The sequence below is a fragment of the Nymphalis io genome, chromosome 10, assembly GCF_905147045.1.
Source record: "Nymphalis io chromosome 10, ilAglIoxx1.1, whole genome shotgun sequence".
In the NCBI taxonomy this organism is placed as follows: Eukaryota; Metazoa; Arthropoda; class Insecta; order Lepidoptera; family Nymphalidae; genus Nymphalis; species Nymphalis io.
In genome coordinates, this window is record NC_065897.1 from 7,722,615 (window position 1) to 8,010,972 (window position 288,358).

General features: G+C 33.7%; 12 protein-coding genes and 1 long non-coding RNA gene across 24 annotated transcripts in view; 7 read left to right on the plus strand and 6 right to left on the minus strand.

Annotated features, from left to right (window-relative positions):
* Window positions 1-4,386: 4,386 nt before the first annotated feature.
* LOC126771018 (neuromedin-U receptor 2-like) lies at window positions 4,387-8,758 on the minus strand. 2 transcript variants are annotated; one of them, XM_050490659.1, is made up of 5 exons: window positions 7,814-8,758; window positions 7,127-7,224; window positions 6,199-6,306; window positions 5,306-5,410; window positions 4,387-4,920 (listed from the first exon to the last, which is right to left on the minus strand). In XM_050490659.1, exons 1-5 carry the CDS (start codon window positions 8,562-8,564, stop codon window positions 4,816-4,818), a joined length of 1,167 nt encoding a protein of 388 aa, XP_050346616.1. In that variant the 5' UTR covers window positions 8,565-8,758; the 3' UTR covers window positions 4,387-4,815. The 2 variants fall into 2 exon arrangements, with proteins under 2 accessions (XP_050346616.1, XP_050346617.1); XM_050490660.1 differs by lacking the exon at window positions 5,306-5,410.
* Window positions 8,759-9,646: 888 nt separating this feature from the next.
* LOC126771023 (acyl-CoA Delta-9 desaturase-like) lies at window positions 9,647-26,500 on the minus strand. The gene is made up of 5 exons (XM_050490670.1): window positions 26,332-26,500; window positions 18,408-18,627; window positions 18,099-18,229; window positions 10,854-11,059; window positions 9,647-10,311 (listed from the first exon to the last, which is right to left on the minus strand). The coding sequence occupies exons 2-5, from the start codon at window positions 18,619-18,621 to the stop codon at window positions 9,831-9,833; spliced, it is 1,032 nt and encodes a 343-aa protein (XP_050346627.1). The 5' UTR covers window positions 18,622-18,627; window positions 26,332-26,500; the 3' UTR covers window positions 9,647-9,830.
* Window positions 26,501-40,843: 14,343 nt separating this feature from the next.
* On the plus strand, window positions 40,844-43,524 carry LOC126771033 (uncharacterized). The gene is made up of 3 exons (XR_007669507.1): window positions 40,844-41,047; window positions 42,957-43,038; window positions 43,179-43,524. It is a non-coding gene; the product is annotated as an uncharacterized LOC126771033 (long non-coding RNA).
* Window positions 43,525-45,759: 2,235 nt separating this feature from the next.
* On the plus strand, window positions 45,760-48,582 carry LOC126771015 (odorant receptor 94b-like). Its single transcript, XM_050490651.1, has 6 exons — window positions 45,760-45,824; window positions 45,896-46,743; window positions 46,821-46,920; window positions 47,527-47,631; window positions 48,043-48,201; window positions 48,417-48,582. Exons 2-6 carry the CDS (start codon window positions 45,902-45,904, stop codon window positions 48,462-48,464), a joined length of 1,254 nt encoding a protein of 417 aa, XP_050346608.1. The 5' UTR covers window positions 45,760-45,824; window positions 45,896-45,901; the 3' UTR covers window positions 48,465-48,582.
* Window positions 48,583-49,077: 495 nt separating this feature from the next.
* LOC126771009 (glutamyl aminopeptidase-like) lies at window positions 49,078-82,975 on the minus strand. Of its 5 annotated transcripts, none has more exons than XM_050490639.1 (18): window positions 82,409-82,975; window positions 68,124-68,330; window positions 67,293-67,648; window positions 64,940-65,075; window positions 64,382-64,658; window positions 63,815-63,985; window positions 63,211-63,308; window positions 62,908-63,042; window positions 62,108-62,274; window positions 61,333-61,476; window positions 60,810-60,895; window positions 60,303-60,433; window positions 59,535-59,735; window positions 59,328-59,404; window positions 58,917-59,065; window positions 58,219-58,348; window positions 50,131-50,353; window positions 49,078-49,389 (listed from the first exon to the last, which is right to left on the minus strand). In XM_050490639.1, the coding sequence occupies exons 2-18, from the start codon at window positions 68,328-68,330 to the stop codon at window positions 49,225-49,227; spliced, it is 2,853 nt and encodes a 950-aa protein (XP_050346596.1). In that variant the 5' UTR covers window positions 82,409-82,975; the 3' UTR covers window positions 49,078-49,224. The 5 variants fall into 5 exon arrangements, with proteins under 5 accessions (XP_050346596.1, XP_050346594.1, XP_050346595.1 ...); XM_050490637.1 differs by lacking the exon at window positions 82,409-82,975 and adding an exon at window positions 71,776-71,856; XM_050490638.1 differs by lacking the exon at window positions 82,409-82,975 and adding an exon at window positions 71,502-71,725.
* A 10,883-nt stretch (window positions 82,976-93,858) lies between these two features.
* On the minus strand, window positions 93,859-96,379 carry LOC126771028 (protein apnoia). The gene is made up of 3 exons (XM_050490676.1): window positions 96,271-96,379; window positions 94,378-94,550; window positions 93,859-94,020 (listed from the first exon to the last, which is right to left on the minus strand). Exons 1-3 carry the CDS (start codon window positions 96,377-96,379, stop codon window positions 93,859-93,861), a joined length of 444 nt encoding a protein of 147 aa, XP_050346633.1.
* A 2,665-nt stretch (window positions 96,380-99,044) lies between these two features.
* LOC126771026 (uncharacterized) lies at window positions 99,045-100,949 on the plus strand. Its single transcript, XM_050490673.1, has 2 exons — window positions 99,045-99,479; window positions 99,938-100,949. The coding sequence occupies exons 1-2, from the start codon at window positions 99,065-99,067 to the stop codon at window positions 100,486-100,488; spliced, it is 966 nt and encodes a 321-aa protein (XP_050346630.1). The 5' UTR covers window positions 99,045-99,064; the 3' UTR covers window positions 100,489-100,949.
* Window positions 100,950-103,949: 3,000 nt separating this feature from the next.
* On the minus strand, window positions 103,950-181,985 carry LOC126771019 (acyl-CoA Delta-9 desaturase-like). Of its 4 annotated transcripts, XM_050490664.1 has the most exons (10): window positions 171,220-171,341; window positions 160,570-160,673; window positions 160,117-160,267; window positions 115,288-115,410; window positions 113,976-114,088; window positions 110,514-110,676; window positions 110,156-110,329; window positions 107,074-107,259; window positions 105,602-105,762; window positions 103,950-104,956 (listed from the first exon to the last, which is right to left on the minus strand). In XM_050490664.1, the coding sequence occupies exons 4-10, from the start codon at window positions 115,386-115,388 to the stop codon at window positions 104,748-104,750; spliced, it is 1,107 nt and encodes a 368-aa protein (XP_050346621.1). In that variant the 5' UTR covers window positions 115,389-115,410; window positions 160,117-160,267; window positions 160,570-160,673; window positions 171,220-171,341; the 3' UTR covers window positions 103,950-104,747. The 4 variants fall into 4 exon arrangements, with proteins under 4 accessions (XP_050346621.1, XP_050346619.1, XP_050346620.1 ...); XM_050490662.1 differs by lacking the exon at window positions 171,220-171,341 and adding an exon at window positions 181,950-181,985 and having other exon boundaries at window positions 160,117-160,673; XM_050490663.1 differs by lacking the exon at window positions 171,220-171,341 and adding an exon at window positions 161,430-161,462 and having other exon boundaries at window positions 160,117-160,673.
* Window positions 180,127-197,012, plus strand: LOC126771022 (acyl-CoA Delta-9 desaturase). The gene is made up of 7 exons (XM_050490669.1): window positions 180,127-180,438; window positions 187,273-187,698; window positions 191,084-191,214; window positions 192,645-192,856; window positions 195,573-195,758; window positions 195,994-196,163; window positions 196,462-197,012. Exons 2-7 carry the CDS (start codon window positions 187,425-187,427, stop codon window positions 196,557-196,559), a joined length of 1,071 nt encoding a protein of 356 aa, XP_050346626.1. The 5' UTR covers window positions 180,127-180,438; window positions 187,273-187,424; the 3' UTR covers window positions 196,560-197,012.
* Window positions 197,013-207,404: 10,392 nt separating this feature from the next.
* Window positions 207,405-248,769, plus strand: LOC126771017 (pyrokinin-1 receptor-like). 3 transcript variants are annotated; one of them, XM_050490655.1, is made up of 5 exons: window positions 207,405-207,558; window positions 244,365-245,210; window positions 247,199-247,419; window positions 247,972-248,086; window positions 248,434-248,769. In XM_050490655.1, the coding sequence occupies exons 2-5, from the start codon at window positions 244,418-244,420 to the stop codon at window positions 248,481-248,483; spliced, it is 1,179 nt and encodes a 392-aa protein (XP_050346612.1). In that variant the 5' UTR covers window positions 207,405-207,558; window positions 244,365-244,417; the 3' UTR covers window positions 248,484-248,769. The 3 variants fall into 3 exon arrangements, with proteins under 3 accessions (XP_050346612.1, XP_050346615.1, XP_050346613.1); XM_050490656.1 differs by lacking the exon at window positions 207,405-207,558 and having other exon boundaries at window positions 244,414-244,468; window positions 244,546-245,210; XM_050490658.1 differs by lacking the exon at window positions 244,365-245,210.
* Window positions 248,770-257,516: 8,747 nt separating this feature from the next.
* Window positions 257,517-266,009, plus strand: LOC126771025 (acyl-CoA Delta-9 desaturase). Of its 2 annotated transcripts, none has more exons than XM_050490672.1 (7): window positions 257,517-257,586; window positions 262,285-262,451; window positions 263,676-263,806; window positions 263,898-264,103; window positions 264,338-264,523; window positions 265,043-265,149; window positions 265,787-266,009. In XM_050490672.1, exons 2-7 carry the CDS (start codon window positions 262,298-262,300, stop codon window positions 265,978-265,980), a joined length of 978 nt encoding a protein of 325 aa, XP_050346629.1. In that variant the 5' UTR covers window positions 257,517-257,586; window positions 262,285-262,297; the 3' UTR covers window positions 265,981-266,009. The 2 variants fall into 2 exon arrangements, with proteins under 2 accessions (XP_050346629.1, XP_050346628.1); XM_050490671.1 differs by lacking the exon at window positions 257,517-257,586 and adding an exon at window positions 261,392-261,548.
* Window positions 266,010-269,826: 3,817 nt separating this feature from the next.
* On the minus strand, window positions 269,827-276,894 carry LOC126771389 (probable glutamate receptor). The gene is made up of 11 exons (XM_050491253.1): window positions 276,756-276,894; window positions 276,429-276,567; window positions 275,986-276,131; window positions 274,845-275,046; window positions 274,229-274,399; window positions 273,260-273,468; window positions 272,555-272,766; window positions 271,470-271,621; window positions 270,559-270,678; window positions 270,258-270,424; window positions 269,827-269,913 (listed from the first exon to the last, which is right to left on the minus strand). The coding sequence occupies exons 1-11, from the start codon at window positions 276,892-276,894 to the stop codon at window positions 269,834-269,836; spliced, it is 1,737 nt and encodes a 578-aa protein (XP_050347210.1). The 3' UTR covers window positions 269,827-269,833.
* A 10,080-nt stretch (window positions 276,895-286,974) lies between these two features.
* Window positions 286,975-288,358, plus strand: part of LOC126771020 (acyl-CoA Delta(11) desaturase-like) — a 5,760-nt gene continuing 4,376 nt past the window's right edge. Inside the window, exons 1-2 of the mRNA XM_050490665.1 lie at window positions 286,975-287,063; window positions 288,173-288,358. The exon at window positions 288,173-288,358 is cut by the window's right edge and continues 142 nt beyond it. Of these exons, the coding sequence (XP_050346622.1) occupies window positions 287,049-287,063; window positions 288,173-288,358 (201 nt within the window). The 5' untranslated portion in view covers window positions 286,975-287,048. The remainder of the gene's footprint in view (window positions 287,064-288,172) is intronic.

The window sequence follows — 288,358 nt, forward strand, 5'->3', positions numbered from 1 at the left end:
ATTTAATAGGTGCATGAAATTATATAATTCATTTATATAATTTAATTTAATATAAATTTAATTTTTAAATCAAGAAAACATAATTTAATAATAAATAATCAATTTATAATTAATTAATTAAAAAATGCATGAGTAAATTAAGGCTCTTGAGAGTATAATATTTCTTTTACTTGCAGTTTGAATTTTTTAAGGGAGAGATGAAATATATCACATTCACTAAATGTTTTATTGTACTGTTTAGATGATCTATTAATAAATGCATTTGCTGCATATTTAGTCTTTGTCAATGGAAAATCAAAAATAGATTTATTGCGACTACCAGGGCGAGGACACTTGATATTTATTTTAGAAAGGAGATAAGGGGAATCAAATATGTTGTGGATCAATTTATATAAAAACACCATATCACGTTCAAGTCGTCTCTGTTCAGTTGTCGGTATCTTTTCTATTTGATTCAAATTATTTATAGACGAAAATTTTAAATATTTTAAAAACTTTTCCTGAATATTTTCGATGAATTCTATATATTTACTATACTGTGGATTCCAGACAGTGCAAGCGTATTCTAGAATAGGTCTCACAAATGATTTATATAAAAGAGCAAAAGTTGAAACACGCTTAAACTCTCTGGAAATCCTCAGCACAAATCCTAGCATACGAAACGCTTTAGAAGTTATGGAATTTATGTGTTCATCGAAAAGAAGTTTAGAATCGAGTGTTATTCCAAGATCTTTGACCACTGATACACGTTTTATATCATCTTCCTTAAATCGGTAGTTGTAAATGACCACTTTTCTTTTTCTGGTATATGTTATACAATTACATTTCTTTATATTCAAAAACAGCGAATTGGTAGTACAATAATCGCTAAGTAAGTTCAAATCTTTTTGCAGACTAATACAATCATCAACACTCTTAATAATTTTATAAGTTTTTGTATCATCAGCATATAATAGAAATTTAGAAGATGCAAATACCGAAACAACATCATTTATATATATATTAAAAAACAGTGGTCCAAGATGTGAGCCTTGAGGGACTCCAGATGGAACGGGTAGAAAAGATGAGCAATATCCTTTCACAGTAACGGCTTGACTTCTATTCAATAAATATGACTTGATCCATTTTTTATAGAATAGGAAGGCGGACGAGCATATGGGCCACCTGATGGTAAGTGGTCACCAACGCTCTTAGACATTGGCATTGTAAGAAATGTCAACCATCGCTTACATATCCAATGCGCCACCAACCTTGGGAACTAAGATTTTATGTCCCTTGTGCCTGTAATTACACTGGCTCACTCACCCTTCAAACCGGAACACAACAATATCAAGTATTGCTGTTTTGCGGTAGAATATCTGATGAGTGGGTGGTACCTACCCAGACGAGCTTGCACAAAGCTCTACCACCAGTAAATCACCACCATCTAAGGAGGTCACCATGTACACCGACGAACTCCATTTTTGCTATTAAGATAGAATGAGAGATTTTGTCAAACGCTTTGGAGTAATCGGTGTACACAACGTCCACCTGATATCCTTTGTCCATTGCAGTCAAAACATAGTCAGTGAATTCACACAAATTAGTTTCAGTTGATTTCTTGTTAATAAATCCATGCTGCTGGTCAATAATTATGGGACGTATGCTTGGAAAGATTTTGTCATAAATTATACGTTCAAAAAGTTTTGGAATTGAACTTAATTTCGAAATAGGACGATAATTTTTGATATCATGTCTATCTCCATTTTTAAAAATAGACACAACATAAGACTGTTTCCAAATTGAAGGCATAGTACATGTATGAAGGGAAATACAAAACAATAAATGTAAAGGAATAGATATAGTCATATAGCATTTACTTAGAAAAAGAGGTGGTATACCGTCGGGTCCGCTACCTTTTTTAATATTTAAGGTTTTCAAATACTTACGAACATCAGCAAGTGAAATATCAACAGATGACAAATTAATTGTATTAGCATATCCACTATTATTTTGACTGTTACAGGAAAAATTGTTAAGATGTGTACTATGTTCAAAGGATGTATAGAAATATTCATTAAATAGATTGCTTATTTGCTGACCGTCACTTGTTGAGATATCGTTATAATATAGGCGCTCAGGTATGTCATTTGTATTCTGTTTGGTCTTGACAAATGTCCAAAAACACTTAGAAATTCTCAAAATATTATTTTCCGCAAAATCAAGATAGTTATCGTAGCATGTCTTTTCAACCCTTTTTTGTGTTATAATTTATTTACTCTGTACGATAGTTTTTGTAAAGGTTATACGTACAATGATTTCTTAAAAAGCTATTAATTTCGTTTATTATCGAAGTTTAATTTAAATAAAACTAACAATTTATTTTGGACATATCATTTTAGAGCTGTTCATATGCTTTTGCTGCTGTCCCGGACATTGTACGGGTAAAATAAGGATTTTATCCCGTGCATTTTTTAATCAATAAGATATAAACATTTGCCAATTGTTCTATTCGTCCACACAATAAGGTGCTTAGGGCATATAATAATATATATTTATAAAACATACGCCCTAACGATCTCTTACATCGCCAATGCGCCACCAACCTTTATAAGTAAATTGTCATATCCCTGGTAGTTACACTGGCTCATTTACCCTTCAAACCGGAACACAACAATACTAAATATTGCTGTTTGGCGGTATAATATGCGGGAGTGGAGGTGGCCCAGTGATAAGAACGTGTGAATCTTACCGATGAACGTGGGTTCAAACCCGGGCAAGCACCTCAGAACTTTCATGTGCTTAATTTCTGTTTATAATTAATCTCGTGCTTTTCGGTGAAGGAAAACATCGTGAGGAAACCTGCATTTGTCTAATTTCATCGAAATTCTGCCACATGTGTATTCAATCAACCCGCATTGGAGCAGCGTGGTGGAATAAGCTCCAAACCTTCTCCTCAAAAAGAGGAGAGGAGGCCTTTAGCCCAGCAGTGGGACAATAACAAGCTGTTACGGATACGGATTACGGTAAAATACGTGATAAACATGGCACATACGAATGGAACATACGAAATCTTTGCGTCAGCTACTTGGCAACCACTCCCTTTGTCACCACCATAATTTTTTTGCTGTAATTTTAATTTTGCAGTAATTCCTAAGATATTCATTTAAATTAAGTAAATAGTTTAATCTTCAAAGTTCCAAAGGAAACAGCGGCCGCTCAATTTTTTAAATAGCGGCTTAAAGTTTTATACAATAAAAAGATTAAACTTTGTAAGTCCTAAATTCATTATATGAATACATTTTTTTCGACTTTTCTTTTCGATGAAAAAATGCTAAATGTTGTTTTGTTATTATTGTATGAGAGTTAAGTAGTTGTAATAGGTTGAGATCGATTGTGACCAAACTTTAAAATAGTAACAACTATTCGACTAACTTATCTGTTCATGTCAGTGCGGCGCTAGTTTCCTCAAAATCTGTTAATAAATTAATTAAGTCCATTAAACATCGTGAGCTCCGGGTAATATTTAATTACAAACAATCTTAATAAGATATTTTCCTGGTAAAATTAAGCCTTTAATTTAAGTGGAATTCCAGAAATGCATCTGTGAAAACCTGTGTCTGTGTGCAGTATTTCTTGCGTGATGCAGGTACAAGCATACAGACAGATAGACAAAAATTCTCAAAGTTATTGTTTGTTGGCTTCTGTTACTTTAATAAAGACATTTTTTTTCAATATTTTTAATGTACAGAAATCGGCCTGTTACAATTTTAATATAAGTGAACACCACATATAAAAAATTAAACAATAATATATTTATATTATATATTATAGAGTTTACTCACGGTAAAACCGGTTGTATAAAATATACATTTTTTATCATAATGCTGTGCACTTATCTTAAATATGCTGACAGGTAGCGAACTGTGCTAAATATTTGAATAATATAAGAAAAACTTTAATTAATCTCATGGAATCATTTTAAATTATTTATTTTGATAGTTCTTATAAAACTATGATTTTCCACTTTTTTAACAAAAGTATATTTCATAAGCGTATTTTTGTACAGTATTTTTTCTATCTCTAAAAGTAAAAGAAAAAAGAAGTACTATTAATATAGATAACTAATATTTTCTATCGTATTTTATGATATAAGCTAGCTAATAACATAATAGGTTTATTACAGGAAAAAGACAGTAAAGATCCACACACGTCCTTTCGATTAATAACAGTCAATTCGGTCGTAGGTACAGGCCGTTTGTTAGAAAGCCTGAGCATACTTTTTATGGGTATCAGGGTGTTAAAGTATGGTAAAGAAGAATTAACTATAGAAATAGAGCGAAAATAATATATTTCCACCTTTTTATTTTTTTACACATTACTTAAACTATGTATTCTTATAACATCATTTAGAGAACTAAGTAAGTACTTATAATATAAATTCGCACTAATCAATACATTAAAATCTCCGCCGCATCTGTTTGTTTGTTTATATGTTCACGCTTATCTTAGGTACTAAAGCGGAATATTACATTCCATTTTCAAAAAAACTGCTGAGCTTAGTTTGTAAGATAGGTATATAATTTAAGAGAATTTTGTTCAGATATAATTATTGATAAATCATGAGTGGGACAAATTTATAAATATAGAACAATGATAAAAATATTTGGCTAACGGACGACGGTAGCATCTTATTCTCAGTTTTTAATTACTTCAAAATGTTCCATTGTAAGTACATTATTCTATTTTGTTTCAATTTATTATCTATTCTTAAGATGATGATGAGATCTATAATAAGAGAGTTATTCTCAGATTAGATCAGAGTTTGGTAAAATATCATATTGATGTTGTATTTATTTTTAAGCAGTCGCGACGATATTTATGGCGTCCGTTTGCTTTTGCATTTGTTTGATTTGATATATTTCTTCCTTTCAGTAAATCCTTGAACAAAAGAGACAAAATATCAAGAAATTGAAATCAAGAACGTTATACGCAACAGTATACATTTATATGTATTCATTTAAAACGTGACTTTTCGTAATTCAATGTCGAATACCAATGCTGTGTTTATATTTACTGCTTCCTTTTATTAACTACATTTGAGTAGTTAACAAAAGGAAGATTTCGACTCTCTTTAGCTTAAATTAAAAATAATGCTTAAAATAAAATAATTATGTTTTATTTATTTATATTTTATGTCGATTCAAACACGAAAATATTTTGGAATTCTTTTGTGTTGTTTATTGGCAATCAAATCATATTCTCAACTTTAAAACTCGTTTTATATGTTTTTTTTTTTCATGTGGTTCTCAATTTATACTCTTACCAAGAGGCGGGGAATCGTTTGCCTTCTTATGTTAATTTTTTTTTCAGCCTTTTGCCGTCCACTGCTGGACGAAAGCCTCCCCCATAGAACGCCAACCATCCCGATCTTGGGCAGTCAGTTAAATAAATAAATAAATTTATTAATGTATATATGTACGTAGGTATAGGTAGGTGCCTGCCTCGTTGGTCTAGTGGCTTGATGTAAGGCCGCAGACCCGGAGGTCCTGGGTTCAATTCCCAGGTCGGGCCAATAAAAAGTTACTGGGTTTTCCTGTTAGAAAATTCTCAGTAGCAGCCCGGAGTCTAGAAATTGGAAATGTGTATACTCCGATGCCTCGGAAAGCACCTAAAGCCGTTGGTCCTGCGCCTGAACTCTTTCCGGTCGTGTCGGATTGCCGTCCCATCGGATTATGAGAGTAAGGGAATAGAGAGTGCATCTACCTGTGTTTGCGCACACACTTGTGCACTCTTGTAATATCTCTTGCGTAGTTGGCTAATCTCTCTTGAGATTGGCCGCCGTGGCCGAAATCGGTCTGGAGGACGTTATTATTATTATAGGTAGGTAGTAAGTTTGCAAAGGAGCTCTTATTGCTTCCAACAATTTCTTCTAGACAAAATTTATTGTTGTAACAAAAATCATACCCGAAATATAAATACACATAAATATAAATATATTTAAAAACAATATAATAATGTCAAGAAAATAAATCGTACCGTTATCGTACCGTAATAATCGTACCTGCATGTGTCAAATGAATATCTGCCACATGTGTATTGGAGCCACATGGTGTGGGATATTAACAGTTGTCACTTTTTATTTTTATACATAAATATATATATATATATATATATATATATACATTACATTTGGCTTATATAAAAAAGAGTACTCACCTTAAAAGCCTGTCCAAATTTTTGTGACATAAGTGTGTACAATATAGGATTAACTGCTGTTGACAGGTAACTGTTTATAGAGCTCAGGTATATCAATACTCGCCAAAGCTGAAATTATATTTAATTGACTCAAAATATATTATACCAACATAGAAGTGAGGTGAAACTTGGTCGGTAGGTAAATTTCCATAACGGTAGGTTAAGATTACATAATAAAATCGTTGATAATGTTGACATTGATTTATTATATCAGTTCGGATAATAATTTTAATGGAATAAGTAGACAACTTTAAATGTGTAATATTTAATCAAGAGAAACGTTTTATTCTCCTTTACATACGTTTCGTATTAAACACTCAAAGTACTCAACAAGTCAAGATCTACTGTAGCTGCGCTAATTTTGATATTCTTTAAAAATATTACTTTTTTTTTGTGATGCAGGTATGCTACAACAAATACATTCTTCTACAAATATATTATAATAATTTATTGAATTTGTCTAAGATTAAAAACTTTATCTATTTTAGATTCAATTTATATTTACTTGTTATTTTTTAACAGATTCCAAAAAAGGATAAGGTACACAATTTTAAATGTTTGTTAAGCTTCTAGAATGGTTCATTTTTATAAAAATCCAGTTATAGTAATGGGACCAATGAGGAATTGACTCCTCAAATATTATAAACCTACTTTTAGCGATTTTGGTATTTTCAGCTACTAAACAAGCATTTGCATCCAGAAAATATCATTAGGTGTGGTCAGTTTCTTTTATTAATATGTTTGTATTAGAATACAGACTATAAAGCTCTTATTATTATTATATGAATATGTGGTATATAAAGCGTAAGTCAAATCACGTTTAGAAGTATTTATTTATTTATTTTATATTAAAAATGTTTATTAATTTAATGCGCAAAAGTATACTAACCGTATGATGATTCTCATATTTCATATTCGGAATAACTATCATGAGACGTAAAATTGAGTATGGTGACCAACAAATAAAAAACGAAGCAGCCACCGCAGCTGGAAATTTAAAAGCTGTTTGTATCCTTCATAGATAATTTGTAATAATAATAATACATATGTATCCTGGAGCTGTTTGGATAATGAATCGATTCTTAAATTCTACCTGCGGTACCAATGAATTTTCATTTGCTTAATTTTTGTTTATAATTCATCTCGCTCTCAGGAACGAAAACATAGTACGGAAACCTGCTTGTGGCGGATGATAATCTGACATGTGTATCCACCAACCCACATAGGAACAGCACCTTCAAAAAGGAGAGGACGTCTTAGTCTAGTCGTGGGACATATATAAGCTGTTACTTTACATAATATAGAGTCTACATATACTATTATTAGTTTTTGTTCTGCTTATACAATTTTTGTTTCAATTGTTGCTTCCTGTTCTCTGTGACTTTTTCTCCGTCTAATATATTTTTCTTGTAAATAACGTAATTGAGATCTACACAATCGGTTCAGTAGTTTGTGATGAGGTGATAATAAAAGGCAGAGTTACATCTAATTTATACTGTTAGTCTGATAACATTCAAATTATAATTTTTATTAAAGTATATATTATAATATTTAATGTAGTAGTTTGAGGACGAACCCAACATCTTGACAGCTTTGTCTCTATTCTTTTTTCCGGATACTGGGTTAGGTCTGGACTTCGATTTAGTCGACTTAAGCTTTAGCACCATCATCAGATAGAGAACGAATATCACTGTCATTGGTAGAACGAAAAAAACTAACAACTCCGCTGCTACTAGATATGCTTTATCTTTATCGGAAACAGTGAAAAAACAATAAACATTTTGTTTTCGTTCGACGAAATAAACAAAGAGGACACTGGGGAAAGCGAAAAAACACGAGACCATCCATATAATAGTGACTATCTTCAAGACGCGCGAGTTTAAGACGAGTCTTTGTCGCAGAAACGGCTTCGAGATAACCAGATAGCGCTCGATTGTTATCGCAGTTATAGTCAGTACACTGCAATTGCTTCCCATATCCCACAGTAAGAAATGTATGCGGCATCCTTCCTTCCCCAATGGATAAAAATCTGGTACCCAAATTATGTATATTTCGACGGGAACAAAGACGGTTATCGTGAGATCTGTTATCGCAAGATTGAGAAGGTAGAAGTTGGTAGGAGTTCTCATATTCTTATCGCGAGCGATTACCGCACAAATGCAAATATTTCCTATCAAACTGATTACCATTGCGGTTGCGAGGAAAACACTAAGTAAAATTTTAATTAAAGCTTTTTCTTCATAAGTAATTTTCTCGTCATAAAACGACAGGCCAATTCCATACGACGAGTAAGTATTGTTATCTTCAATACTGTTATTGTGTGTCATTTTTTTGTTTTCTTATTTCTAAGCACACACACGTCCGACAAACCGAACAGCGCGAGGATGATACTATTTACGCTTACTAGCTTTTTCTGAAAGTAGTTAATTCTACAGGCTGTTCCAAAAATTCTTTCTACTCTTTTGTTATTTTTTCATATTACTTAAGTTATTAAATAAAATTTTAATTTTTATAAATACGTGTTTTTAATATAATTACAGTTTATAATGACAATAAAAATATTTCAAATTGAAATATATATTGATATACGTATATTTCGGTTCATAAAATAATAATAACGGCCTCGTTGGTCTACTGGCTAACTTGAAACATTGTAGTTCGAAAAGGTCCTGGGTTCAAATTATGGGTCGAGTATCATCATTTTTTGTTTTTTTTTTGCAAGAAATTCTCAGTAATAGTGCGGAGGCACAGGATGTCTCTCTGGATTTATCTGATAGCGAGAGTTAGCCAAGAGTGCCAAGCAACACAGTCCTACTATGCTAGCGCACACACTTGTGTACTATAATATCTTCTGTACAATCGAACTTAGGTGTGTATCAGAATGACTGTACAAAGGGACAGATCAGCTTTAAAATACTATCAGCATTTAGTACTATTTAATGCTTTTGTTTATATATTTGGTACCTAAATCATTAATAAAATAAAGAAATAAAATGGCCGGTCATTCTGACGCCAAGATGAGCCATTTATAATTTTCGCACATAGGCTACGTATTGTGTGTAATAACATTATAAAAAAAAACTTATCGAATGTTATCATCTTGAGAAATATTGTTTTTTTTTAATACTTATTTTATATTTATTTTTAAGTGCAGTAAAATAAAATATCAGTAAAATATTATGAGAACACCATGGATAAATGTAATTGGTTGTACCCAAATAAGCACTTAATTTGAAAGCAGCCATAGCGAGGCCGCCTAATTGAAATTGCAATGTAGGGTAGGGTTCTCAGTATTGTATGAGGCCACGAGGCCGATGAAGCAAAAGAATTTAACAAGTGAGGATTAGGATAAAGGAAATAAATTTTGGTCCTAAAAGTTTATTTTCTAACAAACTAATAGTCTTCTAAATCCATAAAAACATTTAATAAATAAAATCAAAACTGTTATCTTACAATAAATATTTATCACAATCACTGTTTGTCTAATTCAGAGCGTGTTCGCTATGAGATAAAGAACTAATTGAGTGAAGAAAATTACTATATGAGTTAAAACCCATCCCTAATATTTGGTATACTTTAACTAACTTTTTAAATTAATCTTGACCAATTTTGTTTTGTGATGAGTCGTTAAGTTCTTCATAACCCCATTCCTTGTGAGAGCCGTCACCTGTTCTCTTGACTCTTTTCATGATGACGTCAGTCGACACTGTTTTTAGGTCGTATGCCCAGCCGATTAAAGACATTGTATCAATGAATAACTTCGATAAGTTCAGTGAATATTCACCAAGTTCAGCGGTTTTGTAGTCCCATGGGAATGTGTGGTGGTAGTTATGGAAGCCTTCTCCAAGTACAACGAATGACACAGGTTTAATTTCAACAGGGTTTATGTTCCTATCATAAGGCTTGCTTCCCCACAAGTGAGCAGCTGAGTTGACCAACCATGTCACATTTAAAACCCAAACATATCGGAAGATAGCACATACAAAATATCCATTCCATAACGATTCGCCCCAAAGCGTAGGAATGTAAGTTGGTAAAATGAAGCATGCCAAAGGCATCAGGATCAAGTAGTACCTAGAAACATATACAATTGTTTCAACTGTAATTATTGTTATTCACTAACTAATACTAATTAATATTAATTAATCTAGGAATAAACAAGAAACCTGTTTCTAGAGATAATTTATTACTCTTATGTAAGGTCCCAATCTTTTGAATAATTGAAGTATCAGTGTTTCGTTTACAGAGGATAATAAATCTAAGACTTCCGTTCTCAAGCTGTTCATCTTAAGAATCAGTGATTTTGTAATATGTTTTTAGCTCTGTTATGAAGATTTCTAGAGTAACACTTACTCGAAACCTCTTTTATATCCTCGCTACTCCCTTCAAAAGTTATTACCTTATAAAAATGTTGTGTATAAAATATTCTACAAGTAATCAAATACAGAGGTTTGTTGAGATGGAGGAAGTTTGATTTATTTCGTGTCTATATAAAGATTAAAGTAAGTAGAAAAAAGGAACAGCGGGATAGACCCATAATTCTTTCTTAATACAAGATGTAGGCTTATCGTTGGTTTGAAATGTTTCTAACTGTGAACCGACTATTGGATACTTACTTTTTCTGGAACCGAAGTATAGGATCAGCCCACAGGTCGCTCATGTCGATAGTGTTACCTTTCTCCTTAATTTGTCGATGTTTTCTGACAAGTAGCCATCCAACGTGTGAGAAGAAGAAACCACGTGTCGCGTTATGTGGATCTGCGTCGGTTTCAGAATATTTGTGATGCATTCTGTGGTCTCTGGCCCAGTCAAGTACAGAGTCCTGGTAAAATGTTGTTTATTATTATTTAAAAAAATATAACGGGGAAAAGGGGGGATGGGCAGCAGCGTCCCCCCTCCCATAAACATCTTACCCCCCTACTGCGCTCGCCAACACGCCTGCCCAGCGCGGCGAGTATGGGCAAACCCCTCCCTTAATGGCAGATGCGCCCAAAAAAAGGCCCCCAGTTACCGGCAAGCCCGCTAGGCCCGACCAAGGTAGCGGTCGCGGTATCGGCAGGGCAGGGGGTGCTAAGAATCACCGGTTCACGGCAGGCTACCGTATAAAACGACTGAACATGGCAACGTATAATGGACGCTCGATGAGGCTGGACCATCACCTCGCCGAATTAGAAGTAGAGTTAAGTCATATAAACTGGCATATACTGGGGTTATCTGAAGTCCGAAGACGGGGGAGGACACGATAACTCTAGAGTCCGGTAACTTACTCTACTTCCGCGAAGGTGATAACCTCTCCCAGGGTGGTGTCGGTTTTCTAGTCAAAAAGGATCTCATTAGCAGCATTATGGAAATCAGTAGTGTGTCGAACCGGGTAGCGTACCTTGTCCTAAAACTTTCCGACAGGTACTCCCTGAAGGTCGTACAGGTATATGCGCCAACTTCGACATACTCTGATGATGTGGTCGAAGCGATGTACGAGGACATCGCAAAGGCCCTCAACGACACCTCGAAGGCCCACTACAATGTTGTTATGGGAGACTTTAATGCTAAAGTGGGAGTACAAGATAGCGGTGAATCGAAAGTCGGACCTTACGGCTTGGGCTGCAGAAATCATAGGGGGTAAATGCTGGTAAACTTTCTCGAAGCGCAGGGGCTTTTTTTGATGAATTCTTTCTTTCAAAAGAAGCCTCAGAGGAGGTGGACCTGGCGAAGCCCCGATAACGTGACAAGGAACGAGATAGACTTTATCATTTCGAATAAAAGGCACATATTTAGAGATGTTTCAGTGAACAACAGGTTTAATACCGGAAGTGATCACCGCTTGGTTCGAGGCACTCTAAATATCAACTTAAAAGCCGAAAGATCGAGAATGATGAGGTCTACTCTCCGACCTACCATGCTCCAAGCTGCTCAAGGCTCCGAAAAGTTCCAAATGGAACTTCAAAATCAATTCACCGCGTTGGAAACCATAAGCAGCATTGATGAGAGAACCGACACGCTGGTCAAAATACTGCAAAACACATCCCGCAAGTGTTTTCCGCCACAGAGAAGAGACAACGCACCAAAACTCTCTGCTGAGACACTCGAGCTCATGAGAAAACGACGAGAACTACCATCGTTTTTGTCAGATAAGGCCTTAAACCGAACAATAAAAACGCTGACGCGACGCGATCTCCGACGCTCCAATACCCGTGCCATCAAGGCTGCGATTGAGCAAAATCGGGGATCGAAAGTGTTCGCTCGCAAGTTTGGGAGGCCGCGTCTGACAAAACTTAAAACTGAAAATGGTGGGGTCGTTACCTCTAGGCCTGAGATTGTCGGAGAAGTAGAGAGGTTTTATGGGCAGTTGTTCTCTTCAAGATCGGATAAACCCGTGGGAATCAGTATTGATGACCAGCGCGCCCCTCTTATGCGCCATTATTCCGAGGAGCTCCCGGTCGTTGACCAAGGAGAGATTAGGGCGGCTCTGGAACAGCTTAAAAACAACAAAGCTCCGGGAGATGACGGAATCACAACAGAGTTGCTTAAGGCAGGCGGGACTCCGGTCCTGAAAGAGCTAGCAAGCCTCTTTAATTCCGTCATCCAACATGGCAAGACCCCGGAAACGTGGAGCGGGAGTGAGGTGGTACTTTTTTTCAAGAAAGGTGATAAAACCTTCTTGAAAAACTACAGACCAATCTCCCTCCTGAGTCACGTGTATAAGCTGTTCTCAAGAGTCGTCACGAACCGTCTCGCCAGACGACTTGACGAGTTCCAGCCCCCAGAGCAAGCCGGCTTTCGATCAGGCTACAGCACCGTGGACCACATCCATACTGTTCGGCAGATTGTGCAGAAGACCGAAGAGTACAATCAGCCGCTGTGTATGGCATTTGTGGACTACCAGAAAGCCTTCGACTCCATCGAAACCTGGGCAGTGCTCGACTCATTGCAGAGATGTCATATCGATTGGAGATATATCGAGGTACTGAGATGTCTGTACAACGCCGCTACAATGACTGTCCACATCCAGGACTGTAAGACGAAGGCGATCCAACTGCGCAGAGGGGTGAGACAGGGGGATGTAATATCCCCGAAACTGTTCACCAACGCGTTGGAAGACGTTTTTAAAACGCTGGATTGGACTAGGTATGGAGTCAATGTAAACGGCGAGTACATCTCACACCTTCGATTTGCCGACGATATCGTCATCATAGCAGAGTCACTGGAACAACTCACCGAAATGCTGCGTAGCCTAGGCGAGTCTTCCCGGCGTGTCGGTCTCGGTATGAACTTGGACAAGACCAAGGTCATGTTCAATAGGCATGTCGTGCCGGGACCGATATACGTCGAGGGGAAACCTCTCGAAGTTGTTAGTGAATATACCTACCTAGGACAGATAATACAAGTCGGTAGGAACAACTTCGAGAAGGAAGCCGATCGAAGAATTCGCTTGGGATGGGCAGCATTTGGCAACCTTCGTCAAGTCCTCAAGTCGTCTATACCGCAATGTTTGAAGACGAAAGTCTTCAACCAATGCGTCTTACCTGCCATGACATACGGTGCCGAAACGTGGACACTAACTGCGGGACTAGTCCACAAATTCAAAGTCGCTCAGCGTGCTATGGAGCGAGCTATGCTCCGGTCACCGACATAGCTTGCAAAATTAGCTATGGAGCGAGCTATGCTCCGGTCACCGACATAGCTTGCAAAATTAGCAGGCTGAAGTGGCAGTGGGCTGGTCACGTATGTCGTAGGACCGATGGCCGTTGGAGCAGACGAGTCCTAGAGTGGAGACCGCGAATCGGCAAGCGCAGCGTAGGGCGCCCTCCAGCCAGGTGGACCGACGACCTTAAGAAGGTGGCGGGCACCAACTGGATGCGGAAGGCGGAGGACAGGGAGCTTTGGCGCACCTTGGGAGAGGCCTATGTTCAGCAGTGGACAACGATTGGCTGTTGATTGATTGAACCTAATATTCCTCAGGTAGAGTCCAGTCGAGTCTTCTAGCTAAATTTAAGCAATATACATGTTTTTTCAGCTACAAAGACTATTACTACTACTACTAAGAATTACATATTGTTTAGAAGTTAATGTTGAAAACATTTTTTGCTGTTCCGGCGTGTCGAAGAAAGGGTTATATAAAACAATAATAAAAGGGAATATTTTTTAAATAAAAAAATGAATAATAAATGTAAGTTATGATGTGATTATGACTACTTAGTATAACAGTATTGTTAGCAACAGAATAGTGGAACGGGCTACTTTTATGTCGTAAAAATGCACGGGCAACCGCGAGAAGAAAAATCCATATAATAATTAAGAATAACTTTGTTACTGTAATGTTTCTCGAATAGATAATATCCAGCTAGATTTTTAAAAATTACCCAAAATTCTAAATTAATGGAATTTTTCTATCTAATTTTAATACAAAACTTAATATCATAAGTAGGTACATAATATTAAAAGCAGTAATCGATATTCGATAGTATCATTATCTTTGATTATCGGGTTCATTTAAGTTGTCAACAACTTGATTTATAACACGATAGTGTCAAAGAGTATCATAATAATATTATTGGAATTAATGTTGAATAAACAAATACAACAATTTCTAGATAAAATTTGACATTGAAATTGACATTGACCGGAAACATTCGGTGAATTGTGACACGACATGTATCACGCGTCGATAAATCGCGACCTACGTGCTTCTCACGAGATTGCATAAGGGTGCATAAAATAAATCACTTATCTTAATACTAGTTAAAATCCTGCAAAGGTTGAACGGCCTCTCATTATGTTGTTTTTTTTTAGACTTTTGATTTGAAGTAATTACGAGCGAGCGATTGTAATAAATTGTAACTATTTGTAAAGTCGTCACTGGGCCGCTAACTCAACTAGCCCTAAAACCGAAACAAAGCGATACAAAGTATTGCTCTTACGTCTTAGAATAACTGATGCGAAAGGTGACCTCTATCCACACTAGCAAATACACATCCAAATTACAAATCAGACTACCACCAACAAAAACATAACTGCACTTTTTATGTAATATGACTTACATCAAGAGTTTTAAAATGTTTGTTTTTAAAATTTAGTTATGATCAATTTATGAGCAAATGTTACATCAACTGAGGTACTCGGTATGTCTGATTAAAATTAAAGAAAAACATTAATTTTCTTGTGTATATTAACAAATTATAAAATTAAATTTATTTTTATACAGCATATCAAATCAATTTTAAATGGGCATGCAAAGACATGATTTTTATAAAATATTATCAAAATAAATAAAGGCTTATAACATTTATAATTATTTATGATTTATATTATAATTAATTGCGATATTTTGATGCTAGTTTTACTCTATGGTTATGGATTAAAAAAGAGATTTCTACTATCACGTTTTAAAAAATTTTTCATGTTTTAAATTCATTTTGTAATCTCGACTGCACTGATCAATATCCTGTTTGTCTTTTCCATCCTACCGCCTACATGACATTGTCTAGCTACTTATGCTCTGTTGCATAGTTTAAATCATACTTAAAATTAAATTGAATTGAATGATGATAACCTCCTCAATCGTATATATCCTTTATATATTTTTAGCTTTTTCTCCAAACTTTCTTTATTCTACTAACCGTTCCCGTTTTTATTGTTTTATTTTGTATTACGGCTAGTGATAATATGGGATGCTTAATAGTTGTTTCTTTACTATAAAGACAGTAATAAGAATAGGTTACCAATTACATGCAATCTCGTCATACTAATTTATAATTGTTTTGTATTAGTAAGAACTTAGCATAGAAATAATAAAATACATAATTACATTCTAGTGTTGTTGAAGTGTAAATGAAAATTCGCTTTCCAAAAACAAATAAGTTATATCCACTGTCATCCATTGAAAACATATATTATATTTTGTTTTTTACCATACGAATGGCATGTACCTACTACATGCTATTCACATGTTCAAATAAAAAACGTAATGATCTCTCTTTGCGTTAAGAATACAAGATAACAGAGTTTTTTACCAATGAGGTCTATTAATTTATATGTCCTTGACCGCTAATTAATAAAATCAAGTTATTGTTCTTTTGGAGTTTATAATAATTATAAAATTAAAATAAATTCGAAATTAATTATTCTTTAGATTTCAATATTGTATAATTAATTAATATTTAATATTTGCATTCTTAATAAACTATTAAAAATAACCTATTTTTTTACAACTCGTTAACTTAAATTAAACAACATCAACACCAGTAATTATTGCAAAATCGTCAGAAAAATCATTTGTCACGTAATAAATCCGTTTATCCGTAGCGATATTTTAGAAATTAAAGTTTTTACAGCTTAAAGATAAATTACATGTAATAACAATCAGGAAGAATAAGAAACGTAATAAATATATTTTTTTGTGGTGACGCTGTAGAGGCCAACAGCAACTAGACAGTTCGAAAAAAAAAAGTATACATATTTTGTACGATAAAAACACGTTATATTCTATGAATGTAATATTTCATTTTATATTATGATATTATTAATTTATTTTTGAGAATATTTGGATTACAAAAGTTGATTGTTAGGTCAAGGTTTTAATTAACTAAAAAATTAACTATGAGATTCCCACCTTTTTGGGACGAGAACACTAAAAATTATTAAATACATTAAATTATAATGTAACTATTTTTTATGCTAGCTGGTGCCCGCGATCTCTGCTGTTAGCCGGTATGGGTCCGCGTAAGTCGGTATTTACAAAAAAATATGTTATGGTTTTTGCTACTCTGTTTTCGTCGCCCAGACTCGTTTTTAAATACAATAACTCAATGTTTTCTACTGCTTTATTATATGTATAACAAATAAATTTAAAATTATCTTTAAATGACGATAACCTTTTCCTGCTATCTGATTTCAATGAAATTCAACCTAAATGTTACTTCAAGCTAAGCTTAATATACGTGAGAAAGTACACGAAAATCCGTTTAGTAGTTTCGATGATTAGCGTGTACATATAGACAGCCAGACAAAAACTATTTTAGTGTTCCGTTACTCCTTTTTTATTGCCCACATTCGTTTTTAGATAAATTTATCCAATGTACAGACACACTGTTTTTTCCGCTGTATTACATGTGTAGATATACAATTTTTGTAAAATATTTTACAATATATTGATAAACAACATTAAGAAACCCTGGTAGGCTATAGCAATTAGAAATGGACTTGCGAAGACACGACACGACACACTTTACATTTTATAAATTTATCATAAATTAAACAATAGTTTAAAGAAAAAGTAGTATATGATTAATTCTCTTTTTATTCACTTTTTCTTTTATGATTCGGCTTGTTTATTTATATATTTTAACACCAATTGCTTGTGGGCCGGAGTAACACAATTTGAGTCTAGACCATGCATATAAAACTTTTTACTTATATCCATATTTCTAGATAAGAAGAAACTAAAATTGATTGGCTAAGATTGAATGTATTTTTTTTTTCCTTGTAAATAACTTTTCCTTATCCGTACTATTTCCTCGTGGGATAACACCATAAGCCATGAATACGCGTAGGAGTAATATGCTGAGAATGCTGCGTTAATGTCTGTTTTTATTATTATAATTCTTGGAGCATCCCCTTAGGTATACCGGATAGTATGATTATTATTAAAATACAAATGTATTTGGGCTTCCTAGTTTATATTCCGGCCAACGTCTACTGTATTTGTATTCAGGTTGTGACCGCGGGTTACACCTTATTAATTTTATCTTACAAGACGTCTAGATGAAGTGTGAGCCTTTCGTGGTCGCATCACCTTTGGTAGTCAAAACCTCAATGTAATATATAGAATGTATGAGTATTATATAAATTAAGCTGTAACTCACCTGAAAAGCTATTGTGTTAAAAATAGTCAGCATTATACGCAAGGGCAGTTTAGCTTTATAAGACTTGTGGGCCCATAGTCTGTGCGCGCCTGCTGTGATACCAAGGCCGGAGCACAGGTAAAGTATCACCGCTGTAAGAAAATTATATAATTCGTAAGAACCATTCAAAAATTACGTTTTTTTTTTCGAATTAAGTAATATAGGTTAAATGTGAGTTTACATACAGTAGTAGTTTTTTTAAACAATAGAACATACGAAAATTAAAGTTTATTTAATTAAATCATACATACTCGTTTCTATCAAACATACCAAATAGACGAGTAGTCCACATTGCCTTTGTGAGGAAGAGATAGGCACCATATACTCCTCCTACATGGAGGAAGACGAAAAGTATCACATTTCTCCAAACAATCTCCCATTTCCTCTTCTCAGCTGAAGGTGGGACGATCGGCGTGGTGGCGTCTTTATTCAAATCCGACTCGAATAGAACCCATGATCCTGTCTGTTGCCCTTGGGGAGGCATTTTTTTCTATAAAGAAAAAAGAAACATTTTGTATATGTCAAAATAAATGCGTACATACCTTAAAATTCATAAATTGAAATTACAAAAACAGGTTTTTTTTTCTGACGTGTATAGTAAAATGAATTAATTTCGACTGGCTTCGTTATCTCTGCGAGTTTTGCTTTGGCACGTGTATAATAATTAGAATACATATTAAATACGTTTTAATTTTTAACCACCAGTTATGTTAATTACTACAGTCAAAGGTATATCTGTAGTTATATTTGTAATAATTTACATACACGAAAATATGTTAACTATTCATGACTTTTAAAATTATTATAGAATGTAAGTAAATTAAGCGGACGGTTCGGTGATGATTTTTAAATAGTATGTGACGAAATATTACTCTGTGACCTTAGTCTGTACTATGTTCTGTCAAAAACAAAACTTATTTTAATTTTAAATAATCTACAACTTTTCTTTATTTTTGAATATTTTTTGAATATTTATTTTCAAATTTGTTTATAATAAATAAAAACTAACATCACTGGCATCTAAGTAATAATTGTCGGTACCTTAAATTAAAGTTATTATAAATACATAATACCATATAATAAAAATGTAACTGATCGCTGTCTGTACATGAAGATATTTGAGTAAAACCTTTTTTTATAAAGAATAGGAAGGCGGACTAGCAACTGCTGGTTTGAATTGAAAAAGTATTTACAAGTCTGCTCTTAGTGATGTTTAAGTTATACGCGGGTTAAACCGCGGGCACAGTTAGTTATCCATTTAGTTGATTTTTAACCAATATTAATAAACATTTGGGTTTGTTGTTTTGTTATCTTTATCATTGTATTTATATGCTACTTGCTATGTACACTAATTTGTTATCTTCAAATTAATATTACTTCAAGAAATATTTATTTAATCGGCGAATATGTTTTATGCTAAACGTACTTTGTCTATTGCTATTAACTTATTTCTTAATTTACATATTTAAATATACAATCCAAATAGAACTGTGGTGCACACAGGTGAGTGGGCAAGATGTTTTTGGCCCTCCTACATTGGGTAGTTAAGTTGGGTGGCTGAAAGCTCTACCTTCCGTCCAGGATCAAATCCAGCTATCGTATCCTCTACCTACACCTTAACCACCGTGCCCTGGGCGGTGATACACGTCTACAATAAGAAAAAACAGGGGTCTGTTTTTGTGACAAACACCGTCGAGCCCAGCATCCCGAGTATAATCACTCATAATATTTGCACTAAATGAGGCACTACACAGTGCCTCATTTAGTAGAACAATAGAACAGCATTAAGTAATAACAATCCATAAATGTTTCACTATTGTACAAAGGCATCCTTCTAAGCAGATTTGGTGTTTAAACGTTGGTGAAAATACTTGTGTTATTGGTGAAATTTTATCCGACATACACAGGTTTCCTTATGATATTCTCCTACTTATAAATAAAGTAATAAGGCTAATACTTAGAACCCGTTTGAATGACCCAGGTATGGTTAAGATCGATGTATTCAATACACTAGGCCATTATAGTTTTTATATAATAGTTGCTACAACGTTAAAATAGTCTTGTAAATCATACGCACTATGTATACGTGCTATATTCGACGTTACACGGAAGCGCTTAACTTCAGATTGCGATTTTAAATTACTGTAATAGACTTTCATTGTAGTTTCAAGTGATTTTGTGAAATTATACGTAATTTAAAATGCTTATTTATATAAATCAGTCATGATTAATTTATGAGAAAATACGTCAATTGAGGTACTCGTGTAACTGATTAAAACGAAATAAAAAAAATGTTTGTGAATTTTATCCAATACTTAACCTAAATTTATGTAACAAACGTTTCGAGATTTATTTCTATTTTGGATTCTAACGTATTAAATTATTATATTTAAGACGCAAATTAAAATATAATCTATTTAATTGTAATGTTTAAAAAAACATTATTCGCCTGTTCTTTGCAGCGAAGATTTTTCTTTCTTAACGTCCTCCGGGACCTCCGGGTCTAAGGCCTTACATCTAGCCACTAAACCAACAAGAATTCTTACTGTTTACTACTATTTACTTAGTTAGTAATTGCTAAAATTATTTAGAATAACAAAACTATTCACTTCACGTTGAAAATAATTATATCTTTCAATTCTATTTATAAACTAATATACTACTAACCTAACCTAACGTGTATCAACAAGCGATGTACTGAAATAATATAATATATTTATATATATATTATTACTATTATTAATATTTACTATTATATATATATTATATAATACACGCCCCACGTTTTTATTATTACGTTAACTAAAAAAACTAAACGCGTTCCTTTAAAACTAATGTTAAAAAAGGGATAATCAGTATTAAGAGTAAAACTATATTAATATGATTTGTCGCAGTTAATTTAGCGTAAGTCATTTTAGCACCCGATTAGCATCATTCATTCATTTTATAACATACAAAATCTGTATAATTACCAAAATATATGTGAATGTTTTATATACAATAATATCTCTGAGCTATTATTTCAATAATCCAACAATTAAAGACAAACGGAAAGTTTTTTTTTTTTATAAATGGTCACCACATTGGCGCCATAAGAAATACTATTCATACCCCTATCCCCTATATCTATAATGACCACCGACCTCGGGAACTAAGATGTTATGTACCTTGTACCTGTAGCTACATTGGCTCACTCACCCTTCTAGCAGGAACAAAACAATACTAAGTGTTGCTGATTGGCGGTATAATATGTGATGTGTGAATATATGAATGGTACCTAACCATTTGGACTTGCATAAAGCCCAACCGCTAAGTAAAAGTTATGAAAAGTGACATTATTTTATACTATTAAATAAAGGAAACTCAGATCGAAAAATTAACAATTTCCAATTATAATTAACAATTTCCAACGACTATAGACCGCGACCGCGATCGCATTTCGCTCTCATTTGTATATTTGTTTTTATTTTAGCAACCGATGCAGTTTATAGAATTATTTTGGTCAGTAGCAGCAAATTTTATTCTGCTTTAATTTTCTAAATTGTATACTCTATCAGAGTTTTAAACCTCATAGATCCACGGCCGCTTAGTCCGTTTACTATTTCGGCTCCGTTAGCCTTACCCGTTCTTCTAGAACCTAAGACCTAGGTGAACGACAAACGCGCTAATTCGACGCTACGAGAAAATATCAGTTGGTCCTTGTACGTATATGTGGCCTACGTTGCCGCCTGAATTAGTCTACAACGAGACGCGACGAATTGTGGACTTGTTTTCTACACGACAAGACGCGACGCAGAATTCTCCAAATATATTTCGCTACACTCGCACGAAGTTTTTGTAATGCCATTATTTAAAAACAATAAAGTATACTTGTCCATAGTTAATCAATAATGTCAGAGTTTGCCGTGTTTGTCGCTCACGGACGACTAGAGACATGTCGCGTGAAGTATCGGTCGTATTTAATTTCAGCGCGTCGCGTTGCTTCGCTTGATGTCGCAACCGGCGCACCCCGTCTCTAAAGGAGATGTCGAGATTTTGTGGACTCATTTTTTCAGTTCATCTTTATTTTAGCTAAAGAGGTCCGTCCGGTCTTGCTCTTTAGTAGGTTAACTATCAGTACTATCGTAATCGGTTATTTATGTTAGAACATAAATATGGCTCTGTTGTTATCACTTCTCCAATGATATCGACGATGACCTTTTTTATAATCTAAAACTATTAGTAATTTGATTGACAATTCTATAATCGGATTAAGAAATATTCCAGGAAATTCCAGAAAAAACAACTGTGGTAACGATCGGAAATTCACTGTTATCGTTATTATAAAAGGAACGAATTAATACATAAATATTAATTCAATTAATAATGATAATGCTAATACATATTTTAATTATTTCGTCACCAAAACAATTCATTTATTTGAATTCGAAGGTGAATTAATTAGTTTATTTGTAATTTAGAAATTTGTTATTTTAAAATTTCCTCATTACGAACACGGTTATGTGAATCCGAAAAAAAAACGATGACCACCGGGTCACGGGTTTTTGTAATACTAAATATGTAAACAGCGAGAACATTAACATGAAGTAATCATCGAAAAATAAGGAACCGATTAAGGATTAGTATTTAATATACATATAGCCTAGATAAGCGAAGTGTATGCAAAAGCGTTTTTTGTTTTATTCAATTTGAATGTCATCGCGGTGTGTCGCGGTTTATTTTTATTTATATGTTATCTATATAAATAAAATTATACTGTTCGTTGGTAAGCGTATCACTAGAGACAGGCTGGCCTGATTTGCTATTTTTTGTTTTAAAACTTTATATCGTATTTCGGATAAGTAGGTGTTTATGAAAAGAAAAATTGGAAAGTAAGGTTACATATTTTATTAAATTCGGGAAAATTTAAGGTACTGTTTTTCTATAGTACTAGTGCGCTACTCCGCCGTTACATGAAAGATTATCGCGGTAAATTTTGATATTTAATTGACATTCGACATTTAAATTTTAATGATTTTCGTTCATTGTTTGGTTATATTTTTTTCTTTTTTGAAATAACTTAAATTTAAAGCTTTTATCTTTTTTTGTATTTTCGTGATTTAAGTCGATATTGTGCTAAAAATTAATGTCAACTAATATAATTATTATTTCAAAAAAATATTTCAGTTATCTTCAGAATTCTCTGTTGTTTTACCCTCCTTTTCTGTGATATTTTACGTAGACGAAGTATCACGCGGGTCAGAGAGTGTCTACTAATATTATACCTTAATGCGAAAGTAAGTTTGTTTGTTTCATACGCTTTTACATCGTTATTACTTAACCGATCATCATTAACTTTCGCATACACGTTGTCACTCTTAGAGAAAAGAATATAGAGCAACATGGCAGATGTTAGGTACCTTACACCCTATATCCCACCAAATACGCGTGAAGCCGCTGTCGAAAACTAATATTTTACTAATAGTCACATGCTAAATCGCGTTTAGGAGCCTTCACATCGTGCTTAAAATACTGCGTAATAAATATCTTTCTACATATTTAGTATATGTATAACAATTACGGCCTTACTTATAAACGTTGTTTAGCGATTGTTAAGTTAAACACTTATTTATCTTTTTCTGTCATTATTGATTTGACATTTGATAGAACTTCTTCTACACTCGATAGAGTTTAAGTAATCACCCGTTAAACAACGTTTATAAGTATGACCGTTAATGATTCTTGTTGTTCCTATTTCATAGGTTCACGCATCGTTTATAGAATGAATCGAAACTTTGTACAGTAGAGTAAAGTCAGAAAGTTATATGTAATCTAAAAAACCATAATTATATTTAGGTGTATCACAAGAAATTATCACCGTTATCTGTTTTAAACATTTTATGAGTGAGTACTTACAGAATAGCACTGCTAATTACTAAAATCATTATGTCCGTTCGATATTAGGGCATAAATTAATATATTTGTTATAGGAAAAGTAATTCCGGACATACACACGATGGTATCCGGCCCAATTTTACTATTTGGCCTGGTATTAATGTATCTAAAAATAAAATCAGGCAAATCGTGTCAATTTGAACTTAAGCTAATGTGGTACTGTATCGCATTAGCTAAAGTTAAATGTTTATACTTACTACTGATTCTGTCTTCAAATAACTTTCAATGTCAATTTTTTTTCTAGGCTTTACTAAAAGGTTTAATGATAACTAAAAATTGTAAAATATTACAATAACTTTAATTAACTCCAACCTATTTTGGTATGCAATGTTATTTCTTATCAATTACTAAACACTTTTCCATAAATAAAAAAATGCTATTATGAGAGATAGATAATATTTAAATAGACGCATGAAAAAGGTATGTACGTTACAAGAGGACAAACGCTTAGCGCGATACTTATTGTATTTAAATTTGTTTGTTTCTCATTATTTAAAAAAATCATGGTTTTTCTAATGTTATACGTGCAAATACTGAATGACTTTACAAGTAAAATTTTAGGTATGAGTATGTATGTATGTATATATGCCGCCTGTGCCGGACGTACAAGAAATTTCGTAATAAATATGCAAATACCAAGGTTTTATTATAAAAAATACTAATTTTATAAGTTTACTGCAATTATATTAAAACAGGTAGATAATGTCATAAAGTAAATATGCGGCATTTAAATTTCGGACTTTGACTTATATGCATTTAAGTTACTCAAAATTAAATTACCTTACTTAATAACCTTCATAATTTTGTTTTAAAACATAAACATGTGTTTTTAAACAATTTAAAAAAAAACCTTGGGTAAAGTATTTGCATATTTGCACATTAGAAAACTGGCGGGAACTTGTATTTTCCAAGATTATAATTTTATTAAGATGTGTTAAGTACACTACAAACTTGTGCATATATATTTATATATACATACCTACTCACGATTTACGTAGATAATCCATTTTATATCTTATATAAGGGTTGTAATCAATTATTATGTTATTATCTTATTGAAAGAGAATTATTTTGTGTACTATATTTTATATATCTTTAACAACAACTTATGCCTATAAAACTAATAATTTGTGTCGCAAGCTCGTGAAAAACATCCAAAGTCCTAACTACGTATCTTTTCAATTATTAATAATCATTTATTATTCTCAGTATAGGTAGTGAAAAAAAATTTTGCACTATAATCCGTCAAAGAATTTACAATGTATCGTACATCGTACTATTGTTCCATGTTCTGTGACTCATGACCACGGTGGCGTGATCGCGATGTGGACAATCAACAGCAATCATCTTAAATTGATAAATTATATGACAGTTCGCAAGTTCACAACAACTTTTGATACTTAATTTTTATTTTATTGTTTATTTTTATATTTGTATATAATTACAATTTAGTATTCGCACGCATTGCTTTAAATTGCGATTGTGGCGAAATTAATAAATATATCTCGTTTTTTTTACATAAATATTGTGTTTAAAAAAAGGGCAAAAAGTGAATGTTAGTAATGGCAAATTTTTTAATTATAATTGTTTCTTGCAACTAATAATATACATATAATGAATTTAATTATCTTACTAATCATTTACGTGTGGTTTTAGTTTTTAACATTAAAAGCCGGTTCTTTATAATTATCTACTTATATTATAGTTATCTATACTTACTACATAAAATGAGTGCTCTAATTTATGAGGAACTTTAGAACAAAAAAGGTGAAAAGTTTTTTTCTTTGTAGAATTATTGTATATGTTAAAGAACATATGAGGAGTAGTGGTCATTTCCGTATAAACTTCCGTGTCTAATTTAATACTGTATTTTCCACGCGAAGTTTGCAGACCGATACAATATTTTAATGTTATGTAAATATAATTCTGTTTTTGTAAAAAGGTTGCTCAATCTTCAGTAATATATTTTCCATTACAAGACTATTTTTTTAAATATATTTAATACAACCAGTAAAATTTATTTTATATAATATTTTTCTAAAGCTTCGTAGCACTTTATTTTATTATTATTAAGTTATTCTAATTAAGTTTCATAAAGGTAATAATATAAAGTACAAAAATAATAGACTTATTAAAAGTCTATTGTTATTCCAAAAACATTCAAAACATTTATTTTTATTTAAAAATCCCTATTTTCACATTCACTTTTTATGTACCTACTAAATTCGGTTTATATTATAAAAAAAAACACGATACTCACTTTAATTTACTTCAAGGAATAGTACTGTAACTTATTTCACCAAAATGGTTTATTCAGTTAGCACTTAGTGGGTTGCTGTCGGATTTAGACGTCTCGTAAGACTGCAAAGAGTATTTTGTTAACACCGACTATATATCTACAGTCATTAGGATACACTTTGACATATCACGTTGTCGCACGTAGCCTCTAACTTGGCCCTACGATTCTCTACACAATTATGTATATATACACAACACGGCAAGCAAACTAATCTATAAAAAAGTAGAATTCAAAAAAGGAACTTGCTTAAATGTACGCGTGAAAGAGTTCTACGTCGTAATTATTTAAAAACTGTAGATCTATACCTCGTCAAAACTACAGAACGATTGACATTCAACAATTGTTATCAATAAATTATATAGATGTAGATTGTGTATTAATTAGGTAATCGAATAACGAATTTTGTGAAATATGGAATGTAAGCGTTTTTGTTCAACATTTATTGTTTTATATGTAATTTGTAAATGTTTTTTTTTGATTGCGGTTTTGAATATTCAGGTTATATTCGGTTTTATGAATATTCGGTTTCCAGGTTCGCGGAAACAATAATTTAAAACGACTAGTGTAAAGTAAGTTGTGTGTGTAAGTCAGTATTTTGCTTTTCTTTACATTAATATGATCATTGTTATAAAGTGTTGCGTAACGATATTTTATCTTTATTGATTGAGATTTAAGTAAGCATTTCTATTTGTAATGATTATATTTTTACCACTGATGCGTTCTACATTTTCTAGTGGTTTTATTTCAGCCATTGATAAATATGTATAGGCATTGCATATATTTCTTATAATGATTTGCCGTTGTTGTTACTAAACAAAAATTTATTCCTTATCCTCCAAGAAGAAACATTTATCTATCCAATGTATCATTGTTTCGCCAATTAAGGTTACGGAACTTATATTGCAATGGTTTTGTGTAAGAAGTATTGTAAATTTGTAATGTATTTCATTAGTACTCAGATTAAGAACAAGTTCCTTAACCACCTATCCAAATTCTATGGATTCCTTGGAGTGGGTTGGCTAGAAGACAGTGTAATTAACCATGAACCATATTATTACTGAATATCTACGACCTTACTTATAAATTTCTTAGCGTTGCCAATATCTATGGCCATTTGCTTGTGACATTGACACCAGGACTTTCGTCCTGTACTTAAACCTTTTCGGGATTTTTTTATTTATTATAACATAAGATTACATATCCAGTTAGCTAGTTTCCCTCAAGAATTTGTTAAGAGGACATTGTAATCATGATAATTTTATTTAAATATTTATGTATTATGTGGTATTAATTTTGAATACTTAACTAAATATCTATGTTTTATTTTTTAAAAGCAGTATCAAACTGATGAATATTTTCCTATGATACCTATAAAGGTATTTATTGAGTTAAGATAATAATAATTAATGTTTCTTAAATAAACTAGTTATTTGTGAGTTTTCTAGTAAGATATTATGAACTAAAATATTATATTTGTTTGCCTGTAACGAAACAGACTTAACTGCCCTTCAAACAGCAATACAAAGTATTATTTGCATAATTCCCGTTGTTGTAATTTTCATACCACTAACATTTACGGTCATTGGCAGCCACTTATCCTTAGGTTGGAGTTTTGCCTGTATGTCTTTCTATATTAAATGACATATAATTTTTATTACGTAATAAAATCCTCAGGATATTATTAGCCATGGAATAAGTCCTTGAGAGAAGCATTTGTTTAGCAGTGGACTTCTTTTGGCTGAAATTATGACGATGAAAGTGTCATAAAGTGAATCAGGGAATAACATTTGTACAGGTTTAATAAGAGGAATAATTTTTAGATATATTCAAAATTGCTTAAAGCCATCAATTACCATCGAGGTAATATTAACAGCCTGTAAATGTTTCACTGCTGGGCAAAGATTTTACTCCAGCTTAATCCATCCAACCCAGTCAGATAGTACCCAATAGACAGAATTGTATCGAACAGGTGCTGGTTTCATTATGATGTTTGATTTCAATGCCAAAAACATAATAAAGCACAATTAATCACAAATTAAACACCAACAATCTTTAGTTAATATTGGCATTTTTTATTTATTACGCCATCTTGGTTCTGCCTATTTATAAAATAGACTGCTGATTTTATTCAATGTATTTTAGTAAGTTTACGACCGGGACGTGTATAAAGCAGTAAAATGTGCCACCAAACGAGTAAGAAGAAAAGAACAAGCCACTGTACATGGCGTTTCTAGACCTGCAGAAGGCATTTGACGGCGTCCCACGCCAAATTATCTAGTAGGCTTTGAAGATGAAGAACGTGCCACAAATCTATATTGACATTATTCGAACCATGTACCATAATTCGGAATCAATAGTAAGGACCGCCGTTGGCGACACACATCCTTTCCCGATCACGGTAGGTGTCCACCAAGGCACGGCCCTGAGTCCTTTTCTGTTCGGTGCTTGACGTTGTCACAGCGAAAGCCCATGAGAGGCTCATGATATATGCTGACGACATTGCACTGGTAGATGAGGACAAGCAGATATTGGAGCAAAAGGTGAACCAGTGGAAGGGTGCGCTAGAGAGCGGCGGTCTAAATGTTGCGAAGACCGAGTATATGGCAGTACGGACCCCGAACCCATAAAGATAGGCGGGGAATCCGTTATCAAGACGGAAAAGTTTAAATACCTCGGGTTCGTACTACACGAGTCTGGTACCGATCGACCACGACGTCAGAGCTCGAATAAACGCAGCTTGGACCAAATGGTGGGAAGTCAGGTGGGAGCACATCCGTAGTAGCCTCGGCATTTGCGATTGCCGTTGGTTTGGCCACATTAGCCGCAGACCGCCAGACTATGTCGGAAACCGATGCCTGTACTTTGTTGTCTAAGAAACGCTGGCTCGATGTTGTGTAGGACGACTTGAGAGAGCACGGTCTCACTAAGGAGGATGCTTTAGATCAGGCAAAGTGGAGGATTAGATGCAGGAAAGCGGACCCTGGCGTTACAAGGCCGGTACGCTAGGCAGAAGAAGAATAAGTATTTTAGTAAGTTTAATATTTTAAATATTGTACTATTTTGAAAGTACATGAGAAACGGTGACAACTTTATTATATTATTGAATTAAACAAAATAATATTGTTTGTGGAATTTCTTTATATACAAAAATGGAACTTGCCAATAGGCAACTTGGGAATAAATATAGCTTTATACTATAGTTTATTTTATTTCGCATACAACATTCGAAAAACAATTTAAAATGTAATAAGGGATGTGGATATTCCATCTCTGGTTATCCTATTAACTAAATATATACTAGTTTAAGCTTCGAATACTTGTATCTGCTAAAATCAAATAATAATTGAAGAATATTTGAGCTTCGCTCTTACTTACTCTTGATATTTCTTCTCTCTTGAACTCTGATCTTCGATATCTTGAAAACTATGTTTTTTTATACTCAGATCATAATTAGTTATTTTGGATCATGACCATTCAGTACATACAATTCGTAGGTTTTTTCGTAGGTAGGGAAAATATGTATGTATAGTTCAAGTTTAAAACGATCTCCTCTTTGATTTAAAAAAATTCTTTCCCTAGAGTAGTCTAGTCTTGTCTAGTTTTATATAAAAATTATTAAAATATTACGGTCTTAAGTTTATAAGTAAGGCCGTCAGATTTTAGTATATGATGTTTACCGGGCGCTAACTTGCAAACATTGAATTTTCTTTTTCTGTCATGATTGATTTGACATTCGATAGAAATCATTGTTTAACCATAATAATTACCCGCTAAACATTTATAGACAAAGCGACTATTCTTTTGATATTATGTATTTTTTATTAATTAGAAAATTGTTGTTTAATTCCATTATTTTATTTCTTGATTATCTATTTATTTAAATTTAAATACATACATAAAAATGTTGTGAAAACTTACAATAACGTTATTCGAGATTGTGCGAATGGACAAATTGGAGATCGTGCCATTGTATTGTTGCCATCAATTGCGTAATAGTCTATATCCTTGTCCAGGCGGTCGGTATAGTATAATATATAACAACATACATTTTATGTAGTTATACAATCATTATCATCAAGAAATCATCTTTTGATTTGTATATTTAGAATATTTTGGGTAAATGTTTTAGTAACGTTAAATTTTTATTTGATTTAATATTATTGACATAATGTTTATGTTTTCACTTGTAAAGTAACATAAAGTAACAACTTGTACATTTCCCTCTGTTGGATAAAGAATGAAAAACTGCGGGTCTTCTTTTATGATTTTCGAGCGTATTACTCCAATGCGCTGGTAATTATTTCTCGGCTTTGAACCCGTGTTGTTTCACGTGTTTTATCCACCGAACACGGCTCTTTATTCATGCTTTATAAACATAAATTATAGTTTTAATAAAAAATAAAGAAATCAGAAATATTTTTTTAAAACGAAGAGAATAGTTCAATGCATAATAATAGATGCATTGAGGCGCAATAAGTAGATTGATAGAAAAAAATAATGGCTGAAATATAAATATGCTTATGTGTAAAACGTAATCAAGACTACGGTGCTAATGGAAAATTTCAAACGAAGGTTTGTCACGTGAAAATCATTCTATGAAAGACTGCAATATGACCCCTTATCGCTCAATGTCTCAACGTGACAAAACAAACTAGTGAACTTTGCTGTAAGTAAACTGTTGCTATTATAACAGTTGCAAAGTAAGAATGAAAAAGATTAAGTCAGAAAATCTTCCATTCATATCATTATTAGTCAGAAATTAAACTAATATATTCATACCAGAGTAACATTTCAAAGAATTATGTATTATAGAAACTTCTAATATAAAAGTTAAAAAGCAACAACACATTTTATTTTAAGATAAAAAAACGGACGACGAGGATTCTCTTTTAGTTGACCTTCAGCCAAATTAGAAAACACGTAGGCGGTACTGTAATTATTACTGAATATGAATAAATTTCACACACAAACATAAAATATATAACATATAAAAATATAATATAATAATTTGTACCTACAAAAAATAAAATAAAAACGTTAAATAAGGATTTTATCTCGTGATATTTTCATTTTAACAATGATAGATATAAATATTAGTCGTTGGTCGAATATTTTCGCGTTTATTTATATATCTCGTTATTTTTTTTAATTACCTACTGTTTCGAATTTCAAAGCGTAAAAATCCATAGATACAATTGTATTATAAATTACAGTTGTCATTATTTTTTTCATCATCATCATCAACAGCCAATCGTTGTCCACTGCTGAACATAGGCCTCTCCCAAGGTGCGCCAAAGCTCCCTGTCCTCCGCCTTCCGCATCCAGTTGGTGCCCGCCACCTTCTTAAGGTCGTCGGTCCACCTGGCTGGAGGGCGCCCTACGCTGCGCTTGCCGATTCGCGGTCTCCACTCTAGGACTCGTCTGCTCCAACGGCCATCGGTCCTACGACATACGTGACCAGCCCACTGCCACTTCAGCCTGCTAATTTTGCAAGCTATGTCGGTGACTCCGGTTCTTTTCCGGATAATCTCATTTCTGATCTTATCCTTCAAAGATACTCCGAGCATAGCTCGCTCCATAGCACGCTGAGCGACTTTGAATTTGTGGACTAGTAACGCAGTTAGTGTCCACGTTTCGGCACCGTATGTCATGGCAGGTAAGACGCATTGGTTGAAGACTTTCGTCTTCAAACATTGCGGTATAGACGACTTGAGGACTTGACGAAGGTTGCCAAATGCTGCCCATCCTAAGCGAATTCTTCGATCGGCTTCCTTCTCGAAGTTGTTCCTACCGACTTTGTATTTGTTGTATTTTTTTGCCTTTGTCTTAAACATAAAAATGGGCATAAAAAGTTATCTACAAAAGATGTATGCTGTCGCTGACTTTTGGTAGTATGGCATTGTTTTCGTGCTACGGTAATAGATGGGGCAGCGTTCGCTTCGAAAGCGCCCCGTGCGAAAATTTTCTATCTGACTACGTTGACATAATGAACAAAACCTACAAATATGAAAACATACAATACCGTAGCCTATGTCCTAAAACAATATAAAAGTAAAAATATAAAAATATTAACAAAATTTATCACTTTATAAAATTACTATGATAAGATACAAGCATTCTTCTACCGATCTATTCGCTGTGCAAATGCATGATACAACACGGCCCGCGTATTTTACACGCGTGTATTTAAAAATCTCGTAAATTTTCTACAATTTGGTACTAGTTTGAGTAGCATAGTGTAAAAGGCAGTGTATATATACAGTAACAGCCTGTTAATGTCCCACTGCTGGGCTAAGGCCTCCTCTCCCTTTTGAGGAGAAGGTTTGGAGCTTATTCCACCACGCTGCTCCAATGCGGGTTGGTAGAATACACAAGTGGCATAATTTCAATGAAATAAGACACATGCATGTTTCCTCACGATGTTTTCCTTCACCGTCAAGGACGAGATGAATTATAATCACAAATTAAGCACATGAAAATTCAGTGGTGCTTGCCCGGGTTTGAACCCACGATCGTCAGTTAAGATTCACACGTTCTAACCACTAGGCCATCTCGGCTTTTTAGTGTATATAAACAAACCCCAAAAACTTGTTTTAAGGTCAGGCCAATAAAAAGTTATTACGTTTTTCTGTCGAAAATTTCTCAGTAACAACCCAGAGTCTGGAAGTGTGCACACTCCCGTGCCTCGGAAAGTAGTTGGTAAGGCCGTTGGTCCTGCGCCTGAACTCTTTCCAGTCGAGTCGGGTTTGCCGTCCATTAGATTATTAGAAACACACAAAACTTGTAAAACAAACATATAAAACAAACAAAATATATTTATTTATTAAGGATCTCCAACAAAGGATACACTTACGAGTACATTACATCGTGGAATAATGTTTTAAAATATGTGTGCTCCTTCAATTATAGGAGACCACAGCTAGCATATAAATAATGACTTCACAGAATTAAAAAAATAATAAAAATAAATGTTTCATAGTGATACTCAATAAATAAACACACGAATTACAAAACGGTAAACGATGGTTAAATTAAGACTATGTTGTGCAAATGTGAGTCTCATCACATCTCAGCGAGACCCAAGGTTTAATTATTAAAAAAGTGTGATTTTTCAAATTAAATTTTTATATACAGAGGTCTAAGGTATTATATACATAATACCTACCCAGATGGGCCTGAATAAAACCTTACCACCAAGTGAAATAGCGTTTATTGTTGATAAATGTAAATTTTGTATGCGGAAAGAAAATTAAACCTTCAAATATTATCCGACAAGTAGTATCTATAAATTAAAGACTTATATTACGATAATTTTATAAACGTTTATTACGAAGATTATAATATGTAGGTATACATTATCTGACATATGCATTTATCGATATATTTTGATTAAATTATGAAATATATTTAACACATGATTTACGAAATGTATTTGATTGTTGTAAATTAATTAATGCACAAAAACTGTTTAGTTACGTATTCTGCTAGTCTTATTTGTACAAATTTTATGCTTTTTATTTTTTATTATAGATGTTCCAGTGATAAAGTTTTCAATGGGTTAATCTCGTTATTGTAAAAACTTACAAAACGAGTGTGGTGTATATAATTTGACGTGACGTGTTGGACAATTGATCATTGATTGCGTAGGGATAACTAAACTACAATTTCCGCCACAATCATTATTCTGGATTATTCGAAATTTTATTCCTTTCATTTTCTACGTTTTTTTAAAAAATGTTATACGTAGGCGGACGAGCAAATGGTCCACCTGAGAGTAAGTGGTCACCACCGCCCATAGACCTTGGCGAGTTAAGAAATAATAATCATTCCTTACATCGTCAATGCACCATCAACCTTGGGAATGTTATGTCCCTTGTACCTGTGGTTACACTGGCTCACTCACCCTTTAAACCAGAACCCAACAATACTAAGTATTGCTGCGTAGCGGCAGAATATATCATGAGTGGGTGGTACCCAGTGGAGTAGTGGTGGTGAAGGGCTTTGTGCAAGCCCTTTTGGGTAGTTACTCATCATGACATATAAATATCATCATATATTCTACCGTCAAACAGATTAGTTTTGATAGGCAAGTGACATAACATCTTAATTCCCAAGGGTAGAGGCACATTGGGCATGTAAGGGAGCTTACATGTGTGCTGTGCTTAATATTTCTTACAATGCCAAAATCAGGTGCGCGATCTGCCATTATGTCTATTATAAAAAAGTGTACTTTTGATGTTTACTCAGCTGTATTTATAGAGTCATTCAGAAGTTATTAGTCAGTATCACCATGATATAGACGGAAAGTGCTTATACTCGTAAATATCATCAATAATAATGAAGTATTTTCTATAAAACTTTAGATTTTCATGTTTGGAAAATCTCAACTAATTGATAAAAAAGAAACTATTTAGGTTCTCAGAGATTGTTTGTACTTTTTGTCATAAATATGTTGTATTTGTTAAGAATAAAATAAATGGTGACATTGAATGCCAGTCGAAAACCATTAGATTGATGGTAGCTAAGGTAGAATTATTGCCGAAAAATTTTAAGATTGCAATATAGAAGACCTATCTCCCTAATCATTAATGGTCTTACTCATTATATAATACTTATAATACTCGCTATACGAATTATCGTATAGCGAGTATTAGTTTAACACTCATTTCTATCTTTCTGTTATTTAATATTCGAAGAAAGAAATTAAAATTAATTAGTTATAACATCCTCTAACCAAAATGTATATTGAAAATCGTGAGTTATTTTTTCTAACTATACAAATATATATATATATATGTTATGCCTGCTAAAAAATAAATAACTTTATAATACAAATACATTATTATAAATAATGTCTTAAGAAGTGACTCTATCTAAAGAATCGCAGAAAGCAACACTCCTAAATAAACCTACCACGTAAAACACGATTTTTCTAAGTGGAGAAAGCTAAAAACACGATACAGGTAAAGGGGAGTTTTGCATTTGCATACGAATCGAGTTCATAGTAAAAGAGTTCAGTGTGACTAAAAGACATTTTATTAAAGTATATAATCAAACTTTTTAATTTAATGCTTAAAGAAGTTTTATATTTTATTTTTATTTAAATTCTATTTAGTTATCTGTTTTAGCCTTCTTATAAAAATAAGTATAAGCTAATTTTATAAGTTTAAATGAATATTGAATTGGTCCATTAAATAGCTTTCAATGCTGCAGAGCCCATGTCGGGTTTGAATCCTGAGTCGAGGAAATAGTTATTTTATTATGTCATTGCCTGAAATTTGGTCCAGAGGACATTCGTCTGTAGTGTGTTAATATATATTACTGACCGTCCCCCTTTTTAAATATGGTTTATTTTTTAAGCTTCTTATTGAAATTGCAGTGTATATGTTACGGTTTTGGCCACTGCCAAAAGTGCCTAGACCGTATGTTTTAGGCATTTATATCTTGTATTATGTAATGGAATAAAAACTCACCTACATATGTATGTAGGTGAGTTTTTATAGTATATATGTATATACTAAACATAAACTTATACATGAATTATGAAAATAATACACTTCTTGTTTGGGTAGCCGTGTAAAGAGCAATAATTTCAAAATTGGAACTCTTGTATTCTCTTTTTTGTTACTCACGCGTTTGTGATATTTGAATTGTTTAAAAAACCTAAGATTAAAATTATTTTGTTTGTTTTGTTTAGAAAAAATTACATTATATGAAAAACTAATACAAAGCGTTACTTACAACACTAAAGAATTGGAAGGCTAAATAAGTTAGATACTTATCTATATCTATACTAATACTAAAAATAGGTAAAAATAATATTCATTGAATATGTAATATAATAAAAAAAAATCAAATAGAGAGCGAGTTTGTATGTCCGCATGTGCAGTAAACTTCGGCATATATTTAAAAGGTACGTTTTTCATATATATAAATAGGGTAAAGTTATGATTATATAATAGGTAAAGTTGCACGAAAATAATTTATAGATATACAATATATTCTCTATCTATTTCTCGTCAAAAGTTCTAAAAAAAGGCCATGATCTAACTCTAAGGTTAACTCACAGTATTCATTTTTATGTTTTAAATGTTGGTCTTAAATAAAGAATAAATTTCGAAGTTTTTTAAGGATATAGTGTATATATATATATATATATATATATATATATAATATATATATAAACACAATATATATATATATATGATTAATAATTGTTTAATTTAGAACATGTTTGTCCTTTCACTATATAAATTTAAGTAATGTCTTAGGTTCTATTGCAATATAAAAAAAATCGCGCGATCTTCTTTACGATCTCACTAAGGAGGATGCTTGAGATCGAGCAAAGTAAAGGCATACATGTAGGAAAGCGGACCCTGGCGTAAGTATGCCGAAAAAACGATAGAAAAAGAAGGTCAACAATGCCAACGTCTTTGAGAGGTCTGTCTCATTATGTGGGGCAAATGTACGATGAGCCCTTATAGAAGTCGTAGACAGAGGTCTAAGAGAAGTTCAGAGAAAATTATGGTAACTGGCAAGCGTCAACTTCGTGTTGGCCGTCATTCGTCAAACACTTTTTGTGGTGTCTAGAGGAACGCGTGCAGCTATACTTAACGCCTGCTTAAAGTCTTTTTTTATGGAGCTTTGTACAATCAATTACCTTAAAAACAAACATAAGAGTCACAACACACAAGAGTCTTCAGAAGGTTGTGACACGCATCTTTCGGGTTGGCTATTACAAAGAGATGACGGGACAATAAATGAACGTATTATGCAGTTATTCTCTCTAATTCAGTTGCTTCTGGCAGAAGCCGAAATAGTGTAGATATCATATTAATTGAAAATGTTATTCTTTTAAAGTCAAAGTCAAAATCGATGCCAGCAAAGTAGATACAGACATCTACATAATAGCAATTTTTCAGGAGATCACATTAAGTAAAAAATAGTAACCATTTTGAGATTAATATACCAATTGACATGAAACTTTCCATGATGATTTAAAATAAAAAAAAATATTTATTATATAACAGGTTTTATCGCTATGTCGTTGTTTTTCCGAAATAATGTAGATGTACTTTTTTACTTTGTAAAAACCTCAACGTAAAAGAAGACATTTGCCTGATATCCGTTTATTCGTTGTTAAAATAGTGCCCATTCTAATTAAAATATTTAATAAATTATGGTAACAACCTCCAGAACGATTTTTTAAGGATATTTAAAGAAATCTAAGTTACATAAAAACGGTATTCAATATTTTTAGACTAAAATTTTGTAGTTGTCTTTTTTTACTTTCATCGTACTCAGCCCACATTAATTCACTGCTGGACATAGGCCTTCTCATAGGCGCGCCAATTCTCCCGGTCCTGTCTAGTCGCATCCATTGAGCACCCGCCATTTTCCTAAAATCGTCTGACCATCGGGCGGGTGGTGCCCACTGGCCTTTTTGCTTCTCTAGGCTTTTACTTTGCATATAACATTTCAAATAGCTTCATCTACGTCTCTCAGTTAAACTCATTTAATTTCCTAAACCACGCCAATGTTTTGTTTTAATAATAATGCGTATGTAGTAAAACTGTTTTATTTATTCAGAATAATTACATATTTCTGTTTATGGACAAAAAGTCAAAACAATTTTTAAGTAAATTATACTAGATCAACTATCAAAGAAAATCAATGTCAAGATCAAAAATAAAGTATAATGTTAATATGCAAATAATAAAATGAATATCACTGTTTCTTAAAAGTATAATTAGCGTTGAAATTTACAGAATATAAGGCTATTTTTTATCACTTAGTTAAGTGTTTTATTGGTAACAAGCTATGCCCGCGGTTCCTCCCGCGTATAATTTAAAGAATTCACCAATGCGGACTTATTGTATTTCAGCAATATCAACATTTTTAGTTTTATTATCGTGGGATATTAGTATTTACAGGTTTTTGCATACAATTGGCCATGAGAACAACAGAATTCCCTTATATCTATTCTGACAAATTTTAATGTCTGTCAAGCTTTATTTATTATGATTGCAAACCTTCCTAAGAAATTGTATCCTTTTAAAATAGAAAGGTAAATCTGTATTTAAATAATAAGTACTTATGATTAACTAACTATCAAAACAATGAGAAGACAATCTACGCATATAATGGATTATTTTAGAACTAATTTGATTACCATAAAAAATGGTTATAGTGAGTCATCCTTAAATGATAGACATATGATATCGTGGACGTTTTTTTTTAACTTTTTAAGAAAAACAATTCTGGCATACGTGATTGTTGCTTAACTTAAACCGTTTACGTAGTGAAAGTAATTAATAAAAACGGTTTTCCCCGTTTCAGGAACATTTTTTGTTGATGCTTTGTCCCTTTTGGTTGTAGCTTGATATTATTTTTTTATTTATTTAATACGGTTTACCAACAGTTTTATACACTGAATATAACACTTAATATATTTAAAAAAATGCATAGAATAGCGTAACAACTAATTGTAGGTAAACACCGCTTGTAAGTAAACATAAAAAGAAAAATGTAGCTACAGCAAATTCATGAAACACTAAATATAGATGAACTAAAATTTAATTACAGCAATAGAAGAATATCTGAGGTAAGAAAGTATGTATATCTAAAAAACTTGTTATTTTACTAATCAAAGTAAGACAAGCCACTACAAGTTGATTGCAACTTAGTGAGGGTATCATAGTGGAGATCAATTTGAACACTGCAAGCATTGATCACTTTACATAATCTCGAACTGGGAGAGTTGGCACCTAACACAGTCTTTCTAAGAGATGAACAGAGTGGTGCGATTGAGCTGCTGCCTAGAGAGTACACGCAACTTGAATAGGCCTAGAAGCTGGGGACAGTCCATTTTGTCGCAAAAAACTTCACCCACAAACATTGCATCCAGTATATGCCTGCGATTGGCTAGGGATTTCATGTTAAAGTGTTTAAGGCGGCATTTGTATGAGCGTATTTTTTAGCTATGCCATTATGAAACGCAAGGTGCCATCGCAGTGAGTGTGTAGCATAATGTGGCCTCCAGACCACACTACAATATTCCAAGACACTACGAATCAAGCTGTTATTAATCATTATTTTAATTTTTTTGTCGCGAAATACCTTAATTTCTTACCCACATGCAAAAACCTTTTTTTATTATTGTATCCATATGAGGTATAAAAGTTATTTTTTTATCGTATACCACACCGACGTCGCGAATTTGATCTACTTCCTTTATTTTATCATTGTTAATGTAGTAATCAAAAACATTCAATTTTTTTACCGCGAGAATTTTATATATCACTTTGTAGAGTTTAAGTGCATTCCATTGTATTTGCACCATAGTATGAACCTATTTGATTACTCAATAATTATTATCATTTACAAACTATTTCTAATAGGAATAAATATATAGGAGATAAAAACAATGAGGTATGAATAAACTAATTAAGTTATTCTTTAAATTCGGCGTTATCAACAGCTGTTGATTCTCCTAAGCTACTGTGTTTGATATATTTGTAAAAATCATGGTACCTTGATAGAAACTAATATTTTATGGATACATAAATACTATAAAAAATATAATTTTAACAAAAAGTGCGATAGCTTAACCGCGTACCCACAATACCCGTGTAACCGCGTATGCGTAAGTGTGACAAGTGACTGATGTCTTTGTTTGCGTTTCAATAATCTGTGGATACTCCGAAGTAAAGGCGGACAAATACAAATGTCCGTTAATAATGCGCCGTTTTTTTAAATTCGAGTATAGATGTATTTATTTACCAGATAATTTTAATTACATAGAAAAATTAAAAAAATATAATACAGACTTGTAGATAAGGTTAATATAAGCTTATTTTTGTAAAAAAAGCGTTTTTACAAAAATGCAGAAGTCCGTATTTACTTTGCTGCCATCGAAATATGCAAGTAGGTAGATGCAAGTAGGTCTCACAAGTACTTTTGAATAGTCATTTGCCAATTTTATTAAAAAGCTAGTTCGGAATGTAGATTCTACCAAGAAGAACCGACGAGAAAATCATTAGCTACTCTTTTTAACGATGAATAAATTTACATGTAATAATCACAATATTGATGTATCCTGTATGAACATCGACAAATACTAACTCCAAGCTCCTATCTTTTATATTGAACTTTAAAATAACTTAACTAATTGTTGTTTAATTATCAAAATGTTTCTTTTTTATGTTCTGTAAAGTGCTGTTAGTTTTTAAACCAAATAAATAATAAATAAAGCTATAATCATCATTTTACTTCTGTATACACACATTACATACATGCGTAATAGAGATGTATAGTATTTTTAGCGAAATAGTAACCCTTTCTAAATAAGAACGTAAATGTAATATAAAAACATGGCCGAATAAGAAATATGTCCTTAACCGTCCTTCATATTAAAAATAATATAAATTGCTCCTAATTTAAAGTAACAAATTATAAAAATAAAATCAAAGCATTTACAGTCATGTATCACGTAGTGCTTAAAACCAGCTGTTAATCAATGAACTAATCGTGACATAGTTATTACATGATCCGTATAATTAATGGTATGCCATCCTACGGCGCTGTTCAATGATATATATAAGTCGGAACATAGTGACTTCTCAGAAGTATTAGTTTTAATTTCGACTGGAGGAGCACTTCGAATTAAAGAAAAATGGTACGTTCTTTAAACATTTTTATATATTAAGAATATTTTTATATATTTAAATTGTTAATCTATTATTTGGGTAAATCCAGTTCAGAGTTAAAAGAATATTTTGAGCTTAAACTAAATTAAGTACCTATATTTTCAAGGGTTGTATCCAATCAAGCCATAAAAGAAAAAAAATATTGAGAAGCAAAATTCAGGAAATGTCCTCCAATCTTTACATTTTTCTTATTTACACTCGTAATGGGTTATTAAGGCAAAAACTGGATTATATAATATGGATTATATATATGGAATTAATTACATTTACAGATAATTTAGAGTTGTCATTAGGAGGTTTTTTGTAAAACCCTTTTCATTTTATTTTTTTAACGATTTTTTGGCGTTCACTATATTATTTTTCCGCTAAAAACCTCTATTTGCGTGACACCCATGTTTCAAATATTCTTAAATCAGTCGCTGCGGCACTGTTGAGACGACAGGACTACAAAAATATTTAAAAAACGTTTTATCATATTATAGTTAAATGAACTACACAATATTATTCAGGATAATTTGTAGTTTACCTGCAGCACGAGAAAAAAAATACAATATCATCAGTCGCTGTAGATAGAAAAAGCAAAGAAATCAGATCGCGCGTCGAGAGGGACGAGACAATGACGCGCTGGTTAAAATTGAAATTTTATCTTTGTACCTACGTTTTTCCTGAAAAAACGATTTTTTTCGCAAAACAAATAAAAATTATTAGAGCCAGTAACATTAATTATTTAATATTAAATGAGCTTGTTAAAATATATATTTTGTATATATCAGACACGAATTTAACAATTTTACTTTAATTTTGTACACAATTGTACTAATTTGGATAAGGTATTACTTTTTAATTTATCTATATAGGAGTAGTTTCTGAAAAAAGGCAGTTTTTTACAAAATAAAAATTATAACTAAATAGTTTTAAAGCCGAGTGATGCCAGTCACCCACGAACTAGGTAATAATGCTTATACATTATACGATTGTTCGTCTTATTCTAATATCTGACTGTTAACACTACAGCCAAATTTCATTGTTGAGGTGGAGAATACTGACAATTATTGGCAACCAAAAAGTACCAATGTAATACTTTAACACCTTTGTACTAATGTAATAAACCAAAACGTATATGGGATCGCAATTGCAGCTCGGGATCCTATTACTATTCTGTAGATATTCGTGAGTTATATTTTTTACCATCTCGCTATACACCGAATAAAAAAGCACAGTTTGTATACCTATTTGTTCCACGTACACTTACATATCCACCTTTTTATTTTGTTTAATTACACGACGTCAATTGTCAGTAATGTCAAAAGACACAGTAAATGGACGCGCGAGAGGAATTACTTGCCGAAAAATAAAACGCAATTCTCTTCAAATTCACTAGCAAGGCAGATTGCCATTACTTTCACTCGCTTTTTCTGATCGGCTTACACCATTGTCTTTACCAACTATATTTTATACACTTCGTTAAATACTCGACAATGAGAAGTATATAATATTTTTGTTATAACTTACGTACATACTTTTGTGTGTAGAAAATTGCTATTTCAATATTACAATTTCCATAGAATGTAAGAAGAATTCTGAAAATATTAAAGCAACTAACGTCTTAATAATATGTATGATGTTGAATGTAATGACGAAAGAATAAATTATAACTTATTTTATAGCAAAATTAATCAACCTTCCTTCTGGACAGTCTAAGCATATTCTGTATCATATGATTGTGGTGTACAATAAAGTATATTAAATTGAATTAAAAATAGTAATATACTTTTCATTTTAAGAGTTGTCCTAGACGTCACGATGCATTGAAATATTTCAACAAAATCTCTTGTTCTGTAGTTGTTTTTTTTATTACACTTTTTTTTCATTTTGTAGTTAAAATTATTCCCCCTACTATTCATCGTCGCAACCGCGATGGCAGTCGACTCCGAAAATATTCGCCGAGCTCGCTCTCCAGGTAAATAATAATTACAACACGAAAAATCATGTTATGAATCAAATACTTTCACATAAAAAAACTTGACTGATTTTTTATATTATTATAAAGAAATAGATTGTTCGATGATGATTATTAATCAGTAAAAATTGATAATGAAGGTGGCGGTGGTTGGCAAGGAAGTAGTAGCTTCGCTCCGCAATCTGGTGGACAGACCCGATCTTCTGGCAGCTGGAATAGTGCATCTGGTTTTGGTCGCTCTATAGGACGTTGGGGAAATTCTGAGAGACACGGTGCGAGATCATCGAGTTACAAATCTAACGGATTCAATTCCAACGACGTCTCAGGCAGATCTAGTTTCGGTTCAGAAAATGTTCGTAATTATAATACTTGGGATGATTCTGGAGTTGATTATCACTCAACCTGGTGAAGTTATGAATAACTTGTATCGAGACGAGACCGAATTATAAATGTTTCAATGATAATGTAAAGATAAACAATAAAATTGCACCTTTTAATTTATAATGTTTTTTATTTTTAATAACATATTAAGGACAAACGCTACCGATGAAAATAGAGTGGGATTGGCATTATGACACATATTTTTTTAAATAGTACCAATATGTCCTTTTTCGTTTTTGCCTAAAAATAATTTCATAAAATGGAGCACCCGCTCCATGATATGTTATTTTAAATAAGCTTATATTATAGTACCATCCGTATCAAGCCAGAGATCTATCCGCAACATATACCATTACAAAATATAACTTAATAACTCTAGAACCACTGGTCTAAATTGCAATGTGTAGACGATATTTATATTTACATATAATTAAATTAATAAATTATATTAAGGATTAATATTCTAGCTTTGTAGCCAACAAAAAAATGTTTTCTTAAAAAGATTTGTAGATGTTATTTTCTCGTTGACATAATAAGGTTAATAGAAATACAAAGTATAAATATAATCCCAAAAATATTTTTTGAAATAATATAAAAATTGTATATGAATAAGCAGTTTTAGCGTGAAACCGAACAAGAAAAAAAAACACTGACATATCCCTGAATTAATGATTTATTAGTAGAATTTGTCATCATATCTGTCATTTGTTTGGTGTAACACTGTGTTTGTTAACACCTATGTAGTGTAGTATTTCATCAATTCATGACAACAGTGTGTATTGACACACGCCGTTAATTAATTAGTTGTTAGTTTAACGTTTACTCAAATTAACCGTTTGTTTGCAAACATGGAAAGGGCTGGTTTCGTGAAAGACTTTAATATTTCTATGAGATAATTGCCTAGTTTAGTAGTCAATGTATACCTATTACGGTTTGCAGTACAATTATATTACCCTACGTTTTATTTCTATTTGACTAAAATTGTTTACCGTATGTTTAAGGCTTTACCTATAAATATTGTTTACGAGGCGATTTGTTAAACATTACGAAAAAATATACTTTATTTGAAATACATATTAACAACGTACTCTTATTTAAATTTAAAATACGACTGCAGACTGGCAATGGACCACGTGAGTGGTCAACATCCCTTACACCGCCAATGCGCAACCTCGTTGAATAAGATTGTCTCTTGTGAGTTGTGCTTGTAGTTAAAGAGTTTCACTTGAAATATCCTCCACTTTGATTACGAACACATATTTTAAACAAAAACAGAATTGTATAACTGAATCAAATGCATTCACTATTATCTCTATAGACACTAACTTAAGGAAATTTTGATATTGAATTAACACAATATCATTGGTGGAGACCTTAAATAATCTATGTTTTATTAATATGGCTTGCATAATAATGCGAAATGTAGTGGTGTTGTGAAGTTGTTATCGAAAATTTGGAAGTAAAATTAAGGTAGAAGTGTAATAGTGTTATATTATAAATAGAGATATGTTTGTAATGCAACATATAAGCAAATGGAATATGTAAATCTGAGTTTGTTTATCTTTACTTCTTCTTCGATTGGAATACGCTATATGTAGGTACTTATTAAGTGTACTTGAATACACGATAGTACAAATGTTTATCTTCCGCAGTCAGTTGATCAGCTCCAGGCTAAAGGTCAGCTGTCGGCAAATGTCTTATCAGGGCACATAAAACCGTTGTCATCTTAAAAAAAAAGTAAAATTAAAAAATAGAATCTAACATCATTATAAATAAAGTTTTAATTCCTTATCTAATTAGAAGTAGGAACTTTAAAATTACTTAATGTTATATAAGATAATAATTAAGTAACTTTAATTAAAACCACTTGAAGTTTTTTGTAGTTTAAGTTTTTGTTTTTAAATGTGCTGCGGGTTGTTTTATAATATTAAATCTTTTTAAAAATAATGTAATCATCTAGCAAAAAAATCAAGCAATTCCTATAAAACATATTCCTATAAACACTTTTATAACAAAAAAAACTATACAAGTTTTTTTATTTGGATTAAAATTCATATTTTTTTGTGGTAATTTATACAGGTTTATCAAACCAGTATTTAAGTCGAAAATAAAAAGGTTCCGAAGAAAAACTTTTCTTATTCGAATATCTAATTTACTATACAAATGGTTAACTCTGTTGATGTATTTTTTGCTAACCTAACGACAAAATAAAAAACAACTGAATTCAGAGTTTAACTACAACATGAATGGAAATTAAACTAATTATGATACGTTAGGGCAATCATTAGCCGCAATTACTAGTTTGTGGTTCATTTGTACACTAACATTCTGATTATTACATTTACTTTCGAGCTGTTGCATAAGCAGTATCAAAATCATAATAATACCTAAAATAATTATAAAAGGTAATTTTAAGTCAGATATTTTGGTTATAAATATGCTTTTCGTTATCTGATTAATTTACAAATATTTTTAGGAAATAATGCGTTGGATATCTAATTTTATGAGAGACGTGTTTTCGCCGCAATGTAGAGCACGTAACTTCAAGGAAATCGTTGAACAACATATTCGTGGAGCCGGCCTTTGGCATGGTCCTGACTCTTATGCTGTTCACCGAATAGCAAAATTGTTCATATTTTGTTTTCTATGTACAAATTTGTCCCAAATAATAGCGCTTTTTTTGGCCAAAGGTGATCCAAAGGCACTTTTTGCTGGCATTAGCGTTTTGTCATTTTGTATGATGGGATTCCTGAAACTGTGGTCTCTATTTAGTAACGAGAAACGTTGGTGCTTCATTATTAACCAAGCATTGACTTTGGAAAACGAACAATTACACAACTATTCTCCTGATGACTATGAATCTGACGACGAAGAGAAACACAGTTTTACTAAACACATCGATTCTTATACAAGAAATATATATTCAATTTCATGTAATTTGACAAGGATTTATAGCTTCACAGCCGTGGTTTATATTTTCTCACCGTTTCTTGAATACGCAATATATATATATACAGAGCAAAACGTTAATAGCATGCCACATATATTGCCGGAATGGTCTCCTTTAGAGTCTTACACAGTCGGATACTTTGTGACCATTTTAGCAGAAGGTGTTGCAGCTCTCTATTGCGTTAAAGTGCATATAGCTTTTGATTTGACAGCAGTAGGTTTGATGATTTTCATTCGTGGTCAGTTTTCTTGTCTACATAAATACAGCGAGCTAATAGGAGGCAGAGGAATGTCATGTTATTTACAGGATAAGAGAGATAAACGAGCTTACTACAGAATATTTAAATGTCATCATATTAATGTTCTATTAATTAAGTAAGTTTTGAAAATTTGTAATAATTTATAATGGAATTCTTTACAGCAAAGGATTAACCGATATTATTCTATTTTAGTATAATACATGAACTTGAAATATTAATTCGAAATATTTTGGGGATATACTTCTTTGTGGCGACCCTAACGCTTTGCTCTGTTGCAGTACAGTTGAATGAGGTATGGAATGCCGAGGCAAAATGTGATAATAAAATAGCTATTTACATTTACCGTTGAGGCCCACCCAGCGTGTATACATAAAATACTACTTGGTGGTTGGGCTTTGTTCACGTCCGTCGGGGGGGATGCACTCACAGAGACCGTGGTGGTTAAAAATCTTAAAAGTATGCATGCGAAGTTGAGGTGTATCTAACCGGAAAGTTTTTGAATATGCCTATGTATGCCTATATCATATGCCCATGACATACTTCTTTTTGCTTCTAAATTGTCAAATAATAAATTAGTAGATTAATTCATATTAATACCATACTAGAGTAAACTGTCGAAAATATGCAATCTACTTTTTGGATACATTTGAGTACGACTTAAAATATAGTTTTTTTTTCTTTTTAACAGGTAGGCCAACTGGCCATTTCACATAGACATTCACCATCCCTTACACCGTCTATGCGCCCCCAACTTTGGGAACTAAGATGTTATGTCCCTTGTGCTTGTAGTTACACTGGCTCATTCACTTAACCTACTCTGACGTGCTTACATAAAGCCCTTCGATCAAGTAGAATTTGTTGATTATAAAACTGAATCATTGTTTTTTTTTTCTTTTAGGAGCAGGTTAGCACGACGCAATTGATATCTCTTTTACAGTACATGGGCGCGACATTAACGCAATTGTTCCTTTTCTGCCGTTACGGGGACGCAGTATTTAATGAGGTGTGAGCTTTGGTAGACTATAAATCTATCGGCAACACTTCAGTTGGCTTAGCATGTTTGCGTAGCGTTAACATTAAATCTTTACCATAAATGTAAATTTCTTTTTCAAGATTTCGTACTAAATATGTATTTAAATTATACAAAGGTGTAGTATAAATTTGTTAACCTACTTTTGGAAAATGTATTTTGAAGAAAGGCCTTGATATATATATATTATTAATAAACTATAAACTCAGATTAAATATTCAATGATTCAACCATAAAATTCCAATGTTTTTGTTTTATAATGATAATATATCAACAAAAAGAAAATATTTTTTTCTATTTTTAATATTAATTAACATTTATATTAACAGTAAATTTATTTCTTCGTCTTTACGCACTTGCAATTCCAATTTATTTCATTTACAGAGTTCTGTTGGACAAGGCCAAGGTCCATTTGGCTCAGCGAGGTGGTGCCTCAGCTCGAAGGTTCATAAAGAGATTGCCATACTTGGAGAAGGAATGTCTCGATCTTACAGACTTCGCGCTGGACCTTTTAATTCACTCGATTTACCATCATTTATTCAGGTTCAGGGCTATTTTATTTTCTAATATACTTATATTACAAGTCTGGTTTTGAAAGAACTTATGTGTCGTCAAATTTTTAATTCTTATGGTAGTTTTATGTAAGTAATTTGAAAATATCTTGATAATAATTCAGCAGGTGGTAGAGCTAGTTTTTTTAACCCCAGGATACATTTTTGTTATACACATATATTTTTAATAGTGTACATTATTTTCAGATTATTCGCACAGCTTACAGTTATTACGCGTTTTTACGTCAAACGTAAAAGAACGTGACACATTTAAACTTCTACGTATTTAGGCTTTCTAGACATTCTAATTAAAATGGTGTTGCTTAGAATTTTTTGCATTTCAAATTAATAAAATTGTATTGTAATTTTTAAACTGGTTTTACTGCTTATGATATTTTAATAAATACATTTATATAAGTTCGCAGACGGGCTTCGTGCAAGCCCGTCTGGGAACGTACTACTAGTAATATTCTATTCCGGTTCGAAGAGTGATTGAGCCAGTGTAACAACCGATACAATGCCTTAGTTCCCAGGGTTTTTCGGTGTATTGACGATATAAGCGATGATTAATATTTCAGTGCCAATGTCTATGGACTGTGATTACCACTTACCATCAGGCTCATTTGGTATTAGGTATGGTTTTTGTTATACCTGATTCCTGCGGCGTTACAGTAGACCTGACTGGTGAATGGGATGTTCAGTTATGTTTCTTGAAAATAAATTATACGAATAGGATCATAAGTATATAAACGAATTTAAAGGATAAATGGAAAGCAAATAGCAAATCAATTATTAACGATATAATTTGTCTCTAACAACTTCTACCATTACAGGATCTTACACATCACCCAGAAGAAAATTTACAAAATATTATTGCTTAAAACATTTATTCATAACATTGGTTTATAAATAACGAGCTTGATTCTTCATTTTTAAGTAGCACATTACATAAAATAGGATTATTAAGTATGTAAATATCATCGTTAAGTCTTGCGATGTTTATGAACACAATATTTTATGAACTCTGTTGTAACTCATTCGCTTTTTCTTCTAACCACGCCGACACGGCGTCTTGGTGTGTACTTGTCCACTTTATATTGTTCTGTACATTTTCAAGTGCGCGGACACGTGACGATTCCCCGGCCCCAGCTTCAGGATACTTAGCAAAAAATGACTTCATCTGAAAATAATTGATATATTACTGTTTTTCTATGATAATCCTGTTTTTATATGACACAAAAATAACGAGAACCGCTGTATATCCACGATATGTATTGCGTATATATATCAAAATACTCAATTTCAAAATATATTTGTATGCTATATGTCAATCAAATAAAATTAAAATTTATATAAAGCCTGTCAGTCAACCTGAAAAAACAAATACATTAACAGTAACAGCCTGTTAATGTCCCACTGCTGCGCTAAGGCCTCCTCTCCATTTTGAGGAGAAGGTTAGGAGCTCATTCCACCACGCTGCTCCAATACGGGTTGGTAAAATACACATGTGGCAGAATTTCAATGAAATTAGACACATGCAGGTTTCCTCACGATGTTTTCCTTCACCGTCAAGAGCGAAATGAATTATAAATACAAATTAAGCACATGAATATGCAGTGGTGCTTGCCCGGGTTTGACCACGATCATCGGTTAAGATTCACGCGTTCTAACCACTAGGACAACCCGGCTCACTAGACCATCTCGTCTCTAACAAATATTGTAATGAACTACTCAAATGTTTCTTATTCAATTTTGCATACACGTCAGAGTTAAAGAAAAGTTTTAACCTAACCTAACACCTGCCCCCGGCCCACACGTGCGAAGCCGCGGTCGGAAACCAATAGATTATAAATCTTTAATAAATAGTCAAATCTGTGCATAACGAATTTATTAAACTTATTCGTAAATTAAATACAATTACCTCTTGTAGCCTGAATTCCGTGTTAAAAGTGTCAGTGATGCCCGGTATGAGACTACCCAAGTATCTGCTATTGAGCGTGAACCGCTCCACCAGCTGCGGCCAGTTCCCTCGGACGTGGTCCCACACCAGTGCTGTACCGGACGGGTTCGAGCTGATCACGTTTAACACGCTGAGGTAGTCTTGACTTCTTATGTATTTCTCATCCCACGCCAATTCAAGATACCTAAAATTTTATAATGTATTTATATAAACGAAATTACTCTACTGCTGGTAGAGCTCTGTGCAAGCTCGTCTGGGTAGATATCACCCACTCATCAGATATTCTACCGCAAAACAGCAGTACTTGGTATTGTTGTGTTCCGGTTTGAAGGGTGAGTGAGCCAGTGTAATTACAGGCACAAGGACATAACATCTTAGTTCCCAAGGTTGGTGGCGCATTGGTGATGTAAGCGATGGTTAACAATCTTACAATGCCAATGTCTAAGGGCGTTTGGTGACCACTTACCATCAGGTGGCCCATATGCTCGTCCGCCTTCCTATTCTATAAAAAAACATATACATATATTTAGGGTAACGTTTCGTTTTAAAGAAAAAGAAATGTTCAATAGTAAAATTTGGTATTCGGATGATTTGTTAAAATTTGAAATTTTACAGAATCTTCAAAACGTTTTGAGATATTCGTATTTCACCGTTTTATAACCAAACGATATAATAACATCGACTATTATAGCAGTAGATTTTTACTGATATACTGCCCAAGATTCTTGAATATTTAAATTCATTAATTCGTTAATTTTACATATGAACTCAAAAACTCTTCGACAAAATAATCAAATAGTTTTGCATTCATATATAAAATTAAAACTTTATACACTTATGCAACACTGTTGAGAATATAACAAATACAAAATAGTACCAGCGAGCTGATATAATGCAGATGGAAAAACCCAATATGAACTTCCCAATGGTGTCCCAGGTTTTTTTTTTTTTATATTCGCCGGGAGGGCAAATGACTCTACTCCACCTGATGGTAAGTGGTAGTAGAGTCCAAACGCGACGACGGCCAGTACAGACGGGAAAAACGTTCTGTACTAGCCGCCATCGCCTTGCCGGCCCGCAAGATGCCTCTTCACGCCTCGTTTGAAGGAACCCGGGTTGTAAGAGGAGTGGAACACGTGAGCTGGTAAGGAATTCCATTTTTTGGAAGTGCGACAAAGAAAGGAGTTGCCAAATTTCTTTGTTTTGCGATGGAATTGATGTCACAGTAAGGCGGTGACATCGAGAACCAGCTCGCGTGGACTTAAGAAGGAAGGGGGAAGCAGGAATTAGAGAGAATAATTCCTCAGAGCACTCGCCGTGATACAGTCGATAGAAAGCGCTCAGTGCTGCTATCTCACGACGCAATTGTAAAGGTTCAAGGGTGTTTGTGACCTTTACGTCGCCAATAATGCGTACGGCACGTCGCTGCAACCGGTCCAAGGCCTCAAGTAGGTACTTAGCGGAGCCATCCCAAAGGTGCGAGCAATATTCCACACAAGACCGTACCTGTGTTTTGTACAGCAGGCACAGTTGTTGTGGCGTGAAAAAGCGCCGCACCTTGTTCAGAACTCCGAGTTTCCGTGAAGCTGTTTTTATAACAGCCTCGATGTAATCCCCTGGACTAAGCAATCCCCAGCATGTCGCAGCGAACGTCAATCCCCAGCATGGCGATTTTGCTTTGCATCACCGGAGGGAGGGAAGAGGGGAAAATGTTGACTTTTTCGCCGTGAGAGCGCACCTGTGTTTTCTTGGCATTAAACTCAACAAGATTATCAGAGCCCCATTTGGCGATGAGCTCTAATGTCCTATCGAGTTCAATGACAAGATTCTCCCGCCTCTCCTCAGTTTCCGCCCGCCCAGCCACTGCGCGTCCGTGGTATCCACCATGCACTGTACTATCGTCTGCATAGCAATGTATGTTCCCAAGGGAGAGCATATCATTGATATGCAAAAGAAAGAGTGTGGGAGATAGCACAGATCCCTGGGGGACCCCAGCATTCACTACATAGAATTGTGAAGCGCAACCATCTACTAAAACACGAAGGCTACGCTTGTGTAGGAAGCTGGCAATCCAAGTGCATAGCTGAGCAGGCAGACCATATGCCGGTAGCTTGGAGAGAAGACTTCTGTGCCAGACCCTGTCGAAAGCCTTGGAGATATCGAGGCTGACAGCCAACGATTCTCCATGCTTGTCGATAGCTTCACCCCAGAGGTGTGTTACGTACGCTAGAAGATCACCTGTGGACCGTTTTGGTCGAAACCCGTACTGACGATCATTAATTAAACAGTGATCTTCTAGGTAATGGATCAGTTGGTTGTTTAAAATCCGTTCCATCACCTTACAAAGTACTGAGGTGATAGCTATTGGCCGATAATTTGCCGGGTCAGACCGATCCCCTTTTTTGGGAACCGCTTGCACATTAGCTCTTCTCCAAGCCTCCGGCACACTTCCCGAAGAGAGAGAAAGTTGGAACAGGCGCGTTAACACAGGAGACAGCTCCGCTGCGCACTTCTTCAGCACTATGGCTGGTATTCCATCGGGACCGCTAGCTTTCCGTACATCAAGTGATTGCAGCTCCGCACGCACATCACGTTGCCGGATTTTAATGTCAGGCATCGTATGGCCACATGCAGGTATTGTAGGTGGCAGTGTACTACAATCATCGATGATGGAATTGTCGGCAAAGAGTTTAGCCAGGAGATCAGCTTGCTCTTGCGGACTGTGAGCTAGCGATCCGACCGGATTTCTGAGCGGTGGCAGCGAAGGTTGGCAGAAATTGTTTTGCACAGACTTGGTCAGACGCCAGAAGCTACGGGAGCCCCTAGGATGCGAAACAAGGTCATGACCAATCTGTATAATGCGCTGTGCATCCGCTCTCGTGTATACTTTTCGTGTCGTGTTTACACATGATAATTACGAAGGTCTGAAGACGATGGAAGGTCATGAAAACTCTTTCATTGCTTTAATTTAACTGTAAACTTTGTACTGACATTTTTATAATATACAAAATAAAAATAAAAAGAACAAAATACACATTACAAATTTAAAGCAAAAACACGCCGTTTAAAAGATTGTCCTGTGGCATTGTACCCAAGACGGCACTATTGGCCTCTGCACCAAATTTACATTTCAAATTGTACATAGTTTCAACGAATAAATAAATTATTAATTCGTAATATATAATACTCGGTATTTAGCCTCTCTCTTCATTTAATTCTAAATAAATAATAAAAGTGCTATTATATAAAACTAAAGTATATAAATTGGCAAGATAGTTGGTGAGTTATATGTTCAGTGACAAAACTTAGTGTAGAAAGACCTAAAAGTGATCAAAACTTTAATACTTATTATTCAACAACTAGTGAAAACAAAGTTAAGAGTGTGGGTCTATTGGATTCATTTTTCAACACCACCCGCTTTTACAAATATAATATCAATCATACTTTACGAGTACAAGCAACTGAAGCAGAAATTCACCGATTCCACTAGCAATCGGCTGGTCCAGCGGTGCGAAACTTGTTGATCGCTCCCAAGATTTAGGGTTCGATCCCCAGTCCTGCCGCAACTTTTTCTTTATTTTAAAATATCTGCCATATCACTAATTAGTATTCCTCATTGAAAAATGACAGAAACAGTGTTATCTTGGGGATGTTGCAATGCACGTATAGGCGATGATGAATACGTTCAATGCTCAAAATGTAACGTCTCATATCATTGTGGTTGTTTGGGTATTGAATTTAATACAAGAACTCGTCATAATTGGAATTGTCCGAAATGTTGCGGAACAAAACCAAAAGGCGTTAGAAGTGATAAGACACCAGTACGGTCAAGTAATCATCGCAGTAATGCCCCTATAAATGAAACCAATGTCACAAAAAGATCGCACAAAAGACAGGCACTTAGTTCTCCAACGTCACCAAATGAAACAGCATCAATCACTCAAGAGCAGGTTCGCATTATTATTAGTGAAGTAATTGAAAAAGAAATATCTTCTCTAATTGATAACATTAAAAAAACCATCACCTCCTCCATCAGTACTCATTTAAAAAACTTAGAAATTAAGATTGAAGATCTACAACAATCAGTATCATTTATGAGTAATCAATATGATGATATGAAGAAACAATTAGACTCATACTCCGAAATAACTCTAAAACTGCAACATGAGAACCAGTCACTACAGTCCGCTGTCTTGGATCTTTCTTACAAAGTTAATCAAATGGAACAAAGAGCGCGAGCAAATAACATTGAAATTCAGTGTGTGCCAGAGTCTAAAAATGAGAACTTAATAAGTATCGTAAAACAATTATCCAACACTGTTGGCTTTAATATTGAAGATTGCAACATACAAAATTGTACGCGAACTGCAAAAATGAATCGTAATTCAACGCGACCGCGATCTATTATCTTACAACTAAATTCGCCATCTGTTCGTGATCAACTATTGGCAGCAGTTATAAAATTTAACAAGAAATATCCAACTGCAAAATTAAATAGTTCTCATCTAGGTATTGGAGGAAATACTGTGTTAGTATATGTATGCGAACATTTATCTGCAGCCAATAAATTACTACATGCAGCTACGAGGCGCAAGGCAAAGGAATTGAAGTACAGACACGTATGGGTACGAAATGGGCGTATATTTGTGAGAAAAACCGATAATTCTGATTACAAAATTATATATAACATGAACTGTCTTGATAAGTTAAATTAGTCATACTACTTTTTGCATGTTAACTTGATTTCAGTTGTGTAAAATTCAATCGATTAAATATTTATTATCAAAATGTTCAAGGTTTACGAACAAAAACTAATGATCTATATAGAAATATTTGTTGTTGTACGTATGATTTAATAATACTCACAGAAACCTGGTTATGTGACAGCATTCTTAATTGTGAAATGTTTGGCTGCAATTATAATGTTTATAGAAGGGATAGAGACATGTATAACTCTAAAAAAAACATGGGGGAGGAGTGCTGGTTGCCGTGTCCAATAGACTTATTTCTCGAAGAATGGTCCACTGGGATAGTTCTTGTGAGGATTTGTGGATCGTTCTAGAAATAAAACCATCTATAAAAATTGCTATTTGCGCAACCTACATTCCTCCACCAGTTAATAAAAAAGTCTTGGAAACATTTATGGACAATTTTAATCGTGTTACAGAACAAACGAAATATAACACACTAATAATTGGCGATTTTAACTTAAGTTGCATTGATTGGAACTTGGCTGATGGTCCCCATGATAGTTACCATACAACTACTTTAGCTCAATCTTTAATAGACTTTTCCCATACTAATTGTCTTCGTCAAATGAATCGCATTAAGAATGTAAAAAATAAAGTACTCGATCTAGTGTTTTTTAATGGTGAATCGTTAACGGTTACAGTAGATAATGCCCCTAAAGAATTAACTCGCATTGATCCACTACACCCACCCCTTAATATTGATATTGTCGTAACACACAATTTGCAGGAAAACTTGAGGATTAATCAAGATATCAAAAAATATAATTTCGCTAAGGCCAATTTTGTAGCTATAAATGAATTTCTTAAAAGTATAGACTGGAGTGAAAAATTTGCAGAGCTTCATGATATTAACACAATGGTTGATTACCTATATACGAAGATATATAATTCTATAGAACTTTACACGCCGAATTTCAAAAGAACAAAATCACCTTGGTTCAACAAAACTCTAATAAAGAGAATAAGAGAAAAGGAAAAACTAAGATTGAAATTTAAAAAATACAAAAATGCTATGGATGGTTTGTCACTTACGCTCTTAGAAAAACGATGCGATAGACTATCTATTGAGTGTTACAATTCTTATCTTAACTTTGCAGAAGAAAAGATTAGATCCAACAGTAAATTTTTCTGGTCATATATGAAAAGCAAACGCGATAAAAATGTTAACACCTATCCAACATTAATGAAAAATGATGAAACTGTAGCGTCTGATGGCTTAGCAATTTGTAACCTATTTGCGTCACAGTTCTCTTCGCTGTATGAAGAAAACGAGAGCAAGTACGATATGGACAAAATACTGCGAACCATGGATGCTACAGTCAGTTGCAATAATAGCCTACCTTTGATCCAGCTTGATGAATCCGAAGTCATTAATAAATTAAAGAATTTAGATATAAATAGGGGTTCTGGATCTGACAATATTCCGCCTAATTTTATTATAAACTGTGCCCAAAGTCTTGCTGTACCACTAACAATTATTTTTAACAAAGCATTAGTCACCGGAATATTTCCTTCTAAGTGGAAAACTGCGAAAGTAGTCCCTATTTTCAAAAGTGGAGAAAAAAATTATGTAAAAAACTATAGGCCTATTTCAATCCTTTCTATCTTTGGTAAGGTGTTGGATTCTCTAATATATCCATATATTTACAGTCATGTTAAATGTTTTCTTAGTACCCACCAGCATGGCTTCATAGCCGGTAGATCTACATGCACAAATCTAGTAAATTACTCCGAAATCTTATTTGAATCTGTTGATAGGAACAAGAGAGTGGATGTTATCTACACAGACTTAAGTAAAGCATTTGACCTGGTTCCATGTTCAGTACTAGTCTTGAAGTTGTCCAATTATGGTATTGTCGGATCTTTACTGAGATTTCTAGCATCATATCTTACAGAAAGACATTTTTATGTTGTTGCCGGCGGTTATGAATCGGTTGAATGCGATGTAAAATCTGGAGTCCCACAAGGGTCACACCTGGGTCCGTTGCTCTTCAATATATTCATAAACGATCTGCCTAATTGTTTTAAATATTCTACACCATTTCTGTATGCTGACGATGTCAAACTTCTTAAAATGATTGAAGAACCAAATGACACTATTCTTTTACAAGATGATCTGACAAGATTATACCATTGGTGTAATGATAACGGCATGAGACTTAATTCAGTAAAATGTTCATGGATATCATTCACCAGGAGTTTAAAAGAATTTCAAACGAATTATTACATAGCTGGTGCCCCTATTAAATCTGTGGACAGAATTTCAGACCTGGGAGTAATCTTCGACAAAAAACTAACTTTCATACCTCATATTGATGGTGTAATTAGCCGTGCCTCGAAAATGTTAGGTTTTGTAATAAGAAATGGAAGATTATTTCGAAATCCTAGAACAAAAATTATTTTATTTAATAGCTTAGTCAGGAGTATACTGGAATACGGAAGCGTTGTTTGGAGGCCACATTATGCAACACACTGCCTAAGACTTGAGAGGATACAGAAACGTTTTCTTTATCATCTTACTTTCTCGTTAGGTAAAGGGAAAATACTTCCTTCTTACAAAAAAAGATTGGAATTTTTCAAAATTCTTTCACTAAGTGATCGGAGGGATTTGTTGGATTTAAAATTTCTTTATAAAACACTTAACAACAACTATGATAACTCGTTTCTGATATCAAAAATTAAATTGAATGTTCCCATTAGATATCCACGTAAACCAATAACACCATTAGTAAGACCTTTCCGCAAAACTGTTTTAGGAAGCAATTCACCTGTATCTCGCTTAAGTGGGATTTTGAATGAGCACAGTGCTGTTTTAGACCCTTTTGGAGACTCATCAAACAAGTTTCACAAAAAAATATTGTCAAAATTGTCAGCTAACTAATTTATTTTGTTTATATTTGTATTTTATTATTTTACTATTATTGTTAATTCTTGTCATTTTTAACCTTGATTTACTAACAATTAATTATTTATAAGTTGTCATCTCCAACTTTATCTTTGCAAGTGGTATTCACCTTAATAGGTAATGCATTTAGTTTTAAGTTGTATTAAAATTGTATACCTTTGTACGTGTTGATGTATTTACCACTGGTGAATCTTAAATAAATAAAATAAAAAATAAAAAAACTGTAAACTTATACTATAAGGTTTACTAAAATTAGGATATTTAAATTGGTTAATTGTGAAATTGCGCAAGTGAAAATATTAGCCGGGTATTGCTGAGCACAGGAAAACCACTCTAATTAAAAAGCAGAACTAGGCAACTACACACAAGACTGAGTGAAATGCTTGGAAATACCTTTTCAATATGTTTACGTCCCGAGGAGCAGATAAGGCGTTTCGTAGTTTCGCCTGCTCTTGTACGTCTTCTTCATTTAAATACATTTCCCATAACTTATCCCATTCCTTTGGCGACGCTGTTTTCATTCCTATTCATAGACAATTGTAAAAAAAAAAAACAAAAATGCCTAAAATATTGTTTTCATACCTTAGAACGTATATAAGCTATACAACTAAAACTAACTAAATGGTTTCGATAAATTGATTAATTAGGCAATAACGAATTTAATCTATGAGTTTCTAGTTACCAATCCATTGAGTATCGAAGTTGCAAGAAAGTTCTTTTAATTTTCAAGCTATCTTTTTGTCACTATTATTATTACTATTATATTCCGATTTTAGTGATGTCACTTGGTGGTAGAACTTTGTGCAAGCCCAACTGGAAGTCGGGTCGATAGAATAAGTTCTAAAGCGAAACTCTAATTCCAATCGAAGAAGTGGATAAACAAATATTAGATTTACATATTCCATGCGATTTGCTGATAGGTCTGCTATATGGATTACAAACAGTTCTTGCTTAATATATCTTTATTTATAATACAACACTATTCGCACATCACTACTTATATCCAGTTTAATTTGAATTACAAAGTTCAGATTATAATTTCAGACATTAAAAACGTGCAAATAATATTACGTGAATATACATCTACTTACCAAAATAGTACACAAAATCTCTCAAGTCAGGCTCGATGGTAGTTTCATTCGGTGAATTTAGCCACGTTAGGAATATACTCCTAACCTTATTTTCAGCATCAGGCAGTTGGTAAGTTGTGGACAGAGACAATACTCGCGTGCGCAATAAGCTATCAATGAAATTAATTAATATATTACTTATAACTAAATATCGCCAATATGTTTTTTTTTCTTCTTTTACCGGCAGATATTTACGCCAGTGGAGCGCAAAATATTCTGCCAATGTGTCGTATAAATGAGATGACAAGTATGAGATCAATCGGTTTCAAATTATCTATTAAGTTTGAATTTTAAAACGAAATTTAGAAAATATTCGATTACTTTTCTTTTTATTCGCAATACACTAATTTAATAAGATATTTCCCTTATTACCCTTCGATGACACCTAAATTCGTTTTCTCCCAAGTTTGCGTCAAATATAAAGGCTTTACCAAATGTTGCACATATTTCTGAAACAAATGATATATATATATATATATATAAGATTTTTTTTTTGTAATAATTATAATACTGGCAGAATGGGAAATAGGTATTTGTTTTTTTTTAACTTTAAAGTATGTAATATAGAATTCAATATACCTGTAGATTATCATGAGCTGTCGTATTCAAAAGCCTTTCGGAGAGTATAGCGAAGATGGAGGTAGCGGTTTCCCACGGTACGAAATCATTTTCAGCTATTAGGTATGTAGACAGATTCAGAGCCGTTTGATACGGTATCACTTGAGCTTCTGCCAGAGCAAAAACATCATCTAGAAGGTGTGATCGATCTGATATTGTAAGCTGAAAATAAATATAAAAATAGGTAGTATTAGAGAAGTTTGGGGATGAAGATTAATGGTGCATAATTGCACCATTAATCTTTCATCATCAATTAATTCCCGTAAACAGAATATGCTGTATTTATAATTCTATCTGTGCTGAATGTTTGCATAATTGTTATTAATTTTATCGAGTAATGCTCGATATCTAGTCAATAATTTAAAAAATCGATCAGTTATTTTGACGGGTCTTTCCCATGATGGTGGTACTTGTTGTTCACTAAAAATATCGAAAATAACTCGACAAATAAAGTAACAAAGAGTGCAAACTAGTAAAGTAACTATGAGTAACAAGACAAGTCATTCCGAGAACTTTTTACGTTACATACAAACTTACGAAATGTTTTTAAAGCCGCTTTTGATTTCGCCATTTTGTCTAATGGCCTAATACAATATATAATAATAATCCAATTCTACCTTCTGTATACACAGCGTAATGTATTAAACATTACGTATATATATATAATAAGTATAGTATATTAATACATAAGTTTACTTCGTAAAATACATAACACTAATAATACATTACCTGTTCACTGCTGTTCTTAAGTTGCTCTGTTAAGTCTCGCCACATATCATCCGTGTAATTTACTCTGTAGTATCCAATTTGATTGTTATTTATCTTCAACCAGTCTTCTCCCTCTTCCAAAGTCAGCGTAACTGGTAATGAACAAGTCAATCAATACATTCAAAACAGTTTCCCAGAGTAGGGGAGGATTTACCAACAGAGACATAGAGGTAAAATTTGGACAAGTCGATAACACGAAATAATTCTGGCACTTAAACACACATACAAACACTCTATCGCACCTAACATGAGGTATGTTATGTGGGTATAACCATGTGGCTTTGCCAGAGTCGGATTGTTATTTTTCAGAAATTCTTTGCTCACGCTCCTTCGCTCGATACACTTGGACAAAGTTGCATCCCATCCTCATAGATTATACAAAATTATACATCATGTTATTAAACATAATTGGTTGCTGCTGGGGACAACTAAGATGTACTAATGACCTTAGTATTAACATGTACTCACCACTTTCAACGTTGTCCGGGAACCACAGTATGTTTGCTTTCGGACCTTGTTTAGTAGTATATGTGACTGGCACAAACCAACGATATCTAAAATAGTTTCAATTATATTATTACAAGAATCATTTATAATTTGGCATTCACAATCTGTCTATGTCAAACCTACGGGTGAAGGCGACTTACCATCGAGGAGACAATAAACTGCTATGTTTTATTAAAAAAATGAGACCATCACGGGACGCCCGGCAGATAATCAGCATGTTATTTAAAGATTTTATAATTAAGAAAAACTATTAGATATATAAATCTATCACACACAAGAGGCTAGAGAGCGACGGCTGAGAGGGTTCATGACACCATACGAGTCAGTCTTTTACCAGTCTCCCCCCCCCATAGATGTTTTTCATCGAAGATGTGAAACAGGAATCGTTGTTGTCTTACTTACGAATATTTAATACCGAAATACGCATATAACAATGCATAGGGACAGGGACAATACAATATATAAATGCAATATGGTGCCTTACTTATATTCCGAATCTTGTGTGACCACAGCATTTGGATCAACGAGGAAACGTTTTTGTGTGATGACATAAGTATTACTTTTGTCACCCCGTTTCACAGTTAGCAATGGGTAACCCATTTGCCTCGTCCACGTGTCCATTATATACCTAAAATTTTACGACACTTATAAATATTAACATTATTTTAAAAATAAATTGAATTTAATAATATTTATTTTAAATATTCTTTATTGCACTACAAAACTAATACCAAACTTATATACTTATACAAAATTAACACACACATTTTTTCTAAGTGTCTAATATTACGTTAGTATAGAGAGGTAAGATTTGTTTGTTAATTTTTTCCGGTGTCATAATCTACTGTTTTACAGTTTCAGCATTGATATAACCTGATATGCATATAATATCATGTATATTTTATAAAAATATATACTATGGAAAAATGTATTAAAAATTTGTAAATCACTAAATTTTAGAGTCTTAAATGTCTACAGAAAAGTGAGCGTTAGCAGGTATTTTATATAGGTAAATCGCAAAAGCCCTTTTTTTATGTTCCATAAATTGCAAAACAAAAGCTTGATAACTTTAATCAAATATTTTGGTCACACGGTAATTGGTTATGTAAACGCCAAAATATGTTTTCTTATCCAATCATGCCCTTAGATAAGCGTGTTAAAGTTTTCTGGTCTACATTATTAGTGTGGACTAAAAATACCTTATCACTTCCTTAAGTCTTAATAAATTGGTACAACGTTTAAGAAGGCAATAAACTTACATTAGATTTAATTCGGGATTGTTTTTCTTAAAATAGGGTTCCAAGGATGAAAGTAGATCCTTCGTAATGGTATTACCAAATTCATACTTCTTCAAATAGTCTGACACTCCCAAACGGAAGTTTTCTTCTCCAATAAATCCTTCTAGCATCCTCAAAACGGACGCACCCTGACAAAGTTTTAATTATCCAATAGAGTTTTGATATAACCCTTACAATTCTTATATTATATATTTTCTACGACACAAGCCATACTCCTCATGTCATTGTCTTTTACCGCTGAGCATGAGACGAATTATAAAAACAAATTTAGCTATTAAAATTTAGTTTTTTTTTTCAGCAGAGTTTGAGCCCACAATTTTTAAATAAAATTCAGGTGTTCTAACTAGTTAATATAACATATTATGTGGGTCATATATTATATTAAAAGAAGATATTTATTACATTTTCAAAACATTACAATAAATCTTGGTATGCATAGAAATGCACAAAGAATTTGTTTTCATTTTTAAGCCTGCATAATATCACTTACGAATTGATAAATAATAATTGTAAAAAGTGATTTAAAACGCCGAATTGGGATAATAAAAACAAATAATGTTAATTCTCAATATAAGTCTAGAGTTGGAAAGTTGGCAGTGTCACACACTCATGCCTAAAATATCTAAAGTTGTTGTTTTAGCCATGGCTAACGGTCCAGATGGCTTACCTTTTAGATTGGCAGCCTTATCCAATTGTGATTTAAAATCTAATTAATATTTTTAATTTGAATGTAGAAAACACATAGTAGATCATCTTCTTACCTTATTATATGATATTGAATCAAATATTGAAGTTATTTCGTCTGGAGTCTCAACAGTTTGAACTATGGGATGGCTAGAAAGTTTGGCGTCAATGACTAGCACTGAGTGTAAAGTCCTTGTTAGAAATTGGTCCAACTGAAATATTTAATTAAATTTGAATTATACATTACCCTTTTTTTTCTTTATCATCCTTGATTTGACATTTAAATAAAGAAGACACAGCATTGTGTAACGAATCACCCTCAAAATAATATTTATAGGTAAAGCCATAACAGTTTTTTTAGTAATAAATAATTATTATACCATTGTCCATGAAGGTTCTATAGCATTTAAAGATTTCACTTGCATATATGATGCAAAACCTTCATTCAACCAGACTTCATCCCACCATTTCATAGTAACTAAAAAACAAAAAAAAAAAAAATACATACTATAAATAAAGTATTATGTATATTATATTATAGCTTTCCCAGTTTTTATATTAAACACAGGACCGCGCCCGCAACTTCTAAAAATGTTGATAATTTTTTCGATAGAAATAAATTGTCCTCCATTTTACAACAGCTTAATCATCCTAATTAAAGCCTAAGTATTTATTGTCTATGCCAATGACAGGAGATGTAAAGATAAGCAAATTAGACCTTAATTGAGGTCGAGATCGAAAATAATGTGTAGTATTCATTATGGATTCATGCCAAACTGCTGTTATATATGTTGGCTAAGTTTGTTAAATTAAAGTGAATATAAGTAGTTCAATTTAATAAATAAAGGTATACCAGTTATGATAAGGAATATGTAATTGTAAGGTTTGTTTAAGCATATTATACTTAATTGAAAATTTTAACAATATCTTTCAATACAAAACAAACTGTACATATATCAGTTGGTAATTTAATAGTTGTTATACCTAAATTTCCAAACCACATGTGAGCTAGTTCATGAGCAACAGTGTTGGCAACACCGATTTTGTTTCTAGATGACGCTGTCTCCTCATCGATCAAAAATGAGGTCTCTCTGTATGTAATTAAGCCCCAATGTTCAGTGGCACCTGACACATAATCGGGAATAGCAATCATATCTGTAACAAAAAAAAAAATATATAACAGTTAATATAATGATATTATGTACTCCAGTTAAATATTTATGTACTCCAGTTAAAAATGTTACATGGCTTAATTTGGGTACAGTTTCTTGCAATAACAGTAACTTTATGAATACTTACATAATAACTTTTCTTAGTAAGTAGCCTCATAGAAATTTATTACATTCTTGGCACCCAAGATGGGTCTATAAAAATAAGAATTATGAAGGAAGAAAATAGGAATAATATTCTTGCTATACATAGTTTTGAGACATTAGAAAACCAATTCTACAACATATACCATATAACTTTTTTTATAAATAGAATTTAAATCTGCAATTGTGGGACACCGATTATTTTAGATTTACAACATATCCACATTTCGATACTTACCCAATTTCGGAAGTGGGAAAGGAACTTCATAGTATTTGATGTAGAATTCTGTTACTCTCTTTCCAATATCTTGAGCGAAATCAATCTTGTGAGTTTGATCTTTTTGTGCAAATGATCTCAGTTTAAAATTATTTCCGATACCATTAGCTATGATTTCAGTTTCTTTGTGATCAAAGTTACAAATGACAAAGCATGCTAGGTATGTTGACATTGGAACGCTGGTCGCAAAAGTGACAGCTTCGGTGTTGGTAAAGGAATCTATCTGTTTAGATATTTCCTGTAATGACATACATTTTAATATTTCAAAATAGATTATTTTATATATGGTTACATATTAGTATGTCATGTTATCATTGTAATAGTGATAATGATTGACATATTGTGTTTTTGTAACATGTCAGCAAGTAGGTTGTGTAAAAAATACTACTATTCTTAAATATGATAGCAATGAAATAATAAATAAGTAAAAATTAAAATTAATCTATTCCAGTAATTTTAGTTATAGAAGTGTGTTTTGCTGATTTAATTACTAGAATTACCTGTAAAAATTTATCTTACATTCATATTGGAAAGAGCAATATAGTCCACAGGTTTCACCAATGTAATGTCATAAGTAGCCTTGAACTCTGGCTCATCAAAACATGGATACGCTTGGCGAGCATAAGTTGGTTGGAATTTACTTGCTACCATAGTACTGAAACACAAATTAATTAATTATAACAAGAAACATCATATTATTCATCGAACATTAAGTACAAACAATTCTTTTTACCTGTTATCTTTCAGGTGAGATAAATAAAATCCAACAATATTACGAGTTAAGCTACCATTAAATTTAATATTTAATTGATATTTTCCAGGATTGTGATTATTATCAAATTGAATTAACAGCTGCTCCAGAGATTTAACTTCTAAATATTTTGCTACAGATATTTCTGTTATATCTTTATAGACCTTTACATCAGTGATATTTAAGAACTTGGTATGTAGGGATAAAAAGTTCCTTTCTTGTTTTAGGTCTACATCTATTTTGACATTTCCTCGGAAAAGACCAGTTTTTAAATCTGGATTTAGAAGCAGTTGGTACTTTACAGGACGAACAGACAACGGCAGTCTCTTAGACAGAGATACTTTAAGAGAATTTTCCATTGTATCGAAACTATTAACAGATTTCCACCGGCAAATTTGTTTGGTCACTCTAAAGATCACTAAATATCTAACACTTGAGATATATGCAAGTGTCGTAGTCATCTATTTAAAAAAGGATGATTTATCTTTTTACTACCATACTATAAACTGTCACATATAATGTATGGCCAAATAAACGAACAACGATTGCATGCAAATTAAAATATATTGCATATTTGTTATTTACGGCCGAATGAAACGTCACTAAACCACAAGTACCTATACGTCAATTGTCAAATTGACAAGAAAGGTAATGTAAACTGATCGTAGACAGAGAAACTAATAGACGCAATGACGATTTCCTTCTCACTTACACAAGAAAGAGAACGAAAATTACATTACAAATGGTTTAGACAGAGATAGAATTATCAAATCTTTTGTTCCTTATCGCGTAACCAGTTTTTGTTTCGCTACTTAAGTAGTAACTTGACAGTTGGAGCGTTCATTGTGTTTTTTTGTTCAATTTTCGCTTATTTTTATGTTACAAAACGATTCTAATTCAGTAAAAAGGGCGAGATACAATCCTTATATAATATCGAAGGTTATACAATGGTACATTGTCGTATTATTTCATGTTAAAGCGATATCAAGAAGAAAATTGCCGGCGTGTGTTTTCACGAGTAAATACGACTATTTTGTCCCTAATTATAGTTTCTCAGTGATGTTTATTTATGCCATAGCATGACGGAACCTTATATTGCATTAAAATCCTAAAGATAATAGGATTTTCCAGTTTTTATCATTCATAACCTTTATTATTTATTTATCATGTAAGTGCTGCCAGCGTCAGCTAAAAACATGTCCCGATTTTCGATAAAAAATATCAACTCGTCGACAATGTAAACAAATAAATACGGAGTCCAATAATAGCCTAAATTGCTTCGTTATATATAAATATGTTATTTTAATTTATTCGTTCTCCTATTTATCATTTCCGAATGACAACATTATTTAACATTCTTCATAAATTTATAGTAATATTAGATTCCGAGTCAAGAGGTTAACATAGAAATATATGTGGTAACCATTCTTTATTAATAATTTAATTGTGTGTTTTAGATTTCAACATCTGAGGATAATGTTAATCCAGTACCATATAAAGATGCTGAAGTACTATTAATAACGGAAATAAAAACAAACAATGCAACGGTTTTTGGGTCTCGTTGGAAGACAAAAAAATATTTTAATAAAAAAAATGTACAATAAATATTAAAAAGTAAAATTTAATAATCTTATTTTGTTTTAGTTAAATCCTGAAAATTATTTATCTCCCAAAACAGGGAATGCAGTTAATATGGCAACATTTTACGCACACATTGACAAACTATCTCTGACTCAATCGCGGTTTCACGGCCCTTTGGTCTATTTGTTTCTCTATCTACGAAACTGATTGATACTGACAGTGACAAATGACAATTATTAAGACCATCAGAAGTAGGCTGTGCTGCCAACTGGCAACACTTGAATTTTTACTATGTGATATCGCAATCTTGTAATTTGAACAAAAAAAGTACCAAAATGTAAAATAGAAATTAAAAATATATTCTTTAATTTAACGGTTTTCAAATCTTCAACATTTTACATATTTGTTTTCGGTTTTGGTGAAATTAAAAATATATTTTGTTTTCTTTGTTCAATTTTTAACAAAATATTTAAATATCGATATATTAATTATAATATAAAATAATAATTTTATTAAATAATTAAAAACTGGGTAACTTACTCTCCGTTTTTGATAGTACTTTCATAAAATCCTACGATTCCTTCATCTAATCTTCCAGAAAACATAATGTCAAGTTCGTAATTCACATTAGGTTTAATTTTATTTTGCAAATTTACTTGAAGAACTTCTGCAGTCTTCAATATATTAGTGGACGTAACTAATATAGATTCATTGTAGGCGTTTTTCAATTTAACCCAATGAATGTCTAAGTCTTTAGCGTGCAAATATATTAATTCTGTAGATTTTAAAACATCAAGCGAAATTGTAACATTGCCTTCAAAAGTTTTATTTTTAATATGGGGCCATAGTTTTAAAATATAATTAGTAGGTTTGATATATTTCGAAAGTCTTGCAACCTGCAAATAAAAAAAATACTGCTTTATTTACCCGATATTATTTTAGGTAGTTAAAGTATTTCGAAAAATATTTAGGATTATATAAATAATAAATAGGAAATATTAAGAATAAAGTGCACCTGCTGCATAGGTACAAATGGTGTTTGATTATTTAATGAAAATAATTATTTTTAACATGCTTTATCTTAACTTCAAATATTTGTAACATTTGAGTTTGTGTTAATGTTCTCTCATGCATAGATAAAAGAGCAAACATAGAAAAAGTTTTTTTTAATTAATATTATTTTGATAGGACAGTGTACATTGTTATGAAATATGTATATATAGAAATATTCATTATTAACTTAACTTCGGTAAATAAAAATAAGTAGGTTATCTAGCTCTTATATGAACAAGAGAAAATATTAGGTATTTCATTATTTACCAATATTTACATAATTCTAAAATAATAAAACCTTCTTAATCTTATACTAACCTCTGGCATGCTAGTATTTATTTGTTCAAGTATTTTTCTATTCGATTTCTGTCCGATTATCATCTGGTTCTTAAGTTTTATTGATCTCTTAAGGTTTCTATTTTGTATTGACAAAACTAAAGTTGAAATTAATAAGCAAAACGTTGCCGTCGCAAATAATATTAGAAGTTTGTTATTGAACACCCACTTGTAGATTCGAGGTGCCATCTGAAAATAATATGTCAATTTTATAACACCGGTAAAAGCTTGCATGTTAAACAGTTAGACTATGAATGATAGGAATGACCACTAACTCATCATTACGTCAAAAACCGGCTTCAAGGGTTATTGAATCAATCAATATTTGACAAACCGGTTGGCGTGGTTGGTAGAACACTTGCCTTTCACGCCGAAGGTTGTGGGTTCGATTCCCACCCAGGACCGACATTTGTGTGCATGAACATGTATGTTTGTCCTGAGTCTGGGTGTAATTATCTATATAAGTATGTATTTACAAAAAAAAAGTAGTATATGTAGTATATCAGTTGTCTGGTTTCCATAGCACAAGCTTTGTACAAGCTTAATTTGGGATCAGATGGCCGTGTGTGAAAAATGACCTAGGATATTATATTATTATTATATATTATATTATATTATAATAATCCCATAGTCTCTGGTTGCAGAGCTACTAGGGCCAAATATGAGAGGTGAACTTAAGGTGTATTAGTTTATAAAATGAAATACCGCGGAAATTTTTATTTGTATTGTGAAAGGAATATGACAACTGAAAATCACTGATATGTGTGTTACAGTATTTAATATTAATGAATGAACTACGCAACTTCAACATGTAACCATAACGAGATTGTCGAACACTAATTGTTTTATTATGGCATATTAAGTCCCACTTGTATAAGATTAATTTATGTTTATATAGCTATCTGACGTAATTATTAGTGTTCATAGTGTAAGCTTTAAAACAAGAAAACTTGTAAATTTTAAGTAACCAATAATTTATAGAGGAGAGCGCTGATGTCTGATATATTATATATATACATATATATACATAACATCGTAACAATATGGCTTATGATACTATTTGGGTTTTTAAGCTCAATGTACTATGTAATGTAATGTATACAGTCAAAATTTCGGTTATATTGACTAACATTTCAGGTCCGGCCGAATGCTGTATTTTGTCTTATTGCACTGCTTACGACACTACTTACACATACCGCATTGAGCGACCGCATTTAACTAAGTTTTTTGGAGAATCATGTCTTTTATAACGATTTGTATTGTAAAGTAAAAGTAAAAAAAACGGACGAACTACAAAATACTGAAATGTTAAAGCAACTCAAATTTTATAAATTAAAAATTATATAAAACCACACAATAATAATACATGTATGTATGTCGCATGTTTTCTTCGTATTATATTTTTATGTGAAATAAACAAAAGGTATATTTTTTATACAAGAATATCCCGGTTGCTATGACTAATACTAGGTTTTTATGAGTGGTCCCTTCGATGTCGTTTTAACAGATTTTGAGTGTATGATTATTTTTATATACATATGTCTTTGTTTTACTATTGTTTTCCGGTATTTTTGGTTAATTTTCCAAGCATGTCTACTTGTTTACGTTGTATTTTTTTAATTTATTGCAATAGTTCTATTATTATTATTTAAAATATTGTTGTTATCATTAAGTTAATAATTGTGTTGCCTATATACTTTTCAACTGCAAGTGAAATAGCATATAATAGTATACAACTATTTTTGTATACTACTCGTATTTGTGTATAAATAAATTAACAATCAAGAAAATTATTGTTATCAGCCAGTAAATTTCTGTTGAGGGTATGAATATAATAATAATAATAATTAATGAATCCCGTTGCTAAATTAAAGGTCGGGTCGATACTCTACACAAATACTCGTAATTAGCACGTGATAAATTGAAACACAAATGAGGCATTTGAATTCTACAGTGAGCCATACATGGTTTGAATCTAAATTCTCCTGTTAAACGTCTATGCAGGCGTAGTTGATGTTAGCGGGATTTATAATGGCGACTGTGAATCAGATGAATCAATGAATAAAAAATCTATTGAATCAAAAATTATAAAAGCAATGCAAGGGTCCATTTTTTACATTTAAGTTTCATTTTTTTTGTATTAAGTAATTACTAATATTCCTATTTCCTTCCAGTTAAGCTTAAAGTTTGTGATAAGGTTAAAGGGGTCAGGGTCGAACCTGCAAAATTTATATCGTTAGGCGGACGGTAAACCATTGCGCTATTGACGCTTTAAATGATTTTCATTGATTTTATATTAAACTAAATAAGTGCCTTGAATCCGTCTGTTATTTTTTCCTTATAAGAAATAATCAAAGAAATAAGGAATCAACGCCTGTTACAAGGGTACTCAATGGATAACCTATTATAGAGAGATAGGTACGATGATTGACGTATCTTGATATTCGTTCTATCAAATAAGATAATTTTCTTTATCGATACACTATCGATTCTATATTGACACCTATTTGGAAATAAAATTTAGGAAATTATACGAAGTCGCAATAGAGGGAGTATTTTGTATATTTTCATAACCTGTATGCCAATATATTTAAACGATTAATAGGATAATGAGGTAAGTAATTAATTGACTAACTTAAAAAATCACTCTTCGACTAATAAGGACACACTTGTAAAAATCAGTTATGACATATTATATGTTGTCCTGAATCTCGTGACGAGATATTCAAGGTCAAAGGTCGCGAAATCGTTTTTTTTTTAAATATAATATAAGGTAAAAATGTCGTGTCCGGTGTTTAATTTACAAATATTTTTTTTTAAATTATATTAACAGAAAAATTTCGGGTATAAGTCTCTAAATCTCTACAAAATCATCCATTCTAGAGATCATACTATAATTATAGGTCAGTGGCAAATAATTTTATAGTTAAAGATTACCTTGTCCTATAAGAGATACGTCGACTTTATGAAGTAAACACTTTTCCTTGTTTTTTATGTCTAATACTAACACAATGTAACTATTGCATTATTTATATTGATACCGATTCTGTGCTCCTCTACTTGATGATTTCATCGAAGATTTATTATATAAAATTATAATTATTTTATAAATGTATCTATCTGTTTATGACAAGATGACTAAGATAAATAATATTTGAACGAAAAAATCTAAGGAATTTTCTTTATAATTGTTTCCTCTAAGTGGTATTCTCTGATATTTCCATTAAATAAATAAATATATATACCACTTTATTATAATAAGCGTCAATTTGTAAGCATTCAACCAGAGTTCATATGTCATCACTATAATTATTTTAGCGTAAACATTAAAAATTATACGGATTTAATTAGCGTACGAACCTTAATGAGATCACTTTCACTTACAAATTGTAAGAAAAACACTATTTTAGATTAAACACGTACACTTAATTTCACTATATACAACTTTGTTAACTGCACCGAATCTCATTAGGACAGTGATAAAAATGTAACGTAAAAGAAACTGACTACTATACGCAATAGTTAAGTTACGAAATAATCTTTTCACTTGCGAACTCGACAATTGATTGTGCGATGACAGTGACTATACTGGTGGGAGGCGTCCTACGTTTATTATAAACGTAAATATACTTACGTTTATGTTAACACTATCACTCCAATGGTTGTTAACATTGAAACATAATCGTAGCATATCACTTGAGAAGTATGTTGAAACTGATGAGTACTATACCTAAAGTTTTTACTTTATTTGATAAGAAAATTTAGATTACATTTTGTTTATAGCGGGCATTGCGAATTTTAAGCGATTTATTTTAAAACACGTTACTTAAGTAATAAGCAGCATGCCAATATAAGTATTTAATTGGTAACAAGGATTTAGTTTTCTAGTTTGTCTGAATATCAGTCTAAAATTGTAACAGCTGTTTATAAGAAAATTAGAAATTTTGCATTACATAAGATTTACACGATCTCTTATTTTCATTGTTATTTGATATTATGCAATTTTGTCTGGCGTAACTTTGTACGTTACGTTACTGTTTTATATTAACCAATCGAAGCTAAAATATATCAAAAGTTACAACGATTTGGAAGATATGTAACAAAAGCGTTGTATTCGAATAAGTAGGTAAAATCAACATTATTCAAATGAAATCCTCAGTTTCTTATCGTATTATGATATAGGCATATATAACGAGAAAACAGTGTCATACTCGTAATATAAATTATAATCTATCATAATGCAGCGGACCATCACTTCGAATCAAACTTATTATTGTTTCTTAAATAGGTTAACATGGTTTTTAGCCAATAATGAAATATTTCCAACCAGTCAATTTAACCGTCGTAATCAATTTTCAAATCATAAGTCGGATTTCACAGTTACTACAATATCAAGCACCTCTAAAAATTTCTTGTACGATTTTGATTCATTTTTTATATTTAAAATAGGTTGGTTGACTAAGTGATTACCATCACCTATAGATATTGTCATTATAAGAAATACTTATTAATCATTAAGTACATGGCTAATGCGCCACCAACCTTTTTTTTTGTTTTTTTTTTTTTCGCTGGAAAAACGCATTTACGCGTTTCCCTTACATGAAGTGACTTACACACCAAAAAACCAGCGGGACCCACACCGTCTTTTCGGGGGACGCCACGGGATCGCTTGCGACGTCCCGACGGTAGGCCCGCCTCTGCAGGCCTCTAAATTCTAAGGGGTTCTCGGGTTACAGACACCCCCTAGCCCCGGCGACATTTACGGCGGGAGGAGAAGATTTGCATAGCGCCGACGTCTTCTCCCCGGTCTTCTTCGGCGAAGCGGGTCAGCGGAAACACTGTTCTCACGCTCCCGCTCCGCCGGCCTCCTTCTGCGACATGACGTTTTCGCAGAAAGAGACCATCTCCTTCCAGTACCTCTCGCTACCGATCATGGCGTTTATCACGCTCAGCAGCGAGAGGTCTCCGCCTACAATGGCCGCCAGGGAATGGATGCGCCACCAACCTTGGGAATTAAGATACAATGTCCATTGTGTTACACTGGCTCACTCGCTCCCAAAACCCCGGAAACTACAATACTATGTAAATTATGTAATGAATGGAATAACCTACACAAACGGGCCTGCACAAAAATTTACCACCAAGTAAATTATAGGTATAGTATGTATTGTATCGTTATTTCTTAATTTGATATTGATTTTATATTAAACTAAATAAATGCAATGAATCCGTTTGTTATTTTTTTCTTATAAGAAATAATCAAAAAATTATATAAGGAATCAACGCCTGTTACAAGGGTACTCAATGGATAACCTATTATAGAGAGATAGGTACGATGATTGACGTATCTTGATATTCGTTCTATCGAATAAGATCATTGTCTTTATCGATACACTATCGATTCTATATCGATACCTATTTGAAAATAAAATTTAGGAAATTATACGAAGTCGAGATGGCCCAGTGGTAAGAACGCGTGAATCTTAACCGATGATCGTGGGTTCAAACCCGGGCAAGCACCACTGAATTTTCATGTGCTTAATTTGTGATTATAATTCATCTCGTGCTTTACGGTGAAGGAAAACATCGTGAGGAAACCTGCATGTGTCTAATTTCACTGAAATTCTGCCACATGTGAATTCTACCAACCCGCATTGGAGCAGCGTGGTGGAATAAGCTCCAAACCTTCTCATCAAAAAGAGGAGAGGAGGCCTTTAGCCCAGCAGTGGGACATTCACAGGCTGTTACGGTATACGAAGTCGTAATAGGTTTTTGTTTAGTTTAATAACCTGTATGCAAATGCAAACGGGCCTGCAAAAAACTTCACCACCAATTAAATTATAGGTAGGTATAGTATGCATTGTATCTTTATTTTTTAATTTGATATTATTTGAAATAATAAAGGCTTAAAATTGTACAACAGCGAATTATGACCAACTCATACATACACCTATCATAAAGTCAATTCGAAAATGTTATTATTAGGATAAACTACTAATGTTACATACATTAACCGACCTTTACATAAACCGACCTTTTTGTATGAAAACAGATTGTTTGTTGTGAAACGCGCACTTGAGACTTAATTTAAACTGATTAATAATCTTGCTTTGTTCACTCTCCGTAATCCATTTATTGATTATTTTGCTTATCAACAGATGTTGGTACAATCACATGACTTTATTCTCTTAAGATAATACAGTTATAAGTATTACTACTATACCACGTACATACTCAGGCAGAGAAGCAGTCCTTCACTTAATATTGTTATAGGTTAATAATATATAAAATAAGGACACAGTGATAACACAACACAAGGGAATTAATGAGGAAATCAATTATTATTATTAATTAGAAACTGCAGCTTTACGATTTTGTTACGCACTCAATTGTTGCAATATAGCATCACAGCAAAATGCATGCGCTCTCTTAATTGTGAAAAATCGTTATTACATATCTTTAATGTGTGTGTTGGTTTATAGGGCGCACATATCCTGAGGTTTTAGGTTAAAATCCCCGGTTAAATGGCCTGGATCGTGCCGATATAAATTAAAGGAGTTTCAGTTGAGAAATTTTCTGTGGTAGTCCGGAGTCTACCCCCGTGCCTTAGAAATTACGTTAAGCTGTACGGGAATAGAGAGTGAATTAGAGCTGTCGTGCGTTGTAATAACATGTCCTGCGCAGTTGGCTAGTTTCCATGGCCAAAATCTGTCAAAGAGGATATCACATGAAAAAAAAACCTGGGAAATTGATTGATTGTACTTATTACGCTCACGATATCTGATAATGTTATCTAATCACTTACGCTTGAATTGAATTTTTAGCTAGATTCTCGAAGTTCATCAATTTCACATAACCTTGCGTTCGCTGTCAATTGATATCCTTTATTCGACGTATATTATATTTTTTTTCAGCCTTTTTCCGTCCACTGCTGGACGAAAGCCTCCCCCATTACAATGTATATAAATATATATATATATATATATATATATATGTATATTGTAATTGTGTAAAATATATATATAAATATATATTGTAATGGGGTGATGGTGGTGGATACTCTTTGGAAAAACAAGACTAATTGCTCTTACAAATGCGGTTTATTTTCCATCGTACGGTTACACTTAACAAATAGGCGAATGCACCTCTAAGTACGGAGCCAGCAGACTATCCCACCAGGTGGAAGTAGCCGGTAGCACTCGTATCTAGAAGCGAGTATTTTCTTAGAAAGCCTTCAAATAATGTCCCAGCAGGTGTGGAAGCACTATCTTGCAGCTATCAAGATCCCTAAGACTCGATACAAATATTTAAACACACCGAGCAGGTCATTATTCGTGAGCGAATCTTAACAGCGCGTTTCCGCTTTGGTCGCGTATCGTAAAGCACCATCTAGTGATGAAAGGTTTAACTAAGTTCTATGGTTGGGTTTGAGATGGCGCTAGTTTCTTTGTTATAGTCTCCCCCTCTGTCTACGAAGGCGACTCGACGAGGAAGACAGGAAAGAGAATTAGGCTATCGCTTTCTTTTTAGGCCTGTCACGTAATTTTGTCCTGTGGGTTTCATATGCCTCGGTGTTAGCTACTTGTTTTTTTGGGGCGACCTCTTCTCCTTATTGGTTGGACAGGCGATGGTAACGCTTCGTCACTTGTAGCTTTATAGCGGCGCAGAGCAGAAGCGTGATATATCCCCACTATATCTTTGGTTTGCGGATTGACAATTTGAAACGAACTAGGACCGTGACGTCTAGCAACCACATAAGGCCCATCGCGCCTTGGTGCTAATTTTGAGCTGTATCCTTGACTGGACTTGCTTAGTGTGTGTGTATCGACTAGCACCAAATCCCCTTCTCGATAGTTTGGACAGACTTTTCTGTACCTATCTATGTATTCCTTCCTTTTCTCCTCTTTCATTTCTTGAATTTCCCTAGCTCGCTTTAATGTATCAGCCATTAGCAGTAGTTTTGGTGTTATTTCCATGACGAAATTCTCATTTTGCACTATATCTCGCAGATCATTTTCTACATCATCAGGAGTTCTCAACTCACGTCCAAATGTCAAATATGCAGGTGTAAACCCTGTGGAACATGATTTCGCTGTATTCATAGCGAAGCGGGTGCTGGGTAGCTTGACAGACCATGATGTGTGGTCATCCTTTACTAGGATGGCGAGTTGTGTCTTTAAATCGCGGTTTCTTCTCTCGACCGGGTTTGTTTCAGGATGGTACACGGGAGTGAATCCGTGACGTATGCGTAGACAGAATGTCAATTGTTGTATAATACTGCTAACGAATTGGGAACCATTGTCGCTAATAAATCTTCGGGGAGTACCGTATCGCAGTATGATTTCGTTCAATAGTATCTTTGCACATTCTTCCGCCGTTGCATGCTCTAGAGCAAAGAGTTCCACCCATCGCGTAGTCACGTCTTCTACAATAAATATCCAATGGTGATTTTCAGCTGTTTGAGGCAATGGACCAAATAAATCAAAAGCAACTGTTTCGAATCGTTGATTACTAGCTGTAGTTTGCACCAATCCTGTGGGTTTCTGGTTTAAGGGCTTGTATCTCTGGCATTCTAAGCAATTGCGGACGTAAGCATCTATCTGACCTCTCATTCCCTTCCAGAAGTAGCGTCGTGGCACACGCTCGATTGTTTTCTCTGAACCATAATGTCCAGCTGTTTCATCGTCATGATAAGTTGCAATGACTTTTAGTTGTTCTTGCTTGGGTACAACTATAACTATTTGACTATTAGTAGTATCAGTTTCTGTGCAGTACCGATACAGTAGCCCATCATTCATCACGTAGCCCTTCTTGCTCCAGTACTGAGCTTTTTCTTCATTAGTACCTTCTGTATCTCTGACAATCTTTACTATGTCTCCGTTTTTATGTTGTGTCTCTCTCGTTTCCTGTTTACTTTTCCTCGGCATATCAATGATTACCGTGCATATCCCACAGTTTTCCTCCGTTCCAGGTTCACACACGGGACGAGACAAGGAGTCGGCAACTACATTTGTCTTTCCGTTAATATACTTAATCATTATATCGTAGGGTTGCAATTGTAGAGCCCACCGTGCTAGACGACCTGTTGGTGACTTTATTGACATAAGCCACCTGAGAGCCTGGTGATCCGTCATGATTGTTATCTTAGTTCCTTCTATGTAGCCTCTAAACTTGTTAAACGGCCCAAACCACGGAGAGCGCTTCCCGTTCAGTAGTTGAGTAGTTCCACTCCGCTCCGCTTTGACTGGTCAGAAGTCTGCTCGCGTATTCAACTGGATGCTCTGATTCACCCTCCCCCTGCACCAAAACTGCTCCGATTGCATAATTACTCGCGTCAGTTTTGATTGTGTATGGCTTGGTCTCATCGGCTTGAGTGAGGACCGGACTAGAGGACATGAGCTTACGAAGAGTGTCGAATGCAACCTTTTGTCTTTCATCCCATTTCCACTCAGCATTCTTCTTCATAAGTTGTGTCAGGGGTTCAGCAATTTTTGCGAAGTTAGGTATAAACCTTCGATACCACGAACACATTTGAATAAATGTCGTAAGGTGCTTTAGATTACGAGGAGAAGGCATGTTGCTTATAGCGCTGACCTTCTCAGGATCCATAATTATACCATCGGGTACTATATAGTGCCCCAAATATTTAACTTTGGAAACACAGAATTTGCACTTATCTCGGTTTGCTGTCAGATTATACTCCTTGAGTCTATCAAAGACCTGCTGGAGATCATTCAAATGATTTTCAAACGTAGGTGACATAATAATAAGATCGTCGAGATAAACCAAGAGCTTAATGTGACTAAGAGATATGCGAAACTGGTCCATCATTCTCTGGAATGTAGCAGGCGCATTACGCAATCCGAAGGGCATTCTTTTGAATTTATACATCCCAAAGGGTACCACGAAAGCAGTCTTATTCTGGTCCTCGTCTTTAACTTTTATCTGTCAATATCCGGAGCGGAGGTCAATCGTGCTCATATAAGGTGTTGGTTTGGCATTATGTAGTAAATCATCTATCCTGGGTAGTGGGTATTTGTCAGGAGTCGTAATAGAGTTAAGCTGGCGATAGTCAATGCAAACTCGGGTGCTGCCATCTTTCTTTGTAATCATTACGACAGGAGCAGACCAGGGCGATGAACATGGTTCGATGATACCTTTTTCTAGCATATCCTTGACTTCCTTCTTTAAGAGTTCAGCCTTCATGGGGGACAACCTGTAAGGTGCGACCGAAGTGGGTTTGTGATCCCCTGTGTCTATCGTATGCTCGATTCCCACTGCAGGATGTCCGTTGGGCCTAAATACAGCCTCATTAGACTGTAGAAACCTCTCTAACTCTTTTACGTCTACCGATGCTATATCTGAGGTAGGAAATAGTGTTGAATCCACCTCAGAGCCATCATACTCATCTATATTACGTATGGCGTCTTGATAGAGGGTATCCATGATAGGTGAGTAACCGTCAAAGAGTTCACTACATCGTTTCTTTTTAGGTGGAGTGAAACTAATTGGTATCAACGGTCCGTAGCATCTCGCAAATTCATTTTCAGTAGTACTTGCTTCTGGACGAGAAGGTGACATCATGACTTCGTTTCTGAGAGACGATAGTCCTACGTCATTTTTAAATTTAATGAAGCTCTCTTCATAGAGTTCAAAAATTTCCTCAGGGTTCTCGATGAAATGCCAAGTGCTTTGAGGTAAGTTCAGGACGATATGAGCATCTTGAATAAATCCAACCCCAAGCAATGTACGATTGTCTCGAGATTCCGGTAGTACCATAAATGTTGTAATTACAGTACGTTCATTAACCTTCACTGGGACTTTGGTTACAAGTACCCTTTGCTTTTTCAGTATGCCATCCGCCAGTGTCAAACCAATTTCCAGTTGTTAAAAACGCTATTCTTTACGTTTCAGACTACAGTATAACTCGTAGGAGGCTATGCTGCTCTTTGCGCAACTATCAATAAATGCCGTCCCAGGAATACCGTCTATCTCAATAAAAATGATTGGTCGGTCTCTAGCATCTGTGGTCGTATCAACGGCACAAAATCCAACTTCCATCACAGTTGGTCGAGTCTTTGTTTGATGACAATTCACACAGTTACTTCTAACAACACCTGGAGCACCACACCCGTAACAGCTAAACTTGGGGGTAGAAGGTGAAGGAGCTTGAGTAGCCAAATTCGCTGTCTTCATGTCATTCATTTCAGGTTCTTTAGTTGGTCTACTTTCGACATTCATCTTTTTTCTACAATTTTCAATACTGTGTCCTAAGTTTTTACAGAACTTGCACCTCTTCTTCGTAGCAGCAGTTTGAGGCTTAAAAATATTCTCGCTTGAATTATTTGGTTGCATCTTCTCTTTGTTGCCCTTTTCTTGAAGTAGCTGCTCTGTAGCACGTGCAGCTTTTAACAGCTGATCAAAGTTATTTATACTAGAACGTGGTATCTCCTCGCGAATTTGCAAGTGCAGCAATCCATAAATCATGTCCAACTGCTGTACTTCATTATGAATTGGAGGTGGAAGTTGTGAAAACAACAGTCGCTTACGCCGAATGAACGATTCCGTGGAATCATTGGATCCTTGCTTGTTTTGATTAATCTCTGTATAAATCAGGTATGCTTCTCTCATAGGAGCGAAGCTATCGCGAATTCTTATCAGGAACTTCGCCCAAGAAGTAACTTCATTTTTCACTCCATGCCACCAAATTCCTGCCTCGTCTTTGAGTAATAATGGTAATTCTTCTAAGGCATTTTTATCAGAAATATTTTCTGCACGCTTAAAGATATTTACTGCGGCCAGAAAAGCTTCAACCGTCTCAGAGCTTTTTCGTCCATCGTACGTGTAATTACATGTCGTAAATGAACCAGACCGAGAACTTTTGCTCGATGAAGATAATGTTGACAACAGTCGTTTAAATTGCTCATTCGAAAAGGTCGCCATCTTGCCTTTTTTCTTCTTTACACGGATTGGAGTTGTACGTCCACTTCTGGTAGTAAGGAACGTCGGACTTGCTAACGTGCGTCGTCCTAATGTATTACGCAGAGATTCAAAGAGTTCCTCTTTACTCATCAAAACCGGTCTTATTTATTGTTCTCTCGTTCTTTGCGTACTTATTGTTGCATCGATCGAGGCCACTAGTTGGAGCGCCAATGTAATGGGGTGATGTCTGGTGGAGGATAATCTTTGGAAAAACAAGACTAATTGCTCTTACAAATGCGGTTTATTTTCCATCGTACGGTTACACTTAACAAATAGGCGAATGCACCTCTAAGTACGGAGCCAGCAGACTATCCCACCAGGTGGAAGTAGCCGGTAGCACTCGTATCTAGAAGCGAGTATTTTCTTAGAAAGCCTTCAAATAATGTCCCAGCAGGTGTGGAAGCACTATCTTGCAGCTATCAAGATCCCTAAGACCCGATACAAATATTTAAACACACCGAGCAGGTCATTATTCGTGAGCGAATCTTGCCAGCGCGTTTCCGCTTTGGTCGCGTATCGTAAAGCACCATCTAGTGATGAAAGGTTTAACTAAGTTCTATGGTTGGGTTTGAGATGGCGCTAGTTAAGGCAAATATAGGACATGATTCAGAAATTAGATTTTTCACTCAATAAAAAGGGGGAATTGAACGTTAAATAACCATTTAATTTATCAAACATCTGAGCAATTTTGAGAGAAGAAGACCGGGAAGGAAACTTTAAAATATATACATTTCTAAATACAGAGATTTTCGTGTATGTCACTATACTTTTATTATAGAATGCTATTATCATACGATTTTTTTAATTTATATGTGTTGTACAGGATACAATGCATGGGGTTGGGCAAATTTATTTATAATTCCAATTTTTAAATAAAGTCGTATATTTAGGCCTACTTCTAAACTACCAAGCATAATCTATGAAAAGCTAATATTATGGAGTTCCTGTTAATCATATTAAATCATCACTTACATCATCATATTCATATTTTGGCAGATTTAGGAGGATGAAGGAGGTAGCACGAAGGTGATAGTCAGTATAGTAACAAAATGTATGATAGCATGCCTTAAGTGACAGGGACCGAATTAATGTAGCATATTCGAGTATTTTGAAGGGATTTTGATGGGATTATGCTCATGTGATGTTTACATCGAGCACCGTTGTAAGCTATATTATTATAACTGCTATGTCACGTTGTATATTTATTATGTCTTATGCCTTATTCATCATGGCTTCATTAATTTTAGACTCTAGATTTTCATTTTTCATTTCAAATAGTCACTTTAATGTAATTTTACACTAGAAAAAGTTAAATTAAGATATCTATGGATAAAATATATGTATATTATTGAGGATATAATTTTTATCTATTTATTATTTATATTTATAACCAATTTCTGTATTTCCATGAAATTAATTTCTGTATTTCTACAATTTTAAATTTAATGCAGATATCTGGAATAGTGCATTCTGTTTCCAGCTGTTGTTGTTCCAGATATGGTAATCTAAGCACAAATTCAAAGTGACCAAAGACATACACATACTATAGAAGGTATATAACCTTCTTTTCAAGTAGTTTTTGTACGAATCTGGAAAGATCAAAGAAAATTTACCTAATCATATACATAGGTTCGATAATATTAAAAAATTAACAACAACATCTTTTGATGCGAGAATCAGCTTCCACAGCATATTTAAGAGATCCGAAATGTTACTGTAATAAGTTAAAATGTACCAAAGAGTGTATCTACAAATTAAAAAGTATAAATTGAAATTTTAATAATTAATTTGATAATTGTCAATTTTGTAGATAAGTGAACCTAATCAATTAAAATATTACAAAAATGGAATAATCATTTATTTATATGTATCTTTAGTTTAAATTACATTTTGAAACTAGGCTTAGTAGAAGACATTAGAAAAGTAAAACTTTCTTGCAAATAATAGACAATGCGCTTAAAATTCTTAAATAACAGTATTTTTTTTATAAAGAGGTCTTATTTGTAGTACGAAATGGTCTACAGTAAGTGCCAAGTCCAAATAATATACTATTGCTACATATAAGTAACTACATTTTTTTAATTTATTTTAATTATATATAGGTAGGCATACTAGTAAATGGGCATCCAGATACTTAGAAAGTAATTATAATAATAACTGTACTTAATGTGCCGATCTTACTAAAGTCCTATATGTTTTGTTCTTATAAGCTTAAGCTAGATAGGCGGTGCATTGGTTAATATCTCTTATATTGCCTTTGTATATGAGCAGGGATGATGACTTACCAACAGATGGCCCAGTTGACAGTCTGCCGACTTATTTTGAATAAAACGCTATATAATAACATTCTAGTGTTTTATATTTGTTCTATACATAAGTACGTGTCCATTTATTTTGCATCAACAATGCATGCATGCAATATCCGACGCGTAAATTTTACCTATAATATTTCCTAGTTATGTTATTTAATGTTATTTAACGTTATCTAAGTAGGAAGTATAAAGCTTGTTTCCGATGTTTTTACGTTAAAAATTAATAGAAATACAATTTAATATATCCACTATATTTATTACACTTTTTCATTATTAGATATGTTTCTACTTCAAGCAATACTTTCACTACGTTTTAACAACACAATCGTCTACATTAAACTAATACGTACATAAGTTATTAAATCACGCTCATAGTTTATTATCTTGTGTCGCGTGTACGATATTGTTTGTTTGTCAAGCTGATTTTATTGTTTGCATTTAAAATATAAATAAATTACTTAATTAACACGAAAATAAAGTCAAATATAACTTTAAAGATTGGTAGAGCTTATTCGTATAGGTACGAATATTTTTAAATCTTTGGCCATCTGCATTTTGTTGAAGGAACAACTTCTAAAATATCTGGAATTCTCATGAATTGAAATACGATCCGTATTCATCCATACCGTGTCCATGATAACCGTAATGGATTTTAGCAATATCTTCGTCCTGTCTTCCTTTGAAGGAGTTGCTATTCTTAAAGGCATTTATTATAATAAGAACCAACGCCAACTTTCCGATCATCAAGGATTTGAATAGCATGAATTTGAGCACCCCCAGGAATAATGGTACGATGGCAGACTGGAGGACAAATGGCATTATGAAGAGAGGCAGAATTCTTTGCATCAACTTCTTTTGCTTTCCACGACCTGGAAACAAAAGCATTATTATTAAAATACCAATATATTGTTTCATTTAATCAATTTTCCATGTATGTACTAAGTATTTCAACAAGTTTGCCTTAACTTGCTAGGCAGGTAAGGTTTTGTATAGATTAGTTTACATATTTAAAAACGTGATAAAGGTATCATAAAAATATAAAAAATACTAATTCGATTTTAAATTTTAGGTTTGTTTCCTGTACTTATAATTTTTAAATATTAATCAATTAGTATGTACCTCTCAGCACTCGTTACAATGTGATCGGAGACGAATGGTATTTCATGAAACTCAGTTGCGTGCGTAATCGTCGTAATGTCGTAAATATTATTTTAGAAAAATAAATTAATTATTTGAACACAGCAAAACTGGTATCTATTTATCTCTTTGTTCGATTTCAAACATTAAATTAATTACAGCACGTTAATACATTAACGTATATTATAAAAAGAGCACTAGCATCTGTGATTTGTGTACATAAATAAGTAAATCACTGGTGGTAGGGCTTAGTGCAAGCTCGTCTGGGTAGGTACCACCCACTTATCAGATATTCTACCGCAAAACAGCAGTACTTGGTATTGTTGTGTAATATATATATTATCGCGAATTTTTTTTTCACTAGCTTTTTGATATTTTTTATTATATTCCCCTTGTTTTAATAATGAATTTTGTATTAAATGTTTTGGGTTGATTGTTTTCGCTTAGTATCCCTTGCCTCGTTATGCCAAACGTAAAGTAAAACTTTACACAGCGTCATTAATTTTATTACTTACTTTTTTTTAGACTAAGCTAGCAGCTCAAAATTTGAAGTTTGTGTGGAAATATCACATAATTTTGGAATATAGCTAGTCATAGTATGTCCTTTTGTTTACTGAAAATTCAAGCATCTAGCTTTGCACTAAATGGCTTTGAGAAATGGAACATCCATTTCTCGAATCGAACGGCTGTGTGAGACTTGGCAGAAACATATTTCATTAATCGTTAAAATTTATATTCAATTTATGTTCAAAAAGTGGTTCATACTTTGAAAAACTAAAATACTAATTAAATACAAAACTAGAAATCTGAGATAATAATTCTAAGTAATCAAGAGAAAGAAATGAGGAATGAAAAATAATTTAGGCGTAGATATACGTGAAGTGGCTTCATTTGAGTAACATTGATTCCTTTTTTCTAGGTAATCATTAACGGAAAAACCTTATATATAGTTCTGCGCAAAGAGGAGCGAGGCGAATGCGTATGAATAGATCCACTTTAATAAATGATGCTTCTTATGACAAAATCTGAACTTGATGACTTTATCATGCAATTTATCATTAGTAGTAGGTATTTTATTCCCGTATCGTGTTATTTAGAATTTAAATAAACATTATTTTGATGATTTTGATATTGCGTACTATCACAGATATTTTAGTTTTAATTAATTCAACTTTTGATTAAAAGTCGGTGTTATTAAAAACATTAACAGAAACACTTAATATTTTTGCATTCCGATTTGTAGGGTGTGTGAGCCAGTGCAAATTGAGGTACAACGGACTTTTCTTAGCTACCGAGGTTAGTTGTGAAATTGACAATAGTTTGTTAATATTTCTTACAGAGCCAAAGTCTATGGACGGGGGGACACTTACCCTGTCCGTGTTACCGTGTGTGTGGGCAACCTGTCTAATTTAAAATAAAAAAATAACATTAATAATGATACAGAAAATAACAATGTATATAAAAATAACACATGAAGTTAAGTTTGAAACAATTTCACTATTTTCTTTATATATCGTGCAATATAAAACATTAAATTTCCACGTGTTATATTATAATACATGGACAAAAATCTAGAAAATTATCTACGAGTTCATCTTAACTTTATTTGTATGTGTAGTATGTATGTAACATAACTGTGGATGAAGAAATTTGCGTACTCAATGCGAAAAGTAAAATCATCCAATTGTGTATCTTGCAACAAGATGGACCTATACCATATCCTTACGGAATGTGTCAAAAACGAAATAAAGAGAGCTGCAGTAACTACCAAATTAAATATAAATCTGTAAGGTTCCGCCGTTTTTTCAATTGATGAAATTATTTCCGGTGTCTTAGCAGAACCGACGACATTATAGACGAAAGCTATTTATAATATGATATTTTTATGGCACATATGTTCTCTAATATATAATCTAAAATAAATAGCTTTATTCATCTATGTTATTTGTAGGCATAAATTGTACTTATACTGAAGTAGGTAAGGTACATTGTAAGCGAACAAAGAGCCTGACATGTTTTATTTAAATAAAAGAGGAAGATCTAAATAAAGAATTAAAAAAAATCATTGTGATTATATTCGGAGTCGTAAAAAATATTACTATTAATGAATTTATTATAGAGATATATAATTTAATTAAATACATAGTCTAACATGTTTTATTCAAATTCATTAATAATTTATGCATATGTGTTGCTATATACTTACTATCTCTACACGCCTAGGTCTATAAATATAAAATCCTTTTGAATAAGATAATAACTATGGTAATATGCTGTAGTTTTTTTTATAGAATAGGAAAGCGGATGAGCATATGGGCCACCTGATGGTAAGTGGTCACCAACGCGCATAGACATTGGCCTTGTAAGAAATGTTAACCATCACTTACATCACCAATGCACCACCAACCTTGGGAACTAAGATGCTATGCCCCTTGTGCCTGTAAATAGTAGTAATTGTGTCTGTTAGTAGTAATATGCCGATTAGATTCTATTATGTTAGTATATAATAATTAATATATAAGACAATGAAATATAATTAAAAAAAAAGCAAATAAGTCAATGTTGATTGCTTGAATTAAATGTCGAATCAATTTGTGCTCGCTAATTAATTTATCTTAATTGTTCTATTAAGTAAAATCTCACCGCAGAACATCGTGTAATGTGAGAAATATGATAAATTGACTACAATAATTATAACATTGAAAAAACAGACACACGCATCAAAGTAAGCCGCGCTTCGCTCGGCGCCAGTAATAATTAATAAGTTATAAAAAAATGTCTTTTTAGGGCAAATTTAAAGCAAGACCTGCATATATTTATATATACATAAACTTATACATGATGAATGATACATAAACTTAAAAAGCAAAACACTATTTAAACACTAAATTTGAGCCAAATCGTCAGACCTAAATTTAAGAGTACCTAAATAAAATAAGAATTCACCATTTAATATAATATATAAGATTATGACGAAACAAATACGGGTATAGCGGACGGTAAAATGAGTTTGAATAATAACTATTGGACTTAAAATAAAAATAAATATTTTGTTAGGTCAAGTAAAGTTTCTCTTTATTTCAATCAAATGCATTTTCACATGATTGGCAGAGTCAATTCACGGTAATTTTTCTCTTCAGTGAAACATAACTGTGTTATTTTTACGACAGTTATCAACGCGCATAGTACCAGTTACTTTGCTTATTTTATATTCTTTAAAAGTTAAATAAACATAGGGTATTCGTTTTAATACATTTATTGTCTAGTATTTGTTAATATTGCGTATCAATTCGCAAAAGTTTGAACCTATTATAGAAAGTCCAGATTACACATTAACAAAAATAAAATAAAATAACGGTAGTTAATTACAATATTGCATGTACGTGAGACATATCGACGTTTTAGAAAAAAAATAGGGCTTACCTGCCTCTCCATTGTTATTTGTATCAATTTCAAGGGACAACACTTTATTATTATCTTCATTTTCTCCCGGTATTTTGACGTACACACCATCATATATTTCATATTTATTTACATTTGAATTTTTTATGTTTGATTCTTCTGTACTTGAAAGGGTTGCAAATGTAAGGAAGTAAATAAAACAAAGTACGCTTGGTGCGTTCATTATGACGGTCACTTAGTCAATGCACTGCGCACGCGCCCCTCCTTGAAACTGAATAAAGCATCATCCTGATCGAGATCAACGACTTACTTGTAATGTTTTCTCTCTAACTTCCATTTCGTCTACTTTTACAATAAAACAGTTAAAAGTAAAAGTAATTTCGTTTGGTTTATTTAAACGTGCATTATTTTTGCGTTGTTTAATTATATGTAGATACACTTCAGGTGTATGAAGTTCTTAATTTATTTTCTATATCATAGCCTAAATACTGTTCAACGTAATTAGCTATATTTTAGTATTTGAAAAAATAAGATTTTAATATGTATGTATTATATTTTAACCCTAATAGATCAACGGTATATGGGCCGTATAGGCATGTGAAAGTCGCAGGTTCGATCCTGACCACGTGAGCTAACGTTGTATCTACGACTAACCTAACACGAGCTGGAGAGGAAAATTGTTGAATTAGTAATTCGTTGAAAACTATTAAACAGAGAATTTCTATTAAAAATTATTTCTTTTTTTTTATTAATTATTTAATATATTGTCTGGAAAAAAGACTTATCTAATACATATAATCTCCTAATGGTTTGTTTGCTAGTTGCTTGTTCATGCTTCAGAAAAAAGTACTGATTTAAGGGATATTTTATCTTTATAGGACTTGTATAGAACTGGTTAGAAACCAGCCGCTTGACTGGTTTGTATCACCTGACCTTTATCAACGGTCTTACGAGTGGGATTTCATAGCAACAACATATTTAGTTACGCTTGCGTTTGTTATACGTGATCAGAAGATATATACTCAATTTATCAGTACAATGTTAGTGAAAGTAACGCTCACGTATGGATATGAATTAATAAAAAATAACGGCCACACAATATTGTGAATGCCCGGACGTAGAGATTTAACGCCCTTACGCACTGTTTTATTTTAGCCCAACACATATGCAAGCGGTTGAAATAAAATTATATTATTTTTGCCTGAGTGGTGCCTTGTTGGCCTAGGCGTAAATCCGGGCAATCGAAAAGGTTACTGACCGCTCCCGCAACATTAAAGGGAGCTTCGTCCACAGCCTTCGTGTGGCCACACGCAAGGTGACTGCTGCAGTGGCGGAACTGATGCGAAGGCGTGACGTAAATGATGACGTCCTGAGGTTGGAGCGCGAAATCGCTGAAGTTCGTGCCAAAATCGCCAACCTCAGCGAGCGCCCAGACGAATTAATGCAGGAGCCCGGATCGATCCGAGCCAGGGAGAATCCTCCTGCGTCAGCGCCCTGTACGCATAAGCTAAACACGACGCCTTCTGCCGCTTCTTCAAAACGCGATAAGGCAAAGCGCGGCGCAGTGGCAGTTACACCCAGAGCTCCATCCGCTCTCCCGGCTCCTGTCACCTTGAATCCGTCGCAAGACTGTGACGCCGGGTCTTATAAACAGATCGTGGAGTCTATCGTGGACGCAAAACTGGCGCCTTTGAGGCCAAAATCTTTCCAAACGACCAGGTCATAAGACCCCCGTTCGGGAGGAATCCCACAGTGGAGGCAGTGGTTGAGGTGGCACAACGGTCGCCCAAACCAAAATAAAAGAAAGGGAAAAGGAAGGCACCCGTCCATCCACCTGTCACTGATTTGCCTACGGTAGCAAGTATGGCACCGCAGGTAACAACTTCTGCGGCGCCTCCTGAGACTTGGGCATCGGTGACGAAGAAAAAGTCGGCGCTCAAGTCCCAGTCAAAAGCTCAGCAACCCAAAAAGGATGCGAAGCAGCCGCGTAAGAAGAGACGGCAGGCAATCCCGACAACCGCAGCGGTCGCGGTGACTGTCCCTCAACGCTGAGGTCATGGCAGCTGCCAAGAGCAAAATTAAGCTGTCCGACCTCGACATCGAGACGGTTGGCCTTAAAAGGGCCCTGACAGGCGGGATGCTGCTCAAGATCAGTGGCCCCGATTGTCATGAGAAGGCCGACCGCCTCGCAACGCGGATGCGTGAAGTCCTCACGGAGTTTAACGTGAGGATAGCTCGCCCAATGAAAACGGGCGAGCTTGGAGTCTTGGATCTAGACGATGCCACGACACCAACAGAAGTCGCGTCGGCTGTTGCAGATGCGGGAGGATGTTCGGCGGAGAACGTTAACGTTGGTGAAATCCGTCGAACATCCATGTCGCTTGGCGTCGTCTGGGTTCGATGCCCTCTCTCCGCCATGGTTAAAGTCACGGCGGCGAATCGCATCCGCGTTGGATGGGGCTCCGCAAGAGTCGAGGCTCTGGAAAGTAGACCCTTTCACTGCTACCGGTGCTTCGAGAAAGTCACGTCGGGCAGAGATGCTCAAGCACTGTTGACCGGAGTGACAGATGCTTCGCCTGTGGTGAAACTGGTCACAAAGCGAGGGATTGCTCCTCCCCGTCAAAGAAGTGTCCTTTATGCGCAGACATGGGTTGTCCTTCGGCACACCGTCTCGGCGCCAAAGGATGCTGTCCGACGAGAAGTAAGGGAAAGAAGAAAGCTTCTCCTCCTACTCCAGCCCAGACGACTGCCGAGGCTTCTGCCTCAGCGCCGGGCCCTCACCCGCTGGAGGCAATGGAAATCTCCAATTCGCGGCTATAGAGGTGCTGCAGGTGAACCTTAACCACTGCCGCAACGCTCAGCAATTGCTGATGCAGACCATTGCGGAGCGGTCCTCAGGTCTCGCAGTCATAGTGGAGCCTTATAATGTCCCCGACTACCCTCGCTGGTTCGGGAACGTAACTGGAACCGTCGCCGTATATTGGGCGGGCGGTGAAGGGGTCCAACCTTGTTCCCGCTCGAAAGGGGGCAGGGATTCGTGGCTGTAAGTTGGGGCCCTTTGGCTATCATCGATTGCTACATTTCTCTCAATAGGTCCCTCGCCGACTACGAGGTGTACCTGGACGGGCTGGCAAGCTGCGTACGCAGATGCCTGCCCCGTCCCTTGATCGTCCTAGGAGACTTCAATGCCCATGCCAGGGCTTGGGGCAACCCCAGAGACGATCCGGAGGAGAGACCTTACGAATGGGCTGTTCTGGACGTCCGGCTAGTAAACCGAGGTTCGGAGAGCACGTGCGTACGGTGGCAGGGCGAGTCTGTCGTCGATCTCACATGGTCGAGTCCTGCTGCAATTCGCTTGCTGTCGGGATGGCCCGTCGCGGAAGAGGTGGTCACACTATCAGACCACCGAGACCTTAGATCCGGATTTACTGAGAAGGGTGATAGAAGTACTCTTCCCAGTGATCCGGTCAAGATCCCCGGCCTCCCTGCCATTACCGGCCTGTTCCAACGAGCTGGGAGTGACTGAGCAGGAGCTAAACCGCGCGATTGATCGCATGCGAACTCGCAACACCGCACCCGGCCCCGACGGGATTCCGAGGCGGGCGCTGGTGTTAGCTTCGGCTTCCAACTCATAATTCATTGGGGAGTCGGTTGAGGCGACTGTTTGACAGCTGCTTCCGTACTGGCACGTTCCCCAAGGTCTGGATGGAGGCGAATTTGATTCTCTTGTAGAAGGATGGCAGGGCTGCAGAATCTCTCTCTGCGTACCGTCCCATATGCCTACTCGATGAGGCTGGCAAGCTTTTTGAGCGAATTGTCGCTTCTCGTCTGTGTGGGCATCTGTCGCGTGTCGGCCCCGACCTGGCTGAGTGTCAGTTCGGCTTCCGACAGGGCCGCTCGACTATTGATGCAATCTTGCGCGTCCGGTCTCTGTCGGAGCAGGCGGTGGCCCGGGGTGGCGTGGCGTTGGTGATAAGTCTCGATATCGTAAACGCATTCAATACGTTGCCCTGGGACGCTATTAGGAGAGCACTCATACACCATCGTGTGCCTCTTTACCTGCAGGCGATCATCGGTGGCTACTTGTGCGACAGATACATTTCGTATATAGAGCAAGACGGTACGAGGACCCGGAGGGAGATTTGCTGTGGTGTCCCACAGGGGTCAGTTTTGGGGCCTTTGTTGTGGAATCTCGCGTATGACGCAGTCACTCTCCCTGAAGGTGTCAGCATCGTCTGTTATGCAGACGACACGTTGGTGCTGGCAACGGGGGAGAATTTTGAGAGAACCAAAGAGCTCGCCGAGCTTGGAGTGAACACTGTCGTCGAAAAGATCTGCGAGTTGGGCCTTCGAATCGCGTCCCATAAGACGGAGGCGCTATGGTTCCATAAACTGCCAAGGAGCAGGGAACCGCCTGACTCGCACGTCCGCGTTGGTGACTCATACATCCAGGTGGCCAGGTACACAAGATACCTGGGCCTCACACTGGATGGTCGCTGGGGCTTCGAGGAGCACTTCGAGCGCCTAGCCCCCCGGATCGAGAAGGTAGTGGGTGCCATGCACAGAGTGCTGCCTAATCTCGGGGGACCGAGGGAGGAAGTTCGCCCTCTACGGGGCACCCGTTTGGTCTCACAGACTATCGGGCGTCCGCCGATGCAGGACTAAGATCCAAAGAGCAGCGGAGAGTGGTCATCCGCATAGTGCGGGGATATCGCACGATATCCTACGAGGCGGCAACCGTCCTAGCGCGCTTTCCGCCCTTGGATATTCTGGCGGATATGGACGCGAGGGTCTACCAACAGACCCGCATCCTCCGCCAGAACAGTGAAAGCGCGCCCACTTCGAGTGCGCTCGAGGCGTTGAAGCGGCAGGAACACCGGAGGGCTCTTGCGACGTGGCGCGACCGTCTCTGTGAAGAACGGTACACACGCAAACGCGTCGTTGGCGCGATCCTGCCAGCCTTCGAAGCCTGGATGAGGCGAAAGCGACGAGTCACCTTCCGACTTACGCAGGTAATGACCGGTCACGGTTGTTTTGAAGAATACCTGTGTAAGATCGGATGCAAATCGACGGCGATGTGTCACCACTGTGGCGCGGACCGGGACACCGCTCAGCATACGTTGGAAGTGTGCCCCGCGTGGAGTGCGGAAAGGGAGATCCTGGTCCGTGAAGTCGGATAAGACCTGTCCCTGCGAGCAATCGTGTTGGCGATGCTTCGCAGGGAATTGGCGTGGAGAGCCTCCTTCTGTGAGACCGTCATGGTTCAGAAGGAGACGGCGGAGCGGGAACGGGAAAGGGCCGATCCTGCTCGGCGGAGACGGCGACGACGGCGTCGTCTCGGCCCTCCCATAGCCCAGACGCCCGGAGCTTAAAAGATAGGGCGTAACCCTGGGGCCGGGGATGCGTGAGGTGGGGGCCTCACGTGTCCTATTTCAGACGGCCCTGTGGAGGACGGCAGCCGTGATGGCCTCGAAGGAGAGCGGGGGGGCGAGATTCGCCCCCTGATGAGAGCTCCGCCGAGCCGAGTGGAGCAAAGCACGGAAGAGGCCGCGGATGCGTTATATCAACACGATACCGCAGCCTCTCCGTGCTGAGGACGGCCATCGCAGTGTTTTTAGTGGGTAAGAATCCCACATAACCCGGTTTCACCCCCATAGGACCCGGGTACCTTTCTGAAGGTTTCCACTGCGAGAAAAAAAAGGCGTAAATCCGGGGCTGGTGTTGTGGTACATGAAAACAATAATAACCTATATATTGTTGAGGGAAACTTAATTATAATCGAATAGTAAATTAAACAGTTTTGTTTTCAGTGTTGCGTTGTTCTTTATCGTAATATATTGAAAACTATGCTACACGTAAAACATTAATATAAATATATTTAATAAATATTAATATCGTTTCAGTTTAATTAATTATTTAATTTAATAAAATATCTCACAGTTTGGTCGACACTTAACATACCTCACGCTCAACGGATCGTAAAGTGCACTGGAGGTTTAAAGTAGCAACGATACGCTAGCAGTCCATAATATAAGTCCTTTCTTAAATAAATAGCACATGACTAAATACCGTATCGGTTACTTTTTATTAGGAATCTATTTATTTGTTTGTTTTATACTTATGCAATTTATGATCGTATATATGACTAGCTGCCCTGACATCGAATGCGATAATTTTTTTGTGACAACGAATGGTATTTATCTTTTCCAATGTTGACTATTTCGATGGGACATACTGGTGGTAGAGCTTTGTGCAAGCTCGTCTTGCTCGTCTTGCAAGGGTAAGTACCACCTACTCGTCAGATATTCTACCGCAAAACAGCAGTACTTGGTATTGTCGTGTTCCGGTTTGAAGGGTGAGTGAGCCAGTGTAATAGCCAGTGTGCCTGTAGCACAAGGGACATCTTAGTTCCCAAGGTTGGTGGCGCATTGGTGATGTAAACGATGGTTAACATTTCTTACAATGCCAATGTCTATGGGCGTTCGTGATCACTTACCATCAGGTGGCCCATATGCTCGTCTACCTTTCTATTCTATAAAAAAAAATGTAAAGTACGATTTTAAGTTGAATTCTCCATCCAGCAGTATGTATAGTATAGCACAATAATTAGGTATTCTTGAAATAAGACAAAAAATAATTTAAAATATTTAATGTTTTCGCCTATGATATAAATAAATAATACTACTGCTAAGTCGTCGTCTGTCTTTCACAAATATCTTGGTTCGCGAGAGACAGACGAAGGTGGCACTTATACATTGCATTGTGCTGTTAAAAGCAATAGACATGCTTGAAATTCTAATAAATGCAAGAATTATACAAACAAAAATTGTATAAATTCTTTATAATTTCGATATGCTTTCGATTATCTCTATTTTCGTGTATCTTTAATCAGATATAGGTGCATCGTCAGATCTGCCCCAAGGTGAAAGTAGTGGTCCAGATGCAGGCCAAGGTGCAGGAATCGCTGGTGCGGGTAGAATTTCAGCTCGGGGATGGAACACGAGAGGGGCAGGAGCTACTCCAGCAGAAAATAACCTTGATACGGCCTAAAATAAACAGTAGCCAATTTGTTTACTTATTCTTAATTACATTGAGCGCATACACACGATCAAACTAAGAGCGTATTTTATGTTAGGTTTGGATAGAATTTATAGCTGTTACAATAAATTGAATTGTTTTTCTAAAAGTAAAATTTGAATTAAATTTTTTGTTCAATTTTGACGAATGTAAGCGTTTCTGAAAATTAAATTTATACTTACTAAATTAAAAAAAAATATTTATTACAAATTGAGAGTGCGATTCGGGAAAAATAAACCAGATACAATACAATAAACTAAGAGACTTCGTTCAATTAAAGTCATTAATGTTTTTAATAAGCAAACTTAACGATATGGAGTTATTACCTGGCTAACTGACACAATAAGCAGGATGACTCCAATTGCGAGATTCTTTACGGATATGATAGCCAAAGCCATTAGAAGTGTTGAGATTACTCCCAATGTGAACATCACTGGCAAGAAGATGAAGGAGAGTCGCTTCAAAGCATTATGTCCGAATGTACGGCCGACATTAACATCTGAAACAAAGTTATATATATAATAGAAAGTATATAATAAGTAAGTCGTTAGTTCTTAGCCCTAGCACGCTCCGTTTCAACATTTTCGATCAGTTCTGATTATGTGCACACTTATCTATATTGAAAGCTAGTCTACTAGCGACAGCTAGCTAGCTCTGCGTCTATCAGTTTTACGTTTTTCTCTTAGTGTTTTTTATTTTTGTTTTATACTTTTTCTAGAGCTCAGATAGCCTAGCGGTTAGAAAAAAATCGACATGATTAAATCTTAACCGATGATTTTGGGTGCTGACCCAAGCAAACTTGTGACAAACAAATTTGTTTTTATAAGTCATTGAAATTAGTCTCATTCTTCACCGCCGAGCCCCGAGCTCGAATGAGACCAATTTAAAAAAAAATATGGCACATGTGTTTCCACCAACCCACAATGGAGGAACGTGGTAGAATAAGGTCCAAACCTTCTCCTCAAACGGACAGGAGGCATTAGCCCAGCTTGTGAGATATTTACAGACTGTTTACTTTTTCTAGGTTATTATAACAAAAATACATTATTTCTTATTTGGGTATTCTATTTTCTATATTCGGCTTGAAACTTCACTTTTACATGATTCTATTAATATATTCAGCATATAAGTTCTATAATAGTTATAGAATATAGAAATTATATAACTACATAAAGCTGTAAAGATTACATTATTGTATTTATAAATAATAATAATCACTACGATTATTTATAAAATTATTAAATTAGACATGTATTTCTCATTTATAAACATAATAAAATGTCTGAATATGAGACTAAGAAAAATATATCATATATTAAAAAAAAAACAAAAATCAAATGCCTATATATCACTGTCATTAGCTGTAAATAAAAAGCATTGTTACAGCTGACTTAACATTGCTTTTAATAATCACGAAACGAATAGCGTTCTTATTAATTAACGAATAGCTGCTTTGAATAAGTAACAAGATAAATGACGAGTAAATGTAAGTAATTAAAATACCGATGTTTTGTAAAGATAACAATATCGTAGGAGTTTTTTTTAATAAGATCACAGAATGTGTATTTAAAAATTCAATTATTTTTAAAGTATAATTAATTCTGAAGTCCTTATAATACATTAGAGTTATTTGTATTACGATGATACATATTTCATCTAAACTAGAGGCAGGCTGTTAACAGTTACCTAGTTGACACAATAATTTATATATATAAATAGTAAATATTTATAAAAAGTATATATATAAAGTAAATATTTATAATCATATGTGGTTTAAAATGCTTACATTGTGGCCTACGGCCTGCCTTCTGCCTTGTTTCATATCTTTTAAATCTACGACTGTTAATGTACATCCGTATGTTTAATTTTTTTTGCACTTTAGAAATCTTTTTGCATGTAAATTAAAATAGCTTGGAACGGTTAGTAATTTTAGTTACGAGTGGCTGCGCATATGTAATTTTTAAGAACAGAAGAGGAGAGTGTGTCGTCTGACAGCTTAAAGATGCGCATGCGCATATCGGGCGGTAACAATTATGTAACTGACAGAACTGTAACGTTTACAGTTTTGATTTGATTTGTTTTGATGAGCGAACATCTCGAAGAGGCTCGAGTTAGCCAACTTATGTTGCTCGTGTAACATTAGTTACTAACAAATAATGCCATACGTTTTTGTATGTGTTTCATACAAAAAGTCTTAATAATTCTTAAAAAAATATTACCTTTGCTTTGATAATCCAAGTTAATATTCGATACATCTTCACAATGCACCAAAGTTAACATAAATATAGCGACATAGGCTAAAGATATCACTCCCAAGTTTTTGCACATTTTGGAGAAATTGATTAAAATCGCACCGAAAAAAAAGATGGTAGCTGAGTGCCTGCTCGAGTTAGACTGGTGTCGATATGATCGATTGTCAGGATATAAAGTATCCTACGGAAGACAATAGTCGGCAAGACCAAACAACGAAAAGAAAGTGCAGGACAACGTGAGCGTGCCGTAGAAATATCGACCCAGATATTGACCGCCGCTTAAGGACTAATACCGCATCATTAACGGACACACTCCCCTCGGACAATGATAACTTCCTTCGATCCCTATCGGTAGAGCGTGTGTGAAAGTCACTATTTAAAACCTATGTTAATAGCTTAACATATACAGTGAGGAAGAAAGGGTAACCTTAGAAGGTCATCATATGTCACGGTTATCATAGACGTTATATAAAACTAGTAATGTGGCGTGGCACTGTTCGAATAATTTAGGAAATTTTAGATTGTTTAACGGTTTTATTTAAAGCAAAATAATTTCACTACAAGGTATGTTAAAAAAACTTTGATGTTGAAAAACGTGATGTAAACAAGCGCTTTATATTTTTCATATAAATCCACTGTCACAGAACTCGGCACCTATTGTACCTCTAATTTAGCAATACAGAGTGTAATAAGTAATTATTATTAAATGTCAATAATATTGTAAACTTGTAAAAAATGGACCAAAAATGTATGATATATTTTTATGTACGTGGAGCTAAAATTTAACATTATAGACGTCACTATAAACAAAAACGTTGCATGAATATGATTTTTGTATCTTTGTTTATTTAATAGTTGTTGGTCTAGTAGCTTGATGTAAGGCCGCAGACCTGGAGGTCCTGGGTTCAATTCCCAGGTCGTATAAAAAGTTATTGGGTTTTTCTATCTGAAAATTCTCAGTAGTAGCCCGGAGTCTGGAAGATGGAAGTATGTACACTCCCGTGCCTCGGAAAGCACGTAAAGCCGTTTGTCCTGCGCTTGAACTCTTTCCTGTCGTGTCGGATTGCCGTCCCATCGGATTATGAGAGTTAGAAAATAGAGAGTGCACCTGTGTTTGCGCACACACTTGTGCACTATAATATCTCCTGCGTAGTTGGTTAATCTCTTAAGATTGGCCGCGCTGGCCAAAATCGGTCTGGAGGACATTATTATTATTATTATTTATAAGTTACGAAGAGTATCTAATACAAATACGACAAGACTTATACAATTATTTCTATAAAGATTTAAAACTTGAAACTCAATTTCTAAATTTCTCCAGACAGTGTTGAATTTAATTATACTTATAATATGGGTGTGACGTGTAATCATCGCAGAACACATAACCACGTCCCATGTAGTAGACAAAGAGTCATGCTAACGTATAATCGGATATTTTATGAGAATCATAACGCTATGAATGCCGCTTATTTACGACTATAATTTCGTAATTACCGTTTATACTTTTCATTTCTTTCATTTTTTTACACTTTGAATAAATCACCTTAGAAATGATGTCTTGCGTGTATTGTCGTATAATTAAACAATCGTATCAAGCACTCGACGCACGTAATTATGTCGTGGTGAAACTATGGGGCGATGACACGAGGCGTTCGTCAGTCGGTGACCGAGCATATGCAAATTGCATGCATTTGGTAATAATATAGGCCATTTCCTGTCGGCGTGGAATGCAGAAAAAAACTTTCGCCCAATATTTGGACTCTCATTCTGTTGATGCCTTTGTATGTGCAATTTTATTTTAGCTTGGTTTACAATTGATTGATGTGCTTACAATAGCTTAATATAGATTCTTTTTCTAACTGTACACCTGCACACCGATTTGTTAGTCATTTCTTTTAGTCAAACGTAGAGTTCGCCGTCTAAACTTTAAAACTGTTTTTTTTTTATATTTACCCTTTTGTTGTAGAATAAGATAGTGTATTCAAATTAGGTTACATTTAAGTCAATGTATTAACTAATACACCTTAGGACTATTTCTGCTTATCGTTTGAATTTAGTCGAAGCTGAACAAACAATTATAACACGTGGATATTAACCGAAAATTGGTGATGCAAGCCCCGTCAAGCGTTAAGAGTTATTATGTGCTTAATTTTTATTATTAATTTGCGGCAATAAAGTAAAACATCGTAAGGAAACTTATGCGTATCGTATGAAATTTCCGCCTTTCTTCCAACCGGCATTCGAGCAGCGTAGTCCAAACTCTCTAAAGAAGAGAAAAACTCGTATACTTTTTGGCTAATTTTAAAGCAATAATATAGTAATTAGGATCGATTATTCAATAAACATATTTTTGCAGGAACCAGGATGTTTTTTTTAAATTTGGAGTTTAAGTTTTTGAAATGAACATTTTTCAGAGATTAAAGTTCAATTAAAATAAATATATGTAACATAGTAAATTAAAACAATGGTGTTGACGCTTATTCAACACAATAAATAATAATAAAAATAAGATATCATTGAAGGATATAAATATTTTTAAAGTCTTATTAGTAATATTTTAATACCTATATAATAACAACAACAAATATTTATGTCTCATTTTATTATGTGCTGTTGTATGTATTAGTGTGTATTATTTTTTAATAAGCTGTGTAATTTTTACGTTAGTTAATGTAGCATAACGAAATTGTAGATGACTACGTCCTTTCTAACATTATAGCGCAAGCGCAGTGAGCGCCGTAAACTCAGTCAGCTTGCAGCGATGCGCGCATGCGCCGCTATCCTCATACTCTCGGCGTGGCCATGTTTTATTCAAACGTTAAATTCGCGTACGAATCGCGAAACCAGTTCAAATTTCGCGGATACAAGTGATAATGTAATTCACCAAATTTCTACATGTGTAAATAAATTAGGGCTCACGAAGTGCATCGGGGCTTACGGTAACTGGCGAGCAGAGGGAGCTATCGACAATGAAGTGCGACAGTTCAATACTTATAGAGAAACGTTCCCATGGCAGCTATATAGAAATATTACTAACGAAGATATTCAAGCAAAGCTTTGTGACAATACGATAAAGCTTCTTGAAACAAGAAGTCTTAAACTTAACTTAACTCAAAGTTACGTTTTAGAATTTGGGGGTAAAGGCAATGGATCACTTAACATCGATATCTTAAAATGTAATCATTTTTCATTATTATATTTATTTCATTTCATTATTTATTTCCTTTTAGAAGAAAAAGTGTTGATCCTGTTGTAAATGTAATATATGCTTATAACATAATTGCTTTACGTTAACTTTCTAACCATTTGAAATTGGTTCAACAAATTTAAGTACTTAATATTAATTTAATTCCCGGTCTGGTTTTGGTAACTTATTATATTTTAACGCATATTGTTGAAAATAAAAAAAACTTAAGATTTTTCTTAAGTTTTTTTTACGATTTAACTTAGAGCGATTTAAATAGTAGGTATTTACAAAAGCATAGTCACTATCTTTTTCTCTTATATATATTGTAAGGATTTTTGATAAAATAAAAAAAAAATATATTAAATAACTCAAACCCAGATTAAATATTTTTCCACGATTATCAATATCAGATATTTATATTAAAACATATTTTTATATTATTTTCAGGCGATGATGAATTCGTTGGAAGAGGCAGCATGAAAAAACTTCGAAAACATTTTTATAAAATAATGCCATTTTTATTAATACCCGGTCTCATAATGTCCGCTATCTTGCCTTTCATCTTGCCTTCATTGAAAATGATGACCTTAGCAGCCGGGATGCTCAACAATATGGCTCTTACGGGAGCTGTGTTCACACTACTCAGAAACAACGCTTTCAATGACAAATATGAAAAGAAGATAATTTATATAAATGACGGCTATTATAATGATAAATACTTGCCACTCGCCGACACGCCATCTCAAGTTATAGTCGACGGAAATTTTGATAGTAAATATAACGATTACGATAATCATGACCTTAAGGAGTTTAGTTATTTAGAAAAGCAACCTGTTGTTAATGACTATCAACTAAATTCAGAGTGGCTGAAGGGAATAAATGGAGGAAAAGTAAGAAATGTTCAAATTTTGCCGGAAAAATTCAACACGAACGATTGGAGGAAGCAAGACGAGGTTGTTAAAACCGTCGAAGTGCCAGAAGAAAATAAAATTAATTGAATACTTGTAAATTTCTTTTCGTGCACTAATTTAATTGCTACTGCATAATTATCTATATTTACATGAATGCAGTAGTAGAGCTATCCATCCATCTGTTTTGTTTCACGATTATACTTAATACTATGAAATTCATCAGGAAGAAGCTTGAATCCTAGCCATGGACATTTTTGAATCAACTCTAAGAGGGTAAAATATTAAATAGTATACTAGTATATAATATATACTTGGCGATCAAATCTCGTAGAAAAACCAGTTTATATACAAGGTGAAAGTAAAATCTGTGAAAGATATTACTAGAAATATTTGTTAATTTTATATAGTAATTTATTTTAATAAAAGCTTATTGTTTCATTAGCATAGACTTGCTAATGTTGTATCAAAACTTGGTGTTATATTTTTCCTCATGACAACTCATATTGACGAACCCAAAAGTGCAAAAATATGTAATATAATTAAACAGAAACTAAGTTATTTCCACACGAACGATGGCATTTAAGTCTTGATAAAATTGATTTCTTTAGTATCTGAAAAAAAAGTTGTTATATTATATTTTTTAAATAATGAATAGTCTTTTTCTTTTCAAACTTTTTTTATTTATTTTAATAAAAAATTAATTCAACGTTTATAAAGTCCCATTTGTCCGTTATTTAAAACTATTTATATCTTATATTTAATACTTAGTCAACTCATTAAAATAGTTTTTAGTTTTATATTTTTCTACAATAGGAATATTATTAATATATCTTTAAAACTGTAAATCTTGTTTGGGCGTTAGATTATTGAATATCAGATATTTCAAATAATTTTATTGCTAATATTTTATATTAATATTCATGTATTTAAACATTTACGTTAACGCCAAGCACCAAAACTCACGCAAGGCATACAATGTGTGTATTTGCTTAACGTTAGCCATTAGGCGTAGCATTTTGTATATGATGTTCATTATGTATAACTCACTTATCATTTGCAACTTTTAAGGTCAACATCGAAGTAAACTGACTAAAGACTATTTTGAAGAGTTTCATTGAAATTCCATATGTACACGAAGATACATACCTGTCACGGTCGCCAATTCTATGCCTTGCGTGAGTTTTGATGCTTGGCTTTAACAAAATATATAATGTAGATGTATAATAAGATTTTAAACATACCTAATTAAATAAACAATAAATTGTAAAAACTCATTTGGTTTTGCCAGCTGAGTACATAATTGCTTGATTGATGATTGTGGTGATTTATGAGGAAATTCTGTTTGTTATGAATAAAAATGCGTTTTGTTACGCTTTCATGTCTTAAATACTCAACCGATCATCACGTATTGTGCATACAAGTTGTCAGGGGTACAAAAATGATATAGCCAACACCTGAGACACCCCACATGCCGGCCACCAGGATATGGCCAAAGAGGCAACTAGTTGACTACAATTTTAATTTAAAAAAACCTTAGATTATTTTAATTAAACACACTCACACACACACACGTGCATCAAAATAACGTAAGTAGGTTGGAGACATTGTATTTACAGCAGTGCATCGTCAGCAGACGAATAAATAAACAAATACTTGCTATCTGTTTTTTTATTGATTCTACAGTACTTTATATTAAATCAATCATCATGAATGTCACTTATGACATAGGACTATAGTTTTCTAATATGTTTTTATATAACATTATCTATAATAATACTATAAATGCGAAAGTCACCCTGTCTGTTACGCTTCCACATCCGATCCGATTTTAATGGAATTTGCTATGAAGTAAGCTAGAACCCCAAGATCTGAAATCAATAGAGTTATTTTATAAGTATTACGATGTAAACTTTTTTTTTTTTATGTGAGGAGGGTGTACGTACGTATGAGTAACGTTACGGGATCGCTAGCGCATACTACCAGACGACAGTTTACGATGTAAACCAGGAATATCCAGATCAGTTTCGATCGCGGCCAATACAAGTCACTGGTTAGATTAGAGGGCCGCAGACACAACAGAATGGCTACCGAATAAAAGAAAACTGTTACCATACAAACAAATATTTTATTCGCGCTTAAGTATTAGGAACGGATAAATTATTGTTTGGAAGTGTGTGATTTTAAAGCAAAAAGCATGAAATGTCATTCTGATTGGAAAAAAGTAAGATTAAAGGGATTTTTTATTTGTAGATTCATTATTATTTCTTTAATAATCGTCAGTGAACTTACTGTGAACTCCTGTGGTTTCACTTAATATATTTTATAGTGACTTAAATGGAAGAAAAAAATATTTATCAAAAAATATTAAAAAATATGTATCCACGCCTTTTTTAATACTGTAAATGAGATGTGAATAGCGTACACTAAAAGATCTTCTGTTGACCGATTCCGGCGAAAGCCGTACTGCTGGTCCGATAGGAGATCGTTTTCTTTGAGGTACGCCAGGAGCTTGTTGTTCAATACACGTTCCAAACCTTTGCAAAGAATGAAGGTGATTGCTATGGGTCTGTAATTAGCTGGCACGATTATTCTTCTTGGATACAGGTTGTATGTTGGCAATCTTCCAAGCCGTAAGAACTTGAACGGATTTAAGAGAGAGGCGGTACAAGCGTGTTAGAACAGGACACAACTCAGGTGCATAATTCCTCAGGACTATCGCTGGAATCCCGTCGGGGCTACTGGCCATATTCACGTTCAAGGTGCTGGAAATTTTTAGAACCTCTCTTTGGGGAATTCGTATCTCTGGCATAATAGCGTCGCAAGGTGGTATGTTTGGCGGCGAGGCACTTCCCGCATCGAGACGTGAATTTTCGATCCGTCGGGCTTCAGTAGTGGAGGCAGCGATGGACGACAGAAGTTCGTCTCAACCGACTTGGACAGGAACCAAAATGCTTTACTACCACGGGGATAGGAAGCTAATCTAGTCCCAAGGCGTCTGGTTCGATTGGAACGAGCCTCCTTGAGAACTTTCTTGTAGGACTTGGCAGCAGAGTTAAAGGCTCTTTTTTAGATTTGCTTATTTTCCGGAGCTTTGATGGTGCGCTACAAACGCTGAGTTTTTACGGGCCTCAGCTTCGGCGCACTCAGCGTTGTACGACCTAGGAGTCTTGCCATCTAGTGATACGTCAGCATATGGAATGAAGAATTCCATAGCCTGGAAAAATACCAATGGAAAATTTGCGTAATTGTGGTAGATTAGAAAGTAGAAACTTCTCGCGGGCCGCACAAATATTTTAGCAGCAGACCGCATGCAACCGCGGAAATTATATATAAGTATATATTTGTCTATCAATCAATATATGAATATTATAAGAATTTATTTTAATTACTATAAAATAAATTTATATATTTTAAGAATTTAAGAAACTTGTAATAATGGTAAACAACAAACATTAAGGTGTGAAATCGCTTGGCGATAATAAAATATTCATTACTTTGTGTAGCAATTTATTTGAAAATATCTCTTGCTAAAAACATGGTAACAACGATTTAATTCATTTCTGCAACAAATGCATATCTTAAAATAATGCGAAAAACTGGTATTTTTATTCGTTTTATACAAACCTCAAAACTTAACATTACTTCCAATTAAATTTGCCCTGATTCCCTAATAATATGATAACCCATATAAAACCTTTATATTATAGGGATTTACAAAAATACATAAATATTGCGTTAAATTAAATTATCTCAAAATCTATATTAAACAACAATTTGACTTCTCTATGAAATAAATTAATGTAAACACTTAAGGCACTTATATAATAATATTCATACATAGTTGTTTCTTTCCTTAGCTAAAAATTACCTAAAACAATATAGAATTGTGTTATATTAATAAGTTAATTAATTCAGTATAAGAAGATAAATCAAATAAAGAAACTATATACATAAAATGTTTCTGTTAAAGTATTGTTCATTTTAATCTTTTGGATATTATATTACATTTGTATAATTTAAATAAGCTCTTGCAACTATAGGCAGGTTTGTTATGTGTAATGAAGTGAGATTATTTGTACTTTTAAAATAATTTAACCCAGTTAGATAGATGTTAGATATTGACCCATTTCAAATAAGAGTACCCTTCAAAAGACTATCTTACAAACTTTGGTTAGTCTTTAAAATATTAAAAATAATAACATTAGATTATAGAGAAATAATTAAATACATATTTATCAGTCGATGTAGAACACAAAAAGTACCATAAACCAATGTTCCATCAAAACCACCCAAAAATGGCCACATGTTTGTTTTATAATGAAAACTGTTAAATGTCTCATTTTTATCTATCCTAATTTATGAGCAATTTCAGCTAATTTTCTTTCCTCTTCGGACATATCTTTATCGTCCCAGCCCCACACTGGATTTTCGGGATGATTGTGATCATCATGGAAGTCTTTGACTTTCTTATCGGAAGGGTGGCTACCGTCGCCGGTCCTCGCTACTCGCTTACGGATCATTTCTTGTGATACTGTTTTGAGATCGTATGCTAACCCTGCATGTAAAAAAATATCTTATTAATAATACTATATACTATCGATTTAGTCGAGTTAGATAAAAAAAAAATGAGGGATAACAAACGTGTTTTACATATTTACTTAACGATTATTCTTATTCATACAATTACATTTATAACATATGCATAAACGTATACCGACATAAATTTTAATTTTTGCCCTTCTGAGATGGTACGTATTATAACGATATACGATTATGATTGACATTCTTGCTTTCCATCCGGCTTTACATGAGTAGAAATACGAGAAGTATATCAATTTAGATAATGAGGCAACAACATAAGACGCTAAAAATTGAGTATTAAATAGTTTTTAATGAGAGATAACCATAAACACAATAAATAAATAATCGTTCGTTAAATTTGTTCCTATGGCACCTATATACCTAGTATGCAAGCAACAGTGCCACCTACCGCTTCCAATAATACTTAAAAACCATTCATATAAGTACAAAAAATAATCAAAATCGGTCAAGACGTTTAGAAGGAGAAAAGTTATGGGCACAAATAAGCCGGATTTTATATAATATATATGTTATACACTAAATTAAATTTTAGTTTCAGGAATTCTACAATTCATAAATCAAACTTGCTGAGAACAAAATTTTCGTTTACATATCTTACCATACTTAGCGGCAACATCAATCAAAGCTGTTGAAAAATTTGTACTGTAGTTGCCAAGTTCAGCTGCTTTGTAGTCCCATGGAAAGACATGATGATAATTATGCCAGCCCTCACCAAATGCACAGATCGCAACAGCTTTATTATCTGTAGCGCCTATGTATCTGTAATTGCAATGTTGAAAATATAATATATTTTTCTCAAGGCAACTTAATCGGAGTGCCTAGATCAGAAGAAAACACTTGGATCTTAACCGAATTGCGTTTAAAATCTGAACAAATACCATTGAATTTTCATTTTATTTAAACTTGTTTATTCATCTCGTCCTCGGCGTTACATCTTGAGATATCTGTCTGTATCAAATAAATTTAAAGCACATGCAGCGTGGTGTTCTTATAGGCTCCATGTCTTCGCCTATAAGAACCAGAGACTTTTACCTAGCAACGGAATATCACTTAAAAGTGGAGTGTATTGTAATGACACTGGTTTGTAAAGCCTTGTCAAAATCGACATTTTATAGATAAAGACTTTCACATTTGCGTGAATGAGGCATGGTTCGTGCGTGTGACATGTCACTAGCCAAACTTGTTTCAACGTGTATTGCACTAATTCATGTTACATTTCACCTATCTAAACGCGGTTCAATATAATCTGCCGTTTGTATGTTTGATACTTATAACGGGGTCAGTGACGGGCGCCAGTGACGGCTGTACCTTAATCATTATAACTTTCACTTAATAATCAAGTGCAAGCTTTTTAGTCATTAATAGGAATACAAAATTACATATATTTACGTTAGTTGATACCGAGATCAAATATTTATTAATGAATCACTTTTTAATAATGTTTATTTTCCAGCGAATATTTAAAACTGGAGTAAATTTAAAACTTATGGTAAAAAATAAGGCTTATTATACAATACAGGATTATATAAATAATATAAAAAGTTGGAGATAGTTTTGGAGATAATTAAATGTATATTTCTGATCGATTAAAAAGAGTCAAAGTCCTTGTTGGTTCTTCTCCGTAGAATTTACATTCCGAACCGGGATTGCTTTATATTAAAATTAACCTTTTAAAATGACTAGTAAAAGTCTACTTAAATCATACATTACAATACATCAAACAATGACAATCATTAACGATCTTACTTATAAACGTTAAGCGAGCGATAAGTTAAACAATGTGTCTTTTTCTTTTAAATGTCAAATAAATAATGACAGAAGAATATGAAATCAGTATTTAAAATACCTATTGGAGATTAAAATTTGAACTTCTTATTTTGCTTTTTTAAATGTGATTGATCTCGTTAGTATTCCCGACCAGAATCTTTCACTAGAATATCACGGTGGATACTTGTTGGATTTCTCTTTTAATAGTAAAAGCTATAATCTTTAAATAGTAAAGAGAGCATACACTATACAACTTTACGTATTTCGTTATTTTTTTATATTGTAAAGTATAAAGATGCTTACTTGTCATAAGGTCTATTGCCCCAAATGTGTGCAGCGGAATTGACGAGCCATGTGAAGTGGAGAGTCAAGGTATACCGCAGGATGGAGGCCACGTACCAGGAGGTCCAAGGGTTTTCGTTCCACAACATGACTGGTATCCAAGCGGGTACGATGAAGCACAGAAGCGGCATCACAACCAAATAAGTTCTGTAAGGAATCATTAATTATGTGTCAATTATATTTAGAAAAAAAAACAAGTTTAGAAAATAATAAATATAGTCTAATACAAAAACGAATATGTTTTAAGAGATTACATTTTTTGTATATTTTATTAACATATCAAACTAAGCAAGCGTGCTCTTGTTCGATAGAAAAACTGATAGATTGTTTTATTTTTATTCTCTGACTTATTTAAAAGTTCATTTATTATAAAACCCATTGTTTTCTTTTAAATATTACAAAATAAAATAAAATAAAAATATAAAATTTTATATTGCAAGTCAAAGTTGTAAATATTAATAAAGAGAGAGATAGATCTCTGTTTTAAGTTTAGAAACGCACTGGATATTCATTAAGGAGAGTTAGTTTATTTCTTTGTTACGTTTTCATGTCTTAACTACTTAACCCATAATAATGAAGTTTTGCATACAAGTTTTAGTAAATACAAAGTTCAAAATGCGAAAAAGACCTTTGATAGCAAGAAGCATTGCCAACTAAATTGTGAAGGTAAGTAATAAAAATATTTGAATACCGAATATTATAACGACATTAAACAGAATTACGTTTTAAGTAACTCACTTTTAAATCATTCGTTCCTTTTTATAAATGTGTTGATGTACTTTTTTGTTCAGCGCCTAAAGCACGTATTGATATGTAAAGCATACCTTACTTTTTCATTAATTTATTAAACCAATCATTCAATAATTTTCTCCTTACTAGTTAATCTGAAATGTCAGGTCAATTCAAGATCAAAGTTGTTTTTTTTTTTTTTTCTTTTGCTATTGGAATAGACTATTATATAATTGATCGTTTTTTTTTTCAAAATAACAACAATTTATAAAAAAAAAATATTTTCAATGACAGTATAGAAAAATTATAAAACTAGAATTATACAACAATGGAGTAAATAATATGGACATCACTGTATCGTAGATTCTACAACCTGCTGTCTGATCCACGCGAATGCCTACGTGACCAGATACACATAACTTTACACCTATATTATACATTTTGAAACATTCAACTGTTCACTTATTATGTAGTCAAATATTTCCTTATGCATTTGCACATAGCTACGATCCATTTATATGTTGTTAATACAATCATATTGTAATGTTAATACCGTATAGTTTATTTTATTTATAGTTTATTGTATTTAAAAAAAAACATTTAATTTTTGTTACCCTGTTTAAGTATATATATAGGTAAAGGATTAATGATTGTATGGAAGTCTGTGATTTTAAAGTAAGAAGCGTGAAATGTCATTCTTAGGTTAGAAAAAAGTATATTTATGGCTTTTTTATTTTAGATTGGTGATTATTCTTCTAATAATCATCAGTGAACTTACTATGGATCGCTGTTTCTCACTTAATATAGTTTATAGTGACTAAATTGCTTGAAGAAAAATTTATTTATGTATATACTTAAATACCCCGGTCATCTATGCACGCCTTTGTGTATAATTAATACTGTAAATGAGCAAGCGTACAAATATATTTTTTTCATTCTATCAAACGATTAAACAAAACTATTCAGCTCACTGAAAACTTTATGTATAGTTAATAACCGAAGCAACTCTTTGTAGACGGTGATAGGACTTCGTCTATCCAGATGGGCTTGCATAAAGCTGCCACTTTTATACAGCATAACTTAGTATTGTTGCGTTTCAGTTTGAAAGATGAGTGAACCAGTGTAACTACAGATACAAGGGACATAACATCTTTGTTCCCACGGTTGGTGGCGCATTGGCGATAAAAGAAACCTTTGCTATTTCTTAGATCGCAAATGTCTATAGATGGTGGTGATCACTTAACATCAGGTGGCACATTTTTCCGTCCGTCTATTTATAAAATAAAAAACGACGTTACTAACTTAATCGCAGAGCTCACTCTGGAACCTAAAAACTGTCCATGTGATAACAGTTCTCACTAAACGACAGGCCTTGGGACTTTTGAGATACTTTGAAATTCGAATGATATATGCTTCATACTTTTAAAATCACCGACTACCAAACAATCATTTATCCTTTATTTATACTTAAGCGCGAATGAAGCCGCGGGCAACCGCTAGTCTAACATATATGTGTGTAATATACAATATATGAGTCTATTTTGTTTTAATGTCTTATAATACAAGTTTTTCTCTCTCATCTCAGGCACGATTACTGCCATCACAAAGGTCTCTAAAATCTGTCACGCTGCCATTTCGTAAATGAAATTTATATTGCTAGAATAATTAAATCAGCTATTATTATTTATTATATTGTTAGTTTAAATTATGGATGAACTGATAACGAAATTATGCGTATTGTTCTCTCATGAACTAGCTGACATAGGTAACACCGAATATGGTTATACTGGAAAATTATTAATATTGTATACGTTGACATGAATATACGATTAAATCGTGTTTATTTGTTGATGCCGAAAATAATGAACCTATTTAGACAGACCATTTTTTTTTGCTTCGGTGACTTTTGGAAATGTCAAGGCAAAAGAAATATTTGCGTTATTTGCTATAATATAATGTCAGTAACGTCTACGAACTATAATGTCACCATCTATTGTGGTTTATTCATAGTTGAAAACCTTAGTTTAAACCTTAATTTGCAACGAAACAAATGTTTACTTGTCTTTTCCAGGCAAAATATTTTGTTTACTGACGTAGACACGCGTCATAAGGAAAAAAAATACTCCCACACTATTTAGTACTTCGCACATTTCTTGTTAAGATCTTTAGTATTCATTGTTTTAATAAATTAAATATTGCAAATCCCTGAGTATTATTTATTTTATTAAAATAAACGTAATTTTAAGTGAGTAATGATGTAAAAAAAATTTAATGGTCTATTTGTGTATCAAATAAAAGTTGACCTTCAACTTACTTCTTCTGAAACATGACGATGGGGTCCTTTTCGAGATCAGACATATCAACAGATGCGCCTTTTACGAAAACGTCTTTATGCTTTCTGACCATCAGCCAGCCCATGTGGGAGAAGAAAAAGCCTCTGCGAGCATTGTGCGGGTCTGCGTCTGTTTCCGTAAACTTGTGATGGACTCTATATAAAAATATATGTTTATTCAATTATGTTTATGGGAGAATGATTTTAAATTACCTTGGGAAAATTTAGAATATATGTGTGTAAATATATATAGGAGAGAAAAACATCTTGTAATACAATGAACATTTGATAATTACAGTATTTTATCTTGACCCTTAAAATTCTATATGAACACAATTACCTGTGATCGCGTACCCATTCATAAATGTGATTTTGGAACGCCATTGTTTGCATGAGGGCTAAAAACAGTCTTAGGGGCCACCGTGCCTTGTAGGCTCGATGGGCCCATAATCTGTGCGCTCCGGCCGTCACGCCCATCGCTGACATAGCCGCGAACAGCAATCCTGGAAAAATTATTATAGATAACGTTTGAAATTTGATTTGACGAGCCGGTTGGCGTGGTTGGTAGATACTTGCCTTTCACGCCGAAGGTTGTGGGTTCGATTCCCATCCAGGACAGACATTTGTGTGCATGAACATGTCTGTTTGTCCTGAGTCTGGGTGTAATTTTCTATATAAGTATGTATTTACAAAAGAAAAGTAGTATATGTAGTATATCAGTTGTCTGGTTTCCATAACCGTAACCGTAACCGTAACAGCCTGTGAATGTCCCACTGCTGAGCTAAAGGCCTCCGCACCTCTTTTTTTTTTTTTTGAGGAGAAGGTTTGGAGCTTATTCCACCACGCTGCTCCAATGCGGGTTGGTGGAATACACATGTGGCAGAATTTCAGTGAAATTAGACACATGCAGGTTTCCTCACGATGTTTTCCTTCACCGTCAAGCACGAGATGAATTATAATCACAAATTAAGCACATGAAAATTCAGTGGTGCTTGCCCGGGTTTGAACCCACGATCATCGGTTAAGATTCACGCGTTCTTACCACTAGGCCATCTCGGCTATGTTTATGCTGGTTTCCATAGCCCAAGCTTTTTACAAGCTTAATTTGGGATCAGATGGCCGTGTGTGAAAAATGTCCCAGGATATTATTATTATTATAGCTGGCCAATTATAGGTGTCTATGTTTATCACAAATGTACAATAACAATTTATGTTTGATTGATTTTATTATGAGAAGAAGTTCTTATTAGTGATCGAAGTAACCACACCAAGTAATTCAGAATTTGAATTCCTTCGCCTACATTCAAAGCTAAATTATTCGATATTATGTTGACGGAATGTTTTCAATATTTCATAGATTTGGTATTTTTACAATTATCTATACATATAGTAAAAATGTAACTGATCGCTGTCTGTACATGGAAGATTTATGAATAAAACTTTTATCGGGGGCCTATATCAACGCAATGGAACCCAAAACAATGATTGATAGAGTTTTTGTCTGTTTATCTGTTCGTTTGTGCGCGCTAATCTTAGAAACGACTTAACTGATTTGTGTGCGGTTTTCACTAATGCATTGTGGTTAACTTCACTTAATATTACTTTTTGTTTTATTTCAATCGGTTTATAAATAAAAAAGTTATGTCAATTTTATGAATCACGTCAAACATTTAATAAATTCGATAAAAAAATACTATAACTTTTCAGTTGAATTGGCTGAAAATTTAGCTACCTATAAATGATAATCTGTAAAAGGATGTTTATTGAAAGTTTATAGGACCAAAACAAAGTTAAAAAATGGATTCACAAATTTAGAATCTTCCAATGTGAATTGAGCACAGATCGGTATGATCAATCATATTAAATGGGGTTCAGCTTATGCTGGTACACGTCCGTTAAACGCGCCCACGTGTATATGTAAGGCGAGCCGATTGACGCGCTGTTGCCTATATAGCATTGAGTTGTTTGCTCACGTATATCGGAGACGCATGGAGCTCCCTGTTAACAGGGACCTGGTAAACCTTTGTCCGAATACAGACAGAGGTTTACCAGGTAATTTGCAATATATTTTGTTAAGTTAGGGTAGTAACTTATTAAAAAAAACTGTACATATTACGGATTAAAATAAATTAACAATATATTATGTAATACACTGTATACATTTCTTTTGTTTTTCAATACTATATATGTAACTAGCAATTGCCCGCGCCATCGCTCGCGCATAAGTATAGGTGGAGGATAAATGGTTGTATGGAGGTCTGTGATTTTTAAGCAAGAAGCATGAATTGTCATTCTGGTTAGAAAAAGTTTATTAAGGCGTTTTTTTTTTTTCATCAGTGAACTTACAGTGATGCCTGTAATTTGACTTCATATAATTTATAGTGACCTAAATGGTTGTACTAAAATATATTTTATACGATGCTGTAGCTCAGATGCCCTCGTGATCCACGTCATGCTTTAAATGACTTAGTGCACAATTTTTTTTTTTTAATTCCAAAATATTCAGGTTAAGCAAAACTTTTAACTCACTTAATTCTTTATTTATCTATACTAATATTATAAATCTTTTAAGGTTGACTCACTTTAACCTTTTGTATAAAAAAAATTAAATAATGAATTATTTGCGAAGTCGTTTAAAAACATGGCATTAATTCTTATGAAAGATATCGAGATAAATTCATAGACATATAGTTAGATAGTTTTTAGTTCTTTTTATAGTTTCGACATATTTCAACAGGTAGCTGTAGTTGAGTAGGTTGCTTGAAAATACTCATACTTAAGTATTTGTTTTCGGTTTGTAAATAACTTTAAAGTTTATAGGTTAGGTGGGTAATTCGTTTCATCGCCGCATATATTTTTTTCTAATTGTTTAGTTAAATTTATGATAAGCCGGTTAGTTGATAATAAGTACTTATTTTTTAAATACATAGATTTACATATTAGTTTTAAAAGGACACAATGCCCTGTGAAGGTATCGCAGTCACAATAAATAAAGCACAAGGAAAGACGTTTAAGTATGTCGGAATAGATTTAAGGGAATGCTGTTTTAATCATGGCCAATTGTATGTTGCCTTATTGCGGCGATATAACCAATAAATACTAATATCCCACGAAAATACAAGTTATACGTTTTATAATACGTTTCTTTAAGTTATACGAGGGTGAAACCGCGGTTATAGCTAGTTTATAATGTTTTTGTAACAATAGAAAATACTAATATTCGTTTTGTGAAATAAAATGGCTTACTTGTTGTAAAGTCTTAAATACGTTTTTAAATATATTGGTTCAAAACATGTTTTGAACGCATTTACGATCAACTGTTTGCGTATTTTTTTTTATTAGAGTATCATTCCTTGGAGCCCGTAGTGACTCATTAATTTAAAAAAAAAGACTAAAAAAGATATTTTTCCACTATTCACCTTTATTAAGAACGAATAATAAATTGGTAAACAAGCATTGACGTGTTTTCAACAAGGCTATTAGATAAACAATTAAGACTGTCACACAATTTTTCGCCAAAAATAATGTTTAAATACTTAGCGAATTTTTACAAAAGATCGCATACTTAAATCCGATCGAGCGCCATTGAATTTCAGTGTGTTGTTAACATCGTGGGAAAATATGTGTAGCGTGATTAGAGTTAGAGTAGCGTGCTGAAATATGTTCCAAGGAGGTAGAAAGCCTTTAGTCAAGTACATATAAAAATTATTTAAGTTAAAAATTTTAATAAAATATCTAGCTCACTTTATTAAACTATATATTGTTTCTTAATATTAATAAATTAAATATAAATCGAACTTACCAAATAACACGGTAAATAACTTTGTTCTTCCTGTAATTATAAGGTAAAGGCCGTAGAATGAAGCAACGTGTAGGTAAATAAACGCCAGCACGTTTCTCCACACTATTTGCCATCTGAAAATTTTACTATTACTTAGCACTTCACACCGCTTTCTAACATTTTCACATATCGAAGTAGAAAACAACTAATACAACTGACCTAAGTTTATATTTTAATGGAATTACTATAAGCTCGTATTAATTGAACTCGTAATGAAAACGTAGCAAACAAAAAAACAAACTCACTTTCGCATTTACAATAGCTAGTTGAGATTTGTTGGTCTATTAGCTAGCTTATAAGGATACTTTTCTCGAAGACCTGTGCTTGAACTTGTCCTCAATCATATCGAATTTGCCGTCCATCGGATAATGAGAGTGAGAGTTCACTTGTAATTGTTACACTTAACACTATGTTGTATGAAATCGAGAATGTACGCCGGGACCAAAAACACTCAAAGTGACATCATCATCATAAATAATAAATTCTTTTAGAAATATATTTTTGCTATGACACCTTTATAGTACCTTTGATTAAACCTTAGATTATAATAGTTAATTAAAAATATTTTGCTCAGTCTGTCTTGATTTAAACTGGAACTAAATAGACCGAAACAAAAATCGTGCAACTACAATTAAGTGAATACAACTAGGTACTACTTTTTTAGGATTCAGTAACCAAAGGGTTGAAACCTTATTGCTTAGTTTATGATGTCTACTTGTCTGTCTGTTAGGGTTGTACCTTTAGAATTATAACAGATATTAACCCTAATCAATTACTTTTATTTTCTAATTATGGATAAGTACCTATCCATTTACTCGGTGCTATGCCTTTGTGCATGCCCATCTAGGTAACTACCCTCCACTTATTATATTCTCTACCGCAAAGCAACGATACTTATTATTATTGTTGTGTCCGGTATAAAAGATAAATGAGCCAATGTAATAACAGGCACAAAGGAAATCACATTTTAGTTCCTAAAGCTGATAACGCATAAACGATTTAAGGAATGGTATTTTTTACAATACCGACGTCTATGGACGATGGTGCCCACTTACCGTCAGATTGTTCATTTTCCCGCTTGCGTTCATATTTTTAAATCAATTAAATAATCGGTTCGTGTCTAACTTCACACACATATATATACATAACAGACAGTATATTTACATATGTTTATAACAGATTTATTTATTTTTGTATTTATAGTCTAATAGAATTAAGCCTTAGTATACTTTTAATAAGTGAGTAATTCCAATATGAATAACATGAAACTTACTCATAATCTCTCCTTTTTCCTTGTGGAATAACTGTAGGTGTATTGCAGTTTGCGTTCTTTGTAAACGTTGCGTTTACACATAGGAAAGCCGGTGCTGTCATTTTGCATACAGTTTTTCCCTTCCTGTAAATAAAAGTTATAATAAGTACTATACCAGATATTTCAATGATTATAATTGGAATATTTCTTGGCGAAGTCTCGAAATAAACTCAATATGATCACGGCTTTATGTTACGGCTTTGAGCAATTTTATTTGGGTAGGTAGGTATTACGGTGTAAAGGCTGAGCCGATGTAATAAATCAGACAGAATTGTAAATGTAATAGTTGAAATTTCATACACTGTTAATGTCTATGGGCGGTGGTGACCATCAGTTGACCCATTTGTTGAACCTGTCTTTTAATATTATAACAGTATACACTTAGAATACCAGCTTATTTAAAACATGATTGTTGTTTGTTAATTTAAGCCTTATTTTTAGAGCCGAGATGGTTCAGTGATTAGAACATGTAACTCATAACTGAAGGTCTCATGTTCAAATCGGGTAGAGCAACACTGAGCTTCTTGTGATTAATTTTTGTTTATAATTAATATCACGTATGGATTGCAACTAACACATTCAGATATATTTCTAATAAATTTTATAGATTTTTTTTTGATTGCTTAAAATAGTAGTGCCTTTTTGTAGATTTTTTGTTTTTATTTAAAACGATTAAAGTCAATTTGTCTTTAACTACCATTTACCTATGTGATATTTAATAATTAAATTTATTTTGATTAATTAAACAGTTATATACTGTTTTAATGCACACAATGCACATTTTATTTATTTTTAATCATTTACGCATGGCGGATGAACCGAAATAATGTCTCGGTGGTTGGTTTGTTTCACCACCAATAGACATTAACCATTTATTACATTACCAATGCGCCACCAACCTTAGTAACTTAGATGTTATGTCCCTTGTGTCTGTAACCACACTGGCTCACTCAACTCTTCCAACCGGAACACAACAACGTATTGCTGTTTGGCGGTTAAATATTTGTGGGTGGGACTTAAGCAAACGGGCTCGAACAAACTTCTACCATCAAGCAAACCTATTATATTCAAACCAGAACACAATGATTAGTGACTGGATGTTACCTGGTGTTACCCATCAAGGGGGCCCTGTACAGAGACCTACAATCAGATATCTATGTCGTAAATATACATACACCACCCTACCATCAACACATATGCAGGTAGATGCCAGACACCATGCCAACCTAATATTGTGAAACTAATTGTCTATCCAGTGTAGAAAGTACCGTTTTTATTTTACAATTTTTGTTAAGTTGGATTGTTTATTCTATTTACCGTAAGAGAAAGTCGTGACTCGCCAAAATAGTGTTACCAAGTGAAGCATTATTAATACAATGATAACAACCTACTTATATCTTATCTAAATATATATTTTTTTAATTTATTTTTATAAAATTTACTAATTAAATATTTTATTAAAAGAGCAATGATAAATATACATTTTCATGTGGCCATATTTCCCAATAAAAAAATATAAAGACAAAAAAGCGTGAACTGGTTTTACTGAATTTCCATTTAACGTAAAATTTCGAGCCGGTAGTGCCATTATATTTAATTCAAACCTATATAATGACGATTGACGATACAGAAGTACCTCCTAATCAAATTTATCAGAATCAATCTATCAAAAATAAATTATACTATCAAAATGCTTTATTCGTTTTAAAATGATAAATTTAATTATTTCTACGTTCCTTACAAGAATCTGTATTATTATGAAAGATAGAAAGAATAGTTTATTTGAGAAAACACAGACAGACAAGGTATACTATTACAGCGTAAAAATAAATAAAAGTAATTTATGAAACATTAAAAAAAAAATAAAAATATTAAAACAATAATTTTTATCACAAAAGCGGAAGTGGAAAAAATTTACTCATAGCGGAAATACAATTTAGTATCTGCAATATAATTATTGGCATGATCCTTACAGGGAAATCCTTTCAGCTTTAATTTTAATATAAAGTTACCAAAGGAATGTAGAAGAATGAATTCTAATTCTATCGAGAAGAACCGGCAAGAAATTCTTTTTAACAAAAAAAAAAAAGATTTACATATAGTAATTATATATAATATTATTTATATATCCTGTATGAACATTAAAGAATACTACAACTTTTATTGCTGTATCAAATTCGAAACTCATCGGTTCGAAACACGTTGTATTATTTAAGATTTTTCCTGGATATTTATAGTGATAAAATAATTAACACTTATTTTATGTACATACACAAACTTGCTAATATCGTTAAAAATATCGATTTAGTTTGTGTTAAGTATTTTTGATAAATTGCTATTAAAGCTTTACATAATAATATCCAGTCTTAAAAATGTTTTATGAAATTTAACCTAAATATGTAATAATGAAATCACATCTAAAAATACTTTCATTTAATTTATCTTTCGAGTCTTTTAAGAGATGCGCAACATCAACAGTAAGCACTTTTGCAGTGAAATTTGAGTGTTACCTGTTTTCTCCGGGTCGTCGAAACATCGCCATTTTGTTATGATCAGTCAAATATTATGTGAAATAATTTATTTTTACTACTTAAATAAGCGAAATAGAATTTCTACCGTAATTTATTAATCTTTTGAATAAAATAATAATAATTTTTTGAATAAAATAAATATGTATTGGTTTACATGGAATATGCAAAAAAGGTTTCACACTGATGTACGAATTTAGATCTTCATTCCCATCTTTATTTATGTTAGAAAAAGGAAAAAGATTTAAAATGAAAATATTATAGATATTTAAGTCAAAAAAAAAAAAACAAAACGTAAATAACTCAATCACTGAACTTTCGCGCATCCGCATATTAAAAAGCGTTAAACATTAACTTGGCATAGTAAAATACTGTCTTTTCTTTGGAGTAAGTGTAAAAATGTATTTATAATTTATACATAATTGTTGAGTAGATTTGCTAGTAAACCTTTCTATAAAAAAAACTTCTAAAAGATCTTTAAACGTCTGTCAGCAGATAATTATGAATGCTGTTACTTTATAATAAATCTATCGAAATTGTAACTTTAAGAAATGATGTTTCCATTTCATTTAAAAAAAATAACGCACAGAATTAAAGTTGCTTATGGTAGCCATTTATACTACTTACTAATATGTAACAAGAAGTAATATATTTAAATACTGTATAAATATGTATGTTATATAATATTATGTGTAATAACATGTACAATGCCATGTGGCCATGGCCTTGATGCCTGAAAAATAAAGATTATTATTACTATTAATAATAAAAAAAAAGTGTTAATGTCAAAGTAAACGCCTTTTTTTAATAAGAAAAAAATCCTCCACGCTAGAAAAAAAAAAGAAATTCCTACCCGCTGTGCCAGACGGGTTCGTTGATACACATATAGTAGAATTTCATCCGACACACACCTAAATGTTTTTTCATTATGATTTCCCTAACCACCAAAATCGAGACAAATATAAAAACAAATTAACTTTATTTGAAATGGATATGAACTCGGCTCTTCTAAAACGCATATAACAATTCAAGATAATTGTTTATAATAAACATTGAAATATTTTCAATCGTATCGATGTCAACGGAACTTTCAAACGACACCAATTTTACGTTTAACCTTCAGAGTAAAGAGACATTTGGACGTAAAGGTCTCAAGACTTCTTCTGAAAGAAAAGTAAAATAACGAAACCTGTTCCGTGCTTAACCTCGGCATTGGCAGTGAGTCCATCACTTTCACCACGACATCACTGACTCGACACTTAGACAGCCGCCGGCACATAACGAAGATGCAAAGAATTTACCGTGACTTTTACAGTTAATATAAGCCAACAACGCTTTCGAATGCTTGTAACAATGATATATTAAAAGTAAGTACATATATGTATATGTAATACCATAAAATATTATTTTAATTCAGATATTTTACTTACAATGGTTTTTATTTATGTTTGTTAAACGAGTAAATGTAATCGTTGTGTATTGTGTGTAGGCAAAGTTAAATAAATCTAATTATAATATTTTTATGCTTTTTTTTAATTATGAAGTACTTTTTTTTTATTTTAGAAAGAATAAACTTAGGATGTAAAACGCATTACATACCTTGATACGGCCGCGTGCGATTGATGATAGTCTACCACTTTCAAAATCATATCGTAAACTCGTTTTACTTCACTTTCGATCATGGCTTTATCTCCGTTTCGTATTAGTTTTCTCTTATTTAATTCAATAGATATTTTAACATTTATGGCACAAAATAAATTGATACGACAATATCTAGCTCAATACTATAAATAATATTTATATTTTAAAACATATTCAAAATTATTTTTATTTTACTTAAAAATATGAAGAAATAATATAATGATGACGTTTGGATGTTTGTTGATGTTTTAATTATTTAATTTATGCAATTCATTTAGTGATAACTTAATGTAATTTGTATACTTTTTTGCATATAGAAAAATATAAGTTTTGTCAATTCCAAGTCATATACGCTAAAAATATTCGAACCATAAGAGGAGTAAACAAAAAAATAAACCACTGATATTGAATTGATACGATATCATTGGTCGATTCACTATGGCTTCGCAAATGGGCTTCGATTATCGGGATTTTGAAAGTAAAATTATAGTAGACATAAATTGTTTTTTTTTAATAGTGTTGTGTTATAAATAAATGATATTAATCTTATTTTATAATAATATCCTGGGACATTTACAATACAATATATGTACATTTGGTACAAAACGATCTTACAAAATAATCTGCGTTTTAGATTCTTAGAGAAAATCCAATTACAGAGTTAGTGGTCTGATGTTGGTAAATATCCAAGTTCGTAAGATATTATTAAAAGTATATAAACGAACCAAAAATAATATATTAGGTCGTCGTACTCCATTCTTAAGCTAGGTGAAAGTCATCGATTTTTTTTATTAAGTACTTATTTTTGTATCAAAACACGAAGTATTTGCTACTATTACAGTTTTAATAATTGTAACTGAATACTACTAAATCAAACTTAATATAAATATATAGATGAAAGAGAAATCGTGGATAACATATAATGACGTAATATTTTACGTCTGTTAGGTACATTAAAATGTAAACTATGAAGCATTTTTACGTGTGTTAAGGTTGTTTGAATTATCAATAATTAAGTTACTTTTAAGATAGTTTCACATTTTTATAACGAATCGTAAATATGTATGGTACTATATATACTATATTGTTCAATTATAAATACCCGGGACAAAAATTATTGTTTATTGATTTAAAATATAATTTATCAATATGTCAAGAAAATCTTCACGGTTTCAGGAATATTTGTACTTTTGCTGAACCATGACAAATATTATTCTTTCTGCTACGTTCAAACAAACGTTTTTGTTAACCATTTTTTTTTCTAAGATTAGACCAACATTATTTCTGTATTAATTAAGGCTAATAACTTGAGATGGCTTAAGCTATAATCTTTGTGAGTTATAATAATTGTAATACAATTTTAATTACAAATAATAAGCCATATACATACCTGTGGAAAAGAAAGTTTAAAAGACTTTATTTTTTAATAAAATACTTTGGATGAAGTTGTAGCTTTTCAAATTGTTTTATAATCTTTTACTCTTTTTATTAAATCAAAGGTTTACGAGAGAATTGCAATAACCACCGAACACTTCTTCTTGGCAAGTGGTAACAGGCGCGGTACGTATTATTGAATTTAGAGTGACTCCATCACAGTATATAAAAAAAGCGCGACGCAAAATATTAAGTACACAGAAGTTAACATTTAAATTACCAATCACTCTCATCCTATCTAATATTATAAATGCGAAAGTTAGTGCGTTTATTTGTTCGATTGTTACGTTTTCACGTTTTTACTACTCAATCTTACTGCTTAAGTTAAAAGTATATTTATAATAACATTATTATTAAAAGCATTTTGGTATTTAGTTTTTTTTTTCTTTTAAATCATAACAATGATTAATTAATTACGTTTAATTGATTCCAATTATGATTATATTCTGCATTTTGTAAACCTATAACACTAATATTGAATAATCTAGTAAATTCTATTACTATATTCATCACATTTAACTAACAAATTAACTTTTTTGCACGAGTCAGTTTGTAGAACGACCTATTATAAATATCGTATGTCAAGTCCTTAGTTTTCAATCTCCTGCTTGTATTAGTTCATATATCAAAGATATTGAAACTCGAAAGATATTCGACTACATATTTTTGATAAAAATAACTATTTATATGAATAAATATGGGTAATTTATTCATATGGACTTTGTTATTTTGCAAGCCAAATAGAAAGTGTTTGTGTATTTACATTGGTCTATTTTATTATACATGTATTGTACATGTATAATAAAACAGATCATATGATGTCAATCTTGAAATATTAATACTACCTTACAATATTGTCGAGCTTTAAGATTGTTCCAGATGGCACATAATAGTCTCTTGAAGAATGGCCAACTTGATTGAAGAATGACCAACGTGGTGGCATTTATGCATGCCCGTCGGGACTGTTATTAGTTCTCAAGATTCGAGGCGTATTTGCAATATTTCTTAAATAGGCTCATTTACCACTTATCTATTATAAAAAAAGTTTGTTTGTATTTAACTTGTGTTTACATCTTGAAGTAGCAAATACGTATTAGGTTTCTTTTAACTTAACGGTAGTCTTCACGTAGCGACGGTTAGTGTAACGGAAGTTCATATCGATATTTGTTTATTATTATAGTAACTGGGTATTTTTTGACTGTCTTAGTTTTCATGCTAATCGTCGTGATTTATGCGTTTAAATTTTGTTAATTTGTTTTATGTTTTGTCACTCATAAAGAAGATAACAGTGTTTTCAAATAACATTTTTATTTTTCCATGCAGTGGAAGTCTTAAATTAGGTACCTACCCGGGACATTTTGGCCACAAACTGGGGACCGGGGAACGAACCGGCTTTATGTAGGATTATTTGTATGTGTATGGATGTTTTGTACCCAAACATAACATTATTTTTATGATAAAAGTAAATTGTTTTTTTTTTTTAAATTACATAGACTATGCAAAACACATCGATATGAAACAAGTACCTGAATAAGTATCTCGCGATCATCGGTTAGGATTCATGCGTTTTAGCCACTGGGCCATCTCGGCTTATTGAATAACTTAAACGCGCATTTAGCGTTCAAAACGCTTTTGCAAGAATACTATACAATGGCACTTGTGCGACAATAATGATTGTTGTAATGCTTTTAAAATCTCTCGAAATTCGACTTTGTTTCTATTTTACAACTCACTCGTCCTAGATAAAGCCAGTCATAAAATTTATTCAACAATAAAGAGGTCTATGTGAAGATGATTTGCGTTTAGAGTGACTTTGTCATAAATGAGTTTTAAGTTACTACTTTCTTAGCCAATATTAGGTTAGGTTACCTACTTAATATTAGCCAAGCTACATATAGTAGCGTTTTGAATGTTAGCGAAGTCATTATCGAAACTTTGAAAGTAAAATTATGGTGGATTTTTTTATGTATAGTCTTTTATTAAATATTAGTAAATAACTGTTTATAGTACATATTATTGCCGGTCTTAAGGCAAATCGCATGGAATACATTAATCTAAGCTTTGTTTATCTTTACTCCTTCTTCGATTGGAATAGACTATATATTATAAAAAAGTATATTTTGTAAGTTTACATGTAAGCTCGAAGTAAATTTAAAGTACTTATCTGATTTCAAAATTTCTTTCACCATTATTTGCAATGAACATAAAGGACGGATATATGAATACTTTCTATAGAAAGTTATAGAGTTTAAAAATACCTCTTAAAAGTCTGCGGCCATGTATTTCTACATGTTGAAGACTAATTTTATTAATATATTATACAGGCACATAAGTCACATTTTGTTAGTTTATTTATTTATTTAATAAATATATAACAAAAGTCATTATGTATATATATAGATATGACATAAAAGTAACAGAAAACAATAAATCAAACAACAAACTAGTATCATTTGTATCTTAACAATCTTCGACCGAATGTATCAGTTCCTTGTGCCGAAATATGTTTAAAATAAAGAACAGTGCGTAATCGCCCGTCATAGGAGAAGAATATAACGTTTGGCGCGAAGTTTGGGTGCTTCGAAAATACTATTACTTGAATTGTCATTTTTTGTTTGTTATTTATGTATTTCTTATTATAAAGTCAAATACTTATTTATATATTTTTTTAAAAAAAGTCATTTTCACTTCTGGTTTGTAAGAATAGTTTATCTAAAAAAACAGGAAAGTTGTGTTCTAGATTGATGAAACAAATTAAAAACATAAAAAAATCCGATAATTTGAGATTTTATAAACAACAAAGTAAAAAAAAATTCTAATGTGATCTTAATATTTTTGAGTTATTGACCAACTACTTTTTCTCGTACATATTTAATTTTTAATATGTGCCATTACATTTTTTTATTATAGATTATTAGTTCATTTGTATATGTTCTCGGTAAATCAATCGTATGAGCCGCAATATAGTAAGTGACGTCATAGACTTAATGTGATGATGAAGCGGAATGTGTAATTACCTATAATATGGTACTGCCACATGTATATCCAATCCGCTTTCGATTAGCGTAGTGAAATAAGCCCCAAACCTTTTTCTCAAAAGGGAGAGGAGACCAATAGTGGGACATGTATTGGCTGTTACTTTATTTTACTTTTTTATGGTACTAAAGTGTACCACGAGTTAGAACTCATTTCGCATATAAAAAAACAAATAATGCGGAGTTTTGTACAATTCGTGTGAAACGCCTTTATATTATTTAATATAATGGCGTTCTAGCTATTTGTACCTTCTTCTATTAAAGAAAAATTATAACACACGTCTTTTTCAAGTGTCCTAAAACTGGTTTGTTTATATCTCTCGAATTACTCATCCTCATCATACGAGCTTAGTGCATAAAGTACCATTTAATTATTATCATTTAAAAGTAATTTTGACTTATCTATAAAAGACAGATAGAAAAGATTTTTTTAAGACAAAATACGATTACACAATCGTTTTGCAATTGAGCTAGGTAGCGAACACATTTACACAAATCGACTTTATGTTTCTAACTACCCACTAAGTTCATATATTTTTTTTAAATATAAAATATTGACAAGTCCGTACAACAGTGACCTACGGTTATGTAGTTGAAACACAGTTGGTAGACTTTTGACGATCATTAAGCATGTGTAACGCTTTTATGTATATTGAATAAAGATTTTAACATTTTAATACGTTTATACATCGATATATCTTATAGAGATTGAATGAACGCAAACAATTTAAGCGCTCAAAATTCGACATTATATAATTCGACTTGTATAGAAAATAAGACTTTTTTTCTATTAATAAATTTAATTAGAATGTATTATGAGTGTAATACTTTCGGAAGAAATTCTCTGAATGAAAGTGAACGCCGCATCAAATGACAACGCCAGAGTCTGCCCCACTAAATTCATTCATGAATATATGTATAATAATAATCTATAATAATATATAACAATTCTGTATTATTTGGCACTTGTTCGATTTTTGATATTTTACTAAATGTGAATAAAAAGTGAAACAGTTTTGTACGCACTCAAAGTGATCCGAAAGAGATTCTAGTTTAATAAAAAATGTTATTTATGAATTATAAATATAATATAAATGTATAATTTAAAAATACGACGTTCGATATAATAAAAAATAACGATTTTTATGCATCAATTACGAATACGATTCTTAAAAACAGTCATTCTTTAAAAATTGCAAGTTACATAATTGACAGATATCATTTTATTAATTTTATTATCAATTCGGTAAAATAGACGTTTTTTTTAATGATAGTCAAAAAAAATCGATCGCTGTCTGTATATTTAGATATTATGAAATAATAACTGTTCTCGATAAATCTTTTTTTATTAATACAACACTATTTCACTTAATAACCTTAAGTTTTCTTCCAAAGTTCTGATAACATCTGCTATTTTTTCACAGACCCATTATGAATATCGTAGATTATTTATTATTCCAGAATAGACAATTATGTAACGTCAATGAATTCGTGGATGGGGAAAAGTTCTACAATTCATGGTACTTTCGGTTGAAACAGACAGCAAATTTTGTTTCGTACTTTTAATTTTGTATGAATATTAATTAAATAATAATGTGATCTTGCGAAAACCACTATTTGATAAATATTTAGAAAATTATGTTTTTTATAAGAACACACTTATATTTCCAAACGAAAGTAATAACATTTTATTACTTTCGCTTGACAATAAAAGAGTGTTCTTATAAATAACTTAATCTAACTTATTCGCTTTCAAATGTTATCCAGGGAAACTTTAGTTTATAAGGTGTGAAGGTAATATTTACTATCAAGCTTAATTTAGAGCCGTGATGGCCCAGTGCTTGGAAGACATTAATCTTAACCGACGATTTGGAATTCAAATCAAATCAGGCAAGTGTTATTAAATTTTCATGTGTTTTATTTGTGTCGAGTCAGGCTTGACGGTGGAGGAAAACATCGTGTCGAAACCTGCATGTGGTGGACGAAAATCTGACACAAGTATTCATCCACATGTATAACATATCCATTGAGTAAGCTTTAAAAATTTGAATTTCAATTAAAAAAAAGGACCAGTAATCAACTACTAAAAGATAGGGGCCTACTTTTGAGGAGCAGGTTTTTCTTCCACGATGTTCGAAAGTGGGTTAGAGGGATACACATACGGGTTTCCTCACGAGATGAATTATGCAAAAATTAGGTTCGTTAATTCAATGATGCTCGTAAGTCACCGTCTATGAATGTCCCACTGCGGGGCACGGTTTACTTTTCCTCTTGGCTTAGATTATTGTGTATGTCCATAAATATTATTTACAACGAGTGTCAGAAAATTTGATGCTTAAATTCACAAATTAAAACATGGACGACTATTGAATTTATACTAACAGAATAGACCTGATCACAAAACCTCAAGCGGCCCTGTAACGGTTAGAGCTCTAAAAATGCTTTGTACGGTTTCACGACTTTATACACATGTTTTAAAAGTAGTTTTGATATTTGCTTATACAAATCGTATTTTGTTAACAAAACATTATTAAATAAAATGACATAGTTCATATCTAAGAAATAAAATATTAATATATATTTTATACTACTTCACATTACAAGAAGGTAATCAAAGAAGAAGAAGAAGAAGGTATCATTAGGAATACTGAACATTGCCACTAGATGCCAACATGCTTTGTTTAGTCTAGTGGCTAGATATAAGGCCGCAGATCACGAGGTCCTAGGTTCGATCCAAACCCCGGGTCGAGCCGATAAAAAGTTATTGAGTTTTACTGTCATTTGAAGTTCACCCCCGTTCCTCGGGAAGCACGAAAAACCGTTGGTCCTGCATCTGAACTCTTTCCGGTCGTGTCAAATTTGCCGTCCCGTCGAATTGTAAGAGTGAGAGAATACGGAGTGCTGGCGCACACATTTGTACACTATAATATGTCCTGCGCAGTTGATTAGTCTCCATTGAGATTAGCTGCCGTGGCCGAAATTGGTCATAAGGACATAGGAAGTATATGACGATAAAGTTGTTGTTTCATTAATTGAATATAAAGGAAGATATTTGGTTTTTAGATTTCTGCATATAAATATGTAACTTACATTATGTTCGTTTGGCATTTTAGATGAATGTAGAGTATCTTTAATATTGATATGTATTTATAATAATAACTCTTCAGTACGTGTGTATGTCCATTAATTAACTACCCAAATTCTGGACCGATTTTGATGATGAATTATGGAATATGTTTTTGGACGGCTTGGATGGCTTGCGTTGCGATCAGGTCCCGAAATTTAAAAAAAAACTAAATTTCAATAAAATTCTTATTTCATCCGTATGAAGTCGGCTTTAGATATTTGATTATAATATTAAGTTTTTGTTTCAATTTTTATGATTACCATAATATACAAATTTCACACAGAGATCACTCCAAGACATTCTCAACATTGAAAATTAACCTAAAAAAAAAATAATGACCTTGTATAAATAAAAATAACATACCTACATATGACCCACAGAACAATAAACATTTTTTACGATATAAAGATAAGTAAACATGCTCAACCCAATCCTTGCTTCCCACCCACCCTCATTAAGTATTCAAAGACTTAAAAGAATTTCTGTGTGTTGGTTTGGATAGTGAATCCAGTATCTGTCACGTCTGTCTGTCTGAACGCTATTAACTAAATAAATATATATTTTATTTCGCTACGATTACTGAGATGACAGTTGAAACTTTTTAGTTTACTCAGCCCTATGACGTAATAACACGGCGGCTACTATTTCATGGTGTTCAAAAATAGTTTAAAAAAACTGAAAAAATTGAATTTATTTTTTTAATTTATTTTGTTATTTTATGAACTAAAACTAAAATTTTCCTACTGCTTTTTACCTAAACTATCTGAATAATATATTCTTAGTTTTTTTTCTCATATAAAGTAAAATATATTATATATATTGTTTAGTTTGTAACGAACTGTCAATGCTTGTGTACAGTGTTCACTCGAGCTTTGTTGATGTTGTCTTAAATATCATTATTGCATACAAAAAATCATACAAGACACAAACTACTTACTACTGGGTCTCATTAAGTAATTCAAATTAAGCAAATACTTTGACATTTAAAAATAGCTTAAATATCAATATAAGGTAATTTTTAACCCAAGAATTATCTATCTTGTACTTGGGTGCGGTAACCCTTTACATTAAGTACATTAGACCCAAAACAAATATCCTTTATGAGCGATCATAAAAACTTCGACAGTCAAACTTTACTTTGATACAATAAGAAGAAAGGAGAAGGAAAGGAGATATGTAAGTTTATTGAAAAGCTAAATTACTTTATGTAAAAGTACAAGCACTTTTGAATCTTAATTTTAAAAGATTAAATTAAGAGACCTGCCATCGGCTGATGAAGCAAGCAATATAATCTTTTTTTTAACTTATGATTAAAATGTATTGCCATAGCTGAAAAGCTGGTCTTTTATAAGCTATTACCTTATATAAACTAACATAAGGTATATATATATATATATATATATATATATATATATATATATATATATATATATATATATATATATATCATTATTTAGCTTTTATCCGTTTTTTATTTTTTATGTATTTTTTTTTATTTCTAGGATACGTTCAGTTAATCTCTTTTCGAATATGACCATACCATGATAAACTAATTTCTTTTTTAATGTCTGTCACAAATTCTTTAATTTCTCGCTCGACAAATCCATCCCAACATTTTCATATCAGTATTGCATTCGCTTTTCATGCGTTACCTTAGTTACTCAACACTAATCCAGTCATAGCTACAGTTCTGCTGATAGGTTTATATGTATATTCTTTTTAAGCTTAGTGAAAACATGTTTACATAAGTATATTCCGATTACCATTTACAGCTTCATTTGATAAGCTAAGGAAAAAGATTCAAATGTGTTTGAGGAGCATTATGCTCATTGTAACGAATTGTGAAAACATTCATATTTGCTCAGCTAGTCTCAAAGATTGTTTGTCGTAGTGTACAAACTATTCGTGCAGTACTTAATGTTGCTCACATTTCTGTGGTCACATCTTCATTGATAGTTTCTGGCTGCATCGGCCTTCATTTCTTGAGTTGAAATTACAAAATATTGAACATACAAATGTTCATAATTTTTCAGCAATAAATTTATTTTTGTAATGTCAGTGACGCTCGAAATGATCTACTTTCTGATTTCCATAAACTACGGAAAGGATACGGAAGAAATGACTTCATCAACACCGTAACAACATCGTAAACAAATTGCTGGAGAAAACGTTTTTATTAATTATAAAATATAATATAATTAGTATTTTATTTATCTTTTTATTCATAAATAAAATAATATCAAGCTTAAAAAAGCTTAATAGCTTGGTTAACAAGTGGACTAGATATCTTAAGTTATTGACTGTCATTCGACTCGAGCATTAAAAATTTGTCATGTGACCTTTGTTTTTATGACAATAAATTCACACGAAGTGATAGTGGAAGCAACAATTTGCGGCTCGTTTTAAACACATCGCTGTATAATAAAAAAATAAAAGTGTACGCTAAAGTGTAAAACTTCACCTAGATTTCTTGAAACACGATTTCATACGTTTTTTTATATAAATCACAATTTAATTTCATGTATATTCCGCTCATTAATCATTATAATTTGTCAATACTTATTTTTTAACGGCACTAGAAAGTTACATTGGAAATTATAGAGACTGTGAACGCATTATATCGACAGAAAATAAATCTTGATTTTTTTTAAAAATAATCAAACGCATTATATAAAAGCTATACATATGATATATAGATTTATATAAAAGTACAAATAGTTACATATCAGTTAAAATTTTATATATCTCTATGTAATATGATAGTTAAAAGGACTGGGCCTGTAAATGGGCACCACCTATACACGTAGGAGTTGAAAGAAATATTAAACATTCCTAAGAGTTAATCGAGTAATCAATAACCTCGTGTTCAAGTACTACTCTTTAGCTGTAGAATAAGCGGTGACTGAGTGATACTAACTCAGATGAGCAAACACAAAGCCCAACTAGCAAGTTAAAGTTTAAAAAAAAACTCATTAAAAACCGTAATTGCAGTTCGAAGTCGGGACAGGTCGCTAGAGCAATATATTGCAAATGCACACACATGCTAGTGCGTCTCTTGTAATTACTTCACCTTTACATAATATTTATGAAACTCAAGCGTTTGGATTTGTCGGCAGATTATGGTTTCTCCGGTTAATCTTCGGGTATCTGCACTCACGGGATTTGATTGGTCAAAACAATTCATTATCGTAAGGGTACAACTAAAGTTCCTTATTTATGTAGGTATTTCCGTTTCAACCTTGACATATTTATACATATATTTTTTCTTATATTTAATTTTATTTCCTCACGATGTACGTGACATTTCTCGAATATTTGCTTTTTTTGTTTTATTTCGCTCCGATTATTGCGAATTTGACATCAATCTATGCAAAAACATCTATTTTTTTGTTATTTGTTATACAAATATAACATTTTACTATTACTATTTTTGTTGCATCTTTGCATTGACAAGGACACAATCTCTCGAGACGAAGTAACTTAACACTCAAATTCATATTCATAAATTCCGTTGAAAACAATTACTAAAATTTATACATTCATTGGTTTTTCACACAGCATTGAATGTAAGTACTTGTACTTAGTTAATTATTATCTTCTTTACGTGCCGTAGCATACCTACATATATTTTTTGGTGCTGTTCAAGCATAATTACATTGAAATAAACATAATGAACAATCCATGCAATAATAATAATTTATTTATTCTTTTCAAAATCGATTTAGATGGTAAATAAAGCCTGGACAAATTATACCGTTTCAATCAATAAGATTTTTTAATGGAATTTAAAGCTATAATTTCAGTCAGTCAGGCATTTCATTAATTTCTTAAAAATTTAGTGCTCAATTTCTTAGTGATCGGAATGCTCAATGCTCAAAATAAAAATAAACTTCATTCGAGGCTCTTAAAACAGTTACCAAAAAAAACTCAGTATAGTTTTACAGATCTAAGATTGTAACCAACTTGCCTGAATCTAACCGGATATTTGCTATTGTTACCACGTAATAACAATAGCTTAGGTTGTACGTAAAAAAAATATCAATTAAATTATTTTATGTTAAATAATTTAAAATAAAATTCGTCGAAATTTAGTTGTTAAATTGTTTTTTACTCAAATAAAACCATTATATATCTATGGAGTAAAATAAATAAAAACGTAACGAGTTTTTTAAATAAAATAAATATAAGTATGACGGCATAAGAGAGCGTCATACCGTTTGTCGTCACGGCATACGAGTTTTGCCCAAGGTTGGGGTTAACCTTAGATACGGCAATAAATATTTTCCAACAAAAAAAAAATTACAATTCTACTACCATAGTCTCCATCAAACGGTAGCGGATTTTGCTAACAAAAAGGCTTAAAAATAGTTTCTGTATAAATCGTGACCGCGTGGAATTGTGGCAAGAACGCTAGCAGCATTTCCCCTTTGATTCGTTATTCCGAAATAAATTCAAATAAATTTAAATATACATTGCAAGTGCAACGCATATCGGGCATAGCTATTTGTATATAATATTTCAAACATATCAGTAATAATTGTTCCAGTCGACAGCACACCGAACATTTATTTTTAAGTAGTGAGAAATAATTATTTATTGTTATTTTTAACAATAAAAGATTTTTTACATACAAAAGTAGAATACACTGTTAAAATTCCTTTATATTTTTGAGAGATAAGCTTTTGTAAGATAAATTTTTGAATATATTAATTATATTTTGTTAATTAAAGTTAATAAGTTTTAAAAAAAACAATATGACAATAAGGTTATAAATTAGGTATATAAGACAGGTTATCAACTCCTGTGCAGCCTTGTCGTCATTATTTCTAGTCGTGTCGTCACGTCACTATATTATTACTTTGATTATAAACTAGGTCATATCAGTGCTTCTAAATTTAAACGATTTCTGTTAAATAACTTACGCTCACAATAATTATTCAATATATTAGTTTCACATGCGTTAATTATCGTGGAATATTCCACATGTTTCAGGGGGACTTCTATATCCTTAGATCATGGAGCGGAAACGTCGAAATATCGCGGACTTGACGTCGAAGATTCCGCTTATATACATTAGTATATACAATATTGGTTGAAGATAAGATAACCTTAGTTAAATAAAGGTAATATAAAATACCAAAAAAATGTTTAAAATTCAATATTTATACTTATAAATTTCAAATAATAATTTATAAATATAAATGTTAAATTTTAAATATTTTTATATCTTAAATTACCTAAAGTACTTTTAACAACCATTATTGTATGTACCTACCGTGTTTATAATTTATAATATTTCAACAGTTGTCTAAACAGTATTAATTTTTAAATCTGTCAGTTTTGCAGAGTATCCAAATTGCATAATATAAAAAAATAAATTAAATTGAATAAAAATCGACGTAATCTTATTTTTTTACCCAAAAAATTAAACTCTAGGTCGTTCTATATTTGAATTTAACCATTTATAATGAGCATGAATATTTTAATTATAAGCTACAAACTATATTTATTTATCATGAAAATGAATTTCATGAACCACTTAATACAATCTACACCTCAAAATTTACGAACGTCATTAGCTTTATTCTTCTATTATTATTAAACATGAAAGATGTTCATACAAAATTATATATATATATATATATATATACATAGTTGAAATTGTCAATTAACAACCCAGACAATAATACAACACTATAATATACTAAAAATATTTTTTTTTCATTACGATTACTGTTATCATTTTTAGTAAGCAGAACGTGAATGTTGCACTTGACAATGGCCTCTTCTGGATTAAGAACTTATTCTACCGGGATGTTACATTGCGGGTTTGTGGATAATCATGTGGTAGAATGTTAATCGGACATGTGCTGGTACCACGATATTTTCCTTCACCGCCGAGCACTAAGTTAATTAAACTCAATTTAAGGTGATGACAAATCAGCGGTAGAGGTAGTTCGAATACGTGTAGTATTCGAACTAGACTTACCCGATTCTATTTCTGTATATGTGTATAGTGTAGTATCAAATTTAAATATAATATGATTTAATATAAATATAATCAAAGACTATAATTTTGCTTACACCTATGGCGAAAGACATCACCAGTAAACAACGGAATTAAACTTTTTGTCAGTTCTATTTCCACCATTTACTAGTTTTTGCACGATTGAGACATTCAAGGATCGACGCATAATCACATACAATCCTTAAAGTTTCATTTTCGATATATGAACGTGATTTTAAAATAACATAAATGTTAATATGGTATTAGGTGAGTCAGTATTTTAAGTGTAACGATGGATCCAAACATTGGAAATCTATTGATACTGCACGGCCTTGCATTTCAGTTGGTTCTGTAATTATATAACAATACACGTTCCACCGACGTTTGTTCATTTTAAAGCATTTACGTATTTTAATTAGCACGTGTGTTCTATTTTATAATTAACAATATCACATGACAATTATGTGGGGCTATTTTTTGAGAAAAACGAAACGATATGTATGATTCGATCGTGATAGTTAGTTGTTTACAGTTTCATATCAAAAATTAACAGCCTAACTTGTAAAGGTTGATTTGATTTATTTAAACAAAATCAATTAATCTCGTAATATAAATAAATATCGTAAATTTATAAAAACATAAGAGCCATATATATAAATATTGACATTATTTCATGTATGATACTTAAAAACTATAAAATAATATAATAGATACATGACTGGCAAGAAGATGAATGACATAATTTTATATTGGTGATCTAGACCCGATATTTATTTTGTTCACATCAAAAAGAATCAGAGCGAAATAAAGTTTATTTGTAGAAATTGTTGTATTGTTTATCATGTCAGTTCGATGTCAATAAAATATAAATTATATTATATTATAAAGCTGAAATAATTGTATGATTTGTCTAATTTTTATGTTTTGTGTTTTTTTTTTAACTTTCTATAAATCTATATAATTTCTTCTTCTATTAGAAAATTGTAACACGGTGGGACACAGCTAGTTTACATTTCCATTTTAAATAAGTTATATATTAGAAATATTATTACCTTTTAAAGCTGTCAAAAAGCACGTTGCACTTAAGCGACACTCACTATCATATCACTAATGAAGCCGTTCGATTTGTGATGTGCTATGAAGCCTTAACTAGTTTTGTCTTAACACCACGCGTGCACGCATCACTTGAGGCTGTGGGCCGCGCGCAGTCACTGCCTCTTACTTATAGTTTCAGGTGCACCGCGTAACACTTTCCCCACCCAACAGCTAATAATTGATTTTCTCTTTTAAGATCTTCTTCAAATCTTACCATCTATTCTCTTGATCAATTAATATTGTTTATATTACTAATATTAAAAAAAAAATAATTAATACTGTCGGTTTTAGTTCATAAGGGTGTTGCTTAATGCTTGTAATATTTTTCTGTGAAACTGCATGGAGCTTAATATATCTATAACGATTTTTGTATAATTAGTTTTATTATATCTTCGAATTGAAAATGACCCAATGGTCAGAACACGTAGTCAAATTTAGATCACCTTAAACGTAAAAGGTGATATAAATTTGAAAATATTTTTTAAATAGCATAACATCATGAGGACTACATATTTTCGAATGAATATCTTCTACATTTGTATACATCTAATCCATTGATTAGCATGTTGGTATAAGCTCCAAATCTTCTCCTCAAAAGGAGTAGAGGCCTAATCCAGCAGCAGGATAATTAAAGGCTTGTCTAATATCTATATTATACATATATAAAAAAGGCAAAGACAAAATAAGCCAGTATCTTTTTCTCCACTGTTTGTCAACTGGTTTTTTTTCGGTAGCTTTTAGGCTTAGCTATAGTATTTAGTGTTTTCAATATAAAAATTGGACATAAAAGTATAAAAAAAGGAACAAGTAAATTTATATAACATATTTTCCTTTTTTCAATGATTATGATCGATGATGGAATGATTATGGTTCAATTTCGACCACTGAGTAATGACAAATGACAATCGATTACCGAATAAGTTATACTTTATTATTATTGACTATAATGATTCCCGTTTCTCTCTTTAGGATAGTCGTAGTGTAAAGTAATACCGTTCTAATAAATGGACTCTCTTGCTCATTTATTTATATAAACATGCGAGTGATATATTTATATGTTCAGTTAAATAATTATTTAGTAATTAATAAATTATATCTCATGGTAATAATTACTGATGTTTTATTATTTAAATATATTTGTGCATAATAATGTAAAATCATATATATATTTTTACAAATAATTAATGCAAACTTTTCATAGAGATCTTGATCACTTCATTTCACACCCTTAATGGTGTAATAAGTTGTTTGTTTTATTTGTCCTTTTGGATAATAAGCACCCTATTATTACCTATTTATAAACGTTGCTTCGCGGTTGTTTACTTAAACAGTGATTTATCTCTTTCCTTCATCATAAATTTTACATTCGAAAGAAAAAGAAATAGTATTGTTTAACTAATCAGCCTCTAACCAACATTTCAAATCAAACCATATCAAAATGATTTATTCAACATTGAAGCACTACATTTGCTTATTGATAGTCAAACCAGAAACTACCACCGGTTCGGAAAAGAAACACCCAGCCCTGAGAAGAACCGGCGAAAGAAACTCAGCGGGTTTTTTTAAATGTATTGTTTCATTTACAAAAAAAGAGAGAAATAAAAAAAAAAAACCATGCGGCGATCGTCTCATTCCCAAGGTGTGCTATTATCCATAAAATCGTTAATTGTATTATTCACCTTTAACACACAAGCGTTCCTTTACAATTTTATTTATATTGAATTTATAATTAATTTTTTGAAATTTACATGTAAAGTCCCTTGAAATTAAATTTAAATGAAGATATGTCTAAATTTTGCGTAAATAGTTATTATTATATTATACATATTATAACCTAACTGCCTCGTTGGTGTAGTAGAAAACTCATAAGGCTAAAGATCTCGAGGTCCTGGGTTCAGATTCCTGGTTATAGTGTATGTTGTTTTTTGAAAATAAAAAATATATATATTGCTAGTGCGCCTTTACAACGAAAACAATAATACATATTATTTGGGATTACTGACATAAATTATATGTCCTTGTTAAAGAAGACCAAACCAAAAAAGGTGCGTATACAACAGATGTACATACAATTAATAACTTTAGATAACAATAAAGAAAAAACGCCACAAATATTTATCGCCATAATACGCCTCGATATGGAAAAAAGATTCGACTCCAGATCAGAAGGCCGTGGGTTGAGTTAGGAATTAATAGGTTTGGCATAGGGTTTGTTGATCAGAATTTATTAGAGGCAGCCAGCAGTAAGTAAATTGGCGATAACAACGCCCGTGCTTGAAAAAAAGCGTTATTGTTCTTTTTTAAATAATTTTTGCATTATAAATAAACGACATTTAAAGTTTGTATGGCTCGGTGCAAGCCCGTCTGGGTAATTACATTCCACTCATCATATATTCTAACGCCAAACAGCAATACTAGTGATGTAACTGGTGACCAACTATCAGTTCGCCCATTTACTAATATGCCATTTTCTGGGGTGAATGTGGAGTTTGTTAATTACAGCATTCTGTCGTTGTTCTGTCGTCTTGTTTTGAGGTTTTTCATTAATTTCATTATTTCATTGTGTAAGGTTCTACTGATTTTTAATGATTATTTTGATATTTTTAGAATATAATGGTAATATTTTTAACTAAATTAACACTGGTTGGAAATTATTGAGCGAAAAAAAACTACGCTATATATAAAAAAGAAACAAAGCACGGAAAAATGGTCTCGTTCGATGGTTGCCAGGGTGATTGGAAGAATTGCAAATAAAATTGTAATAGAATTGTAAAATATTAATTAGTAATAAATTATATAACAACATACGTGTGAAAGAGAATAAAATGTTAAAAGTAAATGTGAAGGATTGTTTTACTGGGATATTCTTACAATTGATAATATTAAATACGTTGTGGCTTTAGGTTGCAATTATTGACTCGGTTGTAATTTTTTTCTTAAATTATTTTTTTTTGCATTAAATTGTTTAGCTTAATTATAGCCTTATTTATAGTTTTACTTAAATTAGAAGGGTAGTATTTTTTCTATTATTTGCTGCCGCTTTACCCATGGGCAGGTGTATATTATACCAAAGATATCATTGACCTAGCAAATGAAAATACTACACCTAATGATGATCATGTCCTCCTGATCGATTTCGGTCACGGCGGCAAGTCTCAGGACATATTATAGTGCACAAGTATATAGACAGCAATATGACTCGACCAGAGTTCACCTGAAACCGAACTGCACCTGTACTGAACTCACATACTTCCATCTTCCAGACTCCGGGCTGCTACTGATAATCTTCAACTTATATGACTACATACTAACTACTATTGTATATAACGAGGCATTACAATAATTCAGTATTTATCTTTAATTACTAAAATAATAATAATAATCACACTAAGATCATTAATACGAAAGGTGTGTGAGTTGTGAATATTAGTTATTTCTTCGCGGTTTATAACAGCTAAAATTTACATGTTTTAGTCTTTTTTTCCCGTTTAACTGGATTTTCGATTATGGCGTGTGCGTAGCCACGGGCCAAGCGCTAAGCTAGTGTCAAATAAAACATTAGCAATTTTGCTTTATAACCCTGTGAGTATTAGAGTTTATTAAACATTTCTATATATTAATGTAAGTAGAGATATGACGTAAGAACTTTTTTTTTGACAATTTTATACTCATCTACCAACATATAACGTTATACGTGTATTTTATTATAACCAAAAAATGAAATGAAAGTAAAATGTAGTAAAATATAAAGTGTGTAAATTAGACATAGAATAGAGAGATTAAATAAATATGATTGATGTCTTGAATTAAAAACACTTCATGAACTGCGCTTCTCACATTATTTTTAAATAATATTATTATAAGACCTAAATTATAAGAATATAGGATTCAAATATTTGTATTTATATAAAATTTCTGATTTATTTAACGCATTATAGTTATAATCATATTACGAATGGCAACTAATTGTATATTATTTAAGCTATTGTCATGAATCCCTTTTGTTTTTATGTTAGAAATGTTTGTAAATTTTAACTTGATAGATATCACGATGCGGAGTCATAATACAGATATCATCCGCAAACATCGTATCATCGGTTAAATAGAAGAAACAACTTTTAAAAAGAGAAAATTTTACAGTACATACCTATAAAGATTTTAATTTTGTTATAATTCATTTTTCGCCCTAAGTTTGATTTTTAAATATAGGTGTTATAAATTATTTTAAAGGTATTTAGGTCATGAGATTAAGATCATTAAGATTGTTTCTTTATTATGATTAATTCAATAAAATAAAGGCATTTCTAACAAGTTCCATTTATCTACATAGTAACGAAAATATTGCAACAAGGATTTTCTTAAAAATTAAACATAATTGTACGAGAGATCAGTCAGTTCAAACTTAAGTGTTACTCATAATGTTTAAGTAAAAATAGAAAACTATAAATATAAATGTTCATTATAAAAGAAAAAATATTTTATCACCTTTAAAAACACCTCCTGCAAACCTTCAAATGCACTCTGCATTGGATTTACTCTTGTCAGTCTAGTCTATTTTATTTATTTATTGATATAGTTACACCATCAACTTATTACTAAACATTTAAAATTAACAGCTTAAACATCTGTTTAAGTTCAGACTCCAGATCAGAAGGCCGTGGGTTGAGTTAGGAATTAATAGGTTTGGCATAGGGTTTGTTGACCAGAATTTATTAGAGGCAGCCAGCAGTAAGTAAATTGGCGATAACAACGCCCGTGCTTGAAAAAAAGCGTTATTGTTCTTTTTTATTTAAATAATTTTTGCATTATAAATAAACGACATTTAAAGTTTGTATGGCTCGGTGCAAGCCCGTCTGGGTAATTATATAAGAGTATCTACTCTTACGAATCAATACGTCTTTAAGGGTGTAAACAACATTAAAGTAACAGATATACCAAATTATTTAAATAAAAATCTTACACAACGTAATATTCGATACTTTTAATTATAAATAACAAAAGCTACAACCAATAGTGTTTACTACTTATCTTCAGGCGTTCATTCGCTTCATCAGAAAAAAAAAACTGAAAAATGTGCCTCTTCTACATATATATATATATATATATATATATAATATAATATAAAATAATAAATAATAAACCTTAAATTAACCGCTATACTATGTAGTGTAGTTTTTTGGAGTAATCAATGGATACGTATTTTAAAAAAAGTCATAAAATTTTTTACGTCCCTCCATTTTTAATCAATTTAAAGCAAGTGTTGTAATTAAATCCTGCTTTAATTACAACATTTGCTTTAAATTGATACAGGTATTAGAAATATGTCAAAACAATAAAAAGTACTAAAAATTGTCTATGATCTCATCTCGATCTTTCATGAGAGAAGAAGAAAAGAGTATTAACAGTCCGCCTCAAGGCTGCGTGTGAGTATGGTCTATGTCCGTTAACTCTGTGACAATTAATACGTAAATACTATACAGGTGTGTAAGCAATGCTAAAGAGTAACAATAATAAACAAATAAATAAATATTTTTTCTAACAGTCTTTCATATCGAAAGCATCATTAATAGTAATATTTTAGTGGTACTTGTAATTTTGTGTAAGTATATTAAATACCTTTATTTTTAATAGATAAATGCCATTATTAAAAAAATTAAATCAATTTTATGAATATTCAGTCAGTTTTATGAATATTTCAAATTGTAACGATTTTGCGTTGACGCACGCTACTAAATGTACGACATTTATATAGAAAAATATCATATATAATATACATATCAGTCGTGTGTCTCTTTCGCTTAATTCCCTACTAGGTGTCACATGTCCAAAAAATACATTATTCTATAAAATTTACTATCACAAACAAATTTAAATTTTAAGGAAAAAATAGATTATTACATAAATATTACTTTTCTTCTGTTATAATTTCAGAGCACTTTTTAAAAAAAGACTATGATGATTTTCAACAATCAAAATGGCGGATTACCACAGAAATTACAGTACAGAAACACTTGTGACATTTTTGTGACTTTAACGAATTTTCATTTTTCCTCTAAAAATACAGTTAAATAATAAATCGATTTATTAAATAATTGTTGTTTCAAAAGAATTTGAGATGTCACTTTTCCATTTAAGCGACGATATTAAAAAAAATAAAATAAAATATATTATGAGTTTTTATGACGTATGTCATGCTATTGACATGGATTATATAGCAAAGTGGTCCTGACACAGATCGACGAGCCACACCCTGGTATATTAACCTTTTGAATATGTTTTTTGTTCATATCTTTCATTATTTTTTACTTTATAATTCTGAAATTATATATGAAATAAAATTATTTACACATATAATTGCACATAATGAAATTATATACACATATAATTTCATTTGTTATGTGTGTATATATAATAGAATTGTAACGAATCGGTCAGTCTGTCTATTATTAACGCAATAGGTTCCAAAACAATGTTTTTTTTTCTATTTGGCTATGCGTTTCCGGTGATGCCTTAAGTTTGTACTAAGCTTGGAGTAACATTTACGGATATTTATATCGGTTGACACAAAAAATATATGTCAATTTAAATAATTCCTAATTCATAATAACTTTAGTTATCTATATTCTATAAAACTATGATGATTTAAAGGTTTATATGAACATAAAGTAAAAAAAAACGCTCACATTGGTAATATATTAAATATGATTCAGCTTAGGCACATAATAGGACATCATCGGCGGGTCATCTGCAGCCGTGTCGCTGTCGCATTGTTATTATAAAATAATATTATTTAAACATTATAATGCTTCGATGGTAGGTTTTGAAGTATCTTGGTCGCAAGCTGAATTCAAAGCGAAAGGCGAAGCGGCGTGTTCGTAACGTTTTTAAAGTGTAATATACAGTAAAACTGAAGATTGATAACTAGACAAGTTATCAGCAACAAATTAACAAGATGTAGATACATAGCTATATACTAAGAAATATATCTTATGTCACAGGAACAAATAGACTGTTTTGACGGAAACAAGTGACCAATTATGCTGAGGAAAATCCTTTTGTAAAGATTAGCTTAGTGTAAACATTTATTTATCTATACACCCACAGTACCAGCTTGTGAATGTCCCACTGCTGGGCTAGGGCCTCCTCCGAAACCGAACCGAAACAGCCTGTGAATGTCCCACTGCTGGGCTAAAGGCCTCCTCTCCTCATTTTGAGGAGAAGGTTTGAAGCTTATTCCACCACGCTGCTCCAATGCGAGTTGGTGGAGGTGGCCTCCTCGCCTTGAGGAAAAGGTATGTAGCTTATTCCACCACGCTCCTCCAATACGGGTTGGTGGAATACATATGTGGCTGAATTTCAATGATATTAGACACATGCAGGTTTTCTCACGATATATTCTTTCACCGTAAAGCATGAGATGAATTATAAACACAAATTAATCACATTAAATCTCAGTGTTACTTGCCCTGGTTTGAATATCATATGTGGATATAAATTGCCGTTTACACAACATTGTTTGGACGAGTAGTTTAGATTTGGCGACCCTTTAAAATAATGGGAATCTTTTTGGCCGGTACGCGTTTCTAAAACAATATTATATATACAACTAAGTATTACTTTCAATGCAATATTTGTTGCTCCATAAATAATTTAAATAAAAGAAAAAACATTCTAATTTTAAATAGCCATAATTAGAAAAAATATCTAAAACACTGCGTGGCGTGACGATCGTAATGAAAGTCTAGTCTAGTATTACTTGTTTTAGTAAGTATTTTACTTGTTTTAGTAAGTGTTAATGTTCTCTTTTAAAGAATGTACTTTTTTTAGTGACCGTTGAAAATATTTTGACATAATAAATCTAAGACCTGTTTCTACGATGTGTCATTTATAAGTGTGTGCAAATAATACATGGCGAAAAATAAATCGCGCTATAAAATTCTGATGACCGCCAAGCAGATTGGGGCCACGGCGGCCATTCCTAAGGGAGTATAACCATCTGCGCGAGACATCATTATTAAGTATACCTAATGAGGAAGCGTAAGCACATACTTGAGCACTGTAATATTGTAAACACAAGTTTCTATTCCCTCACTCTGTCTGTCCCATGGCAAGTGCGACACGACCGGAACGAGTCAGGCGCAGGACTAATACACCAACTTTTGAAATATAAACACTTTTGATGTGCCATTTTAAAATATATACATGTAATAAAAATGTAATTGATCGCTGTCTGTACATAGAAAATATTTGAGTAAAAATATTATCGGGGGCCTTTATCAAAGCAATAGAACTCAAAATAATGATTGTTAGAATTTTTGTCTGTCAGAAACGGATTGACTAATTTCAGCAATATTGTGACAAACTTCACTTAAAATCTAGTCTGTTTCATTTCAATCGGCTTGTAAATAAAAAAGTTAAGTCAATTTAAAGAATCATGTTGAACATTTTTACTAGCTTTTATTTAACTTGCAATGTATGTATTAACAATTAACAATGTCGATGAATCGATATTTTTTATCGAAAATTGGGATATTTTTTTAGCTGACGCTGGCAGCACTTACATGATAAATAATTATAGGTTATGAATGATAAAAACTGGGAATTCCTATTATCTTCAGGATTTTAATGCAATATAAGGTTCCGTCATGCTATGGCATAAATAAACATCACTTAGAAACTATATGTAGGAACAAAACCATCGCACTTACGCGTGAAAACACACGCCGGCAATTTTCTTCTTACTATCGCTTTAACATGAAATAATACGACAATGAACCCTTGTTTAACCTTCGATATGATATAAGGATTGTTTCTATGCCTTTTCACTGGATTAGAATCGTTTTCTAACATAAAAATAAGCAAAAATTAAACAATAAACACAATGAACGAACCAATTGTCAAGTTTGTTTCGCTACTTGAGTAACGAAATAATCACTGAAACTGGTTATGCGATAAGGGACAGTAGATTTAATAATTCTTTCTCTGTCTAAACCATTTATTAAGTAATTATCGTTCTCTTTCTTGTGTGTGAGAAGGAAATCGTTTCTCTGTCTACGTATTTTAATGCTTGCCTACAATATAGGTTTTAAATGAAAGGACTTACTTAACGTTAAATTTGACGTTAACTTTGACTTGTGTAATTTGATGAGATAGGCGTCAATGGCATTGGTTTGCAACCTGTCTAAGAAAAGGATAACTCCAAATTCAAACCCAGAACTGTGTTTTGTAAGGCACAAGTAGGCTTAAAATGATGTTGCGTTGTTGTGTAGATGTGTCCAAAGGTCTGGTGTATGGTGCCATCGGACATATTACAGAAATCATATGGCCCTGCTTCCGGAGAGCATAAATGTATGAAACTGACACACCATCCGTCCGACGGTGTTCACCTCATTCAACCCAAGCCTGTGCAATTTCGCCATGCCGTTTTATACTTAGGCTCTAAGCTCTTCAGTGCTGGTCAAGCATACGTGGCCTTAAGTAGAGTAAAATTTTCATTAGAAGGTATCTTTATTGAAAAGCTAAAGTGTTCGAAATTAACCGGCAAATGACCTTGCAACAATGATGCATCGAATGACATGAAAATACTAAGAAACGTGTCCAGCGATAAATAAAAGGTAAAAAATAAATTAAAAGTAAAAAACATTTTTAAAAAACAAGCTTTTAATTAAATTCGCTAAAAAGAAAAAAGAAAAACTTTAAAACTTTTACTATCAACGTTATTAGTCTATAGTAAAAGTTACATTACATAATTTATATGATATAAAAGCTTGTCGCGAAATTTAAGTACTCAAGAAAATATGTATATAGTACGGATTAAAAACAAAATAGCAATATATGTAATGCACATTTCCTTTGTTTTTCGATACAATATATTTAACTAGGTATTGCCCGTGGCTTCGTTCGCGCCATGAATAAAGGATAAATGGTTCCATATAAGTCTGTGATTTTAAAGTAAGAAGCATGAAAAATCATTCTGGTTAGAAAAAAGTATTACACCTTTTTTATATCAGTGAACTTACAGCGATACCTATAGTTGAAAATATTCATACCGAAGTATTTGTTTTCGGTTTGTAAATAATTGTGTTGTGAAGTTAATGTGTTAGGTAGGTATTACGTTTTGTCGCCGCATATTTTTTTCTCATTGTTTTATTAAATTTATACTCAGTCGCTTAGTTGATAATAGGCGCCTACTTATTTTTAAATACACAGATTTACGTTTCAGTTTTAAAAGGACACAATTTCCTGTGAAGGTATCATTAGCAGTCACAATAAATAAAGCACAGGGAAAGACATTCAAGTATGTCGGAATAGATTTAAGGGAATGCTGCTTTTCTTATGGCCTATATATTTCCATGGTTGTCTTACCTAGATCCGGCGAAATCCAATAAATACTAAAAACCCGCGAAAAAAAAATTTTTTTTTTGTTTGTAAATACTGATTTATTATAAATCTGCTCTTAGCGATTTCTTTAACTTTACGCGGGTACTGTCGGCTGGGAATATGGATTCTACCGAGAACAACTGGCATGAAACACAGTATTTATTCTTTTTAAAAATAAAAAATAATTAATAATCATATACAATTTTATAATTATTAATTTTTTTTTAATTATTTATTATTTTATATTTATGTATCACATATAAAAATCAAGAAATACTACCTGTAAGCTCTATCATTAATAAGCCCTTTATTACATATACATTAATATGAGCTTATCTCACAGTATTTTAATATATTAAAAAAAAAAACAATAATAGTTAAGTAATAATCTCTAATCGTTAATATAACGTACGTATTTTAGATTTACAAATCGATTTCAAAATCCGATTTTAGATATCCGATTTCAGTAATGCCTAGCCCCACCAAATCGCTTGCGCTCAGGCAAATATAGTCTTTAAGTACTTATTGGTAAGGTCGATGATTGTGTAATAGATTTCCGATGCAGAACCAACAAATCGAAATCCGAATCGCAAAATTTGCGCTATCCTTTTTATTCCGCTTTATTCCAATTGGTTAGAAAGAGAGAAAGCGAATTTCATATTACGCAACAATCAGTTTGCGTTTGGATACCATACACAATTCGTTTGGTGATATCCAGTGATTTTATTTGTCGATTCGAAATCTTTTAGTGGTATCGATCTATAGATCGTTGGCGTTTGGTTCGGCTAGATCGATTTTTGAAATCGGATTTTAAATTCGTTTTGATATATCGGACGCATGCCTAGTGCTCGGACGTGTTGTTTACGCTTTGCTAATTTTTTTGATATACCCTCATAAATTTTATAAAGTGAGGATGAGTGCTAACGATAGTGATAAGGAGGAAAATAATGATAATTTGTTATTTGAAAATAAAAATGAGAGGGAAATTTATTATTTGGTGGAATGGGCGGATAATATGTTAGAAGAATTCTTCTGAATAACGGGTTGATAAAAGACTCCATGAAGGCAGTTATGAAAATAATGATGACAGAATTATTACCTTTAAAAAGAGGAGGGTTAATATCGTATAATGAGTGATTCCATAGGTTCTCAGAATGAGCAAGCCCAAGTTGAAAACGATTTTTCACGAGATAAACATGAAGTGTGCATGACATCATTAAAAATCTTACCTAAGCAATTTGCTACGGCCAAGTTACTTAGAGCTGAAGATATTCAAAACATTGTAAAAATAAAATACAAAGGCCCATATAAAATACTTATCAGTTCAATTCAGACGAAAGTGCATCTTCTCAAATGTAAAAAGATAGAGGATTTAGGGTTTAAATGTATGATGACTACTGAAAGCCGATATTCTTATGGTGTAGTCAAAGATGTCGATCAAGATCTAGATGATAAGGAAATATTTGATAATTTAACAACTGAATTTGAAATTGCTGCTGTCAAAAGATTAAAACTCAAGACTATTAAGGAAAACGGTTTAATAGTGAAGCTTGTCGTCTTTGTTGTAAATGAAATATACTAACTGCATATGTTACAGTATATGGAAGTTGAACCATTTCAGTTCCCAGTAAGTCAATGCTTAAGCTGTTGGAAATTTGGACATTACTGGAGATTTTGTCCTACGAAAAAGATTCTTTATCCAAAATGTGGAAGTAAACTTGAAAACTGTAAAAACAAGGATATTACGTATCTCAATTGCAATGGTTTCAAATAAAAATTGCCCCATGTTCCTCAAGGAAAAGAAAATTAGAAAAATTATGAGTGAGAAAAATTTAACTTACAGAAAGGCATTAGAAGTATATATTAGTGAAAATATACCAATAACACAATAATCCAATCACTTATTTGTTCAACAAGAAACGAAAAATGCGTCTTATAGTCAACAGTACAATAAAAATCTCTAGTTCTAAAGTTGCAAGTAAGTCGGTAATAGAAATGGAGTGTTCTTTAGGTGAGGGTGGGAATGAAAAGTAAGAAGTCGAAGAAAAAAGTTCAGGAAGAAAAAGCATGAAAGAAAAAAAGAAAATCTCAAAACAAAAGTGTAATAGAAATCCAATTGAACAGTTAATAGAAAACGAAATAGCTTATGACAATAATTTAGGAAAGACATGTGAAGAAGAAAAAAGTAAAATAGATTTTAGAAACTTATTTAAAGAAATAGAGTTTAAGAAAATTTTGCAGAAGATTAAAAATGTTGTATTAAGCTCTAACGAAAAATGGGAAAAAAATATTTTTTGTTTGTGAAAAGATTTTATTTATAGAGTTGAAAAAAGTAATACTTAGTTTATTTAAAAGAGCAGAGATCTTTGGAGGATTATTAGACCTTGTTAATGGATAGTAGTGAAAACTTTTAAATAAATTTTATGCAATGGAATGCACAGAGTCTATGCCCTAAATTGGCTACTATTATGCGTTGTTAATTCAGAACAAAATTCACATAGCTATAATTAGTGAAACGTGGCTTCATGAATCTACAATAATATCTTTTTTTTATACTTGCCGGGAGGGCAAATGACTCTACTCCACCTGATGGTAAGTGGTAGTAGAGTACAAACGCGACGACGGCCAGTATAGTCGAGAAGAATGTTCTGCACTAGCCGCCTTCGCCTTGCCGGCCCGCAAGACACCTCCGCCGCCTTTACGCCTCGTTTGAAGGAACCCGGGTTGTAAGAGGAGAGGAAAACGTGAGCTGGTAAAGAATTCCATTTTTTGGAAGTGCGACAAAGAAAGGAGTCAAAACAATCATCACCTGACGTTACCTTTGTGTCAACTGATATAGCAGTGAATTGTAATTGGCCCGTAAGCAATGAAAGGCTAGGCAGCGACTATTTAATTATTTGTTATAATTTTAATTATAGGGATACTTTGCACTTAATAAAAAAAGGAAATATAAGTTAGCTGATTGGAAATCTTATAATTTGACACTAAAAGAAACATTTGATAGTTATTGGATACACTTTTAGATAACAATATATAAATCATGTACGATTTTCTCGAAACTGAAAATTTAAATAGAATGTGCTTTATTGTACACCAAAAGAGTTACAGAACCATTTTAAACACAAACATAAAAAACGAAAACTATTTATGTACAAAAGGCGGTCTTTTCGCTAAAAGAGCGATCTCTTCCAGACAACCTTTGGGTGAAAGACATGAAATAAATATATATATGTTTATGTATATAAATATAAACATACATATATAATAAATAAAAAAATATGTAATTATGGTAATTATAATAATAAATAGCTATTGCTATTAATATAAGTATTGCCAACTATTGCCTGGAATCTGATTTTAAAATACGCCCCTAGTGTCGATAATATTTCATTTTCTATGCTTTATAATCTGCCAATCCCAAAAACAAAGGCGAAATATCGAAATTTTACCAATTCCCAAAGGATTCTACTTATGTAGAACCTATTTCACTCATGTCGTGTATTCATGGAATATTTTACACTCATTGTAAAATTTAGTAAGTTAAGAGCGATTCGTGGAAGAAAATAGAATATTATCAGCTTATACTAGTGGGTTTAGTAGGGGACAGTCGTGCTTAAATTGTTTGACTAGATTAGTGTCTCAAGTCCAGATATTGAAAATGCCTATTAACTTGTCTGTTTATGAATCCGTTAGAATTCTGGATGAGTTACAAATTGGTTTTAAAATATGTAATTATTTGTGGTCATTTTTGAGTGAGAGAAGGCTAAGAATTAAAAAGGAAATAAGAAACTTGTCAGGTGGACTAATAAAGGAATAGCACAGGGCGACCCGATATCACCTTGTGGCGTCCACCACATGTGCATCCCACTAACATACATACTTACACACATATTATAAACATACATAAACATACATCCAAACAGACATACTACACAACACATTCCAACTCAACATAGAATATTGGATTGACGACACAACGGACGATCGAACGTGCACAGTGGACAACCGCATTGTTTATCTCCGTTGTGACGTCGTCCTTTGTTCTATGTTGAGGCCCCGCCTACCGGTGCAAGCGCATTGGAGCGACGGATTTTTTATATTGGCTACGAATGATCCTACCAACGTTTACGACTTATTCATTATTCATTATTCTACCACCGTCATAACCGTTACTTGCGCTTAAAAATAATTCGCTTTGTGTTTAAGTATTGTGCTCGTGTTTATGTGTACATATGTGATCTTCTATGCCTGTATAACGTTATTTCTTCTGTGTGCATATATTGTGTGTATAACGTGTATATAATATACACGTTTATGGACCATCCGCGTGAGTTTCATTTCTTATTATAATATTCTCACAGACCCTAACACACGCATCACTTACCCATAACTGGTGACCCCGAGCTGTAATTTTTAAAGAACACCATGAGCGAAAGCAGCGATTCTGCTAAGTCATGCACTTCACAAAATGGCGGTCATAACGTGACCAAGCGAAAACCACGCCCTATGCAGCGCGTTAGTACTGACGGCGAACGCTCTGGAACTTTTAACGCCGGTCTTCGACTACCATCTTTTTACCCTGATGACCCGGAAGTCTGGTTCGCACAAGTCGAGGCTCTATTCGCGAACGCCGGAATTACTGGTGACTCCACCAAGTTCAATTACATCATCGGCAACCTCGACTACCAATATTCGCGCGAGGTCAAGGATATTTTACTGGCTCCACCTGCTGCTGATAAATACAATAAATTAAAAACCGAGCTAATCAAGCGACTTTCGGCTTCTCAAGAGCGTAAGGTGAAACAGCTTCTCATGCATGAAGACCTTGGAGATAGAAAGCCATCCCAATTCCTGCGTCATCTCCAGAACCTCGCGGGCCAGAACGTGCCTGAGGACTTTCTCCGTACCATCTGGTGCAGTCGCCTGCCCGGAAACATCCAGACCCTTCTCGCATCACAGCCTCATAGCTCACTGGAGACCCTTGCAGACTTGGCCGACAGAGTGCAAGATATAGCATCCCCACCGCACCACATTGCTGCGACATCTGCGCATGGACCCAGTTTACAGTCCATGGCTGGTGAGATAGCCGAATTGCGGAGAATGGTTAAGGATCTGACCCTTGAGCTTGGCAGACGACCCCGCTCGAGGACTCGACATCAGCGCCGTGACAGAAGTGGATCATCCAGACGTTCCGAGTCCAGCTATCGGAAGTATCCGATATGCTGGTATCACCAACGGTTTAGGGACGGCGCAACGAAGTGCATAAAGCCGTGTGACTTTTCGAAGGCGGGAAACTCTCAAAGCAGTCGGTAATGACGACTACCGATTGCTCCAACCCAACACCAGGTCGTCTATTCGTCACTGACCGCCGGACCAAGAACGAGTTCCTTATCGACACGGGCAGTGACCTGTGCGTATTTCCTCGGGCCCTACACAACCAGTGCAAGCAGACTGGCTATCAACTGTCGGCGGCTAACGGCAGTGTCATCAACACGTATGGTTTTGTTAATTTTAATTTAGATCTAGGCTTACGCAGGGATTTTCCTTGGCGCTTTATTGTTGCGGATATAACCAAAGCTATCATAGGTGTAAACTTTCTTTGTAAATACAATTTATCTGTAGACGTAAAAAATAAGCGCCTAATAGACAATATCACCTCACTTACTTCAATTGCTGAGCTTTACTACAATAAAGATACTTGCAATGCTTTTTCTGTAAAGGTCTTGACTGGTGAATCTCGATACCATTCTATTCTGTCGCAATACCAAAGATTAATCCGGACCTGGACCTCCCATATCTTGCACTCCCCGCAGGTTAGCTCCCGATAAGCTCACCATAGCTAAGCGCGAATTCGAGATTATGCTGAGCAACGGTACTGCACGTCCTTCAGACAGTCCATGGTCGTCGCCATTACATTTAGCTCCGAAGAAGGACAACGGATGGCGACCTTGCGGGGACTACCGCAAGCTCAACGCGAGGACAATTCCGGACATGTACCCCATCCGACATATCCACGATTTCGCGCATAATATATCAGGTTGTACAATTTTTTCTACAATCGACTTGGTTAAAGCTTACAACCAAGTGCCGGTTAGTGAAGATGACATCCCAAAAACTGCCATTACAACCCCGTTTGGTTTGTTCGAGTTCCCATTCATGACCTTTGGTCTCAGGAACGCAGGCCAAACGTTTCAAAGGTTGGTTGACGAGATGACTCGCGGGTTAGATTTTGTTTACCCTTACCTGGATGACTTCCTGGTTTTCTCCAAAAGTCAGGCCGAACACGAGAAGCATCTGCATCAACTGTTCGGGAGAATGCGAGACTATGGCATGCTGGTCAACTCAGCCAAATGTGTCTTCGGTGCCGAGGAGGTAACGTTTTTAGGTTACAGAATTTCGGCAGCTGGTACCAAGCCCTTAGACTCTAAGGTAGACGCCATCAAGCAATTCCCAGTACCTAAAACCGTCCAACAGCTGAGACGTTACCTAGGTATGTTGAATTTTTACAGGCGATTTATACCTCAGGCTGCTAAAATCCAACAGCCCCTCCACGCCTTACTCACTGGTTCAGTGAAGGGCTCCCACCCAGTCCATATATCTGGCGAAGCCCTCGCAGCATTTAACCAGAGTAAGGAGAGTCTTTGTGATGCCACTTTACTTGCACACCCAGATATCCAGGCCAAACTAGCTCTCGTCACAGATGCGTCTGACCAGGCTATGGGGGCAGTCTTGCAGCAACACAAAGATGGGATTTGGCAACCGCTAGCATTTTTCTCACGGAAACTGAGTCCGGCACAGCAAAAGTATTCCCCGTATGATTGCGAGCTTCTTGCTATCTACGAGGGAATCAAACACTTTCGCCACATGCTAGAGGCGCGACATTTCACAGTCTATACTGACCACAAGCCATTGCTTTACGCCTTCCACGAGAGGAAAAGTAGCAGCTCCCCTCGTCAGTATAGACACCTGGATTTCATAGCGCAGTTCACCACAGACATTCAGCATATATCTGGCAAAGATAATGTTGTTGCTGATGCCTTGTCCCGGGTGGACGCACTACAGAGCCCTGTCGCCATTGAAACACTCGCCAAATCCCAAATCAACGACCCTGAATTAACACTTCTACTCGGTGGTGAATCTTCACTCCGCCTCGAGAAGAAGACAATTGACGGTAGCCTAATGTCACTATACTGTGACGTAAGCACCCCTACGCCGAGACCATTCGTGACTAAATCACTTAGGCGTCAAGTCTTCGACAGTCTGCACTGCCTTAGTCACCCTGGTGCTAATGCGACTGCCAAACTTGTATCGCAGCGATAGGTGTGGCCAGGTGTGCGGAAAGAATGGTCACGGAAGTGCCTGGATTGCCAACGTGCCAAGGTCACAAGACATGTGACAGCACCATTAGGCACCTTCGAATTACCACGAGCCAGGTTCACTCAAATTCACATTGACCTAGTGGGACCTCTTCCGCCATCTGAAGGTTTCAAATATTGCCTCATAGCTGTAGACCGTTTTACTAGATGGCCTGAGGCGATACCTATCGCAGACATAACAGCTGAGACGGTTGGCAAGGCACTGCTGTCGGGATGGATATCCCGTTTTGGCTGTCCGACAGACATCGTTACCGACCGCGGACGTCAGTTCGAGTCCGCTCTGTTTAACTGCCTGTCCAAGATAGCCGGGTTTCATCATCGACGAACCACCGCCTACCACCCCGCATGCAATGGTCTTGTAGAGCGATTTCATCGTCAGCTGAAATCATCGATCATGTGCCATGCCGATAGCCATTGGACCGAATCGCTACCTCTGGTCCTCCTTGGCATGCGCAGTTGCATCAAAGAAGATCTCAACTCTTCATCCGCGGAGCTCGTATATGGCGAACCTCTTCGCCTCCCCGGAGAATTTTTCAATTCCTGTGTAGACGGTACCACGGACCTTTCCGACTTCACCGCTCGCCTGCACAGGATAATTAATAATCTCCGACCCTCTCCAGCCTCACGTCACGCGAATAATAAAGTCTTCATATTTAAAGACCTCGCTTCCTCCACCCACGTATTTCTCAGGGAAGACGCGGTGCGGGGATCCTTACAACCACCATACACCGGCCCTTATAAGGTTGTACAAAGTGGAGCCAAAGTCTTTAGAATCCTAGTCAAGGGTAAACAGGTCTCCGTCTCCATCGACCGCCTAAAACCAGCGTACATGGCCACAGAACCCGCCACAAGCATCGAAGTCCAGCACGGCAACATCAGCCAAGCTAAAGATGCTGTGTGCCCCGATGTCCGAGCAACTCGCTCGGGTCGAAAGGTCCGATTCCCGGATTTTTACCGTCCGTAGGGACGCTCTCTGGGGGGGAGTGATGTGGCGTCCACCACATGTGCATCCCACTAACATACATACTTACACACATATTATAAACATATATAAACACACATCCAAACGGACATACTACACAACACATTCCAACTCAACATAGAATATTGGATTGACGACACAACGGACGATCGAACGTACCCAGGTGACAACCGCATTGTTTATCTCCGTTGTGACGTCGTCCTTTGTTCTATGTTGAGGCCCCGCCTACCGGTGCAAGCGCATTGGAGCGACGGATCTTTTATATTGGCTACGAATGATCCTACCAACGTTTACGACTTATTCATTATTCATTATTCTACCACCGTCATAACCGTTACTTGCGCTTAAAAATAATTCGCTTTGTGTTTAAGTATTGTGTTCGTGTTTATGTGTACATATGTGATCTTCTATGCCTGTATAACGTTATTTCTTCTGTGTGCATATATTGTGTGTATAACGTGTATATAAAATACACGTTTATGGACCATCCGCGTGAGTTTCATTTCTTATTATAATATTCTCACAGACCCTAACACACGCATCACTTACCCACAACCTCTTATTTTTAATATTGTTACTTATAAAATCTGTCAACTGTCGTTACCTACTAATAACATTACTCTTTCACAATATGCTGACATTTTTTGTATGAGTTTAAATAATTATATATAATTTAAATTTTAATTATCTCATTGTGACACTGCGTTCAGGGTTTGCACTATCCTGCTTATCTATTTACATCTATAACTTAATTTAAACCGATGCCAACTCACTTACAGCTAACTCACTTATAATATTTTATTGTATTAATGTTAACTTAATTGACCAGATACTGTCAACGACCCACCCCCTGATTTTATGTTGTAAATTTTATAATCTTTATGACGAGTTTTATTAATGTAACGGTCTTGTTGGAACGAACCCTGTACAACACACACGAGAACCCCGCGACAAAGGGTAATTAATATACAACCAGATTGTTCTCAAGTTTTAATTAAGTACAAAAAAAAGATTTATGGTAATTGAAGAGAGTATTTCGATGAAATATCTAAAAATAAGTTAATTTGGTATCGAACAGTTCAAAGTGAGCCTCCTCACATACCTTGATTTAACAGATATAAAATAAAGAGGTTATTTTTTATTTATATATATTATTACAGCTCATCGGCTTAGGTCTGGACATATCCCATCAAAATGCTTTGGTTTTCTCATGAAAAAAATTGATTCTCTTAATTGTGATAGATGTGGACGTATCGAAGATCTACATCACTTGTTGATGGAATATGTCAAGACACAGAGTCAGAGAAAGTTACTCTTAAATAATTTAAAAGTATGTTTGTTTGATGTTGGATCTGTTCAGGGCATGCTATCAGATCCTTTATCAGAATCTGCTATATGATAAAATTATATGATTTTTTATAGAATAGGAAGGCGGACGAGCATATGGCCCACCTGATGGTAAGTGGTCACCAACGCCCATAGACATTGGGCGTAACTATAGACCTTGGGAACTAAGATGTTATGTCCCTTGCGCCTGTAATTTTATCTAATAGCAATAAATAATAAATGATGTTACAAAATATAGAAGGGACAATGGGAATGACGTGCCTGTGTAGGCCAAAGTCCCAAAATTAAATAAAAAAAAAAATTTAGATAAACGCGTGAAAAAATACGCAGTACGTATTGTTCTACGCTTAAACGAAGAACAGATGAATAGATCGGTTGGCGAATATTTGTATTTCATTGATTTAAAAATAGCATGAAAAAATCTATATTCTACCCGTACGAAGTTGGGGCGAGTGGCTATATACCTATACATGTTTTATCAAAAAAATCACTATTACGGGAACAATACAACAAAAGATAATAAACAGCTTACTTAAATACTGAGTAATATTTTGCCTCTTTATACACCTAACTTTAATCGCTTATAAGTGACCGCTTTGTAATAATGTACTTTGCAGAATTAATGTGATTTTCAAGAAATGCATTCAGAGTGAGTATTTTTTTAAATTCACATTTGTTAGCACTTTATTGGTTGCCTGTATCGATCGGTTGTATATGATTTATAATAAAATTACATGTGGCCATTAACTGTCATTATGGAAGAAAGACAACTGTGATGGTAGCGGGTTCTTAAAAAGAATGGAGAAACAAAGAAATTAATAATTTTGGTATTAAGATTATATCGGAGAATAAACAACATTATATTGTATATTAACATTACATTATATATAACAATATTATATATTATACAACTGTGTATTATTTCGGACCAGCTTCAACATTTAAATTGTGCTCTTTCAAAGGTTAGTTATTTCAAAGATTATTATTAAATGTCGCTTTTGAATCACTCGAGTTCTAGTTCCAGAGCCATTAAAAGGATAAAACTCATTTTCATTTAATTTTAATAATAAATAATTAAACCTGTGAATGTCCCACTGCTGGGCTGAGCCAAGATATGATTGATGACAGTGATTAGAATGAGTGAATCCAGAGTGAATGATTGTTGATACTATTATGATAGTTGAATATTTGAATAATAATTCCAATTTTATACTTTTATACGTTTTTATACGTTTATTTGTTTCTCATGAAACGTTCTACAAATATCATATTTCTATCTTTTACAGAGAGCTCACAGTATCAATTTTTATTTTTTAAATTTATGTCAAAATTGAAGAATTATTTACGAAACTCTTTTTTTCATCACAAATAAGGCCAACATTTGACCGTTGATTTGCTTGATGTAAAGCACTGACACGGTCTACGATGTAGAAAGCTTGCCTAGAAGAAACCTGTTTACTCTGGATTTGAAGAAACCAACGTTGTTCCTATCATGAAATACAGACTCAGACAAAGTATTCCACAGTTTTGCTGCGCGATTAATATATTTGGATTCAAAGCGCTTCGTACGTAGTTGGTACCTGTGGCGCTTTGGTCGCTTTTCTCTGACCTTTTCATGGTAAAAAGATGGGAATAGGGCGGGAGAAATTAACTTGTGTAACTCCTGAGCACATTCTCCAAACCGACCACTCTATTCAATAGAACAACAAAAGTTACGCAACTTACGTTGCGCGATTACGTCGATGATTGAGACTGTAGCCGAGGGTTGACCAATGTGTAGTTTCCTATTAGCCTCCTGGCACTCCTCTCTATCAATTCTAGAGCCTGAAGGCGGTACTTAGCAGAGTCGTCCTAAAGGTGAGAGCAGTACTCCATACACTATCTCATTTTGCTTTGTACAAGCTAAGCAGTTGTTCAGGGGTAAAGTAACGTCTCACCTTGGAGAGGATACGAAGCTTACAAGTGGCTATTAAGGCTTTGGACTCAATAAGAGCCGAAATTAAGAGTCAACGTGAGTCTAACTGCCAAGAAATTCCAGGTAGTCAATTATAGGAACGGATACATTTCGGAATGAGGGAGATAGTTGGAATTCCTATGAGCCTGGATTTGACAAGCCTCACAAGCACGTGCTTTGGATGTATAGCTCTTGACAACTGTGCAGTCATCTGCGTAGCCATGGATACCGGGTATCATAATCAGCAGATCATTAGTGTGAGATCCCTTGGAGAACACGGGGATTTATAGCCATTCGATCCGAAGAGTGGCCTTCAACCACCATTCTTAACGATCACTTCTTTAAGAAGTCAGAAATCCACGCAAACTGTATAGCAAGCAGACCGTACGCAGGACGACGAAGGCCATCATGCCAATGACCTTATCTGCAAGCTGCCTGCGTAATTAAGGTGTTAATATTTATACAAATAATTATCTTTATTGCCAGATGTATTTAATTTAAAACATATTTTTCCTTTATTGTCATTATCGCAAATTCATTTGCCATTATTTGTATATAGGTATAAATAAATATATATTATTAAGATTGCATATGGAAGTTTATTTGTTAAACATTTAATGTTGTACATTACTATGTATATCATTTTGTTTTATTTGCTTATTTTGGTTTCATTAAAAACTTTAAATTCTGTTAATAACAATAAATATTCATAGTAACAGGACGGACATATTTTATAAGTATCTAAATATGTTGCATGTATTTTTCTTTACAAAAAATACCTTTTTCTTCTTAACTATCCATGCGAAGCTGGGACGATTACCTATTAGTATTAGACTGCCTCGTCACAATAAGGTTACAAATCCCAGGTCGGGCCAATAAAAAAGCTATTGAGTTTTTCTGTCGAAAATTCTTAATAGCAGCCCGGAGTCTGGAAGTTGGAAGTGTGTACACTCCTGTGCCTCGGAAAGCACGTAAAGCCGTTGGCCCTGCGCCTGAACTCTATTCGGTCGCGTCGGATTGCCGTGCCATGGGATTATGAGAGTTGAGGAATAGAGAGTGCACCTGTGTTTTCACACACACTTGTACACTATATATGTCCTGCGCAGTTGACTAAACTCCCTTGAGATTGGCTGCCGTGGCCGAAATTGGTTTCAAGTAATTTATCTAAAAGTTTATCTAATAACAATAATAGTCTAATATTATTATTAGATAAAAATATTATTTATAGAGCAGGCACAAAGATAAATTTATAACATCAAGATTACAAATAGACACTGCTTCATTAGTGTAGGTTACCTACTGGCTAACATATACAAATTATATATACATATTTATATTATATACATTTAAAGCAAACTTTGTAATAATATATCCATAAATTCCCTTCAATATATATTTTGGCAATTCGTCATAACCATTAGTTGCTAATATTTTTAATCAGGCATTATATAACAAAACAGCATTTTAAAATCAACATAAACTTTAAAATATATGACAAACAACGTTCGATGTGTAAGATCTACTATAACCTTGGTAGTTCATATACGAAGCCGTCCTACAAGGTGATCCTGTCCTTGCACTCCTTGATAATGCGTATGAATCTTTGAGCCTGTCATTGATATAATAATGAATATTACGTGTGTTATAGATATAAATGCTGATATTATGCACAGTGCATTTAAACTCATTGTTATGAATTCGGGCATACAGCGGAGCGCGAACCTAATCGCAGGTACTGCATAATTTCATTCAAACCGTGACATTTCCAGTTCAGAATTGTCACGTAAATTTTTTTTTATTTTTATTTCGTTAATATATTATAAAACGTACAAAATTTGGGTGAATTAGATATTTTTAATAACGAAATGCAAGCGTGTTCCGCTTGGGTATTGGATATTTTTCGTTTCATGTTAAGCCAATATCTATTTTTTTGAAATTCCTTAAGCCTATCTATACATATTTAGGAGGTGGACGTCGTTGCAGTAAAATAAAACTTCTTCTTATATTGTAGAACAGTAGAAACGGTGGAATATCGTGGAATTCGTGAAATGATTTATTAAAAACGGAACGTGTATATATACAAAAAATTAACCTATCAGAAAACAAGAAAAATATAAAATGTAAAAATAATATAATATTAATGTGACTGGTGATAGGGCTTTGTGCAAGCTCCTCTGGGTACCACCCACTCATCAGATATTCTACCGCAAAACAGCAATACTTGATATTGTTGTGTTCCGGTTTGAAGGGTGAGTGAGCCAGTGTAATTACAGGCACAAGGGACATAAAATCTTAGTTCCCAAGATTGGTGGCGCATTGGCTATAAGCGATGGTTGACATTTCTTACAATGCCAATGTCTAAGGGCGTTTGGTGACCACTTACCATCAGGTGGCCTATATGCTCGTCCACCTTCCTATCCTATAAAAAAAAAAAATGAAGATAATAAATATAAAAACAGCTCTTTTAAGAGCTTGACATTACTTCATACTACGTCATTGCATGCTGCTTGCTTGTTTCAAATAAACAGTTCATTTCAGAGCTATTCATTGTTTCAAACGATGACGTCATATAATGAGGCATGCGTGGCGTGTGTATTCTTGTTGTTATGCGTACTGCTACACATACATATAATAAAAATATAACTGATCGCTGTCTGAACATGGAAAATATATGAGTACAACTATTAACGGGAGCCTTTATCAATAGAACCCAAAACAAAAATTGTTAGAATTTTTGTCTGTTTGTGTGTGCGTTTGAGCGCACGATTCTTAGAAATAGCTTGATGATTTGAGTGTGGTTTTCAATGTATTGTGACAAACATCACTTAAAGTGTTTGATAATTTCAATCTCTTTACAAAAAAAAAAATTATATTAATTAAAAATCACAACGAACAATTATTCGATAAAAAATGCTATAAAATATTTGTTCAGTTGAATTGGCTGAAACTTTAGCTACTTATAAATGATAGTCTGTACAATTATAACGATTGAAAGTTGAGCTATTTTCAGAGAACGCTGGTATGTCGCGGAGATTCGGTTTGTAAATAAAGTTAAAATTTATAAGTGTATTTTGCTCCGTCACGACATATATTTTTTTCTCATTGTTTTGTTAAATTTATACTTAGTCGGTTAGTTGATAATAAGTGCCTACTTATTATTCAAATACACAGATTTACCTTTCAGTTTTGAAAGGACACAATTTCCTGTAAAGGTATTGTTTGCAGTCACAGTAAATAAAGTAGAGTGATAGACATCCAAGTATGTCGGAATATATTTAAGGGAATGTTGTTTTTCTCATAGCCAATTGTATGTTTCTCTATCTAGATTCCGGTAAACCAATAAATACTAATTTCCCACGAAAATAAAACCAAAAAATTTGTATATACTGAAATATTAGAAGTTTGCTCTTAGTGATTTCTTTAAGTTTAACGCGGGTCGAACCGCGGGTACATCGAGTTAATTAATAAAATAGTTTCACCATCATTAACATAACAATTGTCCAACTGGTTGAGATCGAACTAACGATATTATGACAGTGTTTTATAGTTTTTTTTAACGTTTCCCAGGATATTGACGTAAACGTATATGTCGGCGACTCATCAGACTTCTGTCCAGGATCCATGATAGTAATAAAAAAAGACAATATCGAGACAATCGCGAGAAATGCGACCCATCTTATTACAGCTATAGTATTTAACACTATCCTTTTTAGAAACACTGTTTTCGGCAACACGTGGCTCTTTACTATCATGATGATCGTTATTCGACTTTACGGACGATTCTAGCTTACGTTTACGATAAGTTTTCAAAATGGAAATTAATTTAGGCAACGATTCAGGCGTGTAACGCAATAGGTCTGAGCGAATATACTCTGGATAAATACCTGTCACCACAGCATCAACCACCTCCGCATTCGAAGCCTCAGGTCCGACTCGCTTGAACACCGTCCATGCCGTTGTGGCGTATTCCGCGTAAATGCGTGATCAGAAGTGAAAGCTCTCCACTTCTGAACATCATCCGCGTACCGGAACTCCCTGCCAAAAGTTTGAATTAGTTCACATTTCACTTGGTCCCACGTGGTAGAACTAAGCGACCACGTGTCAGCCCATGTTTTTGCTCATCCTCTTAGTTGTAAAACAGCTTTCATCCGAGCCTCATATGATGGTATGTCCACGTGGGCACACCAATCCCTAATATCATAAGATCTTTCATCGGGGTCAAATGGCGGCAAGTAAAAATCGTGACGATGACGCGGCGGCAATGATCCGGATGAAAAGGCAGCAGTAACAGCGCTGGCAGCCGTTTGTTTCGTAATAGAATTGACAAGACACATGACCTGATCCATGGTAAAGGTCGGCTCCGGTTGACGTGGTGGTCCGGAATCACGGGCCTGTGATCCCACCGCTGCTGTCGGCGACTCGCCAGAGTTCTCCCCAGGATCTATGATAGTAATATAAAAAAGACAATATAAATGAACTTAATTTTATTTTTGATTAACTACTCAGTACAACAATGGTCGAAAGAATGCCAGCAAAAGCCTAATTTTCAAATAACTAAATTACATGTTTCTTTTACTTTTTACTAAAATACTATATTTACTTTTTTACAAATATAATTATTATTAACGGTTTATACAAACAATTAAATTATTTATAATCATAATTTAAAAGTTGAAATATACTATAATATATTTTAATTAGCTTAATTATTTATTACTAACTATAATAAAAACATGCACCGGAAATACCGAGTTTACACAGTCGTGACAAAACAAAGCATATTTACATTTCAAAATAATTAAAAATTAGATATATATAAAATAATAATTAAAAATTATATAAAATATTAGATAATCATAAAACTTATCCAAAACATCTATTAAATCTTATTTAAATTAATTCGTTACTTATATCTGTGTTAAATCTGTAAGGATACCATAGTGTTAACACCGTAGATACAAAAATGTTAGTGACTTGCTTAATTCATTCTGCATACTAAAATTATTTTAATAAGTAAGTTAACTTCGGTATTATTTAAAATAGATTTTAAATTATGAATTATAATTTATTATTCCACATTTTAAACTTTTTTTTTTAACTTTCTAGCAAACAGTTGTTAATAATATTTCCTGTTATTTAAGTTCTGAATTAGATGGCGCTTAACAGATATAAAGATTTGATTTGGTTTATTACTTACAATGAAACCAGATGGCAGCACGGTCCAGCGACCATATATACATTGCAAACAAAAGAATTAAGAATTAGCTACGAAGTCTGCGCAGTCGAGTAAAAGGTCTTTAACAATTACTAAAAAAATTATTTATGGTTTTGTAAAAAATATGAGTTATTGATATTATTTTAAGGTTTAAATTGAGTGAATTTAATAATGAATAGTCCTCAAAGTTGGTAAGCTAACGACAAAAATATTATCATACAATAGTTTGTTATTATATTTAAGAATAAAAAAACTTGCAATAAATTTTCTTCCTATTTTAGTATAAAGAATTATTGAAACTATCCGAAACTTGTGCAAAACTTCACGCAAATTATGTGAAAATTAAAGGAAGAAACTAAAAAATTTACGTATAAAATATAAGTTTAAATTTTCAATTTTCAATATAAAATATAAGTTTACATTTTCCGTTTTACTTGAGTTAAAACATTTAATTCAGGTGTTCTTCAAACTATAGATACGGATGACACATTTCAATTACAACGAATACTGTTTCAATCAAAGATTAAGTGATAGCGAAACAGCTGAGTTATTCTAAAAGAGCTCACTTTATTACTCACCGATGAAATGATGACAACCAATTTATGGTGATATACTATTTTGACGTGTATTCTTGAAATGTTATGATTGACCATATCAATGTCGCATATAACTTTTCGACATTTCACAACCGCTTTTTGAGGTGAGTTTCGAGTTTGTTCTTACCCTCTAACTACATCTGCAGATGCTTGAAGAAAAAAGGAATTGGACAAATATTATCAAAGCATTATCTTATAATGGCCCAGTGGTAAGAACGTGTGAATCTTAACCGATGAACGTGGGTTCAAACCCGGGCAAGCACTCTGAATTTTAACCTGCATGTGTCTAATTTCATCTAAATACTACATGTGTATTCCACCAAACCGCATTGGAGCAGCGTGGTGGAATAAGCTCCAAACCTTCTCCTCAAAAAGGGAGAGGAGGCAGGCCGTTACTGTTATAATACGAAGTTTCGATTTCATAGGATTGTCGTATTGTTACAACCAGTTAATGTTCTATCGTCATAATTTTTATTGTGTACGAATGAAAGCTGCTTAAAAAGCTTATTGCTGCTTGTTAAAGTTAATTGTGTACGAAGTGGTTTTTAAATGTACAATTAAAATCAGGTGGTCTATTTGCCAGTACATGCCTAAAAATACATATTAGATAAATAAAGTGTTAAACAATTAGATTCTACTGGTCGGATATATAATTTGGTACCATCGCACTGATCTGATGATGGAGCTAGGATGATTAAATAAGCCAAAATCAATGTATGACAAAACATACCTTTTAGATTTTCAAAGTTATATTATTTTTATCATAATTATATGAAAATGGAAATACTAAAGTTTCTTGTTTTTATTTATAAAATACTGTAATCCTAGAAGCAGAGCCCTTATAATATATAAGAGCATAGGTTATTATCGCCGCGCCTCGCTGCCGCCCGGTGACGCATCGTTGCTTGCCTCTGCACAACGTTCTAAATATATATCGCAGCATTCATTTTACAAAATACAATTTAAAAAAATATATTTTTTTCTTACTTCTAAATTATGTTTAATGCTAGTATCAAAAGGCCTCTTGAGCAGAAGATTTGGAGCTTACTCTACCACGCTGATCATGTTGGTAGATATATCTCAATGTTGTTTGACGAGTTTGAACCTACAATCTTGGGATAACATTCACGTGTTCTAGCCATTGGGCTTTCTAAGCTACTTTATGTATAGTATCTACAATTTAAATAATGTGTAATTACCCATTATTCAAAATAAAATCAAGGCGTTATGTGTTCAGTACATTTTAAATATAGAAGAAGCAGAGTAAAGCTGCCAGCTTTACGTTTAATTATATACTGTAACATGGCGATTCAAAGGTCCTCTTATAAGACTCTTTAAATGACATTTGTATCATATATACTATATTAGACTACGAATTTGACTTTCAAAGAAACTTAATATGGTAAAAATCAATTTCAATGGGTCACAGTCATTAATGATTTTTTCAACTTTTAATTTAATTAATTGCCGATACGGCGTTGTTCACAAATCATCTTCAATATTAACAATAGACCTAAGATTAACATTGAAATGCATTTTTCATCGATACAAACTCTTATGACAACACTATCGGTATTCAATATATCAAGGCCGTTATTACGAACATTCTGAAATTCTGAATTATGTTTATATTAAACGAATACCTTTAACTAGCCTGTAAAAATTAAATGTTTGATCCTAAAACTAAAAACTTATAAATACGACAAATTTCACTACTAAGGTAAGGTAATATTAAAATGCTCATCACGAAAATATCTTCTTGTTTTTCTATATATATACTGGTGGTAGAGCTTTGTGCAAGCTCGTCTGGGTAGGTACCACCCACTCATCAGATATTCTACTGCAAAACAGCAGTACTTGTTATTGTTGTGTTCCGGTTTGAAGGGTGAGTGAGCCAGTGTAATTACAGGCACAAGGGACATAAAATCTTAGTTCCCAAGGTTGATGGCGCATTGGCTGTATAAACAATGGTTGACATTTCTTACAATGTCAATGTCTAAGGGCGTTTGGTGACCACTTCCCATCACGTGGCCCATATGCTCGTCCGCCTTCCTATTCTATAATATATATATATTACTACTAAAATACTTTTTTTCCTGAGTTCTTTTTGGTGAATTAGTATGCTATGGTATGTATATGTATAATAAATTTTTGAAAGTTTTTTTTTATACTAACCGAAATATAAATAAAATCAAGAATAACGCGAAAATACTCACGAAATTGTATAGGCGCGCGAGCGACGTTGGGCGACGTGACGTCGCTCCAGAAAAGAATTTAAGAACTCGTAACTTTAAAAAATTGTAAAAATTTGCAGATATCGTGAAAATTCTTTCGCCAGTATTTTTTATATTTTAAATTTGTTTTTGTGAGACCATAAAAAAATAAGCTCATCTTCCTAATTGCTATTTATAAATTATGATAATAAAGTATATATTACGAAAGACTTGTATCTAATATCTTCTTTGAAATATTTTTCTCTTTGAATATTGAGAAAATCGTTTTTTATTAAACCTTGGAGCGATGGTCTTGGGCGTGTGACAATACTATGATATCATTTGTGTATTTCGAATCAGTAACTACGATTTCTATGTTAAAAAGTAATGTATGCTATTTGTACGAGGTAAATACTGCTTTATTATATCAGTCGCTGATATATTTATAACAAGAGAAGTAATTTATAAAGTGTTTGTTTGAAAAAAGTAGGCTTAAAACAACTACTTTTAGTGTCTGTTTTGTTTTGACAACGATCTTTACTAGAGTTTACATTAATAGTGCTAACTAGACCAATCTTCGCACCGACAACATCAATATCAAATATTTTTCGCAAGTAATGCGTCGCAAATAAAGAGGCCACACTCTGAGCAGAAACTCGAACCATATCCCTAGACAAGCTCTGGATAGCCCGCAGTGCTAGCGTAAGGTTGACCGCCCCAAACGTTGCCCCGATGTGGGAATTTGGTTTCCGAAGAAGAATAGCATATTATTTTAATGTGAAACATCATCCATCGACACACTTTGGGGGTAATAGTATGGTCAGACAGCAGAAGGGACGGTAACTATTATGCGACACATCGTCGGCGTACTCGGCGGGTCGGTGCTCGTTTGCCGTCACGGCAAACTGCATGACGCTTTATTATTCCGTCATGCTGTTTATGCTATCCGCGGCCGCTCTCTACTCATTTGAGTATATGCGTGCGTGGCCCGTATTCTATATGTATATATTTCATTACTAAGATAATAAGAAAAATATACTTATTATAATGGCGAAAATCTTATTTATTGGTTTAATTTAATTATATAAATTATCTCAATAACTAACTATCAATTTGGACCTAACATCTTACGGGCGTCCTTTTTGATTAGGTTAAATAATATACTAAAAATAAGTCAATATAAAATGACAAATGCACTTGTACCTCTGCTTAGCAGAGCAGAGGTACAAGTACGAGAGTAGTACGAGATGGCCTAGTGGTTAGAACGCGTGAATCTTAACCGACGATAGTAGGTTCAAACCCGGGCAAGCAACACTGAATTTTCATGTGCTTAATTTGTGATTATAATTCATCTCATGCTAGACGATGAAGGAAAACATCGTGAGGAAACCTGCATGTGTCTAATTTCATTGAAATTATGCCACATGTGTATTCGACCAACCCAAATTGTTGCAGCGTGGTGGAATAAGCTCCAAACCTTCTCCTCAAAAGGGAGAGGAGGCCTAAGCCCAGCACTGGGACATTAACAGGCTGTTACTGTTACCTCTGCTTACAGACTCTTCTGAGCGAATTGGAGAGTGTTTACCTTGAAAGAGCCCGTGTACAAAGAATTTTCTTTCCAAATACATTATAAAACGTAAACATTACGTGTACACACCATAAAATCTGAATTTATAATGTATGTGAATAAAGTAACTGCTTGGAAATGACAATGAAGATGGCTCGGAGCTTATCGTGTTAGGGCTTTGTATGTCTTTCGAATAGGTACCACTCACTCATCACTTATTCTACTGCAACACAGTTATACATATTAATGTTGTATTCCTGTCGAAGGGTGAATGAGTCACAGACACAAGGAACTCAACATCTCAGTTCCAAACGTGGGGCATTGATGATTTAATATTGGTGATGATTAACATTTCTTACAGTACCAATGTCTGTAGGCGGTGGTCATCAAATGGGTCACGTCAAAGTATCACGTGCTAGTCTGCATAACAATCGAAAAAAATCACCACAACAATTCATTCGAGGAGCATGGATGAATCATAAACACAAATAGAGGACTTGTTTAATTCAGTAGTGCTTGCTCGGGTTCGAATCTACAAACTTCGTATAAGTACTGATTACTCTGTAAATGAACAATGTTAAAAAAATAGCGATAATTTCATCAAATTCCAATGTAAGTTGTGCTCACATTGGTAAGGTGGAAGATATTAGATATGATTCAGCTCAGGCTGGACATCATCGGCGGGTCATCTGTGGCCGTGCCGCTGTCGCATTATTATCATAAAATGATATCTAAACATTATAATGCTTCGATGGTAGGTTTTGAAGTACTTTTGTCACAAGCTGAATTCGAGGCGAAAAGCGAAGCGATATGTCCGCAACGTTATTATAGCTTAATATACAGTCACTACAACTGGAGATTGGCAACTAGACAAGTTATAAGCAACAAATTAACAAGATATAGATACATAGCTTGGTTCTTTGCTCTGCAACTCCCTTCTCAATTGTTCTCAAACTTTTAATGTTTGCCATTTGAGTATTTACTCAAAGTTTACCTTCCCATTATTCTGTCCAATGCGCCACCAACCTTGGGAACTAAGATTTTATGTCCCTTGTGCCTGTAATTACACTGGCTCACTCACCCTTCAAACCGGAACACAACAATATAAAGTATTGCTGTTTTGCGGTAGAATATCTGATGAGTGGGTGGTACCTACCCAGACGAGCTTGCACAAAGCCCTACCACCAGTCTTCCTGGTTTTGTTCTGATACGGAATGACCGAACAGGTAAAGGTGGTGAAGGTGTGGTGTGCTATTTATCTCCGTAGCGAGGTACCTTATACTATCTTATGTACATCTCCTTCAGCTTACTCTTTTACTGCTGAATTCATTTTTCTTGAAGTCCAACTGAAGGGCGTTAAAGCTGTACTTGGAGTAATTTATTGCCCCCGACCTGCGATTACTTTAATTTGTTAGAACCTGTCTTTGAATCTCTCTCTTTGGACACATTATAATCATGGGAGATTTGAACACTGACCTTTTAAAGTCTAAGCCTCGCTCTCTTCGACTCCCTAACTTTGTAAATTCAATCGATCTCTACATTCTTCCTTCTGGTCCTAAATATCATAATTCGGATGCGCCTGATACTTGGTTAGACGTAACTTTCATTTCCTCTTTTTATAATGTTTTTAAACACGGTCAATTATTGGCTCCCGGATTTTCTCGACATGACCTCTTGTATTTGGCATATAAGCTAAAACCCCCTAAAATGAAACCTCCAATTGTTTGGATGCGCAATTTTGCTAAAATCGAACATGAAGTTTTAATAAGGGACGCTAACTTACTAGACTTATCACTGGTATACAGTTCTTCGTCACTTGATTATAAAGTCTCCCATTTTAACTCTTCCATTTTATCACTGTTCGATAAACATGCTCCACTGAGACCTGTTAAGATAAGACGGCCACCTGCACCGTGGATAACAAAAGGGGTGCGTATGGCCGTGGTACGTCGTGATCGCGCCTTCCAGAGATACAAAAACGACAGATGTACTGAAAATTGGGAGTTATATAAAGTTGCTCGTAACAGGTGTAATATGATGTTGAGAACAGCAAAACGTCACTACTGTCACAGTAATATCTCCAATGCTACTACGGCCACTGTGTGCGAGTTCTTTCAAACCTTAACAAGCGTAAAGGAAAAATTGTTTTCTCATCACTTTCACCCAATGATTTAAATAAACATTTTTCCTCTACTTCGCTTTTAAAATCAGATATTAAATTAATGACGATTTCTGCAATTTGAGCCATGGCTGCTGTTTCAAGTAATAACTTTGCCTTCTCTCCAGTAACTGATGATGAAATTAGTAAAATTTTATTTTCAATTAAGTCCAATGCTACTGGTTTTGATGGCATCAATCGGTCAATGATTATCTCTATTCTAAAAATAGAACTGCCTGCTATCACTCACATTGTTCATTTTTCCATGTCATCCGAGATGTTCCCTGTAATTTGGCGCAAGGCAAGTTTTTAACCCAAGCCAGTTAATTTTAGATTTTAGACCAATCTCTATCCTTCCCATCTTGTCCAAAGTTTTTGAACTCTCGGTTTACAAACAAGTGACATCTTTTGTTTATAGCAACAATATTCTTAGTTCATTTCAGTCTGCTTTTCGGTACGGTCATAGCACTACTCTCTAAAGGTCACGGTACTGCTCTTCTAAAGGTCACGGAGAATGCTCGGGATGGTATGGAGAATAGAATGATCACCATTTTAGTCTTAATCGACTTCTCCAACGCCTATAACACGGTAGATCATGATATTGTCCTTGCTATACTTGAGCATCTCAAGTTTCTCAATCTCAAGTTTTCACCATCAGTTCTGGAGTGGTTTTCCTCATATCTTCGCGGCAAACAGTTAGATTATATCAATCTCTCTCTGATTTTTTAGATTTTCAAACAGGGGTGCCACAGGATGGTATTTTATATTTGTCCTTACAACTTACATCAACTGCTCTTATCATTTTTATACCGACGACTTGCAGCTCTATTGTCAAACCAGGCTGGGTGATATAAGTGATGCTGTTGCAACTATTAATAACAATCTGACTAGTGTAAATACTTGGTCTCAAAAATTTGGAATAAAGGTCAATCCATCTAAATTTCAGGCGATCGTTATTGGTAGCTCACGCCTTATCAATAATCTGGGCTTAACATCTTTGCCTCCCGTTCTGTTCAATGATATCGATATTCCTTACCGCTATCATGTAAAAGACCTTGGTCTTTATATTGATTCCACATTAAGCTCGTCCGTGCATATCTCTGAACTCATTTCCGCTCAGTCACAGCCACGTTAAGGTGCCTCAATCGACTTCGAAACTTTCTTCCCATCAAGACTAAGATATTACTTGTGCAGGCTTTGGTCTTTCCCATAATTGATTATGCAGACGTATGTTATTCCAACCTTAACGAAATTCATCTGAATAAACTTGACCGTCTCTTAAATAACTCTTTGCGCTTCATCTTCTGTCTTCATAAGTTCGATCATATTTCTCAGTATCGTGATAAATTAAAATGGTTTACTATTCGACAACGTACAGACTTTCGGTTACATTCTATCTTTTCTCTATTCTCTTTGACCCTGATTATTTAAAAGGGAGGTTCAATTTTGTGTGACAATCACAATCGCCAGCTGCGCTCTAACGATTCTTACCTTTTTTCTGTTCCTATTCATACTTCTGGTTTCGTTTCTAATTCTTAATCCGTTCAAGCTGTCCGATTATGAAACAAAGTACCTGAGCATATAAGAAAAGCCACCTCAAAATTTACTTTCAAGACTCGTCTCCGTGAGCCTATTTTGTCAGAAAGTTCTCGTTCTAGTTCTCTTCATCCTTGACATATATTATATATGTATATCTTATATATATTATAGCTCTGTTTTTTATTTTCTTTGTTGTTGTTATATTTGTATGTATGTATATTTTTTATTATCAAATACCGCCTTCACGAATTTCTGCTTAACCTAAAGGTTGACTGGTAGAGAATGCTTTTAGGCATTAAGTCCGCCCTTTGTCCTACTACACAATGTATACTACAAAAAGTATTTAAATAAATAAATAAATAGCTATATACTAAGAAATATATCTTATATCACAGGAACAAATAGACTGTTTTGACGGAAACAAATTACCAATCCTGCTGAGGAACACCTTTGTAAAGAATAGCTTAGTGTAGAGATTTATTTATCTATACACAAACATATAATAAAGCAGTCGAAACCGTGTGTACGTGAGTGAACGAGCGTGTGCGGTAAAAAAGCGTAAATGATCACAAAAAGGCTTTTTTTAAATATTTCTCTACAAAACCGACGGCAATTGTTATAAGCATAGTTACGTTTAATAAACACGTTTAATTTACAAATTGTTAAATATGAGTTAAAGAAATATTTTAAATTCATTTGAATCTGTTGGGGTAATATATGTAAGTTATGTTAACTTCTTATCTTATAAAAATTGTTATTGTCTTATAAACGGAAAGACATTAGTCTTAATGCGTAAGCGTAAGTAAACACTTGGATTGCAAGCACAAGTGTACTCTCTATTCCCTCACTGTCAGAGTCTGATGGGACGGCAAGTGCGACACCACCGAAAAGAGTTCAGGCGCAGGAGTTATATACACACTTATGAAATACGCTTTTGAATCTTCATTCTAAAATTTTAATATAATAAGCAACAATCGGCTCGAAATACAGATTCTACTGAGAAGAACCGGCATGAAACACAGTATTTACTGTCAAGAAATGCATTCAGAGTGAGTATTCTTTAATTCACATTTAAGTTGTGCTCTTTTAAAGATTATTTTTAACTTAGCTGTCACGCGGTTTTACCCGCGTATAATTAAAAAAAATCACAAAGAGCAGACTTATAATATTTAAGTATATATAACATTTTTAGTTTTATTTTCGTGGGATAGATATTAGTATTTATTCCGTTTTTGTCGCAACCTGATCTAAATAGGGCAATACACAATTGAAATCATACATGAGAAAAACATCATTCCTTTAATCTATTCCGACATACTTGAACGTCTTACCCTGTGCTTTATTTATTGTGACTGCAAAGGATAATTTCACAGGACATTGTGTCCATTTAAAACTACAACGTAAATCTGTTTTTTTAATAAGTACTTATTATCAACTAACCGACTAACTGGTTCATTTTTCGCCCAGGAAATCGGTATTGTGATTTAAAGGGAAATTGCTGCTAGTATTCTTGCCACCATTCCACGCGGTCACGATTTGTACTACTTTTAACTATTTTTAATTGTAGTTGTATTTTTAAGTGTTGAATATACACTTAAAAATACTTTACTTTAGGCTTTACTTCACTTGTCAAACTAACCGACTAAATATAAATTTAACAAAACCATGAAAAAAAGTATATGCGGCAAAAATGAAATACCTTAGCCTTTTCTGTTGCCGTGAAGGCCAGCGATCCGTCGGGCTTCAGTAGTGGGGGCAAATGTATAAATTCATAATATGATTCATAATCATATTTGTCCACGAAGTCGCCAAAGTCGTGCATCTTGGAAGCATCCACGGAGTGCACTGCGAAAATAGTAAAAGTTAAACGAAAATAATATAAGACCGAGTTGTACGTTCTCATGAAACGTTTCAAAATAGCCCGCGATGGCGTATGTGTATATCTATCTTTTAAGGAGAGCACACAGTATCAATTTTTATCTTTTAAATGTTGGTAAAAAATAATGGATTATTTGCGAAACTCTTTTTTTATCACATATAGGCCAGCGTTAGACCGTTGACTCGCCTGATGTAAAGCATCGACACGGTCTATGATGTAGAACGCATGCCTAGAAGAAACCTGTTTACTCTTGATTTGAAGATACCGACGTTGTACCTATCATGAAATACAGACTCAGGCAAACTATTCCACAGTTTTGCAGTGCGATTAATATGTGAATTCGAAACGCTTCGTACGTAGGCGGGGAATGTCCACCAAGTACCTGTGGCATTTTGGTCGCTTTTTTCTGGCCTTTTGATGGTAAAATGGGTGGGCGGAATTAAATTGTGTAATTCCTGAACACATTCTCCGAAGTGTAGTCAGTAGAAGACGATCGATATTCGATACTTTGTTGCTACAAAGTACAAGAGAGTTGACCAAGGCGTCGTCTCCTATTAACCTCCTGGCTCTTCTCTCGATTAACTCTAGAGCCTGAAAGTGGTACTTAGCAGGATACATTTCGGAAAGAGGGAGATAGTTGGAATTCCCTATATTTGGCGGAAAACGCCTGCGTCTTGGTTGTATTAAATATAACGTTTATTAATAAATTGGCATCGCCTCAATTGGACACTGTGCTAAGGGTCACGCTTAGGCGCTCAACCATGGCTCTCTCTGAGCCTGGATTTGGGTCTCACAAGCTCATGCGTTGGATGTGAGTTCTCGACAACTGTGCAGTCATCTGCGTACCCATGGATACCGGGCATCAGCAGATCATTAATGTGTTGCTGAGAGCACTGACCCCTGGAGAGCACCGGGATTTATAGCCATTTGTTCCAACGAGTAGACATCAACCACCACTCTTAACGATCGGTGTCTTAAGAAGTAGTTCTTAAGGTTTCTTAATAAATTCACACACACTGTATAGCAGGCAGGCCGTATGCAGGAAGCTTGCAGATAAGGCCATCATGTCAACTCTGTAATTAAGGTGTTAATATTTATACAAGTTAATATGTTTATTCAGGCAATAAATTTGAATTGAATTTAAAAAATATTTGTTTTTTTATCGTAATTATCGCAAAATAAAAATTCTCACGCAAAAAAAAAATAAAGATTGTGGAGGTTTGCTATTCGGTGGCAGGGAAGTCAACGCGGGGAAGTAAGAGGTTAAGTTACGATTATTTATAGAGCAGACGCAAAGCTAAAACTAATTTGATAACGTCAAGATATTAGATTGCACTGTTACATAAGTGTAGATACCTACTGGCTAACAGGTAGGTAGGTAGGTACAAATTTATATATACTAGTGATCGCCCAGTGGTCGAAATTCAACTATAATTTATTTAAAATTTAAGTGTGAACGTTACAAAGGTTCTATTGTCAAAGGCTAAATAAAATCAAGTCCTTCGCCAAGGCTACTCAGTTAATTAGCATATCCTTTTCAATCAAATGATGTAACATTTAAATAAAAAACAAATCCAAAAAATTAAGACTGATATAAAAAAATATATATGTACAAATGTTGTCCATTGAACTTGACACACATTTTTCGATAAATATAGGAAAAGTATATAAAATAGAAAAAAGCTATATAAATTTTGTTTAAAGTTTTAAAAGCGGTCCGCGGTCGCATTTGTCCGCTTTGTTAGGTTTAGTGTTCATTAAATATATTTTTTAGGAATATATACAATGTGATGACACCTGTTGAATGTTAAATAATTAAAGTTACTAAGTTTCTACCAATAATAACTACACAATCACTAAAATTAACAAAACAATCACTAAAATTAACATTTTCTTTAAATATAATATCAATATCTGAATAGACTTTATTATAATTTTGGCAGTTATGGTATAAGTTATTACTAATGCATTTCGTTTTACAAATCGGAAAATTGAATAATATCTAGAACTTATTCGTGGACAGTTACGTCCGAAATTGGACAATAGGAAAGGTGATTCCATAAAATTGTTTATCACTTTATATAAGAAAAGCTATTCTCTAGGCAAATGCTAGCAGAAAATTAAGCTCTATAGCACATATTAATTTACATACATATTTTGTCCGTAGAATTTTCTTTCTTGTTCCGATTCTTTTGATTAATGATTCCTTTGTATTTAAGTTTCTGATCAGCAAAATGATACAATTAACTTTCAATATTAACTTCTGAGGTAGTAAACTGCTAAGAGTCTATGAATTCGAAAACTCCCGGATGGTTATTGATGACGTTGTAATCGTCACTAATTATTTTTAGTAGCTATGTTCTCTATTCACCAGGAATTTGATTAAGTATATTAGTATTCATCAAAATGCAATCATCATTTATATATGCTAAAATAAAGGGAGTTCAAAATATTATCCGAAAGTATGTTTTCGGAAATAACTCCATACGCCTCATAAATAATAATATTTTTATCTCTTATTAATTCTGATCCAGACAATCATAAGCGCTCCAATGATTCGTTTCATGATTATAATATATCACAATAATATTTTTTTTAAAAAAAATCAATAAATATATTTAATGTTTTAAATAAATTATCATAAAAAAATATTCTAGAACTTTAAAAATGGCCCAACGGCCGGTCAATTAATATTTCTAGCCCCCTATATCCTTACAATATATTAAATTAATTCGACACTATTTTAGTCTTAAATGATAAGAAATGATAGTTCGGGGGTGACTTAACCTCAAAACTTCAATCATGAATATCTCGGTAATCATAGGTTTTGGCGGGGGGTGAGTGGTAAAGGGGGGTCGTACAGATTATTTATCTTTTCTCAATTCGACCACAGACTATAACATACATGCGTATGTGTGAGTCAAATGCATTGTGTTTTACTTATTAATTTAACGTATTTATAATGCATATTCTACAAAAATGTTAGCTATCTGCACTCCTCCATTTAAACTTTAATTGTACAAAATTTTATTCCTCTCCGTCTACGTAACTGACGTAAAAAGGGGTACAATATTTTGCTTAAAGCCAACTTTGTATCAATATATCCAGTAAATATCCTTCTATTATATATTTTGGCAATTCGTCATAATCAGCAGTTGCTATTATTTTTAATCAGGCATTATATAAGAAAACAACATTTAAAAATGTTCATAAAACTTCACACAAATGGTTTGAAAATTAAAGGAGGAAACTAACAAATTTCCGTATAAAATATAAGTTATGTGTATTACAATATGCCAAATGACTCATAAATGAAAAGTCATACAAATGATAATCATAAGCACTTACTTTTTCCGTTTTACTTGAGTTAAATATTCAATTCTCAGGTGTTCTTTAAACTATAAATACGGATGACACATTATAATTACTACGAATATTATTTCAATCAAAGATTAAGTGATAGCGAAACAGCAGAGCTATAAATTAAAATAACTCACTTCATTACTCACAGGTGAAATTATGACAACCAACTTACGGTATTCTATGTATTACTATTTTGATGCAATGACGATTTATTATTATAGTATTCGTAAAATGTTATTATTGACCATATAAATGTCGCATATAACTTTTTGATATTTCACGACCGTTTTTTGCGGTGAGTTTCGAGTTTGTTCTTACCGATAATCTCGTTATTTGATGTAAGTGGTCAACATCATTAACAATCGTTAACATTGGCGATATAAAAATATGAACTATCCCTTCTATAACATCGCCAATTCGCCACCTTGCGAACTAAAATGATATATCGTACTGGCTCACTTACCCTTCAAACCAAAACACAACAATACCGAGTATTGCTATTTGGCAGTACAATAAGTGATGAATAGGTTGTTTCTACCCACAGGCCCGACACATACGGGTCACACACAGTACACTAACATAACCGTTTTCAATGTCAAAGATAGAACTATCGGTCGAATGTTATAATTAATACGTTAATTACACCCTTACATCGCCAATGCGCCACCAACCTTGGGAACTAAACTGTCCTTTGTGCCTGTAGTTACACTGGCTCTTTCGCCCTTTAAACCGGAACACAATACAATACTAAATATTACTGTTTGGCGGCAGATTATGTGGTAAGCATGGTTCACACGAATAAAACATTCAAAATCTTTGTGTCGGCTACTTCGCCATCGCATCGTTAGCCACCTTCATAATAATTTTTCTTGCTCGAGAATTTTAATTTTGCCGTAACTTCTAAGATATTAATTTAAAGTAACCATGTAGTTTAATGTGCAAAGGTTGAAAGGGCACCTTGGCCACCCAATTTTTATACAGCAACTTAAAGTTTTAAATAATAAAAAAAACGACTTTTTAACACGTTTTGAATTAAAAAAATATAGAATTTTATTGATTTCATTACTGTATTTTTTTCATACCAAAAAGCGTAGTCCTTCTTTATTCAACCTTCTCTCTTTTATTTATTTATTTATTTAAAGAAAACACCACCATGATACAAAATATGTTGACTTTAAAAATACAATATGTCTGTATATTTAATAGAGCCAATTACTGTTTTCCATTGAATTATGCAAACTTAATAATAGTTAACAGAAGTAGCAACACACAGCTTTGAAAAATAAAATGTAAATGTAACAAAATAATAATGAGTTAAAAATAGACAGTACAATTCGATTAGGCGACACAGACTATGTTGTGGATGAGTGAGGCTATGCAGTTAAACTGCTATTTGTGTGTGTATAAATAATTCTATGTGTGTAAGTATTTGAGTGTACGTGTGTTTGTGTGAGTGTGATTGGTTAAATTGAATTTTGAGCCCTAAGAATATCTTTTTTAAATGATTTAATTGACCGATTAAATATATCAATGCGTACAGTAAAGTAACAGTAACATCCTGTGAATATCCCACTGCTGGGCTGAGGACTTAGCTCTTCCTTTTGAGGAGAAATGTGTGAGTATCTTTTATTATATAGTGAGAAAACGCGTGATAGTGTAGAGTTTGCAGCGTAACGCGTATTGGATAAAGGGACGTATAATAGATTCGAATATGTATTACGAGTTCGCTTGTTAGACATTAAAAAGAACACGCGAGCGTAACTCAGGGGAATCTATTTTACCAGAGACCAAATCATATAGAAGTATCATGTCTAAAGTTTCGCGTCGATCTGTCAAGCTGGATATGCGATAAAGATTACAAGCATCCTTGTAGTTTGTGTTAGTGTAAGTTTTTATAGTTCAGATGTTTAATAAACTTTTTTTGTATGGCCTTAATACCTTCAACATATTTATTATATTGTGGGTTCCAAATACATACTCTAATATGCTTCTAATATAAGGGAAATAGGCAATTTTAGGCAATTAATATCGCGAAAAGGTTTGCAGGTTCCAATTAGAAAACCTAGTAGTTTATAGGCCTTATTAGTTATAAAGTCTATGTGATGATTTAATAATAGTTCCGAGTCTAGGAGAACACCTAAATCACGAATCAGGCTAGTTTTCTTTAAGGGAACGCTACTCATTGTATAATTAAAAGTAAGTGTCTTAATTTTTCGGGTAAAAGTAATTTGCGAGCATTTATTTACATTAATGGTCCCGTTCATTATATAATAATTGTATAATCTATTCAAATCACTCTGTAGTAAAATACGATCTTCTATTTTGTTAATTTTTTTATAAACTTTTTTATCATCGGCGAAAATTAAGAAGTTTGAACTTAAAGCAAGCACCAATATTAAACAAATAGGTAAAGCAGAGGTCCTAAATGTTGTCCCTGAGGTACACCAGAAGTAATATCAACGTAGTCAGAACAAGAACCATCAATACTTAGCTTGTCTTCTATTGGATATGTAGGATTTCAACTAACGAAAGAGATCACCACGAATGCCTAAGCCGTGTAATTTGTGTAAAAGGATAACATAGTCTACTCGATCGAAAGCTTTTTCAAAATCAGTGTAGATCACGTCAGCTTGAGTCCATATAACTAAATAAATATCACTGATAAAAATTAAATATTAATGGTAAAAACAATGCTAATTCAATAGCGCAAGATTTAAAAAAATATTGAGGGTATGTTGTCACTGCCAGAGCCTTTTTGAATATCGAGAGATGTTAACTTCCTCTTCTGTCACAGTGAAAGAATGGTAAGTATCGTTCGTTACTGAGTGGATTTCGTGTAAAAGATTGTCGTAGTCAGGTGCATGTTTAATAAATTCTTGAAGAAATCACTAAAACCAGAACATATCTCTTTCGTTATTGTAAATTTGATTACCCAAACATAATGAACTAGGATAAGGACATTGATTTCTACGTTTGGATGAAATATGATTGTGAAGTAGTTTAGGTGACTTTTTAATGCTCTCTTGTATTCCAAATATGTAGGAATCATAGCTTTCAGCTTGAATACGCTTATGTATTTCACGAAGTATTTTCAATTCGTCATAATCGAGTGGATTATTATATATCTTCAATTTGCGATGTGCGGTATATTTTTCTTTAGTTATAGAAATCAACACTTTAAAGTACCAGACCGGATAGCTAAATTTTCCAACCGAAAAACACTTAGGCACAAAGTAATTTCTTAATACGTACAGTAATTCATAAGAACTATGAAGTGACTCCTCACACGACTTATCAATGAACAATGTATTCCAATTAACACTAGACAGACATTCCTATTTTAATATAATCCGCTTTATGAAATTTTTATTAATTAAATTTTAAAGGGCGATGTTGCGATATTAATATATTATAGCAATCTATTTCTAGAGCTGGATGATACTATTATCTTCGACTAATAATTGATCGTTTGATACCGACACTTTTGGTGACGGATTGGTAATACATAAATAAATAAATTCAAGGAATTCAATAGCGTTCATAAAATTAACTATAGCAGCCTGGCTTTGCGTAGTACCCTTTTTTAATGATTATATTTTACTATAACACAAAAAATTATATTCTAACAGTTCTTGAAAAATATAAGACCATCATTTTCAAGCTATTTATATTTCATTTATAGTAGACTTTGTTTAATTTATTGTTCAAATATGCGGCGCGGAAGGCAAGGCAAACACGCTAACCGGCTTGTCAAATAGAATTAATTATTTTGATTAAGTTTGCTTATATTTAATTATTTAATTGAATAAAAAAATTATAGCAATTCCTATTTCAAGGAATTTTCTAATATGCTAATATTATTTTAATACCTTACCCCTCCAATAAAAAATAAAAAGTTTGTGCTGGGAGTTATGACAATAGCCCAAGGACCGAAACTGGGACTTGCGTGCGGCTCGTAAGCCGTAGTGCTATTGGTTTTTATATGGTTTTGTATCACCTTTATATTTTTGTTTTTTTTTTTTTTAAAGAACATAAGGTAAGTATTTTAAATTAAAATAATTCTTTTGGTTGAGTTTACTTATATTTAAGTATTTAAATTAATTAATAACAAATGGTGGGCGCACTATACAGTCCACGCTCTATCGTTTGGCGTGGTTTGGTGCTCTAGCCACTAGACCAACGAGGCAGCCAACGTGTGAAATAAAATGATAACATAAAAAATGTGCGGTCGGGAGACCCCCGTCAGGAACGAAGTCCTTTGCGTGTGTTTACAATTCATGGGCGTAATATACCATCGAACTGATCTGATGATGGAGCAAGGATGAGTAAACAAGCCAAAAGTAATGTATGAAAAAGGTGACATACCTTTTAGATTTCCAGTTATTAAATTAATTTTATCATAGTTATTGTTATCATAATTGTATTATATGTTTAACATATTAGCGGAAAATGGAAATAGTGAAGTTTCTTGTTTTTATTTACAAAATATTGTAACCCTAGAAGCAGAGCCCTTAAAATATACGTGCGTAGGCTGCCATCGCCGCGCCTCGCTGCCGCCCGGTGACGCATCGTTGCTTGCCTCTGCACAACGTTCTAAAGATATATCGCAGCATTTATTTTACAGAATACAATTTAAAAAAAATATATTTTTTCTTACTTATGAATTATTTTTATGCAAGTATCAAAAGTTTGAACAGAAGATTTGGAGCTTATTCCACCACGCTGATCGTGTTGGTAGATATAGTTCAATGTTGTTTGACCGGATTTGAACCTACAATTTTTGGATAACATTCACGTGTTCTAGGCTTTTTAGGTTACTTTATTTATAGTATCTACAATTTAAATAATGTGTAACTACCCTTTATTCAAAATAAATTTAAGACATTTTGTTTTCAATACATTTGAAGTGTTAAATTATATATATTATACAATTTAATCTATACACTTTTCACTTCACTTATATTTATTTGTGATATATAAATATTAGTTAAGTGAATACTGATAACTGCCCTTTAAAGTTATTATGGTAATTTGCGAGTTACCAGCCATTTTATTATTAAATATTTTATGTGTGTAGATAATTCAAGTAGGCATTATGTATGTTAAAATGGCAGATTTTAAAAGATTCTCATCACAAGTTGAATTCCAGACAGGCCAAGCAGCAGGTTTTGCTATTAATATTAATATAATTGACGCTTTTCGCAAATATTTGTATATAGGAATCAGATATATAGACATTAGATCGCATCTCCGGATGTATCGTGCCTTGTGTATCCTTTTTAAGACGTGTTAACTATGATAGGTAGGTATGCAATGTTTAAATGGCCCCGTCCCCATCCCATCAGCTATCCAAAGCTACCAGACCACCTCACTAGTTCACTATAGCATGTCGCGCGCGCCGGTATTGTTCGCCCCATTGCATTCTAAGGCCGCTAACTACTTCGTAAGAATGACTAATTCGGTCCGTAATTTTCCGTGAATTTTGTTACACGACAAATTCAGTATCGTACTTCGGTACCTATGGTATAGCCACGTATAGCAAAATATTAAACAATTCTAATTTCAACTGTTTGTTTTGTCACGTGTGTAAACAGGTTTTGTGTGTGTCAAGGTTGGTCGCCACTAGTTTCAATAAAACGAGCCTCATGAATGGTTCATGTTTCTGAAATCTGCATGGTATGTATACAATGCTATTAATTTAATGTAAATTTAAATTTCACCAATTTTTCACTTTGCATATCTTTCCTATAAATTTATCAATATAATTTGTGATATTTTGCTTCTGTTATCAATAAAGTAAATAAAAACAACAACCAAACAATATTAAGTATGTATGCATATGTTAATTGTACACTAACACAGATTAAAACAGTTTTATTGCAAAAGCGATTCTTTCAAGCAACATATTATTGCAACACAATATTTTCAATTGGAATTCAATGCTCTAATAACGAATGGGTTGTAACAAAAATTAAAACTCCTTTAATAAAAACAAACTCGGTTCTAATTGCTTTTTACAAATGACGATAATAAAGTATATATAACGAAAGACTTGTATCCAATATCTTCTATAAAATATTTTTCTCTTTGAATATTGAGAAAATCGTTTTTCATTAAACCTTGGAACGATGGCCTTGGGCGTGTGACAATACTATGATATCATTTGTGTATTTCGAATCAGTAACTAAGTACTACGTTCTATCATCTATCAATGTCTCACTATAAGTTAATAATTGAGAAGAGGCATTACGTAATGCCAATACCCGTCGTTAAAAAGTAATGTATGCTATTTGTACGAGGTAAATACTGCTTTATTATATGTCGCTGATACATTTATAACAAGAGAAGTAATTTATAAAGTGTTTGTTTGAAAAAAGTAGGCTTAAAAAAACTACTTTAAGTGTCTGTTTTGTTTTGACAATGATCTTTACTAGGGTTTACTTTAATAGTGCTAACTAGACCAATCATCGCACCGACAACATTAATATCAAATATTTTTCTAATTATATATTTGTAAATATTTTAATATATTTATACCAGTAATGCGTCGCAAATAAAGAGGCCACACTCTGCGCAGAAACTCACAACCACAACCACATCCCTAGACAAGCTCTGGATTAGAGCCCGCAGTGCTAGAGTAAGGTTGACCGCCCCAAACGATGCTCCGATGTGGGAATTGTGGTTTCCGAAGAAGAATAGCATATTATTTTAATGCGAAATATCATCCATCGAAGCGCCTTGGGAGTAATAGTATGGTCAGACAGCAGACGGGACGGGAAGGGACGGCAACTATTACGTGACACAGCGCCAGCGTGCTCGGCGGGTCGGCGCTCGTTTTCCGGCAAACGGCATGACGCTTTATTATTCCGTCATGCTTTTCAGGCTATCTGCAGCCGCTCTCTACTCCTTTGAGTATATGCGTGCGTGGCTCGTATAAAATATGTATATATTTCATTGCTACGATAATAAGAAAAATATACTTATTATAACGACGAAAATCTTATTTATTGGTTTAATTTAATTATACAAATTATCTCAATAACTAACTTTCAATTTCGATGCTCACATCTTACGGGCGTCCTTTTTGATTAGGTTAGATAATATACTAAAAATAAGTCAATATAAAATAACAAATGTACTTGTAGCTCTACTTACAGACTCTTCTGAGCGAATTAGAGAGTGTTTACCTTGAAAGAGCCCGTGTACAAAGAATTTTCTTTCCAAATACGGTTTCGTAATTGTTATCTTAAAACGTAAACATTACGTGTTAACACCATAAAATCTGAATTTATAATGTATGTGAATAATGTAACTGCTTGGAAATGCCAATGAAGATGGCTCGGAGCTTATCGTGTTAGGGCTTTGTATGTCTTTCGAATAGGTTTTTTTTTATAGAATAGGAAGGCGGACGAGCATATGGGCCACCTGATGGTAATTGGTCACCAATGACATTGACATTGTAAGAAATGTTAACCATCGCTTACATCATCAATGCGCCACCAACGTTGGGAACTAAGATATTATGTCCCTTTGCCTGTAATTACTAATTACAGGCTCACTCACCTATCAAACCGGAACACAACATTACCAAGTACTGCTGTTTTGTGGTATAATATATGATGAGTGAGTGGTACCTACCAAGACGAGCTTGCACAAAGCTTTACCACTAGTAGGTACCACCCACTCATCACTTATTCTACTGCCACACAGTAATACATATTAATGTTGTATTCCTGTCGAAAGGTGAGTAAGCCACAGACACAAGGAACACAACATCTTAGTTCCCAACGTTTGTGGGGCATTGATGATTTAAGATTGGTGATGATTAACATTTCTTACAGTACCAATGTCTATAGGCGGTGGTCACCAAATGGGTCACGTGAAAGTGTCACGTGCCAGTCTGCATAAGAATAGAAAAAAAAATCACCGCAACAATTCATTTACGGAACATGGATAAATCATAAACACAAATAGAGAACTTGGTAAATTCAGTAGTGGTTGCTCGGATTCGAATCCAAAAACTTCGTATAAGATCTACATAACACATCTCGACCGAAACTATAATACCTCGGTATGTGCAATTGTACAGCCCTATAAAATATCAATTACAAGAACGAAGCAAAAAATACACAATTTTAAAATAAATTTCTTTTTCTTTTTTTTTACATGAATAACTATTAAAATCGTTCTTGTTTTATGTCCCTTGCTATCACTGCATAGAATTGTCTCAAGCGTGCATAGTGCAGGTGTGATTAAGCGTTTTTCGATAACGCACTGATAAGCTAACCTTTAAATGGTTTAATATTGTTGTGGTGATGATATTTTCAACTATGAGGGTGCTTAGAGGACACTTCATGCAATAAATCGGAATTAAATGTCTCGAATTGAAAATTTATCTAGTTTTCAACCTAAATATTTTTGTTTAAAAGCTGCAATGTTTTTTTCATCATATTAATATTATAAATTTGAAGAGGTGATATTAGTTTTCTAATATCTGACAAATAACGTAAGACAAATGAATAATTTACATAAATCGTTCCAGTTAATTTACAGGTGACAAACCCATATATATTTATATATATATTCTAAAAACATATTATTATAAATATTTTAATGTCTGTTACAATTCATCTCATGCTCGGTGAAAAGTTTTGTAAGGAGTCCTGCATGTTTCGGATGAAAATCCGTCATATAATGGTGAAATAACTTTCTGAACTTTTTTCTTTTATTGTTTCCGCCTAACTGTGACATCAATTCCATCGCGAACAAAGAAATTTGGCAACTCCTTTCTTTGTCGCACTTCCAAAAAATGGAATTCCTTACCAGCTCACGTTTTCCCCTCCTCTTACAACCCGGGTTCCTTCAAACGAGGCGTGAAGAGGCATCTTGCGGGCCGGCAAGGCGAAAGCAGCTAGTGCAGAACGTTTTTCCCGTCTGTACTGGCCGTCGTCGCGTTTGGACTCTACTACCACTTACCATCACGTGGAGTAGAGTCATTTGCCCTCCCGGCGAATATATAAAGGTAGAGTATATTGGCTTCCTGATGGTAATGTAAGCGACATTGAAAATGCGCCACCAACTTTTGGAACTAAGATGTTATGTCTCTTGTGCCTGTAAATACACTAGCTCACTCACCCTTCAAACCAGAATACAACAATACCAAGTACTGCTATTTTGTGGTAGAATATCTGATGAGTGGGTGGATACCTACCCAGAGAAGCTCACACGAAGCCCTACCACCTTTACCTTTCCTCTCAAACGAAGTTTTTTTTTGATTCCATGTTAATCGTAGTGAATCACACTATGACTGGTTTTTGTTACACTGATTGTCATTGTTTTATTAATATAATGAAAATTTTGTTAATTTTAATAATATTAAAAATTTTAGCTGAAATATTTGTAACAGTACGCATAGCAACATAAAAAAACACACGCCACGCATGCCGCATTATATGACGTCATCGTTTGAAAAAAATAAATAGCTCTGAAAAGAATTGTTTATTTGAAACAAGAAGTAGCATGCAATGACGTAGTATGACGTAATGTCAAGCTCTTAAAAGAGCTGTTTTTATATTTATTATCTTCATATAATAATCTTCGCTTCAATTGGTTTCACTTCTTCAACGAAAACAACTCAACTTGCTGACTTCTTAAAACACGTTTTCTCTCCATGCGTCGCTCGAACTGACTGAACACGACGCCGTGGTAAACCGAGTATTTGTAGAATCAGCCGAGCATCGTCGATAGTGGGGAATTAAGCGCGGAAGTATGACGCAAAACAGGTTTTTACGCGCCAATCATAATCCCTACTTTTAATGTACACGCGCGCATTTGTTATTATTTTTTACATTTTTACAACTTATTTTTTTTGTATTCATATTGGTTAATTTTTACTCCACTTTTTGTATATATACTCGTACCGTATTTCAATAAATCATTCCACGATATTCCACCGTTTCTACTGTTCTACAAAAAAAGAAGTTTTATTTTCCTGCTACAACGTCCTAAATATTTATTATGTTTTACTATTTAATTTTATTTCTTGAGAGTAACCGCCGTAGTTAGTGGTTAGTACTTCATATTATTGTAAAAGTTAATGCAATCATACTAATAATTATAAAAAATTCTTGTTTTACATGGTATGAATTATTCTCAATATTTTGAATGTCAAACGTCCTTCACTTTGGCATTCGGTTATTTGGCATTTGGTACGGTAACGTACCATACCGTAACAGCCTGTGAATGTCCCACTGCTGGGCTAAAGGCCTCCGCACCTCTTTTTGAGGAGAAGGTTTGGAGCTTATTCCACCACGCTGCTCCAATGATGGTGGAATACACATGTGGCAGAATTTCAGTGAAATTAGACACATGCAGGTTTCCTCACGATGTTTTCCTTCACCGTCAAGCACGAGATGAATTATAATCACCAATTAAGCACATGAAAATTCAGTGGTGCTTGCCCGGGTTTGAACCCACGATCATCGGTTAAGATTCACGCGTTCTTACCACTAGGCCCTCTCGGCTTATAGTTATTATGTATTAAAATTATGACTATGATTAAATCATGTTTAATACAGTAACAGCCTGTAAATGTTCCACTGCTGGGCTAAGGCCTCCTCTCCCTTTTTTGAGGAGAAGGTTTGGAGCTTATTCCACCACGCTGCTCCAGTGCGGGTTGGTAGTCATGTTTAATAGTCGTAGTGCAATATCTTAGATTAAACAATGAGTTCATCTTTTCACAAGTTTTCGCCCGCGGCTTCGTCTACGAGTTAGGAAAAGGGGGGTCAGATATTAAGTTAAAAATTAGTATGTACTCCCTTGGGATTCAAACTTGTTTCATAGCAAATTTCATCAGAATCAGTTCAGTAGTATATACGAGAAGGTGTAAGAAACAGACTTCTTATTCGAGACGGGCAGATATGAATTATCCAATTCTGTAAAGAATTTCCCGGTGAACATCAAGTGGTTGTTACATATTGATTATTTTTATACACTAGGTCCGACATGCGCATGATTGCCATGGGAAATCACACCCACCCAATTATGTTTCAAGCCAATAAAATAAAAGATTAGCAATTTTGCTTTGCCTCTTAACAATAATGTCATCACCGAGATTTATAGCTTGGGCTACGGACCGAGACATTAATAAAAGCCAAATAATATAAAATATATTCGATAACGCTTGCCTGTGTTGCTGTTATAATGCATTTTGAAGTATCGTTGCTATTATTAAATTTCAATTAATCCCAAAAAATGTATTTTGGCTAAGCGCAATTGATTTATAATTAGTTATTGTTACCGTAAAAGTAGTTCCCTTTTAAATAATTGACGTCGTTCAATCTTAATCAAAATAACTAATTTATTTGAATATATTATTATTTATTTATTTAAGATTAGATAAGCACTGCAAAATAATTATATATTTTAAGATGTTCTAGAGGTCTTTCTGGGATGTATTTCATAAGGGAAAATAGAATAGTTGCTTGCATTTTTGTAAAATAAAAAATATATTTAAAAGTTAACTTAATAGATAATTGTAATTTACAAACAATCAACAAAAGACGCTTAGATTCGAGAATCAATATTTATTCGGTCTTACAAATTATTAATAGAATGTATTGTTTTCCTTAATTATGTAATGTCAAGTACATTTTAAGCGTTGCATTACCCATGCATTGTATTGTACCTATTTATATAAAAAAAAAAAACATTATATTAATAATTTCATGAAAACTCACAATAACTTCTAACAGTTTAACAGGATAACAAATTTTTGATTGACTAATTATTTGCTTTATTTGAATTTCTATTTATATATGTTTAGAATGACATTATATTATATGTTATAAATATATATTTATATATAATAAGGTGATAGGTGTAAACCGTGTTTCTGTACATCAGAACGAATTTTCTTAGAAAATATATAGTAAATTTTCAAAGATGAAAACTAAAATTGTATCCGCGTGACAAAGATTTCATGAGCAATTCTGATTTTCTTGGCGTAAAATAAATGTGCACCTTGTCTTTATATATTTGTCTCTTGCACGTTTTACCATTTACCGGATTTTTATTGCAATTCTCGCCTTGTACACTGTCTCCCTGACATGGGATGGGACCTTTCCTTCGACGCATATAGAGTTCCACAAAGGGTTAACAGGGCCCACACCTCTTATATTATTTGCATTGTATACGTTATATTTTTGTTCGGAATGTAAACTCGAAATCGTTTTATGAAGTGAAAAACTACATACTTTTAAACTCAGTTAATAAAGTACAATATATAATTATCACGCAACTGATTCGTTTATCTAATATACGATCGCGATTAAATACTAAATCGTTAGTTTCATGTTCAGTATACGTTATTGAATTGTTATGTACATAATTTTAATAAATAACAAAATATATTTGTAATTGTATATAATATTATTTATCTAATTTTAGTTGACATATCTATAATAATTCAAATGATCATTTTAATGATTCTTAATATTACTTTTGTCACAGATAACGAATTCTGCTTGAAAAGACTGAAAAGATTCGATGCTACCGTTCACACTACCTACGTTTATCTATCTATGCACATAAGTGGTGTTGCTTAGATATAAAGAATACTCAGCAGTGTGGCGCCGAGTGTTAAGAATTACAAAATTATCACCATGGATTTGAATAAAGAATTTCACTTTATAGACAACGATTACAAAGTAAACGATGACAAACAATTTGACAACAATAATACATTACTAAGACGAGATACTAGTCATGGTATTAACAGTGATACGAACTTTGACATAGTTAAATATGAAGCAATGGAATTTAAATCCCGTATAAAGTGGCCTGATTTATTAGTGCAAGTAACATTACACTTAGTGACGATTTATGGAGCTTATCTTATTTTAACCAATAAAGTGAAATTTCTTACAACAATATTTGGTGAGTATTCTGTATTATTGGCTTTATTTGACTTGAATTTGTAGTTGTTGTTAAGATTCAGTTTTCTAACAATGTGTGTGTAAAATCTCTAAATTATATAATAACACATCAACAGTAGTTGTATTTAGTTAAAATTATGGCTAAAAGTTTAGTTATATTTCAGCTTACAGGGTGAGTTAGCTATTGTAATTATTACAGAAATTAAACATAAAATTAATGAATCTCAAGAAAAATAAGCCAACTGTGACATATTACAGTGCACAAGTGTATACGCAATCACAGGCGCACTCTCAATCAGTAACAGCCTGTTAATGTCCCACTGCTGGGCTAAGGCCTCCTCTACCTTTTGAGGAGAAGGTTGTGGAGCTTATTCCACCACGCTGCTCCAATGCGGGTTGGTAGAATACACATGTGGCAGAATTTCAATGAAATTAGACACATGCAGGTTTCCTCACGATGTTTTCCTTCACCGTTAAGCACGAGATGAATTATAATCACAAATTAAGCACATGAAAATACAGTGGTGCTTGCCCGGGTTTGAACCCACGATCATCGGATAAGATTCACGCGTTCTAACCACTGGGCCATCTCGGCTTACACTCTCAATGTTAAACACAAATGTAACTAAAAATTAAACAATCAAATAATAATAACTATGATATATTTCTTTTTAACGTTACAATATAGAACTTACTTACTTGAAAAAAAAAACAATATTCATTATATTTTAATAGCTGTTAAGTTAAATAAATCTTCGTTCAAACCGGAACGCAAAGCCGTACCACCTAGTAAGTAAATTAGTACTAGTGATTACTAGAGATAATACATACATCTTTCACGAGATTCTTGTACTAAAAGTCATTTTAATTTTTGTGAATCGGATCTGTCTCTAAATGTATGCATACATTTTAACGATAGCTTAAAATATCCTACAAAACCTTGTACATGTTTACATTTAATATTAAGGTAATTTTTGTATTATTTAAATGAATATGTAGTGTTGCAATCGATTTATTGTCATGTTTGCAAAATACCTGCTACTGTATATACAACATATGTATATACTATGTTGTGTGTGGGTTTTTATCATCATTGTCTTACACAGAAAACGTATAATCACACGCATATAATACCAATATGCATTCACTTTACAAGTACAATCAAGACATTTTTATTTCAATTATCACGGAAACAAAAAAATTACCGAACATTTTTGTTTTTTTTTTTGGTTTTATGTGTCTTCAAAAGCTTATATATGTTATAGTTATGTATATATATGGTAATTATATGCTGTGATGATAAAAATATATGATGATAATAGATAAAACTTAATATTGTTATAGTAACAGCCAGTAATTGTCCCAATGCCTCTACCTTCCCTTGAGGAGAAAGTTTTGAGCTTAATTTACCACTATGCTTCAATGCTTGATGGATTACACATGTAGCAGAACTTTATCATGCAGCTTTCCTCACAATGTTTTTCTTTACCACCGCGCAAGAGAAGAATTAATATAAAATAAAAATGTTTGTGTAAAAAAATATAACTAATTAAAACCGAACGAAGTTAAGTCGCCCAGGTACTAAATATATAGCATTGAATAAAAGAAAATATTTATAATTTACGTGCACACATACTGTCAATTTCATCACACATAACAAACATATTTATTAAAAACACGAATGTTAATGTTAATTGAAGCGTTTTCCTAATGATAATTTACCAGGAGTGAAATAGACTATATTTATATTGTAATTGTGACAAGGTATCTAAATAAAAAAATTAAACTATATACAAGAATCTTCTTATAATCTATCATTCATAGATTTTAAAATAAGTCGTTAGTTAAGTTATTAGAAGACATAAAAGCTTTGTAGTAGATAATCTCCAAATTGTTGTCGATTTTTCTGCGTTACCAAAAATAAAATATGGATTGGAATTTAAAACGGTGTAATTTATGAATGAATATGAATGTTAAACATTCTTATTAGCAAAGAATTACGGTCGAATTTCAACCAATAGGCAACTAGTTTATTTATTTTTTTAATTAAGAAAATTACATCAAATTACACTGGCATAGGTAATTTCTTCATTGTATTTCTGTTTTGAAACACTAAATGAAATACTAAAAATATTAATCATATTATTATTTATCTGAAAAGTCGTCTTCCAGAAACATTTAACGTAATGTAAGAATCATTTGCGTAATGAAATTGTACTTAGTATATTTATAGCGCTATTTTACTTGAATGTAATCAATTCAGGTAATGTACTAAGCGCGTTTTTCTATTACTCAAGTATTTACTTCGTCCTTATTAAGAATCTATTTCTCAAACGTATAATGGATATTATAACGACATGATTGACATAAATTTGCAATAACTTTGCTAGAGTTGATGTACGTATGTAGAATAAATAATATTACAATACAAGTACCACTAATAGTGTTCACCACATATAAGTGATAAGTGGGTGTTTCCGACCCAGAGGGGCTTACGCGAGGCGCTACTATCAAGCTATTATACTTTACATGGTTATTTATATAAAGGTGATAAAAAACAAAGCATTAATGTTAGTCGATTGTAATTAAGCCAATAATTAGCTTAAGTAATTATTTTATAGGTGCCTGCCATTGCCGCGCGGCCAGACCTCGCTATACTTAGATGCTTCTTTGCAACACATCCTCATTATAAAAGTATCAATCTCACACCTTGTGACAGTTTCTTGATTGTTAGGAAAATAAGAGTTCACCTGTGTTTGCGTACACACTTTTGCGCTATACATTCTGTGCAATTTTCTTTGAGAACGGCCGATACGTCTTAAATATGAAAACATAACATTAAGATAATGGACTATTAAACAAATAGTAGCAGTAGTAGTAAGCCTGTGAATGTCCCACTGCTGGGCTAACACCTCCTTTCCCTTTTTGAGGAGAAGGTTTGGTACTTATTCTACCACGCCGCTCCAATGCGGGTTGGTGGAGTACACATGTGGCAGATTTTCAGTGAAATTCGACACGCAGGTTTCCTCACGATGTTTTCCTTCACCGTCAAGCACAAGATGAATTATAATAACAAATTAAGCACATGAAAATTCAGTGGTGCTTGCCCGGGTTAGAACCCACGATCATCGGTTAAGATTCACGCGTTCTTACCACTGGGCCATCTCGACTTTTAAACAAATAGACCAGAATTTAATGCTATGATTATATCCTACAATGTTTGTGTTTAAAATTAAATAATCATAAACATGCCAAACAGGCTTAACATGCATTCGTGTATACAAAATTAATGACTTCAGTTGTTATTTGTAGTAGAATCTTTTAATGTAATCATTTTTTGAATGTAATATTCTTGATAATAATTTATGTTATTTAAATGCACACAGCATTTGGCACAATTTATACATCGGGCTTTGGAATAACCGCAGGCGTTCACAGGCTATGGTCCCACAGAGCGTACCGAGCACGGCTGCCACTAAGGATTTTGCTTGCTATACTTTTTACAATAACAGGTCAAGTGAGTATATTTTATTTTACCTTTGATATACTGTCAACATTAAAACATATTTCTCTTTGTAATTTAAATAACAGCTTATATTAATTATTGACAAAATCGTCGACGCCACAATTAATTCATCTGACGTAATATTGTTGTTGAATTCCAGAGTAAATTTACGCTTATTGCGACATTAATCCTTAGCCGACTTAGCACTTAACAGTTTAAAAAATTCTCATCCTAAGAGGAAGGGAAAGATTATATTCTTATAAAAAAATAAAAATGATAAGAAGTTTTTATTGCATACAAAAAACATTAAAGAATAATTAAATGTAGGTAAATTTGTTCGGGTTATGGTGTACAAAGGCGACTTCACTGCTTTAAGCAATATCTTACACACAGCCTTTAACACAAAAAAAACATAATAAACATCAGGATAGAGCAAAAACTTAAAAAAGTTACATACATATTTCCAAATAACTTTTGGCTCTTTCTTACGTTGCCTAAAAAAGCTTATTTTCAATTCGATAAACTAAAGAAATAAGATTCTCCCTTATTCGTTTTGGAGTAGCGAAGATAATAAAAATTAATAATGAACTCATAGTTATTTTATTTTATATGCTAAAATAATATTATTACATAAGACAAAATTATACAAGACGATGTAGAACTTATTAAACAGAGTTTCGAATATTGAAGTCAATTGTACGAATTGACCTCTTATCATTGTAGTGCGTACTCAATGATGTAAGTAGACTATACCGTTGTTTATTTCATACAAAGCAACAAGAAAAATATTCTATTCTTTAAACAAAAACCCAATAAATATTAATTGATTTCTAATGCAATAAAAATATCTTCGCGATTTAATTTAGTGCAAATTACATTAACTTTTAAATAAAATTAAAAACCTCATTGTAATGTTTTTTTTTACAGAATAGGAAGGTGGACGAGCATATGGGCCACCTGATGGTAGGTGGTCACCAACGCCCTTAAACATTGGCATTGTAAGAAATGTTAACTATCGCTTACGTAGCCAATGAGCCACTAACCTTGGGACCTAAGATTTTACGTCCCTTGTGCCTGTAATAACACTGGCTCACTCACCCTTCAAACCGGAACACAACAATATCAAGTTCAAAGTTCAAAATCGGTTTTGCGGTAGAATATCTGATGAGTGGGTACCTACCCAGACGAGCTTGCCCAAAGCCCTACCACCAGTTTTAAATTATTATGTATTATTTGGATCAATTGTCAGGGACTTGACAATTAGACAAAGTAGCTTATAAATAAAATAGCTTTTTAAAGCTCATCTATAGTTTTATTTTTTATCTTATCTATTTACTATCAACTGAAAGAGGAATTCAAACAATAAATACGAAGTTATAGTTATTTATATATCAGCAACACATAGATAGTAGTCTAAGGTTTTATGTATTTTAACTTTTTAGAAAGATATCTACACGTGGGCATTAGACCACAGAGTACATCACAAATACTCAGAGACAGTAGCGGATCCACATGATGTGCGTAGAGGATTTTGGTTTGCTCATGTCGGTTGGTTAGTCCTGACGCCACATCCAGCGGTAGAGGATAGACGGTCAGCTTTGAAAAAAATCTCCACAGATCTCATCGATGACCCAGTAGTGAGATTACAAAGACAGTATGTATCAACTTATAATATGAATCTATAAAAAATATTCAATAACAATGCGCTATCGGAATAGGATGGAACCTTTTGGAACTAAAATACGTGCGGTCCGCTCAGTAGCGGTATTCTTGTCCACATCGTTGATAGATATTTTTTTGCTAGTGTGGATTATCATATTATTTGTAACTTAATTATTTAAGAGATTAATGTACTATTTTTTTAGTGACTACATTTTTGATCTTTTTATTCGTATAACGCCACACAAACGTTTTAAAAAGTATTTGTTATATTTGGAGTTTACAGTAACACACTTACAGTTCCACTTGTTCTCCTTGATACGAAATCTAATCTCAGTAAACAGTCTTCAGAGTCACCATCATAAATTGATTTTAACATTTCATCCGCTTCTTTAACACTTTTAGGCAACTTAAAACAATTTTTTACATATACTATTGACACCTCACTATTTCTGCTTTTATAGCCAATAGAGTTAGACAAATTACAACGTGTTACAAATTTAAAACCAATTTATTTTAAAAAGATGTAGAATCAGCTATTGTTAATAAAAAAATACGCCTTATTTTTTATCAGACCATGCATATATACATGTACATACGTGCAAACTTTGAACTACTAAATTGAACATACATACAAACAACCTCACATAGATGTCTAAATGTATATAATCTGCTGAAATCATAACACTCTTTTTGATTTTGCATAATTATTGTACAGGACTTTTTTGCTGCCGATTTACTTTAACAAGATTTCGTCTTATGCCAACTTAAATTAATTAAAACCTGGAGCTTGCAATATTAATGTTATATGTTTATAAAACTGTTACTTCAGGTCGTGGTCGTATTGATTATATTGGGTGCCTCAAACTAAAATTTATATTTAAAACTGAGGTTAAAATATAACACGAACGAATTTTGGGAAGTTATTTCTTAAAAATATCGTCTAAATACCAATATAAGGTTACGTTTACAGCACTCATGTAATCGAACACTTACATTTCTTATGACGGCTTGGCAGGTAGACGCCGTGATGACTGACGTTTTCTTTAAAATACTAGAAATTAGTTAATTGGAGTTGAACTTTCATTTGTAATTTTTTTAAATTGTTATCGATTAAGAATAATTTCTCGAAATCATGACAGCGACGTGTTAGAGGTATGTGACGTGGCTCCATCCAGCTTCAACTATGTTCCTTAGTTAACTAAGCAAGTTAAAGCATACCGATCAGAATTGACTGTCATGGAACATCTTCTTTCGAATCCAAAAATTAAGCGACGGTAATAGTAATAGTTGCTCTCTCCGACATCGCAGCCCAGATGATACAACTTTAGGTAAATAAAGAGATTTTAGATACTTGCGTTTCAGATTTGTTGTATTCTAATAAATTATGCCTCATCTAAAAACAAATTATGGTTACACGATGAAAACCGCTCAAGTACATGATTCACGAAGTCTAGCCTATGTCTGGCATCCTAAAGCATTCATTCTTACATCAGTTATATTTTATAGGGGTGCAATTCTCGCAATTAACATATTTGTAAAACTCGCCCGCATAACGAGCAGTCCGCTTCGAAAAAACACTCCAGTAACAGCCTCTTAATGTCCCACTGCTGGGCTAAGGCCTCCTCTCCCTTTTTTTTTTTTGATGCCGAGATGGCCTAGTAGCCGAGATGGCCTAGTGGTAAGAACGCGTGAATCTTAACCGATGATCGTGGGTTCAAACCCGGGCAAGCACCACTGAATTTTCATGTGCTTAATTTGTGTTTATAATTCATCTCGTGCTTTAACGGTGAAGGAAAACATCGTGAGGAAACCTGCATGTGTCTAATTTCATTGAAATTCTGCCACATGTGTATTCTACCAACCCGCATTGGAGCAGCGTGGTGGAATAAGCTCCAAACCTTCTCATCTCATCTAAAAACAAATTATGGTTACACGATGAAAACCGCTCAAGTACATGATTCACGAAGTCTAGCCTATGTCTGGCATCCTAAAGCATTCATTCTTACATCAGTTATATTTTATAGGGGTGCAATTCTCGCAATTAACATATTTGTAAAACTCGCCCGCATAACGAGCAGTCCGCTTCGAAAAAACACTCCAGTAACAGCCTCTTAATGTCCCACTGCTGGGCTAAGGCCTCCTCTCCCTTTTTTTTTTTTTTTTGATGCCGAGATGGCCTAGTAGCCGAGATGGCCTAGTGGTAAGAACGCGTGAATCTTAACCGATGATCGTGGGTTCAAACCCGGGCAAGCACCACTGAATTTTCATGTGCTTAATTTGTGTTTATAATTCATCTCGTGCTTTAACGGTGAAGGAAAACATCGTGAGGAAACCTGCATGTGTCTAATTTCATTGAAATTCTGCCACATGTGTATTCTACCAACCCGCATTGGAGCAGCGTGGTGGAATAAGCTCCAAATCTTCTCCTCAAAAAAAAAAAAAAAAAAAAAAAAAAAAAAAAAAAAAAAAAAAAAAAAAAAAAAAAAAAAAAAAAAAAAAAAAAAAAAAAAAAAAACACTCCATAAATAATAAATATCGTAGAACTAATCTGTCGACTGACATTACCCCCTGCCCCTCAAACTTGTTGCGATTACGCAATAAGCTAAGCAAATATAAAATTTCTTTTGAGACACTTGTATGTTTAAATGTATTAATTATTGTTATTATCAGTCTTTTCCCGTTTATAAAAGTTTTTTTTTTATTTACAGATTCTTCATTCCCTTATTTATATTACTCAATGTGATAATACCCGTGGGAATACCGATGTATTTCTGGGATGAAACGCTTCTGAAGAGTTTCGTAGTGAGCTTCGTTACAAGATTCACGGTGACATTAAACATCGCCTTCTGCGTCAACAGCTTCGCACATTTATGTGGAAATAAGCCATATGACAGGTTAAGCTTTTAAATTGTTCCAATAATATTAAGCATATTTTTTAAACACACACAAACTACTTACTATACATAATATTCGTATAAAGTTTTTGATACTTAGTAGAAACAGAATCAAAGGGCATTATAAAAATAAAATTTAGTGGATACAATTTTTTCCGTGTTGACCACACTATTTGCCTTGCTATCTTCTACTTTAATTATATCTTTTGGGCCTAAAGTATTTTGATTTTCTCAGATTTATGAAACCAGTCGAGAACTCTATGGTGAGCCTGGCAGCACTCGGGGAAGGGTGGCACAATTACCACCATGTCTTCCCTTGGGACTACAGGACGTCGGAGCTCGGAAAGTTAAATTTGTCTACGAAGTTCATCGATGTCTTCGCTAAGATTGGTTGGGCATATGACTGTAAGAAGCATTTATGTTACTTACTTAATTAACTAAAAGCAAAAAAAAAAATCAACAGACAAAACATTATTTCTTTAGAAAACAGTAAACACTCCTTTTACTATTACACACTACGTTGAATTAATTACTTTCCTGTGCATTTTCGTTGCATATTTTTTATTGATTACTTTAACACCTATTTCATTCATTAAGTTTATATCATAATTTATTACTAAACGATAAAAGTAAAAGTGTTTTCTAAACACGGAATCGATTTTGGAATTCGTCTTGATCAAAACATTAATTATTCATGTTTCAGTAAAAGCAGCTACATCTTCTATGATCCTGAATAGAGCAAAACGGAGTGGGGACGGTAGCTTTGATAGTATAGAAGAACCTGATCCGTCGTCCAATTGAAATTGTAAATCGATAAACTAAATGATGCTTTATAAAATTTACGTTGCTTTACGTAGTGTAAAGTAACACCACACAATTACCGCTATCGTCATGTATTTAAATAAAAGCAAGCTCAGTTTATATTTACACAAATGAATTCTATTGCTTTCATATTACGCCTTCATTTGTACCCGGAATATAATTGCTTAAATTAATTTAAAAACGAATAAAGAAAATTATAAAGTTTTTTGTAACAGAGTTTAGTTTCAATAACGAATTTTTAATCGCGAGATTTAAGTACTCGTATTTACTTAGTATAAAAATTTTAAAAATAAAAATCAATCAGATCTAGTTATTTAATTTACCTGTTTTTATCTCCACAGATAAATCTCATGATAAGCTTTCATAGCATATAAATTGTGTAATGACGTTGTAAGTTGATAGTAAAAGATTTAAAGGAAAAGTTTATTTTATTATCTAAAAGCGCATTAAATAAAAGCATGTATTTAAAAAAGATTTTTTATTTCTTAGTCATCGCTGGACAGGTTTCTTAGTCTGTTCATTTTTTTCATGTTAATTGCAGCTTATCTCGACTTACTAACCGATGCTATAGACTCGAACAATTCGACCTCAATGTCAAACAATTCGACTAAATCGAGGACTCCAAAAAACCAATTTTGGTGTACTGCGCACCAAAATTTCAGACGGATTGGAGCAAAGTAGCTTAACTCGCATTCGTATTCGCAAGTCCTTTCATTTGATACCCATATAGTAGAAAAGTATAAAAAATTTAATATGCCATTTTTAGAAGTCCGCCATATTGGATTTAGAGTGAGATCACTTTATTTTTCAAGTTATTTTCAGCAAGCCCTTTCATTTGATACCCATATTGTAGAAGTGCATTAAAAATAAGTAATCTAAATCTAAAATTAAAAATAAAAGTTCCGCCATGTTGGATTTAGAATGACGTCACACAGCTAACCATACATTGTCATCCAAACTAAATGTGTATACAAAATTTCAGCTCAGTCGGTTGAAGAAATCTACTTCAAAATTAAGTTGTTCAAGATTCCACCCGAACAAACATACATTGCAAGTTAAATAAAAGCTTGTAAAAAGGATAATTGTTAAGAGCACGCCTATAGCTAACAAAAATTCAGATTTCAACCTACTCGCAATTCTCGCTGCGCGATCTCATTTACCATTATATGCTTTTTCTACCTACAACGACTTAATTGAATTTATATTGCCTTCATCAAAATTTCAAAGCAATAGTTAGGAAAGTGCTACTAAGTTATCCTACGACTATGTGGAAGTGAATCAATCGATTCCAACCACGTTAATCATGCTGTTCTTGTAAAACCTTTGGTGAATATTTAGTGATAATAGCGATCGGCGATAATAAGGCGATCCAACTGCGCAGAGGGGTGAGACAGGGGGATGTAATATCCCCGAAACTGTTCACCAACGCGTTGGAAGACGTTTTCAAGACGCTGGATTGGACTGAGTATGGAGTCAATGTAAACGGCGAGTACATCTCACACCTTCGATTTGCCGACGATATCGTCATCATAGCAGAGTCGCTGGAACAACTCACCGAAATGCTGCGTAGCCTAGGCGAGTCTTCCCGGTGTGTCGGTCTCGGTATAAGAGATAGGAAAGGCATTTACGCCTGCCGCCCGGTCCGGGGGGACCGGGACGGGTATGTGGGACTCACGGGGCAGAGGGCCACCGTCCTACCCACTAAAACCTCCCCGGATTTCCGCCTCTCCGCAAGGCGGCGGGGTCACGGGAACGTTGTGACTTACAACCGCAACCCCGCCAGCGGTCGTCGCCATAAGGCGACCCATCTCGAGAGCGCGCCAGGATGTTAGGGCGCGCCTCCCTCCTCTCTGTGCCTCCGTCCTGTTACGTGACGGACTCCCCCGAGTCCGCCACTGGAGGCTGGGCGTCAGGGCTTGAAGCCCCGCGGCGGATCAACAAACTGGCTCCGCCGCCAACCACACCTTAACTCTGCGGCAGCGTCCGGCCTGTGAAGGCACGTCGCCGTCGAAGAGGTCTCCTTATTCGTTGCGGGAGCGAGTCCACGTCGTCCTCCCGCTCCCGCTCTGCTTCCTCCTTTTGCGACATGACGCATCCGCTGAACCGGGACACTGCCGCCCAGATCTCTTCGCTTCCGGCCATCTTCTCGACGACGGCCGGAAGCGACAGGTCCCCAACTACAGCCGTGGATAGGACCGCGCGAGGCTCCGCCCAAGCCGGGCACTCTACGCGCGTGTGTTCCGCCGTATCCACGGTTCCTCCGCCACAATGGTGGCACTCCACCGTCGGCTCCCTACCGACCACCTCACACAGGTACCGGCCGAAACAACCGTGGCCGGTCAAAAGCTGTGTGAGGTGATTGGGATGGGCAGCCTTTGGCAACCTTCGTCAAGTCCTCAAGTCGTCTATACCGCAATGTTTGAAGACGAAAGTCTTCAACCAATGCGTCTTACCTGCCATGACATACGGTGCCGAAACGTGGACACTAACTGCGGGACTAGTCCACAAATTCAAAGTCGCTCAGCGTGCTATGGAGCGAGCTATGCTCGGAGTATCTTTGAAGGATAAGATCAGAAATGAGATTATCCGGAAAAGAACCGGAGGCACCGACATAGCTTGCAAAATTAGCAGGCTGAAGTGGCAGTGGGCTGGTCACGTATGTCGTAGGACCGATGGCCGTTGGAGCAAACGAGTCCTAGAGTGGAGACCGCGAATCGGCAAGCGCAGCGTAGGGCGCCCTCCAGCCAGGTGGACCGACGACCTTAAGAAGGTGGTGGGCACCAACGGCCACGCTTTTAAATTTTTTACAAAATTTTACAATCAAATGCCCGGATGGTTGTTGTTATTTGTAAAACAGATGTGGAAATTATCCTTAACCTATGGTTACGCGCGAGCGAAGCTGCGGACAATAGCTAGTTCGGTTTAAAGACTTTTATTTCTCATAAAGAATACAAAAAAGTTAAAGTTAATAATATCGAAAAACAAAAGAAATGTGTATTACATATATTGTTTTTTTTTTTAATCCATAAGATCTACAGTTTTTTTTTTATAACCTACTAACCCTAACCTAACAAAATATATATACATAACAAACAAATCCTATGACATACGTGCGTTCGCTACAAATTACTCGATTTTATAGGCAACAGCGCGGCCATCAGCTTGCTTTACATATACACGTGGGCGCGTTTAAGCGACGTATGTCTGGACATATGCTGGCATAAGCTGAACTCTATTTAATGTGATTGATCATATATATATCTGAGCTCAACTTACATTGGAATACATAATTTGAATTACAAAATCTCTGAAACTGTCCATATTTTTAACTTTGTTTTGTTCCTATTAACTTTCAATCATCATCATTTTACAGACTATCATTTGTAGGTAGGTAAATTTTCAGCCAATACAACTGAACAATTATTTACAAACCGATTGAAATAAAACAAACTCAAAATTTTAAGTGATGCTTGCCACAATACATTAGTGAAAACCGCAGCCAAATCATTTAAGCCGTTTCTAAGATTGGCGTGCACAAAAAAAAAAGGTGGTGGGAACAGAAACGAGGAAGCAAATCGTTTCGTATGTGTCTTAATTACGTCACGTAGTGTATCTTGTAGAATAGACAGACAGGCAATCTTACGACGATGCTCTAAGGTCTGGAGTTTTGTGACCAGCGTCTGGTTACCAATGGGCCTTCTAGCACGACGATCCAATGAATCTAAATCATCAAGCTGGTACTTAGCAGAGCCGTCCCATAAATGGCTGCAGTACTCCATGCACGATCTGACTTGGGCCTGATATATAGTCAGAAGCTGTTCCGTACACTAAGAGTGTACACTACTCACATCTGTGTGAATGCGAATCACGAACACTCTAACCACTAAGCTCGTTTTGCATTAATGGTTAATTAATTTTAATTAAATATTTAAGTACATAATCAGCTTATTAACAGTGCGCTTACAGCCAGCTAAATTCAAATTTCACGATCTCATTTCTATGCTTTTTCTATCTACAACGACCGCCAGTATTTTTTTCAAAGATTAAAATAATATAATGTAGTTCTTAATATATGTATATATATAGACTTCTCGTCTTAGCAGCGCCTTAAGAAACAATTATGTTTGAAGTATAAATGCTGTGGTGATGAAATGTGGCTTTTCACGAGAAAAAAAATGTACTGAGTGTAAAAGCTCTTATCATAATAAAATAAAACGATTGGTATTAACAAAAATCCCTCATGTCAGCCCTGTATTATATGTAAATATTATTAATAATGTCGTTTTTTGTGTCAATAACCTAAAAAAAGTATAGATTCTAGGACATTTTGTGAATTTTTTTCTATCAAGAAATTTTGATTCTTTTATATTTTTGATCGAACTTAACCCTTGAACAACATTATCAAATGTTGTTATATTTACAATATTTTACTTTTAACTATAAATTAGACGTACCGCTGCTAAATCTAGTAAAAGATTAGCATTTTCCTAAGCCAGTAAGGTATTAGATAAATAATTAATAACTATCAGCTATTTCGAATGCGAACGCAAGTCAAGTTCGACCAGGCATTAATAGTAATTACGATTTACGAGCAGTATTCATCGGATATCGTGTCACGTGATCACTATATATTATGTTTATTTATTATGATATATTTTTTTTTATAGAATAGGTAGGCGGGCGACCATATGGGCCACCTGATGGTAAGTTGCAACCGACGCCCATAAAAATATTAACCATCTGTTACATCGCCAATACGCTACAAACCTTGGGAACTAAGATGTTATGTCCCTTGTGCCTGTAATTACACTGGCTCACCCACCCTTCAAACCGGAACACAACAATACCAAGTACTGCTGTTCTGAGGTAAAATATCTTATGAGTGGGTGGTACCTATCCAAAAGAGCTTGCACAAAGCCTACCACCACCACCTACCACCAGTGTAATGTAATATATTTATAATATAATCTAATATAAAATGTATAATATAATATATTTTGGATGTTAAGCGCACTATCGTTAAAGTATATATAATAAATTAAATTAATCAACCTTTAAAAATTAACGTGACGGCAGCAACATGGTAACACTAATTCAACAACTTTTCCCGTTGCACAAAATTTACTTAAAATGTTGGTGTTGAATCCATTTTGTAAAGGATTTTCACATAGTAAATAGTAATTAAAGGAATCGAACTGATCGGATTCAATGTATGAATATGCTGGTTTAATACACTTTTTATAGCATTAAACAGTTAGTTTTTATAGTTATCTTTAGTATTCAAAGGGCTGATTTTACTTTTATTAATCGCTCTGCTATAGAGCACGCAGTTCGAGCTTCGATTGTTTTTTTTTTCTTTAGTTTTATTCTTCAACTTGAAGGTGACAATAGGTGTAAGTAGTGTTGAGAAAGTTTTAATCATTAAAAATACCTTCATATAAATAAAATATCCAAAGACCTTTGGAGTGTCCGAGATACTACCACCTTCAAGCACTGAACTTTAAAATGTAAGTATATGTGATGGCGTATTATATGTGAAGTATAAGCGATTAGTAGAAAAGAATTGGAATACTTCATCATATTCTACTCTTTTCTTCTAATCGTTCATTCATTTCTCTAGGTGGTAAGGCCTTGTGCAAGCCCATCTGGGTAGGTCCCATCCACTCCTCAGATATTCTACCACTACGCAGCCATTCTAGAATTGTTGCGCTCCGGTTTGAAGAATGAGTGAGCCAGTGTAAGTAGTTGAGCACAAGAGACATATAATTATCATTCCCAACGTTGGTCGCGCATTGGCGATGTAAGGGATGGTAAATATTTCTTACATCGCCAATGTCTATGGGTGGTGACCACTTAACATCAGGTGACCTCTTTGCTCGTCCTTCTAACATATAATTATACCATAAAAAATTTACTATATATTGTCATAATATATATTGTCATTTAAAATATATTTTATAACTAGTTCGTTACATAACTTTCAGGGTTCTTGTAAATTATAATTTGACGAAAATGGATAATATTGTTAAGTCGAATATTTGACTGGCCTGACTCCGCACTTGCGGGTTCGATTCCCGCCCTGAGTCTGGGTGTATTATGTAAAAAAGTGATAACGGCCACAGCAACCAATCGCAAAAGAGATTAGTATCGTGCTTGACGGTGAAGGAAAACATCGCGAGGAAACCTGCATGTGTCTAATTTCACTGAAATTCTGCCACTTGTGTATTCCACCAATCAGAATTGGAGCAGCGTGGTGGAATAAGCTTCAAACCTTCTCCTCAAAAAAGGAGAAGAGGCCTTAGCCCAGCAGTGGGATATTCACAGGCTGTTACTTTTTTTGCCGTATATCATTCCTTTTATTCATTCACTCACTTCCCAGAATTTGATCACTAATCAATTGATGCAATGATACAGTGTACTTTTATTGTTTTCAAAACCAACGAGTTCGATTCCAACGATTCCTGTTAATTTAATTTTTAATCAATAAATTCAATGAATTTTAGTTTTCATTAAAATTGAACACGAGACTATTTTTAGTATTTTCGCTATTTCTCACAGTTTCGGATTTGGCCAACCACGCCCACTTGAAAAATTCAACCTGAATACAAATATTTATAAATGCATGTGATATAGACATAATATATATTATATACATATAATCATTAATTCTTAAATTCTGAAAAAAAAATATATTTATGTCTAGAATAATAATTAAAATATTTATTATAAATTAATACCTACCTTAATATTAAGCCTGTAAGAAAATAATAGCAATTTTGTATAGTAGTTTATTACAATATCTATGTATTTTAATTAGTGAAAAAGATTAAGTTCCGATTAAGAGATTATTCCGAGAAGCCGATTCTTCTCAGTAGCATAGTTATTCGAAATCAGCGGTTACCAATATATTTATAAATATAACATAAATACACATACGTTGTTCATTTGGTTATTCGTTTTTTCACCTAAGGACACATGTCTACGGTGCCGTGTACGGTGTAGATGTGAACTGCCTTATCTTATTTAATAGTGAAGTTATACAATACTGAAGACTTCTTACATACACTATAATACCGTAAAAGTTTTAATTTTTTATTTTGCTTATTTATTCCGACATTTAACTTTCGTCTGATGTCGAGTCTTCGCCAATATTTATTAATGTCGAAAGCTACGTATCTTTTCCATCCGTTATGTATAAACAAACAAATAAATCAAAGGATAAGTAGCTAGAAATAAAACAAGTCCACCATTTAGAACTAACAAAATGATCGTTTTTTTTTTAAAGAATTCTTATAATCAAGTGACGCCTGAAAATTGATGAAGTCTAGTGGAAAGGACTATAAAAATAATATTATCTGATTTAATCAGGTGAAAGTTCCATGTCGGAACACTAAGAATCATAAATTGAGTTTATTTTACTTAAAAGCTTTTTACTTTTTTTGACTTTGATTGTAATAAAACTTTTAATATTTATTTGCTAGTTTAATTTTCGACGTACCAAAATCACAGTTAGAGCTATTTATTCGTTTAAGATTATTTAATTTATATATTATAGTTTATTACTATTTGAATGGATGCAAAAAAACCCAAATATTTTCATCCGTGTATAAAACGATTATTTCAGCGAATACATTCAATCCCGCAAATAACTAACAATTATTACTCTGACTAAAAAATAAACCGGATATATTTACGGTATTGTAATATATTTAAGGAGATCATAATAAACAAGATAATTCAATAAGATTAGACAGTTTACATTTTTTATTACCCATTTTAAAGTTAACATTTACGCAATCCTGAACACCTACTTTCTAATGCAACTGTTAGCAACAAAATTGAATATCCATTTGAACAACATATACATACACTAGCTGTTACCCGCGGCTTCACTCGCGCTTAAGGATAATAAAGTATTTTAAAGTAAGAATCATGAAATGTCATTCTGGTTAGAAAAATGTATATTAAGGGTTCTTTTTTAATTTTAGATGATTATTATTTTAGTAATCATCAGTGAACTTACCGTAAATCCCTGTAGTTTGACTTAATATATTTTATAATGACCTAAATGAGAAAGAAAAATTTTTTTTTATATATATGTCTTCCGACCTACAATTCTGTTGCTTAAATACCCGATCATCTATCCACACTGTTGAATATAATTAATAAGTACTTTAAATGAGCAAGCATACAAATATATGTATTTTATTTACAATCAATTAATCATTTTTACCTTCAAGGTACTCCCTTGGGGAGGAACTGACCCTGAAGGAGTTATATGGGATTCTTACCCACTAAAACCACTGCGTTGGCCGCCCTCGGCACGGAATCTCATCCAGGCCTTCGAAGATCGACAAGATTGCTCCGACGACGCATTTACGCGCGTGCCAATGTTCGTGAAGACGGTCACGCCACGTCGCAAGAGCCCTCCAGTGTTCCTTCCGCTTCAACGCCTCGAGTGCACTCGAAGGGGTGCGCATTCGCTGTTCTGACGGAGAACGCAGCTATGCTGATAAACCTTCGTGTCTATATCTGCCAGAATATCCAAAGGCGATAAAAACAGTCCATGTGATGACAGTTCTCACTAAAATCAATGCCAGCCATTTTTAACGACGGGGCAAACTTTATAAGGGAACTATGTTCTTTGAAATTCGAATGAACATTCTGACGGATAGTATTCTTGGAATAAAAACTACCTCTCCTCGAGCGCTTCCTACGAAAAACTGTAGGAATTGTGGGTCATGTTAAGGTAAAGCCTCGAGACTACCAATAAAGTGGTTACCTTACCTTGCACTTTGAAAGTAGGCATAAGTCCATCTTCTATAATTAGTTTGGCTCCAAAAGAAGTAATTTGGAAACATTGAAACTGTTTCCGTTCCATGGAATGTTGTGTTTAGAATACTGACTCATGAGCAAACTAACAAGCGGCCCGGGTAGAGGCCAGGAGAAATAAGCTGGTACAGTATATACCAGGCATCACTCCTTTGCACCCACCTTCTCTAGGGGATATTGATATTAAGACATTTTGTATTTGCATTTCGTTATTTGCATCAAAAGTATGTAAATAAAGTTTTTTTTTTCGAATATATCCATACAAACATTTTAACCCTTTAAAATAAAAATAAAAAAGTTACCACCACCCGTTTGGGTGGAATTTCTAAAAACTTCAAATTCATATTTATGAATTTAATTAAAAAACACAAATAGTAAAATTCAAGCAGATCAGATCACTTTTTTAATTCTTATATCAATATTTTTCACCCGATTGGGGTGGAATGTCCAAAAATGACCTTAAACGTATGCATTTATTTTTCTAGAAGCTTTCACCCCATTAGAGGTGGAATTTCCAAAAATTCTTTCTTAACGCGAGTTTTCATCATAAAATGACACTGTCACTTTCAAGTCTGTAACCCCTGTGATTTAGGCGTTGATGATTCATTAAGTCAGGACAAATCATTATATATGTAAATATCCTGTTCATGTCACTTTAATAGTTTTTTTTTTATTTTATATCAAGTATAAGAATAAATCTAAATTATTGTTACTTATCAATAACCCAACGCGCATTTAAGTTCAGGTTTTCGCGTCGCATAATAATAAATAAAATATCATAAAAGTAATTAATTTTTTCCTAGAAACTTCAATATTAAATATTATTCTTCCTACTTCAAAAATGACGGAGTCCTCATATAAACTTTCAACCCCTATTTCATCCTCTTAGGTGGTGAATTTTGAAAAACACTGAAATGCATATTTATTTGTTTCTAACCAGAAGCTTGTATATAAGATTTCATGCTTCTAACATAAAAAATGACGGAATCTCCAAATAAACATTTCACCAACCCCTATTTCACCGCCTTAGGTGGGGAATTTTGAAATACGCTGAATTACGGTGATTGGAATTTCCGAAAATCCTTTCTTAGTGCATTCCGTGTATTCGGCTTTGTTGCAGACATAAGGCTAATTTTCCTTTGAAGAACAGAGCAGCATTGTTTCGAAAGCCATGAGAATAAAAATTTTAATCAAACCAAACCACAGAGCCACAGCGATTAGCAATCCGATACGTTTACACACCGACGAAAGTAATTTCACGTAGTACACGTAAGATATGCTATGAAAAAATATAATATTTGATGTTATTGTCTATATCCTCGCTCTATTGAATATCTTAAATAACGAACAAGTGAAAAAATCAAATATTTTATTAATTCTATAGGATAAAAAGGGGGGCCCGAAACATTTGCACGCCACTGTATATATATTAGCACTAATCTCATCATCTCATCGCTGCTGAAACTGACACTTGCGGGTTACCTCAGCATGCTTTTCCTAACCGCCGAAGCAAGAAATGAATTATAAGCACAAATTAAGCATATGATAACTTAATAGTACTTGCTGAGGTTCTAACCTTCAATCTTTGGTTAAATACAATTAACTAGTAGTCTTTATGCCGTTGTAGTATTAGCGACAAGGCTGTACGAATTATTACTAAAGGACGAAAAAAAATGCTATTTATCATTACTTACTTTATTATTGTCCTGTTTTTTTAAATAAACAACTTAAGGAAAGATATGTCTCGAAGCTAGTATTGTCTAGCTAGTGATCTAAGAACATATATATCTATATCTTCATTGATTTCGACTATATCACACAAGACGAAAATATTACTTATGCGGTATATAATATATTATATAGATTTTGATAATAATAGGAAAAAAAAAACCTTATTTAATCCTATATTGTAAACGACGTTGAGTATAATAAAAAGAAAACAATTTTCTCTGACCAGTACCTACTTCCCGATGCCAGTAAGCGCCACGATTTCACTGGAAACGGACGACTGTTAGTCTATTTGTTAAGTGAGATGCAGTTTACGATGGAATTATAAAGTCCAGAACTTTGATAACATAAACGGTTAAATATTGTGTTTGTTGTTACATATTTAATGGATTTCATTGGATGCCATCAATGGCGTATGGTAAGCAGTTTGAATAACATTAAGTTTGCAGCTATACTTATTTCTATAACAATAATAATCTAAGTTAATCGTGCACAGTGATAATATAAGTTAATAAATGCATAGTATAAAATTATTTCAAAAACAAGTGACTAATAGCCTGGGTTTTATCTTTAAATTAAATTAATGGTTAAAAAGTCTTTTTTTTTGTACATTTATGTATTTTTTTCGTTAAAGTCAATGAATAATTAAAATCAATATAAACTTACTTATTAAAAATAGAAATCCCTCAAATATCTGATTGAGTATTGGTTAGTTTTGGCAACGATTATAACTGTTTGTTTTTGTAAGTGTTCAATATTATTTGTTATTTATATAATTTCTATTCTATCTACTCAGCAATCAATGTGCGAAATTAGATTAGTCAAACAAATAATTAACAATAATAATTCTAATTAAAGTATTTTTTTAAAGTATTCTTTAGTTTAGTTTAATAAAAAAAACAATTATAATAATTATTATTTACATAAAAAAGAAAACTTGAAATTGGCTACTAAATTGAAATTATTATTATATTAAAGGTTTTAATGAATTTCCTATTTAAATTCATATTCAATGGTTTAATCATTTTCGTGCAACACAATATTATTGTTTATATATTTGTATTTACATATACTTTTTACAGTAATATTTTTTGTGGTATAAATGTCATTCGAATAATGTTTTTTTTTATAACTCACGACACGACAAAGACAAAAATATTGTACTAGCTACTCGCCCCGACTTCGCATGGGCAACTAAATGTTTCTTTCAAACGCCAGATTTTTAGCCGCCGACGTCAAAAGATGGAAGTTTAACGTATCTGTGTGTCTTGTGTTTCGCTTTGTAGCTCCTAAGCGAATGAACAGATTTTGATTAAGTTGTTTTTTTTTTAAACGAGACTTGACTGCGAGTGTTTTAGTCAATATATATAAATACTTTTTATAGGGTTTTGAGTCGAAGTGTTTTCAAATTTCTAATTCAATTTTATAAAATAAAGCAATACTAATAAATAAACAAGGCACTTTCTCATTTACAATATTATTTAGTACACAATATGCAAGCCCCTGTAGACTTGACTGCATCGTTAGTCTAGTGGCTAGATGTACCTTTCTGAAGGTTTCCACTGCGAAAAAAATAAAAATAAAAAAAATATGGCTAGATGTATAGCCACAGGTCAGAGGTCCTGGGTTCAATTACCAAATCGGGCCAGTCAAAGTTATTCGGTTTTTCTGTTAGAAAATTCTCAATACCAGCCCGGAGTCTGGAAGTTGGAAGTGTGTACACTTCCGTGCTTTGAAAAGCACGTGAAGCCGTTGGTAAAAGCACATATTTATAAGAATAAATATGTATTTATATTTTTCCAAGGGTAACAGAGTATTTACGGAAATTTTTTTGGTCCACAAAATTTATCCTTTAGTTTTCATTAGAAGTATTGACGACAATGTGTCTGGTAAGATAAAGATGACAATGAGTGACCTTTTGATTGTCTGTAAAATTCATTTAGATAAGATAGATTGTAGATAGAGAAAAATTTTAAATGATTAATAGCTAAATCTAATAATTAATAAAATAGAGTCAGAAAATAAATAAACAAGTGTTGATTAGTTTTATAAGTATTAATATTTAAAAAATATAAATATTTTAAACATTCTAAGTATAAATTCCCATATATATATATATATATATATATATATATATATATATATATATATATATATATATAGTGATTAAATTGTTTAATTATATAATAAAATAATATGGAGTAGAATTATTCCAATAATATTTAGTGATAAATTAGTGATACTAAGTAAAATATATTAAGTATTAAGCAATTGTTACTTATTATATAATATTTGTTATAAATAAAGAGCGGGTAAATGCATTAAGAGATATTAATTCAACCCCTTCAATTCTTCAATTTAAATAATTAACACAATAATGTTCTTGATATCATTATTTTTTTTTTATAGATTAGGAAAGCGGACGAGCATATGGGCCACCTAGAGGTAAGTGGTCACCAACGCCCTTAGACATTGCCATTGTAAGAAATGTCAACCATCGCTTACATAGTCAATGCGCCACCAACCTTAGGAACTAAGATTTTACGTCCCTTGTGCCTGTAATAACACTAGCTCACTCACCCTTCAAACCGGAACACAACAATATCAAGTACTGCTGTTTTGCGGTAGAATAGACGAGCTTGTACAAAGCCCTACCACCAGTATAAGTTATAAGTTATATCCAACCGACAGATACAGACAATCAATACGTGCTAACAATCGGCCTTTACTGGAATTTTCACGTCTCGCGAAATAAAAAAATGAAAAAATGAAAAAAAAAATTAAAAAATCAACTTAACTTAGTAATATGCTACTGATTTACAAGTATTATTTTTATTATTATTTGTTGAAAATTAATACTACTATTATAATAATTCACAATATATTTGTCATTAATTTGAAGCCCCTTCATGTCTGCAACTTAATGATCATTATAAAACTTAATTTTACCACTACTAACACTAATATAATTACTAGTGCTAACACTAGTAATTATATAACTCTGTCATTACTTGACTTCGGATGAAACGCTATTCTTACAGCGTTAATGCTGTGTAATATTTCAGTACATTTTTATTAATGCTTATTTCAGTTGTTAAATTTGTCAGCCGTGTGTATTATCCGGGATCAATGGAGAGCAGTAGACAGACACGTGCTACAGTCCAAGATTTTTAGGCATTCACTCTACATAAATACCCGCTACTTAAATTTTCGATTTGATTATGTTGGGATAGCGCGAGTGTTATTCGCTATGTTGAAAAAAGTATTTTTACAAATATCTCGGAAACGGTGAGTTTTACATTAAAAATAGTAGATACCTTTTTTGTAGAGGATGATATTTTTTCCCATCTTTTTTATTTAAACTTTGTTCATGTTGTTGATATTTTCCGAGATATAGTTAGTTAAAAGAACTAAATTTTTGTTTTTGTAAAATATCTGCAATTTTTGAAAAAAATGTCTTAATCAAAGTTGAACAGCATGAATTTTTTTACAAACTACAACTGATTAATATAATAAATAAATAATAACATAGAAATATATCATATTAATAATGATATAAATAAATATTAATAATAATTTAAATATAGTTAACAATAAACGTCAATTCAAATAATAAACAATATTTTCAGTTTGCATATTGATGGTGCATATAATCCGATGTCTAGTCATTACTGAAATTGTTGAAAAAGAATTCGTTGGGTAGTTGTTCAAAACACACATACTTTAAGCAGGTTAAACAAAGGGAATAGCTCAATAAACATACTCACTAAGCTTGGTATGTATTATTTGCCTTGATTATTAATCAATTGAGCCCGCCCACGGCTTCACCCGCATGGTGTTATATAATTGTAATATGCCGTTTTCTGGCAATGTGCATGCAAAATTTCGTGATTTCGAGTAGTTTAGTTTTGAAAGCATAATAACCAAGCTTATATTTGCATTTATAATATAATACGTTCGTGTATAATGTAATAATTTAATTAAATAAATAAATTTAAAACATCTGTAATCCGTTATCTCATGCCAATAACATGTTTTCCTTTGATAATGTCAACTCCGTTTGCACAAAAGGTCGTTTTATAAGCATTTCTTAAAGTCTGACTTATTTTTACCTTAGGTATGAGGGTAGTCTAATATCCTTAGGTGTAACAGCGTGTAACTACTTTAACCTTACTTTATACCCAAGTTCTTCTTCATCAACATTGTTAACTAATATTAATAAATTTTAAAAAATAATAAATCCCATCTACATTGATAACGTCATCAAATAACTCACGGCATGATTACTGGTATGACCGGAGAGAGTTCAGATGACTACGTGCTTTTTCTGAAACACGAGATAATTTTGGGAACAATGCACACTTCAATTCTCAATGACTTTTCACTGGCCCAACCCTGAATTTGAACTTAGGATTTTGGAATATGCAGCTTTATAGACAGAATAGCATTAACAAGGTTATTAAAGACATAACACCACTGCCGATCTAGCTAAACGATAACCGACTTTTACCATTGTAATATTTTTGGCAACATAATATATCCCTAAAAATCATAATCCCTTATTCCAGTCACGTTTCATAAGGTGCGGAGTTGGTCACGCAATAATCATGTGCATGGATTTCGGTATTTTGAAATCCCATTATTAAAATTCACAAGTTAAATGTGACGTAATTTTTTTTCAGGGGATGCAAACGTAGGAATTCCAAAATAGTAATCTTAATTGACAGATACAAAAATACAATTTAATGATAAAAACCATTACTAAATACCACAGGATTAGCTGTCTTACAAGATCTTGTACAAATACAATTTAAATACAAAATAGATAGATATGCAATACATAAAGATAATATTAAACTTATACCTAATTTATTTTCTGCCCTGCAAGCGCTGCCATATTTACAGGTGGGATATCCCAACTAAATACTTCCACTAAGCGAATAGTATTTATTTATAATCTATTAATTGTAAGAGCACACTATTCCTGGTTTTGTCTTTAATAATACTGCGTGTTTGTGCATGCGTAAGTTCTTGCTGAGCTAAGCATAAACTAGTAGTACTAATTTCTCTACTAATTCCGTACGATTTATGCAATTTATTATATATTACATCGTAATTATTAATTCAAAGTAATGATAATTAAAAACAATGACAAAAAAACTAAACGAAAATATAGCTTTTATAAAAAAGTCGAGATGGCACATCTTTTTTTATATAGTGGTTAGATCGCGTGAATTTTAACCGATGATCGTGGGTTCAAACCCGGGCAAACACTACTGAATTTTCATGTGCTTAATTTGTGATTATTTTTTTTATAAGCGCCGGGATGGTATATGACTCTACTCCCCCTGATGGTAAGTGGTAGTAGAGTCCAAACGCGACGACGGCCAGTACAGTCGGGAAGAATGTTCTGTACTAGCCGTCCCCGCCTTGCCGGCCCGCAAGATGCCTCTTCACGCCTCGTTTGAAGGAACCCGGGTTGTAAGAAGAGGGGAACACGTGATCTGGTAACAAATTCCATTTTTTGGAAGTGCGACAAAGAAAGGAGTTGCCAAATTTCTTTGTGCGCGATGGAATTGATGTCACGGTTAGGCGGTGACATCGAGAACCAGCTCGCGTGGACTTAAGAAGGAAGGGGGAAGCAGGAATTAGAGAGAATAATTCCTCAGAGCACTCGCCGTGATACAGACGATAGAAAGCGCTCAGTGCTGCTATCTCGCGACGCAATTGTAAAGGTTCAAGGGTGTTTGTGACTTTTACGTCGCCAATAATGCGTACTGCACGTCGCTGCAACCGGTCCAAGGCCTCCAGTAGGTACTTAGCGGAGCCATCCCAAAGGTGCGAGCAATATTCAACGCAAGACCGTACCTGTGTTTTGTATAACAGGCACAGTTGTTGTGGCGTGAAAAAACGTGTTATAAATTTATTATTTATTATTATAATAAAATATTATTATGCTAATCCTCAAAATCTCAATATCTTAACGTTAAAGGAACGTCGTATGGAAAAATATGAATTCTTTCTATGTTATAAATATGTTATAAATGTTATAATTCATCTCGTGCTTTACGGTGAAGGAAAACATCGTAAGGAAACCTGCATGTGTCTGATTTCATTGAAATTCTGCCATATATGTATTCTACCAACCCGCATTGGAGCAGCGTGGTGAAATAAGCTCAAAACCTTCTCCTCAAAAGGGAGAGGAGGCCTTAGCCCAGCAGTGGGACATTAACGGGCTGTTACTGTAAATAAAATACGAGAATTTTTAATATTAAATATAATGCGCAAACTAATTCTCATTATACTGTAACTTTAAATTAAATTTCACAAAACATGGAAAATTTATGGTAGAATAAGTGATAATAATACATTTAGTATTTTAAGAGATAGACAGAAAATAATTCAACTTCAGTTTTATTATTATTTTATATTTAATTCTGAAAATAGAATTTTACACCATAGTAAGTTTTTTTGGACCTTTGTTAAATCAAAAAAATCATCCTATGAATTTCCTGATACAGTGTTTCTCGGGGGTAAATCGGCATCTAGTGGAAACAAATGGTTTTTTGTTTAATGAATATTTCAAATCTACATTTCAGACTCAACTCAGGACGAGACTATCTGTTATTAAGCTGTTCTAAGTCAACTATCTATTTCTTCCATTGAAATTAATCCCCAAATCGTACAAACATATCTTAAAAAATTGGATGTTAGGAAAGGTGCTGGCCCTGGCCCTATATTCCCCCTTATTTTCTTAAGATGTGTAATGATACCCTTGCTTTCCCTATTTCTCTACTTTTCTCTAAATCTCTTCACTTAGGTGTGATACCTAGTATATGGAAACGGTACTTTATTACTCCTATCTATAAATCAGGTAATAAGCATAATATAGAAAATTATAGACCTATACATAAATTATGCACTTTAGCCAAATTATTTGAAAAACGTGTATATGATCAAATCTTTCCCATTTTACGATCTATCTTAAATGAGAAACAACATGGTTTCATCAAAATAAAGTCGACGGAGACCAATCTTATCCAATTTGTTCATCACCTTACATCTGCTATGGAATATGGCTCTCAAGTGAACGTTGAGTATACCGATTACTCAAAGGCATTTGACAAAATATCGCACTCCCATCTTATTCGTAAACTTGGAAAAGTCGGTATACACGGTGATCTACTTGACGTGACGTTGGTTTACGTCTTATCTCCGTGAACGTAGTCAAGCTGTTACCATTAAAGGTTACTGCTCGTCCTTTGTTCCTGTTACATCTGGAGTACCTCAAGGTTCTCATCTAGGACCCCTCCTATTTAAGGTGTTTATTAATAATATTTGTGATATTTTTAAATCTTAAAAAAATGCAGTATTATAACATTTTCTCGTAAAAACAATAATTTAGTATTCGACTACAAACTTAATGAAACATCTATAAAATAGGTAACCGAAGTGAGAGACTAGGAGTACACCTCGATCATAAGCTACTATTTAATAACCATGTTGATAACATTGTTGGAAGAGCATATCGGATGCTGAGATTTATCCTTAGATTGGGTAAGGATTTTCACTTCAAATCCACACTCTTTTTGCCATACAATGCCTATGTGCGATCCATTCTCGAATATGTCTCAACCATTTCTATGTATAAAATAATATAGATAGAATCGGAAGAATCCAATATAAATTTCTTAAACATCTTTTACTAAAAAATGGTGATTCTCACGCTAATCCTCAAAATCTTAATATTTTAACGTTAAAGGAACGTCGTATGAAAAAATATTTTCTATTTAAATTGTTGAAATTGAATCTCCTTTCTTACTTAGTAATAATATATTCATTAGATGTCTTCACATGCAAACACGAAATAAATTTTTGTTCGTTGTTCCTAAATCTAAATCTAAGTACGTACGCAACAGCTTCCTTTACAGATCATGCATAAACCATAATAATAATTTCAATGATCTTGATTTATTTTTTATGCCATTGAAGGAAATAGAATATAAAATAAATTGTCACCTTGAATAGAATTTGTATACTTATTATTTTTTACAAAATTATTTATTCATTTGGTCATACTTCGTAAAATTTAAAAAAATCTTTAATTTTTATTTGTTATTATTCTTCTATGTATTGTTGTTATTTAATGTGATGAAAGAAAAAGTTTATCTTCCTAAGATTAAATAAATAAATAAATATTTTTTTAATCTATGAATATACTGAAAAACCAGCGCTTCGCCCGTGTCATGATCGAAAATCCAGTTAACCGGGATAAAAATATGTTAATGAAGTTAAAATAAATAAAAATATTATTATCAGTGTACCTTAGAAGATAGATACATTCTATTGCAGATTTTTCTATAGGCCTTTTTAAGACTTATAACTTTTTAGTAAATAGTATCTGTATGTGTGACTTATAACTTTTTAGAAAATAGTAGATGTATCTCCTTAAATTTGAACTCTCCGAAAACTGGTTTTGGACACAGTACAGTCATTTTACACAAAATATTTACAAATTTTATACAAAATCTTCCTCATTTATCACTCTTTCTGTTGGTGAAAACCGTATGAAAATCCATTACGTGGCGTAGAAGAAATAAACGGGAATACAGACAGAGGCAGACCGCGAATATTTAGAAAAAAAATTAGTGCATTATTGGGAACATCGTATTTTTGTTATACAAATATTTTTTTTACTTTGAATAACACATTACTGATGGTGATAAATATATTTAGCTAGATCTGGAAGTGAAACTAATTTTATAAGAACCTCGAATTGGTCTTTATAAAATACAACTCCAACAAACAAATAGATGTAAATTACTCACTCAAACATCACAATTGAACACATTCAACAAATCACAAGTCGCGCCAATAATGATTACCCTTGCTGTTCAAACAAAATGACAGTTTGTAATTAACCCGCGTCATTTTTTTACAACACTGTTATAGTGATAATATAATCTCCTAAGTATATATTACTTTCTACCAACTGGCTCCATCATCAGACCCTAGTCACCAAGTGTATGAGACTTTGCAGTGCAAGCCGAATGAGTCTGATTCGACACGTTTATTAGTAGCTATTGAAGCCATCTGCCATCTGCCATCCATAATCACAAATAAATCAATAATTATTAGTACAAGCTCGTTGATACCGAGACATTATATTGTCTATCACTATATATTATAAAATAAATTTCACGCTGCGTCCGTTTGTCTGAATGCGAGAAACTCAAAAACATTCAAACGGATTTTCTTACAATTTTTACCAATAGACGGAGTATATAATTTGCCAAACATGCCAACTAGAAGTTTACTGACTTGTGCCGCGTAAAAAATTAGAATTATATGTATTATGATATAAACGTTCTATATAGATCCTTATCCTGTCCGTGCAAATCCGGGGCGGGCCTGCCATTCCACATACCTATTTCTTAATAAAAACATATAGTGAATTTCTTATTGTGAGGCTCATACGATTAGACTACAACGCGTTGTGATCTGTGCCTGACATATACATATATCTTTATAGTATATCACTTATATGTATATATATATTATAAAGAGTTCATTTCAATGAGAGAAGAAAAGATAGACAAACTGTTACACATTTTTTATGGCTTGATAGCTATAGCTTTAATGCTTCGAAATACTTTTGTTTTAGCTTTATTTGAACATAAGCATACAATTCAGATTATCGAAACAAGTTGCGGGTGCAAATTCAGGGAAGCAGAACGAATTTTTAATGTGCTTAATTTATATTTATAATTTATAAATCGTGCTTGAAATTAAAGTGAAATATCGTGAGAAAACCTGCAATTGTAGGTACTTGCATCGGAGCAGGGTGGTGAACGGTGGTATCTCAGTATCTCAGTAGTGACTTGTGGCATTCATTATGATATATAACATTCTTGGCTCGATAGTAATTACTCTAAATATTATCACTTTTGACTGCCCCCCCTGCGCGTTGACTTGTTTCAAATACGGGGTGGTGCAAACAAAAATCATAATCATAAGTTTTTCTGTCGAGAAATTTGAAAAACATCGTAGAGGATAAAAATTTGCAGTGTTTATACTCCTGTGCCTCAGAAAGCACACATTACTCGTTCCTACGACTAAACTTGTCTCGGTCGTGTTAGATTTGCCGTTCCGTCGGATTGAATAGAGATTGCATTTGAATTTGCGCACATGGTTATGTACTATAGTAGGACAGACAAACGCGCAGTTGTCTTTCGAGAATGACCGACAAATTCAATTGAACTATGATAATTGTCTATAATATCATTAAATGATTACAAAAACATAATTATACATTGGTTCTCTCCAAAGCATTGATTGAGAATGTGTCATTAAGTGTTATAAAAAAAACATAATCGTTAAATAAAATACGATAGGTACATGCAAAGTATTAGTAAAGTTAAAGTATTTGTAATTACTTTTAAAGATATAACTCTTCGTCGTAAGCGATCTTTATACAATATAAAATTACGCCGAGTCATGCTTGAATAAATTGCTCAAGTATTTTATAATAGAACTTAAGTAGCAATTGCTTGCTATGAATAAAGTGTATAATTAATACAATAACTTCTTGATATATAACAGTTTATCTAACTAGTTAGTCTCAGGTTCCACAAATTATACCTTAGTCATTAAAGTAACCACAGAAATTTTCTTTTATTTCAATTGTCACTTACAAAATTGGTATTGTTGACTGATTTCAATATTGTTTGTAATGAAATATAACAAATTTCAATATTTATTTTATTAAGTGGTTTGATTTAGCTTGTCTTGTTTGTTGGTTTATTTTATTTTTTATTTATATACAGATATATATAAACATATTACAAAATTGTATATATAAACAGGATTGTAGTTATTAGGAAAACATAAATAAAATAAACAAAGCAACAACCAATTTTATTTTATTTTTTTATATTACCTTGAATTAAACAGACCTATGCAAATTTTCTTTGTCTATTATTACGCGGCGATTACACAAGACGATTTTGGTTTATGGACTTTTTCTAACTTGTGGCGTCCCCTGACGCTCGTGTGATTCGCGCTGCAACATTCAATGTTCACGCCGCCGCGGCCGGTCAGAACTGCCCGTGACCTACTTGGTACATTATCATACACCAGATATGCCCGCGGTTTTTACACGAGTTTAACATTTTATTTTATTTTATTTTTATTATATTTGGGAAACATACAGTATACACCACATACATTATACAACAAATTAACTCGTTCACACGCCAATCAAGTTTCCACTTAAAACTAATTCATGTATGACAGTAAACAAGCAATTTTGTAAATTATAAATAATAATTATGAAGATTTAAACAGTTAACAACAGCAAAACAATAATATATATAAAATAATTAAATAGATAAAATAAAAACATTGACTAAGTTGACAAACGCACACAAACTCTTTTTAAATATATTGAGCGTACAAGAAAATATGTCCAAGTCAATAAACTTCCTATTGTAGCTCTTACAAGAGCGATATATAAATTCATTTTGAGCATAATTGGTTCGAGTGGAGGAGGGTAAATGGAATAAAGCACTATTGCGTGTGTTCACTTTTTTACATCTAAAGTGAATTTTGCTTAAAAGATATGGACTATCATTCAAGTTATGAATTATTTTAAATAAAAAACTTTGATCTCGCATTGTACGACGATCCAGTAAGGAAATCATTTTAGGTTGATTACGATTCAGAGTAAACCTTTAAAATTAACATATTTAACAAATTTATGTTGAATTTTTTCTATTGTATGAATTTTTTCTATTGTATCAATATAAGTTTTATATTGTGGATTCCAGACTACAGAACCATATTCCAGCAATGAACGGACAAAACAATTATATAAAAGGACAAAGGTTGTGTCATTTTTATAATCTTTACTAACCCTGAGTATAAAGCCAAGCATTCGAAATGCCTTGGCAACTATATAATCTATATGGAATTTAAATGTTAATTTGCTGTCTAGATATATCCCCAAGTCTCTCACCTCAGTTACTCGGGTAATATTGTCATTATTCAGTTTATAATTAAAAGTTATTGGATTTGACTTACGTGTAAAAGAAATAATGCAACATTTCTTAATATTTAAGTTTCGTTACAATAGTTACACAACTTATATAGATCATTTTGCAAAAGGCTGCAATCCGAAGTATTAGCAATAACTTTAAAGATTTTCATATCATCGGCACACAACAGTATGATCAAAAATTTTATGAATATCATTTACAAAAATATTAAATAGTAAGACCGAGGTGAGAGCCCTGAGGTACACCAGAAGAAACTGGAACATTTTTAGTATTATTTTCGAGGAGTATTAGTATTTATTGGTTTTCGTCGCACCCAATTAGCCACGCACGCAATTAGCCATGCAAAAAACAGCATTACCTTTAATCTATTATAACATACTTAAATGTCTGTCCCTATGCTTTATTTAGATGTGACTGCAATCAATACCTTCACAGGAAATTGTAACTTTTTAAAAAAGAAAGGTCAATCTGTATTTAAAAAATAAAAACTTATTATCAACTAATCATTACAAAAACCGACCATGTATAAATTTAACAAAACAATAAGAAAAAAAATGCTGCGATACAAAATACCTAAATAAGTCAAAACTATAAAAACTACTAAAAACTGTCTATGTTCTTATTTCGTAAGAATTAATGCCATGTTTATAAAAACGACTTCGCAAATTATGCATTATTTTAGAACAAATTTGATTATTGAAAAAAGGTTATCGTGACTCAACCTTAAAAGATAGACATATGTTATCGCCGACTTTTTTTAGAAGTTTACTTGATTGTTGCATAACTTTAACCGTTTACGCAGCGCTTGCAACGGAAGCTCTCAAAAGGAATAAATTGATCCAGTCTTATTAGTCGTAGCGTTTCATACAGCCTATAAACTTTCTCGATAAATGGACTATCCAACACTAAAAGCATTTTTCAATTCAAACGAGTAGTTCTTGAGATTAGCGCGTTCAACCAAACAGCATCAGCTTTATAATATTAGTATAGATTCCGGACCGAACGAATATTCACTCCAGCGAATTTTGCCGTGGCCGGGCCGTTACGTGAACTTTCAGAATTCGGGCTGCTACTGAGAATGACGACAGCATAATCCAATAACTTTTTAGTGGTCCCGCCCTGGGGTTTGAACCTAAGACCTCGGTGCCTGCAGCGTTATAAGCTACCCACAATTCTATCTTTCAAATAAAGCATTCGAAACCTGTAATGTAAATTATTAAATTTAAAAAATTATCAATAAAATGAGTGGTGGCGATAAAAAAAAAGTTAAATAGTGATAAAACGAAACACAAAAAAATATTTATTTTTTATCTTTGTCTGTCTATTTGAATGTATACGATACTCTCCGAAACTGCAAACGGATTTTCTTGCGAAGATTAAATTATAGTATATATTTAAGTTATTGTATTTTAGTATAAAGAAATAAAAAATTAAAAAAGCATTAATCCGTTGCATAAAATATAAATTAAAAATTTAATAAAATCTGGCATAATTAGAATACTATCATCATATACCTCAATGTTTTTCTATCTATAATGGCAACGGCAATCTTACATCACTAGAACTCAATCATACACGTGTTATTTTCACACACTTATGCATTTCAATTACGGTGTCGCAATTTGACAAGACTGTTCTACAATTACGCTAACATTGTACGGCTAGGTTGCTGGCAAGCAAGTCGGTATATTATTTGTTCATGTTTTATAGCGATAATGATTAAAGTTCACGTCAATATAATTTTATTCGGGTTTTACTCTAGTTACATTCCTACTTCGCCAAAGTATTTTAGCACAGACTTCCTAAGGGTAAAATCGGGATTTTATCTCGTGAGTTTTAAGTAGTGAGATATAATCGTTATAACCGATGTATTCGTCCCTAAAGCGCTTAACTCGCCTTAAAGTTTCATTAAGATCGTCATGCCACGAAACGCTCCACGTTTTTTTAATTATAAAAATAATCAATCAATCAATCAATCAACAGCCAATCGTTGTCCACTGCTGAACATAGGCCTCTCCCAAGGTGCGCCAAAGCTCCCTGTCCTCCGCCTTCCGCATCCAGTTGGTGCCCGCCACCTTCTTAAGGTCGTCGGTCCACCTGGCTGGAGGGCGCCCTACGCTGCGCTTGCCGATTCGCGGTCTCCACTCTAGGACTCGTCTGCTCCAACGGCCATCGGTCCTACGACATACGTGACCAGCCCACTGCCACATCAGCCTGCTAATTTTGCAAGCTATGTCGGTGACTCCGGTTCTTTTCCGGATAATCTCATTTCTGATCTTATCCTTCAAAGATACTCCGAGCATAGCTCGCTCCATAGCACGCTGAGCGACTTTGAATTTGTGGACTAGTCCCGCAGTTAGTGTCCACGTTTCGGCACCGTATGTCATGGCAGGTAAGACGCATTGGTTGAAGACTTTCGTCTTCAAACATTGCGGTATAGACGACTTGAGGACTTGACGAAGGTTGCCAAATGCTGCCCATCCCAAGCGAATTCTTCGATCGGCTTCCTTCTCGAAGTTGTTCCTACCGACTTGTATTATCTGTCCTAGGTAGGTATATTCACTAACAACTTCGAGAGGTTTCCCCTCGACGTATATCGGTCCCGGCACGACATGCCTATTGAACATGACCTTGGTCTTGTCCAAGTTCATACCGAGACCGACACACCGGGAAGACTCGCCTAGGCTACGCAGCATTTCGGTGAGTTGTTCCAGCGACTCTGCTATGATGACGATATCGTCGGCAAATCGAAGGTGTGAGATGTACTCGCCGTTTACATTGACTCCATACCTAGTCCAATCCAGCGTTTTGAAAACGTCTTCCAACGCGTTGGTGAACAGTTTCGGGGATATTACATCCCCCTGTCTCACCCCTCTGCGCAGTTGGATCGCCTTCGTCTTACAGTCCTGGATGTGGACAGTCATTGTAGCGGCGTTGTACAGACATCTCAGTACCTCGATATATCTCCAATCGATATGACATCTCTGCAATGAGTCGAGCACTGCCCAGGTTTCGATGGAGTCGAAGGCTTTCTCGTAGTCCACAAATGCCATACACAGCGGCTGATTGTACTCTTCGGTCTTCTGCACAATCTGCCGAACAGTATGGATGTGGTCCACGGTGCTGTAGCCTGATCGAAAGCCGGCTTGCTCTGGGGGCTGGAACTCGTCAAGTCGTCTGGCGAGACGGTTCGTGACGACTCTTGAGAACAGCTTATACACGTGACTCAGGAGGGAGATTGGTCTGTAGTTTTTCAAGAGGGTTTTATCACCTTTCTTGAAAAACAGTACCACCTCACTCCCACTCCACGTTTCCGGGGTCTTGCCATGTTGGATGACGGAATTAAAGAGGCTTGCTAGCTCTTTCAGGACCGGAGTCCCGCCTGCCTTAAGCAACTCTGTTGTGATTCCGTCATCTCCCGGAGCTTTGTTGTTTTTAAGCTGTTCTAGAGCCGCCCTAATCTCTCCTTGGTCAACGACCGGGAGCTCCTCGGAGTAATGGCGCATAAGAGATTATAAAAATAGATTTAGAAAAATAATGTTTAGAAATCCATACTGGTCAAGATATTCATAATTTTAAACTATCGTAAAATCTAATCTATTCGTCTCAACCTAATCGTACAAAAAAAAACCCTAATAATAAGAATTTAAAATTACTTGCTTAAAATACCGTCAACACTAAAATTATAAATATTTCTTTTTCTCATATTTTATCGATTTTTGAATGAATGTAACGTTCACTTGTGACTTCTTTACCGATGTTTTAGGCAAACTACAACTTTTCTAATAAAAACATAATTATGTACATTTATTTCTTATCGTTAAGGGGGCGTTCAAAGATGAAATTAAATATTGTATATAAAGTACTTTATATTGTGTACGTGTACGTGTCCGATCAAAAACATAAAATTTTCTCAATAGAAAAAAAAAAATAGAAAGAAAAACTGTATAATTTATTATATTTACAAATTATCAAGGTCCGTCACTAGGGATTTTCTGTTAAATCCTTTAGTTTTATTATTATAAAAATATATTGCTAATAGATTTTTTAAGCCGGATGATTAGTTTCGATGATCATCTTCTTTAACGCACTCTAGTTATTCGCACTCAGAAATAAAAAATAAACAATATTCTTGCATATGATCGAGTGTCCTTATGTGTTGTTATTTTTCCATTTCATAGTTTTATTTATTTTAAGAGAAGAAAAGAAATTGCGTATGTAATGTTTTAAAAGTAATTAAAAAAAAGTATAATCAATACATCCAAACTTACAACGTTACGTCTTCATAATATAAAGTAAAAAATAATAAACAGTAAAGTATAAGCTTATATCACTCTACAGCGGATATCTATGCTATACACACACATACAGAATTATTAAGCCCCATAGTCTACTATTTTTATCCCCTATTTCTACTTCAATTATGAATGGAATTTCAAAAAAAAAATCCTTATAACCAAATTTTATTACGTGTGCGTTACATGCAGATAGTTTCATACTTTCTCATTTATAATACGAGTATTAACATTACATAAAAGATAATAAGATATTGTATCGTGAATGTCGCAAGAATTTTTAAATAAACGATACAAATTCAAATTTTACAATACATACACAAAGCATAGGTATATTGTGTGTAAAGTTATTAATACTACTCCTTGCGTAGGTAATTATACTGGCAATAAATATGTTACCATCTTTTTGCCATTTGCAGATTCAGACTGCAAAAAAATATACGTATTTTTGGAGTCGTTTTAATTTCTTTTTTATATTATTTTACAATGAAGCTCTAGAACGGTACTGGCATATATATTTTTCCACCACGAAAATCACATCGTCACGAAAAAATAACTAAGTTCTGTGATTTTGCCACGATACATTTAAAAATTCGAATTAAAAAAAAAATAGAATGTCGCAAGAATGTTTTTGTCATTTTAAGAGGGATGTGACAGATTTTATTTGATTTACATATATTGATAAGACAAAGCTCCATTATTACACGACAGAGCAAAAATAAAAACCGTAAAAATAGTAGGCAGGAGCACTAACTCTTATTATTATTGTTGATTTTCTTTTTTCTCAAAGCTTTTGTGTTTGAAATAAAATTTTGTTATATATGATTTGGTGCTTAAGCAAATGTTATTACGTTGAGTATTAGGTAGGTTAAAATAATGCTGTTTAATTTGATTTTTTATATATTTATATGATTCAGCTCTTAGTACAACATTTACCACTCATCCTACTTCAATATTATTCATATCAAGCTCAAAGCATCCCTTCTCACTTTCCAGACCTCCTAAATTCATTTGATAATAAAAATATCATTTCATTTGATAATAATAATAGTTTTCATCTTATCCGCAATGATCGTGTGATAAAAGGCGGTGGTGGTGTTGCTATATATCTACGCAGCAATATTCCTTTCACAATTATAAGCAAATCTCCAGCTCAATACTCAGTCTTTGGGGCACCTCTTCATTGAATTTTTATCTGGACAATAACTTTTACTTGGTGTTTTTATAGCCCATCTCTTCATATCAACTATTTTGAGGATTTTGAAAACTTTTTTGAGCTGCATGTACCTACGGTAGACCATACAATTATAATGGATGACTTCAATACATGCCTCATGAAAAGCGACACACGAGATTTAATGGAAGATGAATTAAATATATTTAACTCTCAGCTTGTACAATTGCTTGACATGCATGCATCTATGAGACCGGTTAAGCTTAAACATCTGCTTGCACCATGGCTAACTCAGGATATTAAATTATTGATGACTAGGCGTAATACTGCTAAATTTAAATATAAAATCAGGCCTACAATTGCTAATCTTTAAAAGTAGAAAAAGTTACGTAATTACTGTAGCAGAGTTTGCCGTGATGCACAACGTAAGTTTATACATTCTTCCCTTGAGGACAATAACCCCAGTAAAACCTGGAGATTTCTTAAATCTCTAGGAATTGGTCATCAAAAAACTGAAAACTTGCATAATCTTGACATTAATTCTCTTAACAGCTCCTTCACCACTAATAATATAATGGATGGTCAAGTTAAACTTAACATCTTAAAATGTCTTGCCTCATTACCTATTCCTAATTATCCATCCTTTGAATTTAATCCTGTGTCTCCTAAAGACGTCAAAAAACACATTACTGCTATAAAATCTGAAACAGTTGACAGTGATGGTATTAGCAGAAGAATTATTCTCTTATCCCTTGATTGTATTCGGCCTGTCCTATGTCATATAATATTTTTTTCCCTTTCTACTGGTATCTTTCCTAGCGCTTGGCGCACTGCCTATATAATTCCTATCCCGAAAACCTTCCACCAACTTACATTTTCGTCCAATTTCCTTCCTGCCTTTCTTATCCAATGTCCTTAAACGTGTTGTCTATTCTCAACTTAATCAATATCTTACCATTAACAATTAGCCCACTTCAGTCAGGTTTTTGTAATGGACATAGCAAAATTACTGCGCTTGTCAATCTACAGTTATACGTAACTACACTAAATAACAACCTTGCTATGCTATCCAAACATTAAATTTCGATGTCGAAAAAATTGCAGTATGGTGTCATTCATATGGACTTTTAATAAATCCGATCTTTTAATAATTCCGATCGCAGGCTGCTATTATCGGCAGCTCCCAGCAATGGCACAAAATTAATCAATCCCGAATCCCTCCCATCCTTCTTAATGGTACAGAGCTTCCACTGCTCCCAACGTTTAAAAATTTAAGGCTAATAATAAATAAGTCGCTCTCTTGAGTTCCCTAAGTAGCAGAGCTGAGTCGAAAAGTTTTTCGACTCAGCTCCAAGTCAGGCGCTGGAAAAAGTTGAAATCTGCCATTAAGTATTTTGGAATGCGAAAGGAGTTTTGATGATTGATACTTCAGAATAAGGCCACGGATGGTTTGTTTTTTCGTGGCTTAAAATACCTTTCAGTGTAAATGGTGACAAATTGGTACCTAACAGTTGAACGAGGTTGCCTTCCTATCTTCATTTAAAATAAAAACCATTATCTAATACATAAACAGTGACAATAACAGTGACTGAAATACAAAATGCTATTAATATTTTTTGCTACATTGAATTGTAGATATTTATAGTATATACGTTCTTAACATTTGCTTTAAATTTATTTATTTAATAACAATTAACATACAATAAGTTTTGCTTGTATGTAAATTTCATAAAAATTGAATAAATGAATAGATTTTGATTTTATAGAAAATTACTTGCTTACTTGTCGATTATTACATAAGATGTATTTTTTTTGCTCGTCATTTTTTATTTGTTTAAAACAAAAAAGGCTAAGACTTAAAGGTAAATGAGTTAATCAAATTTATAGTTAAAATACACTTATATTATTTGTATATACTATTTTATATGTTAGTATTTACATAAATATCAAATACTTAAATTATTTGTTCTTATACGATTTAATTATTTTAACATTAGCATGTCAATAAAAAAAATTCAATAATAATATATTGAAACTTTTCCGTTTTGTTATCCGTTTTGAGGTCGGAATCGAACTCGGTCTAGTCGAATAATCGTAGTTTTTCAGTCCCTAAAACCAACTACACGGAGGTATGAAATTTATGAACTGAATCTTTTATCAACATTAGCATGTCGGCGACATAAAGCCACGAATTTATCCAATACAATAAACCACGCAATGCGCCTAAAGAAGTTTTCACTTTTCACAAAAATAAGGAATATATGAAAAAAAATCATTACCTTCACATTTATATGTTTTCTGTCATTAATAAGTAAGGAAGGCAAAGAGTTCTTGTTACCTACCACAGGCACCAGCGATCATGAGTCTTCGTGACAACCATTCTTTTTTTTATGCGTTTTCGCGTTTACGCGTTTCTCCCACTTGAAGTGGGGGTATGTGGGACTCGCCGGCGCTGAGCATGCGCCGGAATACCCGCTAAAAAACCAGCGCTACCCACACCGCCTTTTCGAGGGGCGTCACGGGATCGCTTGCGCATACTACCGTGACGCCACGACGGTTAGCCCGCCTCTGCAGGCCTCCAAATCCTAGGGGGTTCTAAGGGATACAAAGACCCCCTAACCTCGGCAACAATTAGGGTGGGAGGAGAAGATGCGCATAGCGCCGACGCCTTCTCCCCGGTCTTCTTCGGCGAAGCGGGTCAGCGAAGACCCTCTCATCACGCATTTTCGCAAAAGGAGACCGTCTCCAACCAGCATCTCACGCTACCAAGCATGGTGCTTATCACACTCGGCAGCGAGAGGTCTCCACAGACTAAGGCCGCCAGGGAAAGGTGCTTTCTCGGGTTTGAACCCACGATCATCGATTAAGATTTACGCATTCTTTCCACTGGGCCATCTCGGCTTCATTTATTAACATATTTATGAGTATGTAACATCTTACTTACTCATAAATATGTTAATTAATATATATTCTACATTCATAAAATGTATAAAGCGTATTACTTATAACAAATTTCTTAGTATTAAAGTTTATATATATTATGTATATATTATAAGGATATTAATAATAATTCCGAAACAGAATTTAAATCACTATATTATAAATTCTGATTTGGTAATGAGTAAAAATCTAAATTATAAGACGTAAAACGCTGATTTTTTTAGCGTATCTGCATGATGATCGATCAATCATTTCGTTCGCGTGATCGGTGTACACGTTGATAATATACTATAAATCATAATAATAAAAACAAAGTTAATCATTTACCTAAAAATATTGGTTCTCAGATACATAAATGAAAATAGTAATATATATTTAAGACACATTAATGTGGAGTAAAATTTTATTAAATTATTTTGTTCCTATTTCTAAAATTTCGATTATGAACCTGCCTAAAAATAGGATGCAATCACATCAATAAACAATACACCTACGGAGATATTTTTATTTAAGGAATAAAAATATTTTAACGTTTTCTATTCTTCTTACAAATAATATTTTCTATACTAAAAATAATTGATTCACAATTTAAAAAAAGGGTTTATAGAATCTTTAAAGTTTAAATAAAATCGAAAATTACTAAAACAAAATGAAAATAAATATAATATATAGTGTGTAAGTCAGTATTTAAAAGTCGCCACAATTGTAAAAAAAATATCGTTGCACCTCAAAAAGCTGCGACGTTGAAATAGAACTGGGCAGAACACATCTTTTGAATGTCAGATGATCTCTGGCCCAAAGCTACAACTTTTTTTAGATACAGCATATTATTATTAATGCCAATTTAATCAGAAAGAAAATGGTCGGTCTAGACTGTTATGTAGCGAACGACAAAACTATAACAGGTTTTTTTTACCTAACACAAAACTTTGTTTCACAGGTTTGTAGGTCTCCAAATTCTATCTTTTATAAATAGCACTGTAACGACTGTAATTATTTTTATTGTTAAAAGTAAAAAAAAATGATGACACCTGTAGTTTAGTTTAATTGTCACAAAGCATAAATCCTTTTCAGAATATATAACATTTATTTTAAACGCTTCCTGTCGATAAATATTGCTAAAATTAAAATTTGCAATTTAAACCAGTAGTCTTGGAAACGTTACGAGATCTAAATAAACTCGTGAAAATACGCACGGTGTGTTGTAGTATGCTTTATGCATATATGTAAATTTGAAGACACCAACGTTGTACAACGTTAGACTCAGGCAAAGCATTCCACAGTTTCGAATGATGAATAGAGAGAGTAGATCCAAAGCGCTTTGTACGTAGGCGGGGAATTTCCGCTGTGTACCTATGGCGTTTTGGTCGCGTTTTATAGTAAAAGGGGGCGGAGCACATTCCCCGAAATGTATCCGATAGAAGACTGAAAGTGATGCAACCACACGTCGATTTTCGAGACTTTGGAGCCTAGACTCGACCACTGTGTCGTCCCCTATCACCCTCCTGGCACGTTTCTCAATCAACTCTAGAGCCCGAAGGTGGTGCTTGGCAGAGCCATCCCAAAAGTGAGAGCAGTAATCCACACATGACCTCACTTGTGCTTTATATAAGCTGAGCAGTTGTTCTGGTTTAAAGTAACGTCTCACCTTGGAGAGGATACCAACGCCAAGAAGGTCAAGGGGGTCAGTTATAAGTACGGGCACATTTCGGAAAGAGGGGGGGGGGTAGCTGAAATTCTCTTTTTGGCGGAAAACAAACACGCCAGCATCTTGGTTACATTTAACATGACCAAATTGGCATCGCCCCAATCGGACACTGTTTTAAAGGTCACGCTCAGGTGCTCAACCATGGCCTCTCTCTGAGCCTGAGTCATCAATAATAGATACCGGTCATCAGCAGATCATTGATGTGCAGCAGAAACAGTGTCGCCGAGAGCACTGAGTAACACCGGCATCTTTAGCAATTTGATCCGACGAGTGACCATTAACCACCACTCGTAACGATCGGTTCCTCAGAAAGTCTGCAATCCACGCATAAAGGCTAGCAGGCAGGCCATATGCAGGAAGCTTGCTGATAAGGCCATCGTGCCAAACCCTGTCAAAGGCCTTCGAGATATCCAAAGAAACAGCAAGTGTATCCCCGTGTTTCTCGAAGACCTTACTCCAGATGTGTTTGTGGGTAGGCAGATGTTACGTGCCCTATATCTTTTTCTATATTCCTGGTAACGTGTATGCAAAATTTCATGACGATTGGTTGCATATTTGAGACGTCAATGTAATAAATAAACTCACTTTCGAATTCATAATATTAATAAGTAAGGATGACAGTTTCATGAAGTGTTATGTGTGTTATGTCGATCACAAACTTTTAATAAATATTTTAATGATCGTTAATAAAATATTGTTGCAATACTCATAATAATTTATTTAATCGATGAAGTAGAATCTTTTGTAAATGTCAGGTATTCTTTGCGAAAACAGCATTCCTAACCGGTTATAGCTTCTTATTATTCAAAGGTACTTTAATAAGCAGATTATATAATGTGTAAACAACTTATTTATTGACTGCAATTACAAGGATACCCACTATTGTAGGTAGTAAAAAATAAATTAACAATATACAAAAAAACATTTTTGATTCGTGTAATGTGTAATTGAAACAAAACTTAACTTAAGTATTATTGTTTTACATAATGTATGTTATATTAGGTAAGGTAGCTTAGGTTAGCAACCTATGAATGTCCCACTGCTGGGCTAAGGCCTCTCCTTTTTTTTGTTTCTAAATTGTGTGAAATAAATAAATTTCCTACTACTGAGGCCAGGCCTCCTCTTTTGAGAAGGTTTAAAGCTTATTCTTGTACCATCAGGTGGAGTAGAGTCATTTGCCCACCCGGCAAAAAAAAAAAACCTTGGCCCAATGCGGGTTGGCGGATATCGTTTAAGTTAGTATTCGTATTAGTAAAGCTACCCCATAAGAATTGCCACACAGGTGACAGCAGTTTTATTTCATTTTTCATCCAGATAAATGATTGCGATTAAACATAAAGGCTGCTAGCATTCTTAACAACATGCCTCGCAATCATGATTAGTACAGTGACCCTTATCTATTTTGTCCTGTATATGCTTAAGTGCTTATTGTACGTAATTCGTTTTACACCATATCTGTGTTATTTTAACCTTAATTTAATCCAAGAATAAAGGTCATACAAGTTAAGTATACAAACATACATACATATGTATATGTTCATGTACTTTATTTTAAATACACTAAATTAACTATAACATTAGTAGAAAGTTTGACGAAATGATCATAGGTATAATTATTGGTACAGGAATGAACAATAACCACAACCAACTAGTCTATCACATCACATACTCTACCGTCAAAAGCAATACTAAGTATTATTGTATTCCGGTTGGAAAGGTGAACGAGCCACAGAATTTCATAAAACAAGAAGAGTCCTAAGATCCCCAAGTATTGACGAAGATGGCTATAAACCGTGCCGAAAGAATATGGGTCAGCTGTGTGATATAGATCGTCACTGTCTCCAAGTTATCTGAGACATGCAAATGAATTAATAAAACAATTGCCTAATGACATATGAAAAACTGACTTCAAACATCCCATCCAGTCAAAATAACACTGGGTGCGTTTAATAATTGTTAGACTTTTATTTAAGATGAAACTAAATAAATGCATCTTAATACGAAAAAATAATGCTCAGCTTAAATGCCCAGTTTTTAATGTATAATTACGCAGATGCTTTCTCGCAGCCGGCTTAAAAAATAGAAAATAAAGTAAAAGTGATTCATGCGTCTGCTTGGTCTCTACATATAACGAATATGTATACATTGAATATTCAGTTAATTTCTTTTAGTCACTACGGAACTCTAAAAAGATGAAAATAACCTTTGGCCAAACATTTATAAATCAATAATACTTCATTTAAATACAATTTAAAATAACAATGAAATGTAAAAACACGGGTATTTAAATGTCGTAAGTTCACCGAACTGTGTAACTTGTTTTGTATTCAAACAAATTCAGTTACAAATTTTATTTATTTGTGGTGTACAATAAAGCATATATTATTATAAATTACAAAACGAACTAACGATACTACTAGAAAAAGGCCTTATTGTTTTAGTAAACAAACTTTTTGTATTTAAACATTTAAAAAAAAAGTGAATCAGTACTCCAATTGCGCACAGACAAGGCCGAACAATCAGAGATATTTGAAAAAAAAAATATTTGAAAAAAGAATTTTTCTGTTGTAGCAGTGCCCAATAATGTAAACAAGGAAAGCAAATTTTGTACTTTTTTTAAAGTAATAATTATTACAGGACTAGTATTCACCGGACTCGGCCTCGTGGCTACATGTAATTCTCAGTAGCAGCCCGAAGTCTGGAACTTGGAAGTGTGTACACTCCCGTGCCTCCGAAAGCACATAAAGCCATTGGTCCTGCGCCTGAACTCTTTCCAGTCGAGTCGAATTGCCATCCTATCGGATTATGAGAGTTAGGAAAAAGAGAGTGCACTTGTGTTTGCGCACACACTTGTGCATAAAAAGGCCAAAATATGTTAATTTTAGCTGTAAAAGGAAATAACTAATATTTACAACACACACACCTTTTTATTAATGATTTTAGGGCAATTATTATTATTCTAGTAAAAGATAAATACTGAATTATTATAATGCCTCCTTATATACTATATTCGGTGCAGTATTTCCATTTGCTAGGACAACGATAAATTTGGCATGACTTGCATATAAATATTTTACTGAGGGTAGGGCTTTGTGCAAGCTCGTCTGGGTAGGTACCGCCAACTCATCAGATATTCTACCGCATAACAGCAGTACTTGGTATTGTTGTGTTCCGGTTAGAAGGATGAGTGAGCCAGTGTAATTACAGGCACAAGGGACATAACATCTTAGTTCCAAAGGTTGGTGGCGCATTGGCGATGTAAGCGATGGTTAACATTTCTTAGAACTCCAATGTCTATGGGCATTATTGACCACTTACCATCAGGTGGCCCATATGCTCGTCCGTCTACCTATACAATAAAAGAAAACATGCTACATACAGTTGCCCGTGTGATAAAGCAGCAGTAAGTAATAGGAAAAAAATTACAACTTATGTAATCTAATTAAACTATAAATAAGGTTAAAACTAACCAATTTAATGCAAACTTTATTAAACCCTACAACCTTATGTATAGGTAACATTAAAGGTAAAAAGTAATAACACTATAAAATTCAAAAAATAATATTTACTTAAGATTAATAGAAAAAATTACCGAGTCAATAATTTCAACCTAAAACCAAGCCTCGCTCGCGCTTAAGTAAAAGCAAAGGATAAATGATTATTTGGAAATTCTTTTATTAATCATCACTGATCTTACCGTGAATTCCTGAAGTTCGACTTAATATATTATATAAGGGCTTAAATGGGTTGGAAAAAAAAATACTTTTAAATTTTTTGATGCTTAAATACCCCGGTCATCTATTCACGCCGTTGAATAACTCAGATTAAACAAAACTATTCGATTCACTAAAAACTTTATTTATAATTAATAATCGAAGAACCTCTTTGTAAACGACTATTGCGGTGTTTCATAAAAACTGTCTATTTTTTTTAATTTTTTTTCTCGCATGCTTAACCTTTATAAAGGGGCCCCAGAGAGAAACCGGATTATGTGAAATAAAGGTAAATAAAAAGTAAACAAACCCTTGAAATACTTCTTATTATAATTCAGTTATTTCAATTTCTAATTTTTGACCGTTTCAAAGATTAACCCGCACAAACATACAGACAGACAAAAAATAATAATATTATTTTGGTTTTGGTAACTTAAATCCTCCTATAACCTCTTAAACTTCTTTCAAAGAGGCAGCTATTTTGAAATCATAGACAGACACTTCAATTTTTTTGTATAGATGCGAATAACTTGACCACGAATTATGTATCACCTTTCCAAAATCGGAAACTTGATAAAACTCGTTAGTTTATTTAAGACACTAGTGATTTGGTTGCTGAATATGTATTCATTAAACTATTTGCTTATCAAAAATCGTGTCAATACCTATTATATATTTTTCTCTTATTAAACCATATTGAAGCATAATGAATGAATATCTACTGCGCAGTTGGCCGCCAAAAAATAAAATTGTATTTTTTTACAAAGAGTCATTGACCTCAAGGAACGTATAACGTTTTATTTTTATTCAAGAAGATATAAAACAATAAAACTGTTGGAATCAACGGGTTGTCGAATAAAAATGATTGACGCCAAATAACTCGAACTGTTTATAAGAAATTATATTTTTGTCTCAGTTTATTTTTGCACGTTACTGCAAATAGATAATAGAAGAAAAGAAAAATGAAATTCGTATCGTAATACAGAATGGCTGGGTAAAATCATAAAACCCGAAAGTATGTTGAAAAGTAAGACATTTGATTATTAATTATATGAGTAATCGATGAAAATGTAATAATTTAAATTACTTTGCTGAAAATGAGCATTTCGTTGGCTTGGAGTTTTACTTTTAAGAATTCATTTTATTCTCTATCATTAGTTGGTGCATCAATACAGGTATTGTTCTTTTTTTATCTTTAGGTTTTATCAAAGACTTAAAAAACGTATAGACATTCTTAATAGAATTCGCCATTTACGCACACTTTGAAAGTCACTCTGTATGAAGATGATGATAATCACGGCAGTCCTCGGTCAAAGTGGTCCTCGGTCAAGGCGGACCTAGATCACGGCGGTCAATCTCAACATAGACTATACAGGTCACATTATAGGGGACAAGTGTATGTGCAAACACATGTTACACGCTTTATTTCTTTCCCTCTCATCCTATGGGTCAACACATACGATATGCTCTCCTAGGCCCGAGACAGTGAGATGCCGACTTATTCCAAACTTTTAGAGGCTGAAACTGCTGCTGCTGCGGCTACTACTGAAAATTTATTGAAAAAAAAACACAATATTTTGGTTGTCCCTACATGGAGATTGAACCCAAGGATGTGCAGTCTTAATTTGTTCTTTAGATAATCATATGCATTCAATGATATTTATGAAGTAACCTAAAACATTGACGTTACATAAATGGTTGTTTTAGAAGCTATTATTATTCATAAAACAAACGAAGTCTAAAATCTTATCTGCTCACATCATTTTATGCGAGTCAGGAATAATAAAATGGATACCATCTGCCTTGTACAACATTTGTAGCTCCATTTTATTGTTGAAATATATATGGTGACAATTTTATGTTTGATATAAAGTCGTATACCCACTTTCAAACTAATTTATTTCATTGCATAATACACAATAATTGTATGTGCAATGACTACTAAAATACCTTTCTTTCTTAGAGTACATCTGCTAATGGAAAATGTTTGTCGCCATAAAAACAAGGCGAACTTATACTTGTTTCCATCACTTTTGATTATTTTTCGATGTAGGTAACTTTAATGTAATATTGACCACATCAATTAACAAATAAAAAGAAATACAATAAAAGTGTTTCAAAAAAGGTTGATGTATCGTGCAATTTTGGTAAATTGTTAAATTTAATGAATAAAATCATATAACTATGTAATAAAAAAATTCATTTTGAATTAATTTTGCAGACACGGAATCTTGATACAGAAAAAATATTTTTCACATGTTTTATAAAACACGATGACGGAAAATGGGGTGCTTGACCCACCACTGCTAATCGATATTGGCGCGTAAGAAATATCAACCATTAGTTACATGGCCAACGCGCCAACAACCTTAGGAACTAACTATATTAACTAGTATTCCAAAATATACGTATAATTAACCATATACCAAGGTACTTTTTAGAAAGGGTTGGTAAACAAGTTTTTGATGCCAACCGCATACTACAATATCCTGGGCCTGTTAAAGCTTAATTAAAAGAAAACAACCAGTCACAAAGTACATGGCCAATTCTGTATAGACATTTGGCGTTTTCTGTAGATATAAAATTTAATTCACACCTATTTACAAATATTTACAAATTGCTTTTTCAAAAAATAAAAAAATGTCTCAGTAATTGTTCAAAATACCTTACAATAAATTAACAGCTTACTTAAAGCGATCATTTCCCTATTAAAACCATGACATGTACCTTACCATGTCTCATGTATAAATGCCAAACATGGGTGTTATTTCAGAATCGTCTCCTAAAGCTTAAATTATGACATAACAGTATGGAAAGAAGTATAATGTGTCTTATGCTAAGAGACCGTAAAAGAAAGAAGGAATTGTAAGTCACAGCAAAAAAGGAGATATAAATAAAGAAAATATAGCAAAGTGAAATGCACAAAAAATATTACAGAACGGCAACCACGCACTGAAAAAGAATTTACAAATAGTATCAATTAGATAGACTTAAAATACATCTATTTAATATATAAGATTAAATACTTAAAATAACAAAGTAATTTAGTGATAATGAATCAATCAATATAGGAAAAAATATTTAAATAATCATGCTCTGTTAGTAAATAAATCAATATCGAAATAAACGAAGAGCTCATTACAGCAACAGCGTCAAAATATATTCCAAAGTTATAAACGAGCAACATAAGATAATAATTATTCATCATGTAATGTGCTTTCTTATATTTTATATTATTTCATATATATCTTAAAGTATTGGCTTAACAGAGACATCTTCTCTGAAGTCAGTCCATTCTAATCCAGTCAAACGAAAATAGTGCTCAAGTGTGTGCGCAAGCACAGGTGCACTCTCTATTCCCTAGCTCTCATAATCCGATGGAACGGTAATCCGAGGCGACCGGAAAGAGTTCAAGCGCAAGACCAACGGTTTTTCGGGCTTTCCGAGGCACGGGAGTGTACACACTTACAACTTTCAGACTCTGGGCTGTTACTGAGCGTTTTCTGACAGAAAAACCCAATAACTTTTTATTGGCCCGACCTGGGAATTGAATCCAGGACCTTCGGGTCAGCGGCCTTATATCTAGCCACTATACCAATAGGGCAATCCAAATTTTAATTATAATTGTACCTACATACCTACTGCACAAAAAATACAACATCCTAATAGACAATAATTATTTTTATCTATTTTAGAGAAGTAGGTATTACAAAGGTAATGAAATCATTGTACACGTGGGTATTACTTAGCTCCTTAACCTATATTAGCAATTTAAATTCTTTTGTATTTATTGCATGTTGCATAACACGATACATTTCATCCGTGCAGTGACGGAGAAAGAATACATTTCACTGCCCGTCTCTTTCCCATGGGTGTCGTAAGAGGCGACTAAGGGATATCTGAGCGACCATCTGCTCATCTGGTGGTAGGATGCTAACATCCGCCTGGCTTGTTACCATCGTACGCATGGTGAAAAACTCGTGAAGTGGCTTACAGCCGCGTTTCAAGGTCAGCCAGCGTACAGCCAGAGCCCGAGCGAGTATTGCCGCGATGGGTGTTGGTCCAATTGGAGACGGCTGTTGAACCAATGCCGGGGGAAACTGTATTGACCTGCCGGTCAGGGAGACCCGAAGAAACGGCTGTTCCGCTGGCCGCCCGTGGCATAGTACAGGGGCCCGAGCGTGCCTAACCAGCTCGTGAGGCTGCCCCACCAGGCCACGCATAATCTCGGGGTGGACCGTCGTGCCGGTTGGTGACCGGTAGGTGGGGTCCCGGCGGCCACTTCCGGGGGGGTTCGGGGGCCCTTCCGTCCGGTGGGTCAGTGTATTTTTCCTTTTGGCAACCACTTGGGGAAACACGCCTCCACACTTTGCCCATCCCTATCGTGGCAATACATCGCTCGCTTCACGTCTCTTTTCCATTTCATTTTTCCCAAATGGCGCAACAAAAAAGAAATAATGGTCGTACAGCGGTGCACACCCCCACCATACCGTCGCTGTTTGAGGTCGAGTTCTCTAACATCCGAGGACTCCACACTAACCTCAACGCTGTCCACCACCATCTCGAGACAGCACGGCCAGCAATGTTGTTTCTCACGGAGACACAAATACTCCGTCCTGCCGATACCAGCTACCTTAATTATCCCGGCTACACGCTTGAAGAATCCTTCAAAGTGAAAGCCGGAGTATGCTTGTTCGTCAGGACGGATGTTTGCTGTCACCGACTGCGCTGCTTGGAGGACCCCTCCTTCTCCATGTTGGTGGTACGTGTGGACCTGGTTCGTCAGAGCCGAGTCTACGTGTGCCTCTACAGATCCCACAATGGTGACTTGGAGACAAGACGATTATTTGACCATCTTAGTCGGGTGGCAGATGCTGCGCAAGAGCAATTTCCTAACGCGGAATTGGTGTTTTTGGGGGATTTTAATGCTCACCACGAATCCTGGTTGAAATCCCTCAAAACTGACCATGCTGGAAGGACTGCTCATGCTTTTGCTCTCACACATGACTTGACCCCACTGGTTGATCAGCCCACCAGGATCCCAGACATTGATGGGCAAGCACCTTCTCTACTGGACCTTCTGCTGACTTCTCACCCGGTGGAATATCAGGTTGTGGTTCAGGCTCCTCTTGGCTCTTCGGATCACAGCCTTATTTCTACCAGAGTGCCACAGGCCAAGCTGCCGCCACTAGCGGTATGCAAACGTCGCGTTTGGCACTATAAGTCGGCGGATTGGGACGGTATGCGCGATTACTATGCGTCGGTCCCTTGGAAGGAACGTTGCTTCAGTGGGAATGACCCGACAGCTAGTGCCGCTGCTGTTGCTGGCGAGATCATGCTGGGAATGGAATACTACATTCCTAGCTCAGATCTCGTCAGTAGGAGTACGCGTAACCGTTGGTTCACTCGTGAATGTGCCGATGCTGTATCATCTAAGCAGGCGGCATATCGCAAGTGGATCAACGGCTGTATTAGCGGGGCATCTAACATTGACTCACTGAAAGCAAACTATAATAAAAATTCCAAGTCCTGTAGAAAGGCATACACGAGAGCGGATGCACAGCGCATCGTACAGATTGGTCATGACCTTGTTTCGCATCCTAGGGGCTCCCGTAGCTTCTGGCGTCTGACCAAGTCTGTGCAAAACAATTTCTGCCAACCTTCGCTGCCACCGCTCAGAAATCCGGACGGATCGCTAGCTCACAGTCCGCAAGAGCAAGCTGATCTCCTGGCTAAACTCTTAGCCGACAATTCCGTCATCGATGATTGTAGTGCACTGCCACCTACAATACCTGCATGTGGCCATACGATGCCTGACATTAAAATCAGGCAACGTGATGTGCGTGCGGAGCTGCAATCACTTGATGTACGGAAAGCTAGCGGTCCCGATGGAATACCAGCCATAGTGCCGAAGAAGTGCGCAGCGGAGCTGTCTCCTGTGTTAACGCGCCTGTTCCAACTTTCTCTCTCTTCGGGAAGTGTGCCGGAGGCTTGGAGAAGAGCTAATGTGCAAGCGGTTCCCAAAAAAGGGGATCGGTCTGACCCGGCAAATTATCGGCCAATAGCTATCACCTCAGTACTTTGTAAGGTGATGGAACGGATTTTAAACAACCAACTGATCCATTACCTAGAAGATCACTGTCTAATTAATGATCGTCAGTACGGGTTTCGACCAAAACGGTCCACAGGTGATCTTCTAGCGTACGTAACACACCTCTGGGGTGAAGCTATCGACAAGCATGGAGAATCGATGGCTGTCAGCCTCGATATCTCCAAGGCTTTCGACAGGGTCTGGCACAGAAGTCTTCTCTCCAAGCTACCGGCATATGGTCTGCCTGCTCAGCTATGCACCTGGATTGCCAGCTTCCTACACAAGCGTAGCCTTCGTGTTTTAGTAGATGGTTGCGCTTCACAATTCTATGTAGTGAATGCTGGGGTCCCCCAGGGATCTGTGCTATCTCCCACACTCTTTCTTTTGCATATCAATGATATGCTCTCCCTTGGGAACATACATTGCTATGCAGATGATAGTACAGTGCATGGTGGATACCACGGACGCGCAGTGGCTGGGCGGGCGGAAACTGAGGAGAGGCGGGAGAATCTTGTCATTGAACGCGATAGGACGTTAGAGCTCATCGCCAAATGGGGCTCTGATAATCTTGTTGAGTTTAATGCCAAGAAAACACAGGTATGCGCTCTCACGGCGAAAAAGTCAACATTTTCCCCTCTTCCCTCCCTCTGTGGTACTCCGCTGGTGATGCAAAGCAAAATCGCCATGCTGGGGATTGACGTTCGCTGCGACCTTAGTCCAAGGGATTACATCGAGGCTGTTATAAAAACAGCTTCACGGAAACTCGGAGTTCTGAACAAGGTGCGGCGCTTTTTCACGCCACAACAACTGTGCCTGCTGTACAAAACACAGGTACGGTCTTGCGTGGAATATTGCTCGCACCTTTGGGATGGCTCCGCTAAGTACCTACTTGAGGCCTTGGACCGGTTGCAGCGACGTGCCGTACGCATTATTGGCGACGTAAAGGTCACAAACACCCTTGAACCTTTACAATTGCGTCGTGAGATAGCAGCACTGAGCGCTTTCTATCGACTGTATCACGGCGAGTGCTCTGAGGAATTATTCTCTCTAATTCCTGCTTCCCCCTTCCTTCTTAAGTCCACGCGAGCTGGTTCTCGATGTCACCGCCTAACTGTGACATCAATTCCATCGCGAACAAAGAAATTTGGCAACTCCTTTCTTTGTCGCACTTCCAAAAAATAGAATTCCTTACCAGCTCACGTGTTCCCCTCCTCTTACAACCCGGGTTCCTTCAAACGAGGCGTGAAGAGGCATCTTGCGGGCCGGCAAGGCGAAGGCGGCTAGTGCAGAACGTTTTTCCCGTCTGTACTGGCCGTCGTCGCGTTTGGACTCTACTATCACTTACCATCAGGTGGAGTAGAGTCATTTGCCCTCACGGCGAATATAAAAAAAAAAAAAAAAAAATGTACCTCAATGACGAATACTAAATTTTATTTTTAATTTAACTGGATTTACCTCTGCAAAATCAAGTAAATATTAGCTTCTAGAAAATTGCTTCATAACCCGCTCTTAGGAACTTGCTTCATATCTCACGCGATAAATGTTGAAAATTGACAGCAACACGCTATATTGGGGAGGTACGTGTATCCTATAAATGTTATTATGATTATAGCCAATATATATATTACATAACAGTGCTACTAAAATATAATAATAAAACTGCTACACATTAGTTTTGAAATTGGTAATTCAGTCATTAATCTGCCTCGTTGGTCTAGTGGCTAGTTATTTGGTTTGTCTATCGAAAATTCTCAGTAGCAGCCAAGATTCTGGAAGTTGGAAGTGATTACACGTCCGGGGCTCGGAAAGCACGTAAAGCCGTTGGTACTGCCACTGAACTCTTTCCGGTCGTGTCGGGTTGCCAACCCATCCGATTATGAGAGCGAGGGAATAGAGAGTGCACCAATGTACAAATACACACACACTTGTGCACTACAATATGTTCTACACTGATGACTAATCTCTCTTGAGTTTAGCCGCCGTGGTCAAAATCAGTCAAAAGGACATAATCATCATTGATGACGATAATATTAAAATTTATTTATATAAAACATAATATAATATAATATACATTTTAGTTCAGCGGTGCCACTACGATAAAGTGAATACATAATACATATCATTTCTAAAACATGTTTACTCTGTAATTCAAATTTAATCGCGAATATATGAATAGAAACAATTAATTAGACTGAAACCATTCTGAGAAATGGAAAAATAACAGCATTAATATAAATGGTCCATAAGTAGCAAATCAATGGCTTTATTCATGTACCATAAAGAATATACATAAAAACATGTAATGAGAAAAAGTGTACACACTTCAAAACGAATCACAACAATGCTTGGTAGTGTTCAATAAGTGATGAATGTGTGTTAACCACCTTACCAGACTGCCTTGCACAAAGATCTTCAACTAAGTAATTTAGTTGTTTGGATTGTAAAAAAATCACTCATTATTTTTGAATTTAACATTAAAGTTTTAATCCTATTTATCTACTCTTCTCTCTTTATATATCATTATATATTATATATTTGAAGAGTAGACAAATAGGATTATCTTCACGTTTCAAATTAATATAGATACATTTATAATTATCGTAAAAGTAATCGTTGATAACTTAGTAATTAACACGAGCTTGTAAATCATCATTTAAATTATTTCCTGGATTTTTCTTTCAGTATATCATATTCACTACATATACATATGTATTTTATGCGATAAACAATAAATACTGACTGATTAACGTATACTAATATAAAAAGCGAAAGTAACTCTCTTTTTCTGTTACGCTTTCACGACTAAACCAATGAACTGATCTTAATGAAATTTGGCAATCGAGCAAAGATACGGACGAAAACTAATTTTCAATTAATGATAATGCCAGCTAAAGCTCGTTTACATTTTAATTTGTTATCCGATAAGTGTACAAAGGGCGGTTTGTTCACATCGTTTAAATTACGTTGAAATGTATGTACGTAGCTGAGAATTTTGTTCTATTTCGTTGTTCACTTATTTAACGTTTCTATTTGTTCTGTTCAGTTCAATGAAGGAAAAAAAGGCAAAAACAAAAGTCATTGGCTAATTGTAACAGTAATAATAACACAAAAATTCAATATTGTAGTCAAAATTGTAAAAGTAATCATTAAGTATTATATATGTAGTTTCAAAGTTTTATATATAGAAATCTGAACACACAGATAGTTATTGATTTCTTGATTATAATTGTCATTCTAGCGAAAAGTATGAAAGTATTTTGCCACATTGACAATCATAAATCAATTCCATTCTTCAAATACGATTCGTTACATAACGGTTAAGACTAGATGAATTTATTTATTTCAAACTTATCTTAATCTATACATAATCTCTCTAATCGGTTTGTACGCGTACCAGGAAATACATCAGCTTTCGTTCAAAAAACGGATAATAAAACAGGAGTTCAAAAAATTCTTCTTTTCAGTATTTTTATTCTGTGTGGTTTTCACAGGATCACTATTTATTATTACAAATTCTTATTTTCATACATTTTATTGTTAATTTATATTTTTTGTACACGAATGAATGCGGTGGTACGGAATGCTAAGCCGTTTCTAAGTTTAGCGTGTACAAACGCACAGACAAACAGACAAAAATTCTAAAAATCGTTGTTTTGAGTTCTATTGCGCTGGTAAAGGGTAATAGTTTTACTCATATATCTTTCCATGTACAGAGAGCGATCAGTTACAGATTTATTATATTTTATATATGTATAAATAAATATTTTAAAAAATAGGGTTTGTCTATGATTTTTTTTTTTTTTTTTTATAGAAAAGGAAGGCGGACGAGCATATGGGCCACCTGATGGTAAGTGGTCACCAACGCTCTTAGACATTGGCATTGTAAGAAATGTCAACCATCGCTTACATATCCAATGCGCCACCAACCTTGGGAACTAAGATTTTATGTCCCTTGTGCCTGTAATTACACTGGCTCACTCACCCTTCAAACCGGAACACAACAATATCAAGTATTGCTGTTTTGCGGTAGAATATCTGATGAGTGGGTGGTACCTACCCAGACGAGCTTGCACAAAGCCCTACCACCAGTATGATGTAATAATATTGTCTTTTAAGAATAATTTATCCAAAATTGATTTCCGCAACGAATGTTACCACCATTTATTTTATTTGATCCGACTATAAAATACCTATAGGACATAAATATTAGGTCCTTACATATAAAATTGGCGTTTTTTACGGGAGGAATATAAAGTCAATTTTTTTTTTGTAAAATATATTTAATTAATCAAAGTATGCACCGTTGTTATCTATGCATTTTTGCCATCTCATAGGTAGCTCATTGATCCCTTTACTAAAAAAACCATGGGGGCGAGAATCAATAAACACTTTGAAGGCGGTTTGGACTGCCACATCGGAGTTGAATTTTTTTCCTTGTAAGAAGTTGTCCAAATTCCGGAAAAATTGGTAATCTGTTGGAGCAAGGTCTGGGGAGTACGGTGGATGTCGCAGACATTCCGATTGTAGCTCATCGAACTTAGTGGTTGTTTGTTGTGCAGTATTTGGTCTTGCGTTGTCGTGAAGCAGCATTTGATTTAAAATCCCTTCATTATTGTGTCGGTTGAGCAAAGTAACACAACAGTCGATGCGTGTTTGCAAGTTCGATTCACTAAATTCACCCATCGTTCAAGTTTTTTTACTTTCCCGATTTGCTTCAAGTGGATTAATATAGTTTTATCACTTACCCCGAAGCCTGCAGCTATTTCTGAAGTGCTTTGTGATGGATCCGCTTCCACAATAGCCCTTAATTCTTCATTTTCCACTTTGGTCTCCGGCCGTCCACGGGGTTGGTCGAAATTTCCAGAACGAAAACGTTGAAACCAAAAACGTACCGTGCTTTCTTTTGTGACACCAGTGCCGTACACATCATTAATCCTTCGAACTGTTTCGCAGCACTGGTACCACGGTAGGACTCGTACTCGTAAATATACCGATATTTCATGTTTTCCATTGTGGGGTAATAAGCGACGCCAAAGAAAAATATAATAAGGAAAAAACAAATGAATGATTGTTTTTAAAACTCCCGCTAAATGAATTTATAAATTTGAATTTGGAATTTGTAAGGACCTGATATATTATTTTTATAATCATTTCTCAACAAACTAAATTCCACTAGTTATTTCCATGTAATTCATCATATTATACTTGTTTTTTGATTGTAGTTTAAAATAAACGTTATTGTTACAGGTGCACGTAGTTCCGGACGAAAAGTGAGAATGTAAACAACTTATAAAACAATCATGACTTCTATAAATGAGATCACGAATTTGACAATCTTTAATGGATCGCAGGTTGTAGATTCGACTCTTATTTTTGGTCCTCAACGAGATTCAATGTATATTGTGATCCCTATAACGATCATATACAGTCTTATTTTCATTACAGGACTGTTTGGGAACTTATTTACATGTGTGGTAATAATTCGCAATAAAAGTATGCACACAGCCACAAACTACTATTTGTTTAGTTTAGCAATATCCGACCTTCTATTGCTAGTTAGTGGTATGCCCCAAGAGATGTATTCCATTTGGTCAAAGTGGCCTTATATTTTCGGGAACATTTTTTGTGTTCTACGCGGCTTGGCGGCGGAGACGTCGACAAACGCTAGTGTCCTGACGATAACTCTATTCACTGTCGAAAGATATTTAGCAATATGCCATCCCTTTGCTACCCACAAAATGTCAAAGTTATCTCGAGCGACAAAACATATAATAATATTGTGGATAGTATCTTTTGGACTGGCTTTACCTCAAGCCCTTCAATTTGGTATAAAAATCCATAAAGGAGTCACAATGTGCCTACAAACAAGGGTAATTATCGAGCACTCATTTGAGATCTCCACTTTCTTTTTCTTCTTCGCACCGATGATCCTGATAACTGTGCTGTACTCCCTCATAGGACTAAGATTAAATAAATCGTATTTGAGTGAAGATCTACGAGAAGAAGATGAAGCTAAAAGGAACTCGATTGTAATAAAAAAGATGCAAAGAAAAAATAACACTAAATCAACAAAAAGAGTTATTAAAATGTTAGGTTAGTAGCCTTTTCTGATATCTATACATTTTTTTATAATTGTTATCAATTTTGTCATGATTCACAGTCAACGACAAATATAATATTTAATCAACAAACTTTTTACCAATTTAATTCTTACCAATAACTAGAAAAGAATTCAATAGTACAAACAGCCTAAATCTACCAAATGTTTCAATATATATCTCATACGCTTTTTGAAATTGTAAATTACAAATCAAGTCAATTATAAAATATGATGATAGAGAAATTATTTATGTTAATATTATCGATGGTAGGCGTGCAAGCCAAAACAGAATTTAAGGTGAGTGGGAGTACCGCCCACGTTGAAACAGCGGAACAAAGCCTTGTGTCACTTTGTTCCGTTTTAAATATAATTTTAATAAAATATCAACCAAAATACAGCTGACGTAAATTATCGAAATAGGTTCGTATTGAAAAAAATTGTTATCAAGAAATACCAATTTAAAAAAATCTATGCTTAGATCCTTATAAATAAAACTTAGAACGTTTACGAATAATGTATATATTTTTCTTATTATAATGATATAATATTGCAACGAAAGAAATATTATACACAAGAGAGTAGAGAACGGCGGCGGGGAGGAGTGGTGTCATAATTACACTTGAGTGGGTGGGGTAGGTGTACCACAACAAAAAGCTGAACAACAAAATTCTCTATCGCTTTGTTCCGTTTTAAATGTAAAATAATTATTAAATATAAAGTACTACCATAGGCATAAATATATAGTAAAATAAATAAAACATAGAATTTTGTTAACATTGTGATTTATATCGTGAAGAGTTAATTATACTAAATAGTCTTGCATTTAAATATGCCTTTAAATATTCTTATACCCCCCGGTATTCTTTAAAATTATTATTATTAAATGTCGATGACACTAGCGGGTTCTATGTATTTTGCAATATTTCTTAAAATATGTCATTACTTCGTCATAAAGTAACGATGTTTGTGGAGGCGTCAAAAATTATTTTATATAATACGTTGAAAAAAGTTCAGAAGCATTGCCACTATCTCTCTAGGTAGGTTTATTCAACGAAGTAAATAAGTGCTAATCAATAGCTTCATATAAAAAGCTTTTTAGTTTTTCTGAATTAGTACAATAATAAATCATAAAACTACTAATAATTTTTTGTGGGGCTTAACAACCTGGCATAGTGCCAAATTATTATTATTCAAAATTATCTTTATAAAATTGTGCAATCTGATAATCTAATTGTGAATTATTAACACAAAATTATTCACGCGCTGTGTGTAGTAACAGAAAATAGCTAAAATTATTTATAACAATATTATTGTGTGTGTAACACGACCCATCTTTTTGTTATATATACGTATGTAAAGCGTTTTTATATTACTCTAATATTGGACCTTATATTGGTTTTTATTACATCGTTCTAAATACAGTAGAACAATAAAGAAAATATATATTTTATTAAATAAAATAAATAAATAAATTTGAAATAGGAGATTATTTTAACTGCAAATTATTTTACGTAATTAAAATAAGCGTTGAATAATCACTTATATTTAAATTTATTATTTAATATGTAAATTTTGACAACCTTTAGTTAGTTAGTCAATTAGTCTAGTGGATGGCTAGGTGGTTGGTCAGCTCTTAAGGTAAAACAATAATATTTTGATTAGACCCTGGTCGGTCGAATCAAAATATTATTGTTTTTTTTTTAAATCAATGCCTCGGAGAGTACGTAAGCTGTTCGTCATCCGCCTGAACTCTATCCGGTCATGTCCGAGTTCCCGTTCCATCGAATTATATTAGTAAGGGAATAGAGAGTGCATTTGTGTTTGCGTACGTATTTGTGCACAATAATTTAGTGTAGATCGCTATTTTCCTTTGTCAACAACAATTAAGAAGAAATCACATCGAAAATAATCTTATTTTTGCTCCCGTCACGGTAGGCTAACCCGTTTAATAAGTTTTGCTAAAAAGTTTTATTTTTTGCAGTTGCAGTTGTAATAGCATTTTTTGTTTGCTGGGCGCCATTCCATGCGCAACGTCTGGTGGCTATCTATGGAACCTCAGAAGACCACCTCGCCAAGTCGCCGATTCTACTCTCCGTTTACTACTTCTTGACCTACTTGTCTGGAGTTTTCTACTACATATCTACATGTATAAATCCTATATTCTACCACATCATGTCCAACAAGTTTAGGGACGCTTTTAAGGTAAACATTAAATGTATAAAAAATCATCAATACTCAATATTTTACTATTTTAATTATGATAAATATGTGCTTGACTGAACTGTCATTTCTCTAATATATTGTACCTAAATCATACTTTTACCGTAATATGTATTGTCCTGATATGACATTTTCCATTGCGATTTTCTGTATTAAACATGTTTTGAAGAATTAAGCAAAGTAGCAATTTTTCATGTAACAGGATGCTTACAACCGTCAACTTATATAAAAGGATACCTAATCAAGCGATAGCATGAGAACAGAGATAATGCTATTCCTCTACGCCACTCCAACACGGATTACACGTGTGTTAGAATTCGCCACATACATATTACCTGATGTTATTTTCCATCACCAACGAGCATGAGTTAAATTAGAAACAAGCAATTTTGTATATTTATATATATGAAAATTTATAAATACCTTTTCTTGTATACACAATATATCGTACACAACTATGACAAAAGTTAACAAAGTTGATATCAATGTTATCACACTATATGCAGTGAGGTGTATATGAAGTATTGCTTTCAGAATACAATAGTACGGTGCTGTTGTCCGAGTAAAAACCTTCCCATCGTGCAACGCTGTTCGTACACAACCGTTCCATTGTCCCGACATATTAATTCGATGAAACCCACAAAAAAAGGTAATTCGATCTGTTTTAACCGTACAAATTGTTGTTAGTGTCTTGAACAGAAAGATATAATATATTGCAGCTATATATAACTAGTTCATATTATGATTAGCTTTTTAAACATTGTAAGCTAATTTGAAAATACATAATCGGTCTTATAAATGTTTTTAAATGGGTCTTCTGTTAAATATTGATTTCTCTCTTTCTGTCCTCATTGATTTGACATTCGAAAGACTATTTATGAGTAGAGCTGTACAAAAGCTTTATAAAGCTAATTATGTAATAATAGTTTAATATATATTTTGTATATAATCAATATAAAAACTTTTATTCAGTAACAAAACGTGCTTCTTTTTCAGAAAATAAAGAAAATATAAGTCGAGAGTGCATTAGAAGAGAAAACAATTAACAATCTATCCGATCATGGAATTGTAAATAAATGATCAGACAAAATGCCAAAGGCGTTCTTTAGAATTGCACAATTGTTTCCAATCAAAAGAATTCAATTTAGAAAATTAAAACAGTAAAAAAAAATTAAGTTATAAGTTTAATTGATTATGTTTTACATTGCCTATATTATACCCGTTTCCTATATTTAACGAATCTGAGTACCGATTATTTTTGAGTTAAGGGGAATGAGATAGAAAACCGTTCCTCTCGTTTAACGTCAACTTCTCAATATAATACTAGGCATTATAGCCCTCAATGCCTAATATTTCTGTTAATTTAGTCACGTAAAAACGCTTTGAATCATTATTATTTTATATTATTCATATTATATACTTCTAAAAAAACAATTAATTATACAATTATTATTTAATAAAAACCGTCAAACTTTTATAGTTTATTTTTTTTATAATTATTCTTTTATTCTAGGATATTAAAATGAAGCGGAACATATATGTCCACTTACACACTGGTAACGTGTATACCAAAACTCATACTCATATTAAGCAGTGGGTGTGTGAGATCACAAGCCTTGCAAGTATGGCCTTGTGATATAATAGTGATATTTAAATATATATATAGTCAAAGATGTTTGTTGACGACCAGGGCGAAGTTAAAACTCTCACTTGTCTTACATTGTATAAGAAACGTTTTGGGTATACAGGTCTAGAAATAAAACTTAGTAAGTGTTGGTTGCCAACATTTGTTGTTTGTTGAAAAATTGGTAAGAGATATGTATTAATTTTATCGATACAATAACATGTAACGATAATTATGTACTTAATGATACATTGATGATTTTTAATGATATGTCAAAATATATTTTAATATTGTAAAAAAAGAAATTTACAAATATGTATGTAAAGGATAGAGATGTGAGTTATAGTTACAAAGAACGTTAATTCAAATAATATAATTTTAGCATAGTCAGCGTTTATTTCTAGCACATAGCATTCTTAAGTTTATTGAAAATGTTTAGACCGATTTTTTTTTTAATATGACATCGATATTTTTCTTATGCTATTTATTTTAAGCTAGTCGTATTTATTTTTGTCTACATCAGGCTAAAATGTTTATTAAAAATATGATGTGCTTAAATTAATGTGTAATAAAGGTATGTACTATCCGCGCGCTATGTGAGTGGGACGGATCCCTATCAAAGTATGTCGAAGTTCTATGTCAATATATCGTGTGAATAACATCTTATCTAATAATAATATTATCATAATTTTACACCCATAAATCTCTCTTTTTTTCGGATTGTGTAGTACTGTTGGCCTTACTGGCCTCTACAGCGTCACCGGGCGGGATGGGCGAGTTGAACTCAGCCGGATGTTGGGAGCCACACAAGGCTCAAGAGAGACGGGCCTCCTGTGAGGCCGGACCTCGGCTTAGGACTACGTTGAAATCGGGAGGAAGGGACGTGTGCATTATAAGCGCCGTCATACGCCTAAGCGTTGACGGGACGTAACGTAAGAGGGTCGTCGACCCCGCCGGCGGGGTCGGTGTGTGTCGTTTGTGTTCCCTAACAAGTGCATATTGGCAGCGGTGAGTCTATCGGCTGGATCGAGTAGGACGTGCTTAGGTCACCTACGGGTCCTTTTAGGTAGCTCTAAGGGGCTATACATGCACGCCTTAGAGATGAGCGGGTTAGCGTGTTGCGACGCTTTATCAAAATATCTTATTGAGAGGTCTTTCAACAGTCTGGCTATTGATTCTATTTTGAAATCGTTATGTAAATCGATATTACGCATATACCACGGGCAGCCCGAGGCAATGCGCAGAAATCGATTTTGTATCGCTTGTAACCTAGCTAAGTTATGAGAGCTCGAGTGAGCGAACACAACGCTAGCGTAGGTTAGTATGGGGCGTATGCAAGTTTTGTATATTGTTACCTTATGTCTAAGGCTCAATTTACTATTCTTGCATAGCATCGAGTACAATCTACTTAAAACAAAGGCGGCTTTGTTTCTAATGTGTTCGATGTGAGGTCGAAACGCTAGTCTCTGATCTAGAGTGACTCCTAGGTATTTGGCTTTAGTTTGCCAAGGGATTTCTTTGCCGTACAGTTTTATTGACTCTGGTCGGCGATTCGGTGTCAGAGAAAAGTACACTGCTGCACTTTTCTCGGGATTTACTTCTATTTTCCATTTCCGGAACCACACACCTAGTGTGTTGATTGCGGATTGGAGTCGTGTCTTGGTGACGGCGGGGCTACGGCACGTCGTATATATAGCGGTATCATCCGCGAATAGGGCTAGTTCGGTTATATAAATCTCTCGAGTAACGCAGTAGCAAGTAACGTATCGCGAGTCATCAACGCGATTCTACCGTCGCTACCGCTACCAGGCGGAACGAGCGTGTTTCAGTTCCAAAAAGTCGAAACCAATTCTTTCGTGCGCGGATTACAATAGGAAATAATGTTTATAATCCGTAGTAATGTCTTATATGTGTTGAATATGTTAGTCTGCCGACTATCGGCAATACTTAGGATTAGCACAGGGGACATAACATCTTAGTTCCCAAGGTAGGCGGCACATTAAAAATGTACGTCAGTCGACCTACCTTATCTTAATAAAAAAAAGTGTATGGTAGAGTATTACCATAAAAAAATCTTATATTATGTTTTTATGTTTATAGTAGCTGTAATTATTTAATTTCTTAATAATAAGTTTGTTAAATGTGTAAAATATTAGTAGTCATTTTTAAAAGTATGTGTATATAACTACTGCTACTGGATACTACTACTACTACTGCTGCTGGATACGCGTAACAAGCACGCGTAAGCTTCAAGATAATATTTTTTAGCATTAATGCTACTATGTGTCTACTTATTTATGTATAGTTAACTAAAGTTAAGTAATATAAGATTTATATATACTAAAAATATTTATAAATACGTAAAGTCCGAATTAGGTACTTTGATATACATATAAAAAAAAAATGTTTAGTCTATATACGGCATATACATACCATGTTATAAAAAAATTGCAAAGTTTTTATTAAATGTTTTTAGCAATGTTATAGCTCTAAGTTAAGTAATAAATCAATCTATTATTTAAATGTACATGTATGATGATTGTGTCAACTTTTATTTATATTTTTGTCATGGCCATAAATAATGGCTTCTAGTAATTATATAACTGGTTATTATGTATAACACGCGCGCGCTACTAGAATGATATGAATCTTTGAAAAGTAATTCGAAAATAATAGAATCTACTCGAGGCTCTGGCGAAGCAACGGGAGTTACGGTTTTAGTATATTATGATTGTATGTCACAGTGTTTGTCTAACTGTTACAAATCACGACCAAAAATCCACCCTAACAAACAAGTAAGTCTTTGACGCGAGTTAGACGGCGCTGCCCCCACTACCGCTACAGGGCGCGCGCGTGTCTCACTTTCAATAGGTCGCAACTCATTCTAATCACACGCAGTTTATACGTACCAAGATAAATTATGATTTTCTTTAAAACTGTAACAATTTGCAACTACATTATTTTATATAATATGGTTACATATTTATTATTTTTGATTAAGATAAGGTATGTTGTATTTTTTGTACATTTTGTGCTATAAGTATACGAAAATTGTGAAAATTATAAATAAAAATGAGACCCCAATTGACCTTTTAATGCCGACTTTACATTCTAACCCTTAACCAAAATTATTATCACATTTAAAAATGTTACTGTAGTTTTTAAATTACACAGTCGGTATACTGGCGGATATGAAAACCGCTTATAGAAAAATCTGGAAGATTAAAACTTACGATAAAACTTGTAAAAAAAGTAATAGTTACTTTTAAACAATTTATTTTACTCACTTCATGTCTATATTTTTATTTATATAAAATATGCCAGGTACAAAATAAGAACGTCGGTTATGATAATGCGTCAGTTTTTTATGAAATATGTAAATTAACTTGTGTTTATTTATTTACCTTATAAAATTTAGTTGCCTTGTAGAAAAATTAAATAGTTAAGTCTCTGTCGCATATTTAAAGTGTTATTAATTTTCAAGATGTAACTTTACTACATTTTTCTATGAACTCGATACCAACTTGTAATCCACAATCGACGATATTCTACGCATGCTATTTGATATCTTAGAGTCGTATGTGCCAATCTCACTTTATTCTTAGTAAACAATTTAAATTCCGACTTTCTTTCGTTTGAATAAACATTTTTTTTCTACATATATATATTTAAATAATTTATTTTGATTATGCATTGTTCTTGAAACGCTAATACAGTGAATTTATACTTTTTTAAATTATCTCTGCACTTATTTGTGGCTTTAGTAGTTTAGCTCTCCCAATAGTTATTGTTCCGAATCTTGTAGTTCTAATCTAATAAATCTTATCTTATCTTATATTTCTAAATAATAAATCTTATATTTTTAAAACTAAAAATTAAATTCCGATATTATTTAAGATGTGTTTATAAAAATAATAAAACCTTTTTCAGACGCACCACCACCCCTAAGAGCGAGCGCACAATGTAATTGAAAAAATATATGAAATTCGTCTTGACGTATTTAGTGACGAAATACTTAAAACGAGATCGTTAATGAAACGGATGAAGAGAATAATTATAAAACCAGACATATCATTACTTTCTTGTGTTCTTAGAGAAGAATAATCCATTCAACCCGACCCCAAATTTATTGATGTCAGATAATCTCCAATATATTAACTACTCAGTTTAGCTCCATCTCCGTTAACCTCCTTCCTCCACGTTCGTATCAAATCTATCTATGTATTTTCTCCTAAGCAAACTACCCCACCAGCAGTTGACAACAATAAGAAAACAACTTTGCCATCGGGAGATAAAAACCATAGTGAAAATGTAATCATTTTCGTTCCATTTTTGTTGGTTTTGTGTATAATTTTCATGTCAGTCATCACCAGCTCCTGTTTTTTTCATGTCCCCTACATGAAAAAATATATACACAATATGATGATAACTGGGAATAAGTTAAGCGAAAAGTCTTAACAAATGAAGGCAAATAATATTTCTTAAAAAGGGCATTCCGGAATAGTTTCCAGAAAATAATATTCGTATACGTAGACCTTGCACTTCCAGATATAAATGTGTATTTTCTTTTCTCGCAAAGTAATGACATGAAAAAAAGACGACTTGGAAAAGTTTTGGAAATAAGATTTATGTATTATTTCTGCTACCCTTGATTTTCAAAAGGTTTTATCGTGTCCTCGTGAAAAATGAATCATATTTGAAACGAACTTTCATGCTATAATTAAATCATACTTGACATGGCCTACAAAAGAAGTTATCATTTTATGTGGGATGAAGGTGTTGCCAAACGGGGGGCAAACGAAGTAGCCCTTTGCGTTTATGACTTCTTAAATAAGTATGTATCTTGTATACTTACACACTCAAAAGTAAATTGATTGTGTTCATAGTGTGATTGAATGGGCAGCTGAATATAAAATAAATAAATTAAGCACATCCGTCACAATATTTGTTCGTTGATTGATACAACATGACCGGAAAGCAACATCCGTCCTTCTACGTCCTAGGTACTGTTAGCAGTAACTTTTCGAAGAATAACGTTAGATGGTACTATGTGATGGTGTTGCCTCCGTTGTAAACTGAAGCATGTGATTTTTTTTATAAAACCAGACAATTATTATTTCTTGTTTATTACATTTTATAAGGGTTCGTATGTTTTAGATGTATGTAAATTTTCAATACAATAGATTTTAAAAAATATTTGAAATGGCTGCCCTGTAAAGTTTGTAAAATATTACATCCGACACTATACTACGATTATGGCGACCTATTTTTAAAATTGTAATTTCTTCTTTGATTTAAATATATTTAAAGAAAAACAAAACTTGATTCAGGGATCTATGACAGAACAGAGAGACAAACAGGCACCAGTCTTACCACAACAGTCAATTTTTACGGTGAGACTTTAACGCGCTTATTTTAGTTTCACGTGATTTTTTAAATTTGCTGGTTCGAATTATATACTTATAATAATTTATGTAGATAGAACATTGAATGACTATAATATTTAAATCCATTACTTTAAATCCATTTTCATTTCACTACTGATTTATTTATTTTTTGTTTGTTTGAGCTAATGGAGAGGACATTATTATTTGATCACGTAGTACAATTTACGAATTAAATTTTGATGTTAATAAAATCATCTACTACCATAATATAAAAGTATTCATTCATATAAAAGTAAATATAATCTATTTCATAATCATATTATTTATTTTATTTACAGTTTTAACAAGACCGCGAATATAATATCAAATTACTCTTACGCTTAACACTTTTGACCAAAATGCTTAGCGCCTTTTCTTATTAAATAGCAGTGTAACGATTTTTTTTTTTTTTTTTTATAGAATAGGAAGGCGGACGAGCATATGGGCCACCTGATGGTAAGTGGTCACCAACGCTCTTAGACCTTAGCATTGTAAGAAATGTCAACCATCGCTTACATATCCAATGCGCCACCAACCTTGGGAACTAAGATTTTATGTCCCTTGTGCCTGTAATTACACTGGCTCACTCACCCTTCAAACCGGAACACAACAATACCAAGTATTGCTGTTTTGCGGTAGAATATCTGATGAGTGGGTGGTACCTACCCAGACGAGCTTGCACAAAGCCCTACCACCAGTATATAAGCTAATATAATATAAGCTTGTTTAACCAATTTCTATTTTATAACGTTGTGCTATTTTTGCTAAACAGTAACATTATGCCTTTTTGCATAAAAATTAACAATAATTATTTTTACTGCTGTCTAAGCTTAAAAAAATGTGTATCTCTAAACGACAAGGTTACTCAATTTTCTTAAAATTTAAAACTTTACAAACTAAGCTGAGTGAATTGCAAGTTATTTAAATTGAATATCGACTTCATATATTTGAAAACGACATTGTTATAGTACTACATTAGTTATCGAAAAATTTGATTTTTGATCAGAAAATTACGATGATGTCTGTAAGTTACTTCGTGAGACTTTCGATATTAAAATATTTTGATTAAATAATCATGTGCTAGCTCTTTTCAATATAAACAAAATATTATTTCTCATATGTCAGCAAGATCCTCATATTTTATCGTGTCAAATGGATACCTGCTGCATCAATAGTATTGACGCAGGTATTAATTTTTCTTTTATACCTGTTTATACCCTCATTTTCAGAGGACTATGGGAGACCTCAGATTCAGCATTGTACTTAAAATTGTATCTATAATAAATTTAAAGTTCTTATATACCATTACAAATATTTTCTTTTTAGACATACCAATTAAATCTTGTAGCAATCGAGTTACTTACTAATATTCTATACAAATATTAATATTAGTACGGTAGTTGTCGACGCGATTTGTGAATGGTTGCAATTATAACTTGAATTTGTGAAAGTGATTATAAAAGCTGTAAGCATACATGGAATTGAGTTTTTTGACGTTAGGTTACGTAAACATTCAATTAACTTTTTTAATAAATTAGATTGTATTTTTGTTTTTTTTTTTATTAAAAGATTTAATGACGTGTAAGATTTTTTTATTATTATTTCCGCTTCTAAATCCTAAATGTATACTATAATATAAAGGTTGAATGTACACAGCTATTAACATAATAATGATATGAACGTCATAAACAATAAGCATTTCAAAGTATTATACACAAAGATACCAAATAAATTGTTTTAAAACATTAAATATTACATTAATTTAATACTAACGGAAACGTACGAAGCATAAATTACAATTCAATTTTTATATGATAACAATATTACTCGACTACCAAATTCTTACTTCATTTGGTTTAAATCTCTTTAGTACATACATATAAGTACATACAATTCTGTTAGTACGATCACGAACAGCTTGGAACTGGAAGTGGAAGTTGAAGTGCGTAAAGTCCTCCTCACCGATTTCGGTCATGGCGGCCAATCTTAAGAGTGATTTACTGGTGGTAGGACTCTGTGCATGCTCGTCTGGGTAGGTACCACCCACTCATTAGATATTCTACCGCAAAACAGCAGTACTTGGTATAGTCGTATTCCGGTTTGAAGGGTGAGTGAGCCAGTGTAATTACAAGCACAAAGGACATAACATCTTAGTTCCCAAAATTGGTGGCGCATTGGCGATGAGTAAGCGATGGCTAACATTTCTTATAATTCTAATGTCTATGGGCGTTGGTGACCACTTACCATCAGTTGACCCATATGCTTGTCTGCCTACCTATTATGTTCAGAATATATATAGTGCACAAGTATGTGCGCATACATAGATGCACTTCTATTCCCTCGCTCGTTTTCAACTCCGAGCTGCTTCTGAGGCTGCTACTGAGAATTTTCGAAAGAATAATAAATTTTTATAGGCCCGACCTGGGAATTGAACCCAGAACCTCCGGATCAGCAGCCACTAGACCAACGAGACATCATCCAAAATAAGGCCATACACTTTGATGATATTTCCTTTAGTCATAGATGTCGTAAGCCGTCCGAGGCGAAAGCGAAAGTATCTTCGAGGTATCTTCTACAATGTGAAAATTTTCTCTAATTTATCTTTTGGTCCCTTTTTTTTAAATCGTGCCATGTTTTCAAAACACTTACGGAACATTTTCTTAGATGAAAATCTCAAATTCAATTGAACAGTAAAATTTTACATGGATAAAACTAATCAAGAATATATAAACTTTTGAATATATTTGATTTATGCTATTATCACAATAAACGAAGATAATGGTCAAAACAAATTACTTTACAATATTCAATTACTCACTATCCTAGCAAATTTTAGGATATTAAACTAACATTATGATACAGAAGCGCCAAAAACTCTTCGATGTTATTTATTAATTTAATAAATTTGACATCGACTGTGAACAAACTTTATTTATCTTATAAAATTGCTTACAGTGTAAATGTTGCCTTATTTTAATTTATAAATATTGAATAGGTAATACTGACGACTTTTATACCAGTCATTGTATTGCTATTCGAGAGACAAAAACAGTAAAGGCGGACGCGTTCGACGGTGCCTTAGACGGGTGCCTGGGACCGGTAAGACAATCGATTTTTATTTTATTTTAATATCACATAGTAACATTATTACTCAATGCCAAAAAGGTTAATTTAAATGCACTATACATCATTATATTTATAACTTATACAATTCAAGGATAATAAATTGGTATGTGAAAATAATAAAATGTTATTTCTTTTTTATTAGTCATTTTTTGTTATATATAAGTATTTATATTAATAGATACAACTTTTTATTAGTATCATATAACATGTTTAAAAATAATGATTATTTCTCAGTTTGTAAGTAATTTAAAATATTAATTGCGTGTACAGCGGTGAAGGAAAACATCCCAAGGGAACCAGTAAGTATCTGGTAATATTCTACTACATGTATGGTTTGTAGATAACCCGCACTATGCATATGTGTGTGTATATATATATACACATTTGGAGTATCATATGTTTATATATGTTAGATATACATATGCTCCAAATATTCTCCTTAAAAAGAGTTCTTTACCCAGCAGTGGAACATATACCCTACACGGCCTATTGATTTTCATAAAACAAATTAAAATTAATTTAGTTAGGTAGGGATATGGGTGGGCTGTACCCACCTAAGTAAGCATTAAGTGGCGGTTTTTAAACGATAAAGGATTTTTTTCACCCATTTTCATCTGTTGATAAGAGTTTATCATTTTTTGTCATATTCGTATTGATTGTATCGATCGTATTTAATTTTAGTAAAAGTTTAGGTTATGTTTTTAAACTGTCAATATTTACTCTTAATGACCTTCGGATAACATCGCGCATTATAGAAAAAAGGGCAATGGTTAATTAAGCAATTGTATTTAAATAAGGTGTATACTTGGAATTATTTTATCAAAAATCAAGTAACTATTTTATTTAATGCGAACTTTATTTTTAATAGATTTAATAGGCATATTAATAGATTTAATAGGTTATTAAAATACTATTATAATTTAGTTATAGATTGTAATCAAAACAAAATAACTACAAATGTTCATAATTCGCCTTTTATCTAATTAAAAAATGATAGTGAATTCTGAAGCAAAAATAAATATTTTGTTTTAAAACTTTCGTGTTCCAACATTGTGGTATAGTTGAAGAAAGGACTCCCAAAAGAACTCCTCGATTTTTATTTGTTTAACTGTAGCTCTTACAATGGTACAAAATTACATACATATAATATACATAAATATTTATATCGTGTAAAAGATTACACGCCGTTAGGGAAAACCAGCCCAGGGGGCAGAATGACATATTCAGAAACCAGTGGATTATTCCAACCGAATCTAGGATTCGGTTGATGATTCACCTAAATAATATATACTTATAAGTAGAAAACGATAAAAAAGGTAATTGACCTTTTTGTTTTTCTGTTTGTCAACCGATTTTTCATTGTGTTACCTTAATTAAAAATAACAAACGAACTGATTATAAATGTTTCTGTAAATGTGTATTGGAATATATGCTTAGGTTACGACTATTTTCATTAAAATTATTAATGTACTTTAGTCCTTAAATCCATTTTCTCCGTTGAAGTATGACGACGTAGGCTGGACTTGAGAAATACGTCACATTAAGTTCTAAATCTTCGAAAACGTTGAAGTCACAGTCGTAGAAAGAAGACAAAAATGCGATTAGGTTACATCTCTTCATGCATATCGAATTAAGTAATCCCGACTTACACACCCACAACCCACATCTTAAAAAACTAGAATGTTTGAACTAATTAGAATGTCTTCAGAGTTATGGAATATTTTGATTTGCTTATTTCCTGTGTCGTTGCCCGTTGAGCAGTGACTGAACTCGCAGCCAAGGATAATATAACGGCGATAGTAGTCTTTTTATTGGTTAAAGTTTTTTAAAAACCTCAATTTCTAGAGAACATACTTTACTGACAGTAGTGTCATAGTAAATTCGCTTGTACAATAAGTAGATATATAAATATGTTCCTAAAAACATTTTCGGACCTTTAATAACTTTGTTGACTTAAGTTTTTATCTATCTTAGCAACAATTTGAGTCATCAAATTTCAAATATCGAATTTTATATTACGATAATGTATTTATATTATTCACATATCAGCATATCTGCCGAATGCCTAACGTAACTTATTACGTAGCTGCTTACACGAAACCACGGAGTCAATTGAATTTACTTTATTCAGTATTAGTAAAACGTTTTCATTATATTAAAATTTAATATATTACTTTAAGAACCACATAATACTAACATTGCGAGATCAACTAATAATAATAATAATGTCCTACAGACCGATTTCGGCCACGGCGGCCAATCTCAAGAGAGATTAGCCAACTGCGCAGGAGATATTTATTGCACACGTGTGTGCGCAAACACAGGTGCACTCTCTATTCCCTAACTCTCATAACTCCGATGGGACGGCAATCCGACACAACCGGAAAGAGTTCAGGTAGGTGCAGGACCAACGGCCTTACGTGCTTTCTGAGGCACGGGAGTGTACAAACTTCCAACTTCCAGACTCCGGGCTGCTACTGAGAATTTTCTGATAGAAACACCCAATATTTTTTTATTGATCCGACCTGGGAATTGAACCCAGCACCTCCCGGTCTGCTGCCTCTAGCCACTAGACCAACGAGGCAATCAAGATCAACTATGTATTATATAAAATAATAATAAACTGCAGAGGACGTTATTACTATATGTTATAAAACAAAGTCGCCGTATCTGTCTGTCTAAATGCGATAAACTTAAAAACTACCGAATGGATTTTTATACGGTTTTCACCAGCGGACTGACTGATTCATGTAAAAGAATTAATTTTATAATTCATTACGGTTTTGTGTAAATTGGGTGAGATATGACGATCATTGTTGAAAATGTCGTAAAAAATCATGCCGACTGAGAACTTTACTGGCGTGCGCCGTATGAACCATTTCTAGAGTTATATGTACGTATTACGATATAAACGTTTTATGTAGACTGCTTGTTAATATTATTATTATAGTTACGAAATATATGTAGACAATGTTTAACTTTCCAAATTCCCAAGCATCAAATCAAAAGATTGTTTTATTAAAAGATTTTCCAATATTAAAGTCAGAAACAACCATATAATAAAAATAATAATTACTCAGCAACTTTCTACAAACACATTACGAATTGCTATACAATCAATTTTATGTTAAATAATACATACTTTAAATATTGACTGGATTAAAATGCAAGCTAACTAAAAATGTTTTAACCGACTTCAAAAATAAGAGGTTCTTAATTCATCGGAACATTGTTTTACCACGTAGTCTAACTTATACTCGTATGATTATTTTGTTAGAAAAGAGGTATCTCACGGATTGTCCACGAGAATATCATCTAAGTTTTATGTCATACAATTATATATTTTTTTTACAAATACGATACAATACGATAAATACGATTTTATTAAATTTAGTAATAAGAAATAAAATAAAATTAACACCAAATTAATATGCTACAGAATCAAAAATCATGAAGATCTGCGAGAACATTTCTTTGTAATTTATAGATAAGTCACAATAGTATACACGGATAGACCATAAATTACATAAATAATTTATTTCCGTAATGGATACCTTAATTTTTCCTAAACGAAATCGAGACAGGTAACTAGTTAAATATATAACGAAATTCTTCGTAAATCCATTTATTTGTCAGCATAAACGAAAACACACTAAAGAAAAGATCCACCGTCGTATACAATACAACACTTTAATATAATACGACAACCTAACTATACAACGTATCATGTAAGTCAATTGCGATACGACAAATTAGTGCTCTGCTACAGTCGCATACAGCCACACGCGAGTCGGACAGTCTACCTAAAACTCGTATTTGACAAAGTTTTATAACTCAATAGATTTATTGATTAATTTTCCTTTGAATTATGTAGTACAATCGAGTAAATAGTGTTAACGAGTAAATTTATATAAACTTGCTTCTTTCGCGTACATGTAAGTACTAATTAATTATACAAAAGTCAGTTTATTGTTACCTATTGTTACAAATTATCCTACACGAGAATTAATAACAAGTAATTGTACAAAATACCTTCGCAGTCATTAAAAGCATCAACTGCCTATTAATTTTAATGGAAGGTGACATTGTGATACATTTGGTTATTTCATTTTAACTATAGAAATATGATTGCCTATGCATATGTTGTTTTTACTATTATCAGTGCAAGTTATCGAAGAATTTTCATTCGATAAATTGTTTATAATGAATATTCCGGAGACCCCTTACCCTTTGTCTTTTTCTGTACCGCTGGCAACGTGCATGCATAATTTAATGACGATCGGTTGAATAGTTAAGACGTTAAGTGTAACAAACGAACTCACTTTTGCATTTTTTTATAGAATAGGAAGGCGGACGAGCATATGGGCCACCTTATAATAAGTGGTCACCAACGCCCATAAACATTGGCATTGTAAGAAATGCTAACCATCGCGTACATCACCAGCGCGCCACCAACCTTGGGAACTAAGATGTTATGTCCCTTGTGCCCGTAATTACACTGGCTCACTCACCCTTCAAACCAGAACACAAAAGTTATCAGATATTCTAATATCTGATGAGTGGGTGGTATCTACCCAGACGAGCTTGCACAAAGCTCTACCCCCAGTATAAGAATATTAATTAGGATATGATAATACAGCTAATATTATTTCCTTTTTGGAAATGTTTCAGATACAGTGCAACAATGACTGCAACTCCAACAGAGGACTTGTCGAAGCTGAGTAAAGCCAAAGAACCCAATTGGCCGTCAGTACTTTTTTTCATACACATACATCTTTTATCTTTATATGGCATTTGGGTATTCATCTTTGAAGCGAAGTTATTGACAATCTTTTTCTGTGAGTACGTTTTTAATATCTTAACAAATTTATGTTATCTATATTATATAAGTCTACTAAAGTGTTTTATATAACATGCCAGTAACATTAATAATACGATCTAATACAGAGAGTTCATACTTAATGCGTAATCAAAGTTTCACTTGTTTATTATCTCTTGACGGTGGAATACAAAACTATTCCCACGATGCAATGGAAGCAATTTAATTGAGATCAATTACATTTTTATTTACAAAAAATATGTACTTTAACTATAGATTTTTAAGTCTGATAGATATTTCGATCAGCAATACTACAAAACACATATAATACTATAATACTGGTGGTAGGGCTTTGTGCACGCTCGTCTGGGTAGGTACCACCCACTCATCAGATATTCTACCGCAAAACAGCAATACTTGATATTGTTGTGTTCCGGTTTGAAGGGTGAGTGAGCCAGTGTAATTACAGGCACAAGGGACATAAAATCTTAGTTCCCAAGGTTTGTGGCGCATTGGCTATAAGCGATGGTTGACATTTCTTACAATGCCAATGTCTAAGGGCATTTGGTGACCACTTACCATCAGGTGGCCCATTTGCTCGTCCACCTTCCTATTCTATAAAAAAAAACCATATTTGTATTATTGATCGAAGGATAGATGCTATAGAAATATTATGTCGATTTAACAATAATATTTACAAGGACTTTGAAATAAAAACATTTTATTTTAATAAAATACTTTGTCTGTCTATCTTGTCATCCTATAAACATAAAGAAATCATATACTCTAGAGAGAGCCAAAACCTCGATCTAACATATAACTTTCGTAGAATATTATAACCGTATAGTTTATTATAGTAATATATAAAACTAACGTGCTTTCCGAGGCACGAGAGTGTGCACACTTCCAACTTCTAGACATCGGGCTCCTACTGAGAATTTTCTGACAGAAAAACCCAATAACTTTTTATTGGCCCCCCTGGGAATTGAACCTAGGACCTCCGGTTGACCTGAACTCTTTCCGGTCGTATCGGATTGCCGTCCCGTCGGATTATGAGAGTTACGGAATAAAGAGTGCACCTGTATTTGCGCACACACTTGTGCACTGTAATATCTCCTGCGTAGTTGACTAATCTCTCTTGAGATTGGCCGCCGTGGCCGAAATCGGTCTGGAGGACATTATTTATTATTATTATATAAAGCATAGTCAAAAATAACTTAAAAACTATGATTTTTATTTTCAGTGATATTACTGACTCTGATAGCTATATTAGGTGTAACGGCGGGTGCTCATAGACTATGGGCTCATCAGACGTATAAAGCCAGCCTAGAGCTTCGAATCGTTCTCATGATTTGTCAAACTATGGCCGGACTAGTAAGTTCATAAATGTCATTAACTTATTTTAAATATATCCTTTCTGTATTTCTATATTTTCAGTTGTTAACAATACGTTTTTACTTTACAGGGTCCAATATACGATTGGGTACAAAATCATAGATTTCATCATGCCTACTTTAAGACAGATGCAGATCCCTATGATACAACAAAGGGATTTCTTCACGCACATTTTGCTACAAGAATAAGATCAAATAGCCAATACGGAAACGCATTGAAAAACTCTATTGATATGTCAGATCTTGAAGAAGACTCAGTTGTAATGTTCCAAAAACGGTGAATAGGTTGTTTATATCAATTCGAACGCTGGATAAATATATAAAAATGAGTCGCAAGTAGTCCGCTATCTTCACGCCAAACATACAACTTTGGTACAACCAAATAAGAATAATAAAAACATCTTGTGAGATATATTAAAAAGAGTACACATTATTTACCGTCAATTAAATTTAGAACAAAGATTAACAGTCAAGCACAACATCATATGCTATAACAATTAATTAATTTCAGATTTTATTGGATTCTATATGGTATCTTATTTCTACTGCTCCCTGTGAACGCGCCGCTAGAATACTGGCATGAGACAGTTTTGAGCACAGTATTCGTGATAGTCTTCCTCCGATATGCACTCTTGCTACACGCCTGTTGGCTATTGGAAAGCGGTGTTTGCCTCTGGGGACTAAAAGAAGGCGAAAAGTAAGATAAATTTTGTACTATCTTTAACATATTACGTATTATAACTTTTAACTTACCTTGTTAATTCTTACAAAAAACAAAATTACCCGGTAAGGAAAAAAAACGTTAATATTCAATTTTCTTTTTGATTATTGAATATCTTATTCAATTGATACCCTTCACTATATAAGTATATAGTGAAGGATATATTTACTATATACCAGGCAAACGCGACCAAAGCGCCATAGGTACATAGTGGAAATTCCCCGCCTACGTACGAAGCGCTTTGAATCTATATTCATCATTCGCACTGCGAAACTATGGAATGCTTTGCCTGAGTCCGTATTTCCTGATAAGTACAATGTTGGTGTCTTCAAATCCAGAGTAAACAGATTTCTTATAGGCAAGCGTGCTACATCTTAGACCGTGTCGATGCTTAACATCAGGCAAGTCAACGATCAAACGCTGGCCTATTAATTGTAAAAAAAATCCTAAAAAAGCCTAAAAAATATACAAATATACTAAATGTTTTCTTTTCAGGTACCCACCGGACTCAAACACAGTGTTCATACTAAATAAGACCTTCTGGCCTGAATATCATTATATTTATCCCCACGATTACAAATCAGGGGAATACGGAACCTACGGTGAGACCATGCAAAATCAATAATCAATATCTGAAAATTTAAAGATCTTTTCTTAAATTAAGCGCAGGCAAGGCAAGCGATCCCCTGGTGCTCCTCTTAAGATGGATAGGGCACTGCTGGTTTTTTAGTTGGTATTCCGATGTTCGGGGCGCTGCCCCATCGCCTTAGACAACCGGCGAGTCCCACATACGTCCCATTGTTGCCGTGGGGGAAACGCGTAATGCGTTTTTCTAGCGTTAAAAAAGGCATTGTTAGTGCCTCAACCGAGTTATGTTATCTTTAATTTAAATATGTTCATTTCATGTGACTTTTTGTGGTAGTATTCAAACACGATATTTACGTATTATACTAAATTGTTTTACTAAGGTTTTATATTAAGCTATATTTTTAATTATAAGAGCTATTACATTAATGCCTTAAAAGAATACAGATAAAAATTAAAAATAGCTACTGCACGATTTATGACCACTTGTAATGGTATCATAAATGTTAGCGGCATTTCCCCTTTGAATCACAATTCCAATATTCTGGGCGAAAAATGAGCCAACCCGCCTGTCAGGCAATTAGATGAGGTGTTATATTTTTAATGTATGTCTTTGCACTATTACACTAAGGTCCAAGATTGTTTTATTTTTAGGTTCTGGATGTACAACAGCTTTCATACGCGTGTTCGCAGCACTTGGCTTAGCTACACAACTTTCAACAATGGAACCAAAAACATTACAGAAGGCACTAGCGGAGTTTGCAAGAACAAAGCGACCGTTAAAAAAGTGCTTGGAAGATTCTGTTAGTAAACAAAATTTACCAGAAGATCATTTTTTATTAAATTAAATTACTATTAAATTAAGTAAATTATATAAGCTATTTTTATTTATATAAATTAAATATACCTTAGCATTTAAATTTATTTGTGAAAACTTATTTGGTCAATGAAAGCAAAATACTTCACTTTTTTCTTTTTTTTTTATTATATAGGTAGGCGGACGAGCATATGGACTACCTGATGGTAAATGGTCACCAACGCCCAGAGACATTGGCATTGTATGAAATGTTAACCATCGCTGACATCGCCAATGCGCCACCAACCTTGGAAACTAAGATGTTATGTCCCTCATGCCTGCAAATAAACTGGACACAACAATACCAAGAACTGCGAAACTTAGAAACACTTAGAAAACAAACTCCAACTTACACTAAGTTAAAATGTAAAATATCATGGAGGTTTGTGGTAGTTAATTGAAGGCATGGGTAATATCGCCTTCAAGCTGTATTGTATCGTATCTGTGTATCGGTTTTTAAATATCAGATATAGTATCTGTATTTTTCAATAATAATATATTGGATTGAATTTATGGTACTCTGATACCGAATAAGATACTAGATAAAATCAGATTTTACTGTTTTTAACGTTCGGTTTTATCCAATATAACATAATTATTTTTAGTTTTGTATTGTTGAATGAGCTTGTTAAAATGGATATGTCACCGGTACAGCTATTTGAGTATAAATATTAGATAAATACGATTCGCGTTTCGGGTTGGTGATATTTTTAAAAATATCAGATTGCCGATATATCGATATTTTTAAATACATCAATATATGAGTTTGATATGTCACAAAAAATATCTTTAATTAAATAGCTATAAAAAAAACCATCGTATGTCAACTCAAAAATGATTACACAATTTTTATTACATCAGTATTATTCCTATTTGCGTTCGAGCTTACTTCCTTTGACAATTGACGTCTACAACGATATCGGATATACAGTGTACAGAATATATACCGATATTGTGGATATTCGAATATCCAAATACACAATATTACCGCTTGTATATTTAATATAAGGCTGCTATAATATTTTAGTTTATATATTATGAGACAACTAATAACGTGCTCTAATACTTAAATAGTATATATTAAGTATATTCACAAATATCTTAAGAGCATAACCTAAACGTTAACTCACAAAGATAATCCAATCATATATATATGTCGCGGATTCTAATCGATTGCTATATAAATGCCGCCATTGTCGTCCAATATGTTGATTTTATAAAATTAGTCAGTGCGCACGTCGGGCGCTACCGCTGTCCTGAGAGCAAGAGACCAAGGGAGTCGCTCGACAAACGATCACACGCGCTACTGACAGATACACCATTATATTGTAAACTTTCTTAATTTCGAAGGTATTAAAATTCAACCATTCTTCTCCGTCTTAACAGTTTTATTATTTTAATATAACTCAATATTATCTACAGTGGTAATACAATTTGTTTCACAACTCAAAAATTACCGTTCCTCTTTTTAAAAAACCAAACAATGCGAGCTTCTTGCTAGTACTCAACTGACTAATCATAATATAATATTTTTCGGAACCGGTAGTCAAAATAGAGCTACTAAATAATAAAAGTACGAAATATTTAAATATACAATATAAAAAATAAACAAGCAAAAATCACGTTTTGTAGTAAATATGACAATAATATAAATTATAACTTATTAAATTCTTTTCACAATGCAGACTTATTTTGATGGGCACGGCTATTCTTTACAAAATGCTCAATAGTTATTTGAAATTACAGTACGATTATTTTATCAAGCTAACAATATGCACCATATATAGCACTAGGCGGCTAGTGCAGAACATTCTTCCCGACTGAACTGGCCGTCGTCACGTTTGGACTCTACTACCACTTACCATCAGGTGAAGTAGAGTAAGCCCTCCCAGCAAACATAAATAAATTATAATATTTTCGTAGGGTACTAAAATAAATCGTAACTTCTCCTTCTTCGAGTGCAACTCCGACTAGCGAAGATTAGCAGTCAGCTTTGAATATCCTATTTGTATTATAATCCTTATTATTATCCTTACTTTTTTATATATTATAATCCTTATTGTTCGTAAACAATCGTAATAAAAAAATCGTAACTGCTTTGATTTAATTTGCATATCCAACGCTGTAATTCAGGAAGCTAAGCGTATCAGAACACATGAGATTTATATCCCACTTCTGATGTCGCGGATTCAAATCGATTGCTATGTAAATGGCCGCCATTGTCGTCCAATGTGTTGATTTTATTAAATTAGTCAGTGGGTACGTCCGGCACTGGCGCTATCCTGAGAGCAAGATACCAAGGGGGTCGCTCGGACAACCATCAGAAGTGTTACTGACTGTTACACTTTATTACATACATATACTACATATACTACATTATATTTTATATTTCCATTATTCGGCAGTACAATAAAAGACACCCTTATATTTTTTACAACTTGACGTCTGACAACCGACCAGTACCTCATAAGATGTCAATCACCTTGTGTGGTGTTGCTATTCTAATAAAATAAGTGACGTCGTATACCTGTTTAAATTTATTATCTCTGACATATATAGTATATAAATAGTTGTTTATTAAGAGAAAACAAAATAATGAACAGGTCCAATTAATGAATACTTAGTACTTAATGAACCAAGTGTCGGTCGCAATAATTTTGCTGCATGTAACTAAAAACTGACTATATTGTAATTTCGAAGTTAAAACTACAAGAATAGAATTGGAGCCTTTCGAATATAAGAACTCAACACGTAGTCCACTACTCTGCCGCCATTTGGACAAGAAAAAGGGCGCCCTTTTTTTATTTAACCAAAACAGAAACATCAAAAAAAATTTTTTTTGAATTAATGCGTATATCGTCAATATGAAACGAAAATGTGAGATATATTTAATTCTTTATAGTTGTTATTACAGATAACATCGTTTTATTCTTTCTTTCTTGGACAAAAATTGACATACCAGTCAGAAAAGAAATATAGGATTAATTCGGCAATTAAAAATATTTGACATTCAAAATAGTACGTTATGAAATCCTATTTCATCATATTTTATAAATACATTTTTTTACAGACGTGTTACATATTATGTATTATCATATATTGATAGGATATCACTATTTTTTATAAGGAAATTATTATTATTTATCATTCAAAAGTGATCTGTTAAATTAATCTCTTTTCCCGCGTTACGCTGTGTAGTTTTGTTTTTGTGTTATTTTATACATTTTCTTGTACGGTAGAAATATCAGAGCGCATTGCAAACACAAAAATCATAATTGCATCACGAGCGATGCGTGAAAAGAACAAACGTTGTGTATCCTCTTGAGACCTTAATATTATAATAACTGTTGGAGCTGTATTTATAAAATTTGGGATTCTAATTAATCTACGGGGAATATTTATGCTAAATAGATTTTCAGTCATTACGTGCTCAAAAGTGGCTCCAAATGGTTCGTGTAATATAACACAAGGCTGCATCGCCAGGTCCTTTTGCTTAGCTTGGTTAGATTACTTGTTATTTATTTAATACTATAATTGCACAACATAACAAGAACACAACACAAAAATAACAGATGACATAAGAGTTAAAGCAAACAATCATTATTTTTATTGATTTCGTGCCAATTAACAATAACAATGCTGAAAAGCAATATTTTTATAATTTCATGAAGATTTGTTAAAATAAATGTGTTATTTATGTGCAATTATAGTTCATTGCTAATAAAATAGATAGCATGTTATGTATACTAAAATTAGTATTATTATTTTATACTTAAATATCAGTTATTATTAAATAAATTTAACCTAAATGAATCGTTCTTTAATTCACCCAAAAATACGGTGATTTAACAAAAAACGCGTCGCCACCGTTTCTTCAAGTGTCGTTTTAATTCCATTCGATTTTTCCACGAATATTCAGCGGCACCTAGAAATGAATATTCAGTAATACGACAATGACAAACTAAATATGACAATGAGCAACTTCGAAAATAGTATTTAAGAGTAGTAATGTCAGAATTCAACACTAAGCATATTATATGGTTTTTTAATAATATATCGAAATGAAGGGAGTACTTTTAACTGTTCTTTTTTAATTTAACATAGTACGTATATACAAACAGCCATATACAATGTATATATATATATATATTAATAACCTGAGTGGTTATACAATATATATTACTGACCTAACCTAAGGGGCTCATATAATATTATAGAATCATCGAGCCATGCTTATTTTTCATTCGACAAGTGGTAATGGAAGCTTACCTATAAGAATCGCTGCAACGTATCCTGTGAGTATGACTAAGAGCGCTGTCTTAACGTCTGCAGCGCGGGCGGAAGCAAAACCTGAAGATGGTTCGCACTTGGGCATGCTCGGTTCCAAAGCAGCCTCGAGCCGTGCTAGAATACCTCCACTTCTTAATTGTAGCAAACTGAAAATTCAATTGTATAATATTTAATAATTGTAAATTAATAACGAAGTTCCATGATGTCACAAATATCATCAGATTTTTTTTTTCAAACTAAGTGTTTTAACTAACTACGTGACATTAAAAATAACTTATACCTAATAAGCACAGGCCTTGCATATGGTGATCCACTAGGAAGAGGAAAAGCCACCTGCGCACGCGTAGATAATACTGGCAGCTCACGTAGTGCACAACGACCTCGCGCTTGGCTCAAAGACCTATAAATATAATAATATTTTACATTAATTTCACAAAATCAATCAATTTAGATTCAATAACATTCGATCAATCATCATGCGATCATGGGGGATTACTCAATCAAAAGTGTCTTGTTTGGCCCGTCTAACCAGAATAAACCACACCAAAGATGTGTAGATGTGTATTTTGTATGTACAAATTATAATATTTTTATATTTTTACTACGACGTAAATTGTTGTATGTCATCTTACAATACATATTTACGCTAAACTTTCTTTCATACAATGTTGTATCTATAAGTCATTTTTGTAATTTACAAGTTTTGTGCATATGAATGCAAATGTGTGCATAATCATAACTGCTTAAATTTAGCCAATCGAAATAGGTCTTGATCCTATGCACCAATGTGAAGGAGTAATATAACAATATAAAAATGCTATTTTGTGGCTTACAATAACTTACGTTGGAGGTATCGATGTGATAATTTGTTTTTTTTTTTTTTTTATAGAATAGGAAGGTGGACGAGCATATGGGCCACCTGATGGTAAGTGGTCACCAAACGCCCTTAGACATTGGCATTGTAAGAAATGTCAACCATCGCTTATAGCCAATGCGCCACCAACCTTGGGAACTAAGATTTTATGTCCCTTGTGCCTGTAATTACACTAGCTCACTCACCCTTCAAACCGGAACACAACAATATCAAGTATTGCTGTTTTGCGGTAGAATATCTGATGAGTGGGTGGTACCTACCCATCAGATATTTGGTTAACATAGAGAACACAAATGAATAAATATTCATAAAAGTACCTAATAGTAGTCCGAGCAGCCCGCTGGCCTGAGAAAAATGCGTAATCTTGTATGGCTGCACGAACTAGACCTTCCTCGGTGGACGACACTAGATTCTCGGCTTCAGAGTAACCACGAATATAGAATGCGTTAAGCTGTACATCTTTTGTCGACTAAAATTAAAAATAAAATAACAGGGCTTAAAAAAATATGGTTCTCATGATGATGATGATGACGTAATGAGCTTTTTAATTGTATTGTTTATTAGTGTAGTTTCAATCGTATTGTTTTTATGCTTATAATGATGTATAACACTGTACGTATCTATTGGCGTATTTTTTGTAGTTAATTTTGTGAATATGTTGATGGCTTTTCGTATATCTTTAAATAAAATTAAATAATAAATAAAGAATACCAATAAATAAATCTGAAGTATAAAACTTAACGTTTTTATTGTTTGTGGTAACCTTGTTTCGATCATTATATTTTCGTACGTATTTTCAAGAAACATTACATTTAGTAAAATTTATAAATTATACATCTGATTGTTTTTTTACAGCAGTTTTTTTTTTTAAATAGCAATTGAACTGTATGTACATTTGTGCTCTTAGTACCACACACTCATCACATAATCTACTTGCAAACAATAATACTGTTTTGTTGTATTCGGATTTGATGAGTTCGTGAGTACAAGGGACATAATATCATAGTTCCCGGTTGGTGGCGCATTGTCGATGTCCCTTACATCGACAATACGTCATATTTTTTACATCGCCACGTTGTATGGGCAGTGGTAACCACTTACTATCAGGTGGTCCATTTGCCAGTCTACCAATGTATTTCAAATAAAAAATATCAATACTGGCAGCATGACATTGACGCGGCTTGTCATTGCTACACGCGTTCTGATAGGCCGAGACTATTCAACGTGGATTATCGGTAACTGATCGCCACAGATCATGAAACTTTATTTTCGTTTCATAATTTATAGTCAGTGCAAATTAAAGTTATATTGTGATTGCGTGATCAATATAATAATTAATCTGTCCCGTTATTCTCTTATCTATATCTTTTATTTATAAATACATTAAATTATTCTCACATACCATTAAATACATTTGGTCTGCTCCATTTCTAACATATCCAATTTTTATGTTAGATGACTGCAGTACATCTGCTAATGACCCTACATTAGCAACGCGTACCGAAAGAACTGAAGTTATAAATGCAGCGTATGCATTATATATTACCAATGCGAATAATAAACTAACTATTAATACAACACTTGCCGCTGCATTACACGGTCTCCAAGAACTACCTGAAAAAACAGTAATTTGTTTTTCAATAAATTCAATTTACAAAAACATCTGAAAATATATTTTACGTAATAATATTTAACTGTCCTTTAAAAAACATTGTCGACATATATTTAAGGCTAACGTCATATTTTTTAATCCCATATACGAGTATCATAATAATATCCCATAATCATAATAATCCAAAATCCATATCATATAATAATATCAAGCAAATGAATCTGCCTTCTGAAGAACTGTTTTTATTAAAATATAGATATTTTTATTTTCAATTCAACATTATTTTCATTGTTCCCTTACTTGTGGACACGAAAAACTCGAGTTTGTAGGTGCGTTCTACGGACGAATTGGGCCTGTATTACATACTGGCTATTAAAAATTTGTAAAAAAGAAAAAAGTAATTTTGTGAACGGTATTTTATTGTTTTATGTATGTATTATACGAAACAAGTAAATAAAAATTCTATATTTAAAATAATCTAATCATATAATTTACCTTGTTGACAAATAATACCCATGGACCAAATTATAACATCAGTAAAGCTCATACATCTGGCTTTAAGACATGTTTTGCTTATAATTATCATTGTTATGGAAGCTAAGAACGCCACACAAACCACACAGGCTATTAGTTGAGGGCTGAATGGAGCTAAGAAAATATCTCGGACAGCAGACGTTTCCTGGTGACGAATGTATATGTTGCACCTGGACAATTACAAAATATAAAACATTTAGGGATTCGATTCCCACCCAGGACAGACATTTGTGTGCATGAACATGTCTGTTTGTCCTGAGTCTGGGTGTAATTATCTATATATTAGTATGTATTTACAAAAGAAAAGTAGTATATGTAGTATATCAGTTGTCTGGTTTCCATAGCACAAGCTTTGTACAAGTTTAATTTGGGATCAGATGGCCGTGTGTGAAAAATGACCCAGGATATTATTACCTAATCACCGCACCTCTACAAATAAACCAATAATAACTTATCACACACGATGTTTGAGGAACGACTTATCAAAAAACATTTTTTTTTTTTTGAGAAAGTTAAATGATTAATTTTGCTTATCTTAAGTGACCAACTTAAGATGTTATGTTTCATGTATTTACACTGGCTCAGTTACCATTCAAGGCAATACAAAGTTTTGTTGTTAACTTTTTTATTAGCTCAAACAGGGATTTGAATCCAGAACCTCGGGTTCTGCGGCATTATATCTAGCCACTAGACCAACGAGGCAGTCAAGTTAAGAAGAATGACTAATGAGTGGACCCATCCACTGACCTATCCGGCTTTATAATAAATATATTTGTTAAATATGATTGATTAAAACATAATTGTGTCAATACTTAATTTAATGCTTTAATCATTGCAATTAGTTCCTGAACCAACTTTAACGTAGTCGTAACATTGACTAAAACAGGAGCGTAAGCTATGGAAAATAACATTCGTTCATATATTACTTACATTGTTCTTGTAATGGGAAATATAAAATCCATATCAGATTGACGTGAGGTTACAGCAGTTACTGGCTCGAGGGCTATATCTACCGAATGTTCCATCAAAGCCCCGAGAAGTCCAGTCCAAGCGCCTTCATATGTCCGGTAACCCAGTTTACCATAGTATCGAGATAATGATCTAATATTGTAAGATTAATCAATTAGATTAAGCGCATAAGATGGTTTATATTTATAGCACATTACAATATTACGTAATAATTATACATATATCGATATTAAACTATAAATATTTTGTTTTTATTTTATTTTGGATTTAATTAATAAATAGATATTACTTTTACTTATAAAATATTAACTCGTAAAATTAATACAAGCACGGTAACGGCTTGTGAATGTCTCACTGCTGTGCCTCCTCTCCTTTTTAAGAAGGTTCCGAGCATATTCCACCATGTTACTCCAATGCATGAGAATTAAAGCTATAATGGATAATAACACTACTTACACGAAACTAAATTTCTATTATCCCTATGCTAATTAAGTACTTTATAACAAACAAAGGACTAAAAAATCTTAATTCTAGTGCAAAGGCAGAACTATGCTACTAATACATAAATAAACATTACGTAGCATTCAATCGTTTCGTCAAAAAGTCCAAAACGTTGTCTAATAAATCTGGCGTTGAAGAAGTTTCTTCATCAGGTAAAGTTGTCCCGTCGATAGAAGAATTACACCTGCCAACTATTAACACCTCGCCCATAAGATTCCGAGCCTCAACTGGATAAGGAGCGCTTAAGGAGCTCATCGATTGATCTTGATTCCATTCTCCTATAAATTTTTAAGATACAATCTGTATGGTAATAAAATGACAAAAGCAGATAATTGCGGCTGAGTATTTAGGGTTCCCTACGTAAATTAAAATTGATATTTATTCAGAACGCTGTCATATTTTTTTGCTTAATAATCTCGATAAACTATAGTAAAGTAAATAAAAGTATAAATCAGAAAATTAGTGGATATTTCGTGACTTTTTTCTATCGAGAATATTTTGTTTTTGATCAGTTGTCTCTAATCTGACTTAAAATTATAATGTAGTTCACATACACTATTTAATGTTTAACTTTCAACTGGATTTATCCATACAAAAACAAAAAATGATTATCAATTTTGCTTAATAGAGTATAAATCAAGATAATTAAAACCAAATTAGTATATTATTTTAATTAAAAATATTGACTATCTAGTTGTATATATCTATTTATTTTACATGATTATTACTCCCTTAGAATCATTATATTTTCAATCTAGAAATATTGTTAGAAATGTTGTTGTCTGTAAACAAAATACAGAATAGAACTTAAAATATTACTAAAAGTGTAACATATCACCCGACTTATAAAAACGATTCCTATCACAATATTAAGTGCCGTCTTTATTTGAAAATGATTAGACTTTTTTTTTTTTTATAGAATAGGAAGGTGGACGAGCATATGGGCCACCTGATGGTAAGTGGTCACCAAACGCCCTTAGACATTGGCATTGTAAGAAATGTCAACCATCGCTTATAGCCAATGCGCCACCAACCTTGGGAACTAAGATTTTATGTCCCTTGTGCCTGTAATTACACTGGCTCACTCACCCTTCAAACCGGAACACAACAATATCAAGTATTGCTGTTTTGCGGTAGAATATCTGATGAGTGGGTGGTACCTACCCAGACGAGCTTGCACAAAGCCCTACCAAAACATAAAACATAAAACTACTTACCTAACATAGCAACGAATAGAGTTGAATTCAATCGCATTTTAAAAACTTGAATAACATAAATGTTCAAATTCGCATTATGTAAATTCATTTGATTTTGGATCTCTTTGTAACTAGTCAAAAATAGCTCGGTTTTTATTACTCGAAATCTTCTCGAAAAATTATAATTTAGAATACTCGATCTCCATAGAGGTACTTCTATCTCCGCCCTCTCACGCATTTTGAATTTCCTATATCTTGCGATATTTGTAAATGTACTTGTGCTTCGAAAATAACTGATTTCATACTTGGTTCGATTACAATTTATATAATCATAATTAAAAGATTGGCGAGAGCCTATTTGACATTTACTATCCAACTTCTGCGATCTATGAATTTTGCTCATTTTATTTTTATTATAATTAAAGTTATGGTCACAAAGACCCAGATTTCGTATCTTTCGCCACCCATGACCAGGAAAAGTAACAACAATATTCTGATCAAATCGCACATTAGTTGCGTTTAACGATTCACTTAAAGTTTTAAAATCTTCAATTGATTTGGCTATAATTAACCAATCGAAATGCGCTTCATTCATATTGAATTCTGTAATCTTACAAAATATATGTATGCATTTTAAATAAATTAAATATCACATAAAAAAACATTTACCTGTAATTTCAAAAACATAGTAAATGTAAATAAATAGCTTAAGTTATTCAAATTAACTTTATTTCAAAAAAAGTTTAAATCTAAATAATGTCTTAATTATAGTATAAAAATCAGTATTGTACCTGGTTGAGTGTTGTTATGAATTTGTTTGTAGAATTCGTTCGGAGAGTGCTTTGAAAAATCACAATACCGACATGTATTTGTAGCCTTGCTTTCTCCTGTATATTTAAAGCTGAAGCTATTCCATTTATGCCAAGACATTTAACCAAACGTTGTATTCCCCAATTACATTCTGTAAACAAAATATGTGTACTCATATGCGTTAACAGTCTTTTTTATCATTGTAGTAAGTGGTAGCTAAATAAAGCACTGCTAGAAGTGAAAAGCAGTACAGAGTACAGTACTGCTTTACACTTCTATACGTTGGTGTCTTTAAATCCAGAGTGAACAGGTTTCTTTAAGGCAATCGTGCTACATTTACAACTAGACCGTGTCGATGCTTAAGATCAGGCAAGTAAACGGTCAAACAATTGCCTATTAAGTGTAAAAAAAGTACGTTGAACGTTAGATTAAGACAAATCCCCAAATACGGAGCTGCTACTACGAATAAGCATACCATCAAGACTAGACTAGACGTTTTTACCAAATGACTGTTGAGTGCTGTATTTAGAATTTTTAAGACACCGTTTTCGTAACAAAATTGACTCAGCAGCTTACACAAGTCTGAATTGTACTTGTACTGTTAGTAGTATACCAGAGAATAGTATAAGATAGATGGATGTCTCGTACCGTTACGATTAATGCAAAAAATCGGGTATAGCATTCAGTCGCGACTCCGTACAGGTTACAGCAGGGTTCTTGTAAATGGGAGGAGATTAGTCCTCTCCCATTTACAACAGTGAGACACACATTACATTTAAATTTATTAATGACCATCAAATCAAATTAAAATTTTGTATTTTCTCTAATATTTGAATATATGTAATAAACATAGTAATCCAGATGAGACTACAGTAGCATACTGAACAGTCCAAACGTCGCAGTAGTAAAGTAACTTTATTGTCACATCAGACAAAGATATCGAGACTCTTCAAACAAAACATATGTTTTTGTAACCTCTGTCTCTTATTAGGTCAACCATAGGTAATTTGAAAATGTTAATTTAATGTCTAGTGTAACTTTTAATGGAATACACATTCAATAGAGAAAAAGATTAGAAGAAGAACTATTATTTAAATGATACGATTTGTTGTAATATTTTTATGCGTATAAATGTAATATGAATATAATTTAAATATAAGTAATGAAATCGATTTATAATGTAAATAAAAATATTTAATTTCAACTCCAAATTGTATAAATAAAATGCATTCAGTGGGTATATATTTAAAATCAATTCAATTCAAGCTATTATTTATTGAAGTGTGAAGTAATTTATTGATTTTATCAAACAAAAATGTTTGCAAATTCATAATTTACCGACTACACTTGTTTTTTTTTTAAGAAATCGTGGTGTAACTTTACCAAGCAGAGGCAGAGGCCAGCCAAACAGCATTACAACACCGTTTTAGTAACGTTATGTGTTTTATTTTTAAGAATACAGAGAACCATGGCATGCCACCATTATACTATTCTCAAGCGGCTCTGCTAGTGACATTGACGGTATCAAATCATAAAATCTTTAATAACTAGTGTGTGCCTCAACCAGTGCCGCTGGCATTTGGGTGACATGACTACGCTTCGCATTTTCTTGCTATCTGGTAAGATAATTTCATCTTTTTAACCGCATCTATATGGTACAAGTGCGCGTCTTACAAAAACGTCGGAAGTATTTTTTGTCGTTTAGCATTTAAATTTTCTATTTTTGTTCATAAAAGCACTTCTAAATGTTACAATAAAAAATCAATAGTCACTCTTTTCGTGACATCGGACACATTTATCGAAATTGAGGGCAATTATATTTGCATAGAATTATTTACTTAGCATTTAAAGATCATTAACATAAAATATTTTTTGGTAATAAATTTAACATCGAGTGTTTTATGGTACAAAAAATATCATTTAAATATCTAAAACTCAATAACGGTAAACGGACTACTAGAAAATTTGAAAATCGATTCAAAATAGTGTTGTCTATAGTAGTTAGTAATAATTCGTAAATATAATTTTTATTAATACCAAAGTAATGTACTTGTATTTATATTATCATTATTATTTCCTCGTTTATTATCTATCTATATAATAAGTGAGTAATGAGAGAAGTCATTAAATACGACATACAAAATCTATTTGAAAAAATTCGAGACTTTTATATTGGTACTTGTTCTTATACTTAACATAGTTAAGAAGGCAAGCATTTGAAAAGACAAAGGCTTTGAATAGAAGATAGCGATTAATTTCTTGCTCACACAAAAATCACTTGAAGCTTGTTTAATCACTCATTTGAGCATCGTTACTTAAATGTAGAGTACACTGAGTCAGTTAGTGAGAAAGTTGTAACGTTATAGAAATAATAGACTAGAACGTTCTAAACGACTAAATAAAATACCCTGTTTTTGTATTTGAATATAATAATATAACGAAAAAAGAAATAGTTTTTTTATACGACATTAAAAAAAATAGGGAAAGTAATGCGAGAGAACAGTTCCTTATATCCCTATACAAATTGATATTAATTGTATTATTAGTCCAAAAAGAGCAATTGAACAGTACGTACTTTCAGTCACTTTTATGAATAATTATAATTTTAGTAATAAGATAAAATTTATACTTTATTAATCATCTCTGGCTCTAAGGAACAAAAATTATATGATGTTACTATGATGTACTATATAGCTTTTATTGATTAAATAATACCCTGAAAGTTGATTGGCCGCTGTGACAAATAATTGTAATATAATAATTGGTATTGATTAATGCTTTATTAGCATGAGCGGTGCGTTCGATGGTGCGAACTGAAATATACATGTTCATAAAATTAATTATAAACATCGGTTGAATTGCTGACGACATAATATTTCACAATATGCGGTTGCACCGTACAAATTCTTAAAATTGAAAATATGCACTATAAATTATTTTTGGCATCGTATTTTTATGCTTTATTATTTTTAATGTATTTGCTTTAATACAGACTCGTTCATTCAAACAGTAATATCTAAAACTGGACTGCCTCGTTGGTCTAGAGGCTAGATGTAAGGCCGCAATCACGGAGGTCCTGGGTTCAAATCCCAGGCCGTTATAATATAATAAAAAGTTATTGGGTTTTTCTGTCCAAAGTTTTCTTCAGCAGCCCAGAGTCTGAAAGTTGGAAATGTACGAAGTGTATACTCTCGTATCTCAGAAAACACGTAAAGCTGTTGGTCTTGCACCTGAACTCATTCCGGTCGTGTCGGATTGCCATCGCATCGGGTTATTAGAATATAGGGGATAGTGAGTGTACCTGTGTTTGCGCACACACTTTCGCACAATAATATGTCCTGCGCAGTTAGCTAATTTCTCTTGAGATTGGTCGCCGTGGCCGAAATCGGTCCGTAGGAGGATTATAATATCTAAAAATACTAATTAATAGTAAAACAAATGTAATTTGATTGAGAGCAAGTCTCATTATGACAATTAAGACTTGCTCATAATCAAATTTTAATAATAATATAATAATAATAATATCCTGGGACATTTTTTACACACGGCCATCTGATCCCAAATTAAGCTTGTACAAAGCTTGTGCTATGGAAACCAGACAACTGATATACTACATATACTACTTTTCTTTTATAAATACATACTTTTATAGATAATTAAACCCAGACTCAGGACAAACAGACATGTTCATGCATACAAATGTCTGTCCTGGGTGGGAATCGAACCCACAACCTTCGGCGTGTCAAATTGTCGAATTGTTAAAAGTAATAAATTATCTATGGCTTCATCTCAATATCTTTGATTAGTATTAACAGAACGTTACAAGGCTACGTGCTAGATTTTGGAATATACTAGAATTTGTACAAAAGGCGGAAGGCGGTAGGCGGTGTAACAAAACGGTATTCGATTAAATTAGACATATAAAATTTACGTATATTATGATACTACCTCGAAAATAATAATTGTATCTCTTACAACTTACCACACACACACAAATTTATCACATGAAAATTCAGTGGTCTTGCCCGTATTTGAATCCGCGAACATCGGTTGGGACATAGGTAATATAATAACAAAACGTTTACAAATAAATAACTTTACAAAACTTTTTAAGTATCTAAGCTAGCCATTAAGTTATAGGAAGATTTATTCATACTCATAAAATCTATCATGAATTTTCAAAACGTTAACTTGTATGTAATGATTAAATAAAATGTCGTCTAATTATAAGTTTTTGACTACATAAACTATTGCCTTGCAATGCATTTTTAAAAAAGTAATCATTTTCAGCTTTACTTATTTTCTCTCTTTCTGTCACATTAATTTTACATTTGAAAAAAAGAAGACAATGATTATAAAGTTATATTTTAGTCATATCAAATTATTTTAGTAGATTGTGTCATCTAATCTTTTGTTATTCAATCATCGCCATTAACAGAATAAATACCAAAAGTACCGGGTAGGTAATTAGTCCACGAGTCTTGGTTAAAAATGCATTTTTTAAAAAAGTAATCATTTTCAGCTTTACTTATTTTCTCTCTTTCTGTCACATTAATTTTACATTTGAAAAAAAGAAGACAATGATTATAAAGTTATATTTTAGTCATATCAAATTATTTTAGTAGATTGTGTCATCTAATCTTTTGTTATTCAATCATCGCCATTAACAGAATAAATACCAAAAGTACCGGGTAGGTAATTAGTCCACGAGTCTTGGTTTTGAAATATTACTATAATTTTCCGGTACCGTGAATTCTCTCGACCAAAACGATACAAAACTAACAAATTTATTTAATGTAGGAACACTTACAAAATATTTTTTACCTACCTACCTTGTTCTTAAGAATTTTGTTCTATCATTCGACATTCAATCCGAGAAATATAATGACACAATTTAAGAATATTATTCAGTGACAAATAATTGCTATCTTAAAATAAGAAATAGGTAGGTATTGAAACTTGTTTAAAACATAATTTTTTTTTTTTTATATATATATAGGATAGGAAGGCGGACGAGCATCCTAACCGCAGCTTGGTATAGTTCGAGAGATATCTTGGATCGCTCAGAGCTGCGGTCGCCGAAACCTATTCTGGTTCTCGGCGACTTAAACTCACGCGTTCAACTAAGTCACGCGCGTGGGGCAACCCCGCCACGAATCTGCGAGGAAGGGCTGTCCAAGTGTGGGCGCTACTCTCCGGCCTGTCCCTACTGAACAAGGGGCAGGCTAACACCTGCGTGCGCCATAGCGGGAGGTCCGTGGTGGACGTCTCCTTCGCCACCCCTGTCGTAGCATGCAGAGTGTCGGAATGGAGGGTAGAGGAAGAGGTGGAGACTCTGTCGGACCACCGTTACATCCGATTCGAAATCTAGAGATTTCGAAATCTAGAAAAAGTGTCGGCCACGTGCCGACACTTTGCCGAGGTGGTCTCTTGGCCAGCTAGACCGCGAGCTAGTCAAGGAGGCCGCCAATATGCAACGGTGGGGTTCCGCGGGATGGAGGGAGGATGCCAGCTTGGAAGAGCTGGCGGGCCGCATGAGCCGTGCCCTCAAAAAGGTCTGCGATGCGGCCATGCCGAAGACCCGTCGCAGAGCCCAGCGCCGGCATTTGTACTGGTGGTCGCCCGAAATAGACGAGCTTCGGGCGACGTGCAATCGGGCACGGCGGGCCTACGTCCGCTGTCGAAGACGCAACGGCCTCGATGTGGAAGGCGTGGGAAGAGCTGCTGGTGAGCCTCAACCGAAACCCATGGGGGCGAGCATATCGAGGGGTTCGCGGAAAATTCCGCACCCAAACCACCCCCGTGACGGAAACGCTGCCGCTGGAGCTCGTCCTGCGCCTGGTCGGGAAATTGTTTCCCCACCCAGGCGAGTTTGTCCCTCCACAGATGGCCCCTCGCTCTGTGATAGAAGACCTAGTGGCTCCACCATTGAACACGGAGCGAGAAATGGAGATGGCCCTCGGCCGCTTGAGGGCCAAAAACATGGCGCCGGGCCCGGACGGTGTTCCAGGGCGTGTTCTGTGCGATGCCCTGGAATACAGGTACAAGGCTTCGGGAGCTGTTCAACGAATGTCTGCGCAGCGGGCAGTTTCCGAAGCTTTGGAAGCAAGGGAAGTTGGTGCTCTTGCCAAAGGAGGGGTGCGCACCAGGCTCCTCTCCTCCTCGTCGGCATACAGGCCGATAGTGCTGCTGAACAAAACGGGCAAATTGTTTGAGAAGATTCTCGCAGCTCGTCTCGTTCAACACCTCGACGAGGCCGGTCCGGGTCTCTCGGAGGCTCAGTTCGGGTTCAGGGCGGGCCGTTCGACGATCGACGCCTTGAACGCCCTGAAGACTCGGTCCACGTAAGCAGTGGCCCAGGGGCAAGTGGTCCTGGCGGTGTCGTTAGACGTTGCAAACCCCATTAGCAGTCTCCCATTCGAGACGATCAGGGAGGCACTCCGATACCAAGGGGTGCCGATCTATTTTAGGAGACAGTTAGAGGCGTACCTCCAGGACAGGGAGGTCGTATGGGCAGGAGGCGACGGGGAGTTGGTCCGGCGTCGGGTAGGCTGCGGCGTTCCACAGGGGTCGGTCCTCGGCCCAATTCTGTGGAAAGTCGGCTTTGATTGGCTTCTGAAAGCACCCGTCCTTCCCGGTATGGGGGTGTTGTGTTACGCAGACGACACCCTCATTACCGCGGGTAATGACGGGGCGGGATTTTAGGGAGGCGGCCCGCCTGGCCGAAGTTGGAACAACTTTGACCGTGGACCGAATGGAAATGCTGGGCCTGAGAGTCTCCATATCCAAAACGGAGGCTCTCCTCTTCCACGGTCCACGGAGAGGCCCCCCTCGGGAGGCGAGTATCACCATCCACGGAGAGGCCTCCCTCGGGGGGCGAGTATCACCGTCTATGGAGAGGCCCCCCTCGGGGGGCGAGTATCACCGACGGGCGATTGAGCTTCAGACAGCACTTCGTGCAACTCGGCCCGAAGCTCATCAACACAGCTGCCGCCTTGGGTCGCCTCCTACCCAACGTGGGAGGACCGGGATCGCTATGACGGCGCCTCTATGCCGGCATAGTGAGGTCGATGGCACTGTATGGTGCCCCGATATGGGTCGATGCGCTCACTGCTCACAACCGGGCCCTCCTACAGAGGCCGCAGAGGGTCATAGCGGTAAGAGCGATAAGAGGGTATCGTACGGTGTCTTGGACAGCGGCGACGCTCCTCGCGGGCGATCCGCCCTGGGAACTCCAGGCGGAGGTGCTCACAGAGGTATACCGCTTCCGGACCGAGGCGAGAGACCGCGGCGACCGTCCAGGATCGGCGGATGTCGGGCGGATCAGGGCTCTAGCCCAGCAAGCCCTGATAGCCCGATGGGAGGAAGATCTGGGGTCCCCCACAGCGGGCCTGACGGAGTGTGCCGCGTGGGGGCCCCAGAGGCTTTCCCTGGCGGCAGTTGTCGGTGGAGACCTCTCCTTGCCGAGCATCATCAACGCGATGCTCGGAAGCGATGAGTGCTGGTCGGAAATGGTCTCCTTCTGTGAAAATGTAATGTCGCAGAAGGAGGCCGCGGAGCGGGAGCGGGAAGAGGACGCCGCTGCAAGCCTGCTCCGCCGAAGAAGACTGGGGAGAAGAATGAGGCGCTATGCGCACCTTCTCCCTCCGCCGCAACAGGCGTCGCCGGGACTAGGGGGTTCTTCAGTACCCTGGTAATCCCCCTAGAGAATGGAGGCTTGCATACGCAGGCCGCCCGTCACAGCGTCGCGGTAGCATGCTCAAGCGATCCCGTGGCGCTCCTCGTTATGACGGAAAGGATACCGCTGGTTTTTTAGTGGGTATTTTAGCTTATATATATAAGTTAGCATATTTAATAGTTGTTTTTAAGATAATACATATTTACAAAAACATACTATTTGTAGAATATTTTAAGCTGTTAATACAAAATCGATAAAACATTCTAAGACCAAAAATAAAATGTCAATTATATAAAAAAAATATTTTATATTCTAAAAATGGCACATCGTGTATAAAAGAATTGTCAGTAACCACAACATCTAGTGTGTTAGTAGCTTAGTGAACACATATACCTATGTAACGGTAAGTAAAAGTTTATTTTCCTATTATATAACATTATCATAATAATACTAATATAAATTTAAAAGTATACTTCAATTATTTTTTTAAGGAACTGTTTTATTATAAAAACTAATAAGTATTAAAACCTTCATTCTTTATCATTATATGTAGAAATACATACAAAACAAAATTTGTTTTGAAAATTATATTCTAATCAATAATCATACTGTTTATTTAACTATTTATTTATTAATGATATTTTATTTATTCTATAATATAAGAACAAAAGTCTAGAAAAAAGGAAAAATATTAACCTACAGCTCAAAAGGCGGTCTTCTCCTTTACTAGCACTTTTTGACAATATTATGGTTAGGACATTTTAGAAGGGAAACTAAGGGGGTGTTGTATTGTTTTTTACCTACATATAAACACCAATAATTACTTGCAATATACAATACATAGTATAAAATGGGGTTATTGAACTATTATTTGAATACCTGATTCTAAGTCTGTCGTGTAAATAATTGCCTGATGCCAGCCGCGCCATACTGCATGTTCAACTACATATCCCATAGAAGTCAGTACGGGTGCCGGGCATTTCGCATTTGTAAATGACCACAAATATAACAAAATACAAAATATGTGTTTCAACCTCATAGCTATAGTTGATAGAAAGTGGCTACTCTGTCCAATTTTCAAATTGTAAATAACTCTCGCACGAGTTTTCAATTCAAAGAAAGATTGATGAATAAATAATTAAATAATCTAGTTGATTAATTACAAAAGACAACTCGGCATTCATGCATTCAAATATATTATTAATACAAGGTATCAATATAATGTTCCGCCGTGCCTAACAATCTATAAAATGATTAATGAACATACTATGCTATTACCAAGTTCATTATTAATAATAAATTTATAGAAAGCTTGACAAAAAAAGGCTTATTGTTAGTGGATTAATGTTAGGTATGTGTTGACTGCAAGGCAAGAGGAAGGCAAGAAAAAACTCTTACACAATCCTACATCTGATGCACTGGTGAGAGATGATATGTGCGAAACTATATGAGGATGTAACAAGAGAAAGAGATATATGGAATAGAAATCACACTGCGCAAACCTCAAATAAATGTGATAACATGACGGTTGCTATTTTATTGTAAAAAATCTTTTATCTACAAAAAGTACTCGAAATTGAAAAAGATTACCACATTTGAATTGTTATGTTACAAAATTAAATTGTCGTTTATTAGTTACCTAAACAAATAAGGTCAATATTTGCAATATACGTCAACGGCTCTAGCGTACATTATTTTGAAGCAAACAGAAGTCATTTAACGGTTTCGATAGCTATGCGGATTGAATTGGTATATGTGGGAATGCACCAAATATTTCAAATAAACGAAACGATATTGTTATTGCTATGCTTGCTCGTTTTTAGTCAGCTATTTTCGAGGCACGTACGGTGGTCGCAATTGTAGTCATCATTAGCGATTAAGTAAATGATAATCTACAATGACGTGTTTACAAAGATATCAACCGAGCCGCTGAATAGATTAATAGCAAAGCAAAATTTATGAGCCTCGCGAGTATATTTGACATTACATCTTTATATTAAGTAAAATATAAATAAAATCGTTAATGAGACTTTTAGAGCGTTTAATTTCTGAACTTCTTTACCGATTAGGACATATTCACACAACAGATATTATTCCTTAATATAGATATTTGTTTTCTCAAAGCAATGGTTCATAGATTAGCATAACACAAGATGATGATGTAAATAAATATAAATAACAGTTTCTATATATAAAAAGAATCATATGGATCTATATGAATGCTTATGCATATTATAGCTTGGATAAAAAAAAATACAAAATCTGGCGTTGATATGTGGAACTAGGCATTTATATTTTACATTACTATTACTAATAAATATTCAAGCTAAAAATCATTTTATAGGCTAATCAAAACCAATGTCGAAATCGGGATTCGCAAATATATTTACAGGAATGTTCAATATGCATGCATCTGTACGTGATGAAATAAATATATGTGAAAATACCGATAAAATAATTAACACGTTTCTATAAACAAACGTGATTGTTTTTAAAAATTTAAGCATACAACAGATTCCGCATGAGCGCGACCGCACGGACGTAAACGCTAAAAGTGCAATTTGTGTGAAAATAGTGATTAAGTGAACATTTTAATATGTATCATTATAATGTAAGTAATGTACTCTAGAATATAAATTTTAGACTGTTATATTTAATTCTAATAAGTGACTTTAGTAAAATTGACCATTATATTTTTTATAATTCTATATACATATAAATAATTTATAAGCGAAATACTATACTGATTGACTCACCACAAGACATCCATATCTGTAGATTCGAATGATTTGAAATGAGGCATAGTTCGCTTAATTTCAATACTCATTTCGCGTTTTTACGCAAATCCTATCCAAAATAATTTAATCTTCTTCTAGTGAGCTAATTCTAAAATGTGTACCTACGAAATGTGACACAGCTAGACTTCTTCTCTTCTTATTGAAAGGTGTAAGAACTTGTGGCAGATTTAAATTAGACACATGAAGGTCTCCTCAATATTTTTTCCACCGATGACCACGAGATAAATAATAAATACAAATTATCAAAAAGATTCTTAAAATTATAAATATACCGACCAAATTCGTACAAACGTCATTAACCGCGACTCATATGTATTCAGAAAATCTAGTGTGCAAAACACAACCCTTCTATCAATAGCACAGGAAAATCATTCAACCATAATATACTGTATATACACTTTGCATATAATGTTATGTTTGTAAATGCCGTTAGATTGTAATAAAATTTACAAGATTGGAAGCTATCGAAGTATATTTATAATTTAAATGAAATGGGTTGTTAGTCTGTCTTCAATTTACAATTGAACGATATTTCAAAATTCTTCGATAGTTTATAATCTCGCTAGAATTATTTAAAGTATAGGTGCTTGATACTTTTATACACGAAACAAAAATGAAAATTGCGTCAAAGACAAAACAGTGTCGAATCAAAAAGAATGTAAGCGCAAATGAGAACAACTTTTCAAACGCTGAGAAGAACCACAGCAAGTGTTATGGGAAAAGAAAACAATAGACCGAAATTTGTGGAATAATGTTAAGCTTATGCTATAAGCAAGGCAATCAAGCATTTCCGATGCATATAAAACAATTTGAATTCAAATGCCAGGTTATAGATAAAGGCTAATAATAGTAATAAAATTACATCATTTAAAATTAATATCAATTACAACGCCAATTACTGTCATAACTTATCATTTTTTAGGTGACGATGACTCCGATCATTACTGTTACGAAGAAAAATCGAAGTGATGATGGTGAAAGTGTTGAATGTAGCCTTCAAGCCAGGCTACAGAACAAAGCAAATGTAAATATGGCGTACAAAATCAATGATTATTATGACGAAGCATTGCCAAAAAATGAATTAAAACTAGTAGTACCAGTAAGGAGA

Excerpts from the sequence above, each read along its gene's own strand:
- LOC126771018 (XM_050490659.1), bottom strand. The coding sequence starts at position 8,564 with ATGACACACAATAACAGTATTGAAGATAACAATACTTACTCGTCGTAT. Across the intron at positions 5,411-6,198 it reads AATTTGGACAGGCTTTTAAG|ATCGGGATGGTTGGCGTTCT; the intron begins GTGAGTACTCTT and ends TGACTGCCCAAG. Across the intron at positions 4,921-5,305 it reads AAACGATTCCCCGCCTCTTG|GATTTACTGAAAGGAAGAAA; the intron begins GTAAGAGTATAA and ends CTTTTGTTCAAG.
- LOC126771023 (XM_050490670.1), bottom strand. The coding sequence starts at position 18,621 with ATGCCTCCCCAAGGGCAACAGACAGGATCATGGGTTCTATTCGAGTCG. Across the intron at positions 11,060-18,098 it reads TTAACACAATAGCTTTTCAG|GACTCTGTACTTGACTGGGC; the intron begins GTGAGTTACAGC and ends ACATTTTACCAG. Across the intron at positions 10,312-10,853 it reads ATACTTCGGTTCCAGAAAAA|GTACTACTTGATCCTGATGC; the intron begins GTAAGTATCCAA and ends ATATGTTTCTAG.
- LOC126771015 (XM_050490651.1), top strand. The coding sequence starts at position 45,902 with ATGCGTTGGATATCTAATTTTATGAGAGACGTGTTTTCGCCGCAATGT. Across the intron at positions 46,921-47,526 it reads TTGCAGTACAGTTGAATGAG|GAGCAGGTTAGCACGACGCA; the intron begins GTATGGAATGCC and ends TTTTTCTTTTAG. Across the intron at positions 48,202-48,416 it reads ATTTACCATCATTTATTCAG|ATTATTCGCACAGCTTACAG; the intron begins GTTCAGGGCTAT and ends CATTATTTTCAG.
- LOC126771009 (XM_050490637.1), bottom strand. The coding sequence starts at position 71,832 with ATGCTACGATTATGTTTCAATGTTAACAACCATTGGAGTGATAGTGTT. Across the intron at positions 67,649-68,123 it reads TAAATACTAGCATGCCAGAG|GTTGCAAGACTTTCGAAATA; the intron begins GTTAGTATAAGA and ends TTTTATTTGCAG. Across the intron at positions 64,659-64,939 it reads TTGCTCTTTCCAATATGAAT|GAAATATCTAAACAGATAGA; the intron begins GTAAGATAAATT and ends ATGTCATTACAG.
- LOC126771028 (XM_050490676.1), bottom strand. The coding sequence starts at position 96,379 with ATGTGCAAAAACTTGGGAGTGATATCTTTAGCCTATGTCGCTATATTT. Across the intron at positions 94,551-96,270 it reads CTTGGATTATCAAAGCAAAG|ATGTTAATGTCGGCCGTACA; the intron begins GTAATATTTTTT and ends ACTTTGTTTCAG. Across the intron at positions 94,021-94,377 it reads TTATTGTGTCAGTTAGCCAG|GCCGTATCAAGGTTATTTTC; the intron begins GTAATAACTCCA and ends TGTTTATTTTAG.
- LOC126771026 (XM_050490673.1), top strand. The coding sequence starts at position 99,065 with ATGCGCGCATGCGCCGCTATCCTCATACTCTCGGCGTGGCCATGTTTT. Across the intron at positions 99,480-99,937 it reads TAACATCGATATCTTAAAAT|GCGATGATGAATTCGTTGGA; the intron begins GTAATCATTTTT and ends TATTATTTTCAG.
- LOC126771019 (XM_050490662.1), bottom strand. The coding sequence starts at position 115,388 with ATGACAGCACCGGCTTTCCTATGTGTAAACGCAACGTTTACAAAGAAC. Across the intron at positions 110,330-110,513 it reads GAATGGGTACGCGATCACAG|AGTCCATCACAAGTTTACGG; the intron begins GTAATTGTGTTC and ends ATTTTTATATAG. Across the intron at positions 107,260-110,155 it reads ATCGTCATGTTTCAGAAGAA|AACTTATTTGGTTGTGATGC; the intron begins GTAAGTTGAAGG and ends GATTCCTTACAG.
- LOC126771022 (XM_050490669.1), top strand. The coding sequence starts at position 187,425 with ATGGATTTGAATAAAGAATTTCACTTTATAGACAACGATTACAAAGTA. Across the intron at positions 187,699-191,083 it reads ATTTCTTACAACAATATTTG|CATTTGGCACAATTTATACA; the intron begins GTGAGTATTCTG and ends AAATGCACACAG. Across the intron at positions 191,215-192,644 it reads TTTTTACAATAACAGGTCAA|AAAGATATCTACACGTGGGC; the intron begins GTGAGTATATTT and ends TTAACTTTTTAG.
- LOC126771017 (XM_050490655.1), top strand. The coding sequence starts at position 244,418 with ATGACTTCTATAAATGAGATCACGAATTTGACAATCTTTAATGGATCG. Across the intron at positions 245,211-247,198 it reads AAGAGTTATTAAAATGTTAG|TTGCAGTTGTAATAGCATTT; the intron begins GTTAGTAGCCTT and ends TATTTTTTGCAG. Across the intron at positions 248,087-248,433 it reads GATGAAACCCACAAAAAAAG|AAAATAAAGAAAATATAAGT; the intron begins GTAATTCGATCT and ends CTTCTTTTTCAG.
- LOC126771025 (XM_050490672.1), top strand. The coding sequence starts at position 262,298 with ATGACTGCAACTCCAACAGAGGACTTGTCGAAGCTGAGTAAAGCCAAA. Across the intron at positions 262,452-263,675 it reads GTTATTGACAATCTTTTTCT|TGATATTACTGACTCTGATA; the intron begins GTGAGTACGTTT and ends TTTTATTTTCAG. Across the intron at positions 263,807-263,897 it reads GTCAAACTATGGCCGGACTA|GGTCCAATATACGATTGGGT; the intron begins GTAAGTTCATAA and ends TTTACTTTACAG.
- LOC126771389 (XM_050491253.1), bottom strand. The coding sequence starts at position 276,894 with ATGTCTTGGCATAAATGGAATAGCTTCAGCTTTAAATATACAGGAGAA. Across the intron at positions 271,622-272,554 it reads CAGACCAAATGTATTTAATG|TCGACAAAAGATGTACAGCT; the intron begins GTATGTGAGAAT and ends TTTTAATTTTAG. Across the intron at positions 269,914-270,257 it reads CGTTGCAGCGATTCTTATAG|GTGCCGCTGAATATTCGTGG; the intron begins GTAAGCTTCCAT and ends ATTCATTTCTAG.